The sequence below is a fragment of the Stenella coeruleoalba genome, assembly GCF_951394435.1.
Source record: "Stenella coeruleoalba genome assembly, chromosome: 17".
NCBI lineage: Eukaryota > Metazoa > Chordata > Mammalia > Artiodactyla > Delphinidae > Stenella > Stenella coeruleoalba.
The window spans coordinates 33,450,091-33,700,122 of NC_137163.1; the positions used below are offsets into that span (position 1 = coordinate 33,450,091).

Sequence of the window (250,032 nt, forward strand, 5' to 3'; positions counted from 1 at the left end):
CATTTTCTAGTTACCCTGATTCCCAGTTTCCCCACCTATAAATGAGGATGTGATAGCACTGGCTTCATCCAGGCGACATGAGAATGAGTAAGTTAATGCATAAAGCCCTTATTAGCACAGTGCTTGGCACACAATCCACAGATAAATGTTACCTGTTGTTACTTGTTCCCTCTCTTCCTGCCCATCGAGGTCCTGTTCATACACTTAGGCCCAAGTCAAGTGCCAGCACCTTGACTCTGAGCTCTCCCTTCCAATCACTCCCTCCTGGCATCCTTGTGGTGTTGGGCTTACACTTTCCTTCAGGCAAAGAGGAATATGACGAGCCCCTGAATGAGTTTACAATCTGGAGGGAAAGGTAGACGTGGGAATATAGAAAGGGAATGATCCAAGGCAGCTAGGGATGAGGTGGAGAAAGGACGAGCAAAGAGGTCAGTTAGCCAACTTCAAGATCTTAAATTCAAAATCAGCAATGTAGTCACGTTGCCAGTGTTGTCAGCCCAGAATCCCATCATGCAGTTCTTCAGTCAGTTTTTCATCAGTTGCAGATTTTTACCAAATGCAAATTTAGGGCTTGCCTCTGGTATGTTGTGTTGATTATTTCAACATGTGTGGCTCAATCAGGGTTCTATCAGGGAAGCAAAATCACTATGAGCTATGGGATAAGGAATTTATTATAGGAAATGGACCTTACACAATTTTGGGAAGAGCTGGGGAAGTAAAGGTCTGGAAAGGGGAGTTGAAGAATCAGAGGAAGTCACTAACCAGCCCTGGCTTACAGGGAAATCTGGAGCCCAGGCATGTCCAGCTGCTGGAGTAGGATGGGGTGGGGGGCGTGAACTAGAGAGGAAGTCTAGGGAGGATTGTTGGATCTTCATGACGACAGCTCTGTGTGTTCACAGCACAGCATCTGCCGGCAGGCCTGGCGGTGCTGCTATTGGCAGAGCCTGCAGACAGGAAGGAGAGCTGGATGCAGAGTGGGGAAGAGTGAGGGCACACAGGAGCCTGCTGGCACGTCTAGGCTGGCTCTCACTCCCTCTCAGCATTGATGACTTTTAGACCATAATGGTGCCTGCTTCATTCCTGCTTCCTAAATCTCTCACAACTTCACTTTTGGCTAACTCAACCCAGAATCATACAGAGAAAAGAATTCTAGGAAACACAACTCCCAGTAGAACAATCCAGCACATTTATTATAAATCTCAGTATTCATTGCAAATTGGAAAAATGACTGATTACTAATATCTACTTCTTGGAACAGAGAATGAAAACTATCAAGAGGGAAAAGTTATAACACCTGGGTTAATAGCAGGGTCACAATTTTAGAACAGATAGCCCATAATCAGATTCACACATATACATATAATATATGATAGAGATGGTTCTGCAGAACAATGCGGAAAGGAAATCTTCTCAGGTAAATGATGTTGGGCCAATTGGATGTCCAAATGGAATAAATATTAATCTTGACCCCCTATCTCAAAACATATGTAAATATCAACTCTAAGCATGTTATAGATCTAAATGTGAAAGACAAAACAATAAATCTTCTAAAATATAAAATAGAAGACTATCTCCATGATTTTAAGTTAGGTGAGATTTCTTAAACAGAACATGAAAAGCACTAATCCCTTTTGGAGAAAATAACAATTTTAAAGTACAGTTGTTGGATGGAGGACAGTTGTCCCTCAGTATCTGCAGGGGATTGGTTCCAGGAGCCCTGTGGATACCAAAATTTGTATTTGTATACAGAGGGCTGACTGCATAAATTAATTCATCCACTTTGGAAATCATTTTGATGGTGTTTACTAAAACTGAATATATTCAGACCCTATATTCCAGCAATTTCACTGCTAGATATGTACCTAATATAAATGTATAGGTAGGTATTCCAAAAGATTTATATAAGAATGTTTACAGTTGCTTTATTAATAGTCAAAAGCAGGAAGCAAGCTAAATGTCCACCAACAGTAAAACAGATAAACCGTTTGGTGCAGTTACTCTGTGGAATACTATGCAGCAACGAAAATGAACAAACTACTGCCACATGCAACAACACAGATGAATTTCACAAATATAATTTTGAGCAAAAGAAGCCAGACACAACTGAATATATAGTGTATGCCTCTATATAAAGCTCAAAATGGGCAAAATTAACCTATGATGTTAGAAGCCAGGATAGTGGTTTCCCTTATAGTGAAGGTTAATGACGGAGAGGGGTTATGAAGGAGGCTTTGGATATGCTGGGAATATTCTGGTTTTTGATCTGGAAGGTGGTTACAATCTGTGGTAATTCATTAAGCTACACATGTATGACCTGTGCTTTCTGCATGTATGTTTTCCTTCAATTTTTTTTAAAAAAGCTTATTTTTAGAAAAACTTTTAAAATGTCCTGTTTTATCCATGCCCAATTGTCATATCTGGTGGTCTTTTTCTTACTTCTCAACATCTTTTATCCCTCCTACATTATTTCCTACCCTCTTACTCTAAAAATGTTTTCCTTTCATAGTTATTCTTTCACCTTGGACCCCTAACTTCACTACTCAACAAATATTTCTTGAGTATCCACAATATTTCTAGCACTGAGCCAGGCCTAGAGTTTATGATAGTGAACAAGCTAGCAAAGATTCTGATCTCATAGAACTCCAGCTTCCAGTGGAAAGAGGCTTCTAAACAGGTAATTGTGTCATAACTGACTCTTCTTCCCACTTCCCCAAATTTAGGTCTTCCCCAAAGTTCTAGGTTAAAGTCAGCTTCTCAAAATCCAATGTTTGTGGCCATTAATAACCCTATCACTGCCCACATCTTCATTATGTAGACCTGAGCATCAACTTTGACAATTTCCTCCATCCCAAACCCCAAGATCTACCCCATCCTGCCCATTTCTGCTTCTGAAATGTGTGCACCCACTCCCTCTTCTTTCCAGCCCTGTTGTTTCCACCCAAGCTACTGCCTTCTTATTTAGGATTTATTTGCAGACATAGAAGCCATTTAAGCTAGTTTGAGCAGAACTCAGGTTTAGTTGGCTAACAACTTGTTGAAAAACCTAAAGAAGACATTAGAAACAGAGCTTCCAGGAGCAACACCCAACTCTTGGAATCCTCCTATCTGTCAAGAATTAGAAAGTGAGGGCTTCCCTGGTGGCGCAGTGGTTGAGAGCCCGCCTGCCGACGCAGGGGACACGGGTTCATGCCCCGGTCCGGGAAGATCCCACATGCCTCGGAGCGGCTGGGCCCGTGAGCCATGGCCGCTGAGTCTGCGCGTGCGGAGCCTGTGCTCCGCAATGGGAGAGGCCACAACAGTGAGAGGCCTGCGTACCGAAAAAAAAAAAAGAATTAGAAAGTGAGTTCTTTCACTACAGAAGTCCTCCAATCAAGAAGCAAGTGACCGTGGCACCATGTTGACTCTGTGTCATCCATGTCAGCAAAATGGATCCTTATCTAGAAGTCTAGCTACAAAGAAGTGTGTGAGTTGTATTTTCCAGCTTCCCAGCCTTAGTGGTGCTGGTTAGAATGGATGTGAGCATGCGAGTCCTCAGCATCTCCCTCCCCTCTCAGCTCCTCTCCCAGTGTCCCTGCACTTCCCCACAATTCCATTCTCTTGATGGCTTCCGGCTCTGATCACATCACTCTGTAGCTCAAGCCTCCAGTGACTCATCCTCTCTACTGTGATCAAGTCCCAACTTGTTTTCCTGGTTTATGTCCTACTCCACGCCTCCAGTTTCCTCTACTCCAGCTGTTCCCCATTCCCCAAACACTTTCTTCTCTTTCCCACCTCATGCGTTTGTGCATCCTCTATCCTTCCCACCATCCTTTCCCATTAAAGTTTGAAACATCCTTCTAGCCCTGTTCCAATGACACTTCCTTTCTACCTTCTCCTCTCTTCCCCTTAACCAAAGTGACCTCTCACTCCAGCTCCGCAGAGAGCTCCTGGAGACAAAGAGTTGTGGACTGGAATCCTAGCTGTGTCTGGGCACGAGAGGACACCTTGAACTCAGAGCCTCAGTTTCCTGCCCTGTAAAAAGGAGATAATAGTAATACCTTCTTCATAGGCCTGCTGGAAGGACTGGTTGAGATAAGAACCTAAGCTGCTAGTACATGCCCTACAGATGACAGTTACTGCTGTAGAGCGTTGTCTTGTTTATCTTTGTGCCCGTCACCCAGGTGCTTGCTAAATACTGGTGCAATGAATGGACAATCCAAACCAAGCAGCAATATTGACCTTAGGTAACCTGAGGTCAAACTAGTGTGATACTGGGTCCCTCTCTGGTCAGTGTCAGGCCCCTGGGTCATGTCAGTTTAGGGCACAGGTATGAGCAGATGAAGAGTTTCCAGTTGTCTTATCAAGTCAGGAGAAATAAAAGCTAAGCGTCGAAACAAACAAAGGAGGGGCACACCCCATGGTATAGGCCACGGCAAGTTAGCAGAGCCTCATGGATAGAAACTGTTTAAGAAGGATTTCCCCCAAAAGCCTTTATTTGGAGGGCTCTCATCTCCATGCTTGGAGAAACCTGAACACAGAAAGGTGGAATGGGGCAGGAGGTCTCAGACCAGGTACATTCGCATCTGAGCCCAGTGGAAAACCATCCTGCAATCTCAGAGGCTGCTGGAGGAGTGAAATTGCTATACTGCACTTTGGAGACCCATTGGGAAGTATTTTATTAAATCAAAGATGCACATACCCTATGGTTCAGCAGTTCTGCTTCTAGGTCTCCACCCTAGAAAGACATTCTCACAAGGAGACTCATTCAAGGAGATGCATTGCTGCATTGTTTATGAGACCAAGAAATTAAAAACAACCTGAGTATCCCAATGATGAATAAATAAAATGTGGTGCATTTAAATGTTAAAGTACAAAATAGCAAATGCAAAGGCATGAACTAGATTTTCATATGTCAATATGGATAGATGTCAAAGTGTAGTCTTAAGGGAGGAAAATAAGTTACAGACTGATGCATTCAGGATGATACCATTTAAAATATAAAAGGAATGCTATGTATTGTTCAGGGCTATATCGATGAACAAATTTTGAAGAGTGGGCTGAAGGGATACATGCTAAATTCATCAATGCAGTTACTTTTAGAAAGAGGAATTTGACTGGGAACCAAATTCTATCTCTAATGTTTTTTCTCTTTTAATTAAAAAAAACCCTTAAGGGAAAAATATTAATAACTGAATTTAGGATTATGGTTGGGGTATAAGAATACTATTGCATATTATAAAGATTCTTTTTTCTCAAAAAAGAAAAATATGGCTTATGAGTCTGATTCTGGATATGTGTGTATGTTGTATTGTTCTGGATGGAGAGACATTGATGAATAACTTTGACCATCGTCCTTCAGGAATATTCACTTGAAGGCAACAGAAATTAATCATTGCCATGGCATCTAAATTTTAACAACTTGCTGAGGTTCTTAAACACCTTAAAACTCTTTGACCTTTTGATGAATGCTGTGTGCTCTCGACTGTGGTGGTGAAAGTGCACAATTGGCATGTAATTTCAGGGGTGTTACAGCCCTCGGGTTAAGAGTCTGCACAACTGCAGGATATCCAGAGGTTGACTTTTTTTTTAACCTCCACAACATCTAAATTTAAAATGCGTGGCAGAGAGACCAGGGAGACTTGTTAAAATATATAAATACAATGTTCTCTTTGCAGAAAGGTTTGTGTATGTGTGGGTATGTGTGAGTGTGTGTAAAAGCTGCTGAAACCCTAAAAAAATAAGCACAGCTTCTCAAGAGCGCTCAGTTTGCCTCCTGAAATGTAATGTCAATAAGTCAGATCATTCTGGGAAACTTGAGACTTCGGAAGCCCAGCTCCTGCCAGTGGAAATGCCAGCATCCCAGTCCTCAGAATCAGCTTCCCTCAGCCTGGAGCAGGGAATTTAGAGAAACCGGTTTAGTGTTACAGGACTGTGAAGTCAGTTTTCCCCCCTCTCAGGGACCATGCAGTGTCCGGCCTGCTGCGCATCCAGCCTTTGTTGCCTCTTGTGGGAAGGCCTCAGGGTTCCACCCAACATCCCTGAAGGGACAGAACCTTCCCATGCAGGGCCCACACAGCCTCTTCTTGCCTCTCGACCTCAGGCTTGGGACTAAAATGGCTTTTTAAACTAAACATTTCTTTTTCTTGATGTGGACCATTTTTAAAGTTTTTGTTGAATTTGTTACAATATTGCTTCTATTTTTTGTGCTTTGGTTTTTTGACCACAAGGCATGTGGGATCTTAGCTCCTTGACCAGGGATCGAACCCACACCCCCCTGCATTGGAAGGGGAAGTCTTAATCACTGGACTGCCAGGGAAGTCCCCTAAACTAAACATTTCTTAAAACAGTCATGTTGGTATTTAGAGTTTTTTCATTTTACTTCTAGCAAAGGAAAAAAAAAATAGAGGGAATGTAATTGAAAAATAATTCTGAAAAATTTTCACTCCACTGCACCTTTTCCAGTGGACACAGAGGTCTGTTAAGTGGGGTGACAAGCTGCCAGCACCCCGGAGCGCAGAGCTTTCCATCAGCAGCATTTACATTAGCAACGCTGTGGCCAAAACCCTAGAGGATGCATCAGACATTTAGCGGAAACATAATCTCTTCAAAAGACCCAAAGTCAGATGGAGCCTTAAATATTTTATAGGAAAATATTTGCCAAAAAATGTGACTTGGCGATAAATTACAAGATGGTACTCATTAAGGTTACTTGCTGACAGAGATAGCTGAAATAATGATCCAGGATCCAAATTATTTTGGAGCCATAAAAAAATCTATTAAAAGTATATATATTCTTGTTCTTTAATTTTGCCAAGACAAAGTGTTTTGGGATTGCGTAAATAAAGCCCTGTTAGCTCAATTCAAAGAAGTGAAGTGACATGGGAGTGACACGCAGAGCCCTCACCCTGCTTATAAGCAGACAAGATGAATAGCCTCCCTACCCCTACAGTAATGCAGTTCTCCTTAAAAACTCCACCTCTGCAGATGGGGGCAGATCTTTAAGAATTCCTTGCCTGTAGACAAACCACAGTTCTGGTTCTCGGGGCTGGGAACCTCCTGCAGGAGGTTCTTGTTCAGAAACCCATCTGGGAAATGTACACGGCACTCTGGTGCCAACTCTCTGGGGAAAACATTCCCGACAAACACTCACCCGGAAGTTTTAGGGTCCGGATGGTGGTTGTAACTGTGTGTTTCTACTGCAGAGAGAATATCTGAGTGCCCCTACTGCCCTTGGTGCATTCTTTTTGCTTACAGGCTCTACTCTGCTACCTTGGATGCCATGGCAGATGGCAGTGGCTCCGACCGAGAGCAGTGGTTCTCAAACTTTAGCTTTAGAATCACCTGCAGGGCTTATTACAGTATGGACTGTTAGGCCCCATCCCCAGAGTTGCTGATTTAGTGGGTCTCAGAATTTGCATTTCTAATGAGTTCCCAGGTTATGCTGATGCTTTTGGTCCTAGGACGGTACTTTGAGAGCCCTTGTCTGTACTTTTTTTTTTTTTTAATTAATTTATTTATTTTTGGCTGCATTGGGTCTTTGTTGCTGCGCGTGGGCTTTCTCTAGTTGCGGCGAGCAGGGGTTACTCTTTGTTGTGGTGCGCGGGCTTCTCATTGTGGTGGCTTCTCTTGTTGCAGAGCATGGGCTCTAGGTGTGCGGGCTTCAGTAGTTGTGGCGTGTGGGCTCAGTAGTTGTGGCTCACTATTGTAGAGCGCAGGCTCAGTAGTTGTGGTGGCGCACAGGCTTAGTTGCTCCGCGACACGTGGGATCTTCCCGGACCAGAGCTCCAACCCGTGTCCCCTGCATTGGCAGGCAGATTCCACTGGTCTATGCTTTAATCTAAGGTGCCCCTCATTCCTCAGCTTGGGTCAGCCCTCAACACAACCCTACACAAACATCTTGGATGGGAGGATGTGGTGCAGATATAGTTAGCCAGACCCAGGGTCCAAATTTATGTATAAAACAGCCCTTTTCATTTTACATTCAGCAGAACATTCCAACCCATTCTAGAGGCCACTAAGGGGCAGGGATTCTGGCGCTGCCCCTTCCCACCAGCTTGCCCTTCTTGGGGTTCTCTCACTAAAGAGGGGCTTCACAGTGACCCTCAGGCATCCAGGTGGCAGTTCCCTCCCTGTGGAAGAAGAGCCTTTTCCCCTGGACATCCTGCCCCCCGCCCCTTTCCCACACAGCCCTTCCTTTGGTCCCTTTCTTCTGCTGGGCTGTGCATTGTTCATTTCCACCTTGCTATTTAATGGCTTCAGGACCTGGGGAGTGGGAGATGGAAAAGGGGAGAAGCCTTCTGTCTTGTCTGCCCTCAGGATGTGTTGTGTATAAGGTAATCAGAACTTTCATACTGCTTGATTAACAATGCCGTGGCTGTGTCCTGTGATGTTATGCTAAAAGAGTCTTCCACTGTCCCAGGATACAGGACATGGTGGGGTGAGGGGCAGTCTTGCTGTTGCACAGTAATGGGTCAGTGTGCTGCTCAGCTTCCTGGTAATGCTGCCTTATGCCCCAAAGGGTAGGTTTAATGCTGGGAATCTCTGCTGTTAGTAGCTGAGATGATTTCAGACAGGGATTTTTGTTACCCTCAAACCGCACCAGGTAGGCAGCAATTACCCTTACCTATGCCTGGAGGTGGCACACACATAGGACATATTAACCCTGATTAATAAATTCCCTAGCAGTGGTTTCCCAACCTGGCTGTCATCAGAATCACCTGGGAGACTTTTTAAAAAATGTACAGTATTCTAAAAAAATATGTACAACACAGAAAGCAAGAATGTACTTGTTTTCTTAATATATAAAGAGCTCTTACAAACCAATAAGAAAAATATTGATAACCCAATAGAAAAGAAAGGACAAAAGGTATGAATAGGCCATTTATACACAAACAAAAGTTCTAAATACTTATCAACATATGAAAATACAATTGATACCACTCATAATTAAAGTCATGAACATTTAAACTTTGGATATCATTTTCAACTATCAGATTGGCAAATTTAATAGTATACTTTGTCAATAACGTGGAGAAAAGACATTCTCACATGTTGTTGGTGGGACTGTATGTTGCAATAACCTTTTTTGAATTGCAGTTTGTCAGTATCTATCAAAATGTTACAGGCATATACCTTTGACGCATTGATTTCACTGCTATGAGTTTAGCATAGTGATGTCTTAAGACATGTATGAAAAAGTATGTACAGGAAGTTCATAGTAGCATTGCTTGTAATGGCAAAACTCAGAGACACCCTAAACGTTTATCAATAAACAGTGGGTAAATAAGTTATGTCGTGGCTATACACTGAAGCTCTCTGCCATTTCGAAAAGGATGATGTCAATCTGTGTTCATGTAACAATCTCCAAGATGCGTTGTTAAGTGAAAACAGCAAGGGGCAAGAGTGTTGTAGTGTACTATCATTTCTGTAAAAATATGGGTGATATATACATATGTACATATATGCATATTCAGAAATATGTATAGATTAGTTTTGAAAGGGTTTATAAGAAACTGGTAATAGGTTGCCTTTAGGCAGGAAGACTGAGAGACCCTCACTTTTAATTTATATATATATATATATATATATATATATATATATATATATATATCCCCTTTGCATTGTTTGAATTTGTTTTTACTATGAATATGTTCTATTTCATTAATTTTTTTTTTTTTTTTTTTTTACCATGCTGCAAGGCTTGCAGGATCTCAGTTCCCCTACCAGGGATTAAACCTGGGCCACAGCAGTGAAAGTGCTGGATCCTAGCCACTAGACCACTAGGGAGCTCCCAGTTTCATCTAATTAAAAAAAAAAAACATATTCTTGGGCTCCCTCTCTAGGCCAACTGGATTTACGTCTCCAAGGTTGGGAGGCAGAAATTCATGTTTTAGAAAGAACTCTACTGGGAGAAATGCCTGGTTCTAGTCTGGGATGGGGAATACACAAGATGGGCTTGGAGCATCTTGTAGTGTCTAAAGTAAAAAAAGTAGGGCATGTCAAAGGGACCCAGGAGCCAATCTGAAAAAGCTTCCAATGGCCAAAGCTGGAAAACTCAAGCAATAAAATAAATAACATAGCGTTGGATTATAACCCAGAGTGTACATATCCATGAGCCCATATTGGTATACATAAATGATTAAATAAATAAATGGGCAAAAAGAAGCCCATCTCCCTTACAGAAGAATTCCAGGGATTCCAAATAATTTATGTAGATAGTCTCCACTCCAGGAAGGGAAGCTTAATTTCCACCTCTTCCTTTGGGTTATGCTTTGGGGGACTCTCTTCCAAAGAGTATAGTGTTGGGGTAGGGGAGTAATTTACAGTGAAGAAAACTGGCAAACACTACCTCCAGGCCAACTAATCAAGATTAGCGTCAGTAGTGATAAATCTTGCCGAGACTATGTACCTTTGATAAGGTGCGATGAGAATGGTACTTCACCTCTGTAGTATTCTCCCCTAAAACCCGTAACCTTAGTCTAACCATGAGAAAACACCAGACAAACTCAAATTGAGGAACATTCTACAGGATAACCTGGCCAACGTTCTTCAAAGATATCAAGGTCATAAAAAAAAGGACATGCTAAGAAACTGACACAGACCAGAGAAGACTAAAGAGACATGATGATTAGATGTAATGTGGTATCCTGGATAGGATCCTGGAACAGGAAAAGGATATTAGTGGAAAAACTAGTGAAATCCAAATAAGTATAGAGTTAATAATTAAAAACAAAAACAGAATTCTACGTGGTTTTTATGTAGCCAGCTTGGCTCCAGGCTGCCATTATATACCTGAGAGTCACTTCAATCAGATGGAAGTTCTCAAACTTTAGAGTGCAGTAGAATTACCCAGGGAGTTTGTTAGCCCTGTAGATCCCACCAATTCTGATTCAGTAGGTCCATGGTGGGCTTGGGGATATGCATTTTTTAAAAACAAAAGCCAAGTTTTTTATTCATATTTTTGCATTTGAAGTACTCTCTGATGACGTCCTTGGGATTCTTTGCATAGTCCTTTACTAAAACCACCCATCTGCAACCAACCTTTCTACAGGGTTTCCCCCATCTGTCCGTATTCCAGAGGCCTACTCGTTCCGCTAGTTTCTTATTGTCACGAACCTCAATGACATTGAGTTTTGTCAGCACAAGGGGCCTCCACCTACTTGACATACATAGGCTCATCACAGTTGGATGTGATGCACTCAAAGGTGGGCTTGGCACTAAGACATTGGCACCTTCACAAATTGCATGTGCTAGGTCATCGTGGAAGAAGGCAGCCTTCAGTGCCTCTTGTAAAGCAGTGCTAACATCCATTACACCTCCAGCAGCAATACTATGGTGGTGGGTTATGGAGACAAATCTTGAATGCCCCTGAGCCCCTGCCTCTGCCCAGGGGATGGCAGGGAAATGGGATATGCATTTTAATTATTTTTTATTTTTTTATTGAACTATAGTTGATTTACAATATTGTGTTAGTTTCAGGTGTACAGCAAAGTGATTCAGTTTTACGTATATATATATTTTTCAGCTTCTTTTCCATTATAGGTTATTACAAGATATTGAATATAGTTCCCTGTGTTATACAGTAAATCCTTGTTGCTTTTCTATTTCATGTATAGTAGTTTGTTAATTGCATACTCCTAATTTATTCCTTTTCCCCTCCCTTTCCCCTTTGGTAACCATAAGTTTGTTTTCTATGTCAGTGAGTCTATTTCTGTTTTGTATATAGATTCATTTATATTATTTTTTAGATTCTACATATAAGTGATATCATATAACATTTGTCTTTCTCTGTCTGACTTATTTCACTTAGTATGATATTCTCTAGGTCCATCCATGTTGCTGCAAATGGCAATGTTTCATTCTTTTTTACTGCTGAGTAATATTCCATTGTATATATATACCACATCTTCTTAAACCAGTTATCTGTTGATGGGCACTTGGGTTGTTTCCATGTCTTAGTTATTGTAAATAGTGCTGCTCTGAACATTGGGGTGCATGAATCTTTTCAAATTAGAGTTTTCATCTTTTCCAGATAAATACCCCAGAGTGGGATTGCTGGATCATATGGTAGCTCTATTTTCAGTTTTTAAAGGAACCCCCATACTGTTCTCCATAGTGGCTGCACAAATTTACATTCCCACCAGCAGTGTAGGAGGGTTCCCTTTTCTCCACACCCTCTCCAGCATTTATTATTCATAGATTTTTTGATGATAGCCATTCCGACCAGTATGAGGTAATACCTCATTGTGGTTTTGATTTGCATTTCTCTAATAATTAGTGATGTTGAGCATCTTTTCATGTGTTTCTTGGCCATCTGTATGTCTTCTTTGTAGAAATGTCTATTTAGGTTTTCTGCCCATTTTATGATTGGGTTGTTTGGGTTTTTTTTGATATTGACTTGTATGAGCTGTTTGTATATTTTGGATATTAACCCCTTATCGGTTGCATTGTTTGCAAATATCTTCTCCCAGTCTGTAGATTGCCTTTTCATTTTGTGGATGGTTTTCTTTGCTGTGCAAAAACTTTTAAGTTTGATTAGGTCCCATTTGTTTATTTTTGCTTTTATTTCTTTTGCCTTGGGAGACTGATCTAAGAAAATATTGCTTAGATTATGTCCGAGAATGTTTTGCCTTGTTTTCTTCTAGGATTTATGGTGTTATGTCTTATATTTAGGTCTTTAAACCATTTTGAGTTTATTTTTATATATGGTATGAGGGGTATGAGGCGGTGTTCTAATTTTATTGATTTACATGTAGCTGTCCAGCTTTCCCAACACCACCTGTTGAAGAGACTATCTTTTCTCCATTGTATATTCTTGCCTCCTTTGTTGTAGATTAATTGACCATAGATGTATGGGTTTATTTCTGGGCTAGGGATATGCATTTTAATAAGTGCTGCAAGGGCTTCTCAAATGCCCCATTTTGGACACACTGTACTGGAAACCAAAAATCTGATATTCTATTCATAATTACTATGTCTATCAAAAAGTTGTGAGTTCAGTTGGAACAAAAATCTGAAGATAGAAAGATCATGAAGTTCCATTCATTATATAACATCTCCAGTCTATTTGGGGCACTCACTGAGTTTCCTAATAGAATTCTTACCGCCATTTGACATGTGATAAGTGTTAAATGAACAAATAATGAAAATAAGGAATTAATAGGAAATCTCCTGACACATCATCCCTTCTGGTCATCCTTGACCTATTATAACCAGAAGAGTCTATTTCCTATGGCACTTAAGTCACATTTAAGGCATATTCTTTTAATTTTTGATGCAGACACAATGTCAACCATGAATTTGTTTGTAGAATTAGAGCTTGATGAATATCTTATCCTTCTTCCAAAGGCATCCTGTGCACTCTTTCTTCAGGTTCTCCCTGCCCATAGTTTCCTCTCCTTGAGACTGTTCCTTGTTCCAAACCAATCCACAGCTCTCTCCAACCTCCCCGTCCCCTGCCAACACGTTCCTAGTTAATTCCTGCTCAAGTCTTAGCTTAAAGATCATTTCCTCATCCAGCCTCCTGCGCTGGTAAGGACCCCTCCAACGTGCTCCCAGAGCACATAGTCTTTCCAGCAGTACCACCGTTACTTAAAAGGAAAATAAGCCTAGAATTCCTTTCTTAGTGCTTTGTTATTCTTTTTTAATCTATTGCTTGTGTTTTCGCGAGTAAGTGCCAACGCTGTCCAATAGAACTTTCTATGATAGTGGAAATGTTCTTTATTTGTGCTCGTGCTTCAATCCAAGAAACCTGTGCCTCTTGACACCGAATAATTCATTGCTTCATTGTAACTTATCTTTTCTGTTAGGTTGTGTATTTCCTCATTTCTGTTAGGTTGTGTATTTTTCTGTTAGGTTGTGTATTTCCCATCCATCTGGCTAAGGGAGCGGGATAGGCTAGAGGAAACTCTCACACAGGAGGTGATATTGGAGAAAGTCAAGAGCAGTGAAGAAGGGTTTCCCTGCAGAACACCAGAGACAGGTCCCGCAGGCAGATGGAGCACCATGGACAAAAGTTCAGAAGCGTGAAACAGCAGGGCAAAGTCTAGGAGGTCTCACAGTCAAAGGCAGTTAATGTCTAAGGAGGACATAAAGGGAACCCAACACAAACATTTCATATAAGATATGGAAAAAATTGATTAGAATTTGATCTTGGAAAGTGAAAAGAAAAATTATAAAATTAATCTATATTGTTATTTATATGTAACAAAAGTTAGGTAATAATTGTAAGTCTTCCCTAATTTTTGGAATAGAAAACAAAGTTAGTGTTGATTTAGGGTTTGGGAATCTACTTTTAAAAAAATGTGTCTGGTAGCACATTTGACAAATAGGTTGAAGTCCTTCATTCTTCTCAGCTGCCCCCCTTAATCTATAATTTTCAAATATTCCTCTTTTGAAGATCCTATTAATGTCCATTTTTCCCTCTTTAATTGTTAACTTGTCTAAGTTTGCAAGACTTTATCAGTGCTTGCCTGTGATTCTAACATTTCTTCAACATCATCTCCATCAGTTTCATGAAACCCTGCATTAGTTAGGGTTATTCATATTATGATGATTTTTGTGTCCCAAACTAACCAGACACATTTGGATAATGATTACCAGGTTAAGAAGAACCTCCTATAGTTCAGTATGGCTGGAGTGTTGGGTATGGGGCAGGGAGCAGTGGGAAAACCCTGACATTTACCAGCTTCAGCAAGTAAGTCTGACTTTCTGACCTGCAGATTTCTTATTTACCTTGAGGCAGCTGTTGCAAGAGTTCAGTAAGACGGCACAAATGGAAACACCAAACACTGTGCCAGGAGCATGACTGTCCCTCAGCAAATACTCATGGTCTTCCTCTGCAATGCTTTGGATATCCCATATTACATTTGATTGATTGATTTGTGCACGGATCATATTTCTGTCTTGTCACTCTGTCAGATGAGCACAAAACCTGATAGATGAACTTGTGTGCTGCAGAGGGGCAAGGAAACGTTTGTCAATTTTTAAGACAGGGCTTCCCTAAAAGCTAGTTTTCCACTGAATAGAGAGATAAAGCAGAACAGGAATGTGAGATATTACATATGCTGAGGATGATATCTCTGAGACTATACAGAGCTCACATTTGCAAGACATGCAAAGATTTTTTATTCTAGGGCCGAGGGATTCTGGAATCCAGCCCTTCCTACTTGTCATTCATTCTAGAGAAATAAATAAATTAGGCAGTGAAACAGGAGAATCAGCGTGCCTCAGTGCAATCTTAAAATTGAATTTATAAATAAAAATTAGAAGATGGAGCACATCCTGGGCTCTTCTGAGGAATTATTGACAAATGTGGGACTCTCCTGACAGCTAATCTGAAATGCAGTTTTTCTGTCTATTCTTAAAATAATTTTTTTTTTTTTATGGTACGCGGGCCTTTCACTGTTGTGGCCTCTCCCATTGCGGAGCACAGGCTCCGGACACGCAGGCTCAGCGGCCATGGCTCACGGGCCCAGCCGCTCCGCGGCATGTGGGATCTTCCCGGACCGGGGCACGAACCCGTGTCCCCTACATCGGCAGGCGGACTCTCAACCACTGCGCCACCAGGGAAGCCCTTAAAATAATTTTTGAATTCATATTTTAATGTATTTATTTTAGAATGTTTTATTTCCCTCAAGAACAAAGGGATTCTTTGGAAAGAATTATATGCAAAAATTAGACGAGTGGTTTGCAACCATTTACAGTGGAAATTTATATGCAGTGGTGGTGGTCCAAACTGTAATCTTTACTTTATCATACAATTCCCATTACTTTGGAGATACCTCAGAGGCTAAATCTCATGGGACAGTTAAAGAGCAAGACTCTGATTTTCTAATGAGAAACTGAAAACAATAATGAGATTTGTTATCAGATTAGAATTGTAAACTCACCAACAGAGAAAGAAACAAATTTGAGATTTTAATCTTTGTGTTCCAGTTCCAACCACATTATAATAGCATCTCAAGGGAAATTTCTCCTAATTCCTTAGAGGTAATATTTGCAGCTATTTTCCTGGTGTGGGTTAATTTCATGGAAACAGATCTCAAGGATGAATGATCATGTCTAAAGGAAAAAAATGCTGATAGGCTGTGTCTTAATCATACACATCTTTCTTGGGAAATGTTTAACCAAGAATTGAACATGTAAGCATTAAAGGAAATTTAAGGGAACTATTGATTTAAGAAAATTTGTTTTGGAAGGGCAAGGCTAGATACAGGGCACAGAGAAAATCTAAGCTTCCCAACACAAATGTCAGAAAAGATCTACTTATCCTCTGTTGCTAGCCATTTCTAATTTCCCCCACGGAAGAGTGTTCTTTTAGGTTAATTTTCTTAATATATAAATAAACTTGAATAAATTAGTAGGAGAAAGCTCAACCACCCAACAGAGGACATGAATAGGCAGTTCATAAAGAAAGAAACATAAATGGCTTTTAAACATGAAAAATGCTTTAGGCAATTATTAAGTCAAATTAAAAATAGAAAGTTATATAAAAAAATGCAGTCTTAGTTCACAACTTGGCTCAGCAACAAATAACATTTACGTAGAAATAATAACCTAAATGTTGAACTTAATATACCTGTAAGTAGCTTATTGAACAAGAGGAACTTGGAAGGTTCCAGCTGCAAAACTCTGTTATCTCACTTTTTCAACCCCATGGCTGAACTATCAGACAATTTCTATCATGTTTCTAAGTACTTTTAGGTTATTAATGAATAGTCTCCATTTTTTTTCAGGTTATCCAAAGCTCTTATATCAGAACACCAAGCTCGTATCCCACAGCTCTCCCACAGCTTGGGCCTGACACAGGCTTAAAGTTTGCAGTGGGCAAGAAGTATGGGCAGGGTTGCCAAGTAAAATACAGAACACCCAGCTAAATGTCAGTTCCAGAAAGCAACAAATGCTTTGCGTAGAATTTCGTCCCAAATGGTGCATAGGAGGTACGTACACTAAAGAAAAGCATTTTTATCTAAAATTCAAACTTAACTGGGCTTCCTGTACTTTTATTTGCTAAATCTGGCAACCCTAAGTAGAAAGTCAATGTCACTTTATTTCTTCTTGCTCACTATGCTGCCTCTGGCTCCCCTAGGGTCAGATGAAGACACAGAAAAGGTAGAATGAAGAGGAAGAAAAACTCTTGGCTTGCAGAGTTGTCATCTGCCATGAGTGCCCTCTTTGTATGTATCAGTAATATGTCCAGGGTTGATTCATGAGAGACCCTTCATCACTGGGATGTTTTTGCTGTACTTTCCTTGACCTAGAAGATGCCTCATTTGGCTGGCCACTGACAGCTGTCCACTCAGCACCTGGCTCCTGCCTGTCCAGTCGTTGCTGGGATGATTTTTCATCCTTCCAGATGGTACTGTTGTATTGGGAACTTTTGAAAGCAACCTATTGGCACCTCTCTTCCACAGAATCCAGCCTGGCCCACGGAAAACCAGATCTTTGCCCCACCAATCCCTGGAAATGCTGGCCAACCTTGACTCTTTGTCCTGCTACCAGGCAGGCTGCTCCAGCCAGCTTCTGGCTTCACACTTTTTTTCCAGGTGTTAGTCAGTCACCAAGTATGTGACTGTCCCTGCAAACTATCAGTCTCTCTGAGGATCCCCTTGAAGTCCCCCTCACTCAATTCAGGATGAGTGTAAGGTGTCTTCCTCCCCTCTAGCACTAGGGATGGGGTGGGAAACACAACACTCTGCTAACTCTCTCCAAAGCAATGCCCAACACAGGCCCGTTCAGCTCCCTGGCTAATCCTGGAGACTGGAGGTAGTAGTGAAGGCTGGAAGAATCACTTTGGGGCCACCTGATTCGCAAGACCTGCATGGATTTCTAGAATCCCTATTTACAACGTGGGGTTGTTTTGTACCTATTGTTCTTAGCTTTGGAGACTCAATTAGATTTCAGAGACTTAAGACATCTATTTTAACAATCTATTATACAACTAAAAATGGCTATATAATTAAATTGTGAAGACGAGAGGGAAAGTCTGTGTGTGTATGTGTGTGTGTGTGTGTGTGTGTGTAGAGGGCAAGGGGTTGTCATAAACCAAAATCCTCATTGATCATAACAGGAAGGCAGACAAGTGTGTCTAAAACTGATAGACCGAAAAGTAACAATATAAGCACACTGCTTAGAAATATGGAGATAAATACCAGAGAGAAGATCCAAGTAATTGAAAATGCTTGCCTTTGCGGAGTGGGACTGGGGGTTTGAAAATAAGTGGAGACAAAATACTGCTATTTTTCATTATATGCCTTTTAGTACTATTTTTTTTTAATTTTTAAGAAAATTTTATTTATTTATTTATTTTTTATCTGCATTGGGTCTTCGTTGCTGTGCGCGGGCTTTCTCTAGTTGCAGAGAGCGGGGGCTACTCTTCGTTGCAGTGTACGGTCTTTTCATTGTGGTGGCTTCTCTCGTTGTGGAGCACGGGCTCTAGGCACACGGGCTTCAGTAGTTGTGGCACATGGGCTCAGTAGTTGTGGCTCGCGGGCTGTAGAGCGCAGGCTCGGTAGTTGTGGCACACGGGCTTAGTTGTTCCGTGCCATGTGGGATCTTCCCGGACCAGGGCTCAAACCCATGTCCCCTGCATTGGCAAGTGGATTCTTAACCACTGCGCCACGAGGGAAGTCCCGGTACTCTTTTTTTAAACAAATGTATTACTTTGATAATAAGAAGAAATATTGAAACAATAATTTTGCATAAACCACAAAAATTACACAGTCATTAAAAAGAATGAGGCAGACCTACATGATAATGCTAGCTAACACTTATATAGTATTTGAGGAGTATTGGACATAGTCTGAATTCTGGGTGTATGTGTATTTGTTTGCTAGAGCTGCTGTAACAAAGTACCACAAACTAGGTAGCTTAGAATAACAGATATTTATTGTCTGCAGGTCAGTCAGAAGTCAGAAGTCAAGGTGTTGGCAGGTCCGTGTTCCCACTGAAACCTGTAGAGAAGGATGCCTCCTTGCCTCTTCCAGCTTTTGGTAGTCCCAGATGTTCCTTGGCTTCTGGCAGTATAACTTCCTTCTTCACATGGTATTCTCCCTATGTGCATGTCTGTGTCTGTGTCCAAATTTCCCCTTTTTATAAAAACACTAGTCATATTAGATTAGGGTCCATCCTAATGACCTCAATTTAATTTGATTACCTCTGTAAATACCCTATTTCCAAGTAAGGTCACTGGATACTGGGGGGTAGGACTTCCACTATCTTTTGGGGGGAACACAATTCAACCCATAACACCATGTAAGGACCCAGTGAGGTGGGGACCATTATTAGTACCACTTTGCAGATGAGGAAACCAGAGCACAGAGAGATTAGGTAATTTGGTCAAGAATACATGGCTAATTAATGGTGGTACTGGAATTTAAACCCAGGAGACCTGGCTTCCAAATCCTGTGCCTTTAGCCACTAGACCACACTCTCTCTCTTACACTAGGTGTACAAAGCAAGGTGAGAGTAAAGCATAGAGTATGCTGTCATTTGTGTGACACACTTGTGTGAAAAAAAATTGTAGATGACTCTTACATACATGCTTACAAATACACAGTACACTTTTGGAAGAATGCCCAGGAAACTGACAATAGTGTCACCTCTGGGGAGGAGAATTTGGGGACAGGGAAGTGAATCTTTTCTTTAATATGTGTTCTTTTAAAACTTTGAAGTTTGCTGGGACTTATTTGTTTGTTTACCATATGTAGGAATTAATTTAAAATATTTCAATTAATGCACCCAATATGGGAACACCCAAATACATAAAACAAATACTAACAGACATAAAGGGAGAAATTGACGGGAATACAATAATAGTAGGAGACTTTAACACCCCACTCACAGTAGTGGACAGATTTTCCAGACATAAAATCAATAAGGCAACAGAGATCTTAAATGATACAATAGAGCAGTTAGACTTAATTGATATTTTTAGGATGTCACATCCAAAAAAACAGAATACACATTCTTTTTAAGCAGACATGGAGCATTCTCTAGGATTGACCACATACTGGGACACAAAACAAGCCCCAACAAATTTAAGAGGATGGAAATTATTTCAAATATCTTTTCTGACCACAGTGGCATGAAACTAGAAATCAACCACAGAAAGAGAAATGAGAAAAAAAAATTACATGGAGACTAAAAAACATGCTACTAAAAAACCAATAGGTCAATGACAAAATCAAAGAGGAAATTTAAAAATACCTTGAGAAAAATGACAATGAAAACACAAACAAAAATCTATGGGATGCAGCAAAAGCGGTCTTTAAAGGGACGTTCGTAGTGATAAAATATTTTAATTAAAAATGAAAACGGGCTTCCCTGGTGGTGCAGTGGTTGAGAGTCAGCCTGCCAATGCAGGGGACACGGGTTCGGGCCCCTGTCTGGGAAGATCCCACATGCCGCGGAGCGGCTGGGCCCATGAGCCTGCGCGTCCGGAGCCTGTGCTCCACAACGGAAGAGGCCACGACAGTGAGGGGCCCGTGTACCACAAAAAAAAAAAAAAAAAAGAAAGCAAGAGGAATGTCCTTTCACTAATGCCATCCCCCCAGGTTACAGGGGCTCCTTGGATAATATGCTATGGAAATGTGTAAGGGATCTTTTTTGGGGAAAATGTTCTAAGCGTTGGTTCCCAGACAGCTTCTTTAAGAAAGACAATTGCTTTGAAAGACTTTTTTGGTGGCTATATAACTTTGGGTAGAACTTTAGATAGTGGAATATTATGTAGCCATAACACTTTACATTTACATGTAGAATTTAATGATCATGGGAAATATAGTTATAAAATATTAAGTGAACTTGTGTAGATAGCTATTTGGCTCTCTTTAAGAGCAATGCTGAATAGAAAAAGCTAGAAGAAAATAGACCTAAATATTAACAATGATTATTTTGTGTGAGAGTGAAAGAATTATGGGTGATGTTTATTTTCTTTTTTGCACTTTTTCTTATTTCATTTATGTTCTAAGATAGAATTTAAAACATTTCTTAAAATGTGCTAGAAGTGTTTCCAATAAGCTAGATCCATTCCCACATGGACTGACACTGCTTCCCCTGAAGAGATTCCAATGACAAGATGAGTGTGTGTGCCCTAGAGGTTTCTCTCCTTCACAGTCAGCCTGGGAATCCATTTTCACATGTAAGCACTCCTACCCTTAAACTACCACTTTCCTAACTTGATTCCCCAGCAAGATTTTTTTAAAGGAGAATGAGAGGTATGGGGGTGGTCTGCAAGGTATCAGCTGTCATCCTTGGAACTCTATTAGGATTGTTCCCTTTCAGTTGCCTGCAGGATGTAACTTTGTCCTGCAGGCCAGCCTCCTGCAGGCCCAGCTGACCAACAGCAGCTGTCACTTAAGGCTACTCGCGTTGTACACTGTACAACCCAAGGGTGTCATTCACATGGATTGATGTGAGTAGTGTCTCCTAGTGAGGTGTGTGGGAACAGCCCTCATCATAAGACTTATCTGGTTTCCTGGAGAGGTTTGGACTTCTTCCCTCCCTAGCCCATCACTTATCAGCAGACTGCTATAATAACAACCCAGTGACAGCTCTCAGCTCAGCTTCCCCACTGGGGTTCTGTGTCTGCACGTTGGGCTTTCCTCGTGCCAGCTGGCACATGACTCAGACATCATTAAACCATCCTCAGCCCAGAGTCCAGCTAATTCTCTGGAGAGCTGGGGGTCAGGCCTTCAGGTCCGAGTCAGTGGCCAGCAGTACTTTTTGGCTTGTATACTAGAAAGGACTTTTGTGGCATTCTCAAGGATGACTACGTTAAACATCAGACGAAAATAAAACCTGCTATGAAGCAAGGCAAGAGTCCTTCAGGGACTGGAAACTCTCTGATCTCAAGTGCTTTCTTCTGATTGGGCTGGGAGGCTCCCCTCAGCCTTGATCATTCTAATAACCAGAGAGATTTACGTAGCACTTAGACGTCTACAAAGGGCTGCTGACGTCTAGGTCACATAATGGAGTGGAAAAAGTGAATTACAGAAAAGTATTGTGTGCTTGATCCCATTTATGTTATGATAATCATAAATCAATATGATCCTAAATAGATAAAGAGATATTTAGAGGAAGTTCACTTAAAAATAATCAGTGTTTATCTCTAGGCAGCAGAATTTGGTGTCGTTTTTTACTTTTTAAATTGTAATTCTCAGTCTTATAAGAACTTTTTTTTTAAACCGTAAGCATGCATCATTTTTATAGACTAAAACCAGAAAAATCATTTTTCTAAAGACCAGTTACACACATCTCTTTCGACATGAGTATAACCTTAGGCAAATTAGCTAGCTTCTCTGTGCCGCAGTTTCCTTCATTATAAAATGGAGATAATGATAGTTCTTACCTCATGAGACTGTGAGGATGGAGTGTGTTAATATATGAAAGTACTTAGAAAACTGCTCAAAACATTGAAATGCTCAGTGTTATTATTTTGGTGGTAGGGGTGGTTGGTGTTCATTTTATTATTATTACTCCACATTATGCAATGACATCAGCAGGATGGGAATTACCCAGAACAAAAAGCAAAATTATTTTTACAAGGCAGATTAGTGATAGTTGAAAAGAAAGACATCATTGTACTGACACATTTCCACTGAGAGCCGAATGGTTTGTACAACTGACAATTAGTTTGCTAGTAAAACTGTCAGGGAGTAAAAAGGCTTCAGTCAGGTAACCTTCTAGGAGACAACTTTCCAGGAAAAATGTAGTGATTTTTAGGCTGATGAACTTCAAAGAAATGTATGAAGGTCATAATGAGATAGGAACTTCTGTATGAAATGCCTTTACAACATAGGCTACCTGCAGCTACTCAATCTGTTTCATCAACACAGAACCTTCAGTAAGAATCTGGGAAGGATGGTGAAGTGATGCTGTGTATAGTAACCCCTTGGGTTTTTATTTGCAGTGGGGGGGGGTGTCTCTGCCTGGCATGTGTATGTTATGAAAGGCCCAGGAAGTTATGGTTTGTAAATGTGCACAGGTCAGGGCACCAGGTTCTCTGCGTGGTTGAATGCCTGGAGCCTAACCCTGAAATACTTGCTGTGAAGCTCTCCCTAAGTCAGTTCCTGGCTCAGATGCCTCTGGCTTTAGCCTTCTGGTGATGGGGACACCCAGACTTGAATCCCTCATCCAGACTCTTTCATCTGATGACAACTGATAGAGGATGTGGCAGCAAAGGTATGTCATCATTCAAGCTCATCTGAACCAGGAACCCAGGTGAAGAAACCAGTGTGTGTCCTAATCATCGCCAATAATAAACCAAACAAAGCTGCCTGCCAATTAAGGATATACCACAACAGAAATCCATTATCATTCCACTTAGAGGAATCCTGTGCTTAAAATTCCACAGTAAATGTAAGCACTTTTCACTAGCCGTGTCATGGCTGAGAAGAGGAATTCTTGTGAGGAGCATAAATAGATAATGTTTATGAACCCAGCCACGAGAAGGGCGTTCATACATCTTTCTGGTAGATGAATTGCTTTGTCACCCAATGTCACCCCATGACAAAAGTAAGCCATCAGAACCACTGGTAGAAAACAGACAAATACAGACTCTTCAAAAGGGGGGATACAAAATTATCTTTGTATGCATATGTTAGTTCTTATAAAACAGAAACTAAATACAAATATTTTGAAGTAGCACTTAGCTTAGTGACCTGCATGTGTGTTAGTTTATTTATTTACAGCATACTGAGGATAGAAGTGATTACTTAGAAAATAATTTGGAGCCTGGTCTAATAGAGACCATGGCAAAAAGCCCCAAGCCTCCACCCCCATAGCAGTACAGAAATTATTTTGACCTTGAAGGGTTTTAGAGCAGTTATACCAATGACCACCTGGGTCAATAAAAGAAAAACCTTTATTGATTTGAGCCACACAGCTTCTTGGAGTGGATTCCAAGATGAACAGTTTGCAAATATTTGCTTGTCAGTAGTTGTAGGCTACTGAGCTGAATCCCAAGAGTTTGGAATAAGATGGTCCTCTGAGAGCTAAACTATAATATCAAAACATAATGGGTTGAAGTAGAAATATTCAAAATCACCTTAAAGAAAGAGAATGCTACCCAGGCAGGGCTTTGCTACCATAGAAAAAGCATAGAGGGAAATGCAAACAGTGTCCAGCCAAAGGGCACTGCCTAGGGGTACAGAAATCTTAGCCAACAGGTTTTGAATCATGACTTTTTTTTTTTTGCCTGGAAAGGACATTCCCCAGTAGGGATAGAAGCAGAAGATTATCACCAAGTGAGTATAAATGTTCAGATTCCTAGATCAAAACCTCCCTAATGTAAGCAGGATGTATTATGCTACGTGTGCCTAATAGCATGAAACATTCTTTTTTAAAAATTAATTAATTAATTAATTAATTTTTGGCTGCATTGGGTCTTTGTTGCTGCGTGCAGGCTTTCTCTAGTTGCGGCGAGTGGGGGCTGCTCTTCATTGCGGTGCGCGGGCTTCTCATTGGGGTGGCTTCTCTTGTTGTGGAGCACAGGCTCCAGGCGCGCGGGCCTCAGTAGTTGTGGCTCACAGGGTCTAGAGCGAAGGCTCAGCAGCTGTGGCTCATGGGCTCGGCTGCTCCGCGGCATGTGGGATCTTCCCGGGCCAGGGCTCAAACCCGGGTCCCCTGCACTGGCAGGCAGATTCTCAACCACTGCGCCACCAGGGAAGCCCCTCCTCTTGTTCTCGTTGCATGTTTATAATCGATCTCTTGCTTACTCTGGCTTCCGAGGTCAGTGTCTCTACGAAGAAATTTTGTATGGAGAATGTGGATGTCATGTATTCCCATGATGACAATTATTTTTGATATTGTGAGTGAATTTACTTGCTATTCAGTTTATGATTTGGCTTCCCACACAAGTTGACTACAGGGAGAAAATGGGCTGCCCATGCCCACTTAAGTGTTCCAGTCTACAGTCTCCACCATGTTTTGATTTTGTAGCTTAAGTCACAGTGGGCACCTTCATTTCCTGGTTCTTAGAGAATAGCATCTTCGTAGCCTCGAAACATTGATGAAAGCACGTTTGGAACATGCTTTTTAGTTAATCAGCACGTTGGTGTTTTGGTTTTATATCTAATCTCATATACCTGGTTAAGGTGAGTGTAACTGACAAACCTAGGTTTCCAAGCCCGTAAGACCAAGGACCACCCAGCAGACCATGGAAAATTGCCAAAGGTAACAGATGTCACTTGAGGCCTCCTGAGAAAGAGTCTGATTGCCTTCCCTGGAAGGGCACACCCACTTGCTTCTGGTAGGGGGGAGGGAGGAGGGCAGATCATGCCTGTCATTTTTTTCCTGTGTAAATCTTGGTCCTTATATAAATGAGCTTACTGGTCTTATGGGATTACTTGAGACAAACTAGTAAAGAGTTGAGAGATATCTACTCAAAACAGTGAATTTGGCTTTGAATAATTGATCTGAAACTGTTCTTTTTGGCAGTAATTAGCCATTAGGACCAAATGCCTGTTAAGGCCACTCTTGGATCATAAGTCCACATGTGTAGTCTGCATATAAGAGAATGTGTGTTTTTCTTTCTGCATAACAGGAAGTTATGCATCCAGCTGACCCAAAAGGAGTAAACATATTATTGTCTAAGTCTAAAGGAGGAGAGGCCAAAACAAATCTCAGTTTTATCCTATCAGAGATTATTAACTGATCTTTCAACTTAGTCTGGACACAACTGAGGTCCATAAAGTCACAGCCCAAGGAAAAGCCTATAAGAACCACCATTTATATTGTTATGGACAGATTTCTCTTCAAGGTAACAAAGAATGTAATAGGGGCTTATAGTGGAATAGTTACACCTAAACCCATGGCACCTCACGTAATGTACTGGCCTGAAAAACCCAGACTTACATTTTATAAAGTAAAAACTGGTCACCTTTTGTCTGGAACATCTAACAAATTAATAGATCTGTAATCAAGCAAAGAAAAGACTTTTCCATTAAAATATATATATATATATTTATTTATTTATTTTATTTTTTTGGCTGCATCGGGTCTTAGTTGCCGCACACGAGATCTTTGTTGCAGCATGCGGGATCGTTCATTGCGGCACGCAGGCTCTTCATTGCGGTGCGCAGGCTTCTCTAGTTGCGGTTGTTTGGGCTCTTGCTGTGAGAGAGCCAGAGCGCGCGGGATCAGTAGTTTCCATGCGCCGGCTTAGTTGCCCCACGGTATGTGAGATCTTAGTTCCCTGACCAGGGATCGAACCCGCGTACCCTACATTGAAAGGCTGATTCTTAACCACTGGACCACCAGGGAAGTCTTGAGTTTTCCATTTTTTTAAAAATTAAACTATTTGTTTTGAGCCAGCTGTAGATTTATATGCAGTTTTAAGAAATAATATAGAGAGATCCTGTGTCCCTTTCCCCAGTTTCTTCCAACAGTAATGTGTTGTAAAAGTATAGTGAAAGATCACAACCTGGATATTGACATTGATAAGTCAAGAAGCCTTTTCATAGCCACACCCACTTCCCTCCCACTGCCATCACTCCTTAATTCCTGGCAATCAGTAATCTATTCTTCATTTCTGTAATTTTGTTATTTCAGAAATGTTATGTAAATGGAGTCATACAGTATGTAACCTTTGGGGACTGGCTTTTTTCACTCAACATAATCCTCTGGAGAGTCATCCAAGTTGTTGCATCTATCAATTGTTGGTTCCTTTTTATTGCTGAGTAGTATTCCATGGTATGGATGTATGGGTGTATCACACTTTGCTGAACTATTTACCCTTTCAAGAGCAAATGGGTTGGGACTTCCCTGGTGGCGCAGTGGTTAAGAATCCACCTGCTAATGCAGGGGACATGGGTTTGATCCCTGCTCCGGGAAGATCCCACATGCCACAGAGCAACTAAGCCCGTGTGCCATAACTACTGAGCCTGTGCTCTAGAGCCCTCATGCCACACAACTGAGCCCGCATGCCACAGTTACTGAAGTCCTCACGCTTAAAGCCTGTGCTCTACAACAAAGAGAAGCCACCACAATGAGAAGCCCGCACACCGCAACGAAGAGTAGCCCCCGCTCGCTGCAACTAGAGAAAGCCCACATGCAGCAACGAGGACCCAACACAGCCAAAAATAAATAAAATAAAATAAATAAATTTATTAAGAAAAAGGAAAAAGGACAAATGGGCTGTTTCCAATTTTGGACTGTTATGAATAAAGCTGGTAAAAATATTTGTTTGTAGGGTTTTGTATGAACATAAGTTTTCATTTCTCTTGGGTAGATGCCCAGGAGTGCAATTGCTGGGTCATATGGTAGTTGCATGTTTAGTTTTGTAATAAACTGCCAAACCGTTTTGTAGAGTGGCTGTACCATTTTGCACTCCCAACAGCAATGACCTAGTTTCTTCCCATCTTTGCCAACATTTGGTATAGTCACTATTTCTTATTAGACATTTTGATAGGTATTAGTGATATGTCTTTGTGGTTTTAATTTGCATTTCCCTGATGGATAATGATGTTGAACATCTTTTCAGATAATTTTTTTGCCATTTGTATATCCTCTTGAATGAAATGTCTCTTCATATCTTTAGCCCTTTTTCTAGTTGGTTTGTTCGGTTTTCTTTACTATTGTGTTTTGAGAATTCTTTATATGTTCTACATCCTGGTACTTTGTCAGATATGTGGTTTGCAAATATTTTACCCTAGTCTGTAGCTTATCTTTTCATCCTCTTATTATTTCACAGAGCAAAATGTTTAATTTTTATAAAATCCAATTATTAATTTTCCCTTGTATGGATCTTGGTTTTGGTGTCAAGACTGAATACTCTTATCTAGTTTTAGATTCTGAAGATTATCTCATATTTTCATTCTAAAAGTTTTATAGTTTTACAGTTTATGTTTAAGTCTGTGATCCATTTTGAGTAATTTTCTTGTATAAGGTGTGACATTTAAGTTGAGGCCTATTTTTTGGCCTATGATGTCCAGTCAGTCTAGTACCATTTGCTTAAAATCTTTCTTCCATCGAATTCCTTTTCCATCTTTGTCAAAATCAGTTGGGCATATTTGGGTGGTACTATTTGTTGGTTCTCTAGACTGTCCCATTGATCTAAATCCATTCCTCCACACAGTTTTGATTACTGTTGTTATACAGTAAGTCTTAAAGTTGGGTAGACTGATTTTCCCACTTGGTGCTTCTTTATCAAAATTACTTTAGCTATTGTAGTTCCTCTGTCTTTCTACATAAGTTTTATAATAATGTAATAAAATCTATCTGGGATTTTTATTGGAATTGCATTAAACCTATGTGTCAATTTGCTGAGAATTGATAGCTTTAATAAATTGAGTCTTCCAATCCATGAACACAGAATGTCTCCATTTATTAGATCTTCTTTGATTTCTTTCATTAGCATTTTTAGTTTTCAGCATTCAAGTCCTGTACATGTTTTATCTGATTTATACCTAAGAATTTCATGTTTTGAGTGATTTTAAATGGTATTATATTTTAAAATTTTGGTGTTCACAAGTTCATTGCTGGTATATAGAAATACAGTTGTTTTTAAATATTTATTTATTTTATTTTTGGCTGTGTTGGGTCTTTGTTGCTGCAGGCGGGCTTTTTCTAGTTGCGGCAAGCAGGGGCAACTCTTCGTTGCAGTGTGCGGGCTTCTCATTGCGGGGGCTTCTCTTGTTGCGGAGCATGGGCTCTAGGCACGTGGGCTTCAGTAGTTGTGGCTTGTGGGCTCAGTAGTTGTGACTCATGGGCTCTAGAGTGCAGGCTCAGTAGTTGTGGCACACGGGCTTAGTTGCTCCACGGCATGTGGGATCTTCCTGGACCAGGGCTTGAACCCGTGTCCCCTGCATTGGCAGGCGGACTCCTAACCACTATGCCACCAGGGAAGCCCACAGTTGATTTTTTTTTTTTTTTTTTTTTTTTTGCGGTACGCGGGCCTCTCACTGCTGTGTCCTCTCCCGCTAAGGAGCACAGGCTCTAGACGCGCAGGCCCAGAGGCCACGGCTCACCGGCCCGGCCGCTCCACGGCATGTGGGATCTTCCCGGACCGGGGCACGAACCAGCGTCCCCTGCATCGGCAGGCGGACTCCCAACCACTGCGCCACCAGGGAAGCCCCACAGTTGATTTTTACATGTTTATTTTGTGTCTGGCAATCTTGATGCACTCATTATTTCTAGGAGTTTTTTTGGGGTACAGGGATAAATCCCTCAGGATTTTCTGTATAGATGATTATGTTATCTCCAGATAGTTTTGTTTCTTCCTTTCAATCTGTATGCCTTTTATTTCCTTTGCATTATCACACTGGCTAGAACTTCCAGCATTATGTTAAATAAAAGTGGTGAGATTAGGTATCTTTGCCTTGTTCCGTATCTTAAGGCGAAAGCATTCAGTCTTTTACCATTAAGTATGTTAGCTGTAGGTATTTTGTTGATGCTTTTGTAAGTTTGAGAAAGTTCCCCTCTATTCCTACTTTTCGTTTTTTCTGAGAGCTTTCACCATGAAGGATATTGAATTTTGTCAGATGCTTTTTTCGCATGAGTTTATATGATCATGTGATTTCTCCTCTTTAGCCCATTGACTTGGTGGATTACATTGACTGATTTTTGAATATTGAAACAGCCCTGCTTTCCTTGTATAACCCCATTTGATCATGGTATATAAATATTTTTATACATAGCTGGATTCTCTTTGCTAATATTTTGTTAAGGACTTTTGTGTCTATATTCGTGACGAATACTAAATTGTAGTTTTCTCCCTTTTTTGTACTGTCTTTGTCTAGTTTTGTACTGTTATATAAATGAGTCAGATGGCCTCTGTGTATTGGCCTCCTAGGTTGTTTATTTCTTTATAGCAGGCTGAGACCCATTAGCTCAAAAGCCCACTGGCACCAAACTCAAATTTTTACACATCCAACATCCAGTTATCTTAAAAATAGTCCCAACAAGCAAATATTTAGCCATTTAGGACTCCCTGCTTTGCACATCCCACGAAACCTCATCTAGTATTTGCTGACTCTTGATAAGATATAAGACCCCAAGCTGCTGCCGTTCAGACTTCTCTGACCCAGAGGCTCCCCACCATGCTGCTGAGTGACATCACGTAGACATGTAAGCCCCTCTCTGATCACCCTTTCTTCTGGGGGTTCCCTTGCTCCCCTCCTTTTCTGGATGGCGGCCCTCTTGCCATAAGCCTCTGGTTAGTCACGTACTGAGAGGAACTTTCCCTCACATGCAACCCTGTCCAAGCACAGCCCAATAAAGCTTGCATGTTACTTCCTTTGTGGTTATATCTTTTTTCTTGATCATCCCCCAAATCCCTCAAATCCCCTACAGACATCAGGGTAATACTAGCTTCATAAACTGAATTGGGAAGTGTTCTGTATTCTGGAAGAGATCATGTAGAATTGATGCGAATTTTTCCTTCAGTGTTTGGTAGAATTCTCCAGTGAAACTCTATCTGTGCCTGGAGATTTCTTTGGGGGATCTTTTAATTAAAAATTCAATTTCATTGATGGTTATAAGGTTATTCAGATGATCTGTTTCATACTGGGTGTGGTGAGGTTGCTTTTGTTTATCAAAAAATCCAGTACTTTTTCAGTGCTGTCCTCTTTTTCCTTTCCTTCTAGGAATCCGACAGTACAAATGTTAGATCCTTTGTTATAGTCCCATAGATCCCTGAGGCTTAGTTCCTTTTTTTTCCTCCAGCCTATTTTCTCCCTGTAGTTCAAACTGGGTCATTCCTGTTTTTCTATCTTCAAGTTCGCAGATTTGTTCCTTTGTCCCCCATCCACTGAGTTTTTAATTTCTGTTTTTGTATTTTTCAATTCTGAAGTTTCTGTTTGGTTCTTCTGTATATCTTCAATTTTTTTGATAAGACCTTTTCTTTGCTGAGTCTATTTTGTTTTGTTTTGTTTTGTTTCAAGACTGTTCTTCATTGCTTACTGAAGCATTTTTATATGGCTGTTGTAACATCCTTGTCAGATCATTCTGACATCTCTGTCATCTGGATGTTTGTATCTGTTGATTGTCCTTTTCCATTCAATTTCTGATCTTCCTGTGTTTTGGTATGACGAGTGATTTTTTTAAATTTAAACCTGGTATGTTTGGGTATTATGAGACTTTGGATCTTATTAAAACCTTCTGTTTTAGCTGGCTTTCTCTGACATTGTTCTGTCAGGGGCAGTGAGGGTGCTGCCTCATTACAGCCAAGTAGGGGTAGAAATCCAGATTTCTCACTCAGCTCTTTTGACACCCGATGCGGGGAGGTGTTCCTCATTTCTGCTGGGTAGGGGTAGGAGTTCCAGCTTTCCACCAGGCCTGCACTGGTACCTCTCTTGCTTGGAGAGGTAGGGGTACCTCAGTACTGCCCCGCATGTGGCCCCCACTGACACCACAGGGTGGCGAGTGGCCGTGTTACAGCTGGGCAGTAATGAAAGTCCTGACTCTCCTCCAGGCCTCCCCTGACATCATTCCAGTGGGAAGGAAAGGGGTGCTGCATTACTGTGGGTAAGGGTGTAAGTCCAGGCTCCCCACATGGTCTCCACTGATCACATGAAGGGATCTGCCCCCTATTCTGCCCTCTCTCACATCACCTTGGCCGTGACTTTTAAATTTTACATTCACAGTTTACATTACAGCCTCATGAGGGTGGACATCTAGTCTCCCTGTTTAACCTTTGTTACCATTGGTAAGGGTGGGGACATAGTTCTTTCTATGATGTTTGGCCACAGTAGAGCAGTTTTCAACTAAAAGTTTTCTCTTCTTGCCAGGCTGCCTCTTTTCTGGTTCTTTGGCTGGAGAGAGCAGGCTTTTGTTGGGCTTTTTTTTTTTTCCTCAGCTTGTTGGCATTTCTATGTTGCTGGCTTCTTTAGCTCCAAGTCTGAGATATACGAGGCTAAGAGAAACTCAGGGAACTCACCACTGTGCTGCTCAGTGTCCCTAACTGGTCTGCCTTCTACTCTCCATCTCTCAGTCTTCTTATGATTGTTTTGCATATAATGTTCAGAGTTTTTCCTTGTACTTAGTGGGAAGAATAGGAAAAAGTACATCTATTCCATTTTCCCAGCAGCTGAAGTCCCTCGTTCGCCATTTTGAAAAATGGATAAAACCCACACTCTGGGTCAAGCCAGACAGCATCATTCCCATGGAATTCATAAAGGTGACTAGGTTGATAATCATCTGAGTCAGCTGTTCTAGGTGGTCCTCCAAGTAACTCTGGAGGCTGGGAATCTCCTTTAAGCATTTATTCAGCTTGAAAAATTTGACCAACTATTTAAAATGAGCCACAAGTACCAGGTTGCAGTCAGAGAAGGATCTGAGCAGTTGACCTTGTTTTGTAAATTGGTAGGAGTCACCCACGTCTGAAGTGGGAGCTTTGCCTTCACGACCTCAGTCACCAAGTTTATGTCTTTGCTAACTGTCCCCAGAATCTACCCTCATCGCTGTCTCTGACAGCTAGATTCGCAACCTCCCACTGGGATTTATAATTCCTACTTTTTATAGGTGTTGAGAAATTTATAATAAGCTTCAAATCTGATGATATTTTAATCATGTCTATATCCTCAACCTTTGTCATTGTAAGTATTTGGAGAGTGTCTGCCATCTTTACCAGAACACTCTGCCAGTAGAACTGGTTTTGGCTATCAGCAATTTGTTGGTAATTGGTAAGAGAAGAAATTTCACCTTCAAAGGCAGAATTTTAAGTAGATCTCAGCCATAGGTCACCAATGGTGTTGAAAGTCCTTGGGTCTAACCCTCCCCATTCCAAATTCACATGCATCCAGACTCTGCATTAGAAAGAGAGAGAAAAGATCCCTTTCCGCTTGATCCGGAATATTCATTCTAAAGATGGAGACTTTATCAGGATTAGACTCAGCTGCGAGTGACAGAAAAATCACAGTGACAGTAGCTTAAACAAGATAGTAATTTATTTCTCTCTTACATGAAAGCCTGGAAGGGCAGTCCAGCACAGGCATGGTGGCTCTGCATTGAGCAGGGACCTGCGTTCCTTTCATCTTCTTGCTTTTCCATTCTCAACATATGGCTTTCACGTTATGGTTCGGAGAGAAGTAGGACATATCCTTTCCCTATAATGGGACTTTCTTGAAATCGTGACTACCCTTTCTCGCTGGTCTGATCTAAGTCACAGGGCTACTGTTAGTTGCAAGAAAGGCTGGGTAAGGTAGTGCTTATTCTGAGTGGCCAAGTGCCCATCTGTTCTGTTAACATTACTAAGAAAGGGAAAATGAAAAAAGTCTATAATGATCTATAGATCGAAAAATCTATAATCTGTCACAGACCCATAATTAGCATTATAGATTCTTTTCACTGTTAGCCCCAGTGACAGAAATTGTTATTTGCCCTGAATATTCATTTTCCCTTTCTTTCTCAGTAATATTAACAGAACAGATGGGCACTTGGCCACTCAGAATAAGCACTACCTTATCCACAAACCTTCAATTTGCCAGAGAGCCAGGCCAAAACTGTAGGAGGTTCCAGTCTCTCTGAAGCCAGCAGAGATTCAAGTGCCCAAGCCACCCTTCTCTTAATTTCCCCCCGAAACATGGAGAGATAAATCCATGAATATGATAAGATTCATTCTGAAATCTGACTCAGTTGTAAGCATATAGTGTGAAAACCCACCTGCAAAGCCAGTGTTATAGGTTTTATAATTTTAGAGTACCCACTTGCTGTGGCCTCTACTCAGAACTAAGTAACAATATCTGAAATTTACCAAAATCAAAAATCATCTGCTGATCTTGGGACTTCCCTGGTGGCGCAGTGGTTAAGAATCTGCCTGCCAATGCAGGGGACATGGGTTCTCCATGGGAAGATCCCACATGTCGCAGAGCAACTAAGCCTGCGCGCCACAACTACTGAAGCCCGCGCGCCTAGAGCCCGTGCTCTGCAACAAGAGAAGCCACCGCAATGAGAAGCCTGTGCACCACAAGGAAGAGTAGCCCCCGCTCACCGTAACTATAGAAAGCCTGCGCGCAGCAATGAAGACCCAACACAGCCAAAAATAAATATATATATATATTTTTAAGTATAAAAAAAAATTCTCAACAAAATATTAGCAAATCGGGCTTCCCTGGTAGCGCAGTGGTTGAGAGTCCCCTGCCGATGCAGGGGACACGGGTTCGTGCCCTGGTCCGGGAGAATCCCACATGCCACGGAGCGGCTAGACCCGTGAGCCATGGCCGCTGAGCCTGCGCGTCCGGAGCCTGTGCTCCGCAACGGGAGAGGCCACAACAGTGAGAGGCCCGCATACCACAAAAAAAAAAAAAAAAAAAAATTAGCAAATCAAATCCGAAAATATATAAAAAGCATTATATACCACAACCAAGTGGGATTTATCCCCGGCATACTAGTCTGGTTCAACATTTAAAAATCAACTAATGTAATCCATCACATCAACAAATTAAAAAAGAAAAATCACATGATCATATCAATAGATGTCCCTCTCACTCCTTTTAAACATTGTACTGAAAGTCTTTGCTATGCAAAAGGTAAGAAATGAAAAGAAAAAGTATACAGATTGGGAAGGAAGACATAAAACTGTCTTTCTGTTTGCAGTTTGGAAAACTGTCTACAGACTATATGATGATCTGTGTAGAAAAATGAAAGAATTAACAAAAATTTCTGTAAGTAACCAGATATTATAGCAAGGTTTCAGGACACAAGGTTAAATATACAAAAGTCAGTTGCTTTCCTATATGCCAACAATAAACAAGTAGAAGTTGAAATTAAAAACACAATACCGGGGGCTTCCCTGTTGGCACAGTGGTTGAGAGTCCGCCTGCCAATGCCGCGGAGTGGCTGGGCCCGTGAGCCGTGGCCACTGAGCCTGCGCGTCCGGAGCCTGTGCTCCGCCAACGGGAGAGGCCACAACAGTGAGAGGCCCGCGTACCGCAAAAAACAAACAACAAAAAAAAAACCCCACAATACCACTTGCATTAGCACTCTGCAAATTAAATACTTAAGTATAAATCTAACAAAATATGTACAGGATCTGTATGAGGAAAACTACAAAGCTCTGATGAATGAATTCAAAGAGAACTAAATAAATGGAGAGATATTCCATGTTTATGCATAGGAAGATTCAATATTGTCAAGATGTCAGTTCTTCCCAACTTAATCTGTAGATTCAATGCAATCCTAGCAAGTTATTCTATGGATATCAACAAACTGATTCTAAAGTTCATATGGAGAGGCAAAAGACCCAGAATAACCAACACAATATTGAAGAAGACCAAAGTTGAAGGACTTAACGCTACCAGACTTCAAGACTCACTATAAAGCTACAGTCATCAAGACAGTGTACTGTTGGCAGGGGGTGGGGGCAGGAGGGATTTGGATGAAGACAGTCGAAAGATACAAACTTCCAGTTATAAAATAAATACTAGGGATGTAATGTACATGATAAATGTAATTAACACTGCTGTGTGTTACATATGAAAGTTGAGTAAATCCTGAGTTCTCATCACAAGGAAAAAATATTTTTTCTATTTCTTTTATTTTGTATCTATGTGAGATGTTGGATGTTTCGCTAAATTTATTGTGATAATCATTTCATGATGTATGTAAGTCAGATCATTATACTGTACACCTTAAGCTTATACTGGGATGAATGTCAATTATATCTTAATAAAACTGGAAGAAAAAAAGCGTACTGTTGGTGAAAGAATAGACAGATAGATCAATAGAAGAGTAGAGGCACAGAAATAAACCCCCATAAATATAGACAACTGATTTTTGACAAAGGAGCAAAGATAGTCTCTTCAACAAGTGGTGCTGGAACAACTGGACATCCACATGCAAAAACTTAATCTAGACAGAGACCTTACACCCTTCACAAATATTAACTGAAAATGGATCTTAGACCTAACTGTAAAATGCAAAACCATAAAATTTCTAGAAGGTAACATAGGAGAAATCTAGATGACCTGGGATATGGCAATGGCTTTTTAGATATAACACCAAAGGCACCATCCATGAAAGAAATAATTGATAAGCTATACTTCATTAAAATTAAAACTTCTGATCTGTGAAAGACACTGTCAAGAGAATAAAAAGACCAGCCACAGACTTGTAAGAAAATATTTGCAAAAGATATATCTGATAAAAGGACTGTTATCCAAAATATAAAAAGAATTCTTAAAACTCAAAAATAAGAAAACAAACAACTGAATTTAAAAATTACCTGATCAGACAAATCAAGATATAAAGTTGGCAAATAAGCCTGTGAAAAGATGTTCCACATCATGTCACCAGGGAAATGCAAATTGAAACAACAAGATGACACTACACACCTATTAAAATGGGCAAAATCTGGAAGACTGACAACACTAAATGCTGGTGAGGATGTGAAGCAACAAGAACGATCGTACATTGCTGGTGGGGATGCAAAATGGTACAGCCACTTTGGAAGATAGTTTTGTGGTTTGGTGGTTTCTTACAAAACTAAACTTGCTCTTACCATACAACCCAGCAATCACACTCCTTGGTATTTACCCAAAAGAGTTGAAGACTTATATATACACAAAAGCCTGCACACAGTTGTTTATAACAGCTTTATTCATAATTGCCAAAACTTGGAAGCAACCAAGATATCCTTCAGTAGGTAAGCGGATAAACTGTAGTACATCCAAACAATGGAATATTATTTACTACTAAAAAGAAATCAGCTATCAAGCCAGGAAAAGATGTGGAGAAACCTTAAACATATATTACTAAGTGAAAGAAGCCAGTCTGAAAAGGCTACATACTGTGTGATTCTAACTGTATGACATTCTAGGAAAGGCAAAACTATGGAGACAGGGGCTAGAGAGGAGGGAGGCATGATTAGATGGAGCACAGAGGATTTTTAGGGCAATGAAATATCCTGCATGGCATTATAATAATGGCTATACGTCATTATGCCTTTCTCCAAACCCATAGGCTGTACAACACCGAGAGAAAGCCCTAATGTAAACTGTGGACTTTGATGGTGATTTGTCCATGTAACTTCATCCTTGGTAACAAATGTACACACTGGTGAGTGATGTTGTTAATGGGGGAGGCCATGCATGTGTATGGAAGATGGTATTTGAAAAATCTCTTTACCTTCCTCTTAACTTTGTGTGAACCCATAAACTGCTCTAAAAAATAAAGTCTTTAAATAAAATCTACATTGTTGAGAGTGATACATCTGTGAAATGCTACATTGTTAAAAGTGTTGTCTGGGACAGTTGGCTAAGGAAACTAAGAGGAGGGCGTATATGTATACATATAGCTGATTCACTTCATTGTACAGCAGAAACTAACACAACATTGTACAGCAACTATACCCCAATAAAACAATTTTTTAAAGAAAATTTTAAAAAGGAAAATTAAGAAAATTTAAATCTTGTTATTGTCACAAATAGTAGTTTCAAATTTGTTGTCTCAGTTGAGCAGGGCTATGAAATTGAGGCTGTGATCATGGAAGAATCTTCTTGTGGGCCAGTTGGTTTTCCTGTTCCAAGCCATAGATAAATCTTGCCTGTACAGACCATGGACTGATAGCTGTTGATTGATCAACATTAAATGGTCTCTCTTACTATTAAAATAATACCTCAAAGCACATCTACTGTTGATGGTTTGTGGTAGTGGTGCCCTCATATATAAAAGACTGTTTTACAGAATAAAATTTTTTCAGTGAACAGTAGATAAATCACAGAAGTCATTTTTTATTGAACTTGCTTCAATAATATCTAAGTGGGAAGTTCTTGGTTATTGTATAAGAAATGTACCTTACAAATACTTCTTTAGAAGTCTTTATCTCCATCTCTCTCATTAAAATTATATCAGAAAATGAATAGAGCTGGATATCTTACATGTCTTTTGTTTTCATTTAAAAATTATCCTTAATACTACTCACTCCTTTAAATAACAAAAGATGAAAGAAACCTAAGATCATCTAAACAAAATTGGCCTACATTCCCCAACCACTGATGAAAACTAAAACCAAACATTAAAATCCAGTTGCTAGGAGGGGAAACGGAGTATGGTTTGGAGTTGGGAAAAGTAGGTGTGTACGGGTGCAAATGTGTTCCCACTCAAAGGATCCAAGGAAATCAATCTTTTTTTTTTTTTTTTGCGGTACGCGGGCCTCTCACTGTCGTGGCCTCTCTCGTTGCGGAGCACAGGCTCCGGACACGCAGGCCCAGCGGCCATGGCTCACAGGCCCAGCCGCTCCGCGGCATGTGGGATCTTCCCGGACCGGGGCACGAACCCGTGTCCCCTGCATCGGCAGGCGGACTCTCAACCACTGCGCCACCAGGGAAGCCCCCCAAGGAAATCAATCTTGATTCTTACTTAGATTTTGAAAACTGGGATGTGATTTTTAGTTATGTCTATGGTTTGAAACATTTTTTGAATCATGGACCACTCTGAGAATCTAATGAGCGTGATGGACTTCACTCCCAGAAAAATGCATGTAAACAAATACATAAGGCTTTGCGTATAATTAACCTTATTGCTTTGAAAATGCTTTTCTTTCCCTTAGAGAATTACCAAAAAAAGTTAAGTTTTTTTCTTTATTTTTAATTTTTGCATTTTATTTAATTTATTTTTTTTATACAGCAGGTCCTTATTAGTCATCAATTTTATACACATCAGTGTATACATGTCAATCCCAATCGCCCAATTCATCACCCCCCCACCCCCCCACCCCTCCACCACTTTCCCCTCTTGGTGTCCATATGTTTGTTCTCTACATCTGTGTCTCAATTTCTGTCCTGCAAACTGATTCACCTGTACCATTTTTCTAGGTTCCACATATATGTGCTAACATATGATATTTGTTTTTCTCTTTCTAACTTACTTCACTCTGTATGACAGTATCTAGATCCATCCACGTCTCTACAAATGACCCAATTTCATTCCTTTTTATGGCTGAGTAATATTCCATTATATATATGTACCACATCTTCTTTATCCATTCGGCTGTCGATGGGCATTTAGGTTGCTTCCATGACCTAGCTATTGTAAATAGTGCTTCGGTGAACATTGGGGAGCATGTGTCTTTTTGAATTATGGTTTTCTCTGGGTATATGCCCAGTAGTGGGATTGCTGTATCGTATAGTAATTCAATTTTTTGTTTTTTAAGGAACCTCCATGCTGTTCTCCATAGTGGTTGTATCAATTTACATTCCCACCAACAGTGCAAGAGGGTTCCCTTTTCTCCACACCCTCTCCAGCATTTGTTTTTTGTAGATTTTCTGATGATGCCCATTCTAACTGGTGTGAGGTGATACCTCATTGTAGTTTTGATTTGCATTTCTCTAATAATTAGTGATACTGAGCAGCTTTTCATGTGCTTCTTGGCCATCTCTATGTCTTCTTTGGAGAAATGTCTATTTAGGTCTTCTGCCCATTTTTGGATTGGGTTGTTTGTTTTTTTAATATTGAGCTGCATGAGCTGTTTATATATTTTGGAGATTAGTCCTTTGTCTGTTGATTCGTTTGCAAATATTTTCTCCCATTCTGAGGATTGTCTTTTCATCTTGTTTCTGGTTTCCTTTGCTGTGCAAAAGCTTTGAAGTTTCATTAGGTCTCATTTGTTTATTTTTGTTTGTATTTCCATTACTCTAGGAGGTGGATCAAAAAAGATCTTGCTGTGATTTATATCAAAGAGTGTTCTTCCTATGTTTTTCTCTAAGAGTTTTATAGTGTCCCGTCTTACATTTAGGTCTCTAATCCATTTTGAGTTTATTTTTGTGTATGGTGTTTGGGAGTGTTCTAATTTCATTCTTTTACATGTAGCTGTCCAGTTTTCCCAGCACCACTTATTGAAGAGACTTTCTTTTCTCCATTGCACATCCTTGCCTCCTTTGTCATAGATTAGTTGACCATAGGTGCGTGGGTTTATCTCTGGGCTTTCTATCTTGTTCCATTGATCTAGGTTTCTCTTTTTGTGCCAGTACCGTATTGTCTTGATTACTGTAGCTTTGTAGTATAGTCTGAAGTCAGGGAGTCTGATTCCTCCAGCTCCGTTTTTTTCCTTCAAGACTGCTTTGGCTATTCGGGGTCTTTTGTGTCTCCAAACAAATTTTAAGATTTTTTGTTCTAGTTCCGTTAAAAAATGCCATTGGTAATTTGATAGGGATTGCATTGAATCTGTAGATTGCTTTGGGTAGTATAGTCATTTTCACAATATTGATTCTTCCAATCCAAGAACATGGTATATCTCTCCATCTGTTTGTATCATCTTTAATTTCTTTCATCAGTGTCTTATAGTTTTCTACATACAGGTCTTTTGTCTCCCTAGGTAGGTTTATTCCTAGGTATTTTATTATTTTTGTTGCAATGGTAAATGGGAGTGTTTCCTTAATTTCTCTTTCAGATTTTTCATCATTAGTGTATAGGAATGCAAGAGATTTCTGTGCATTAATTTTGTATCCTGCAACTTTACCAGATTCATTGATTAGCTCTAGTAGTTTTCTGGTGGCATCTTTAGGATTCTCTATGTATAGTATGATGTCATTTGCAGTGACAGTTTTACTTCTTCTTTTCCAATTTTTATTCCTTTTATTTCTTTTTCTTCTCTGATTGCCGTGGCTAGGACTTCCAAAACTATGTTGAATTTATAGTGGTGAGAGTGGACATCCTTGTCTTGTTCCTGATCTTAGAGGAAATGCTTTCAGTTTTTCACCATTGAAAATGATGTTTGCTGTGGGTTTGTCGTATATGACCTTTATTATGTTAAGGTAGTTTCCCTCTATGCCCACTTTCTGGAGAGTTTTTAATCATAAATGGGTGTTGAATTTTGTCAAAAGCTTTTTCTGCATCTATTGGGATGATGATATGGTTTTTTTTTTTTTTTTTTTTGCGGTACGTGGGCCTCTCACTGCTATGGTCTCTCGCGTTGTGGAGCACAGACTCTGGACGCGCAGGCCCAGCGGCCATGGCTCACGGGCCCAGCTGCTCTGTGGCATGTGGGATCTTCCCGGACCGGGGCACGAACTCGTGTCCCCTGCATCGGCAGGCGGACTCTCAACCACTGCACCACCAGGGAAGCCCGATCATATGGTTTTTATTCTTCAGTTTGTTAATATGGTGTATCACATTGATTGATTTATGTATATTAAAGAATCCTTGCATCCCTGGGATAAATCCCACTTGATCGTGGTGTATGATCCTTTTAATGTGTTATTGGATTCTGTTTGCTAGTATTTTGTTGAGGATTTTTGCATCTATATTCATCAATGATATTGGTCTGTAATTTTCTTTTTTTGTAGTATCTTTGTCTGGTTTTGGTATCAGGGTGATGGTGGCCTCATAGAATGAGTTTGGAAGTGTTCCTTCCTCCGCAATTTTTTGGAAGAGTTTGAGAAGGATGGGTGTTAGCTCTTCTCTAAATGTTTGAGAGAATTCACCTGTGAAGCCATCTGGTCTTGGACTTTTGTTTGTTGGAAGATTTTTAATCACAGTTTCAATTTCATTACTTGTGATTGGTCTGTTCATATTTTCTGTTTCTTCCTGGTTCAGTCTTGGAAGGTTATACCTTTCTAGGAATTTGTCTATTTCTTCCAGGTTGTCCATTTTATTGGCATAGAGTTGCTTGTAGTAGTCTCTTAGGATGCTTTGTATTTCTGCGGTATCTGTTGTAACTTCTCCTTTTTCATTTCTAATTTTATTGATTTGAGTCCTCTCCTTCTTTTTCTTGATGAGTCTGGCTAATGGTTTATCGATTTTGTTTATCTTCTCAAAGAACCAGCTTTTAGTTTTATTGATCCTTGCTATTGTTTTCTTTGTTTCTATTTCATTTATTTCTGCTCTGATCTTTATGATTTCTTTCCTTCTGCTAACTTTGGGTTTTGTTTGTTCTTCTTTCTCTAGTTCCTTTAGGTGTAAAGTTAGATTGTTTATTTGAGATTTTTCTTGTTTCTTGAGGTAGGCTTGTATAGCTATAAACTTCCCTCTTAGAACTGCTTTTGCTGCATCCTATAGGTTTTGGATTGTCATGTTTTCATTGTCATTTGTCTCTAGGTATTTTTTTATTTCCTCTTTGATTTCTTCAGTGATCTCTTGGTTATTTAGTAACTTATTGTTTAGCCTCCATATGTTTGTGTTTTTTACATTTTTTCCCTGTAATTGATTTCTAATCTCATAGCGTTGTGGCCAGAAAAGATGCTTGATATGATTTCAATTTTCTTAAATTTACTGTACCTTGATTTGTGACCCAAGATGTGATCTATCCTGGAGAATGTTCCATGTGCACTTGAGAAGAAAGTGTAATCTGCTATTTCTGGATGGAATGTCCTATAAATATCAATTAAATCTATCTGGTCTGTTGTGTCATTTAAAGCTTCTGTTTCCTTATTTATTTTCATTTTGGATGATCTGTCCATTGGTGTAAGTGAGGTGTTAAAGTCCCCCAGTATTATTGTGTTACTGTCGATTTCCTCTTTTATAGCTGTTAGCAGTTGCCTTATGTATTGAGGTGCTCCTATGTTGGGTGCATATATATTTATAATTGTTACATCTTCTTGGATTGATCCCTTGATCATTATGTAGTGTCCTTCCTTGTGTCTTGTAACATTCTTTATTTTAAAGTCTATTTTATCTGATATGAGTATTGCTACTCCAGGTTTCTTTTATTTCCATTGGCATGGAATATCTTTTTCCATACCCTCACTTTCAGTCTGTATTTGTCCCTAGGTCTGAAGTGGGTCTCTTGTAAACAGCATATAGATGGGTCTTGTTTTTGTATCCATTCAGCAAGCCTGTGTCCTCTGGTTGGAACATTTAATCCATTCCCGTTTAAGGTAATTATCAATATGTATGTTCCTATTACCATTTTCTTAATTGTTTTGCATTTGATTTGTAGGTCCTTTTCTTCTCTTGTGTTTCCCACTTAGAGAAGTTCGTTTAGCATTTGTTGTAGAGCTGGTTTGGTGGTGCTGAATTCTTTTAGCTTTTACTTGTCTTATAAAGCTTTTGATTTCTCCATCGAATCTGAATGAGATCCTTGCTGGGTAGAGTAATCTTGGTTGTAGGTTCTTCCCTTTCATCACTTTAAGTATATCATGCTACTCCCTTCTGGCTTGTAGAGTTTCTGCTGAGAAATCAGCTGTTAACCTTATGGGAGTTCCCTTGTATGCTGTTATTTTTCCCTTGCTGCTTTCAATAATTTTTCTTTGTCTTTAATTTTTGCCAGTTTGATTACTATGTGTCTTGGCATGTTTCTCCTTGGGTTTATCCTGTATGGGACTCTCTGCGCTTCCTGGACTTGGGTGGCTATTTCCTTTCCTGTGTTAGGGCAGTTTTCCACTATAATCTCTTCAGGTATTTTCTTGGGTCCTTTGTCTCTCTCTTCTCCTTCTGGGACCCCTATAATGTGAATGTTGTTGGGTTTAATGTTGTCTCAGAGGTCTCTTAGACTGTCTTCGTTTCTTTTCATTCTTTTTTCTTTATTCTGTCCCGCAGCAGTGAATTCCACCATTCTGTCTTCCAGGTCACTTATTCGTTCTTCAGCCTCAGGTATTCTGCTATTGATTCCTTCTAGTGTAGTTTTCATTTCAGTTATTGTATTGCTCATCTCTGTTTGTTCTTTAATTTTTCGAGGTCTTTGTTAAACATTTCTCGCATCTTCATGATCTTTGCCTTCATTCTTTTTCTGAGGTCCTGGATCATCTTCACTATCATTATTCTGAATTCTTTTTCTGGAAAGTTGCCTATCTCCACTTCATTTAGTTGTTTTTCTGGGGTTTTATCTTGTTCCTTCATCTGGTACATAGCCCTCTGCCTTTTCATCTTGTCTATCTTTCTGTGAATGTGGTTTTTGTTCCACAGGCTGTAGGATTGTAGTTCTTCTTGCTTGTGCTGTCTGCCCTCTGGTCTCTTTTTTGTTTTTACATTGCAATTGTCTGATATGTCTCTGAAGTCTTTTTTTTAATATATTAATTTAATTTAATTTATTTATTTATTAATTTTGCTGCACCTGGTCTTAGTTGCGGCATGTAGGTTCTTCGCTGCGGCAGGCGAGCTTCTCTTTAATTGTGGCATGCATGCTCCAGGGCCCATGGACTCCAGAGTGCATGGACTCTATAGTTTGTGGCACGCGGGCTTAGTTGCCCTGCAGCATGTAGGATCTTAGTTCCCCGACCAGGGATCGAACCCACATCCCCTGCACTGGAAGATGGATTCTTTACCACTGGACCAGTAGGGAAGTCCCAAGTTTTTCTAATTTGGGTTTTCAAGTAAACTAAATGCCCTCTTCTTGAAAAAAATTACAATAAATAAAAGTTGTGCACATATAGAATAAAAAATAAGTTTATTCTGTTTGAAAGTAATTATAATAAGATGCTGCTCCTTTGGTTTATTTTGTTTATTTTGTTCGTTTTTCCAAAAAAACCAGCCCCCATTTATTATTTCAAGGTTTCTGTCGGTCAGCAGTCTGGGCACAGTCAAGCTGAGAATGCTGCAGTTGTCATCTAAGGCTTGGGGTACCCTTCAAGGCCCATTCACATTGCTGACAGAATTCCATTATAGGATTGAGGTCGCTGTTTTCTGGATAACTGTTGGCCAGAGACCATTCTCAGCTCCTCGGTGCTGCCTGCAGTTCCTTGCTACATGGCCTTTATAGGCAGTTCTTGGCACGGTTGTTTGCTTGCTTCCAGATTAGCAGGAGCATGTGTCTCTGACATTCTAAAGGGCTCAGTCACTTTTAAAGACTCACCTGATAAGGTCTGACCCAGCTGGATCATCTCCCTTTGGATTAACTCAAAAACAACTGATAAGAAACCTAGTCATGGGAATGATATCCCATCACAGTCACTCCCCTGCACTCAAGGGGAGGAGATTATACAAACTGTGTACACACCAGGGGCTGGAATACTTGGGGGTCATCTTAGAATTCTGCCTACCACAGCTACTTTCCCACCACTGCCTCTAGGGAGGCTTCTTTGGTTTAATAAGAAGTTATGTGGTTTTTAAAAAGATGAGACAAACAGTATCATACAATTGACATTAACTTTTGCTTTGATGGACAGGAAGGTTGAAACCCTGATTCACTCAAGTCTATGGTAGCAAATAGAATCGTGGCCAGTTAAGGATGAGCTGGGATCTCGAACACCAGATTTTCTACCACTCTTCATGTTGAATTCATGTTACTTCATTTCCTTTGTTCCCAAGTCATTGAAGTCATCTTTGGCAAAGCCTACTTCCCTACTGCCATCTGTCAACAAGGAAAGGATTACAGATTTACTTTCCACTTGAAGATAATTTGAGCAGAAGTAACGTTCAAAAGTATTCTGAGGGCTTTCAGGTCACTACAGTTTTCTGACTGAAGCTTTTGAAAAAGCTTCTCCTTTGTCACTCTCAATGCCAGCCTGTAGAAGCATTTGCTTCAGTTTTATATTATATATATAACGGAAAGTCTGAAGCTTCATCCCTCCAAGTTATTCTTCTAAGTGTATAGGCTTGGCCAAAAGACCTTGTAGTTTTTGTTTTGTTTTTCAGAAGAATGAGGTTGGTGACTCCAGGACCTTGAACGGAAGGATCTACATCATTCACTGTATTTACCAAAACTATCTGCCTAATGAACCAAATTGTGAGCAAACTCCTCCCAGTAGAATTGCTTGGAGAACTTGCTTTCCTTTTATCTTTCTCTTAAGTGCACACATACCTTCTGCTTCGAGTTCAATAAGCACTTCATGACCTGTCTTATTCTATATGGTCGATAATATTCTATTATTATTTGACAAAATCTCTTGAAAAGATGGTGATTCAAGGCCCTGGTTTGGAGGAAGATGAAGATATTCAGAGCTTAGGCAGGGCTGTTTGCAGGGTCTTTGGCATTGATGCCAAACTACTGGCCAACATGCAGAGCTGCTTTCTTCTAAAAGGCAGTGTGACCAAATGGGCAGCTGAGCTTCCCGAGGTGCCTCCTAGAACCTGAGATGGGAGTCTTCTTTTCATCCAAGTTTGCTTGGCAAAGTCTTTTCACAGTTTTAAAGGAGTTAGTGGTATCTATATTTTCAAAAATGGGCTCAGAAAACATGTTTTTTTCCTCTGAAGGCACTGGTCAGTAATAATGAACAAAACCCAGAAGTTCACAGAGAAATGTTTGTAGTTCATTCTTTTCCATGCCAAAGAGAAATGTTATCACTTTCAATTATTCAAAGATCTGCTTCAAAATAAAAGAAAGGAATATTACACATTTTGGAGTGTGATCGTCAACTGACATATTCCACCTCAGCTTCAAGCCCCCTGATGGACCAATTTCAGGGCATGTGGCTTTACCAAGGTCTCTCCAGTCCCATGGGGATTCTTTGGTTTGGCATGAGCAATAGCTTTGGATGAGTGATCCTGCAGAATACTTGAAAATAAGGCTCCTGATTTGAGATGAATCCATTTGATAAGATTCTGGTATTTCCAAAACAGGATTCTTCTCATGAATCCACACTATCTGAGATATATTTTAGGATGTAGAAGTGTCAGGTGCTCCGTCAGCTTCGCTGGCCTCAGGTTTACATTGGCAGAATCCTGCCTCATCCAGAGCACCAAGACTTGATATCTGATTGCATTCAGCAATAAAGTAAACCCAAAAAGCACAAATATTTGTTCGTACTGTGATTTATTTCTTTCAACATTTCCAATTTAAGCTAGACATAACAAAAGCAAAGGCTGATATTTTTATTCAAAATGATAGGTTATGTTTTATTTAATTCTCATCAGTGGTAAACAATTTTAGAAATCCTAGAATGTCAACAGTGACAATGGTATGTTACCCAACCACACACTCACTTAGCATGCGATAAGACAGTTTAATAAGCAAGTGGAAGGAAAAATTTGGAAATTTATACCAGCAAACTGCTCCATTCGCTAATTACTTGTGTAATCAAAGAGGCAATTGCAAAAGCTTTTTGCATCTTCCAGAAATCTCCGGAAGTTCCTCACTACTGATAATGAACGATGATGTGCAGTTCTACAGATTTAAAAAGAATCACATAGCTTCCCATGTGTTACACTTTCCGCTGCATTTGTGTCTTTTTATATTGCCAGTATTTTCACAGATACATGAGTAGTAAAAAACAAAGAACCAACAGGATTCAGAAAATTGTGATGTTCTTTCATTTCCCTCCAGACTCATATGAGTAATCTAGAGGATGAGCATGGCACAGGCACATGGGGAAATGGCCTTGGCTTTTCTTACTTACACTTCACTGCAATTCTCTGTTAACTTTCCATTCGGTTAAACTTCCATATACAGTATCGTAGGCATAATCTTGCATTCTATTCATACTGACTCTGATTTACTGCAAATAACTTGATAACCATGGAGCGCTAGTCTTGGCCATGTCTTTATCGTGAATGAAACTCTTTAAATGTAGACTTCGATGTTTCCTGTGATCACCCTGCATAAATCAATAGCTGTTTTCTATTTCCACCATCAGTCTTCTTGTAAAATAGAATTGGAACAAGCTGAGTAAAATGATCTTTTTATCATGTCTTGCAACTATCCTGTCTTTATCATTCCAATGATTGTGAATTTGTACACTTATAGAAATCAACTCATGAGTGCTAAAAAATTGCTTTTATATACAGACAAAATAAGCTCCTAAAAGTAAGTGCGATTTTCCAAGAAAAATAAAATACTTTTACTTGAGAGTGTCAGGTACATTACACTCTTTTCAACTTGTCTTGAATGAGTGAAGGTAATCTATTATCAATGGTTTTACCACAAAAACCAATATTCACTCTTGAGTTGCAATGTCTTCAAATTTTTTCAACTTTTTCATGCTTTCTGAAATTTTTCAGCGCATCCTAAAATTTTTCAAAGCTATTTTCCATCTGAAATTCTTTGTGACTGATTTTTTTAAGTGAGACCAATAACTATAAGTAACAGAATACTGCATTCTTTGTAACAGCATATTCCAACCATTGAACAATTTTCTTAAAGCTTTGCAGTTTACCTGGGATGTTTTTTAATCTTAAGGTAAATTTGTGTTGATACTGCCAATCATGTAATTTCATGAACTTCAAACTATATGCAGGGTCCCAAGTGGAAGCTGACCCATTCTCTGGCCAGTAGATGAACTCTGATTAATTACTGGTGACGATAAAGCCCTCTATTGCATGTTGCTGTCTTTGGTGTCGTTCTTCAATTTACAATGGAATATTAGCACATCTTGTAAATGATTATAACAGACTTTTGTTCTGACAATGTTTTAAAATAACCACAGTTCCAAAACAAACAAAACTCACACAGGCATACACACAACTGACCACAGATGAAACAATCACACTGCTAAAGAAGAATAACAACAACAAAATGTGTGTACCAAGCCTTGCAGACTGTACAATGCTGACAGGAACAAATAAGTCCACATGAGGACACAGGCAAAACATCAACTGAGAATGATGCCAGATCTCACCATCATTTGAGGTGAGATGCTCAATAGTGCCATCTGAGTCCATTCAGGCTGCTATAACAAAAATATCATAGATGGCTATAAACAACAGAAATTTATTTATCACAATTCTGAAGGCTGAAAGTCCAAGATCAAGGTACCATTCGATTCAGTGTCTGGTGAGAACACACTTCTTGGTGCATTGATGGCCAATTTCTCATGGTATCCTCACTTGACAGAGAGCTGAGAGGGGAAGCAGGCTCTCTTGTGACTTGTATAAGGGCACTAATGCCATTCATGAGGTCTTCACCCTTATGATCCCATCTAACCGAATTACCTCCCAAAGGCCCGACCTCCTAATACTATCACATTGGGAGGTAGAGTTTCAATATGTTAATTTTGGGTGGACACAAACATTCAGTCCATAAGGTGTCCCTAGTTTTTCTTTGATTTTTTTTTTCTGTCTACATGAAAAGTTGGATGTTTTTACATTTTCACAAGACAAATAGGACCATGACTTACATTTTATAATTTACATAGCTGGTTTGAGAGGTATAATTATTGTTCCCTCTGGAATGCTGGGTAGGCCCATGCTCACTGCACCCCCATCTCTGCCACTGCCCCACCCTTGCCCTACATTATATTTACACAGTTCTTCCAGAAGCCGAATGATACCCACTTAGGCATAAATCTGGGTTTTAGTGTATGAGTTTTTTATAAAAGCTTATGTATTTTATTATTCAATAGTTAGAAGGGGAGTTCGTGGTTTTCTCCTTTGAGGAGACAGTAGATTTTAAAGTATATTTTCAAATGCATTTGGCAATGATTTCAGAGAAGAAATGACAAGATTACAAAAGGAGCTAGAAAGAAAGAAAGCAAAACTTAGTAGCAAAATATCAAGTGTCCTTATTTGCCACAGATCCACAAATAAATGGCAGGGACATCACAGGGGTCCAGAGAATGGTTTCACAAGCAATTATAGAGTTAAGAACTTTCAGAGATGAGCTTGAGACAACATGAACTATTTCACGTGCAAATCAAAATCTCAAAGCCAATGAAATTGATAGTGTATTACCCTTACAGAAACACTGAGGAGGAATGGCAATGTAACCACCTTAAATGGCCACTGTTGTCTGCTAGTGACACCTCTTAGTGAGGACTGGGAACACAGCAATATCCATTAGGGCTTATGGTGCCAGGTTCCAAGGAAGAGCTCCCTGACAGGTGTTATTCCTTGCTTCATAAAGTCTCAATGTCCTTTTGGGCCTGGATGCCCATTTCTTGTACAACGGTTGTACTCTGAGTCTAACCAATAGCTGATGTACATGGTAACCAAAGTGAAAAGCAGATATCTCAAATATAGACTAAGAATTCATGTTAGAAAACAAAGATGAATAACACAAACTTTATTTTTTTATACTTCATGCTAATTTTATTTTATTTATTTTAATTTATTTTTTATTGAAGTATAGTTGATTTACAATGTTATGTTAATTTATGCTGCACAACAAAGTGACTCAGTTATACACATATATACATTCTTTTTTATATTCTTTTTCATTATGGTTTATCCCAGGATATTGAATATAGTTCCCTGTGCTATACAGTAGGACCTTGTTGTTATTCTATATGTAATAGTTTGCATCTACTAACCCCAAATTCTCAGTCCATCCCTTCCCCACCCCCTGCCCCCTTGGCAACCACAAGTCTGTTCTCTATGTCTGTGAGTCTGTTTATGTTTCATAGATAGGTTCATTTGTGCCATACTTTAGATTCTACATATAAGTGATACCATATGGTATTTGTCTTTCTCTTTCTGACTTACTTCACTTAGTATGATCATCTCTAGTTCCATCCATGTTGCTGCAAATGGCATTAGTTTGTTCTTTTTTATGGCCGAGTAATATTCCATTGTATATATGTACCACATCTTCTTTGCCCATTTATCTGTTAATGGATATTTAGGTCGCTTCCATGTCTTGGCTATTGTGAATAGAGCTGCTATGAACATAGGGGTGCATGTATCTTTCTGAATTATAGTTTTGTCTGGATATATGCCCAGGAGTGGGATTGCTGGATCATATGGCAACTCTATTTTTAGTTTTCTGAGGAACCTCCATACTGTTTTCCATAGTGCCTACACCAACTTACATTCCCACCAACAATGTAGTAGGATTCCCTTTTCTCTACACCCTCTTCCAGCATTTGCTATTTGTAGACTTTTTAATGATGGCCATTCTGACCAGTGTGAAGTGGTAGCTCATTTTTGTTTTGATTTGCATTTCTCTAATAATTAGCAATATTGAGCATTTTTTTACGTACCTATTGGCCATCTGTATGTCTTCTTTGGAGAAACGTCTATTTAGGTCTTCTGCCCTTTTTTGATTGGGTTCTGTATAAAACAGACTTTTATTTATTTTTTATTTCTTTTGCGGTACGCAGGCCTCTCACTGTTGTGGCCTCTCCTGTTGTGGAGCACAGGCTCCGGATGCGCAGGCTCAGCGGCCATGGCTCACGGGCCTAGCTGCTCCGCGGCACGTGGGATCTTCCCGGACCGGGGCATGAACCCGTGTCCCCTGCATCGGCAGGCGGACTCTCAACCACTGCGCCACCAGGGAAGCCCTAAAACAAACTTTTTAAAAGATGCGAAATAGAAAAAGAAGCAAGGTATTCTGTGAAACATAATTAAAGGCAATAAAAAACAATTAAAATACAATTTTAAATGGATTTTAAATGTTCATTGATTGTTATGGTTGTTTTTTGTTTGTCGCTATAGCACTTAGAAACACTGAAAAATATTCAAATCGTTTTTAGAACTTACCCAAATAAAATTCTTTGCCTCAAAAGTACACCCTGTGAAGTCAGAATAGTGGTTATCCTTAAGGGTGGCAGTGCCCAGAAAGGGCAGGAGAGGCCTTTTGGGGTATTAGTAAGGTCTTTTGCCCCTGGGACTGGTTGTGTGGGTGTGTTCCAGCCGTGTGCCGGAGTCTGTGCAAATCATCTCTGAAAGCCGAGTTCTTATTTCCAGGAATTTGTGAGCTAGTTGTTAAACACAGCCATCAATAAAAATTACATTATGGAAACTTAAGATTAAATAAATTATATAAAACTTCCTAATTATTTTACTATATTTAACTGTTATCCATGCTCTTGAGGTTATTTATGCACATTGTATCTGTGTGACGGAAATATATAACATATACAGATATATATGTATATATTACTACATGTCTCTCCCCAACTCTGCATTCAGTGACATCATGTTGGTAGTTTGAAATGGGCCGTGGTGGCTGATTTCATTTGCACCACAGAAATGGACAAACATTAGAAGTCAGGGCTTAAGTTTTATTGATTTTTCTAGACTTAGGAAAGTAATGGAGAAAACATTAATAATTCAGATTGAACTTAAAGGTATATCACGTCTGTAGCCATTACATTGTAAATAGAACAGAAAAATGAGGAAATAGTCTTTCAATATTTGAAAACTATTATCCAGTTCAGCGAAGTTGCTCACATCATTGGCAAATAAGTTCAGACATACCTCTTCATTATTTCACTTTTGTCTTACTTATTAATATAAAGAAAAATATTAACCAACATTCATGTCATCAGTCATTAGTTGCAAACTTAGATTGTCCACTGGTATAAGAAATAAGGAAAAATCAATTTTTTTCTCATAATTTCTTCATTTCTGTTCCTTTGTTTCTGTTTTCTTTTTCTGTAATTCTAATTAATTACATTAATTTAATGCAAGGCCTCATTACTCTCGTATTTTCCACCTCTCTGTTTATTTGTTACACTTTCTGGGAGATTTCTTCAACTTTATGTTCCTTCTGTTGAATTTTTAAAATTTAACAATCATTTTAAATTTCCAAGACTTCTTTCTTATTCTCTAATTCTGCTATATTTACAACATCCTTTTCTTGTTTTAGAGGTGGAATTTTAATTTTTCAGATATTTCTGAATATACAAAAGGGTATTTTTAAAATTATTTATTTATTTATTTTTGGCTGTGTTGGGTCCCTGTTGCTGCACACGGGCTTTCTCTAGTTGCAGCAAGCGGGGGCTACTCTTCGTTGTGGTGCGAGGTCTTCTCATTGCAATGGCCCCTCCTGCGGTGGAGCATGGGCCCCAGGCCCGCGGGCTCCAGACCGCAGGCTCAGCAGCTGTGGCACACGGGCCTAGCTGCTCGGCGGCACGTGGGATCCTCCCAGACCAGGGCTTGAACCCACGTCCCCTGCATTGCCAAGTGGACTCCCAACTGCTGCCGCCACCACGGAAGCCCAAAAGGGTATTTTTTTAAGTTGTCCATGATTCTCTGGATTACTTGTCTCTTGTAGGATTGATTTCTCTGTTTAATTTGGTCCTTCTTTTTTCTTGTTACAGTCTTTTCTCCAATGTCTAGTGATTCTTGGTTGCTCATTTATATTTAAAAATGAGGCAATAGTAAAGCCTGTTCCTTGGAGCTTGACTGTATGTTTGGGCTTGTTGAATGACAGCCTTTGTCTTCAGGTGAGCAGTTGGAGATCAGCCAATTTGCTTGGGGACATTAAAATGCAGGGCTCCTGCATTGTTATCTTGTTGTCTCCTGGCAGGTTGGTCAATTTCCTTAGGGAAGTCCCTCCCTATTTACATTAACCTTGGGAGTAAACAGTAGGCAGCCTGTGACCAAGGGCAGGTAAGGTGACTCTTCCATATACAGACTCCTGTTTTCTGCCACACTTCATTTCTGCCCTCTGTACTACCTGCTTTTGTTGAGACTTTGAGTCCTGAACCTCTCTGAGTTTCTATAGGCAAATCAGCTCCCTGCTCATTGCAGGCCACTTCTTAGGAATGTCAAGAAACAGTTTCCTACACCCTGCTTCATCAGTTACCACCCCATTTCCTGGTTTTTGTCTCGAAAAAGTTTTAGAAATTCTCATCATTGTTCACTATTTTGAAACAGAAAGCTCAACTCATTTTTAACTGTTTGAGACTTCATATATAGGGCTGTTTCCTTTGGGTGGGGTAAGAAGAGTTATGGGTATGGGGGTGTTGTCATAATGTTTTAAAGACCTGAGCTAATATTCTGTAATTATTGGTTCATGTAAGCCCTCTGTCTTGTTTCCTTAAATGTATTTATCCCCATTCCTCACTCCTCTCCCTCTCCTTCCACTGGGCAACCATTTTACTGTATGGGATGATGTATATATCCTTCTATTTGTATGTATCCCAGTAAAATAATGTATCATTATTCTCTGTGAACTTATTTTTTAATTTATACAAATGATATTGTGCTAAATATCTCATTCTCCTACTTTTTTCGGTCAGCTCAAGCTTATTAATTATATTTTCAGAAATTCCCACATCTCTCTTATTTGTTTTCTGCTTGATCTGTCAGTTAAAATCTCCAACTATAATTAATGTATCTATTTCTGTCAGTTGTGATTTAATATATATTTATTTTATTAAGTGCTTATGTGTACATGGTTATATCATTTTGTATTTTTGTATTTGTATATCATTTTGTATTTCATTTTGTATTATTAGTATATATTATCCCTTACTAACTTTAATTCTACTTTTTACTTGAATTTTAGTTTTTCAGGTATTAAGATTGCTACCTGAGCTTTCTTTTAATTTTCTATTTTTGCCTGGTATATCTTTTTCTATCCTTCTATTTCTAACTTTTCTATGCCTTTCTGTTTTATTTATTTATACTATTTTTGGCTGCGTTGGGTCTTCGTTGCTGCTCGTGGGCTTTTTCTAGTTGTGACTCTCCTGGGCCTCTAGATTGCTGACTGCAGATCTAGGGACTTGTTAGCCTCCATAATCACGTGAACCAAGTCCTTACAATCAATCTATCTAGCATCTCTCTATAGTCTCTATACAGAGATAGTTTATCTATCTATCTATCTATCCTTTTTGTTCTGTTTCTCTGGCGAACTCTAATACAGTAACTTCACCATTTACATATATTTTACTTAATATTATATTAGGATTTGTTTCTTACATGGCATTTCTACTTCCATTTTTTCTTTTCTCTTGTTTCCTGCTTTCCTTTGAGTGGAAGAAATTTTCTTCTCATGAAGCAAGTATGTCCTACAGAATGCCTCTCTAGTCAATGTTTTATCAATAAAATGCTTCTTGATTTTTAATATCCAAGTGTCATAATCCATAAGTACATAACGATGAAAGACTTTTGGGGGCTGATGTTTATGTAGGAAAAAAATTGGTATTTACATTCCCCCAACTAAGTACAATTTTTTTTTAATATTATTTATTTATTTTTGGCTGTGTTGGGTCTTCATTGCTATGAGTGGGCTTTCTCTAGTTGTGGCGAGCGAGGGCTATTCTTCGTTGTGGTGCGCGGGCTTCTCATTGCAGTGGCTTCTCTTGTTGCAGAGCACGGGCTCTAGGGTGTGCAGGCTTCCGTAGTTGTGGCACCCAGGCTCAGTAGTTGTGGCTCGCAGGCTGTAGAGCGCAGGCTCAGTAGTTGTGGCGCACAGGCTTAGTCGCTCCACAGCATGTGGGATCTTCCCGGACCAGGGCTTGAACCCCTGTCCTCTGCATTGGCAGGTGGATTCTTAACCACTGCACCACCAGGGAAGTCCCCAGTACAATAGTTTTAATAATATGATGTAAAGGAAGTGTTAAGTTACATTCCTGATAAAATTGGTAAAATGTCCAAATCACGTGTAGGCATTTTGAAAAGTGCACTAAGTACCAAGTAAGGGGACATGTGTTCCAGATGTTGCAGAAACAGAGAGAAGAGAATAGAAAAATTTCAAAGCTGTAAAGCATATGGTGGAGTGTAAGACCTAGCAGAGAGGAGAGAGGTACTTTCATGCAGGACACACAATATGAACCAGCAGAACTCAAGAAACTGGCATGAGGGCACAGGATGAAGTACAGGCTGCAAACAGTGGCAGAAAAAATGTCAAAGTCTACATTCTGAACCACTGGCCCCATTCCCAAGCTTGGCTCTCATAGCACTAGATGTTGGGCTTTTTTCTATTACCAGCTCCACCTCAGACAGTTCTGGAAGATTACCCTCCAGAGAAAGTGATCAGCCACAAAGAAGAAATTTCAAACTTTAATCTGAGAGGGTTGCCAAAAAGAGGCTGGGACCCCATCCAATTACTCTTCAGAAAATGCCATCAGAACAATCCCCAACCATTCAGAGCTTCCAATCAGTGTCTATCAAAATGATCATATGGCTTTTCTCCTTTCATTTATTACAGTAGAACTCTTCTAACCAACTTACATTTAACTGACCAATTGCCTCACCATCTCTCAGGAAAACTTATTGACAAATGTTTATGATATACTGCACGCTTATGGCTAGTAGGCTACTCTCTGGTATAATCACATACTTCCATTCCCACAAATTGAGTTATTTCGTTGTTTTTTGTCCCCAAATTGCTTTTTGCCACTTGTGCTTGTTATTTTAAATATTTAATCAAATATTTCTTAATTTGGCAAAATATGAGTGTGAAGCAGAAGAGCTGTTGATTCTGTTTAGAATAGGCAGAATTCTAAAGATTTCCCCCAAGATTCTCATCCCCTGGTTATTCAAACACTAATCTAGGTACTGTTTTATAGGGACTTCACAGATGGAATTAAAATGATTAATCAGCTGACCTTAAAATAGGGAGATTATCCTGGATTTTCCAGATAGGTCCAAAGTAATCACATGAACCCTTAAAAGCAGAAGAGATGAGGTATAAGGGGAGAGCAGAAAGGTCAGAAGTGTGAGAACTCCCCCGCCATTGCTGGCTTTGAAGACTGAGAAAAGACGTCAAGAGCTGAGGAATGTGGGCAGCCGTTAGAAGATGAGAATGATCCTGGCCAAAAGACCACCAGGAAACAGTGATGTCAGTCCTACAACCTCACAGAAATAAATTCTGCCAATAACCCAAATGATTCTGGAAGTGATTCTCCCGTAAGAGCCTCCAGTCAGGAACGAAGCTCTGGCCAACACCTCAATTTCAGCCTTGTGGGACTCTAAGCAGAGCTTACTGAACTCTGAGCAAAGACCTCTGAGATAGTAAATGGGTCTTGTGTTAAGCAACTCAGGTGGTGGTAATTTGTTACAGCAGCACTAGGAAACGAATACACTATTGAAAAGTAAATTTATTACTTTGAAAAATATTGGTAAGATGAGTTGCTGAAAAAAGCTGTCTTTGAATGTGATGTGACCACGACAATTGTAAAAGATTGGAAAGAAGATTGTAAAAATCTGCAGAAAAATACATTCCATCTGCTTCACAAATGCCCTAGAGGCTTCACTCCGCTTTAACAGCATCCAAACTAGAAATTTAGGGCAATACATGATGGGCATGGCTTACGTAGGAAAGACAACTCAGAAATCCATTGATCTATACTAAAAGAAAAGAACTTAGCTCTACATTTAAAGACTGATGTTACGTGTATGTAGTTTTAAGTTAGCCATATAAATTTGCCCCTGCATTTGAAGACTGGTGTTTATATGTTTTAAGTTAAAACAAAATGGATAAGGTATCTATGTCATTTTTTAAAGATTCCATGCTCTAAGCAAATTTTTATTAACAGACAAATTATCAATCCTGATTGCCTCTGTTAAGAGAGTTTCTCCTGTAAACCAGTGAATCATCAACCGCTTCCCTAAAGTTCTAGGTTCCTGTTGTTACTGGTTATACTAGGTGTGTGCAGTGCTGTCTTTCACTATAGCTCTCTGCAGAATAATGCCTGTTATCCTGGGGCGGGGGGTCTGGGGGGGCTTTCCTTTCCTGTGCTTCTCCATCTTCAGCTCCCTACGTTGTACACGTGAGATAGTTTCATTGGATGCTATGAATTTTCACCAGAATTTTCAGTTTCCAAGTTGGCTAGGACCTGAAGTAACTTCCACACTGCACAGTCCTTGAATTACATGCCTACCTTCAGCATTTCCGGTTTTTACTGTTTCTGAGGCTGCAAACTGAAATGCTTTCAGGGTGAGGCAGGTAACCTAAATAAGGAAATCCTGAGAAAGGGAGTGACATGGGCTGGTGTAAGTAACAGGGAGTGGTAAGTCCAGTGATAAACCAGAGTTAGTGCCAAAAGAAATAAAGTGCCTGTTAGTGATTGCTGATGCTAATTTCGTGCCCACTACCACCTGCCTTTTAGATCTCCTTTCTAATTTTCATTTTACCTGCCACTTTACAAACTGACAGAAATATATACAATTTTACGAATGACAAAAAGATGTATTAATTATAAGTAATTTCCCAAAGTAAAGTTGTATTTTGTAATATAGCAGAATATTTTCCGCAACATTTTGGTGAATAACTGATATGCTATTTTGTCATTGTATTGTACTCTTGTACAATGAGAAGGAACCGGAGGGTCTGAGAGGACCTACACATTTTTTAGAGAGAAAGTTGGGAAAAGAAAAGTTAAGGGGAAGTTGAAGAAGGTAGAAATAAAAACTGAGAGAGAAGAGCAAAGCAAGAATTTTGAGGCAATAGGAAAAGGCCTTTGAAATTTGTCATCACTAACTTGGAAATACAGTTTTCTAGATTGTAGGTAACAGCCTGCTCAAAAGTAAATTCCAATTATATTCAATGACTTTTTAAATACTGTTTTATACCCTGCAGAGGGTCATGAAAAATTTCCATGTGCTTATGAGGAATTCTTCTTGAGAGATTCTTTTCTAATCATTGATGAGAAATCAATTTTAAATCACTCCTGAATCCCTTTGAGAAAAAGTTGCATATATTCTTTCCCACAGCTCAATTGCATTAGAACATTAGCACGGAGATATTTGGCAGAGCAAAAATCTAGTGTATTTTGACTAGGTGTTAAAAGTTTTAGGGTGAGGTTTCATTTTGTTCTACAAAGTCTGCCAAATTCTGACTAAAATAAATAGGCCAGCAGTATAAAACTAGATACTGGTTACATGTCTTTTTGCATGAAACCTGTTGTAAGTAGATAATTGTATAAGAAAATTACAGGGTTGTAGTGTTAAGAATTTTAAAACTAACTATGTAACTAACTAACTAACTTTCTGAAATGCATCAGAACCAAAAGCCCAGATAGAGCTCTGCTTCGTGGCTCAAAGCAAACTGACCAAAAGATATAAAAGTTAATTCCCTTATTACATTATATTTTGGAGAGTTATTGAAGTTGCTGAAGATTAAGGATATTGAAACAATTATAATTTCAGATGCTGTCTTGTGACATTATGTGGTTTGAGGCAGGACGTGGTTAGGAGGGATTTTTTTCAGTAATAGGAAACAGAGGCAGGAATATCTAGAAAGAGATGTTAGGATAATTGCAAACTGACAACTTGTATAATTCCTGGATTGATTGTTAATATTGAGGATAAAAATATTTGATAGTGTAACCTTGGTAACTAGGTGAAAATGAAATGTTACCCATAGTAGAGGATTTTAGATTTTTGACATTTTATGACTTGCGTGGATTTAAATAAGACTTTTACCATAAGTATTGGGTTGTTGAGGAGTTATTTTAGGCAGTTTAAGTCAGGGCAGGAAATAAAAGATTAGAGTTGTGTCAATGTCAGAGGCCTACAGGGGCCAGGCAGAGGACACAGTAAATGAGGGTGGCCTGGTATGAGAACAAGGGGAAATGTGGAGAGGGACCACCTGGGAGTGTGTGTTCCATCTGCAGGCGGTAGCTGTTGACATCTGGGGATGTGGGGTATGGGATCTTCAAACATTTTTAAGCGATTTTGGATATCTGGGTTTTATGTAACATCTCTTGATGTTTAATTCAGCAAATAATGTCATTGATAATCACTCCCATGGGTAGCAAAATGTCCAATAGGAAAAATGAACAAATCAAGGGATAAATGGACCACAAATGACCTAGCATGTAACTGTTGTTCAACGGTAATAAGGGGGGAAAATCAAGCATGAAACTGGTATACTTAACAAAACACACACTTATAAAAGACTGTGTGAATAACGTCATGTTTTTACTTAGCCTTGCTTGGGCAATTTGAACATGGCAAGGGCTCTCTGCATTTGTGGATTTGATTTCTTGTTCCAAATACTTGGGTTTTAGGAGATGGCTCCAGCCTCTTTTTCTGAGTTAATACCCTGTTTTCTTCTGCATTTCCACTCACAGTGGAAGAGAGGGGAATGGATCTTCAGAGATACTGTGACTTACGGCAGGAATCTCCTCTCACAGCACTGCTGAATACAAAATTCCAAAAGGGGGAGGTTTTCAAGGACCTCTAGCTGAGTTGGTATTTATAGCACCTGAAATGTAGTAGGGATGCACTAACCATATAATTGCATTAAGAAGTTGAGTTCTTTGCACTTTCTGCATTTTAAACATATATTGTGTTAAAATCAGAAATAAATGCTATTTTTTAAAGTTTAATCGATAGAAAACAGTATAGAGCACATACAATTCAAGCATTAAGTGTGTAAACAGCTTAGAGAAACAGCTTTCCTGGACAACCTGCTCACTAAATATTTATTTATCCCACCCTTAACCCCTGAGCTTCTCAGATTTCCTGAATTCCACTGACCTTGGTCTCTTTGTAGACCCACTCTGGATACATTCTCATCGAAGAACAGGTTTTCTCTTGTCTTGGGCCTGGATTTCTCCACAAGTACTAGCCAATGTGGGTGGGAAATTCCTTCCATATCCGCTTTGGTGGAATTGCCTGTCTCCTCTCTGAGACCACCACCCATTTTCTTCTCTTCTGGTTTAAGAATCATTTGTTCACTTTCTATTATTTTCCTGGTTACTCTGAAATTTTCAATTAATCGTATGGAATTTGGCAAAGTCTAAGTCCATAAACACTGCCACATCTTTCTCCCTCTCCTAAAGCAGATAAGGACGGTAGAGCGACTTCACCCTGATCGTTCTGCCCTCGGCTTACATATTGCCCAATGTTTTAGTCTCACTTTTTTATACTTCCCAAATAGTTGCTATTATTGTTCTTATTTTATATACTTATTTGGATTTTCCCCTATGTTTACTGATTTCTCTGTTCACCACTGCTTTTTTTTTTATTTATTTAATTTATTTATTTTTGGCTGCGTTGGGTCTTCGTTGCTGCCCGTGGCCTTTCTCTAGTTGCAGCAAGGGGGGGCTACTCTTCATTGCAGTCGCGGGCTTTTCATTTTCGTGGCTTCTCTTGTTGCAGAGCACAGGCTCTAGGCACGCGGGCTTCAGTAGTTGTGGCACGTGGGTGCAGTGGTTGTGGCTTGCAGGCTCTAGAGCTCAGGCTCAGTAGTTGTGGCACACCGGCTTAGTTGCTCCACAGCATGTGGGATCTTCCCGGACCAGGGCTCGAACCCGTGTCCCCTGCATGGGCAGGCGGATTCTTAACCATTGCACCACCAGGGAAGCCCCACCATTGCTTTTTGAGTGCTACTCTCTCTTTCTGAGTTCAGTGTCCTTCTAATCATACTTTTTACTAGTCCCTTCAGTAAAGCTCCTTGGTGGGGGGCTCTCTCTTATGCCTGGAAATGTCTGTATTTCACTGTTTCTCTACCATGATAGGTAAACCAGGTTGGCAGTTATTTTTCTCTCTGCACTTTGAAAATATGATTCCATTAGTTTCTAGTTTCTATTGTTGCTTTTGCTACCAGCCTAAATATTGTTCTTTTGTAGGTAAACTGTTCTCTCTCTCTCAGACTCTTTGGTGTTTTGAAATTTCCTACATATCAAGGTGTGGATTTAATTTTTATTTATTTCACTTGGGACTTAGTGTGAATCTTGAATTTTCTATTGTAATTTCATCTTCAGCAGGCTTTTACCAAGAGAGCTCCTGTGCAACCTGAGTTGAAAGTATATTTTTCAGAGATGTGTTTTGGGGAAGTGTGTGTGTGTGTGTGTGTGTGTGTGTGTGTGTGTGTGTGTGTGTGTTTGTATGACCTTCTGTGGGAGTCCTAGGTGTATCACTGACCTAGAACCACATTCTATGTTAATGTCTTAGCTTAAAGATTTGCAAATCACAGAAGTAGGATACACACTGGAGCTCCAAACTCCCTGGTGAGATAAGCCTTGGTGAGAAATGATCAGTTCTGACTCTTTTTATCCCCACCCAGAGCCTGGACTGAAACCTACATGCTTCCTGTCATCTCCCTGTGCTGGTGGATGGGTATTTTCTAGTTCTTTCCTTCCCCAAGGACATAACCCTTCAAGGTTGTAGCTACAGGCAGGGCTGTCAGTTCCAACTCTCTGCCTACTCTACTGTCCCCTTGTGGCCATAAGATCCCAAGTGCCCCGATTACCTGCATGGGGGCAGACACCCCCATGCAAGCTACTGCAGTGGCAGCCTTGGCCCTTTCTCTCTCATTTTCAGTTCCATCTTTCCTCTAGGCCTTTGGAGATTTCTCTTGCTTTCTCAGGAGCTCCGCTACACATTTAAAAGGATGTTTGTTGCATTTTATCTAACACTTAAAGGAGTTTGTAGCAGGATGGTTTCTATGTTTTCTAACCTCCTCAATAGTTCTGGAAATGGAGTTTCTCTATTCTTCCTTCTTTTTCTCTTTCTCCATTGGATCTTTCAGACCAGACAAAGACTCCCATGTCTAGAATATGGACAGGAGTTCCAAACATGGTTTGGCATCTTTCTTACTCAATAAATCCACTGCAGATCTCCTGGATTCAATATTTTATGCTAGCTACAGTTAATTGTAGAGCACCAAAAGCCACCCCAGGGAGTAGATTCCAGAGAAAATATCCCAAGACTTTTTTTATTCTAATTTTTACAGGTTCATTTAGAATTTATTTTTAAAAATCTTTTAAAAAAATTCATATGACCCTTATTAAGGTTAAATCTCATCCGTATTTTAGAGATTCCCAGGAGGTGGGAAGGCATATTAAAATAAGTGGAAGGGCCTAGTTCACAAAGCTACCCTTTGACACACTGCTTTGATTTGCTTACATTTACCTAGGGTGAAATTCACTTTAAAAGAGAGCCTGACAATCCTGTTTGTTTAGGGAATTTTGTTGTTGTTGTTGTTGTAGTTGTAATTGTAATTGTTAAGGTCAAGAAACATTGCCTTAGGGTGTGTTACTTTCACTTACACTAATTGGAATGACCCAGATGAACACTAAAGACAGGGAAAAAGATTGGGAGCTTTGAATCTGTAGAGTGAGGAACAGAGGAAAGAAGGAGGGAAATGAGTTAGGATTTCAGTGAAGGGGCTGGCAGGTGGATGGGCAGGCTGAAACCTTAGGCAGCAGGCTTTGGGATGTACGATGGTTAGGGGCCTGCCTGCAATCACATGGCGCTCCCAGAAGAGCAATTGAGTAACATTTAATGGCAGAACTATTTAGAAAAACCGACAAGACTTGGTGAAGCACTGGGGGTGAACAAGAGCTAGAAACTGTATCACCTGCAGCCTGGAGAGGAGAGGAGAGGAGAGGGGACAGTGACTGGAATCTGGGGAGAGCTGGAGCTATAGGAGATGGGCTTCTGCCAGAACGCAAGCCCTGGGAGGGAGCTGGGGCCATAAACGCCTGAGCTCTCTCTCCTGCAACCCTTTGATCTCCTGCTAGTGCCAGCCATTGGCCCAACATCACTAGAGACCGAGGGCAAGGGAGTCCCATGGATGCAGTCAGGGGAGAGGGGTGCCTCCAAGGGCAAGAGCATTGCGGAGAAGGGTAGAGAGTGGATGCGGAGGGGAAGGGAGACGGTCCCGCTTGGCTGGTTGGAGGACGTGTGGGTTAGCATGGGGGCAGGGCAAGCACATAGCGCATCAGGCACTCTTTGACTTCCTTCTTTTCATTTTTCACAGCCTTGCTTTCACACTGCTTCTGCTAATGCCTTTTCGTGTCAAAAGACTACCTTAATGACTGTTGAAAAGGCCCCAGTTTTGGAGCCTGTCTTCCGGAGGTGTAAATTCTTTCCCTATTCCTCGCGTGCCCCTCCCAGCTCCACTTCTCATGGAAAGATGACAGAAATCAAACCTGTCCCTTGGCAGGTTGTTCAGCACCTTGGTGACGTCAGAGTGGCACTGAACAATAGGAACAGTAGTGAATTGCCCTCACGTGGGTTAAAACATCAAGGCAAATCTAGAACTCCACCAACCCGGCCATTTCCCCAGTGTCCAGGAGAATCAGGAGTGCAGAAACCATAGGTTCTGACCACAGAATCCAGTCTCCTCAGGCCACCCGTGTCTACTACACCCTCTCCAATTTAGTCTCCTGTGTCTCCATTAATCGTTGACCTTTCCTTATCCAGTAGCTATAGAGAAAAGAGAGTGAAAAGGGAGGAGGAAGAAGTGAAGAAAAGAGAGCGTATGCCCTTGTCCTCTTTCTCTCTTAATCATTGAAATAATGCGCTACCGATTGCCCTATGAACGGGACCATGAGTGCTGGGACTGGTCAACGGAGGGCTCCAGAGCCGACCTTTCATCATTTGTTGATTCAATAACCATGTCCTGTAATAGTATTCTCAGCATTTGACTATGACATTACTCATAATGATTGGTATCTTTGTGTGGGGCTGTGGCTTATAGACTAAGGCTAGCCTGATGTTCCTTCTTAGGCTGCTCATATAAAATTTAATTTTTAGTCTGTGGAAACAGCCACTAATTGAAGCACGTGGGGCAATTTGAGAGGCTGCCTTTTTTGCCCTGTGGTAGATCACTTCCCTTCACCCCATTTCTGGTTGATCTATCTGCCCCTGTCATGTCACAGCTAATCGCAGCTATGATGTTCCAATTCTGGTAACTGTGTACCAGGAGAATCAGGAGTGCAGAAATCACAGGCTCTGACCACAGGAACCAGGGCAGGGTCTTTCTTACACACAGGGGATCAAAAACATCTGTTGAAGCATAAATGAATGTTTTTCAGGATTGCATTTACTGCACCAAGGTGAAAGGGTATAATGATAATACGACTGAGAATTTAAAAGCATTATGGGGGTAATTAATAACAGTATCAACTTACAGGGGTTTTTGAAGATGAAATGAACTAATATTTGTGAAAATGCCTGGTAAAAACCTTAAAGCCCTACACACGTGTTAATTATTATCATCATATATTGATATTGTGGCTAACTAGTTTTTCTGGAAAGAGCATAAGATTTGGAGTCAGAAGATACCTCCCCCTTGAGGATGCCCAACTGTGGGACCTTGAAAATTTGCTCAGAGTTGCTCTCTGAGCATTATCCTTCTCATCTTTAAAGGGGAGATGTTAATAGTGTTATTTTCCTTCCATATACAGCTCAGATGGTTAGTTGCAAAATGCTTTGAAAATTGTAAAGCACAACTTAAATGTTGGGTTTTATTTGTTTGAGTGATTAGAACACTGTGACCCAGTGGACAGAACGTCAACAGGATACATACCATCACCCACAGGAGCGATACGAAATTTGAGAATATACCCTTCTCAGAAAGTGTATCCATTTGGGGCCAAGGCAGTGTGGGTGTTGGAGCTGCAGACCACTCAAGGGTGGATGCCACGGCCTTGCTGCCACTGTGGAAATTCCAGCCAGCGGAGCCAACGGAATTACATTTGCGGAAGACTTCTAATGGTAGTATCAGGAAACCACTCTCCCATTCAGCTCTTGCCATGACTTCTAATGGATAGCAAAGTGGAAAACCTGCATTCCCTGAAGGGTTGAAAAGTAACAACACCAGACAGAGAATCAGAAGCTGGGTTCAAAACCCAATTCTCGTACATTCTGGCTGTGTGATGGCGGACAAGTCATTTATCATTGCTTAGCTGCAAACAGAGAATAATGAAACCTATTCTGCAGGACTGTTAGGAGGCTAAAATAAGTTTATGTATGTAATGTCATTTTGTAGACCAGAAAGCACTAAACAGATGTGAGCATTAGTATTCTTCCCAGACACTGAGGGAGATGATACGGAGCAGTAAAATCTCCTCACATGTAAATAGCAGAAGCAGAAAGGAAAACAAGCAAAAGTCCTGGGTAATTCACAAACTGGAATAACCAGCCTCTGAATCACATAGACTTGGCCAGGCCAGGTCCAATATTGAGCCCTGGTGGCCACTTCAGTGGCTGGAAAAGGGGCCTATGAGGAAGCTGAAGGAGTTATTTCCTCTACAGAAAATATACACGGGAGGGAAGCTAATGATTTCCAAGTACACACAGGATGGCTGTGGGAAATGTGGCCAGCAGCTGTGTGCCATTTCCACAGAAAACAGGACTTGCAGGTGGCCAGGATGAGGCTCTGTCGGGGTCAGTAGGACGGGAGATTTCTGTACCTGGGGTGACGGGGCAGGCCAGAGCCAGAGCCAGAGTGGCTGTGACCTGGTTATGTATTCAGCCAGACGGCCCCTCCCATATGGGGGCCAGACGCTGTCTTGGGGTTTAATCGTATTGTGCAAACGTGCCCCCTAATATGGAAAGGTTTATCTTTGTGAGATGGAACTTAAAGGTCCCCATGGGACAGGGACCTTGCTTTGGTAAGTAGCTCACCCCAGGCCTGAACTGCACTTTAATCCCTAAATTAGTTACCTGGGACAATTTACTGCAGTCTTACATAACCTTAAAGACAAACAAAATTTGGAGATAGTTCTCATTCACTCATTCATCCGTCCATTCATTCATTTCTTCTCCATTGAGCTGGTCCTAATGACAGTCACGCACTGGCAGAAGAACCCAGGTGAATGTGACATAGTGCTTTCCCTAAACAAGCCCACTAAGTGGAAGGAAGTTAAGCCTGGAAATTACCATGTAGATGGAGATGACAGTAGATGGAGAGAGAGGTATGAAGAGTGAATGGTGAAGGTTTGAGGGAGGGAGCAATCTCCCCTGACTGTGGAGGTAATGGGTAGTATCACAGAGGAAGTGTCATTTAGTAAGGGACCGAGGGCGGGCAGCTCTGGGCAGGATGTTTGCAGCAGTGACTATAGCATGAATCTTTGTGTGGAAGTATTTGATTTTTTTATTATTCATGGTTTTTATTGATTGTGTCTGTAATCAACGTGTAAGTAACTTAAGAATAGTGATAAAAAAAAAGAATAGTGATCATGCCTTGCACTTCTTTGGTGACTGTGCCATTTCTACACAGTGCCCTCCACAGCTATGGAATGAACATCCCTTCTCTCCAGCCTCTCTTCCACAATTTCTCCTCAGAGACTTTGTTCTAAACAAAACCCTTCCTCTAGGCTTTTATCTGTCATTCTCATGTTCAAATCATATCCATCTTGAGACCTTCTTCCCTTTTTTTTTCTTTTCCTGGGGAGAGACGGCTCAACCTCTCTCTAACTCCTGTTTATAAAGCTGAACCACATGAAATTGTTGTTTCTGTAGATCAAAAATGGTCAAATATTGACAATTTTACGCGGTTCAGCCTAATGTATTCTCTTCCGCTGACTCGGTGCTGACTTGGCACTCCCTTGATCTCCCTTGTCATTATTAGACTTTAAGTGACCTGGTTTCTTTCTTTCTTGGCTTTATTTCTGCCTCCCACCCCCACCCCGACAAATGTGAGCCCATTAGAGCAGGAACAGTACTGTCTTATCTCTGCTCTATCCCTAGCTCCTAGACTATTGCATGGTACATGGTAGGTGCTCAATATTTGCTTAAGAATGAATAAGTGCTTTGCCCCAGGGATGGGCATTAGACAGATTTTCTCTAGTTGTGGAATTGGATGAGACCCTCCAGGTCTCGCTTATCTCAGCTCCAAAAGCCAAGTTGTGAGGTACACTAGGTCAGTGGTCCCAAAACCTGGCTGCTCACCAGAGTTGCCTTTGGAGAGAGTTAAAAATACAGATTTCAAGGCCCACTCCAGACCAATGGAATCACCAATGGAATCATAATCTGGCAAGGGCTCCAAAATCTCTAGGTATCTTTGCCTCCCATGAGGACTTTCAGGAAGCTGCTGAAACAGCTGTCAACTTGCACTTGGGAACCTCCAGACTCCATGAAGCCACAGGGAAAGGACGTCATCTGTCTTGTCCACTGCTAGGCTCCTGGTTCATGGCACAATGCCTAGCATGTGGCAATCAGCAATGAACAGTTGATGAATGCATGTGGGAGGCTTTCCCATTTTTGAGAGGCATCTTAAACTCCTGAGGCCCATTGGGTTAGCTGAAGAGTTTTCTAGGGTCCCCCTGGGCTCCCAAACTCGTGTCACTGTTTGGATGTGTCACTGGGCAATTTAACCTCTCTGAGCCTCAGATTCTTCTGTAAAATGAGGGCGTTGGATTAATGACCACTAAGGTCCTATCAGACTTGATCTTTCTTTCCATGGTGACTCCACTAATTACTAACTGTATGACTTTGGGCAAGTGGCTTACCTTTTGTAAAAGTATCTGCAGCCCTATTCTCTCACCCCTTGCCACTGGATTGTAAGCTCCGTGAGAACAGAGACCTTGCCTGTCCCATTGCATCTATCTGTAATAATTAGTGCTTGGCAGACAGTAGTCACTCAATAAATCATTCTTTGGATGAATGGTAGAGACATTCTAAAATATGCAATGTGAGGGACTTCCCTGGTGGCGCAGCGGTTAAGACTCCGTGCTCCCAATGCAGGGGGCCTGGGTTTGATCCCTGGTCAGGGAAATAGATCCCACATTGCATGACATAACTAAGAGTTCTCATGCCACTACTAAGGAGTCCATGAGCCACAACTAAGGAGCCCATGTGCCACAACTAAGGAGCCCGCCTCCTTAGTTGCGCCTGCTGCAACTAAGACCCTGTGCAACCACATAAATAAGTAAGTAAATATTTTTTAAAAAATGCAACGTGGGAATTCCCTGGTTAGGACTCCGTGCTTTCACTGCCGAGGGCCCAGGTTCGATCCCTTGTTGGAGAACTAAGATCCCGCAAGCTGCGCAGCATGGCCAAAATAAATAAATAAAAATGTAAAAAGCACTGAGAAGGTAGAAGCTAGCTTAGCTAATCAAAAATTGCATAAATCAATCTGAACTGAATACACTGCTAGTGGGAGTATGAAGTCATACAACCACTTTTCTTTCCTTTTTTTTGAGTAACAAATTTATTAAGATATAATTCGCATACCATAAAATTAATCCTTTTAAAGTACATGATTGAGTGGTTTTTAGTATATTCACAGAATTGCACAGTCATCACCACTGTCTTAATTCCAGAACATTTCCTCATCCCCCCAAAACACCCCATGCCCATTAGCAATCACTTCTCATTCCCTCGTCCTTCTATCCTCGTCCTTCCGTCCTCTGGCAACTGCTAATCCATTTTCTGTCTCTATGGATTTGCCCATTCTGGACACATCATATAAATGGAAACATACAATATTTGGCCTTTTATGTCTGGCTTCTTTCACCTATCATACTGCTTTTTTTTTTTATTTTTGCGGTACGCGGGCCTCTCACTGCTGGGGCCCCTCCCGTTGCGGAGCACAGGCTCCGGACGCACAGGCTCAGCGGCCACGGCTCACGGGCCCAGCCGCTCTGCGGCATGTGGGATCTTCCCGGACCGGGGCACGAACCCGTGTCCCCTGCATCGGCAGGCGGACCCCCAACCACTGCGCCAACAGGGAAGCCCCCTATCATACTGTTTTTAAGTTTCATTTATGCTGTGGCATGGATTGGTGTTTCATTCTTTTTTATGGCAAATAATATTCCATTTTATTTATCAGTTTATAGACCTTTGGGTTGTCTCCACTTTTTCCTCTATTGTGAATAATGTTACTTTGAACGTTTGTGTACCAGGGTTTTGTTTTGTTTTGTTTTGTTTGTGGTACGCGGTACCTTTCACTGCTGTGGCCTCTCCCGCTGCGGAGCACAGGCTCCGGACGCGCAGCCTCAGCGGCCATGGCTCACGGGCCCAGCCGCTCCGCGGCATGTGGGATCCTCCAGGACCGGGGCACGAACCCACATCCCCTGCATCAGCAGGTGGACTCCCAACCACCGTGCCACCAGGGAAGCCCTACCAGGTTTTTTTAGTTTAGTTTAGTTTAGTTTAGTTTAGTTTTTGTTTTGGCTGCACCGTGTGACACGCAGGACCTTAGTTCGCTGACCAGGGATCGAACCCGGGCCACCTGCAGTGGAAGCACGGAGCCTTAACCACAGGACTGCCAGGGAAGAAGTCCCTGTGGACCAGTTTTTGTGTGGATATAAGTTTTCCATTCTCTTGGGTTTATACCTAGGCATGGTCTTATGGTAGTTTGACATTTTGGGAACTGTCAAAACTGTCAAACTGTTTTCTGAAGTGGCTGTTCCATTTTCCAGTCCCATCAACAAGGTATGAAGGTTTCAATTTCTCTACATCCTCTCCAACATTTGTTATTATCTGTTTTTTTCATTTTAGTTATGCCAGTAGATGAGAAGTATTATCTCATTGTGGGTTTCATTTGTATTTCCCCAATGATGTTGAGTATCTCTTCATGTGCTTATTGGCCATTTGTATATATTCTTTGTCGGAATGTCATTCAAATTCTTTGTCAATTTTTTTTTTCCCTAGGATTTTTTAAATTTTATATGGCACTATGGCATATAGTTTATCTGGGTATGGAGGCTTGACTTCACTGAAGACAACTCAGTGCTCTCTGATAGTCTTTTCTTATAACAGGAGCTTTAATTTTTCACCTTCACAATATTTATTTTCCTATATTTTCCATACTGTACTCTTTGATGCAGCAGTTAGGAGTAAAACATTTTGCCTTCTCTTTGCTACTCATTAGCATGTTACAGCTTTGCAAACCAAATGCTTTACTCTTTCTTATTCTTCTTTCATAAACTTTAGCTCATTCTCAGCCTCCTCTATCTTCTTTGCTCATTTTTGAATTGAACTTTTGTCTTTTTATTGAGTTGTAAGAGTTCGTTACATATTCTGGATGCTAGTCCTATATCAGATATATGATTTGCAAATATTATTTCCCATTCTGTTACCAACACTATTGCCCCAGAATCATACCCCTGCCCCTCCCTCAAAAGGAAACCAATTGCTCTTAACTAATTTTCAGGTGGAAGCTGCAAAGAGAAAAACAAGAGCTGGTTAGAACCAACTAGACCCAAGGTGGCAGAAGATCTAACTTCCATTAGACCTAGAGCCACATTATACATTCATTTTAATACCTTAGCATGCTAAATGATACACCCACTTGCGCCATGACAGTTGACGGTTGTTGTGACAACAACCAGAAAAGCCCATACAAGGACTGAAAAGGAGAGTTGCATCAGTTCTGGGTCCAAACCACACTCCTGTTCTGGGATAAGTCATGAATATTCTTCCCACTCTTTCCAGTTCCCTCCCTTTTACCTATACATATGGTATAGGTCCTCCTATATATATGGTGTCTCTGCTGAATTGGGTTGAGAAGTTGATTTGCAAGTTAAGTTCCTTCTTTGGCCATTGAATTAGTTTTGTTATTGGCTGTGTGAGTCCTAGTGGAAAAAGAACCTCCCTAGCCAAGACAAGGGGTCTTGGCACAGGCTAGGACCCTGGAGAGGGTCCAGCTGACCAATTCGGTAACAATTCCATGGGATGCCTTTCTACTTTCTTGATGGTGTCCTTTGAAGCACAGAAGTATTAAATTTTGATGAAGTCCAATTTATCTATTTTTTTCAGTTGTTTATGCTTTTGTCTCTAAGAAACAATGGCCTTATCTGAAGTTACAAAAATTTACTCTTATGTTTTCTGCTAAGAATTTTAAAGCTTTAGCTTTCACATTTAGGTCTATAAGTCATTTTTTTTTTTTTTTTTTTTTTTTATTAATTTATTTAGGGCTGTGTTGGGTCTTCGTTTCTGTGCGAGGGCTTTCTCTAGTTGTGGCAAGCGGGGGCCACTCTTCATCGCAGTGCGCGGGCCTCTCACTATCGCGGCCTCTCTGGTTGCGGAGCACAGGCTCCAGACGCGCAGGCTCAGTAGTTGTGGCTCACGGGTCTAGTTGCTCCACGGCATGTGGGATCTTCCCGGACCAGGGCTCGAACCCGTGTCCCCTGCATTGGCAGGCAGACTCTCAACCACTGCGCCACCAGGGAAGCCCCTATAAGTCATTTTTACTTAATATTTTTATATGGTGTGAGGTCGAGCCACTTAAAAAAATATATTTCTATAGTGAAATACATATAGAAAAGCACACAAAGTAAAAATGTATAGCTAGGGGCTTCCCTGGTGGTCCACTGGTTAAGAATCCACCTTCTAATGCAGGGGATTATGGGTTCGATCCCTGGTCGGGGAACTAAGATCCCACATGCCTCGGGGCAACTGAGCCCCTGCTCCGCAACTACTGAGCTCACGTGCCACAACTAGAGAGAAGCCTGCATGCCACAATGAAGATCCTGCATGCCACAACTAAGACCTGATGCAGCCAAATAAATAAATAAATAAATATTTTTAAAAAATGTATAGCTAAGCTAAACAGATTACCATAAGGAAAACACCCTGTAACAACACCTATGTCAGAAACTAAAACTATTAGCATTCAGCAGGTCCCCTGGTTCCACTTCCCAATCAACACCTCTCCCTCCCCATGAAGTATCTGCTACCGTTTAAGGTAACCCCTTGGTTTGCTTTCCTTAGTTTTACTACCTAAACATGCATCCTTAACAATATAGTTTCACTTCACTGTTTTGTTTTTAATTAATTAATTAATTTAGTTTTGGCTGTGTTGGGTCTTTGTTGCTGCCCACGGGCTTTCTCTAGTTGTGGAGAGCGGGGGCTACTCTTCGTTGCAGTGCGCAGGCTTCTCATTGTGGTGGCTTCTCTTGTTGCGGAGCACCGTCTCTAGGCACACAGGCTTTGGTAGTTGTGGCTCACGGGCTCAGTAGTTGTGGCTCGTGGGCTCTAGCAGGCTCAGTAGTTGTGGCACACGGGCTTAGTTGCTCCGCGGCATGTGGGATCTTCCCAGACCAGGGCTCAAACCCATGTCCCCTGCATTGGCAGGCAGATTCTTAACCACTACGCCACCAGGGAAGTCCACTTCACTGGTTTTTGAAGCTCATATGGAATTGTACCATCTCTGACTCCTTTTATTCAACATTACTTTTTTGACATTCATTTAGGTTTTGCAGGTAGCTGTAGCTCATTAATATTTATTGTTGTACAGCATTACTTTGCATGAACTGACCATGATATTGTATTTTTGATGGTCATTTGAATTGTTTACAGTTTGGGGCTTTTATAAATAGTGCTTCTACGGACATTCTTTTCCTTGTCTCTCGGTACACTGTGCATGCACATCTATTTGGTGTATACTTTGGAGTAAAATTGTTGGGATTGTATATTTCACTTTAGGAGAAAATGACAAACTGTTTTCCAAAGTGATTATATTGGTTTACGCTCTCACCAGCTGTAAATAAGTTCTTGTTCCACACTCTCACCAACACTTTTTATCATCAGTCTGTTTGATTGTAGCCATCCTGGAGGGTATGTAGTGGTATCTCGTTGTGGTTTTAATTTGCTTTTCCCCGATGATGAATGAAGTTGATAAGTTTATCGGTCATTTGTGTATTTCTTTTATGGAGTGCCTATTCTAGTCTTTTGCCCATTACAAAATTTTGGGTTTTCTTTTTCTTTGTAATTTCTAAATTCCTAGAAATGTAATTTTGGGTTTTCTTTTTCTTTGTAATTTCTAAATTCCTAGAAATGTAATTTGCAGCAACATGGATGAACTTGGATGGTGTTATGTTAAGTGAAATAAGTCAAACAGAGAAAGACAAATACTGTCTATATCACTTATGTATGGAATCTAAAAAATACAGCAAACTAGTGAATATAATAAAAAAGAAGCAGACTCACAGATAGAACAAACTAGTGGTTGTCAGTGGGGAGAGGGGAGGAGGGATTAAAAGGTACAAACTATCAGGTATAAAATAAGCTACAAGAATATATTGTATAACATGGGAAATATAGCCAACATTTTATAATAACTACAAACGGGGTATAACCTTTAAAAATTGTGAATCACTATATTGTACACCTGTAACTTATATAGTATTGTACATCAACTATACTTCAATTAAACAATGCAAAAAAATTAGTTTTCTTTTTCTTTAATATCTAATTTCTAGGAATTTAAAAATATATTCTGAATGTGAGTCCTTTTTCAGTAATACGTATCACAAATATCTTCTTGCATTCTGTGGCTTATTGTTTCAATCTCTTTTTTTGTTGTTGTTTTAACCATTTTTTAAAATTCAAGTATAATTAATTTAAAATGTGTTAGTTTCAAGTGCATAGCAAAACAATTCAGTTTCAAATATATATATATATATATATTCTTTTTCAGATTCTTTCCATTATAGGTTATTACAAGATATTGATAGGTCCTTCAAGTAGGACCTTGTTATTTATTTTATTTTATTTTATTTTAAATTAATTAATAATTAATATTTTATTTTTGGCTGTGTTGGGTCTTCATTGCTGCACTTGGGCTTTCTCTAGTTGCGGCGAGTGGGGGCCCCTCTTCGTTGAGGTGTGCAGGCTTCTCACTGAGGTGGCTTCTCTTGTTGCAGAGCATGGGCACGTGGGCTTCAGTAGTTGTGGCTTGCAGGCTCTAGAGCACAGGCTCAGTAGTTGTGGCGCACAGGCTTAGTTGCTCTGCGGCATGTGGGATCTTCCTGGACCGGGGATCAAACCTATGTCCTCTGCATTGACAGGTGGATTCTTGACCACTGCACCACCAGGGAAGTCCCTATCTATTTTATATATAATAGTGTGTATATGTTAATCCCAAACTTCTAATTTACCTCCCCCCTACCCTTCACCCTGCTATCTCCTTTGGTAACCATAGTTTTTTTCAATGTTTTAATGTTGTCGTTTTGATGAACAGAAAGTTTTATTTATAATATAGTCTAACATATTATCCTTTTTCTTTATGATTAGAGCTTTTATACCCAGTATAAGAAGTTTACCCCTGTCCTAAGGTCATATAGGTATCCTTTTATATATTATCTTCTTAGAGATTTTATTATTTGCCTTTTACATTTACATCTACAGTCCACCTGGATCTTTGTGTATGGTATGGGTAGGGGTTAAGTTTAATTTTCAAAAATAATGATATCCAGTCATCCCAGCACAACTTATTGCAAACACCTTCCTTTCCAAATTGCCCTTAGGTGCCTATGTTATCAAAGTCATGTGTTCATTAACCTTTGGTGTATGTCTGAGCTTTTTATTCTATTTCAACGATCTCTTTGTTTCTTCTTACATTTCCATATAAGTTTGACAGACAACTTGTGAAGTTCTACTGGGATGGAAGGATTTTGATTGAGATGGCACTAAATCTATAGATCAGTTTAGGGAGACTTTACAACTTCACAGTATTAGTTGTACCAGCCCATAAACATGGTATATTCCTCCATTTATTAAGATCACCTTTGATTTCTCTCAAAAATGTTTTAAAGTTCTCTGTGTAGAGAGTTTATACATCTTTCATTGAATTTGTTCTTAGATATTAGACATTTTATAGTTTTTATATTATTTTAAATGGTATTTTAAATTTCGTTTCTAATTCTTTTTGTTTTTTTGATATATTAAAAACAATTGATTTTTTGTTGGACATTAACCTTATTTCCAGCTATTTTGCCAAAGTTGCTTATTAATTGTAATTTGTGTGTATTAAAACATGTCCTGTGAAAATAATGATGGTTTTATATCTTCCTTTCCAAAACATATATATATATATATATATATATATATATATATTTGAGGGATAAACAGTTTTTACTGGACTCAGGTCAGGAGTCTATGAGTCTTGAGGATCTCTCTTTGTTGGTTTTGTTCCCCAAGTTCTTCTTGGCCCATTTGAGCTACTTCTTCTTCATGTAGTGAATCTTGGCCTCATCCTACCTCTTCTTTTCCAAATTCATAAGTCAGGTGCCCCAGGGATGCAAACCTATGTGTGGGCTTAAGACACATGCATTTGAACAGAAATGATCATATGCTTTTTTTGGTCAGACACCTTGAGGTGCTCTAGAGTAGCCTGGTCATACTCGATCTTGTGGGGCAGCAGGCCTTGCACAGTCACCCAGAAGTGGAAAGGACCATTGCACGGGTTGGTGTCTATGTGCTTGTAGGTCAAGGCCTGCTACCTCCATTTAATTTTGTAGGAGTTTGCAGGAAATGTTGATGTCCTCATAATGCATGACCACCACTTTCTGGCTGAGCAGTACTCGCCTGGCCACTCTGGCCTCCAGGTAGCCCTGGAGATGGTTTCAACCATTGATTAGCATGACCTGTCCCTCTGACAACTTTGGCAGCTGCCTCAGAAAATTAATCCCTATATTTTAAAATTATTTTTCTTGTCTCGTTGCACTGGCTGGAACCCTTGTGCAATGTTGAAAAGGAGTGATGAGGATAGACATCCTTGTTTCCAATATTAGGGTAAAAGCTTTCAACATTTCACCATTACAAAAGATGTTTCCTGTAGGATTTTTAGGAATATTCTTTATCAAATTAAAGAAGTCCCCTTCTATTTATAGTTTGTTAAGAAATTTTCTTCATGAATGCTTACAGAATTTTGTTCCATTCTTTCTCTTACTCAAAATGATTGAATGATTTTTCTCTTTTATTCTATTAATATGGTGAATTACATTTGTTGATTTTTATATATTAAATCATCCAACTTGTTTGTGATCTACTCCTTGCTATATCCTGTTGAATTCGTTTTGCTAATATTTAAGATTTTTTTTAACAGACTTTATTTATTTATTTATTTTATTTATTTATTTTTTTTGCGGTACGCGGGCCTCTCACTGTTGTGGCCTCTCCCGTTGCGGAGCACAGGCTCCGGACGCGCAGGCTCAGCAGCCATGGCTCACGGGCCTAGCCTCTCCGCAGCATGTGGGATCCTCCTGGACCGGGGCACGAATCCGTGTTCCCTGCATCGGCAGGCGGACTCTCAACCACTGCGCCACCAGGGAAGCCCCCAACAGACTTTATTTTTTAGAGCAGTTTTAGGTTCATAGCAAAATTGAGAGGGAGGTACAGAGATTTCCCATAGACTCCCTGTCCCCACACATGCATAGCTTTGCCCATTATCAACATCTTCCACCAGAGTCACCCAATTGTTAAAACTGGTGAACCTCCATTGACACATCATTATCACCCAGAACTCATAGCTTACATTAGGGTTCACTGTAGGTGCTGTACATTCTATTGGTTTGGACAAATTTATCATGACACGTTTTCGCCATTATAGATCATAGAGTAGTTTTACCGCCCTGAGAATCCTCTGCTCTGCCTATTCATCTTCCTGTCTCCACTAACCTCTGGCAACCACTGATCTTTTTACCATCCCCATTGTTTTGCCTTTTCCAGAATGTCGTATAGTTGGCATCATACAATATCTAGCCTTTTAGATTGGCTTCTTTCATTTAGTAATGTGCATTTAAGGTTCCTCCATGTTTTTTCATGCTTTATAGCTCATTTCCTTTTAGTGCTGAATAATATTCCATTGGAATAATATTCCATTGTGTGGATGTACCACAGTTTATTTACACATTCACCTACTGAAGGACATCTTGGTTGCTTCCAAGTTTTGGATAAAGATGCTGTGAGCATCTATGTGCAGGTTTTTGTGTGGACATAAATTTTCAACTCCTTTGGGTAAATACCTAGGAGCTCGATTGCTGAATCACTTGTTAAGAGTATGTTTAGTTTTGTAAGAAGCCATAAACTGTCTTCTAAGATAGCTGTACCATTTTGCATTCCCACCAGCAACGGATGAGAGTTCTTGTTGTTCTACGTCCTTGCCAGCATTTGGTATTGTCAGAGTTTTGGATTTTTGAGTCCTGTTTGTTTATTCAGTCAACATTCATATACCTACATATTTTTCCTTTTTATTCTTCATCCATTTATGCCCCTCTGAGCTTACACTGGGGAATCATTTTCCTTTTACTTGAATAACACCCTTTAATATGGGTTGACTGCTTAAAATTTCTCACATTTCTTTTTCTTTCTTTTTCTCCCCTTCCCTGCCCCCCTCCCCCGCCGAGTATCTTTGTTTCTTTCATTCTTTTTTTTTTATTTTAATTTTTTGGCTGTGTTGGGTCTTCGTTGCTGCATGCGGGCTTTCTCTAGTTGTGGCAAGTGGGGGTTACTCTTCGTTGCGGTGCGCAGGCTTCTCATTGCGGTGGCTTCTCTTGTTGCGGCACGTGGGCTGTAGGGCGCATGGGCTTCAGTAGTAGTGGCTTGCAGGCTCTAGAGTGCAGGCTCAGTAGTTGTGGCGCACAGGCTTAGTTGCTCCGCGGCATGTGGGATCTTCCCGGCCCAGGGCTTGAACCCGCGTCCCCTGCATTGGCAGGCGGATTCTTAACCACTGCGCAGCTAGCGAAGTCCTATTTCTTTCATTCTTGACACTATTTTTTGGCCTTAGGAGTGTGCTTTGCCCACAAGTGGGAAAAGCTTGAAGTGTTAGGGAGTTAACAACCCAGGAGCAATCCTCAACTATTGAGAGATGGAATTAATGGATAAATACCTCCAGTTTCCTCCCCACTCAGTGGGCTACTTCTAAGATATGTCCTACACAGTCTCTCAGATGATCCCCAGTGGGATTGAATTCCAGTTGTCCACACTGGTAAAACATTCATCAGCCCATCTTTTATAGGAGTTTCTCCATTTGCTGTCTCATTTCTCCATTTCCATACACTGCTTCCTGTAATCACTTCCTAAATAAACTATTTATAGCCAAATCCTTGTCTCAAGGTATGTTTTGGGGGAAACCATATCTAAGACATGGCTTATTTCAGAGGTGCAGTCCTTTAGGGCTCCACACAAAGTAAGAGGAGCTCATTAGCACTCACCACTGCATTGGGGAACCTTGGACATTAATCCCTGTTGTCTTAGCTCTGAGTGTTTGTCAGAAGAACTGCTCAGCTTCTTGGCTTCTCACTGGGTCTTTCCGTAATTGGCATTCATCCCAGGGGGATAAGTGGCTCCAAACACAGGACTCAGTTCCTTGGGTCTTATTCATCCCTTGGTTCCTAGTTTGGTAATTCATCATTATTTTGTTAACTCTCTTGTGCCTTTAAGCGGATTTAAAGAAATATTTTTGGTTAACTTTTCAGTTGTCCTCAAAGGGAGAATTAACCCAAATTGTTAGAAAAGAAGCCCACTCCAGCCTCCTTTTCTAGATTTGTATTGCACTTTAACTCTTCAAAAAGGTTCTACTTGAACCTTGCTTATTTCTATTCCCTATCTGTACTCCCTCCTCCCCCATCCATGTGATGGGCTTGCACAACTCTGTGCCTTTACTCTTGTTTTTCCCTGTTCAAAGTGTGACCCACCAAAGTGCAGGGAGATGAGAGTTCTCCTTAACATGCCAGCCTGGACGATGCCAAGATGGTTGTCAGTCAAAGACCAAGTGGGCAGTTTGAATGGGCTGCCTAGAGTGATGAGACCAGCCTTTGACCAGAACAGAAAGTCTCAGTGGGTAAATCAAGCTGGAAGCAGGGTGGAAGCACAATGAAAAGATGAAGAAAGACAGATGTGGAAGAAAGAGAAATGAAGCAAAGTATGGGCATGGAGGTTGGAGTTTGTCCAGGGGCACATCTAAAATGACTGTGTTTAAGTTAGATGTTCTATTTTCCCAGAACATTCTTGAAAGTTCAGCTTAAATGACTTCTTAATTCTCTTGTTTGGAACCACTTCCTCCTTTAACTTTCATAGCACTCTTACTGTATTTATCATATCACATTTTCCCATTGGCTTTGAATAGTCTGTTCCTTCTAAATTATTAAGTAGATGGCAGCTGTGGTATAGTGGAAAGAGCAATGGAATCAGAGTTAGATGACCTGGTTTTAAGTCTCAGCTTCAGCACTTACCTAAGGTGTTTGAGCCTCAGTGTCCTTGTCTATATAATGGGGATAATATTATTTACTCCATAGTGTGATTTGAGTATTAAAAGACATAAGCGTATAAAGTGGTATGTAGTCAAATGGTACATTTGTCAAGTGGCACATAGTGAGCAACTTGACAAATAAAAGCCTCCCTTTGCTGAGACTACTAAGTGTTATGAAGTGCTCTCCATGCTTGACATACATTATCTTATTTAGGCCTCATCAAAACCCTATGTAGAGCTATTACTATGGAATAGTTCACAAATGAGAAAAAAAGATGCTATGATAGGTTAAATGATTTAATCAAGGCCACATAGTTAAGTAGCAGAAACGGCACAAATTCAGGTCTGTCTGGCTCTAAAACTAGCAGTATCCATTGGTCTACCCTGCTTCCCAGTGGCTCCCACGGATTTCTAATAAGTAGTGGCCTTGAAATCATTTTTTAGTCTAAAGTAATCTGGGCCATTTTGGAGCTAGTGACCTACAAATGTGTTCCATTATCTGTCTCAAGGGGTACCTACTCTATCCTGATTTATAAATAAATTTTCATATATTTTGTTCAAAAGAACTTCCTGAGCAAAAGTGTGTGTGTAATGCATTAACAGAAGAAAAGTGATACTGAAAATTAAGAATGTTTCACAGGACCCCTGATTTAACTGAACATACTGGAGAAGAGGCTTCATGTTTTCACTTTTTTCTCTTGAAAGAGGTACTTGATTTTTTGAAGGTGCCATGGAAGCCTTTGAGAAGAAAGCTATGAACTGGTTCCCTAGAAAAAAGCAAATAGATCTATTCAAGAATTAGCCTTTATGATCCCACTGATCATAAGCTGAGGAACGAAACACCTTTGTAGAACAGATGTATCATCTTTCATTTAAAAGGAGTAAAAAATCATGAATCATTTAAATCAGGAAATTGGTGGAAATTTCCACTTTTTGTCTTTGTGTGGGTATGTAATAGTGGTGGTGTTGGGGAAATTGGGGAGATCAGGGTGATAAAAGAAGGTGCTGCAAAGTCAGCTCTATGATCCTACGATTGGACCTTCTGGAAAGGCCCTTACATAACTACCTTACTTCTCCAATAAAAGGCTGTGTATTTCTTCCCCTTAACTGATTTTACACTTCCACTTTAAATGTAACTGAGGATGAAGGACGAGAAACAAAAACAAAAAACCCCTAAGGGTCCGCAAAAAAAATTAGGGCTGCCCCAGGGGAAATCAGAGCGAGAGAATGAAGGACCCTTCTTCCTTCCCACCTCCCCAGGGACACACACTTAGCCTCCCTCCCGGACTCCCCGCCCCTGCCGGCTCGCCCTCCCCCGCCCCCCCTGCCTCCTCTTTCCCTAACACGTGCTCTCCGGAACACTCACTCGGGAGATATCCCACCCCCCCGGGGCGGGGGCTGGGCTCGGGAGCCGAACGGACCAATCCGCACGCGCCTTACAGCGTCGTGGCCCGAGAACGTTGAGCTGCCCAATCGAAAGGGCCTTACCGCCCGTTTCCCGGAGCCCCGCCCCCTCGCAGCCGTGCCCCCGCCCGCCCGTCTCCTCCCTCCTCCTCCTCCCGTTCGCCCCTCCCCCGCCGCTCGGGAGCGGAGCTTGCGAGACGGAGAAACTGGGGCAGAAGTGAAGATGGCGGCGGCGGTGTTGGCGGTGGCGGCGGCTTCTCGCCAGTGACGCGCGGTGCGGGCTCATCTCCCTCCCCACCTCCCTAGTCCGGACCCCGTCCGCCACCGGGACTACACCGGCCCCGCAGCCCGCAGCCCGTCCCACTCGTCCCTCCCCACTCGGTCCCTCTCCAGACGCCCGGCTGCCGCTGGCGGCGGCGCGCCCCGGCTCCCGGCCGCCGGCCTCGCACTCCTGCGCGCTGTCGCCGGGGGAGCGGGCGGCGTGTTGATCCGCCCTCCTGCCCGCCCCGCCGGACCGCCGCGCCGCGGACACACGCCCGGCGGGGAGGCGGCGGCGGCGGCGGCGGCCCCTGCGCATTTGCTTCTCTCCATTTGGGGACTGGAGGGCGGCGGCGGCGGCTGTGGGTTTTGGGGAGGGGAAGGGGTTGGGGGGGGAGCAGAGCGCGGGGGGGCCGTGCTCAGGAGGAGGACGAGAAGGAAGCACCATGACGTCCATCCATTTCGTGGTTCACCCGCTGCCGGGCACCGAGGACCAGCTCAATGACAGGTAATAGGGCCGGCGGGCGGGCGGGCCGGCGGGCTGGGGGAGGGGCGCCTCCCCGCCCTCCCCTCCCCCACGGGGCCGCGCCGGGGCGGGCGCCGGTGTTTACGCGCCGTCCGGCGGTGTGGGGGGAGGGTCCTCGCTGCACCCGGCTAGGCCCCTTCCGGGGCAAACTTCTGGTCCCGGGGGCCCGGGGCCGCGGGGGCGAGTGAGATGTGGACGGGAAAGCGCACTGCACCCTCCACTCCCTCGTCCCCCCCCTCCGCCTCCACGAAGGAGCCGCGTTGAACTCGGTGGAGATGGGAGGGGGAATCCGGCTCCCGGTGGGGGGGAGCTGTAATTACCGCCCGGCCCAGGCTCGAGGAATCCATATTAGTCAAAGTTGAATTGAGACAGACAATGCGGATGGGGGATGGTGGAGGTAAAAAGAGAGGGAAGAGGAGAAGCCGGGCGAGGGGCCCCGGGTTAGGCTGGGCTCGCCCGGGGCCCTGGGAGCTGTGTCCGGTGTGGTGGTCGGACCTGCGGGGCCTGGAGATCCCGGGGGAGCGGGGAGGGTGGGGAGAAGCTGATTCCCGGCGGATCGCGGCTGCGGGGGAGGGAGGAAGCGCCATGATTATTGTTATTATTATTAAATTTGAGCCCCTGCAGTGAGGTTTGCCATTCCGGGGAGGGGATGAATTTGGGCGCGGGTGGGGAAGTGGATTAGCTTTCCTTGGCTCTGCTACTCCCGGAATGGTGCACGCAGCTCCTTCCCCGGCCCCTGTGGTGCGAGCTTTTTTGTTTCCTTTTTTATTCTAATGATAGTGTTTTCCTGAGTTGTAATTTGACAGCTGAAAGCCGAGCGTGAAGTCAAAGGAAAACTCTTACGTTTGCAGTTCGCAGTGCTGCTTTTCTTAACACGCTGTAAAATTTCTGGGATGGGTTTTGCTATGGGCGGAGGAGGAATTATGATTTTTTTTTTTTTTTTTTTTGCCTTTCATAAGAAGGCTGTTTTGGCCCTGGATTCCTCTCCTTCCCTCCTCCATCGTCCCCTGCCAGGTTAGGATATTGAATTGCAGGGCCGCATGTTCTCAGGGAACTGAGATAAAGCAGGAAAAGTTCCTTCACTGTTGCAGAAGAGACTCCGAGGAGGTTGAGGGAAGCCTCCATTAAAGCAAGTCTTAGAATCTAGAACTCAGCTCTAATGATGGCCTAAATGTTTACAGGGTCAGAAAGGGGGACATTTTAAGTCTCTTTCTATCCCAACACTTTCGCTGCTCTCTATTCATTATAAATAGGGAAGGCCATCTGGGCCCAAGTTTAGAAGTTAGATATAATTTTTGCTAAGTGACCAGGTGACATAAATTGCATGATGCCCTTTTTGTCATGCGCTTCCCGTCGGGAGGAAGAGGCCTAACTTGCTGCTAAGATACTGGCCTCTGTCTCGGAGTATCTAACCGCCTCAGGTGGGGCGGACAGCCTTTCAATCCGGGAAGCTGGAGGCTTGGTTTCTGGCGTTAGGTTTGGATTTGTCTAATCTTTGCTGTAACCATATAGCATTTAACATGTTTGTAAAACTTTTGGAATACTTTCTGAAAATAGTAATCATTTGGAATTGTCACGTAGTTCCTTTAAATACTGAAACAAGTTTTAAGTCATTTATTTTAACATTTCGTAATGCGATCCTTATTCCGATTTTGTTTCATTACAGATCTTTTGTTAAGACTTTCACATAAGGTTTTTTGTAAATTTTAGAACCACGCTAGTAGTGTGGATAGCCGTACTGTCTGTCATTCATAGAACCGAGTTGGTAGTGCTTGTAGTGCAACTTGTCTTGTAACTTAGAAAATTGCACCAGGAGAGAAGTAGGGTATGTTTTTTATATTAGTCCTAACTTCATATACCAAGAATCCTGACTAGCTTACTCAATTTACTGTGCATGCCAAAACCTATTTTGCAGTTTTGTTGGGCACTTTGAATAATTTTTGAGCATTCCTTTTGTTTCAGCTAGTCTGGAAATTGACACGTATCTTTTTTAAAGCTACCTTTTCTTTCTCCATTCCTGGTGTAAACAAGTAATCAGCTTTGTTTTTGATTTCTGTAATGTCGGTATACAATATTAAGAATAGTTGGATCATCTTCAGTTTTCAGTTCATGAGAAATGAAAGAGGTGGATCTGATGAGATCATAAAATGTACATCAAGGTGGCAGATATTTGAACAGTAGGAGAGGGCTGTAGGTAAAATCTTAGGAACCTCTAGTTTTATCTAGTAGCAGTAAAAATGTCTGTTGAGACTTACGAAGGTATCATTTGAGGTAGTCATGCTTTTTTAGTTTTGAAAAGTAGTTGACTTGTGGTGGAGCTGTTCTGTGTCTCCCCTTCAGAAGAAAGTTCATGTTTGCATACCTAGTTGCAAAGTAATAGGATCAACCTATTGCTGCATTGCTTGAGGGAAATGTTTCCAAACGAGGTTGGTTTTCTGGAACCTTACAACTTACTAGAATAAGCCCAGAATATTTTTGTCTTCAGGTAAAAATCTACCAAGGTTTAAAGTAAGTTTTGGTAATAGAAAAGAGTGTGTTACAATGGGTTGATTTTCTATGTATGATAGTCACAAGTGAAATGATAAATGGTAGTTCGGGATGAAAGATCTATAAATAGGTAGACTTTAGTCTTTACCCGGAAAGCAGTAAGACTGGACAGGCCGCATGGTACTACAAATAAATTGCTCAGTCAAAGAAAACCTAGGGGTCTCAAAACACCAATATTTTCTTCTACAAATAAGTTGTCTTTTTAAAATAACCACATCCTGTTAGAAGTTATATATTTTATTTAGTGTAATAGTGTGATGGCTCAAACATTTAAAGTGTACTCAGCATTTAAAAAAAAAACCCATTTGTATCTGATTTTTTTTCTTTGTGTTTTCATACTTGCTATTTCTGTGATAGTCTTTGTATATTGGGTTAAAATCTTTAATTATTGGCTCTGGGAGACCAAATAATGCAGTAGATGAATATAGGTGGGGATGGCTAGGGCAGAGGAGAGGAATTCAGAGAGCCTAGGATGTTGGTTGTAGCTTTCCAGAGTGATTACAAGGTCCCTGGTGCAGAGCGCTGGCCCTCAGCAAATACTCATTGTGTGCAGTTGAAACCATTCAGTGCTCAGATACTTGTGTGACATTTTGATTTTCTTTCTAGTGAATTTCTAGAGTTAGTGCTATGTTCTTGCTTAAAACATTGTCTTGAGAAATAGCAAACACCATAACAAGAACAAGGTTCTAGGCATTGAGATTAAGGGGAGAGCTGGAAGTGCCAGCTCACCAAACCCTGGAAAGTGCCAAAGAAGTCATGTAGACCAGTTTTTTCACTGATGAGCTGGAAAATCAGGCCCTGAGTTTATCCAGGGTATTGACAGATGAGGTCCACATGATGGGTCTTCTGATGTTTAAAGTCCAGGGCTCTTTTCAGTGTTCCACATGGCCTGTACTCTGGAAAATCTCTGCTTTCTGAGGCATCCCAGCCTTTGAGCAGCCACCTACCTGTCTTAGAGTTTTGATTTCCCTTTCCCCTCAACTCATCCCTCCTGGGCTCCAAATTGATTTACGCCTTTTGTCTTGGGGTGGACCCTCTTAACCCTTTCCTAGTACTAGGTTAAGAGAGGCCTTTTAAGGTGATGGTGTCCCTGTGACTAGTCCCTGTCTTGAATTACTCCTTGGGATGCAGGTGGCTACCTTGCAAACCAGTTCTCGTTTTTGGTCTGTATGTGGAATTTTCTTGTGAGCTTTGCTTTTAGGCATTATAATGTGCTGTGTGATCATAAACAGTCTTGGTTGAGATTGTCACATCAAAAGGGTTTTTCTCCAAGGAGCTCCCCCTTTAGATGCTGTAAGGCTGCATAGTAAGATAGTGTAGACAGGGGTTTGAAATTTGGAATTCCTAAATCTGGGTTTGTCTCAGCCCTGCTAATTATTAACTGTGTTGTGGTAATCGAGTCATTTAACCACTTACAACCTCACTCCCTATCTCTCCTCCTCCCCACCCCCTCATACCTCAGTTTCTTTTCTTTTTTTTTTAATATTTATTTTGACTGCACCGTGTCTTAGTTGCGGCACACGGGATCTTTAGTTGTGGCATGCGAACTCTTAGTCACGGCACGCGTGTGGGATCTAGTTCTCTGACCAGGGATCGACCCCAGGCCCCCTGCATTGGGAGTGTGGAGTCTTACCCATTGGACCACCAGGGAAGTCCCTCACACCTCACTTTCTAAATCAGGTATAGTACACACCTCAAAGTTGGTGAAGAATAGTTGAGATAGTGGGTGGGAAAACACAATGTTATAATGTAGGTTCTGTGGGAAATATTATAAAGAGATGGTTAATTTTTACTGCTTTTATGTGTTGTCTGGTTTCCAAATAGAAAAGCAGGAACTCAAAGAAATTGCCCTGGAATATCCTTAGCATTGAATGCAGAATCCAGACCGTTATTCTTAGATCAGCGATTCTCAACTAGGGGCAGTTTTTGCCCACCAGGGGATATTTGGCTGTGTTGGGAGACATTTTTTTTTTTTTTCTGGGACGTGGGCCTCTCACTGTTGCAGCCTCTCCCGTTGCGGAGCACAGGCTCCGGATGCGCAGGCTCAGCGGCCATGGCTCACGGGGCCAGCAGCTCCGTGGCATGTGGGATCTTCCCGGACCGGGGCACGAACCCGCGTCCCCTGCATTGGCAGGTGGGCTCTCAACCACTGTGCCACCAGGGAAGCCCCTGGAGACATTTTTTGATTGTCCCCGTTGGGGCATTGTTACTGGTCTCTAGAGGGTAGAGAGATGAGACCAGAGATGTTGCTAAACACCCTGCAATGCACAGGACGGCCCCACAATAAAGTATGGACCTGTCCAAAATGTCAGTTGTGCTGAGGTTGCGAAAGTCTGTCGTAGATTATCTTGAATGTACATAGATGTAAAACTAAATGGAAATTCATGAGGAAAAATTCAAGCAATGTAAGTTAGTCTCAAAACGTGACTTACTTAAATGGAAATTAATTAAAATGAAATAAAATTAACAAGTCAGTTCCATGGTAGCAGTGGCCACATTTCAAGTGCTCTGTACCCACATGTAGGTAGTGGCACCGATTGGACAGCGCAGATACAGAACAGTGCCATGATCACTGCAAATTCTGTTGGGCAGCGTTGACACAGAAAGTGCTTTTTTGCACAAGGCATGGCATTTAGTGAGTGCTCCTTTTTTTTTCCTTAAGTAATTTATTTATGGCTGCGTTGGGTCTTTGTTGCTGCACTTGGGCTTTCTCTAATTGCGGCGAGCGCGGGCTACTCTTCGTTGCCGTGCGAGGGCTTCTCATTGCGGTGGCTTCTCGTTGTGGGCTCTAAGCGCTTGAGCTTCAGTAGTTGTGGCACGTGGGCTCAGTATTTGAGGCTCGCGGACTCTAGAGTGCAGGCTCAGTAGTTGTGGCACATGGGCTTAGTTGCTCCATGGCATGTGGGATCTTCCTGGACCAGAGCTCGAACCCAGGTCCCCTGCATTGGCAGGCGGATTCTTAACCACTGCGCCACCAGTGAAGTCTGATCGCTCCTTATTTTTATTAGGAACTGTTGGGTTTTAAAGACTCAAGCGTATCCTCCTCCACTCAGTAGGAGCCAGAAAATAGGCCAGGGATTACGTGGAGCCGAATGAACAAAAGTTGTGGTGGGTAGAGGTTATAATAGTTGAAAGCTGCCTAAAGTTTAATTGTGCTGCACCAAAAAACACAAGTATTAGGGTGGAATAGAGCATCACGTCACCAAACCAGTGGGAAATCTGACTATTTGATTGTTGAGATTGTTACCTAGAAACAACAATGCTAGAGTGACTTTGTTGGGAAGGTACAGGCAAGCTTCACTAAGATGATTAAGTTGTTTAAGGAAAGTAAGATTAAAGACAGGGTATGAAATAGCCAAACCAAAAATTGAAAAAACAAACAAGGGAAGATCAGTTTTATAAATCAAGAAATCAGTGACTAAATTGTAGGTTTAGGAGTAAACAGACACTTGGGAAGGAAATTACATAGTACATAGGAATATAACTAGGAATAATGGGATGAACTTTAGAAAGGTCAGGATTTTTCCCTTAACAATTAGGTTATTTAGGAAATAGTCTCTAAAGGAAAGTTTAATCACTGAAGACTGTGTCAAATTACGCTTAAGTAGATCTTGCAGGGTGTATTGAGGGGAGTGATTTTATATTGCAGGAGGATGTACTCATGTCTTTTTGCCCCGTTTTTTATCATACATATACTCGGCCCTTGGTATCCACGGGTTTCACATCTGCAGATACTGAGTGCAGACTATTCATTGTACTGGTTATTTTATAAAGGGACTTAAGCAACCGAGGATTTTGGTATCCGCGGGGGCTCCTGGAACCCATGCCCCTCGGAGACAGAGGGACGACTGTACTTCTAGTTAAGAAAACAAACTCCAATTATAGTCTGTGTTTCTCTCATTTTGACACCTTGGCATTCTGAGCAAATGACAACAGTCTGCCCCCCTGGGTCACTATAATTATGAAATGTTGATTTGTTTTTATAATTGATTTTTAAGTTTTACTGTGAAAATTATTTTAAAGCTTTTCATTATGGAAAATTTAAAGCATTTACAAAAGTAGAGAGGATGGTATAGTGTATTAACTCTATGTACAAGAGTTATTACCCAGTTTCAACAGTTATCTACTCGTGACCAGTCTGGTTTCAAGCTTCTTCCCTATTTATTCCTTTTCCTCAGATCATTTAATTGATGTACCTTCGTTATGTATCTCAAAGATGAAAACTTAAAAAAAATTACCTTAATCTCAAAGTTCAATCTGTTTAGATTTTCCTGTTGTCACATAAATGCTTATTTTTGATGACTGACAGTTTTGAAATTTTACATAATAAAACTGAGTTTTAACGTGTTAACAAAATTTAACATTCTTAAGAGTAAGAGAAAATTTGTTTGGATAATAGCCTTAGAAGGACAGGCAGCATCACACTGGAAATCTTAATGTTCCTTACAGGTTGACTGATGCTGTCATTTCTTAATCTCCAGTGTGATAGCATTTTATCAACAAGTCGCTTGTAATAATGGTTATGTAATGATGGAAAGACAAGATTCTTGAAATTAAGTGATTTTCTGTGGGGCACATTGAGGAATAAGAATAAGTCGTGAAAAATTTGCAGCATTCTTCTAAGTTAATATAGAGGTAAGACTACTGGTAAATTGAACTTGGCTATTAGGAATTATTCTCTAGTGGGGTCATATTTTACATTATTTTCTTGATAGATCACAGTAGCGCTAATAAACCCCTTCAAAGTGAGAAATATGGTAAATTCTTAGATAACTGTGGTTTGTGACATGCTCATTTTTGTCAGGATATTGAATGAAGAGTTAAAAATTAATGTTATTTCACATGTAAATAAAAATACAGTTTGTTTTACCCAAACAGCAAAAGTAATGTTATTTGTTCAGTTTCCAGTTGTATCATTCACTTTAATAAAATGTTTTCAACTTTCTCTCTCCTTATGTATTTTGTAACTTAGCTTTATTGAAGTATAATTTACATACAGTAAAATTCACCCATTTTTAAGTGTACAGTTTGATGAGTTTTGACAGATGTATACAGTTGTGTAACTATTACCACAATCAAGATATAGAACATTTTCATGACCCTCAAAAATTCCCTTGTGCTCCTTTGTGCCCAAAAGTCCCTTCCCCCCATCATGCCCCTGAAAACAGTTATTCTTCTTTCTCTCACTGTAATTTTGCCTTTTTTAGAATTTCATGCAAATGGAATCATGTGTTTGGTGTCTTCCTTAGCACGTGTAGCAGTTTTTCTTCTTTTGTGTTTGTGGTAGTAGTATTTCATTGTTTGGATATAATACAGTTTTGTAATCTGTTTTCTAGCTGATGGGAATTTGGGTTGTTTTCAAGTTTCTGGCTATTTCTTCGTTTTTATTTTTTAAAAATTCCTTGCTATAAAAAACATTCTTATAGAAGATCTGGAAAACAAAGATCAAGTTATAAAGTCTAGCAAGGTTGCCATCACTGGTAATGTTTTGGTGACTTTCTGGTCGCTTTTTTCCTATACATGGATTTTTTTTTTTTAATATAGTTGTGATCATGCTGGATATAATTTTATGTATTTTGAAATTTTTCTTGACTCTAAAATGTTACGTTATTTTTCATAGGAAAAAGCTACTCAAAATTTTAAAAAGTACATTTTTCTCGATAACAAATTTTCATGTTAATTAAAGTACTGGTATATATATAAAGAGATTATGTTTTGAAATTTCAGTAGTAATAGTGGTAGTCTAGATTGCTAGTTATAAAGATTACGACAGTGTCCAGTCTAGGAAGCACTGAATCAATAGAAGCACTGAATCAATAGAATTTTATTTCCATTCTCATCAGTTCAGGCCCCATTTTTTGTAGTACAGAAAAAACAGGGTTGAGAACCTACCATTTCAAGAAATTGGCTCTGCTCCAGCATGAATCTGCTGTTCCAAAATTCAGACCGTAAGGTGTTCTAGCTCTTTTTGTGAACTCAGATACCAGGTTTTCCTCACAGACTATTTGAAACTCCAGAGATGGGCTTTGCATGAGCGGCTCCAAGACCCTGTTAGAGGCCTGGTGGAGGTTCATCTGAGTGTTTTTTCCTGGGACAGCCTGCTCTGTGACCTGAAAAGTCAAGGAGGATGGGTTTTGTACGCTTTAAGAAAAAGCCAAATTTGAGATGTGGAAGTTAACTTGATGAAGAAAGTCAAAGAAGCAGAGACAATATAGGGTTATTTTGATGTCTAAATGATGAAAGCAGGGTTTTATAAGAAAAGCTTTGAGGAGAGGGGTATGTGGGCTTGTGCAGTTCATCATCTCTTTTCTTAGGTTGTGGGAGTGACTTTGTTTCCTGTCCAAAGGGAATTTGAACTAGTCCAGTTGGTGCTGTGTGTCATCATCTGCATATGGAAACTTTAAAGGAAGCACCAGACAGGTGATTTTTCTTGTGTGCAAATCTAGTTTAAAATTCTCTTAGTATGCTTCTGTTTCTAGTGATATTTAAACTTCATCTCTGACAAGTCGGTGTTTTCCGTAAGTGATTGCATTTTTCTGCTTATCAGGTGTTCTGATCATTATAGATAAAGAATAATGAGAAGGAGGGAGTCCTTGGATGCTGTGGACAGTGTACCTTTGCTTTCTCTGGTTGTTGTTTGGGGAAGTATAGGAACTGCTTTTTCTTTGCTTCCTGCAGTTGCCAGCAGGGATGGATACAAATTGGTGCCACATGTTCCGACTTATTCTCTGTTAGGTTTCTGTCACTGCTGGGGGGATGCAGAACCAGGAACGGGTGTCTTCTCTTGGGGAGGTTGGCAACCCATGGTCTGCAGGTCAGAGATGACGTGGGGGCTGATTTTGTTGGCAGTTGCTCATCTTTCTGCCACTTCTGAGAGCCGAAAGATACCAAAAAATAAGTACAACACTTGCATCCAGAGACAGGCGGCAGTATGTGGTTAGCAGGCACCCCATACCATCCAGAATGTTTCTGGTTTCAAAAAACTCTGTTGAGTGGCGGGGACTTTAGGCCAGTTGGTCTTTTGCTTTCCTTCTCCAGGGCGCTTGACTGCTCAGAAGTCTCTTTGGAAATGTAAAAAGCTTCTTCAGTTGGCATGAAGATTCAGTCTTTTCTTTGGTGAATTCTAGGACATTCTTGAGGGGTTTTTGTTTTTGAGCATGGTATGTTTAAAACCTTTTTTTTTTGAAATGGAAAGTCTTTCTGGCAATAGTGTTGAAGTTTTAAAAGAGTAACATAACCTAACCAAATTGTAGTAAAAACATTTATTGTGGTAGCCTTTTCGGATTAAGAGGTTCTTGGATTTAAAATAGTGCTTCTCACAGTGTCTAAACAGACCACCGTCATCAGGAACAAAAAAGCGTGAGGACGCCTGTATAAAAGGCTCTCACCCACATTTCTTTGTTTTAAAATTAAGTGATGACAGCAAATAGGGCCAAGCTTGCCAGTTCCTCACTGCCCCCAGCCATCTTTTTCCCCTCAGGCTATAGGTTCTGAGGCTGTCTGTTTGAGAATGGGGTATTTTCCTGCCCTTTGAGGTTAGAGTAATTTATTTTTGTTTGCTTTTCTGTTTTTACAAATGAAATTTTAAAAATTCGAATTAATTTACATAAATATTAGGTCTGTCCCAGAACTATAAGACACTGAGTGGATAGCTTTTTAAAAACAGATGTCAGTGCTCATAGGCTTACAGTCTTAGCTGGGGGAGTGATGCCGATCCACAGACCAGTAGCAAACTATGAAAGACTGGTGAAAGAGGTAGTCGAGTTTGACCTGTGTAAATATTTGCCATGTGTTGCCTGCACAGAGTTTGAGCACAGTGTTAGGTTAGTTTCCTTTGTTCAGTAAATGTTTGTGTGCTTCTCAGACATTGTGCTAGGCCTGGGGTGGCTGCACCAACCCTTCCTGGAACTTGGGTTGAGAAGTAGTTGGAACTTTTTCTAGCTCATTGGGAAAGTTTGGGGAAGAGTGAGGTGACAGACTTAGTGGGCCCAGGGAGTGGTATCCGGTAGGTGGGCCATGTTTATTTATTTTTTAAACTTTTTACTTTGAAATAATTGCAGACTCACAAGTAGTTGCAAAAATGATGCAGAGAGGTCCCGTGTACTCATAACCCAGCTTTCCCCAGTGGTAATATCTTGATTGTGCCAAGTATTTTTCACATCCTTGTCAAAATACTAGAGATGGGAAGGTGGATTTTCTCTATATGCGCTTTTGAAAATTGTTTTTTTTTCTGGTAAGATAACATAGATTAGAAGACACAAATTTAAAGAAAACTTGGTATTCTTAGATGATTTTGAATTGATGGGATATATAGTAGGCAGTCTGTCTGTCTTTGATATGATGGTAATGGGATATAAATTGGAGGAAATTTGGTTGGGGATTTTTTTTTCTGTGTGTGTCTGATACTAATTGGCCATGTGACCATGAATAAATGATATAAATAAATGATATGACTCTCACTTGTAAAATGAAAGAATTGGACCAGATCGTTTAGGATTTTTCTGCTCCAATTTCTGTGCTCTTAGAATTGTGGTAGGGAAGAGGGTTTTTGTATCGTAGAATGGCTCAGAGGGAGAAAGGACTGTGAGTCTACGGTTGCCCATGGTTTCTTTTACTTAAATTTTGTTTAAGTAAAACAATCAATGGAAGAAATAAACAGGTAAAGTGGGAAATAAATTTTACTCTTTTACTCAATGAGTAGTTTGCTAACTAAGTTATATACATTGGGATGCAAAGATGATGGTTTCTGCCCTCACGGAGCTTTCAGTTTAATGGGGAGACACATGAAAATAAAGAATTAAGTGCTAATAGAGACTGTAAGTCACAGGGAAGAAGGACCTGATGATTCAACCTGGTGCTTGCAAAGAGCTTTGAAGACAAGGTTTCAGGGTGTGGGGACTGGTGCATCCTCTTACTTCCATTCTCTTGAGTCTAATGAATTTTCATTTATAGGCATTGAAGATGCTGGTAGCAACTAGAGGTTCATCATAGATGTCTGTATCTGATATTGATAATCAGAGTTTTAATAATAGTCCAGAACTCTTGCATTGTTTAAGAACAGTTTACATATAGACAGTGGCGGGGTTTTTTCTGTTCCTTTGCTTTTCGTTTGCAAAAGATCTGTCGGGGGGTAAAAACACAAGAGGATAATGGCCTGTTGGGGTGTGAAAACAAGTTGCTTCGTCCTAATGCTTTGACTTAGTTTTGGAAGAGACGATATTGGGAATTGGCAAGGAGGAGGGGATACTTGAAGAGCTTATGTGGGTAGTCTGTGCTCCTTTCTATTCATGCCTGCACAGGCTGGGATTGACCCTATGGCTGCCTTGAATGCTACCAGGAGAGTAGTGTTGGAGCACAGAGACACTTAAAAATGAGACCAAGTGTTCTCTGACTCTTTCATTGTTACTGTCGTCGTTTAAAATGAAAATTTCATGTAGTGCACTGCCGATAAATATTTTAAGATTATTTATGGTTCTAGACATTCATGTGATAGGTCAGTTTTAATGGATATAGAATTTCATATTGGATTTAAGACCCCAAGGTGAGATGAAATACTCAAAAATGTGTTTTCTGAATTTAGATGTATCTGCTTAATCCTTTAAATTTTATAATACATTTTAATCTGTCTTCAGGTTTGTTTTGTGATATTGACATTCATTATCCAGTATTACAGTTCTTACAGAGTTTAAGAGTGTTACTGCGTACCTGAAAGAATTTGTGTACCATAGGCAGGCCCTGATGGAGAAGGAGTTCTGAGAACTGGAAAAATACTAGATTTGGAGTCAGGAGACTTGGTCCTTCTACTAATCAGTCATGTAACCTTGGGCAAGTCATTTCCTTGCAGTGAGTCTTAGTTTTAGTTTACTCATTTGTAAGATGAGGGGGTATATGTGACGTCTGAAAGTTCATCTCAGCTCTGAATCTGTGTGACTGTAGGCCTATAGATACTGTTTTATGAGTTGTATTTAATATATGTTAGTCAGCTTTGCCATTCTAAGGTTTGATTTTTATTCCTGCCTCAGACCTGCTCTTCTATTCTTTTGTACTCATTCTAATGGGTATCTAGAAGCAGTGGACATTCTAAACTCTGAATACCTTGTTTGTTTAACTGGAGGGGAGCTCTTCAAAACCAGCCCAACTCTTCCGTGTTTTGTTTTTGTTAATTTTTTAACTGGTAGGGCTCATGTATTTGATTTGGCACAAATGAATTTAGTATAATTATGTTATCTTTTCATTATGCTTTCCATATAAATTTAATGGGGGAAGGTTCCGGGTAGCAAAAGCTTATTTGAAATAATGTGTGATAAAGCAAAAGCACATTGACAGCTTATCACCTCACCTCCTGGGCTTGGGAGTGTTTGCTCATCTTTGGTTGGTAGTGGGTTGGGACTCTTCTCTTTTGGGAGGCTGTTTCGGCAGTCCTCCTACTGTCGAGTGCTCAGGATACCCATTATCGTGCTATATGGTAGACTGTAATAATTGATGTTACCTTTCGACTTGACTAGACCGGAAGTCTACTTGACTTTCCTGAGTAGAAAGTCATTTTTGAGATGTTCAAAATTTTACATCAAGGAGGATTTTAGGATTTTCATGTTTTACAGCTTAGGAAATTGAGGGCTGGAGTGCCCAGATGATTAGTGAAGTGGCAAAGACTAGACTCTGCATTATTTCAGCTTTATTGTTTTTCCTTTTCTTCTTGGAATGGGCATGGGAAGTAACTTGTTTTTCTGATACACACACACCTGTTAGTATATATACATCTACACACACACACCTGTTAGTGTATATATATATATATATATATATATATCTCTACACACACACACACCTGTTAGTGTGTGTGTGTGTGTGTGTGTGTATATATACACACACATGCAATTAAATATGAGTATGGGGGCTTCCCTGGCTATCCAGTGGTTAAGACTCTGCACTTCCACTGCAGGGGGCACGGGTTCTATTCCTGGTTGGGGAACAGATCTTGCATGCCGCAAGTCGTGGCCAAATAAAAAAACAATCTATCATATAGAGCTATTTGTATGGAAAACTTTGATCAATTTTTTTTAAGAAATGTATCCTGTTTGCAAAGGCACAGTAAAGTTTTTTTATCCTGTTTGCAAAGGCACAGTAAAGTCTATAATCTTATAGACTATAGGCAATAAAGCTAACAATAAACCTTATTTGACACAAACCATATTCCCATTCTCTGTTCATTTGATCTTGAGAAAAGTCTAGTATGTCCAGTAGTTTCAAGGATATCATTTTAACTTAAAAGGTTCTGATATATTTAATTTATAAATCTCAGACTGATATAATAGAGTTTTGGAAAACTATAAGAAGTGCCTTGTTAATGTGTATATTCCTATGTAAAACACATTGCTTCTCCTGTGTATATTTTTTAAAATTAAAGAAACGCACATTTGAAAAAAAAATAGTAATATGTACACACAGTGTGTATGCCATTAAATAGTATCTCATCCTTTAGTTAAGCACATTTTGTGGGGCTTCTGCTGCATGTTGGTTCTAGTCTTCGGTGTATGATGGTAGAGCTTAGTCTGTGGGAAAGACAGACCATTACAGAGCAGTGTGATAATGAACATAGGGAAAGAGGAAGTAAAGGATTCTTCACCAGAGGCACATACCCCAGTCTTGCAAAGAAGGAACAGCTTATTGGAAGAAGTAATGTTTAAAAGGAGGACCAGGATTCTGAAATGTTTAAAAGGAGGACCAGGCTGAGGAGCTGGTGGGGAAGATGTGTGATGTAGGGCAGGGCCCGGAGGACTAGAAGAGCTTTCTAGGCAGAAGGAACAGCATGTGAGAAGACCCTAAGGTGAGAGAATGCTCAGAGTAACTACATAGGGTCTCAAATCAGTTGAATAGTTCTCTTGTAAAAAAGAATACCCTCTTAACTATCTTCAGTAATGAGCTTGGTATTATCATGATAAAATAAATCTGTTGTGTTATGTCATATATTGGCTGTGACTAGTTAATTTAATGGATTAGACTTAGAGTAACTGAACCAGTGCAATAAAGGGTATGCATTCCATCCTAGTTTAGGCCAGTTGCTTGATCTCCTGGCTACAAATAGCATCTTTAAACCTCTATTCAGCCAAGTTGTTGATGTTTGTTAGTGTTAATGAAGACAAACAAGCTTGGATGGATGGTTCAGTTCAAATGCCTTATTGCTGTTGGGAAAACAGTGCAAATCCTGTAAACAGACCAATAATATCACTGAGATAAAAAGACTCCATTTATCTGTGTAAAAAACAGTTCATGGTCTTAACCAGGTTAAAGATAAAAGTTTCATAAGAAGTGATGACAGTGCGCTTATTTCTGGGTTGAGTGATTGCTTTTGATGTCTCTTAATATGTTTTAGTATTTTATATACTTTTATGTGAGTATATATTATCATTATTTTTTTTTCAAGTTCAGGTTAGTTCACATTTTATTTTATTTTTATTTATTTATTTTTGGCTGCGTTTGGTCCTCATCGCTGTGCGCGGGGCGCCCTCCAGCTGCAGCGAGCAGGGGCCACTCCCCACCACGGTGCGCAGACCTCCCACTGCGGTGGCCTCTCCCGTTGCGGAGCATGGGCTCTAGACGCGCGGGCTTCAGTAGTTGTGGGTCGCAGGCTCCAGAGCGCAGGCTCAGCAGTTGTGGCACACGGGCCTAGTTGCTCCGAGGCACGTGGGATCCTCCCGCACCAGGGCTCGAACCTGTGTCCTCCGCACCGGCAGGCGGACCAACGACTGCACCACCAGGGAAGTCCCTATATTATTTTAATAATAGAAAAAGAGTAAATCCCTAGGAAAGTGTTTGAATTTAGTTAGCTATTCACCTAAAGCAGGAACGTGAAAAGCATTGAATAAAGAATACTGATTTAATTTCACTAAAGTTTTTTTTTTCCCCCCTTTTTTCCCTCTAGAGACTTCTTACAGGGAGTGTAATTCTTTGTGTAAAACTAATTGAGGGACGATTCTACAAATAATTATTTTAAAAAGTTATTTTGAACTTTGATATTGAACAAAGCCATTAGGATCAAGTAGATATATGGGCATAATTTCCTACTTGAACTTACAGAATATTTGTTCACAGCCATGCCTCAAAGGAATGTTGTGTGATGAAAGCCTTTTGGGTTTTGGACAAAAATTTATCATTTCCGTTTTATATTCAGAGTTCACGCAGGGAGACGATAGCTTGTCAACAACATTGTGATAAAATTTAAATACTTTTTTTCCTCCTAGTAAATTGACCAGAATTTTCACCATAACTTGAATATAAATGGACATTAAAAGAAATTCCACTTCGTTTCATTCATTCATTCATTCATTATCAGTCAACAGATATTTATTGAGGGCTTGTTTTGGGCAAGATACTTGGGCTGTATCAGTGAACTAAAGAGGCAAAAATTCCTGCCTTTGAGGAGCTTACATTCTAGTGACATGCTTTTTGTGTGTTCATAGTTATGAAACACTTCTTTTGAAATGTGTGGTGTTTAATTTCCAAATGTTACATCTGTCGAAATGTATTCCTATTAAAAATGTAATCAGTTAGAAATTATGGGAAAGCCCACTGAATTAACTGTTCTTTGTATTATCCCTAAATGGTTTCTTAAATATTCTCATTATCCTGCAGGGCCACTCCTGCAGGTCCTTCCTTCAGTTTGAGCCTGTGAGTGCCATTCGGGGGGAGCTGAGAGGTGACCTCTTTGAAGACAGGCTCATTGTGGTCTTTGCATTCCTAGTACTTGACATATGTTAGTACATATGTTTATTAAATTAATCTGAACTTCAAAAGTAAGCAAAATAAAGTACTATATTTTAATAAAAATTAGTTCTTAGAACTGTATTCCAATCTCTGGAATAAGGAATGAATTAAGTGTATGGATTTTTTTTTTTTTGGAATGTACTATTCCAGTAACATTGAAAGATACCACAATATTTCACCTGACCTCCCCCCCACCCGCCATATTTCATGTAGGAGACCTTCCTTAAATGGTGATCCTTGACTCTGTATGTGTGTATGTAATTTTGGTGAGGTTGATATTCTTTTCCCATCCAACATTCTATTGTAAACATCTTCAGACATTGCAGAAAAATTGAAAGAATGAACACTGAGTTATTTGGTTATCCACCTTCTCCATTCAGTAATTGTTATTTTGGTAATTGTTTTTGCCAAATTTGCAAAATATGCATGTATATATAAATGACTTTGTTGAGCTGTTTAAAAGTTGCAGTCATCATGATGCTTTTTTTTTTTTTTTTTGTGGTATGCGGGCCTCTCAGTGCTGTGGCCTCTCCCGTCGCGGAGCACAGGCTCCGGACGCGCAGGCCCAGTGGCCATGGCCCACGGGCCCAGCCGCTCTGCGGCACATGGGATCCTCCCGGACCAGGGCACGAACCCGCGTCCCCTGCATCGGCAGGCGGACTCTCAATCACTGCGCCACCAGGGAAGCTCCATGATGCTTTTTTAATCTTTAAATACATGGGCTTGCATTGCCTAAGAATATGGACCTTCTTCTGTACAACCACCATTATCACTTCAGAAAATTAACAAGAGTTCCTTAATACCATTACTTTTCTCCACTTGTCTTTAAAATGTCTACGCAATAGCTGGGTTTTTTCAAACCAGAATTCAGTCAAGGCCTACACATTGTATTTGGCTTCATTTGAATTTAGTCATGGAGTCATTTTTACAAAAATATTTGTAGTTTTTCCAGGGGCCACACTTAATTATTGAAATACTAAAGTCATTCTATTTCAAAGCACAGTTGTGTCATTGTTTTCAATTTTTATGAACTTTTAATTTTCGTTTGTCAGCATTGTGTGTTTTAATGAATTTCTCAGTGTTGCTTTTCCTAGACCTCAGGGAATCTTGGATTTTTGTGAGATTTGAAGTTTCACTTTGCACATGTTTTGCATTGGATTACATTTTGTTGTCAGATAACATCCTGTGATTAGCACCAGCTTGACTTCAAAGGATGTGAAAGTGATAGCTCGGGTTGTGCACTTGTTAAACTTGCAAGGATTTTTGGAGACTTTTAATAAAAGATCAGTGGCTGATGAAGGTTTTGGCCTTGTCAGCTTTTGTTTCCTTATGTGCTCTCTCAACTGCAGGGATGAGGAAAGGAGAACATTCTATCAGTATATGTTACCTGGGTGATTGACAGGAGAGTTGGCCTGTCAGTGTTGTATTAGTTACTAGACTATATGGAAGATAGGTTTTCTATTGATGCTACATAAAGATTGGCTTTTATTTGAGCAAAGATTTACTATTCAGATGAGTCTAAGGTTAAGTAGATTTGTAAATAAGATACGTGAAATAAACATTTAAGGAAATAAACATATTAAGGTGTAGGTAATATAGAGTTTTGGTTTTTAAACTTGGCCCAGTTAAAGAAAATGGGTAAGGAAGATATCAGAGATGAACCATAAATGAGGCTTTTATTCATATATCAGTGGAACTAGGACCAAAGAAAATGCTGAGATTTCCTTTGATCATCATTCTGGTTTTTAATTGCTGTGTAATCAATCATTCCAAACTTAATGGTGTAAAACAGTAATCATTTATTATTACTTCTGTCGATTGACAGTACTCAGCTAGGTGGTTCTTATCTAGATTTATGCAGTTGCCGTGAGATGGTAGCTGGAGTCATCTAGGAGATTCAAACAGTTGGGATCTGGAACAGCTGAGGTTTCTCAGGCATCTCTACCTCTGTGTGGTCTCTGCAGAATGGAGTCTTCGAGGTAGCTAGACTACTTACCAGGTAGCTCAAAGTTTAAAGGTATGTGTCCCAAGAGGCAGAGAGCCAGGCTGGAATGCCTTTTCCTGACATAGTCTTAGAAGTCATGCAGTGTTTCTTCAGCCTCGATCTTTTCTCAAGAAGCAAATCATAAGGCCCATATTCAAGGGAGGATAATTATACTCCACCTCTTGATGGGAGGAGTGCCAAAGAATTTATGGAGGAACTTCCCTGGTGGTCCAGTGGTTAAGACTCTGTGCTCCGAATGCAGGGGGCCCAGTTTCCATCCCTGGTCATCAGGAAACTAGATCCCGCATGCCTCAACTGAAAAAAAAAAAAAAAAAAAAAAAGAAAGATCCCTCGTGCTGCAACTAAGACCCGGCACAGCCAAATAAATAAATATTAAAAAAAAAAAAAAGAATTTATGGATTTCTTTTTTTAACTGTCACGACCATTAAAAAAGGTGATAAACTAACAGTAAGGTATAATAGTTCAGAAGGAGATTTGGGTACCATGAAAGTTTTAGAAAAGATTGATACTGTGTATTTGAAAATAGAAACAGTGAAGACTTGATATTTATGGCACTGGACATAATGCATTTTGTGGCAGTAGTAACTATTAATGGACATAATATTTCCAGACAGAAGTATTGTACTGGGCAGTTCAACAGCTTAATATCACAGAGCCCCCTCCAGACGCATCCAGGTCAGAATCATAAGGGGAGCCAATGTAAATGTGTTTCTTTGACATCACTAGTATTACTCATACAGTCAGGTGGTTGTTTGGGTGCATTATTTAGGAAATGTGAAACATTTGCTATGTTCTGAGACTTAAAAGATTGAAATGTGAGCCAGTGATTAGTTCTTCACTATGTCTCTGCTCAGACACAGGGTGTATTCCCTGCGAAACAGAATTTTCTTTGGACAGGAGGTACTTGGCTTCATCATCCATTTGATTAGTCAGCTTTAGGACTGAATGTTTTCTATTTCCAGAGACACATCTGTCTTGAAATGACTAGGTTTTGCTGCAGAATCTATTTATTTTAATAATCATTTGCATACCTACTATGTGCGAGGCATTGTACTAGCTACTGGCTAGATACTGGCGTTTAAAAGAAACCTTACAGGGCTTCCCTGGTGGCGCAGTGGTTGAGAGTCCGCCTGCCGATGCAGGGGACACGGGTTCGTGCCCGGGTCCGGGAGGATCCCACATGCTGCCGAGCGGCTGGGCCTGTGAGCCATGGCCGCTGGGCCTGCGTGACCGGAGCCTGTGCTCCGCAATGGGAGAGGCCACAACAGTGAGAGGCCTGCGTACCACCAAAAAAATATATATAAAAGAAACCTTACAGGCAGTTCCAAAGGAGAGTTCTAAAAATCTTTTGGGCAGGTCATTATTGTTGACATAAATGTGTAGCTTACCAGTATTGTTAATATGAAGATGATATGTATTTGCATGTAAAGTTTGTTAGAAATAGGCCTTATTATTTCATAGCTTTGCCTAAGGTGGTGTATTGTTTGTGGTCAGTTTTAAAGTGATACTAGTCATGTGTCATTTTTCTTAGTGTTTTGCAGTTTTTATTAAATGGAATATGTGATGAAATTGCAGCATCTTTTGTGTGAATGTGAAAAAGACCCTGTATTTATTTTGTACATGCAATACCTTTTGTTGTTTTGTCTGTTTCTAGTCAAAAGATGCTTTGTTGTCATTATAAAATGAAGATTGGGATTGGACAGTTTCTGAGGGCCTTCCTAGGACTAATACTCAAAGCAAGGAAGAGAGTGGATTTCTAGATGGTAAGAGGGATTTCTAGATGGTAAGAAGAATTTCTAGACGGTAAAGATGGTAGGAAGTGTCAGTGAAGTGTCAGTTTAAGTTGAATCATATTTTAGACTTTCTGCAAGCCAAGACAAAAAGCAATGGCTGAAAAATTAACTGCTTATCATGTTATATCAGAGAGAAACTTTTTCTTAATCATGCTCTGAGATACATTTTTAGTGAATCTTTTTTATATTTAGGGCTACTAAGAAAGCCCAACGGATGGTGAGTTTTATAGTCAACACCGAAGTTTTCTTTATGTGACCGTACGGAGCACTGATAAAAGCTGAAGTCCTTGTTTTGTGGAGACCCCTCTATGGGAATTGAGGAGTGTAACTTTCTGGATTAGGATTATATAATGTTTAGAGGCTGATCTGGAAAATTACGCGGTTTGCTCATTTTAAACATTTTTAGCATTGTTACTCCTTACTATATATGAAGCACGACGTTTTCCAAACATCATCTCATTTAGCAGCCTGGCAGCACTGTTGCAGAGGCAATTTGAGGTGAAGGCAATTGAGCGTGGCTCCCAGGCTGCACAGCTGTGGAGTGGTAGGTCTCTAAGCACGGGGTCCTTAGTTATTAAGGCCCGTTAACAGGGTCTGCTGCTGAGGCTCATGGGTTACTGTTATGTGAACTGAAGTTTTAAACATTTGTAGATAAAAACAAAATGTCGCAGTAAAGGACTGTGCTCCAGCCTTTAAAAGCAGTACATTAACTGTTGTGCCTACATGAATAAATTTTTTTTTTATTGCTTTAAAATTTGATCTGTTTGCAGAGGACAGGCCCATCATCATGTGTCTTTTCTTCCTCTTGCCTGGGGTTTGGTGGAGGAATGAGGACCGTAAAGTGACAGTCTCCATGCTCAGTTGAGTGTTGAAACTAGGACTGTTCATTTCTGAAGCCAGTATGCTGGTTCCTATTGATAAGCCTTTGTTGCAGTCTCCATCTGGACATGCTAGGGTGTGAGATCGTGGACTGGGGACCCATTAGAATCATTACCATAGTGACACTAAATTGTTTCCATCCTTTGTGTGTCGTTTGGCTGAGAAGGGTTGTGAACAGTTAGTCTCTTCTTTGTATGATATTCTAGTATCTTTAGTCAATCTGTGAAGTACCTGTAATGTACTAATACCCGGATGTGCAAAAAGTCATGGTTACATCCTTAAGGAGCTTACTGTGTAGTTAGGAAAGTAAAATAGAAATGTTGAAAAGTAGGATAGCAGTATGGAGATGAAGCAGTAAATGATTAATTGCTAAATTGAGTAGAATTGATGAGAAGTTCTGGAGGAAGTCAAAAGAGAAAGTGTCCACTGGGCCATAGTATCTTTATTACACTTTCTGTAGATATTTGATATATAACTGGGAAGGATAGAGGTAATTCTAAATGTAATTTGGAAAGGTTTAGATAACCAGGATTTTAATAGATGCTATGAATTCACATTATTTTTGCAGTACCCATGAGCTAAGAAGTACAGTTTTATCCATGAACTTTAGTTACGTCTAGTTGGTCTTATGTGTTAGTTATGAGGTCTGTTTCAGATGTCTCTCAGTGGTTTTTAATGGGATATAACGGTAGCTATTTGGAGTCACTCTTTGCTGTCTTCATCCAAAGTGGTACTGCCCACCCATAATAGCTCTGGTTCCCCAAATTCCTTTTTCACCAGTTCCTACTTAGCACTCAGCACCTCCTTTTCTTTCATTCAGTCAGAAATGGTAACGCCAGTAATAGCAGGAGCCACTAATGTTTTGTGCCAGGCTTTGTACTAAGCATATTGTATGCTACAGTACCCTGTTTGTTCAATGTGTAAGTAAACTTTGCCGTCACAGAAGTGAATTTATGGTCTAAATTATTTATTGGATGTGTTGAGGGACTCAATCCTTTCTTGGTATTTCAGATCAAAAATCTTGATTTAGTTTAAAGGTCAGGCTTTTAAGTTCTGATTGCTGTGGTTAGAGTTTTTCTGGCTTGTCTACGTTATAGACTATGGCCAAGCCAGTAACTTGAGACACTACTAAGAGAGCTTGAAGAAGGAGGGTCAAGGCCCTTTAGACTTGCTGGTTTCAGGGAGAGTGTGCAAGTAATTCCTTCACAAGCCCAATAGAGCTTACCTTAGTTTTTTAAAAGAAATTTTTCTCCCTAGGGGTTTTTTGTTTCCTTTTCTTTATTTGCTTTTGGTCTTTGCTCTGTACTTGCTCTTCTCCCTCATCCCAAGCTCTGTCTTTGTGGACATTCAGTAATCTTTAGAATATTTAAAGATGTTTAAAGTTGCACGTATACGTTTTAAACACAAGTGGTATGTTTACTTTTCTATCAGTTTTGTAGATGAAATGACAGTCACCGCTGTGAGGTCTGTTGGACAAGTGAGTCTACATACTTTCTGTATCCCAAAAGGCAGGAGAGTGGAAGTTTTTTTGTTTTTGTTTCTAACTTAGTTAACAGTTTTGGTGACGTTTTAAGGAATTTCGGATCTAGTTTTGATAGTTTTAAAAGTTCTTTTAAAAGCTTATCCCTTTTCTGTCTTTAGTGTGTCATTTTTTTTATTTAGTTGAAAGCAAATTTAGTTTTTGTCTTTATTGTTATTTGCTAGGTATAAAATTTCTGGTTGGGAATAATTTTTCTTCAAAATTTTGAAGGCATTACATCGTCACATAGCTTCCAGTATTTCTTTTAAGGAGTTCAGTGCCATTTTGACTCCTGATCCTTTTAACTTGACCTACCTTCCTCCCTCCACCTCCCCCCCACCCCCCCAAAGAAAAAGCGCTTTGAGAGTCTTTCCTCAGTCCATGGTGCTGAGAAATTTCATCTTGATGTGCCTTTATGTAGTAGGTCATTTTCTCATTCATTGTATTTTGGGCCCCAAACACTTGGTAGGTACCTTTATTCTGGAAGCTCCTATCATTCCAGGAAATTTTGTTGGAACAGTTGGTCTGTTCCTCTTTGCCCGCCCTGTAGACTTTAGGTTTCAGTTTTCTCTTGTCTGCTAAGTCATTTGCCACTTGCTCTATATGTTTCCAGCTTCCAAAAATTTTGTTGGCATCTCTTGCTTGAGTGCTCTAGCCTTCTCTCTTTTTCTTTGTCCTTGTAACTTTAAAATTCACTTGTCGTTTTAGGGGGGTTGTAGGAGGTGGTGAAGATGACTCATGTTTAACTAGAAGTCCTACACAAGAAAATTATTTCTGTTTATTCTGGATACACTGGTTCTCCATACCTGTTGTCTTAGTCTGCTTGGGTTGCTGTAACAAAATACCATAAACTGGTATTTTACTTTTCACAATTCTGGAGGCTGGAAGTCTGAGATTAGGGTGCCATAATGGTCGGTTTCTGGTGAAAGCCTGCTTCTTGGCTTGTAGATGACAGCCTTGCTGTTGTATTCTCTTGTCCTGTCTCTTCTCTTTTTTTATTTTTAAAATTTAATTTAACTTAATTTAATTTTTTACTGAAGTATGATGTACAATGTTGTGTTAGTTTTTGGTGTACAGCAAAGTGATTCAGTTACATACGTTATGTTCTTTTTCATATCCTATTCCATTATGGTTTATTACAGGATATTGAATATAGTTGATCACAGGAAGGCGGTATATAGTTTATTTTTGCAGTTGTATTTTGCCTAGCAGACTGCTCTAGCACTATCGACTGTGTAGATGATATGTAAGAAAAATAATTTAAAATCTTAGAATCTTCTTGGCTTCTCGAGGTGTTCTGGAGAACTGTAGCTTTTTTAGTTGTGTAAGAGCCATTTTTTTTTGTTTACTAGATAAATATTTATAAATGTTTTCACCAGGATGATGCCACCTTTTTTTTTTTTTTTTTTTTTTTTCAGTATGCGGGCCTCTCACTGCTGTGGCCTCTCCCGTTGCGGAGCACAGGCTCCGGACGCGCAGGCCCAGCGGCCATGGCTCACGGGCCCAGTCGCTCCGCAGCATGTGGGATCCTCCCGGACGGGGGCACGAACCTGCGTCCCCTGCATCGGCAGGCAGACTCTCAACCACTGCGCCACCAGGGAAGCCCGATGCCACCTTTTTTGAGATGATGAGTCTCAACACCCTTCAAGGCCCATTTCAAAATCCTGACTCCCCTGAAGCCCTGGCCCTCACTGACTCTTCCAGTGCAAAATGAATTCTGCCTTCTCTTAGTAATTTTTGGTTATAGCACTCATCTTGGCAGCTAGTTTAGTGTTTTATTTTTTATTTGTTTTCCTGTGTATATCCTTTTTTTTTTTTTTTTTGGCGGTACGCGGGCCTCTCACTGTTGTGGCCTCTCCCGTTGCGGAGCACAGGCTCTGGACGCGCAGGCTCAGCGGCCGTGGCTCACGGGCTCAGCCGCTCCGCGGCATGTGGGATCTTCCCGGACCGGGGCACGAACCCGTGTCCCCTGCATCGGCAGGCGGACTCTCAACCACTGCTCCACCAGGGAAGCCCTATCCTTTGTTTTTACAAGTAGATGGTACACTACTTGAGATGTGTGCATTGTATCAGCTCTTCTTTCTTCCTCAGGCTTCCTAAGGGGTAGATGGCACAGTTTTCTGTAGCTGTGGCTCATGATTAGGGGCAGCATTCCCAAGTATGTAGAAACCCCCTCAGGTGGTGCCACCATTCGTCTCCCCTCCCTCCCCAGTGTATTTTATAGTGCAGTTTATTTCCTGTAATACTTAACTCTGGGCATTCAGGAAGTATTTGTTGATTGAATTGGACCCATGGCAAGTGTGATATGATAAGAATAGAGGCCTGGAGAGGTTTTGTCTCCCTCTCTCTCTCTGTCACCTCTTAATTGAATAATTACAGGTAAATCAACCTCTTGTAGTTTTTTGTTTTCTCATGGAAAACAAAGAGACTGTTATATCAAGGACTTGATATTAAATGAAAAAACTGTATGATTGTTTTTCTGAGATCAAATAAAAGTTAAGAAATATCAAACTAAGTACTGTGTTGGTGCCAGTTTCTAAGAAAGTTTTCACAGTCTGTGGGTTAGGGAGAAAATTTTTTTATTTAGATTTGTCTTTTCTACTTTATAAATTTGAAATTTATCTTTTAATGAAATATTGGTAGTTCTAGTTTGTTGCTTTTTCTAAATCGAGGCAAGATGAAAAGTTGGCAACCTTATGTTTATTCTTATAATTTGAAGGAAATTTTATTTATCTGTTAAGTCTAGGAGTCAGAATGTGCTTTATGCCTTAAAACCTGTGACACCCCAGTTGGGGGACAGGTTTCTATATATTTATTTGTTAGACTAAGCTTGTTAATGTTCCTTTTCAAAGTTTCTATCTTTACTGATACTTTGTCTGCTTGAACTATCAGTTTCTGATAGAAGTGTATTAAATTTCTCATTGGAGTTGACATTTTCTCAAAGGGTCAGTTTTTACTAGATATATTTTTGAGGTTATGGTATTAGGAACATTCAAGTTCTTGCATGTTAAATGTTCTTGGTGGATTATTCCTTTTAATGTTATGTGGTGTCTCTCTTATCCCTATTAATACTTCCTTTTCCTTCACTCTGTTAATATTTGACTTTTAATATGTGCGATGAACCATTTGAATAAGTAGATTTATTTCTACTGTCTGAATTTCATGTTTTCTGAATCTTTTATTTTGCTGCTTTTTTTCCCTTCTGTTAAGATTCCTAGTTTTCTGCATTTCCTTCCTTTTTTCCTCCTCTTTTGATTGGAAGCCATAGATTGTATTTCTGTTCTTTTAGTGGTTACTATTAAGCTTTTCAGCCACAGTGTTCTAACAAAACCATGAGCCCAACTCCAACTTACAGGATGAACCCAGTCTTCCACTAGGGAGCACTTTGAGCATCATTTCCTTTCTGTGGAGATGTTTATCTTTTATTTGATCTCAGCTTTGTCTTTTGGATTTCTCTTTTACGGTCATCTTTCATGGCTGTATATATAGAGTGGAAGAGGTTTTCCAGAGTGAGCACAGTATACCAACTCTACTCCAGCCATTCTTCCATCCTGCTGATTTGCATACCTGCACGTAATACACAGTCAGTATTTGTTAATTGATACATATCTTATGTCGATGCATCTTGTTCCTTCTGTTTGTTTTAGTTTTACTCACTTTACTTTTTTCAGCTTTAGATGGAAAGGAAAGTGGAGGGAACAGTCCCACCCAAACCTATGGAAGACCTTTTCACTAACTACCCACATCGAACTTGACAGAGTGCTCAGTGCTAAGAGAAGAAAGGAGGTGTAGAGAAGTTAGTCGGGGACAAAGCAACTTTAGAGTCCTACTGTGAATTGATAATATTTATTGATAGTAATCTCATTGTAGACTGGTTCCATTTTGTTAGGTTTGTTAACTGTTTTGCTCTGTAAACACTACAGATGCCAATTTTTTTTTTGAGGGAACCAGGAGAGCTACACTGTACGTAGCTATGTTGTAGCTATGATGATGGTAGCTGAGTTTTGCGAACATTGCTGTTCTGACCTAATGTTTGCTAGGACAATCTGAGATGGTGGTGATTACAGGAGTGCCGCTCTACTATCTTCCTTTTTCAGGAGGTTGAAGTTAGTTATGAAGAGAGGATTAAACCAATAAACTTGTTAGAGCCTGATGCTGAAATATTGAGAATATTGTATCTATGACTAGGAAGTGATTTTCAGGTTAAAAAAAAAACCCCAAAACCACCCCGAACCAGGGGAAAATACCAGCAGCCTGGGGATGATAATTAGGGATTGGCAGATAGATGGGCTAATGTCCTTTATATTCATTCCCAGGCTTAGCTCTCTAACATCATTATCCACACGCTACCTAAAAGCACCACGTTTTTTGTGTGTGTGTTTGGTTTTTGTTTAAGTGGTTGGCCGATACAGAGTGGGGATTGAGATGGGATGAGAGCCCTCTTTATCAGTAATGTCAATCTGTAAATCAGAGACTGCCTGTTGAATCTACTTCTATTGGGTTGAGTACTTACTGTAAGGTGAAGAATTGGAAACATTTACTGGTGGATCCCATTTATTGGTAGTGGGGGAAGCCAACCCTTTGCTATGGTTGCTGTGTTGCCAGAGGGGAGACATTTGTGTTTTTTTGTGTGCCATAATGATAAAAACAAAAGGGATCTGGTAAGCCCTTAAATTTGACTGTGGTGGTTTGTAGGTTTGACCTTTTTTTGATGACTTCGATTTGGATCTCTGAATTAGAGACCCAGTGTTAAGAACCCCAGTAGGTGCAGATTTCAGAGAAGCCATTTATTTGATACAGCTTTCAGACCCGCTCTGGGTACACTGATGATCATGCGCCAGGTAATAAGCAAGGTTGTTGGACAATTTGATTGTAAAGCCCACTTGGTTAGTCTGGCTTTGTGGGAATAAAGATGCCCAGGAAGGTCTGCTTATACTGTAGAAGGGAAATATTGAAATCTATTGCTGTCTCCTAAATGTAGATGATTTTGAATCATAGTTAAAGATCTTTAATTTTTCTACTTAAAGGAATAAAAATGCTGTTGCCATGTTATTTGGATTAAAAAAATTGCTATAGATATATGTTAACAATATAATTTTAGGCACAGTAAGATTGTTTGTTTATACGGTTTATCTTTTTAATCCCAGTAAGAAAATAGGGAAATCAGTTTTGTTTAGTTAAAGAAAAAAGAGAGGAAAGGTAGTTTGTCACTACTGAGCTCTACCTTTTGGAGGGGGAGGGCTTCTCTGTGCTAGGTCTCCTCCACGGTTTGGGGCTATTACTTCTGGGAGCTTAGATTTCAGATCAGTGTCCTCTGGTTCCCTAAGACCTTACTAGAAAGAATGACCTGTTTGTGTTCCATGTTTAGTGTTTCCCAAACAGTGTTCACTTCAGTTTGAAAAACACAGGATTAAGCGTAAACATGTTTCTTTATTTTAGGACTTATCAGAATCTAATAGAGGTATTTGGATTGTGAATTTCTAAGAGGGGGCTATCCTAAGCAACATTTCCAGAACTTGAAATAGTAGGGTTTTTAATATCTCCCTAAATGGACTATTAATCTTGTGACTGTTTTAAGCAGTCCTTGCATGTATTCGTGGTATTTTAGAGTAGTGATTTCCAAACTTAGTTGATCATCACTTTGGGTTGCTTAGAAATTTTTTTTTTTTAATTTTGAGTGGATAATATGTGACTTAAATTCAAAAAGTGTACATTGGCACTCAGTGAAAAGCTTCCCTCCCTGCTCTGTTTCCTAGCTGCCTACTTCCTTTCGTCATAGGTGACTAAATGTTATTCCTTCCAGAGACGTTTTATGAATGTGCCATAATTTATTTAGCCAGAATATAAATTACTGAGTCTTGTATTTGGAGATTTCTGATTTAGTAGGTTTGGGTGGGGTCTGGTAATACGTCTTTTAAAATATTCCTTAGGCAGTGGATGATTAGCCAGGTTTAGACACTGTTACTTCAGATGGTACACATTACTTTTGCATGTGACATATTATCCAATTCTTAAAACAACTCTGTGAAGCAGATATGGTAAGCATCATTTTTGGCAGAGGTGGAAACATGAGAGCAGGAGATGTTAAATGACCTATTAAAGGTCACGCTCCGTTTTAATGGTGGAGCTGAGACTCAAAACCCAGGGTTCTTTTGGGTATCTAGGTAGAACTTGGTTGGCACTAACTTTGCCTTTTCATGGCTACAATGCTGATGATTGGCTAAACAACCGAAAAAAAAAAAAAGAAAGAAACCCCAAACAAATAAAAAATTAATTATGGGTATTTATATCCAATTCTTCCTATTTTGGCACAGCATTAAATGTTGGAATATTTTATTGCATTACTTGCCAGTAGATGTCCAGTAATTAGACTTTCTCTAGTTTGTACTTTAAGGTGCTTAGCCAGTTAGACTCATGTTATCAGTTTCAGGCACTTATACAGGCGAGTTGCACACAGACTTTTATCTGTACTTTTGCTTCCTGATGAGCTTGCTTTCTCTCTTCCCTTTGCTTCCAGCTTCCTTTTGGCCCCTTCAGTACATTTCCTTAACGCAACCCAGATTAAGCCACGGAGGAGGGGGAGGAGGGAGGGATGGGGGGAGGAACAAGACTGTCCTCTAAGTGGCGGGACTGGGAGAGTATCCCCAGCTGTGAAGTACCGAGTGATTTCCTAGTCTGTCTGGTAAACTCTTTCTGGGATGATTCTCAAAGAAAGTTAAAAAAAGTTAAAGTAAAAAACTCTTCTTAATATTGTAGGACCGTTTGATTTGGGGTAGAACCTCCGTGGGGTTATTTTGTAGGACAATATTCCTTTGGTGTGTTTTAAAAAACCTAGTCTCATAATATTGGCCTCATAGCAGAACAGCTAAAAATCTTTAGAATGACTATGAAAAGAATAAAAAAGCTGCAAATCCACTATTTTGAAGCAGTGTAGGACTTAGAGCAGGGACATGAATGCCCATTCATTTGTTCAGCCACCCATCCATCAGCTGTCAGGTGCTGGGGATTTAGAAATTAGTAAAACCCGGTTCTTGCCTTCATAGAGTTTGTCAAGCCGTGAAAGAGACAAATATTTCATCAAACAAGTAGTTACAGCATAAGTACTGTGGAAGGAAGTATGCCCCAGGGGACTCAGAGAAATGCCTAGTTTAGCCTGGAGTGAAAGGTAAGTTAACGTTTCCAACAGGTTCTTTCAGCCTACCCTCCAGGGACTAGTAGCTATAGACGTGTAGAAGGCAGTGGGGTATAGTTTATTCTAGGCTGAAGGAATAGATGTGTACAAAAAAATAAAATAAGGCGCTCCCTGGTGGTCTGTATGGACTGGGTTCAGTCCCTTGTTTGGGGAACTAAGATCCAGCAAGCTGCGAGGCGTGCCCTCCCCCTCTCCCCTCCAAGAAAAGAGTACTTTGTGAGTATAATCTAGTGAAGGACTTGGGAGAGTATAGTGATATTTGGGGTATAGAGTGCCCAGGAAGAGTGAGGAGATGAGATTGGAGGTAGTAGGGGCAGGAAGAGAAGGAATCTCTCACTGTTGTGAAATAACAACCCATGCGCAAAATACACAGAGTTAGAGTGCGTCTACGGATTTCTGGTTCCAAGAATTCCCAGACTTAGCTGTCATTCTCTGGTTCCTCGGGTTCCTACAAGATCTCCAGATTCAAATTGGGCCCTATTTAGTTTGGCAACTGGTTCAAGCTAGAACTTGGCAGATTTGAAGCAGCAATATATAGAGCAAGCTATCCAAAGATGAAAAATATAGTTCAGTAATAATGCTAATGGCTGCCATTTATTGAATGTTTAAGTGCTTGGCTCTTTCCAAGGTACATTACAAAATTACCTTTAATCCTTATAGCAGTCCTACCAGACAAGTGGTTTTATCTCCATTTAACAGACCAAGATACCTTCCAAGCTCTGGGAGGTTAAAGTAAGCTTGCCCAAGGTTACAGAGCCAATTAATGGAAGGGATGGAGTTGAACCCAGGTTTGTTAGTCCGACACCACAGCCCATTCTTTTCCCACTCCACCATGCTGCCTCTTGTTCCCAGGGCAGATGGAATGGCAGCTCAGGAATGTAAAATGACCGTTTCAGAGGCAGTAAAACTGCCGTTTCATCTTCGATGTTAAAAGGGCAACAAGAAGCCATCCCAGTATCTGTCATTTAAAGAAGCTTTCCTGAATTTAATGGCATCAAGATCCTTGGTCAGGAACCTAACCTCCTAATTGTCTTGTTTTATGGAAAAATCAGATTTCATCACAGGTATTTTCAGTTTAGAGTTCTATCTCAAGGACTGAATACCTTGCCAAATGGTGGTATTTATATTACAAAGTGTGTCAGTTATCTCATGAGACCTTTGATTTGTATGTAGAGTTAAAATTGGGTTTGATGTTGCAGATATTCAGAATGTGGCTATGGCCTAAGGGTGAAGAAAAACCAAGACTTTTCTCTTGAAATTTTGGCTGGATGCTACACTTTTTGGACAGGAGCACTAAAGGAAGTCTTCTCACCCTGTTAGCACACAAGTTAACCAAGTTTGAGTCTTGTACATATGTATGGTCTTACTGTTAAGCAGTTGAAATTAGATGAGACAGAAATACTTAGGAAATTATCAAGAAGAATTAATGTATAAAGGCCATATCTTTTATCTTTTCCTACCGAATTTCTTGTCCATTTGGCATGTGTATTTTCCTTTTCCTGTTTTGAATGGAGCTGAAAATAACACAGTTGGTTTTGCTTTAAAGGAAAATGACTCATTTTCTTGTGTTCAGCATTTAGTTTCTCAGAGATGTGTTTATCTTTCAAATGGCACAGTAGTTTGGGATTTTGGTCTCTTTTTCATTTTATTATGAAAGATGTTATTTATGGCACTATATAGGAATTTCTAACCAGAATATTTTCTGTGTTAAGGGAAGAAATTATTTGTAAGTATAATGTCTTTTTTCTATGATAGTTGCAGAGTGTTTCTATAACATGAATTTTCTCATCTTAGTTTTATAGAAATCTTTGAGCAGTTTCAACTGAAAACCATTCTAGGAGGAAGAATTAAAAGAATTTCCCATTTAAAATTTGTATCATTTTCTCAGTTTACAGTATTTATTTAGAAACTTCTGTTTTTTGGTCTTGAATGTATCTTGAAGCTGAATGTCCTGTATTATTTATTTAGGGTAAAAGGAACACATTTTATAAACTGGTATTTGTTCTCTCCATAGCACAAAGTATGTATAAGTCCTACCTATAACTGGTTATTCAGGAAGCTGACAGATGGGTTTTTTCCTCTACAAAAGCCATCATTGTGTGACTTGGGGTCTTTTAAAAGTAAAGTCAGATGTTTGCTACCTGGCACCATTTTTTCTTGGGTGGGCAAAAAAATGAGAAATTGTCAAGTCAAATTTAAAGAAATAAAATGTGGTTAAGACTTATGTCTAAGCAAAGATATATTAGGGATCAACTTACAAGCTGGGATTTGCATTATAAAACTGAACAGATTACTCTTCACCAAGGAAATGTCCTTTTTTAGAGTGTGGGAGGAATAATCTTCTCTATCAGTGGTCTCAAACTCAAATGCCTACAGGTGCTGGGCAGGTAAGGGCACCTCTAGTCACCACTAGGCAATATAAGCTTGGTTGCTGGATCTCATTTTTCAAGAGAAGCTAGAAATCTGAAAATCTGTCTGAAATTTTCCAGTTTTACATGTTGGCCAAGAATCTTTAACAGTCTTTAAACAATTTAAAATGCCATGTGATTCAGTATCACGTGTACATCTGTAGGGCGGCAGTTTGTGACTTCTCCTTAAGGCTCCCCCCTCACCCCTTTTAGTAATTGACTATAGCTTTTGCATATAAATCTTAAAGAGGTTCTTTCTGATCCTTGCCTCTACTGTCTCCCCCTCCCCTATTGAGATGATAAACATTTAGTTCCTCATGGGTACTAATACTATCAGGAGGGCAGGATTAAATTTTTCATATGCTTTATGCTATGTTATGCTACATTGCTGTACCATTTTACATCTAAAGAGAATCATGCATGGGGGTAAATTTATTCAGAGTGCAAGACAGACCAGGGGGTTTTAGTATTAACAGTATTAAGAGTTCATTAATAGGGTTTCAGATTCTCCATTCTAACCAACCTTTTAGAAACCATCACTTGTTGAGTTTTGGTGTAGTGATTTTTTTCTTCTCTGTGTGTGTTGTCTAAACAACTATATTGTTTCTCTCATTAGCCACCCTCCCCCCATCCCCGATTCCTGAGAAATCCTGAAGTTGGGAACCCATGATCAGGGTTAAATTCACTTAGAAGCAGTACAAAATGGATTTTTAAAAATGTATCTGAAAATTGAATGTCTTGAAGTTAAATTTCAGACCTACAATGAGAGTCTTTCATAATCACACAGATGAAGGGAATCACCCCTAATCTGCTGGTGCTTCTTGTTTCGGCCAAGGCAACCCTAATCCCTCCAGGCTCTTCCCAGCCATCCTCAGACCCATGGGTCAAGGTAGCTGCTAATATTTTACGTCACAACGCAGAGTGGGTAGGTGGGCTGAAAGCCTTTATCTCGTCCACACATAAACAAATCCACAGTGCAGCATGAGGAGGAGACTCAGTTGACTTTCTTCCATTTTACACCCAAGACGCCCTCAAGGGCCTCTCCTTTGAGCATATCTTAGGTGGCTTGCTCCAGGATTGTGTGAAAAGGGATTTGGGGTTGGGATGCCCACTGTAGTGGATTGAATAAGCTAGCTCCAGGCTTTCAGTTTGCTGGTGGGGGTGGGAATGTGCCTGGCACAAGTAAATGACCATCTCAAAATGCCCTCTACAGCTGTGCCCAAAGTACATCCTTTTCTCACATTACAGTGGCTGCCAGGCAGGACCATCATGTGATAGCTTGAATTTATTGTTATTGTTGATGTGGATAGTTGGCATGCTAGGAATGATTTCAGAGGGGCAGTATATATAGTGTGGTGCAGTAGTTTGTATAAAAGAACAGTGTTGTGGACGGACTCCCTATACTCAGGAAAGTGCATGAAGATATAGTGGAAAGACCATGTTCTGTGGTTGGAGGTGGGTTTGGCGCCTCTCTCTGCCATCTATCTAGTAACATAGTCTTTGCTCCAAGAGGGGGGAAAAAAGTGCCCTTTGATTGCTTCTTCAGTTTTAAGTTTTAAACTTTAGATAGTTTGCTCTTGGAGAAATGCCAGAAATATTCCTGCAGTATTTCTTCTTCTGCAAGAAGGTGGTCTGGGTACATTTGCATTTTGGCAATACCTGCCTTCTCTGACATGGATGACAAGAGGTGATCTTTAAGACGTTTTCTGCGGGAGTCTATGATTTAGTGTTGTAGGTAACCTTTCACTGACTGGCTGTTGTTTCTTTGTATGGATTATTAAGCCCTATACTCCAAAATGGATCTGTAAAAGTTTTATTCCGTGGATGGTTATCTAGAGAGTAGAGTGAGGTCACTTTAAAGGTAGTTTGCTAATATGATTATTGGTGAGTGGTGAGTTATTAAACGTTTTCGCTGTGTTAACTAGTCTGCTTACAAGATTTATATGGGCGACTATCCTAAAAGAAATCTGTATACTCACACTTTTCTTGCTTGTTCTAAACTTCAATTTGAGGTGGAAGACCTAAGGAGTAGTTTTGTTGAGTTGAAGATCAGGAATCTTTTCTGCCTCTGAAATGTATTGTAACAAGTATTATTGTACATTTTTCACTGTTGGAACTGTTATCTAAAGAAGTGGAAGAGTGGGGAAATACTTGGTAAGTTTTATCTCTTCTTTGCTTAAAGTCTGAAGGTAGCTCAGATTGAAACACAAATGACCGTAGAATGTCAAGTAGACAGTAAAGGTCCTTTGTGAGGGAGAAGCTGTAGATTTATGTAGGAAGAAAATCAGAGCTACCAGAAAAGCACATGGAGGAGGTAGCATTTGAGCTGGGCCTGAAATAATAATAATGTTCCTGGAGGAAATATACTGGGGGTAGATTATGCCACTTTCTGCCATTAAAGTGAGTACTGATACACGTGAAACGTGGGTGGGTATGCCTGATCTTACAGTTCCAGGGATAGCAAAAGGATCATCTTGTAGAAGGTGGGCTGTCAGGAATATCCTTATGTCCTGGAGAATTGGAGCCTTTTAGGAATCCAGATGTACCTAAACTTTTTACCTTTAGAAATTTAGCTGGGAATTTAACAGGTTTCATTTTAGGGGTGTGTGTGTGTCTGAACAGATGGCAGGGGATTTAGGATTAGGGCAGGGAATTGTAAAACCAAAGAACCTGTGTTAAGTGCTACTGTCAATTGAGGGTCATCAAAAGATGACTAATCTTTGAAATTATAAGGTTAAATTTGGGGGAAATGAGACTGAAATTGTAGGGAATTTCAAGGGCAGCTATGAGATACGTTACCCTCTAGCAAGTACTGTTATACTGATTTCTCTATTAACATCAATTTGCTGTTACCTTACCTTGGTGGTCAAAAAAAATTCCAGCCTCTCAATCTGTAAAATGTCTATAAATGTGAAGGAATGAAATAGGTTATTGAATCAGAATATAGAATAAATCTTTGGTGTAGGAGTACTAAGGATTGTCAGAAGCTCACTGCTTACCTATCCATTGTGTGTTATAGCCACCTCACAAAGGCTTTCCTGCCTGTCTCTGAAATGAGATTAAATGCTGAGTTAGGTTATTTTGTAATGTTATGCTGTGTTCTTAAAATTGTTTTCCTTCACAATCACATGTAAAGATTTATTCTGAAATGGAATTTGGTGAGCTGTAGGGTGGTTTAGATTTTACTTTAAAAACAGGGAAAACTTTTGTTAATATCGCTGTGAGAGGAAATATAGTTAATAACTTGAAGCATTGTAAGCTTTTGGAAGAAGATCCTTTAAATTAGATGAGTGCCTAATACTTTTGTAGAGACATTTAGTAACTCAGTAAATTTAAATGAATATGATCAGTGGCCTGCGGTTCTGGGATTTACATGTCTGCTGAAGACTCTATAATGTAAAGGGGAACAAAGTACTCCTTATTTTATAGTTAGTACCATTCTTTTTCCCCCTTTGCTTGAAGGTTTCTTTGTTACTGTTATCTGGGATCTGTGTAAACTAATGTGTATGGGGCCAATTTAGTCATGATAACTATCTTGAGATTTGGAAAAATGATACATTTTCTGTAAATTTTGCGGATTGAATTTAAGAAATTAAACAAATTTGATATTTGGGGAAATATTCTAAGTGTCCATGTAAAATTAATTTGTGTGTGGAAGTTTCAGATGGGTAAGATGAAATTGAATATGACAGTTAGTAAGTGCTATTTCCATATAAACATTACATAAATATCTTCCATTGATATATTTGCTTTTCATACATTCATAACAATTTCAGGACTGAAAAGAACCAGAGAGGACTATTAGTCTTTCTTCACGTAGATGAGACCGGAAACTTAGTGGGCTTAAATGAACCCAGTTGGTAGTAGATGAGCTGGGAGTAAACCCCAGATTTCTTGCTATCCAGTGAGTATTATTTCCAGTACAAATGGGTGTACATTTCAGATGGAGTACACCATGATTTTTTTCTTTTTTTTTTTTTGCGGTACGCAGGCCTCTCCCCGCTGTGGCCTCTCCCGTTGCGGAGCACAGGCTCCGGACGCGCAGGCTCAGCGGCCATGGCTCACGGGCCCAGCCGCTCCGCGGCATGTGGGATCTTCCCGGACCAGGGCACAAACCCGTGTTCCCTGCATTGGCAGGCGGACTCTCAACCACTGTGCCACCAGGGAAGCCCCCACCATGATTTTTAATATTAGAAAATTTGATGTCAGTAAACATTTCTTCTGTCCCCTTCCTAACCTGAAATTTGCTTTTGAGTTCTTGACTTGTTATTTTCTAGCATCTTGATATCCTCAAACCTTACTTTAGTTTTATAGATATTATTTGCCTGGAATGATATTTGGAGCCATGAAAGCATCATTTAATTCTTAATCTCAGTTATTGTCCAGCTTTGAAAAAAGCTTTGACAAGTTTTGTGCCCCCCCCCCCACCCCGTATTCTTTGTGAAAACGCTAGAGACAGTGTTGGGCTAAGAAAAAAGGAATGGAAATGAATGGGTTTAGTTGTATGCTGGTGAACAAGTTATCTTTCGAAAGTGTCACTACTATGGCTTTTGGGAAATAAAACCTTTCTTAGTCTTTTCTCACAGTCTGGCTCTAGTCTGTAGTCTGGTGAGGAGTTTTATAAATTACTCATAGTCAGTGTGGGCTGAGGAGAATGAGAACTCCTGCCTCTGCTCCGGGTCTTCTCAGGGCTGTTGTTATTGCCCAGAATGGAGCCTCTCAGTTTGGAGCCTCCTAGTCTATTTTCTTCTCCCCATTTTCTAGTCAGCCTTCTCTCAGAGCTCATGAGTTCCACAGTGCATTATTCTTATGGTGTTTTATCTTGCCTTGAAACACAGATATGTGCCTTATAAATGAGCAAACTGGGATTTGGTCAAAAAGCTTGACTTTACAGGACTGAAGAAGACACATTTTTGTTAATGAAAGGCTAGAAAAATGAAAATGTATTTTATTGAGGGCCAAGTCACACATGATCTGATGTTATTCTTTGGAAGTGAGAATAAAATCACTAGTGAGTATTTACTTCTTGGTAGACAAATTAAATATGGCATCATTTGAAAGTTATTTTTGCTTAGAAATACGATTTAGTGTTGGACATTTGCTTATGCATATTTTAGTGTTTGAAAGATACTACTCATCATTGAACAGTGGTTAGAACTTTACTGGATAAAGTAAAATTGAAGGACAACTGGCTCCTATTAGAATCTCTTTATCAAAATAATTAGATTATTTGGCCATATGTTATATGATTGGTGGTAGCTTTTAAATCCTAAACTGGCTTTAAGGCATGATTAATTTTGAGTATGTATACCACTTTCGTCTGTTAGGACGAATGATTGAAATTTGATTTCATGTATTTTTGTCACTCTCTAGAAAGCAAAACTTACAGAATTTCCTGTTGATTTACTGTTCTAATTTTTTTCCCTGTTGTCCCTAAAATGCTCAGTTTATTTTTAAGAGAATAATTTCTGGAAAAGTTTTCAAAGGCATTTGTTTTGGTAATTTAATAGAATTGAACTCTTAAAATCTCTACATTTGAATACATCTTTGTATTATAAAATGACTTCCTTAGGTTGACAAAAGTGCCCAATTTAAATGAGTATTACAATATTTTATATTAATTCAAGACTGTTTCTTTGAGAGAAACAGCAAAATCATAATAGATAACATGAGTTAATATCTTTCTGTTACACAGCCCTTTGAGATTTTTCTAAGCATATTCAATACTCTTAAAAATGTGAGGTGTTATCCTTATTTTATAGATATGGGTTTTAATTTGTACAATTATGTGTCACAAGGTGATTCAAGAACTTTTGAGACTATTCTCACCTTAAGCCAATTTGGCTTTTGCATTGTTTCTGTCTCTTTATATTAAATTCTTAATATATATGTGCTTCCCAAATATTTTCATTTCATCATGTACGTGTACATTCAAGAGTCTCTTGGCATATGTAGTATGGTGTTTAAAAACTGGCTTTCCATTGGGCGTTGGTTCAAGTACCAGTTCTACTGCTGGTTTTCTAAATAAACTCTAGAAGCTTCAGTTTCCTCGTCTGTAAAATACTAAGATGATGATGACTGAAGTTGCAATGAGGTGGTGAGGGAAGGCAACTGCAGGGTTGACTTGTGATCTTTTCTGGGACAGAAATCAAAGATAATATAAAAAACATTCTTGCTTAGTAAAATTTTTGTATGCTACTGTTAGAGATCACCAAATCAGAACTGTTTTGCTTACAAAGGCTTTGTACATGTGGTTTATTCATGTTTTGTTTTGTTTTTAAAGGTTACGGGAAGTTTCAGAGAAACTGAACAAATATAATTTAAACAGGTAAGAGATTTAAGATATTTTACATTTCCTAAAAAGAATGATTTTGTTTTAATTAGGAAAAAGTACTCATATTTAGGCAGCAGCTATTAAGAAAATTTTAATCTAACTATCAAATTTTTATGGGTTGCATTCATTTGAATTATAGTTGGTATTCATACTGATTTTTAAAAACTCTGCCATACCAAAGAGCTATAATGACTGTGTAGATATAATAATTTTTTCAATTATTCCTTTAAAATATGTAAATATTAGTTTTTTAAAACAGGCTTTACTAGCAATTTTTTTCTTTTGTTAATTGGATTTTCTAAAAAACCCTAGGATGCATTTGCCATTTAAAAAATAATTTTGTTTGCATACTTTTCTTTATTTCCCAGCCATCCCCCTTTGAATGTGTTGGAACAGGCTACCATTAAACAGTGTGTGGTGGGCCCAAATCATGCTGCCTTTCTTCTTGAGGTAAACCGTTTACCCTACGGTAGAGAAATGAAAATGGATGTTAAAATACAGCTGTGCATCATCATGTGTCTTCCTTTTCAACCGTGGAAAACAGCAGTTTCTTGCAGTAGTTCTTCCAGAGACCACCCAGTTCCGTTTCCTAATTGTATAAATCCTCTGGCCCAGAGAAGGCTTAAATGATTTACTAGAGGTTGAAACTAGTTAGTAAGAGAATGGAGAAGTTCCTGATATCTAGTCATTTCCTTACTCTGAATTCTGTTAGATGGAGATATTTTAAATTATTTTTACTGGTTTTATGATAATGTATACAAACCATACTTCCCCAGCTCAGGTGTGAGTACCTTCTAGAAGGGAGCTTATTTGTTGCCTTCTGAATTGACAGTGATAGGTACATAATTTGTTTGTTGAATAAATTCAAGTTTTAATACACATTTTTACTTTGGAAGTTTCTTCTATTTTCTTTGCTTCTAGGATGGTAGAGTTTGCAGGATCGGTTTTTCAGTACAGCCAGACCGATTGGAATTGGGTAAACCTGACAATAATGATGGGTAAGACATTATGTCCTTTCCATTTAATAAATATTTAGCTCTTAAAGGTATTATATTACACCTGTGTTTTGATTTTTGGGAACCCTCAAATTAAAAAAAAAAAGCATTGTAGAAAAGGAGATGCTTAAAATAGAGTGAAATGGTTACTTTGTAGTTTGATTTTAATTTTTATGCAAGCAGTGATTTATAGCTAAAATATTTGCATTAAAAGTAGCAGAGGAGTCAGTGATCACTTAACAGAAATAGATTACCAGAAGAATGATGTGTATGTGGTAGGGCCCAAGACAGATCTGGCTCTTTGAGTGAACTGACTTTTCGGATCATGTTTTTTCCCTTTTAATATTCCCAAGTCAAGTAGCTCAATTTGAAAATGACGGAGTCTTTAAAATTTTGGCCTTTATAAGTGACGTCATATAAAAAAGGTTGCTAGATAATGTATGATGACTTTCAGTTGACTGCTTCTAAGGAAAATATGATTACTTTAAAAAATCTAAGGAACAATTAATTCATTTGCAGTTAAACCGTGAAAACAGTTTCAAACAGGAACTGGATTGTTATGAGGCTAGAAATTGTTAGGTTTGCTCTTTGATCTGAAGTATCCATTCAGTAACAATAATCAGAGAATTGTTAGGCTGATATTGTACCACAGTAAGTCCCAGAGTAGTGAGGCCTGGCTTGTTCCTAGGGATTTTGGGACTGTTCTGTGATTTTTCTACCTTTTGTTTTTTTCCCAGGTCAAAGTTGAATAGCAATTCGGGGGCAGGGAGGACATCGAGGCCTGGTAGGACAAGCGACTCCCCGTGGTTTCTCTCAGGTTCCGAGACTCTGGGCAGGCTGGCAGGCAACACCCTGGGGTAAGTTGTGGTCAGAAGATGGCATCCGCGGGTCTGGGTTATTGCTCTGTGAGTGCTCATTTCAGAGTTATCCAGCGATGGAGTGAGGGAACTCCTGAACTCTGAGCAGGGGCTCCTGTCGCTCATGGTGAGCCACCATGATAAAAAAACCCACATAGGCTAATCACAGCTAACCTAGGTTTTTGTCCTTCTAAAAATGTATAATGACTGCATGCATTTATCGTGTCATTTATGTTATTTAAAAATTTTCAGTGATACTATCTTTGGTCTCATTTGTGACTAATTCTTGGGTAAAAAAAAATCTAACATTTCTTTCTAGTGTTCAAATACAGTAGTTCTTTCTGAATTAATTTAGTGAGGCTTGAAACGATTATGTAACTGAACTTTAAAGCCTTTAACGCAGTTTTTACTTTAAAAACATTATAGTGGTATACTTGACACATAACATTATATTTGTTTCAAGTGTACAACATAACGATTCAGTATTTGTATATATGTGTGACTCTTGAGCAATCTAGGGGTTAGGGGCACTGACCCTCTGCACAGTCAAAAACCCACTTGTAACTTTTGACTCCCTCAAAACTTAACTACTAATAGCCTCGGGTTGACTGGAAGCCTTACCATTAACGTAAACAGGTGATTAATACATATTTTGTATGTTATATGTATTATGTACTGTATTCTTATAATAAAGTAAGCTAGAGAAAACAAAATGTTATTAAGAAAATCCTGAAGAGAAAATATATTAACAGTACTGTACTTATTGATACCGTAAGTTTACATCATCTGTTTATAAGATGAATTGTCTGTCATTACCTATATGTCCTATATGATACAAAACTCTAGATGTTATATGTATTACTAACACTAGACGTCAAAAAGGAAGAGATAATGTGAAAAATTCGTATTTATTTACAGGTATAGTGATTCATGAATTGATAGCAAAGCAGCAGCAGCATGATTACCTCATGGTAGCCTAACCTATACACTAATGAATGAATTGGTATAAAAACTTTATGGCATATAGTATCACATGATATATATAGTCATATTCATCATATAGTATTAGAAACATTGTTACACTAAAAAAAACCACGCTGGGCTTCCCTGGTGGCGCAGTGGTTGAGAGTCCGCCTGCCGATGCAGGGGACACGGGTTCGTGCCCTGGTCCGGGAAGATCCCACATGCCACGGAGCCGCTGGGCCTGTGAGCCATGGCCGCTGAGCCTGCACGTCCGGAGCCTGTGCTCCGCAACGGGAGAGGCCACAACAGTGAGAGGCCCGCGTACTGCAAAAAAAACAAAAAAACAAAAAAACCCCACGCTTACCTGTTATGATAGGCTGATATGCAGTTTCTCCAACCAAGAGAGAGAGAAGCATTATGTATGGTAATGTAATTCTATGAAAGCAAAGGGGTAAAACAGTAAGAAAACTAACACATTATTAATTTTATATTAAATATCACCTTATGCCTATGTAAGCATAAACTAGTGTCTATAAATATTTTATGCATTCATGACCTACCTTTGTCTTAATTTTTTTTGATATTTCCAGGCTACATGATTCATCTGTGAGCTTTTTCAAATCACTGCAAATCTCCAAAAATTTTTCCAATATATTTATTGAAACAAATTCACATATAAGTGGATCCACACAGTTCAGTCTGTGTTGTTCAAGGGTCAAATGTATTGTGAAATGATCCCCACAAGAAATTTAGTTAACATCCACCACCATATATAGTTACAAATTGTTTTTCTTGTGATGAGGACTTTTAAGATCTGCTCTCTTATCAACTTTCAAATATGCAGTACAGTGTTGCTAACTATAGTCACCATGCTGTACATTATATCTCCATGACTTTATTTTATAACTGGAACTTTGCACCTTGTTTTTACTTTTAAAATTATTTGTAGAGTTCTTACTTTTTAAACTAGATACTCAACTCTTCTTCCATTTTATCTAAAGTTGATATGCTGTCAACTAAAGGAATCATATACAGATTCCAAGCCAGATGATTTTATTCATTTTATACCTTGATTTTTGAATAGCCAAATTTTCTGAAATTACTCATTTAATGGTTAGATAAATGCCAAATCAGTCAAGTCAGCATATGTGTTCAGAGGCTGATCAGAGAAATATAACTAGAAGCAAATTAAATTGTTTGAAAATATAATTAAGGAGAAGATGTTTTTTAAACATTTTATTTTGACTCTGAATTTCTAGGTAAAGTTACATTTAAAAATTGAGGTCCCAAGGTACTTATTTTCTCTTTTTTGTTTTTATGCCGAACTAAATTTAATTTGAGGTCAGAGGGAGGTCATTTAGTTGAGTGCATCCTTTAGCTCATTCTGTGCTAGAACTGTTCATAGGAAACATAGCTCTGGTTTTTATTAAAATGTTAGATATCTCCTTTTAATGGTTCTATGCACACACATAACATAACAGTGTATGATAAAGAATTCTGAAAATAATATATATAAACAAATGGAATTTTCATTTTATTTGATAAATCTGCAAAAAGTTTATATTTAAGAAAGAATAAATTATGTATGATACTATGTGAAACTTTACCTGTTTAGAGATTAAAATTTAGTTCTTTTTTTAGTTGAGGGGTTGTCAAATTACAGCCTACAGGCTAAATCCGGCGCCTCCTATGTTTACTGAGATACGGCCATGCTTGATGTTTTATTTACTGTCTGTGGTTGCTTTTGTGCTAAGATGGTAGAAATGAGTTGTCATGACTAAGACTGATGAGCCTACAAAGCCTAATAAATAAATGATTTACCATTCTGCTCTTTACAGGAAAAGTTTGCTGATCCCTTATTTAGTTTATACATTTATGTAGTGGCATTTGTTCCTAATCCTGTATTCTTTATTTATTTTTAAATTTAACATTTCATTTTGAAATAATCTGACTTTAAAAAGTTGCAAAATGTCACCCAACTTCCCCAAATCTTAACATTTTACATAACCATAGTCCAGTTATCAAAACCAGGAAATTAACACTTATCAGTGCTTAATCTACAGAGTTTATAAAGATTTCACCGCCTGTCCCATGCGTACCATTTCTCTGCTCCAGGATTCAATCCAGGATCCCATATTGCATTTATTGTCATGCTTCTGTAGTTTCCTCCAGTCTGGGACAGTTTCTCAATCTTTATCTTTCTAGACCCTGATGAGTTTGAAAACTGACTGGTTATTTTGTGTAATGTTTGAATTTGTCTATTATTTCCTCACAATTAAACCCAGGTGATGCATTTTTTTAAAGTCTTTATTTTTTAAGAGCAGTTTTCAGGTTCACAGCAAAAATGAGAAGGTGGTTCAGGGGTTTTACATATGCTCCCTGTCCCCACACATGTACAGCCTCCCTTGTTATCAGTACCCCCGCCCCCCCACCCCGAGTGGTCCATTTGTTACAATTGATGAACCTACATTGACACATCATCACCCACAGTCCATAGTTTACATTAGAGTTCACTCTAGGTGTTGTATGTTCTGTGGGTTTGGATAAGTTTATAATGACATGCATCTTCCATTACAGTATCATATCAAGTAGTTTCACTGTCCTAAAAATCCATTGATCTTTTTACCATCTTCTTAGTTTTGTCTTTTCCAGAATGTCATATAGTTGGATTCATACAGTATGTAGCCTTTCCAGCTTGACTTCCTTCACTTAGTACAATAGTATGCATTTAAGGTTCCTCCGTGTCTTTTCATGGCTTAATAACTCATTTCTTTTTAGTGCTGAATAATATTTCATTGTGTAGATGTACCACAGTTTATTTACACATTCACCTGCTGAAAGACATCTTGGTTGCTTCCAAGTTTTGGCATTATGAATAAAGCTGTGTCCTGGTTTTTGTGTGGACGTAAGTTATCAGCTCCTTTGGGTTAAATACCAAGGAACATGATTGCTGGATCATATGGTAACAATATGTTTAGTTTTGTAAGAAACTGCTGAACTGTTTTCTAAAGTGGCTGTACCGTTTTGCATTCCCACCAGAAATGAGTGAGAGTTGTTGTTGCCCCATATCCTTACCACCCTTTGGTGGTGTCATTGTTCTGGATTTTGGTCATTCTAATAGGTGTGTAGTGGTATCTTGTTTTTTAAATTTGCATTTGCCTGATGACATATGATGTGAAGTATCTTTTTATATGCTTATTTACCAGCTGTTGATCTTTTCTGGTGAGGTGTCTTTTAAGGTCTTTGGCCCATTTTTCCATCAGGTTGTTTGTATATTTTGGATAAGCCTTCTTTATCAGATGTGTCTCCCGCAGATATTTTCTCCCAGTCTGTGGCTTTTCTTTTCATTATCTTGACAGTGTCTTTTACAGAGCCAAAGTTTTTCATTTTAATGAAGTCCAGCTTATCAGTTATTTCTTTCATTGTGCCTTTGGTATCATATCTAAAAAGTCATTGCCAAACCCAAGGTCGTCCAGATTTTCTTCTGTTATCTTCTAGGAGTTTCATAGTTTTGCATTTTACATTTAGGTCGGTGATCAGTTTTCAGTTAATTTTTGTGAAGGTCTGTGTCTTTTTTCCATGTGGATGTCCAGTTGTTCCAGCACCATTTGTTGAATCAGCCGTCTTTGCTTCTTTGTATTGCCTTTGCTTCTTTGTCAAAGATCAGTTGCCTCTATGGGGGTCTATTTCTGGACTCTTTTTACTATTCCGCTGATCTATTTGTCCATTTTTTTTTCTCCAATAGCACGCTGTCTTGATTACTGTCGCTTTACAGTAAGTCTTGAAGTTGGGTAGTGTCAGTTAGTCAAAAGAACTTTGTTCTTCTTCAGTATTGTGTTGGCTATTCTAGGTCTTTTGCCTCTCCCTATAAATTTTAGAATCAGTTTGTTGATACCCACAAAAAAACTTGCTGGGATTTTGATTGGTATTGCAGGTGATGCATTTCTGGCAGGAATACCACAGAAGTGATGATGTGCCCTTCTCAGTGCATCGTATCAGGAGGCACATGGTACTGATATGTCTCATCACTGGTGATGGTTATACCTCTGATCACTTAGTTAAGGTGGTGTTTGCCAGACTTCTCAACTGTAAAGTTACCGTTTTCCCCTTTGTAATTCGTATGTATTTTGTGGAGAGATACTTCATGACTATGTAAATATCCTATTTTCCATCATACTTTTGCTCATTAATTTTACCATCCATTGGTGATTTTTTGCTTTAGTTGTTACTGTGGTGTTGGCCAAGTAGTGATTTTTTTGTTTTGTTTTTGGCCATGCTGCGTGGCTTGTGGGATCTCAGTTCCCTGACCAGGGATTGAACCCAGGCCATGGCAGTGAAAGCACCGAATCCTAACTGCTGGACCACCAGGGAACTCCCCAAGTAGTGATTTTTAAAAACTTTTTTCATTATTTCTTTTGTACTCATTAACTGAAATTTGACTGTAAAGAAGAACTTTCCCTCCTTGCCCACTTATGTCTGTTTCTATTGAGTTATTTATATCATTATGGTCTCGTATATTTGTTTTATTTTATGGTTTATAATCCATTGCTGTTTATGTCGCTCAAATTGTCCTAGATTTAAATCCTCTTCTCTTTATAAATAAAACTTGGATACAGCCAATTATAATACACTGCATGACAGAATGACTGAGAGTAGTGGAATTTTATGACTTTGCTAATAACATATGTAACAAATATAATAATAAAGTAGTACATTTGAGCTTGAATAAAGCCTCAGTAGACCTACTCCAAAGAAGGTTGGGGCTAATTTTAAGACTTTAAAATGTGGAGAGAATCATTAAAATTTGAGTCCCCCTTACTCACCCTGGCTTGCACTCCTGTTTGACTCATGTATTTCTGTCTCCCTCCCCCTCCCCCCTACAGTGGACTCTGTGTAAGCTTTCTTTAGCATTGGGTTTCTGAATTGCACTTTTGAAAAATGTCACAGTGTCCCACTGGCTAAGCCATATGTTTACCTTTATTTGGTCTTGCAGATGTCCACAAAATGTAAACACTTATTAAAGGCTGATTGTTTCTCTTGGCCTCTCTGAAATTTTTCTCAGTTTGTTGATAGTGAAATTGTGATCCGTTATTCTGTAAATTAAGAAACTTTAGAGTCAAAAATACTATCCTTCATAAAAAATTTTTTTCTTGAGTTGTATAGTTTTTTCCCCCCATTTGTATTGATTACAATAAACTTTTAAAGAAGCTTGCAATTTACTATATGTAATAGAGAATCTAGAACAGACAGATCTTGAGTCCCCAGAGGGGATTTTTATCTGCAAATTTACCAAATGCAGTCATATGTGAAAGAGACTGTCCCCACAGACCTTGGTCTCCAACCCCTTACCTTTGGAGTCCTGGCTTGCTCCCTTTGGGTTCAGAGAAGTGTTGTGAATTAGGGAGCAAGTGGTCTCTGAGAGATGCATTTGAAAGATTTTGGGATGACTGGTACTGTTTTTCTTTTCCATCAGCATGGATAATTGAGAATTGATCATTTATTATAACTAATCATTCTTAGGAATACATAGCAGTCAAAATTCCTGGGACTTTGAATATTTTTCCCTTTGGTGTTTTCACTAAATTGGCAGGTTTACGTGCTAAGTATTTCTAGCTGCTGTCTTTTCCCCATTCATAATTACTGAAATTTATCCTGGGAGATATTTTAAAAATGTCCTGGATATTTTTGTTAAACTTATTTCAGACCAGGTTAAGGGCAAGAACACCAACTTTATTTGGAGAAAAAAAGACAGTTTGTGTTGGACTTCCCTGATGGCGCAGTGGTTAAGAATCCGCCTACCAGTGCAGGGGACACGGGTTCGATCCCTCGTCTGGGACGATCCCACATGCCGTGTAGCAACTAAGCCGGACTACTGAAGTGAGTGATTTAATGATTCAGTGCCACAACTACTGAAGCCCACGCACCTGGAGCCCATGCTCCGCAACAAGAGAAGCCACCGCAATGAGAAGCCTGCGCACCACAATGAAGAGTAGCCCCCCCCCCCCCCGCTCGCCGCAACTAGAAAAAGCCCGCGTGCAGCAACGAAGACCCAACATAGCCAAAAATAGATAAATAAATACTTTTTAAAAAAGAGTTTATGTTTAATAGGATGTTTAAAATGGAAATATTAGTATCAAAAGTCTCTTTATTCCGTTGTTTGTTATCACTGGCTATAATGGATGATAGGTATAAGCTGCTTTTCATTGGTTTGAGCTACCGTATTTCCTTCGGAGTTTAATTTGAGCTGATAGTACAGGATTTGAAAGGAAAAAGCCAAGCAGGCCATTGTAATTGTAAACAGCTGAAGCTGGCCCCAGTCTAAAAAGGTGGTAAGATAGTAGGTTGTAGGGCTTCGACAAAGTAAGTGGACACCCCATTTTTATTTTATTTATTTATTTATTTATTTATTTAGGTACGCGGGCCTCTCACTGTTGTGGCCTCTCCCGTTGCGGAGCACAGGCTCCGGACGCGCAGGCTCAGCGGCCATGGCTCACGGGCCCAGCCGCTCTGCGGCATGTGGGATCTTCCCAGACCGGGGCACGAACCTGTGTCCCCTGCATCGGCAGGCGGACTCTCAACCACTGCGCCACCAAGGAAGCCCTCGGACTTTTCTTGTTTTTGATGCTGTACATTTTTTTTAACCAGCCAATCAAGTATATGGACCAGACTTGACCCATGGGCTTTAAGGTTGCAAGCTGTGGATTAATTCCATACTCAGTGTGATTTTCTCAGTTGACTGGAGTCACTTTGTGTACCTTGAGTATTATATGATGGGGTCAAATTGTAGGATTAATTTGATGAGCAAAGTATGGATAGAAGAAACTGGTTTTTCCATTATTATTATTTTTTTTTGCGGTACGCGGGCCTCTCACTGTTGTGGCCTCTCCCGTTGCGGAGCACAGGCTCTGGACGCGCAGGCTCAGCGGCCATGGCTCACGGGCCCAGCCGCTCTGCGGCATGTGGGATCTTCCCGGACCGGGGCACGAACCCGTGTCCCCTGCATCGGCAGGCGGACTCTCAACCACTGCGCCACCAGGGAAGCCCTTTTCCATTATTTTTGAGTTTAGTATTGAAAATTATATAACTCACTGTAATTATAGATAAAAAGGGGATTCCAGTACTGTCTTTTGTGACCACTAATAAACCTCTATTAATGTATACTTAGTCTAACACATTGCTCTTTCTCTGGATAGCAAGCTGGTTAGAGGAATGTTCAGGAGCAGTTGAGGCTGGTCGGCTGGTAGATTGTTTGGATTCTGATAGAAGAAATCCTGCACTGCGGGTGCAAGTGGGAAAACGTGGTATTCTCCATGGTAACGGTCAGGTTAATGAATGGGCAAGCCAGAGATATTTTGACCTTTGTCTTTCAACTAACCTCAGGTGAGGGTTTGTGTAGCAGAGATTGCAAATTGGCTTAAAGGCAAGAATTTGAATGTTCTGGATACGCAGGTATTCTCCACTCTTCCCTGTCGTCTTGACTTTACTTAGAAATTAGTAACCTATCTACCTCTCGTGGAGATTTGAGTTTGTGATACCTGTAAGGTCTGCCAGGAATAGCTGTGTACTTGGATAGTATACCTGATCAGGTTTCCAGTATTATTTGCTTAGGGGGAAAATCATATGCATTTTTCGGTAGAAATATTGAGTCATTACTTATATTTATTTTGGCCATATAATGTCTGAACAGGGGCTTTTTGGAGTGAAATTAATAATAGGCTCAGACAGTAGGCTTACTCTGGCATTATCTCAGGCAAACTGGGACATATAGTTACCCTAATTATATCTTTTTAAGACTCTTTAGTATGGTTCCTCCTGTTTTCAAGTTGAAATAATATATGTAGCTTTTGACTGTTAAAAGCTTCCAAAAGAGTGGTTCCACCTGACTTAATTTTAACAACTTACAGGAAACCATGAAGTAGAAGTGCTGATTTAATGTTTGTTTTGAATATCTGTTTGTATGTTTCATTGATCCTATATTATTTTCTGTTGCGTAATTGTCACAAAGCATATAAGTTGAAAAGAAAACTTGTCTGTTTTTGAGAGTACTGCTTTCTTTGATAACACATGACTATATTTTTAAAATCATGTTTAAAAACACATAACATAAAATTTACTATCTTTTCGGTTATAACTGCACATCTCAGTAGTATTAAGTATATTTATATTGTTGTGAAAGAAATCTCTATTATAACTTTTTCATCTTGTAAAACTGAAACTTTATATCCAATAAACAACTCCCTTTACCCCTCTCCCCACCATCTGACAGCCACCATTCTACTTTCTGTTTCTATGAATTTGACTACGTTAGGTACCTTTTATATTTGTAATCATATAGTATTTGTCTTCTTGTGATTGGCGTATTTCACTTAGCATAATATCTTCAAGGTTCATCTGTGTTGTATTGGGTTGGCCAAAAGGTTTGTTCGGTTTTCCCATAAGATGGCTCTAGTGGCGCTTAGTTGTCTTTAACTTCATTTGAAACAATTTTGTTAGATTGTATTGTGACAGCTGTCATAGCGTGCATGTAAAAAAAACTTACCAAAATTGGTGAATTTTTGTGTAGCCATTTTAATATTGAAGATGGAAGAAAAACAACACTTGCGGCATATTATGCTTTATTATTTCAAGAAAGGTAAAAACACAACTGAAACGCCAAAAAAAATTGTGCAGTGTATGGGGAAGGTACTGTGACTGATCAAATGTGTCAGAAGTGGTCTGCGAAGTTCCTTGCTGGAGATTTCTCTCTGGATGATGATGCTCCACGGTTGAGTAGACCAGTTGAAGTTGATAGCAATCAAATCGAGACATTAATTGAGAACAATCAACGTTATACCACGCAGCTCTTACACATAGTGCTGCTATGAACATGGGTATGCAAATATCTCTTCGAGACTCTGTTTTCAATTTTTTTGGATATATACATAGAATTATAACTGCTTATAGTGGTTCTATTTTTAATTTTTTAGGAAACTTCATACTGTTTTTCATAGCACTGCACTATTTTACAGTCCTACCTACAGTGCACTAGGGTTACAGTTTCTATACATCCTTGCCAACACTTGTAATTTTCTTTTTTTTTTTCATGGTAGCCATTCTGATGGGTGTGAGGTGATAGGTGATTGTGGTTTTGATTTGTATTTCTCATGATTAGTGATGTTGACCATCTGTTCATATGCTTACTTGGCCATTTGTGTATTATCTTTGGAGAAATGTCTGTTCGCATTCTTTCCCATATTTTAATCAGGTTATTTGATTTTTTTTGGTGTTGAGTGTTGGAGCTCTTTATATATTCTGGATACTAACCTCTCATTAGATAAACGATTTGTAAATATTTTCTTCCATTCTATAGGTTGCTTCCTTACTCTGTTGATTATGTCCTTTGAGGGACAAAATCTATTGGGATATTCATAGGGATTTTGATGAATCTGTAGATTGCTTTGAGCAGTATGGACATCTTAACCATATTAAATTTTCCATCCCCTGGGCACGGGTGTCCTTCCATTTAGTTGTGTCTTTAAACTCTGAATTTTACTTTTTGTGCTGCAGACTGTTAGTAGTTATGTCTCATAGGTCTTTCACGCAAAGGTGAGATGCATTCTATAACTCACTTTAGAGCTGTGACTAGAAATGCTTGGTATGTGGTTCTTTAAAAAATTGTTTTAAAAGATGCAAAAGGGTGGTATATATCTTTCTAAAAAGTGAGTTTATACTTCAGCATTTAAAAAAATTGGAACAGTGTTTTTTTGTTGTTGTTGTTGTTTTTTTTTTGCGGTACGCGGGCCTCTCACTGCTGTGGCCTCTCCCGATGCAGAGCACAGGCTCTGGACGCGCAGGCTCAGCGGCCATGGCTCACGGGCCCAGCCGCTCCATGGCATGTGGGATCCTCCCGGACCGGGGCACGAACCCGTGTCCCCTGCATCGGCAGGTGGACCCCCAACCACTGCGCCACCAGGGAAGCCCGGAACAGTGTTATTTTAAAGTTCAGTTCTATTGTTCTGTCAAAATACTACTATAGCATATTATGTCAGTTAGAAAAATAACTTTATCATATTCTAAGATAATGAACATGAGACCCAAAGCGATCTTTCTGAATGATTGTTTAAAATGCTGTTTCTTTAAATTCTCCAATATTTAGAAGTCGTTGGAGTTCTGGAGTGGGTGGAAGTGGAGGAGGATCCTCTGGTAGGTCGTCAGCTGGAGCTCGAGATTCTCGCCGACAGACTCGAGTAATTCGGACGGGACGGGATCGAGGATCTGGGCTTTTGGGCAGTCAACCCCAGCCAGTTATTCCAGCATCTGTGATTCCAGAGGAGCTGATTTCACAGGTATGGATCTTGTAGAACAATTAACGTAAGATAGCAGGACAGGGTGAGGTTTAACTAAATATAGCAGGCTGTAGTCATGATGTATATCATGAACTGTGAAATACTGGTTTTCTGTATTGATCCTAGGAAGCTGATTTTAATAAAGAAGTTATGAAAAAGATAATTAGCATAGTACTCTATTTTTTATTTCAGGCCCAAGTCGTTTTACAAGGCAAATCCAGAAGTGTCATTATTCGAGAACTTCAGCGAACAAATCTTGATGTAAACCTTGCTGTAAATAATTTACTTAGCCGGGATGATGAAGATGGAGATGATGGGGATGATACAGCCAGTGAATCTTATTTGCCTGGAGGTTGGTTGATCACCATCATGGTTTTCTCATCTCTGAAGGGAGAGATTTTTTTTTGACTGGGGAATGGAATTTTAAAGTGCAATAGATTTGCTGACTGTTCTTTCCAAGGTGGTAGATATTTCTCACTGTAGTGTTTGATTTGATGGTAAAATTCTCTTTAAGGGAAAATGTTTTTGCTCAGTGGACTTGTGTTTGGTCCTATAAAGACATGGATGTATGTGCATGTCTTTATCACTGGCTGACAGATGACTGGAATGTTGTATTTTGATGCCCTTATTACTGAATATGGAATACCTGAACTGCATTTAGATTTTGACTTTCTGTGATGTCACAAGAATCTTCAATAGTGATCTTTTTTTCTTGTGGTAATTTAGTAGTTAGCCCAAGCAACAATCATGCAATTGATGTTCCTTAAAATGTGTTAATAACGTTAACTTTATTTCCTAGGTAGTTACTGCTTTTCTTCTCAGGTTATGTCAGTAGTCAGTCCCTGATTTTAATGTTTTAATTTTCAGGGATTTTTCAATGGTCTGCAGATTTTTTTCTCTATATCTGCTTCATTTATGTTTGTTTCTGTTTATAGAGGATCTTATGTCTCTTCTTGATGCTGACATTCATTCTGCCCACCCAAGTGTCATTATTGATGCAGATGCCATGTTTTCTGAAGACATTAGCTATTTTGGTTACCCTTCTTTTCGTCGTTCGTCACTTTCCAGGCTAGGCTCATCTCGAGGTAATTTTGCATTTATTTCTTTGTGATTGTTGGCTGACTCTATGGAGAGATAGTGGTAGAATTCATTGTATTTGAACTTTTAATATTACAGTAGACGAAATCATTACTTGATAGTGTTTTTGGATGCTTTGGCATTAAAATAGTTACTTTTGAGTTTGAAGAGCCACACTAGAACTTTAGAGATGATCTTATCAACATAGTAGCATATATGTAAAGGGTTACAACTTACCTAACTGTATTTTTAATTAGGAATATGGATTCTGAAGTAAAAGCAGAATTCTGCTTTACGGTGACATGCAGCATTCAGATAACAAGTCTCTTTAGTTTATTTGATTAAAATAAAGTGATTATTTTGTTCATTTTAAACCCTGGTTAGATGGAAGAGTGAAATATGAAAAAACTTATTAGAATGAGATTGATCAATAGTAAATATATAGAAATGCTTATTATACTAAAATGATATTTTCAGAAGTTTGAAATCTTGAAAAGGTATAGTACACAGTAGAGTTTAGAAAGAAGATTTTGAAATCATACAAATATAAACCTTTCTCTGTGTATGTTGATGTGGATTTAGCTTGCATTTTAACTTTTGTAAGTCAGTATTTTTACTTTCCAGAATGTAAAACTGCTTGATTGAAGTAACAGGCAAGAATCAGATATATTATTTACTTATCATTAGTAAACTGGAAAGGATGCTGTTTTATATTAAGACCTTACTGCAAATACCTAGTACTTGAAAGCAGTTTTAAAATAACAGACTTACGATGATCTTTTAGTGTACTGAACCTATTATGTAATGGCTTAAAAATTTTTTAAAAATAAGTGCATATTTTACTGCCTAAAATGCATCAAGTATTGCATTTAAGATATTCAATATCTAACACAAAACTCCTTCTAAATTTCTCCCTTTTGCTTTTCCTTAGGTCATTCTATGTGGGCATCTGTTTTACTTTGAACCATATGAAATTGGTGGTACTTGACCATGTTAGATCTGCATGGATGGCAGTTTTATATGGTTCAACTTAATATTGTTTTTAATCCTTACTATCCAAGTCTTGGAAAGTTTATTTTGGTTGCCTATTTAAAAAATAATATGTGAGCAAGCTGGAAAAAACTGGTTTTAAAAAGTTTGTAGGCCAGTTTCAGGGGAAGCATTTTTGTAAAGTAATCTTTCTATAAAGATTCTCAAAAGAAAAATTCTGTCTAGTTTCTCAGAAATTTTAAGACTTTTCCATAAAAATCCAGCCTGTAAAATTACTCTAAACAAGGGCTTGGATTATCAGAAGTTTTATAGTTAATGGATTTTTATTTTACCCTTTTCAAGATTTGGTTGTTTTTTTTTTTTTAATCTGTATGTGTAGACTCTCTAACAAATACTCTTTTTTGTTTATGTATCTAACGTGTTAAAATTTTAATTTATGAATATTTTCTAATAAATTTAAGTTACGGTAAACATTTTTAATGAAAGCCAAAAATTTAAAACTCCATTTAAAAAATCCAAAATCCAGTTTAAAATAAAGCAGTTCTGCTCTAAAAGCGTATAGTTGGAATTCAGAAAAGTCTGCCTCTACATAGTACTTAAAAATACTAGTTTATAATTTTCATACATTCACTTGAAAGAGTTAATGTTTTGAATGTTGCATGTCAAGCTTATTAGATATACATTTACATTAAGTTCTTGTGAGTGGATAAACTGCTGTTAGTTGCATCCTGAAGGGTCTTTACTAGAGAGTGGCTTACTTTTATCCCACTGGTGTGACCCAATTGCATACCAGTTCTCCTTCTTCCCTTAGAGAGAGACTCTGAGCTGTTGCGTGAACGTGAATCCGTTTTACGTTTACGTGAACGAAGGTGGCTTGATGGAGCCTCATTTGATAATGAAAGGGGCTCTACCAGCAAGGAAGGAGAGCCAAACTTGGATAAGAAGAATACACCTGTTCAAAGTCCAGTGTCTCTAGGAGAAGATTTGCAGTGGTGGCCTGATAAGGTATTTGAAAAGAAACCCCACCCATCCTTTCCATTTTAACTGAATTCCTGGCACTCCCCTCCGCCCCCCCAAAAAGGTTTCTGTTTTATTTCAGATTTTCGTACTGTCATTTAAAATGCAGAGATAGGAATTCCCTGGCCGTCCAGTGGTTAGGACTCTATGCTTCCACTGCAGGGGTCATGGGTTCGATCCGTGGTCAGGGAACTAAGATCCTGCATGCTGCATGGCGCGGTCAGAAAATAAAAAATAAAAATAAAATGCAGACATAAAGTGATATTTTTGTTTTGTTTTAAATATAAGTAGATCATCTTTATTTGACAGTACAGGAGTCGTTTTAAGGAGATGTGTTCAGTGGTGCTATTTCTTTTTCTACTTGATGAAGTAAATCAGAGAAATAAGGATGGTAGTTCCAGATAATATATCAGCGTTCTGTTTCAAGATTTCTTTTCTGGTGGTAATTATACCAGTAACGAATGGTATATTTCTTGATAGGAATTTGTTTTGTACTGTCAAGAGTACCCCATTTTCTGCAGGGCAGGTTTCTGGTCATTGTTACAAGCATGCATGTCAGGGCAAGATTAGGGATCTGTGTTTCTTTGATTTTAGCTTTCCCGTTTGATGGCAGTGAATTCTGACAGGCCCTTTGCTCTAAAAGCTGTGGGAGACAAAGCAGGCTGAACAGGAATGGACTGGGGGAATTATGCTCTGCATCCTGAGTGGTAGTACAATGACTAGCTTCTAGAAAGCATGCAGGATTTAAGTTGATTTGAATCTGTAAAAATCCATCACTGCTACAAGTGAAACAGAGTTGACACATTCTTTTATTTTACTTTTATTTTTATTGGGGTGTAATTGATTTACAGTATTGTGTTAGTTTCAGGTGTACAGCAAAGTGAATCTGTTATACAAATACATACATCCACTCTTTTTTAGATTCTTTTCCCATATAGACATAGTCTATTGATGGTGTGTAGGTTTCACTGTCTTAGGTGATTGGTAATTTATCTTCAAAGGCTCCTGTAGGAAGCCATGGGTTTTTCACCTGTTTTTTGGAGTGCCTGTTTCTTATTTCCAGAGCCAGTTGGATAGGAACTTTTCTAAAGTAGAAGTAAAAGAAGATAAGAACTTGAAGGTTATCTCTAGCAGATAAGGAGATTCTGATGTAGATTTCTTTTCTTTCTTTGAAGTTGAATTTGGGATATTAAAGGAAAAATATTATTTAGTGTTCTGAATTTGTTTATATTTCATAGTTATTGTGACTCTTGATGTAGTTCATTTATTTTCCTCTGTATTCAGCTCATGTGGAAAGCTTGAATGCAAGAAGGAACATGAATTTCAATCAGCCTCTTTGTAAGCAAAAGGTTATTCTGTTTTCTTTGGCAGCTGACAGACTTTCCCTGAATTGCATTCTCTTACTTATTTCCATAAAACTAGAAATGTTCCAATTTCTACTTTTACTTCATATGGTAGAAGGTGATTTAAACCATTGGGCTTTTTCTTTTTCATTTCTTTTTTTTCCCCTACATTGTTCTTTGTTTCCTGTTTCTCTTGCCTTGATCATGCTAGAGCTGTGTCTATGTCATATTGGCAGGAAGTAATAGAGGACTCATTAATCTTGTTTTAATAGTGCCATTGCATACATATTAGTGTAGGCTTCTTTGTCACACATCTGAAAGTGTTTTGAACAGTATGAGTTTAGCAAGCTTTTTCCCTGGCCAGTGTACCCTCTGTTAGAGTTAGCCGGTCTTTGTTGGCCTTTACTGATAGGCATGGTTTTGGGTATAGCTTGTTTTCAGAGACAGTTACTAAATGCATCGTAAAATCTTGACACTGTACAGGTCTTACTTACTTAGTGTGTTATTTCCTTCGTTTGTTTAGACATTGAATGAAGGAGAAATAGCAGTGTGTGCAACAAAGTATATCCTACCTATACCTTTTTTTCCTATTAAGGAAAAACCTAATTTAAAATGTCACTGAAGAACTACTTTTTATTAGCTTGTGATTGAAATTTAGACATCAAAAATTTCAGTTCAGGGAAAGAAAACAGCATAAACCTAATTAAGCTGTTAAGCATTATCCCAGTTATCAACAAACCACTAGATGATTTGCAAGGCTGAATGCTACAGTCAGAAAGAGAATGCAGAGAGTTGTTAAAGGGAAAAAAGACCTTGCTTTTAGAACAGTGTGCAAAATGATCATACAGGGGCATAGGATACATTCCACATGAAGAAACAGGCACTATGTGGGGCCTTCTTAGTCCTCCAGAATTGGGGGTGGTGATCCCTGAGGAGGAGAAAAGGGTTTTGGGGCAAACTTGATAGGAGATGGAGAGGTAGGTGGAGAGAGCAGGGAGGTATAGGGCGTCAGCACGCACTGTTTGGAGGTAGTCTCTCTGTCTCTTTTGCTTTCTTGCTCTCTCCCTTTTTTTGTGTGTGTGTTTTGTTTTTTTTGGGGGGTGGGGGAGTGGGAAGAGGGTGTCCCAGCTTAATTTCAGAAATGACCTAAATTGTAAGATTGGTTAGTATCCATGGTATTTTTCATTCTTCCTTTTGTTAGAGTGCCTGAGAAATTCCACTGTTAAATTATCTGGAATAATTTTGACTTTCCCACCACCTATTTAGAGGAACAGATACTTCTTCAAAATTTCACCATTTTCTAGGCTAATAAAGCTCCCTTAATGGTGGAATGAATGTTCTCTTTAAGCCTTTACAGTATAATCTTAAATTGAAAATATTTGAGGTAACCTTAAACTTTATTTCCATAAATTATTTTGATTTAAATGTCAAAACTAGTATAAAAGCATAATTGGTAACCCTTGTGCACTGTTGGTGGGAATGTACATTGGTTCAGCCACTATGGAAAACAGTAGGGAGGGTCTTTAAAAAATTAAAAACAGAGCTACTGTATGATTTAGCAATTCCACTTCTGGGTATTTATCTGAAGAAAATGAAAACACTAACTCGAAATACATTTACCCCCATGTCTATTGCAGCATTGTTTACAATAGCCAAGATATGGAAGCAACCTAAGCATCCATCAGTGGATGGGGACACACATGCACACGTGATTGAGTAGCCTTGGTTAAATGCATATTGTGTGTTAGGCCTTTTGTTCAGGTGTTAGGGTGAGAGTTTTGTAGAAAGGCAGAACAATGATGTTAATACTTTGGTGTTAAGTACCATAATGGAATTAGGTATAAGAGGCTTTGGGGAATCACAGGAGGCCAGAGTGATTACTAAGAGTTACTTTGATGGGAAGGTGCAATCTTTCAATTAGGCAGTTATCTAACATGGCTCCATTTTCACTTCTCAGTCATTTTTGGAATTTACTTTTCTCAGATTAGAAATTTAGTTCTGTGTTGCTGAATGTCTACATTTACGTTGTAACTATATATATATGTGTGTATATATATATATATACACACACATACATACATATATATACCAACCTACTTCCAACAAGAATCTAAAGTGACTGATAAGAGAATAAAAAATGCAGCCACAATAGTAACAAAGACTGTTAAAAGTAAGAATGCAAAGGTAAGAGCTAAGTAGTAAATGCTGAAGGGAAAGGGCCGAGAAAACTTACACGGAAATCCATACTAAGTAAATCTGAAGTTGAACATAAAAACTTCTGCTTTGTGCCCTGTAACAAAACAAACACTTTCAGATTAGAAAATGCACACATCCTTTATTTCCAGTAAGCTCCCAGAGAAGAATTTGACAAAAGTTGTTTGGTGGGTGATGAAGAAACGAAACTGATTCAGCAAGTCAGTATTGTTAATTTACAGTCGTATCGCTTACTGTTCTGGATCTATTTTCATATAGTTTAGGGAAAATAAGAAAATTTATTCTCCACCAGCCTTTTGAATTGTAGAGTTGTGTGTTATTCTCAAGTTTCTTTGAATGGTGTTGAGAGGAAATAGTCCCATGACGTTTGGCTCCTTAAATTATTTGAAGCAGCCATCACTGTTGGGACCAGTTGATCAAATTTGTTGGTCATTCTGCTTCGCCTTCAAGGTTCTAGAAGTGGAAGTTGGGTGAGGAAGGTCTTTTTTTTTTTTAAATCGACATATGGAAGCTTCCAGGAAGTATCTGTTAAAAGTTGGCTAGGTGTGTCACAAATGTACTTTAATAATAAAGTAAGAGCAAAAGGAGAAGAGGTCATAAAGAGGAAGAGAAGCCAGGCATAAGGAGAAAATGGAAACCTAGATAGGTAAGGAGAAGTGAAGTGTGAATAAGGACAGTTAACAAATTGTGCCATGTAACCTGTAGTTGTATAGCATCCATTTCAGCCATAATACACAGCACATTGCAGTTAGAATTGGTACTTAATGGGAAAACTAGTGTTTGCTGATAGTAGGAAAATTTAAAAAAAGAAAACCAAGGTTTGTAGGGAGAAATTTAGGAATAATAAGACCAATTTTTTAAAAAATGTAAGTCACTAGATGAAATTAATAGGAGTTCATGTTGCTATGCTGAATGACCTTTTTCTTTTTCTTTTAAAGCTTTGGCTTTTTAAGGTAATTTTTATCATATTTTTGACATTTTCCATCTGTCTTTAGGGAGGGATTCCTCATTTGGTTGATCTTTAATGTTCAGACAGTTGCAAATTTATTGATTAGATTCAGCTTCTAAAGGATTCGTTTTGTTTAAAAAAAAATAGAGCTACAAACTACTGATCTTAACGGAAATGTGCATATCCACCTTTTCCAGTTGGATTGAAGCAGGGCCCAACTTGCTCAGAAGCAGCCATTAGTATTTCATCAAAACGATAAAAGCCTTGTCTTCTATGATATTATGAAGTGTGTGAGCTAAAATACTGTTTCTTTGTGTGTATTTGATTGCTTTGTATTTCTCCACCTACTGATCTAAATCAGGCAAGAGACAATAGGTGATTTTTCCATCATCTTCCTTTGGTTGGTGGTTTTGCCATCTCTCCACATTTGTCCATAATGGACTTTCAGGGCCTTCAGGGTTCACTTAGCTCATTCAGGACTAATGAGCTGGGGAACATTGGTCCATCCTTGAAGGATATAGGCAAGTCAGTTCTGAGAGTGCCTCACACACCATGCTGTGGCTATAGGGATGAATTGTTTAGGATTGTACTGCTCTGGCAGAGTTTTTACTCAAAAAGTTTGAGTTGAGATGAATTTGTTCCTTCAGTTGTCAGTGTGCTCCTACTATGTGCCAAGCACTAGGCTGGCCTGTGGGAATGTAGAGGTGAATTCGTTATGGACCTTCCCATAGGCAACTCATTGGGGAAGACAGACATTCACATACAATGAAATGTGTTCACAGTATGACCAGTGCTAGACTGAAGGTGTGAATACGGTATTTATAGGGGCTCAGAGTGGGGAATGACTAACACCACCTGAGAGATGTGGCAAAGACTTCACAGAGGAGATGACATTTAAGCAGCATTTTTAAGGTCAAGTAGGCATTAACCAAGATGCAGAGGCATTCCAAACACGTCAAGTATGGGCCTAGAGTCAGGAAAGGTCAGGGTGTGTTTGCGGAGCAGTGAGAAATTCAGAATTGCTGCTCTGTGGTGGGAGAAGGAGAAGAGCAGGGTGGAGAAGACCAGAGAGCCCTAGACGACTTCCCAAAGAGTTAGGATGTTGTTCTGCCAGCAAAGTTCTTAGAGAAATGACATGATGAGATTGGTGGGGTTTGGTTTTGTATATTTTTAGGGAGACGAGCACTATTGGCACAGTGGGAGAAAGATAGGAATAGTAAAAATCTAGAGTCAGTTAAGAGACTGCTAGAACTGTTGTAGAAGGGAATTGTGAGGCTCTCAACCAAAGCAATGACAGGGAGGATGGATGAAGGGAAGAATGTTCGAGGAAGTTGAGACAAAGTATAGCATTGGTTTGCTAGTCACCATCTGGTTAAGAGAAGAGGAAGAGTTGAAGAGAGGGCCCAGGTTCCCTTGTTGCCCTCCTGTTACTGGGTGGGTGGTAGATGTCATTCATGGAGACAGGGACTACAGGGGACATGTAGCTTTGGAGGAGACGATGAATTCATTTTGGAGATGGTAGGGTGCTTTTCAGACATCCAGGCAGTTAATCTGCAGGTTAGTCTGCAGATAGAAGATTTACATGTTTAAAAGCGTGGCGCCCCAGTGGATACAGTCACTTAGGCTGAGGGTGGAACATCATTTGAATAAACGGACAAGGACAGAATCTGGGTCAGGGAGTACGTGGTGGTACAAGGAAGGTGGAAAAATTACTGTAGTCATGAAGATAGGAGGAAGACCAGTAGAGAGTAGTGACCTATGAACAAGGGAGAGGAGAGGTTCTAGAACTGGTGATGAACAGGGTCCAATGGTTCAAAGAGTTTGAAGAGAGAAGATGGATTGGTTCAATGCACGGGGCATCGATAAGGCTGTTGGAAGAGCAGGCGTGGCTGTCAGTGCGAGCCGGTGAGGTGAGACGGACGCCGGGTGACAGTTCACTTCTCCGGGCCTAAGACTGAAGGGCAGGCGGGTTTGGACGGTTGTGGAGGTAATGAGAGAGGGTTGTGTCCACTGTGTGTGGTGAGCTGTCCTTAGATAGTAGAGAGGAACACTTCTTTCTCTGAGAAGGGGAGGGGGAGGGGAGAATGGTATTTTTTCATTAAGTAAGTCTGGATGGAGATGGAAATACTCAGGAAGCTTGAGCCTTTTGGGTGAGTAGGAGATGAAGTCAGGGCAGCAGAGTAACCAGAGTTGAATTTGACCACTTATTTGTGCCAGGTGCTTTAATATATGTTACTTTATTTGGTTTTTACCGCCCCCCTCCCCATCGTGTTATTATTATACCCATTTTAGAAGTGAAGAAATGGGTTCAGAGAAGTTACATAACTTATCTGAAGTTACCTACTTAATAAGTGTTGGATCCAGGTTTTGGACTCAACTTGGTCTGATTCTATCATCTCTTTAACCAAGGGGTCGAGAAGGAAGTGTGAGGTAGAAATGTTAAGATTTGATGCAGCAGCCCTGGAGAAAGTACACGGTGTGTTTTTCAGATACCCATGGTGAAGGGAAGAGTAGAATTGCTAAGTTGGAAAATTTCAAGTTTGGTCTCTTTCCCATCCCTCCATAGATGTGACTTGAAAATAGAGCTGATTGGCACTGGTAAAATAGAAGATTAAAATTAGTGTTCTTCAGTATCTATAGTTACTGGAAGTTACTGTATAGTTTAGATTATAACAGAAAATGAACAGAGATACTGACTAAACCTATTGATTTGTCTGCTTATAAGTGAAAGATTGAAACTATCAATGACATGTTATAATAAATGAATATCTATAGCTTCCCACTGCATCAGAAACAAGTTAAATGAAGTCTTGTAAACTAATAATACATCAGCGCCATTTATTGGTTTGGGGACCATTTTAATTAATAATAAATGCCCAAAATATAGAACTTTAACCAAAGACTTGTCCATTTTAAAGCAAAATGGGGATTGAAGGGGCTTAAAATTCCTGTTGTTTCTAACAGAAGTCCCTGAAGAACATATACCAAAGTGTTTGAGAACTTCATCCAAACCTACTTTAAAGCATTATGTGCAATTAAGTTGTTGTGACATAATTACATTGCATAATTGTTGGGTCCGTTTTCTTGAGCTTATAATGTACCTGGAAAATAAACCTCTTGGGGGGAAAAAAAGTTCATACTGATTATTGGAGAAAGACTATATATGCAAGCAAGATCTTATTTTAAAGAGGTAACTTGAAACTCCAAGAAAGCACTTGATGTTTTAATTGTAGTTTTATAGAAAGTATTAATGCTTTTATGTATTTCAGAAATTTCGTATGTTAAATGGAAATTGTTTTAAATGTGTAAATATTTGAGTTTATGTAAGCATGTATGTACTGTGCTAAAAGTCACTTGTGTTGGGCTTCCCTGGTGGCACAGTGGTTGAGAGTCCGCCTGCTGATGCAGGGGACACAGGTTCATGCCCCGGGCCGGGAAGATCCCACATGCCGCGGAGCGGCTGGGCCCGTGAGCCATGACCGCTGAGTCTGCGCGTCTGGAGCCTGTGCTCCGCAACGGGAGAGGCCACGACAGTGAGAGGCCTGCGTACCGCAAAAAAAAAAAAAAAGTCACTTGTGTTTTGGTTTGTGTGTAATATTAATATGCAACTTTTGGTTTAAAATTTTTTCTTAAACAATTAGTGGCTTACATTTTAAAAAAGAAAAATCAACAGCATGAAACTGCAAAAAAAAAAAATTAGTGTTCTTTCTATACAGCTCTGAGGCATAACCTGTTGTTATTATAAGTCTTGACAGGCTTCACAGACTATAGCTGAGCACCATAACCCATCTGACCAAATAAGATTGGAATTTGACAGAAACCTAAAAAGACGCCATTAGTTTAGCATACTCTGGAGCCAGAACATCAAAGAGAGCAGGAGAAGTTTTGCAGTGGCAAAAATACAACGTAAAATCTGTTATTGGCAAGCTTTGCTGTGAGATTTCTGGTCATTTTGGTCTTATGTTAAAAAAATTATCACTTTATCATTTATATTATTAATTTATTGTCTGCACTTTTTATAATTTAATTGCGTTCCGACTCATTGCATGTGCATTGCTTTAAAACTAAATGAACTTTTACCTTAAAAAACAACACAGACACTTGTTTCAGCAGCTTGGAATAGCCTACAGGGAAGGAATCTTGTGTTGATACTCGACTTTCCCCACTTCAACTCCTTAGTCTGTTTTTTCTTCATTTATTCAACACGTTTATTGAGCATCTACTCTGTTCACTGTTCTAAGAACAAGGGATACAGTGGTGAACAAGACAAAGCTTATATTTGAGTGAAGTAGACTATAAATGAGTAAATACGTCAAGTAAATATGTCAAGTTGTGAAGTGCTGTGAACTAAAGAAAGCAGAGTCAGGAGATGGAATATTAGAGTGCTGATTTTGTAGATAGTGCAGTCAGGGAAGGTCTCATTTGAGCAGACTTGATTGAGGAGAGGGAGTGTGAGTCACCTGAGAAACAAGGCAAGAGAATGACAAGGACATGGTGGGATACTGGCAGGAGCAGGAAAAAGGCCAGTATGACTGGAGGAGAGTGAGTTCGGAGGCAGGGGGGCGGGGGTGGGGCACCCAGGCCACTTAAAGGAGGGCATTGCGGGCTGTGCTGGAGACTTTGCTAAAGCGGTTTGTGTGTTCACATAATTAATCGAAATTTGATGTAGTAATTAATGTGATGTATCCGAATCTTTAAGTTTGGCAGTTGTTATATTTATACCACTGTGTTATTTCCACTTTACAGGATGGAACAAAATTCATCTGTATTGGGGCTCTGTATTCTGAGCTTTTGGCTGTCAGCAGTAAAGGAGAACTTTATCAGTGGAAGTGGAGTGAATCTGAGCCTTACAGAAATGCACAGGTATTTCATTATATTAAATCTTCCTTTAAATAGCTCTTCAAATCAGCATACAAAATGGTAATCACTTTTCTTATGCTTTCAAAGAATCCTTCCTTACATCATCCACGAGCAACATTTTTGGGGCTAACCAATGAAAAGATAGTTCTCCTGTCTGCAAATAGCATAAGAGCAACTGTAGCTACAGAAAATAACAAGGTATGACACACTGTGAAAAACATTTCTTAAATTCTTGATTTTCTTCCTCTCCCTGCCCCTTTTCCATCTTTTCATTTCTATCTAACTAGATCTGCAAATAACAAAGTGTCTCAAGCCTTAGTACAGTAATCCAATGTATAATCTTTTTATTGCTGGTTTATCTCTGTATTATAATTCCTTTTCAGAGATAGCTTTCTACTTTAAGGGAAGGAAAAATATTCACGCTAAGTCCTGGCAAAAGAGGAGATATTGAAGAACTACAGTAGATAGATTGAGGAAGTATGGATATTATATCTCAGATTATCAGTGTGACTTTAGAGTCACTAAATTCGTTTAAAAATTGTTGGAGCAGATATGGACTTTAAATTAATGCCTTAGAGATGGCTTTTAGACATTTATTTCAATAACTAGTATTTTGATTGACTTGCGTGAAGAAAGTATTTTAGTTTCTAGTCTTATTAAGGAGCTTTTCTGAATTACTTTTTTTTCTAGCCTTTAGAATTCCAGTCCAGAGTGTAGGTATTCCTTACCCTCGTTTTGACCACAATCCTTTTGAAAAGATTACTTGTTTTTATTTAATCCTCTGGTGTTTTATCTTTAGGTTGCTACATGGGTAGATGAAACTTTAAGTTCTGTGGCTTCTAAATTAGAGCACACCGCACAGACTTACTCAGAACTTCAAGGAGAACGGATTGTTTCTTTACATTGCTGTGCCCTTTATACCTGCGCACAGCTAGAGAACAATTTATATTGGTGGTGAGTATCACAGAGGGGCGTATTTCATATCAGTGGATGCTTTTATGTACACAGATAGGTGCTTTGAGTAGTGGAATACCAACAGAGAAGGTCAGTTGAAAGATAATGCTTTAGACTCACAGAAAACAAACATATGGTTACCAAAGGGGAAAGGGGGTAGGGGAGAGATAAACTAGGAGTCTGGGATTGGCAGATAGAAACTGCTCTATAGAAAATAGACACACAACAAGGTCCTACTGTATAGCACAGAGAACTATATACAATATCCTGTAATAAACCATAATGGTAAAGAATATGAAAAAGAATATTATGTATAGAATATGAAAAAGAATATATATATATTTTGACCACAATCCTTTTGAAAAGATTACTTGTTTTTATTTATATTTTATATGTGTATATATATTCTTTTTCATATTCTATATATAGAATATACATCTAATATTCGTATATATTTCACATTTTTTATATATATATATATATATAATGTAATATAATAACTGAATCACTTTGGTGTATACCAGAAACTAACACATCATTGTAAATCAACTATACTTCAATTAAAAAAAAAAAGCTAATGCTTTATAGAGAGGGAAATTTTCACTTTGGAGCAAAGTAACATTGGAAAAAACCCTTAAGATAAAGAAAAGCTTATAAAAATAATACATACTTAGTGACTATAATTATGAAATTTTTAAAAGGTATAAAGTAGAAACAAAAATCACCTATAATCCTACAACCCAAATGTAACTACTATTAACATTTTGGGAGTATTTTATTAATCTTTTTTTTTTCCTATATATAAACGTGTACTTTGCTTTTATTTAATTAGAAACTTAGAGTGTTTTTCATACTTTTTTCATTTAACAGCTACATAAAATATAATTTTAAAGGTTATTAAAGTATGTCATTGTATGAATATTCTGTGCCTCATTTAATTATTCCTTTAATGTTCGAAAGGGGCTTCAAATGTATTTTCTGTTGTGTTTTAGGGAATTATCAGCAACTTTGCATTGGCAGAAGTAATGTATAGGGGAATTTACTAATGAAACAGAATTATTTGGAAGTAAATATCAAATGATGAATTTCCTGTGACTTTTAATCCTAAATGTTTAATAAAAGTGGACCCAGTTATGTATTGTAAACCTGTGATCAAGTTATGATTATTAATAAGTTACACATGCTAATATTATACTGAGGCAAAAATATTAGAGAAGGAATATACAAGTAATACTTAAATATAATGTGTATAATTTCAGATTTATTTAATGGGCTTCTTCGCCGCTTATTTGTCCAATTTTTGCTTTTCAGGGGTGTAGTCCCTTTTAGTCAAAGGAAAAAAATGTTAGAGAAAGCTAGAGCAAAAAACAAAAAGCCCAAATCTAGTGCTGGTATTTCTTCAATGCCGAACATCACTGTTGGTACCCAGGTAAGTGGTTAGAATTAAGTCTGTCCTGAGACTTCTCTGGTGGTCTTCCTTGGGTAAGTCTCCACGCTCCTAATGCAGGGGGCCCCAGATTTGATCCCTGGTCGGGGAACTAGATCCCACATGCATGCCCGCCACTAAGAGTTCATATGCTGCAACTAAGAAGTCCGCGTACCTCAACTAAGAAGTCTGCATACTGCAGGCAAAATAAATAAATACATATTAAAAAAAAAAAGAATTAAGTCTGTCCTAAGGGACATTGTTGCTCATCAAAATCATTTCTTCCCCTGTAATTAATTCCCCTGTAGGCAGTTTTATAAATGAATGTCATTTGAAGGACCTGGTTCCAGTAGTATGTATGTGCCACATCACTTTTCACTCAATAGCTGAGTAACATAGATTCTGCCCTGATGTCAGCTGGTTTTCCTGTGGGACAGGAATCTCAGATTAGCCTGGTTTTAAGAATCATTTGGTACTTAAATGTAGAGTTTAAAAATGTAGAGTCTGGAGCCCCTTGCCTGAATTATTCTTTCAGTTGGTTGGTGGTAGGACACAGGCTTCCTTATGTGTCACAAACATCCCAGATGATTCTTATGACCAAGCAGTTTGAAAGATACTGCTCTCTGGCAATATTGTCAGCATGAGGCAGGAGTCTTCGTCAAATCCTCGTGTTTCTACTAGTTTCTGAGATGGTTTTAGCCTCTTATATGTATATCTTATGGAATGTGATTTTCTAGTACCCCAATGGTTCTCAAAGTGTGGTCCAAGGACTCCTGCTGGCTTCTCAGCCCTTTCGGGGGATCTGAGAGTCCTTCTTTTTCCAGTTACCTATCTGTGTAAGGCTGAGTTGTCGTCATATACTTTAGCTAAAGTAACATATTACAGCAAATTGAATGCAGGAGCATACATGGGACTCCAGCTGTCTTCCATTAAATTAGACATTAAGAGATTTGCAAAAATGTAAACAATGCCACTTTTCTTGCTGATTTTTTAAAAAATGTAGTTATTTTTATAAATTATATTAACATGGGGTTTATTAATATTAAATATTTAAAATTTTCAGTTTTAATTACTAATACATTAAATACCAACTATATATGACCCACATAAACAGAAGATTTGGGGATTCTTGGTAATATTTAAAAAGGGGAGACGGTCCTGAGACCAAAAGAGTCTGAACGCTACCGTTATACTTCTAATTCATTAGATTCTGTTAGAAATTTATCTTCGGGTTAAAAGTCGATATTTATATTCATTATAGCAAGTGCTGCAATGAGTGTTTAAGGACTTTATAATCCCTAACGCTTAGACAAGTGTTGGGTTTTGTGACGTAACATGGCACTAATTTCCTCATCTAGCACTTTTTTTTCAATTCAGCTTTTTCTCATCACTGTAAGGTGGTATCATGTTTACATTACCTATGTCTTAAAAAGTAATCACTGCTTTAGCTGTTACTTTTCTCCAAAACTCAGCTTATGTACTTCTTATTTTTGTTTGGGACTCCCATTTGTTTTGGTCCTATTCATGGTTGTCTTGTTCTGACTCCTTTGTTGGCCTTCCAACTAGGAAGTTTTCAGCAATTACCCATTATTTTGAATATTGTTGTTTAGTCTTCATTATTTACATCAGTTGGTTTGGACAGATCTCTCTTTTCTAGGAGCTCCCTTTTTCTTATTCAGTTCACATTACTGATTTCTCATGTTTTCAAAGTTCCTTATTTATTAGACTCACATATTAGCAGAATATCCTGGCAGATGCCTTATTAGCATGTAGGATGACATTACTATAGACAGGGAGGGTAGAAAAATCCTTTAAAGATGCACTGAAGAAAAGTTTTAAGCAATAGCTTGGCACTAAATTGGTGAAAAATAGCAGCATATTCCAATACTTTGGTATAGAATAAGATTTTGTTTTAAAGTGTAGAAAACTGGAGGTTTAAGACAGTCATGGCCACATAATGGGGAAATCGTTCATATGTTAACATCAGAAAGAATGGTCGATCAGTTAAGAGTTTGCAGCCGCACCTGCACTCACAGATCATAATTGTGGAGAGTAGTATGTTTAGCAAATATTCATTTCATGTCTTCTTATATGCTGGATATACACCTCCTTGTCTCTAAGGTGCATTTATTTTTATAAGAAGGTGTTAATGGATAACTTCTAATATATCTTGCCACATTTCTTTGACAATTACAGCATTCTTTCTTGTTGATCCTCTTTCAGTATTTAAGCTTTCACCAGTATTTTCCAAAAATTTATGGATGAAACCTCTCTTTAAGTCAACCTAAGCAGGACATACCCTTTTCAAGAAGTCGGCTCTTCTGAACTATTCATTCTATGCCACAGAGCTATATTTAGTGACACACAACTATTCTTTGACAGAACTCCTGCTCTGTGTCAGTATTTCCAGTTCCTGTACTTCTCAAATGTACCACCTTCTTAAGACTGTGTGACTTATATTTAATTATAAATTGACAAAAAACATGATCATCATATAGTCCACTGTCAAATACAACATAATCGTTAGTCACTGGATGACTGAACAGAAAGTAAGATTGGGCTGCTTTAGAATCAAAAGAGATTTCCAGAAATAATGTTCATACCTCATTTTGAGTTACTGTTGGTGCATTTGGCAGTGTCACCTTAGAGGTTATTGGTTTTAGAGTATGACCTAGGGGTGCTCCATGGCAGTGAAGATTTATAGGTTATTCACTGCTGAACTCAGTTAACTTCTAACACTAATGTCTACATATTCTTTTTCTAATTTAAGAGAAAACTTACATTATTCAGTGAAAATTCTGGCTTGTAGGAAACAACAGTCTTCTGAGGGAAACAAGTATCGGTAGAGTTGAAGTTATGGAGCCTATATATAGCATCATGAATTAAGGAAGAAAATAATTTCAAATTATAAGAAACAGATAAAAAAATGTAATTGTTCACATTTCACTTTTTAAATAATAACCTTTTTAGTTTCTTCTCTGCTATTTCTCTTCTGTGTCCTTGTGGCAGAATGGTCAGGTTATTTGCTGCATGAAATTTTAAAGTTCATTTTTAGCAAATGTGCCAATTATTCCTGCTCCATAATTTGGGAACACGTAACTCCTCTAGTTTGTTTTAAAATTGTCATCTTGATGGTGATTTTTCTTTTGTTTGCTAGGTATGCCTAAGAAATAATCCTCTCTATCATGCTGGAGCAGTTGCATTTTCAATTAGTGCTGGGATTCCTAAAGTTGGTGTCTTAATGGAGTCAGTTTGGAATATGAATGATAGCTGTAGGTTTCAGCTTAGATCTCCTGAGAGCTTGAAAAGCATGGACAAAGCTAGCAAAACTACTGAAGCTAAGTAAGTACTATGCCCTAACTAATCTTGATTTAACATCAGTTTCTAGTTTGCTCTGTATGTGAAGGGGGGTACCAAGGAGACTTAGAGGTGTACAGTGACTTAGACAAGTGTTAACGTGAGGGGGTCTTATTAAGATCCCCATGAATTTTCAAAGGAATTGGTAAAATTTACTGTTTGCAAATTGGTTAATATTTGTATATTATAGTTATTCTTAATGTTTGGTGGCCAGAATGGCAGTGTAGGGTTCTCTTTTGATGTCTTTGTTTTGTCATTAGAGTTCATCCTTGGAAGATGTTGTATAGCAGTGATAATATGTTCAGCCATACTGTCTTAGGCAGACTTTTTCCTCCTCTCTCCATGTATAATCATCTTAATTTCTACCAAACATCTTGCCTGCATCTTGATCATTGAAAGGGTTTTACAGGTTAATGTGCTTGGGGAGGGAAATTCTATAAAGGATTTGTAAACTTTTGGGTTGGGGGGGATATGTGAACAGAAATACCACTGAATTGTGTATAACCCACATTCTGGGGCTGGCTTACTGTTTGGGAGCCAGGTACACAGATCTTAACACCTGTACTTTTAGAAGCATCTACTCATCTTTATGATTTGGTTGTTTGGTACATGATCTTAAACACTTTAGTAAAGTTTCAAAATTACTTTTTTTTTTAATGTTGTAAAAATACATGAGCATTATAGAAACGTGGAAGAGTAATATAATATCACATTCCAGAAATAGCATTTTAAATATTTTGGTATACTATTTTCTTTCATTCTAAATTATACAAGCATTGAAAAGAAATGATTGGGACTGTACTATACATATAGATTTTTAAAGTTTCGAAATTTTTTGCTCAAATTAATGTAATGATTGTACAAGGATTACTGTTAAAATAAGTTTAAAGATATTCTTTTATAAACCAAAGCTACTGTAATTTATGCCTAATTAAGTTTTTTGCTTAGTTTGTGCTCTCTGTCTTGTTTTTATTTTTTAAATTTATTTATTTTTTTGTTTTAGAATATGTTTATTCAATTAAATGGATTTATAATACTTTATATTAAAGTGCAAGACACGGTGTGGATATTTTCCAAGCACATGAATTTCAGCTGGCACTAGATTTATAAGGAACCCGTGTAAGAGAAAAAGGTTTTTTAGAATCCTCTTCCTTATCTAGCCCATATTAGCTGATCGAATTGAGCATTCTTAATACCAGACTCTAGACACTTGCTTTTTAAAGGCTTACTTCATTGCAGGCAAAGGCATAAGTGAAAATACCACATTGCCATCTCCCCTAAACTCCCACGTTTTATCCCAGGGTAGGTCATACTCTTGGTCTGGGTGTTTAGCACGATGGTGGAGATGCTTGTTGATGGCTAGTGATACATGACTTCTCTTAGGTCATAAGTTGATCCTTGCTTGGCAGCTCTCTTCCTTTGCTTCTTCAAAGGGAGAAACCAAAGTGTTGAGTAGGATGTGACATGCCATCTTTTTTTTTTTAACGTCTTTATTGGAGTATAATTGCCTTACAGTGGCGTGTTAGTTTCTGCTGTATAACAAAGTGAATCAGCTATACATATACATATATCCCCATATCCCCTCCCTCTTGCGTCTCCCTCCCACCCTCCCTATCCCACCCCTCTAGGTGGTCACAAGGCACCGAGCTGATCTCCCTGTGCTATGCGGCTGCTTCCCACTAGCTATCTACCTTACGTTTGGTAGTGTATATGTGTCCATGCCACTCTCTCACTTTGTCACAGCTTACCCTTCCCCCTCCCCATATCCTCAAGTCCATTCTCTAGTAGGTCTGTGTCTTTATTCCCATCTTGCCCCTAGATTCTTCATGATCATTTTTTTTTCTTTTTTTAGATTCCATATATTGTCTTGTTTTTAAAAATAGGTGGATAGACTTTCCCTCTATTTGCATTGATTGTTTTTATCCTAGAAATAAAAGTAGCAAAATACATTTTCATTGTTTATGAAACTTTGTAAAGAGCATTTGAAATCTTTTTGATGTGCACAAATAGAAAACGAGATTAAAATAGGATGTGGTATTTATATCCTGTGATTTATTAAGTTTTTCAGAACCTTCCTTGAAATTTGCCTTCTTTATTAATAAACTTGGTAAAAGAGCTAAGTGAAATTAAATGTTAAGAAGATAATCATTTTCATGTCAGTAGACTCTTATAGTCATGGAAACGTGCTGACTTTAAGCGTGCTCGTGATGAGTCAGTACTGGCTTGCTTCCACTGTCACAGGATTTGCAGAGCAGCCATGAGTGTTCATGTGTGCTTGTACTGAGAACTTTGCTAAGATGCTGGTAAAAATAACGCTGTTTTTCTATGGACTATTTCTAAACTCAGGTGAAATTCCTGGTGGGGTTAATAGCAGATGAGGGGGTTAAGATGATAGCCCTGATTATAATATATGCCAGCATAATCTATATATAACAAATTTCTGAGTAATACATGACTTTTCTCTCTAAAAATTGACTTCTGCCTTTTAATGAATAAAAATATATTTTTACCATCTGTAGAATATTATGTAGTTGCTATAGTTATCTTCTCGAGTACAGCATTAATGAAATAACTCAAGGAAGAGGGATAGTTTATTAATACTATAATTTCTCATTTCAGTTATAGCAGGTGATTATTCTTGGACCATCTGGTGGTAAAGTTTTGTAAGCCATTGCAAGGAGAGTTCCTTCTTTGAACTCTAGGAAATTAATGATATAGTAGACTTTTTATTTATTTGCCTTTATCATCTTTTCAGTTAAATTGCAGTGTCCAAGTCAGGATTTACTGAAGTGTGAAACTTGTTTCTCAAGAGGCTTATGATAAAGCTATATTGATAAATTGAGTGTAGCTTTTGTTGTTATTCCTAGATAAGGCTTATCTGAACCATTGTTCCATGTTGTTGATAGCTTCACATAGTATATTTCTTTCCTATTTTAAAACATTAAGAAAAATTTGAAGTATGCAATGTGTATCTTTTTCAGTTTGCATCCTAAAGAATAACCATTTTGTATAAGTTTTTACTATTTCATTCCCTAATGAGAATAAACTTGAGTCTTAAAAATAAGCCATTCGACAGGTTCCTAATATGTCATTTTCCTAATTATAAGGAGAATCTTATTTCTAATTGCAGGCCTGAAAGTAAGCAGGAACCTGTGAAAACAGAAATGGGTCCTCCACCATCTCCAGCATCCACGTGTAGTGATGCATCCTCCATTGCCAGCAGTGCATCAATGCCGTATAGTAAGTTTTATGTGTAGTACACATTGGTCAAAGTAAGATCCCAGGCAGAGAGCTGTGTTCAGTTTGTTTCTGATTTGAGGCAACTCAGACCATTTTTAATATCTTTTAATATAAATTGTGTTCCTACTAGTTTGATTTTTTTCAATGTGCAACTTTATTTAAATAGAAAAACAGTATTTACAGTGTTGAGTATTCTTGTTGTTTTTGCGAGTTATAATTTGCTGCAATATGTAAAGTGCATTGCAGTAATAGAAGGAAATAATTGCCCCTCTAGAATATCTGCCTACCTTTGTTGGGACTATTATTGTAGATTGGTTATGGCTTGGTCACAACTTTCGCTCAGAATTTGTAGAATTTAAAAACCTAGATTTACTACTGCACCTTGGATTTAAAGAATTTTTTTTAAAAAAGCTTACCAAAGTACATTTATTTTCTAGTTTTAATTGCTTTGTACTTGAGGAAATTGAAAGTTTTTAATAGTCATGTGCTAGTTTTAAGAACAGCCCAACAGATCCTCCTTTTTAAACATGGGTCCGATAGCCCTAATTTTGAGGGTCCAGAATAAGTTTAAAATTTTTAAATACTTCTTTGCAGTTGTTTATAGTAGTGTTAATATTGTTAGGCATTAACAAACATGGATATTTTTCACTATGAATTCATTTAAAGTGGAAGTTAGTTATGAAAGCTCAGTTCATAAAGCAGTAGTTCATGAAATTTATTTAGATGTCTCAGTTATGTATCCCTTTACAAATGATCTTTTTTCATATATTTAGATGAAATCTATAAAGTCTCTTTCACATTTTCTTTTTGGTACTTACCATTTTGTTGTTGTCTAAGAACGACGACGGTCCACCCCTGCCCCAAAAGAGGAGGAAAAGGTGAACGAAGAGCAGTGGTCTCTTCGGGAAGTCGTTTTTGTGGAAGATGTTAAGAATGTTCCTGTTGGCAAGGTTTGTTCAGAATGTCTAAGAATTAGTTACTAACTGAACTATAATGGTATTGGTTATCGAAGAACTTACGGTTGGTGAGTGCTCATCAGCCCTTTCCTCAAGGCTGCTTTATTTATCACCTCTAATGATCTCTTTAGTCCCATCCTTTAATCTGATGCACGTATCTCCTTTGTCCCTGACAGATGAACTGAAGATTATTATACCTCTCCTTGAGCATTTATGGTGATATTCTGCTTTTTTTAAAAAGTGTTATTTTGGAATAATTTTAGATTTACAGAAAAGTTGCTAAGAGATAATAACATTACTTTTTGATACAGTCCATTCTTTGGGACTTATACAGTTTTAATGGAGATGATCTTCCATAACATTTAAAAATCTTGCTACTGTCTTTAAGCTTCCACTTTCTCTTCCCTTCTTCCTGGAGAGGGTCTTGCCTCCTAAGAAACCAAGTGAGTAGAGTTCATCAGCTGGAATGCCATTAATTTCACCTTTGTCCTTTCACATTCTTAAAAACAAAATGGGACTATAGCTGTAGAATACCTGCAAAGTAACTTTTCCTGATTGCTCTTTAGTTTGTGAAATGGAATGGTCTTTCATTTGGACTTAAAGGGCAGAGTAGATACATCATGTCCTGCAATTTACAAAGGCCTTTGATTTCAAATAGAACTGTAGTTTACGGGCAGCTATGTTTTTCTAAGACGATCACATTGGCTTAAAATCAAAAGCAGTAAGTAGCAGAGGTAGGACTCAAGTATTCTGGTTTCAAGTCCTGTGCTTGGCTTTCTGTGCATTGCTCACTCTACCTATGTTGTCTGTGGATAATATGTCATGGAAGTAGATGTCAACAGTATATTTGGTGAGTGTGTTCAGGTTAATTTTACAACTTGACGATCATTGAAGAAACATACTCATAAGGAATTAAGTGCCTTCAGTGTTAAATTGGTTCAATGACTCTAACTTGCATATTGATTTCATATGAGTTAGTGTTAACATTTATCGTATTTACCTGTATTCTAGGTGCTGAAAGTGGATGGAGCCTATGTTGCTGTAAAATTTCCAGGAACGTCCAGTAATACAAACTGTCAAAACAACTCTGGTTCAGATGCTGACCCTTCTTCTCTCCTTCAGGATTGTAGGTTACTTAGAATTGATGAACTGCAGGTAAGTGTAGAGGACTCACTCAGCAGGTGAATGTCGGGACCCTGAGTATGTTACAGATTTGAGAGCAAAATTCCTTGTCATGCAGGTTGTCAAAACTGGAGGAACACCAAAAGTTCCTGACTGTTTCCAAAGGACTCCTAAAAAGCTTTGTATACCTGAAAAAACAGAAATATTAGCAGTAAATGTGGATTCCAAAGGTAAAAGATTTTGTAACTTTTCTAACTGGCATACTCCATGTTCTATTAATACTTGTGCAGTGAATGGGAATTAGATAAAGTGGTTTGGGGCATTTGGCAGTTTTTGTCTCCTGTGTGTAACGTTATGGAATGAAATGTATCTACATTTGAAATGTGGCTAGAGATGTAAAATTTGGTAGGTACTTACTAGAGTTCACTAAGGATGTGTAACATTTTTTTTTTTTAACATTTATGTGTTTCTGAAGGTGTGCATGCTGTTTTGAAGACTGGAAATTGGGTACGGTACTGTATCTTTGATCTTGCTACAGGAAAAGCAGAACAGGAAAATAATTTCCCTACAAGCAGCATTGCTTTCCTTGGTCAGAATGAGAGGAATGTAGCCATCTTTACTGCTGGACAGGTATAGAGGCTTATTTTTGCTTTTGAAAATTTATATGACAACATTGGCATTTTTGTGATGCTTAGGGTTTGGCTCTAGTTTGCTTGTTATTAAACATTGAAGAATTTAGAATATTCAACATATTTTAATATTAAGTTTCTTATTTGGTCACTATTACAAACATATAAAATCTAATTTGAAAATAAATATAACTATTGTAAAAATCAGACATAACATTTTTGATTGGGAGCCAAACTTTTTAATTTTCACCTCTATTATAGGAGTCTCCTATTATTCTTCGAGATGGAAATGGCACTATCTACCCCATGGCCAAAGATTGCATGGGAGGAATAAGGGATCCTGATTGGCTTGATCTTCCACCTATTAGTAGTCTTGGAATGGGTGTACATTCTTTAATAAATCTTCCTGCCAATTCAACAATCAAAAAGAAAGCTGCTATTATCATCATGGCTGTAGAGGTAATCTGACTTTTGAAACTACTTGGCATTTCAATTCAGAAGGCACTGCTGGAGTCTAGGGAAACAATCTTGAATAGATCATTCATTGCCGGTTCCCTATGGGAACTAATAGTCTATTAGGACAAGAGAGATGCGTATACCATTGATTACAGTGTGATTTAAGCGTTTGAGTAAGGCATGCATAATGTTGTAGAAGTACAAAAGGGAGGGCTGTAAATCAAACTGTGACTGTAGAGGCTTCTCTGAGGAGGTGATACCTGGATATAGTTTTAAAGAATCAGATAAGGGGTCTCCTAGACGCAGGATGAAGGTAGGAAGTGTTATCCCAGGCACAAAGAGCAGCCTTTGTGAATCTCAGAATGTACATGTTGGGAGAACATGTACATTCTTCTGATATAACTAGAAGGTAGGGCTTATACGGATCAATGAGTGGCAAGTGATAAGGTGGGAGAAAGGCACTGGGGTGCCTTGTGCGTTAACCTAAGGGGCCTGAGCATTCCCCTGAAAGCTAGGAGGAGAAGGATTTTAAGCTGGTTTTTTTTGTGTGTTTTTAAAGATGAGCAGTGGATGGAGAACAGAAGTTTAGAGACCAGATAAAAAAGCTAATGTAATTATCCATGTTAGAAACAAAGTAAGCTTGAACTCTTTTTTTTTTTTTTTTTTTTTTGCGGTACGCGGGCCTCTCACTGCTGTGGCTTCTCCCGCTGCGGAGCACAGGCTCCGGACGCGCAGGCTCAGCGGCCATGGCTCATGGGCCCAGCCGCTCCGCGGCATGTGGGATCTTCCTGGACCGGGGCACGAACCTGTGTCCCCTGCATCGGCAGGCAGACTCTCAACCACTGCACCACCAGGGAAGCCCTAAGCTTGAACTCTTGGAAATAAGGAAGAGGGGATGGATTTAAGAGATCTTAAGGAAGTAGAAGCTCTAAAGCTTGGTGACAGGATGTCAGCAGTAAATGAAAGGAAGGGGTTGTAAAGCTTCTGATTTAGGTGTGGATGATAGGGAAATGAAAAATTGGAGAAACTGGAAATTCTCTGGTGGTCCAGTGGTTGTGGCTCCCCGCTTCCACTGCAGGGGGCACGGGTTCGTTCAATCCCTGGTCAGGGAACTAGAATCCCGCGTGCCGTGCAGTGCAGCCAAAAAACCCCAGAAAAATAGGAAAAACAAATGGGATAAGGGGAAAGGATGAGTTTAGTTTTGAACATACTGTGGTTGAGGTGTTTGTATTTGTTAGATGTGGAGGCAACACCACTGGAAGTTATTGGAGCAATTTGAGCAGAGAATGACCTGATTTGCTTTACATTTTCAAAAGGTCATTGCTGACACGCTGAGAATACAAGGGGGATGGGTTGGAAGTAGGGAGGCCAGTTAGGAGGCTATTAAAAGAATTCAGGTGGAAGGTGATGTTGGCTTGACCCAGGAGGTGGAATAATAAGTGATTAGACTGTAGATATACTAGATACGTTTTAAAGTAGAGCCAACAGGATTTGCTTATGGCTAAATATAGGGTGTCAAATAGAGGAAGCAGAGGGCAAAAGGTTTTGAAGAGTGAAGTTGCTGTTTATCGAGATGAAGACTGTAGGATTGAAGCAGGTTCTGGGGGGTGAGATCAGGAGTTTAAGATTCTTATCAGATAGCCAAGAGGAGATGGTGAATAGAGTTAGATGTGTAAGTTGGAAGACCAGGAGAGAGGGGACCAAGCTGGAGAAGTGTACTTAGAAGTTGTCAGTATATCTGTGATATTTAAAGGACTTATACTGAATGAGATTACTAAAGTCTTGGAGGAGAAAAAAGATCTAAGGCCTGAGCCATGAAAATAGTCTCAGCATTTAAATACCAGGAGATAAAAAGAAACCTGCATGAGAGACTGAGAAGGAATTGGAGGGAAACGAATGAGTTTTGTCTTGGAAGCTAAGCAAAGAGCATGTGTCAAGCAGGATGTGTTGTTCAAGTGTATGAAATGATGCCGTAGGACAGTAGGGCGTGTACTGAATACTGACTTTTGCGTTTGGCTCCATCTAGGTCATTGTTGACAGTGGGGATGCAGGCCTGATTTAGAGTGAGCTAAGGAGAAAATGGGAGTTGAGGAACTTAGACAACTCTTTTGAGGAATCTTTCTATAAAAGATAGAAATGGAGCTTAGAATGGGAGCTTATTTATCCTCCATTAGGTTGGAGGTGATAAGCAAACTTATTAGAACTGCATCTAAAATAATCTGAATCTAGGTGCTCCTGAGAGATACCCATGAGCTTTTGTTTAGAGACACAGTGCTCATATTCTTAGTTTAGCTTTAATTGTTAACCTACTAGACTAGTGGTTCCAAACTGGTAGGGGTATGGGGTTGAAGGAGGTGGTCGTGGTCTGAATGTGGCCCCTAGAAATAGACTTCACATCATTTAAAAATTCTTGATTGGTTGCCAGCATTCAAAAATCACAGAATTTGTATTTAAAACTCAGATTTTCAGGTGCTCTTAAAGAATTAGAAGATAATGGTGATATTGGGCCATTATAAAAACATTAAGTCCTCTTAGAGGCTATACATGGTGTCTCCAGTTCATTGCAGTTCCCACTATTTAAAATTTGTTGCTCTAAGTCCAAATGTTAGTCACCATTTATTTATTATACGGTTTGTGTTACCTTTCTTACAGCCAGCCTCCTCCACTCACTTATACTTTTGCATATGCTTCTGTAGGCATTTGATTCTATGACCCCTGCACTTTGTCAGCATCCCAAGGGTAGCGATAAAGTGTGCCATCATTTATCTTTCTAAATAGCCTTCATTTACTAGGGCTTGGTGCACGGTAGACGTGCAAGAAATTTTTGCTGAACTCTCTGCTTTGTGTTATAAGAATAAGTGACAACATACAGTGATGCAGGATAAACATAGTAAGCGTGGTATTGATACTGTCAGTGTGAGAGCCCATATACTGCCCAGCAGGTTGGAGATGAGAGCTCCCTGTAGAGCAGCTGCTTCAGCCAGATGACTGGCTGATTGCTTGAAAACATTCTATATATCACAGCAGTGTGCAGCAAAATATCTTAATTTTAGTTATTTTTAAATGTACTGCACTTTTCATTCTTTGGAGAGACTTTGACATATTCTCTCAACGTATTGATTAGTGCATATTTGCCACTAGACTTCGGCAAATTTAGTCTTATGTCGCCCACCTCATATTCTTGAACTGGAGCTTGCAATTTATGGGGTCACTTCAGGATCATAGTTCCACAGTCAGAATGGCTTATCTCACGTGTGTCAAGTACTGAAAACAGTTTTTTAGCTGTATTTTCTTGTGCCCTTCTTTCCCCATTGTTACTTCCTCTCATCCTCATAAGGTTGGGGGAAGGGATGGGTTATCTAGGCAATTTGTGGAGAGCTGCCAAGTTCAAAAGCATCTCTCTTCTTTCCTTTGTAGTCCCACGCATTCTTTTCCCACCTGCTTTCTTCCAGTTCTCAATTTTATTTAAAATGAACAGATATGCTTGTTTTCCATAACTAATGCTTTACATTCAGTCGATTAAATATCCCATAACTATAGTTTACATTCTGAAAAAAGTACATTTGAACTCTTTGGTCTATTTATGCTGTGTCTTAAGTTTGTTTAGGCTGCTACAGACAGAGTGGCTTATAAACAACCGAAATTTACTTCTCATGGTTAAGGAAGGTGGGAAGTTCAAGATCAAGGTGTGGGCAGATTCGGTGTCTGATGAGGGCCCTTTCACTGGTTCACAGATGACCGTGTGTCCTCACACAGTGGAAAGGGAGAACTCTGGTCTCTTCAGCCCCCTTTAAGGGCAGTGATCACATTCATGAAGGCTCCACCCTCACGACCTAATGACTGTCCAGAGGCCCTACCTCCAAATACCATCCACATTGGGGATTGGGCTTCAACATGAATGGGGGGGGGGATATTCCATCCACAGCATGCTATTTCTCAGGTAGAAGATGATATATAAATACTTGATCATTACTACCATGTCTTTGACAGTGAAGTACATTAGTTGTCACCTTTGGGGATTGTGTCTGTCGTTATTTCTGGGGGGAGTTGAAGGTTTTGGCTTTCATGTACCATAGTGTGACGTAAATGTAACCTTAAAGAGCACAAGAAGGTGAGAATAAGCTTGGAATAAAATGTATACCCTATGCTTAATTGGTTAACAATATTAATAGAGTTCTAATTTGATAGTTATATATGATGTAAATAAGGGTGCTGTATAAACTATGATCTATAGGTCCAATCCAGCCACTCCCATTTATGCATTGTATATCTGGCTGCTTTCCTGCCACAGTTAGAGTTGAGTTAGTTGCAGAAGCTGAAGATATTTATTGGTCCTTTACATTCCTGTCAGTTGTATTCTGTGCTTAAGGGTACCTTCAAGTTCAGCTTCTTTTGCCAGGCCACCTTAAATTGTCTCTGTGTATCTGCAGAGCTGATTATATTATTGTGTTGGCCATGTGAACTTTTTGACATGTGTAATGTGCTGTACAAATTCATTGAAGTTTTTTTCCTAATTTGTCTGAGCACAGAAACAAACCTTAATGCAGCACATCCTACGCTGTGACTATGAGGCCTGTCGACAATATCTTATGAATCTTGAGCAAGCGGTTGTTTTAGAGCAGAATCTACAGATGCTACAGACATTCATCAGCCACAGATGTGATGGAAATCGAAATATTTTGCATGCTTGTGTATCAGTTTGCTTTCCAACCAGCAATAAGGAAACTAAAGAAGAAGAGGGTGAGATTAAAAACTGTAACATGATCTTTAAGAGGAATTTGGGGCAATTTTGAAAATATAAAAATTATTAAAGAAAATCACTGTAAAGAGTTTGTATGTACTTTTACTTTGCTTTGTAAAATCTAGGAGTCTCAGAAGGTAAAAATGCCTGTTAGGATGAACATGTAACATGAATAAATAAAATTTTTATCAATGTGTTTCTGTTGCCTTAAATTCTAATTTCTCTGTTAAGTACAAACTGTATATATGATACTTAAGAGCTTTACTGATTTTATAATTGCTGGTGACTTATATTACCATGGGAATTATTTAGCAAGTTAAGTCAAATTATATTGAGAAGTCAAATTATATTGAGGCAACTCTTATCCCAATTTTCAGAATGTAGAGGGAAAAATAACCTAGTGAGTTGTTAGATGTTTTTGGAAAAGTAAATAAGCTTTTTGCCATAAAGTTTTTAATTGGCTAAGTGAAGGGGGAAACTGAAAACCTAAAGTGTAACTGTGTAATTCATATGGTTTTCCTTATTTTGAATTCTGCAGTTGCTATTCTGGTAGCTACGTTTTTGAACAGTGGTTTGCAAGTTTCTGACCTTTATCTCGTTATCGTTGACTGACTAAAGGATTATAAGTAGTGTATAAATTAAGATTGAGGTACCGATATGTAGGCCTTTTCTTCCTTGGTAGTGAAAGCTAAATTTCAGCCTACTTGTGAATAACCTTATTTTTTATCTTTGGGGGTTGAAAAGTAAGGCAGAATAAGGAAATAATTCACATTAAAGGTCATAGTTCATTCTAGCTTAAGTATTGCTCTAAGGAGGGAAAATTAAGCTGTTATCACTAGTATGTGAATTAGAATACTAAAACACTTAGCAGTTAGCATTTAATGGCCTGTACATACTTCATCTCTTAGTTATTTTTGAAGTTTAAATTGATCCTAATTTTTTTCTCTTATGTTTCAGAAGCAGAGCGCTCTGAAAGAAATACATTTGCAGAAAGGCTTTCTGCTGTTGAGGCCATCGCAAATGCAATATCAGTTGTTTCAAGTAATGGCCCAGGTAATCGGGCTGGATCATCAAGTAGCCGAAGGTAATGTGATTTTTACCAGGAAAGTTTAATTGGTGGAAACATAATCCAAGTACAGAAAGAAATGTATCTCTTTCCTATCATATGCATGAATTGGTGGGTCCTTTTGTTTTGTTTTTGTTCCTCCCAATATCAACCTGGGAAAAATACCTGACAATATCTAGTTAGAGTTTAGGTGTAAAACAGTAGGACCTAGGGTCCTTCAAAAATTTGAGGTAATTTAGACAAGTAGTTCAAACTTGATTCTTTGAATGTGTTTTAAACTCATCATTCGTGTTTCCTAGGAAGTTGTTTTCTTTAGTTGGAGAACAAGTAATATAATAATTGAGAGAACCTCAATCTTTTATTTTCAGATTGTTTACTTAGCTCAGCTTCTCAGACGTCCTAAAGATCTGGGAAGAAATGAAAGGCTGATGTATATTATGAATGTTTGGTATTTTAAATTTTCAGGCTTTCTGAGTTGTGAGATGGACACTTTATAACACATTAAAAATTACTAGATGTTTGAATAGATGAAGACTATAAAGAATTCAGGATACAGCTGTCTGTAGTTTTTTTTTTCCCCTGAAGGAAAACACATTTATATTAGACATGAGAGCCAAAATTCTTGGATACTTCACAAATCATTAATGGAAGCACTGCTCACTGTGCTAATGTGATAGGTTGTAAAGTCTACTTAAAACGAAGACACTCTTTTGCTTATTTTCTGTTCTATATTCAACTTTCCCTTTAAAAATGATTCTTCTAAAATTGGTTCCAACTTGATAGCTTCCCAGGTTCAAAAACATCCTGAAGTGAGGTTTATCAAAAACTAGTTATGGGTAACCAAATTATAATTTAAAATAGTACAGAAACATTATGTAGACTATGCAAAATGGAAATTATCATTTGTTTAGGACTACACTAGGCAAAATGTTTGGTCTAAACTGGAAAACAACTTAAATTCTTCATGAAGAAATTAGTGTCTGAATTATTTCAGGTATTTCATTTCCTCAGGGAAAATACAGGTGCAAATCAAGTTGGACTCTGATATGGTTGGTCCAATGCCAGTGCTGCCATCTTTTTTTCATGTAAGGATTATTTTGAAGGCAAAGACTAAAAGGAGCTTCAAGAGTGGGTGATGTGTTGCTCACAGAAATAATTTGCAGAGTAAGCTCCTTTGAGGCATTTGCCGAAGATTTCACTGCAGTGCTCTTAACCAGTTCAAACTCAGGGCTGCCGGTTGAACAGATGAAAGCACAGGAGTCTTATTATCCACGCCGGGCAGTAGGAAGTCCACAGACTCTGCTTCATTGAAGTGAAACCCTCCTCTAGCCTACAATGGATTTTCTAGGCGATACCCCTTGATGAGTATGCAGGCTGGGATTCATGAGCTGTAAGCTCAAAACTGATGCAATTTCAATATTGAATGGAGTACTGTTAAATGCCTTCAGATGATGATTTGACTCAGAAGTTTTGTTATGTGACTCAATAGTGCCTGAGTACAAAGGGCAGATTTAGTGGAAAGCTTGATTGATGCATCTGATTGCAGGTGTATGTACTCTAGAGATTATTAATCTGGAAGACACATGACCTTCGCTTTTTTGTCACAGTGGTATGTTTGAACATGACTGGATTCTAAGGCTTCTGTAGCATGGATATAACGTGCTTACAAAGAGGAAATTACATCAACCTTGAATTCTTCCATATTGTCAGAAAATACGATGACTCCAGGCAAGCCTATACGAAGAAATGTCAAAACTCTGAATCTTAGCAGCCAAGGTGGTATCTCCTCAGTATTGTCCTCAGCCACTGAGGATACAGGTGAATCTTCATGAATTGTGTACAACATCTTGAAGAATAATTTTCTTTTTTTTGTTTTTTTTGTTTTTTGTTGTGAAAGAATCTGTATGAGGAGCTGGGCATTGTACTTAAAAATGTTCCCAAGACCTAATGAAGAAAAGAGGTAGAGGACAATTTTTTTAAATGACAAGGAATGACCCCCTCATATAATATTGAATTGACTACATCACAACAACAAAGTTGGGAGTTTGCAAGTTCAAGATGAGACTATGGTCTCAATTTATCTTCATTTATTCTTAATGTGCTCTAGGCTAGAGGTTGGAGAATAGCCCATATATGTTTTGTTTGGCCTGTGCAATGTTAAAATTTTTTTTTTCTTTAAAATTTGAATGCCTTTAGATGAGCATGTATGCCTCTAGTTTGCCATGACCCCCTACTTCTTACACCTGACTGCCCTTTCCTCAGTTTATTTTACTTTCCAGGCCCAGTAGGCATTGTGTTTGCGACCCTGGTGTAAGCATTCTTCTTGATAAGCCCAAAACATGCATTTATTTTCAGGTTATTTGCAGTGCCTCCCAATTACCGCTGATTTTTTTCTCTCTGTGTGTTTTGAGTAAGACACATTAGGATACCAAGTGTCTATGTTGAGCTTATTTAAAATTGTGTAGGAGCATCACAGTGTGAAGTCACCCGGGTGTGTGCTGTTACTGGTAAGGAGCCTGCCATGCTCTTTGGGTGATATCTTGGACAGGGAAGTGACCTTGACTGAAAGAATCATAATCACTGTTCCCTGCTCCCTTCCATATTATAAAAACTCTTGAACTCAAAGATTTCTAAATTGGGAGAGAGAAGACACCAGTACCATAAAAGAATTAACTATAGGTATTTTTTAATAGTGCGTACTATAATAGCTAGTATATTTTTTGAGACATTAAAATTTACTTTGTAGAATCTTCCAAAAAATGTTTCTCTTCCCCAAGGTACATCATCATACACAAGCCTTATAAAATAGATGGGTTCCTGAAAGTAGCTTCTAAATGCATTTTTAAAAAATTTTACTCATAAAACTGAAAATGTATTGCTATGGAAAAACACACTTACCCTCGGATTAAATAATAATTAGAGAGTCAAACATTAATACAAATATTTCTGAATTACTTATTTGCAGACATATAATGCTCACCTGGTAAGGTGTTAGGTTTTTCACATCAGAAATGTCATGTCTTTGGGATTAAATCTGCCTGGGAGAAAGCAGTCCCTTATGTGTTGCCTGGCCCTTAAAATTGAATTCTTACTCTTTATTCATTTAGAAGCTCTAAAATTGTGGCCAAGTGAAAGGATTTGCCTTATGTGCTCTCTCTTAATTGCTGCTAGTTTTTAATGTGTTAATTTTGTAGCCTTTGTAAGCTTTTATTCAGAGGTATAGATTTTTGTACAGGTAGTTTACTAGTTCCCCTAATGAGGTCTGTGTTTGTGATTATTTCTTTATCTTTTTAGCGATGTGCACACCTGTATAGCAGGAGAAAAAAAAATCACGCCCAGATATTAATCTAACAACACATTTTACAAGCTCCAGTTTCATTCATTAATTTCCTTGGGATGAAGTTGTACTGTTAAAAAAACTTTTTTGTATAAAAAATAAACCTAAATTGGTCTTTGTTTGAAAACTACTTACTGTGTGGATATTAGTTCCATTGCTTTTGAGAGCACAGAAAAGGGGTTTAGTGGGCTAACAGTATTGGTTTTGTGCTAATCAGTATGTTTTGCTAATGTCTACTATTGAACTTAATTCTTACTGATGATAAACAGGGGACAGAATTTTTTTTTGTTTTAATGTTCAGCTGTTCATTTATCTTAACTGTATGAAAGATTATTTCCTAATCTTAACTTCACTGCAACTTTTGTTCCCGGTGCTTAAGTTTCTGTGGGAGCTTAATATAGTGGTTTTAGTGCTGAACTGGGTACTAGGATCCCCCAGTTCCATTTCTATCCCTTGCTGACTTATTCTGTGATTCCAGAATTGGCATTTGTACTTCCACTTTCCTGCCTGGAGTATTTGCCTGTAGAACAAACTTTCATCTCAGATGAGAAGTTCTGTGCACCTTATCCTTACACTTAGACGTGGTAGTGAGCTCTGATTTTGTCCATGTTCTTCTAGTTTGAGATTACGGGAAATGATGAGACGTTCATTGAGAGCGGCTGGTTTGGGTAGACATGAAGCTGGAGCTTCATCCAGTGACCACCAAGATCCAGTTTCACCCCCCATAGCTCCCCCTAGTTGGGTTCCTGACCCTCCTGCAATGGATCCTGGTAAGATCTGTTATTTTATTCAGTGTTTAACAAAAAGACAGGGTCATGAAAGAAAAGAAAGAAACATTTCAGTGGGATATTTAGAAATCTGAAATTGTTAAAATTAGCATAATGAGTATTATAACTAGCTTACATAGATTTGGTTTAAGATGTTTGTAACTTAAAAATAAAAATTCTAGAAAGTCTTGTTAGATATCCCTCTTCTGCTGAAATACATATTTCTATACTGGTAAGAAGCTAGCTAATAATATATCAAGATAAGTCAATAGTTTGCCTAGTGGATTCCTTCTATTATAGTTTGGAAAAGAAGCATCCACTTAAGCCTCTGTCCGATTTCACCTTTGGCTTGCAGAGAAAAGCCTTAAGGCCAGTTAAAAGAACATGTTAGGGATATGTTGCCTATAATGATGTACATCCTGCTGTTCTGTTTACTGAAAGATGGTGACATTGATTTTATCCTGGCCCCTGCTGTGGGATCTCTTACCACAGCAGCGACTGGCACCGGTCAAGGACCAAGCACCTCCACCATTCCAGGTGAGAATCTCTACTATTTTATCTACCTAGGCATTTGGAAGATAAAACTAAACACTTTGTATGTAGGTTTCTACAGTTCTACACTTTATCTCAAGGAGACTTCTCGGCTTGAAAAATATCTAATTCTGTGACTTATCTTCTGTATATCAGTGAAGTTGTGGTGTGCATGTGCATATATTTCATCAGTTGAGATTTATAAAATGTGTTAATGTGTTTAAATTCTCTGTAATGAAGTTATTAATTTGTTACCAATACTCAAATATTTTTCTTGTGGTTTATTTGATAGATACTCGGTATATTATTCTAGAACAGTCTTTCACTCTGTTTTGAACACTTTTGTTACCAAGTGGATCTGCTTAATTACAGGTCCTTCCACAGAGCCATCTGTAGTAGAATCCAAGGATCGAAAGGCCAACGCTCATTTTATATTAAAATTGTTATGTGACAGTGTTGTCCTACAGCCCTATCTACGAGAACTTCTCTCTGCCAAGTAAGAAGTTTAATATACTTTTGATATGAAGATTTAGCTTTACTCCTTTTACTGTTAAGTTGATCTTGCAACATATGGAACAACAATTATTTTAATTGAATTTAAAATTTATCGGAATCTAGCATTGTATTTTCCATGTTACTAAGAGCTTACTAAGTAAGCTCTCTTTAGTGAAAGAGGCCTTCTCGATATACACTAAATGAATAGTTTGATTTTATGTTAGCTTGATGAGGGTGTATATTTATATGTTAAAAAGATCACAGTATAGTTGCTCTCAAATGTTGAATCCATAAATTAGTTATATCACTGTCACCTGGAGAACTTTAAAAATTATACACATTCTTCCCCAAGCTCTACACTAGAAGTATAACTCAGCAGGTCTGAAATGGGGCCTGGAATCTGTATTGTGAAAATCCAAGGATGATTCTTATGGTTTCTTTGGAAATCTTGGCTTACGGAATCATCATGAGATCATACAGAGCTTTTGATAAGTATTCTGTTGTAAGTGCTCATTAACCGTTAATAGGTTACATCTCTACCTGCAACTTGATTGTTTATCTTCCTTTACAAACTCATAATGATGAGTGTTTTTATAATAGTTAATTAATCTGTGCCAAGCTCTACTTGCATTAACTCTTATTCTAGATATAACTGTCTGGAGTAGATAATGTTATCCCCACTTTACATTTGCAGCAGTGGGCTTAGAGGTTAATTAACTTGCCCAGGCTCACAAAACTATTGAGTGGCATAGCTGGAATTCCAGCCCTGGTATGTGTCTTTATTACAGAACTGGGACTCCCAGCCTTGACCCTTATGTCACCTTCCCTATTTAGTACAAGAAGGTGTTATGAGTTTTTTTATCTTTGAGGGCGAGGGAGTTTTCATGTTTAAGTCTTACTGCCCTTTGGATGAAAATGACCAAATTTATGAAATTATGATTTAATGAAGGCTGCCCCACACTAGTAAAATAAGTCATTGGATTATAAACAGAGTTATTATGACAGAAGCATCTTAATAATTTATTAGTGGTTTGAGGCATAGATAAAAATGGTTTATATGTGGATACATACAGTATATCTTTCTGTTTTTATTTTCTCAATTGTCATTTTTTTGCATTTATGGTGTTTTTAATCATATTATCTTTGTATAATTTCCTCGTGGTGGTGTCTAAAAAGTTATTTTATGTTCTTATTCCCTTTCTCTTTGTTGTTAATTCATTTTATATTTCTACAGTTCATTTCTGTTTCACTAGTGCTTTATTTTAGTACCCTCACAGTGGTTGACTTTTTCCTCCTTTATCTAAAAAACATATAAAATATCTGGAAAACACCCAATATGCCACTGTATTCATAAGCTGATGTTACTAGGAGAGGCAGTGTTCTGTTACGGCCTCTCCCGTTGCGGTTGGGAGCGCAGGCTCAGCGGCCATGGCTCACGGGCCCAGCCACTCCACGGCATGTGGGATCTTCCCGGACCGGGGCACAAACCCGTGTCCCCTGCATCGGCAGGCGGACTCTCAACCACTGCGCCACCAGGGAAGCCCAGAGGCAGTGTTCTTTTGCCTGACTTTTAGGTGATAAGTATAGAGATGATCAAACTGGCCCTTTTTGCTTTTTTATACTACAGATACAGGAGAATTTCCTAGAGTTGCTAACACAGTTTCCTAAGTGATGTATCTGGGAATTATTTACCATGGAGATGACTCAGTAAGAAAAGGGTTTTTTCTTCTTTTTTTATTGAAGTATAATTGACTTATTATGTTAGTTTCAGGTGTACAACATACTGATTTGATAATTTTTTACATTACAAAATGACCACCACGATAAGTGTAGTTACCATCTGTCACCATACAAAGTTACTACAGTGTTATTGATTATATTCCCTATGCTGTCCTCATGACTTATTTTATAACTGGAAGTTTATACCTCACCTATTTCACTCATTCTCCTAACCCCCTGCCCTCTGGCAACCACTAGTTTGTTCTCTGCATCTATGAGTCTGTTTCTGCAAGAGGCTTCCCTTTTCTCCACATCCTCGCCAACACTTGTTATTTGTTGTCTTTTTTGATAATAGCCATTCTGACAGATGTGAGGTAGTATCTTACTGTGGTTTTGATTTGCATTTCCCTGATGACTAGTGATGTTGAACTTATTCACGTGTGTGTTGGCCATCTGTCGTATGTCTTATTTGGAAAAATGTCTGTTCAGGTCTCCGGCCCAGTTTTTAATCAGATTGGGTTTGTTTGATGTTGAATTGTATGAGTTCTTTGTATATTTTGGATATCAGTCCCTTATTGGATATATCATGGGCAAATATCTTCTCCTGTTCAGTAGGTGGGCTTTTCATTTTGTTGGTGGTTTCCTCAGAAACTTTTTAGTTTGATGTAGTCCTGTTTGTTTGATTTTGCTTTTGTTTTCCTTGCCTGAAGAGGCAGATCCAAAAAAAAAAAACTAAGACCAGTGTCAAAGAGCATACTGCCTGTGTTTTCTTGTAGGAGTTTTATGGGTTCAGGTCGTACATTTAAGTCTCTAATCCACTTCGAATTTATTTTTTTATATGGTGTGAGAAAGTAGTCCAGTTTGATGCTTTTGCAGTTAGCTGTCCAATTTTGTCAACACTATTTATTGAAGAGACTGTCTTTTTCCCCATTATATATTCTTGCCTCCTTTGTCATGGGTTAATTAACTTGCCCAGGCTCACAAAACTATTGAGTGGCATAGCTGGAATTCCAGCCCTGGTATGTGTCTTTATTACAGAACGGGGACTCCCAGCCTTGACCCTTATGTCACCTTCCCTATTTAGTACAAGGTGTTTTGAGTTTTTTATTTTTGCAAGGCCCTCTCTTCTGTTCCATTGATCTCTGTGTCTTTTTTTATGCTAGTACCATACTATTTGATTAATACAGGTTTGTAGTACTGTTTGAAATCAGGGAACATGATGCCTCCAGCTTTGGGTTTTTTTCCCTCAAGATTGCTGTGGCTGTTTTGGGGTCTTTCATGGTTCCATATAAATTTGATGATTATTTGTTCTAGTTCTTAGAAAAATGTCATGTGTATTTTGATAGGGATTGCATTAAATCTGTAGATTGCTTTAAGTAGTATGGTCATTTCAGTAATACTGATTCTTCCAATCCATGAGCAAGGTTTATTTTTCCATTTCTGGTCATCTTCAATTTCTTTCATCAATGTCTTATAGTATTCCACATATTCCAAGTACAGGTCTTCTACCTCCTTGATTAGATGTATTCCTAGGTAGTTTGTTATTTTTGATGCAATTGTAAATGGGATTGTTTTCTTAATTTCTCTTTCTGATAGTTTGTTTTTAGTGTATACAAATGCAGTAGATTTCTGCATATTAATTTTGTTTCCTGCAACTTTACTCAATTCATTTATTTGTTCTAATTGCTTTTGGGTGGAATCTTTAGGGTTTTCTATATGTAGTATATGTCATCTACAAACAGTGATAATTTTACTTCCATCTTTCCAATTTGGATGCCTTTTTGTTCTTTTTCTTATCTAATTGCTGTGGCTAGGCCTTAAAATACTTTGTTGAATGAAAGTGGTGAGAGTGGGCATCCTTTTCTTGTTCCTGATCTTAGAGGAAATGCTTTCAACTTTTCACCTTTTATTATGTTAACTGTGGGCCTGCCAATATGTGGCACTTATTATGTTGAGGTATGTTCCCTCTGTACCCACTTTCTGGAGAGTTTCTATCATAAGTGGATGTTGAATTCTGTCAGAATCCTTCTCTGCTTCTACTGTGGTGATGATACAATTTTATTTTTCAGTTTGTTAATGTGTATCATGTTGATTGATTTGTGGATATTGAACCGTACTTGCATCCTGAGATAAATCCCCTGCTTCATCATTGTATATCATCCTTTCCATTATTGCTGAATTTGGTTTGCTGATATTTTGTTGAGGATTTTTGCATCTCTGTTCATCAGTGATATTGGCCTGTGATTGATTAATTAATTAAAATGTTTTGTGATGTCTTGGGTTTTGGTATCAAGGCGATGCTGGCCTTGTAGGATGAGTGTGGAAGCATTTCTTCCTCTTAATTTTTTGGGGAATGGTTTGAGAAGGATAGGTGTTAACCGCTTAAATGTTTGGTAGAATTCATCTCTGAAGCTGTCTGGTCATGGACCTTTGTTTGTTGGGAGTTTTTAAATTACCGATTCAATTTTATTACTGGTAATCATTCTGCTCATATTTTCTATTTCTTTCTGATTCAGTCTTGGGAGATTGTATGTTTCTAGGAGTTTATCCATTTCTTCTAAGTTGTCCATTTTATTGGTGTGTAATCGTTCATAGTAAATCTCTTATGATCCTTTGTATTTGTTTGATCTTGGTTGTAACTTCTCTTTCAATTCTGATTTTATTTATTTGAGCTTTTTTCTTGGTTGAATCTGGCTAAAGGGATACATGAGTGTGTTTTGGAGTAAACAGAAGGGAGAAGTATGTTTATTCTACAGTAAGCAGCTTCCTGAAAATGAAGTTTGAGTAGAACCATGAGAAATAGGGAGAAGAGGGAACAACAACATGGAGAAGTATGAATATTATGAGGAACAGTAATTCATCCAATTCAGAGTGGAGGATTAGAAAGAAGAGAACAACAGCCAGTGGATCTGAAAAAAATAGGTTAAAATCACTACTTTGGTCTCTGTTCTTTGGGCTTGAATCCTCTCAATAATGGCCTTTGTTAGATTGTAATAGTATCAAAGTGGGATTATAAGAATAGTAATGAGATGGTGGTATAAAAGAGATGAAAATAGGCAAGAGTAGAAACCAGAGTCAAGGCTATGTTTATATGTCTGTCATAGCCTTTAATATGTGTGTTGTAATAAACTGAACTATTGAGTTGTTGAAAATGGAAAAGAAAGATGAGATGCAGAAGTTTAAAAATTGCTTTAGAAGGAATACTTTGTGAAGAACCAAAATTTTTGTCTGAAGTTACTTGGGACAGTGATACTGTTGGGTGACATAGATAAGTCAGGTAGAGAGCAGGTTTGCGGAGAAAGATGATTTGAGTTTTAGACACATTGAATGTAAGATACCACTGGGAAATCCCAAGTAGGCTTATCAAGTAAACAAGTGTAGGTGTTGGAGCCGTATTATTGTGAGAGAAGTGGTGGTTGCTATGGCAGAAGAGAGAGAGAGGCACAAACGGCTGAGGACTGACTTCTGGGAAATGTGAGGGGTCTAGGAGGAAATAGAAATTCAGTGAAGAATGTTTAAATACATTTTAAAGAGGAAACTCGTAATAATAATAGCTAACACTTAACTGAATACTTGTTTTTTGCTAGGCACTGTGCTGAAACCTTTTAAGTAATAATTCATATAATCCTCCTCACAATAGCTTGAGATAGAGCCTGTTACTATGCTCACGTCTAGAAAGTGTTAGTTTACTCCAGAGCCCTTGCTGGTCTATTCTTTAGTGTCACTAAAGCCAAGAAAGTAGACCATGGTTTAGAGAGACAGAGGTTCCACAAAGTGGCTTTAAGTGAGGTAATATGAGGCCAGAAAATACCACTGATGGTTTTCTTTGAATGGTGAGACATTATTTACTAAGACAAAACTGTTTTTTTGTTTGATCATGAACATATGTTAACTTTCATAATCAGGAAGGACAGTAATTGATAATATTTTTATATACAATTTTTCTCATTTTAGGGATGCAAGAGGTATGACCCCATTTATGTCAGCTGTAAGTGGCCGAGCTTATCCTGCTGCAATTACCATTTTAGAAACAGCCCAGAAAATTGCAAAAGGTAATTTATTTCAAGTTCTGAAAGGGTTGCCTATTTTTTAATTTGAATAGATTCTCTTCTATAATTATTCAAACCTAATTTCTGTATATGGAAATGATACTGATTAGAAACTGTCAAGATAATTCTTTTGCTTATGTGTATGAAATTCATATGCTTATACTTTTTTCAAGCATATTGTACCTTCTAACTTTCCATCAAAAAGCAGCTGGTATAAATTTCCTTCAATTAAAAAAAAATTCCATAATGGATTGTGTAATGATTAATCTTTTGAAAGAAAAGATGGATTACTCTTAGAACCTGTCCACGTGTTAATTCGTGTTAGTGATAAAATTTTATGGAAAGAACAGGCCAGAAGTCTTACTGTTCTTTCTGACTTGGATTTACTGCCTAACAGAAAGCATTAAGGAATATCAGTTCCTGCCAGCCAGCCTTTAAAAGATTTAGTAGTTATCTTTTAAAAAATACTGGCTATGAATAAATTATGTGATTGTCTATAATTTGTTAAGTAGAGCTAGAACTTGAATCTTAACTGCATGAGGTAGAGCTAATGACTCAGAAGGCTGATGTTTGATGTATTTGTATTGTCCTCATATGTGGTTATGATATAATTATGCTTTGCTTTACTTTGCACCAGAATTGACTAGATTTCCTTGCATTGTTGACTTTGTATGTCAATTTATTTTATTAATATATAGTAGTTTCTTATTTATACTATGTAAATGTTAGAGCTTTTCCATTTGAGGAAAGGAGTAGATGGCTGTAAGTCTTTTCTTGATGTATGAACTATTATGTTTTTAATCTTTTTAGCTGAAGTGTCCTCAAGTGAAAAAGAGGAAGATGTATTTATGGGCATGGTTTGCCCATCAGGTACCAACCCTGATGACTCTCCTTTATATGTCTTATGTTGTAATGATACCTGCAGTTTTACATGGACTGGAGCAGAGCACATTAACCAGGTAAGTTATTTTATATTTCCCTATATTTATGCTATCTAGGTTTTCTTTTCTTCCCTTTGACCATCACTAGAGTTATAGTTCTTAGCTTTGGAATTGCAAGTCTGGTATTTCCTTTTACTCCTGAGTTATAAAATTCTCCAAAGAAAATTAATTTGTATTTAATTCCTAAATAAATGAGGCAAAGGAGTTGACTGTTAACACCAGTTACAGGCTGTCATAAAAATTAGAAATCTTCGCTGGGTAGTATAATCTGATTCACAGCTCTTGATTTAGATTTTATAACTGTTATGCCTTTTTTTGGATGATACAGATTATTTTTGCCCTTCTGGTAATATTTGATTCCCATTTGTGTACCCATCTGTGACTGTTTCCCAGAGCACATTAATTTTGCTCTGCTGTTGTTGTGATTGAATTGTTTTAGAAAATACCAGAAATAATTATTGTGATGAGACATACATATCATTTTTCTAAAAAGTATATCCTTTTCATTTTAGGATATTTTTGAGTGTCGTACCTGTGGCTTGCTGGAGTCCCTCTGTTGTTGTACAGAATGTGCAAGGGTTTGTCATAAAGGTCATGATTGCAAGTGAGTGTGACTTTAGTTTTCTTTAATATTGTAAACTACTTAGATTCATATTCCCATATTAAAATAATCTGTACTGAGTCATGCTTTGTTTCATTATTCAGAAAGCATGAGGTGCTGTCAGGTTGCCCACGTTAAGCCACTGTGTGTATTAAAACGTAGTTTTTGATTTAAAGAGTACTTTGCAATGTTTGTTTGCTAGTTCTACTCTTTACATAAAACTAGCCTAATGTGCAAGAAATATGTGATCGTACATTGTGACTAGAATCAGTCTTTTAAGAAACATATATACAGAATGTTTCTGTCTGTGTTCTCCAGCCAAAGTCTCAGGCCCCCCTGTAGTAGGGTGTATTAGCAGGAAACCTCTGAAGGCATTAAGGGAATCATGGTTTGGCATGTGCCTTGTTTTTGTTTTTGGTTTTTTTTTTTTGCGGTACGCGGGCCTCTCCCGTTGCGGAGCACAGGCTCCGGACGCGCAGGCTCAGCAGCCATGGCTCACGGGCTTAGCCGCTCCACGGCATGTAGGATCTTCCCGGACTGGGGCACGAACCCGTGTCCCCTGCATTGGCAGGCGGACTCTCAACCACTGTGCCACCAGGGAAGCCCGTGCCTTGTTTACTTCTTAAACTAAATGTAATAACCTTCATCCAGCAATAGAGTTGCTATGGTTAGTTTCTTAGTTTTCACAGACATAAGAAGCAATAAAATTATCCCAGCACTAACATTTGCAGTGCCTCAGAGTCCCAGTAGGGACATCAGCTATAGCTGTGCCACAGGTGTGGATGTAAAAATAGTTTAAATAGAGAATTGCTTTGTAAAAATCATCTATTGTGCTTTATTTATTTTCTTTTTAACATCTTTATTGGAGTATAATTGCTTTACAATGGTGTGTTAGTTTCTGCTTTATAACGAAGTGAATCACCTATACATATACATATATCCCCATATCTCCTCCCTCTTGAGTCTCCCTCCCACCCTCCCTATCCCACCCCTCTAGGTGGTCACAGAGCACTGAGCTGATCTCACTGTGCTATGCAGCTGATTCCCAGTAGGTATCTACTTTACATTTGGTAGTGTATATGTGTCCGTGCCACTCTCTCACTTCGTCCCAGCTTACTCTTCCCCCTCCCTGTGTCCTCAAGTCCGTTCTGTACGTCTGGGTCTTTATTCCTGTCCTGCCCCTAGGTTCTTCAGAACCTTTATTTTTTCTTTAGATTCCATATATATGTGTTAGCATACGGTATTTGTTTTTCTCTTTCTGCCTTACTTCACTCTGTATGACAGACTCTAGGTCCATCCACCTCACTACACATAACTCAACTTCGTTTCTTTTTCTGGCTGAGTAGTATTCCATTGTATATATGTGCCACATCTTCTTTATCCATTCATCTGTTGATGGACACTTAGGTTGCTTCCATGTCTTGGCTATTGTAAATAGAGCAGCAGTGAACATTGTGGTACATGACTCGTTTTGAATTATGGTTTTCTCAGGGAATATGCCCAGTAGTGGGATTGCTGGGTCATATGGTAGTTCTATTTTTAGTTTTTTAAGGAAACTCCATACTGTTCTCCACAGTGGCTGAATCAGTTTACATTTCCACCAGCAGTGCAAGAGGGTTCCCTTTTCTCCACACCCTCTCCAGCATTTATTGTTTGAAGATTTTATGATGATGGCCATTCTGACTGGTGTGAGGTGATACCTCATCGTAGTTTTGATTTGCATTTCTCTGATGATTAGTGATGTTGAGCATTCTTTCATGTGTTTGTTGGCAATCTGTATATCTTCTTTGGAGAAATGTCTATTTAGGTCTTCTGCCCGTTTTTGGATTGGGTTGTTTGTTTTTTTGATATTGAGCTGCATGAGCTGCTTGTAAAGTTTGGAGATTAATCCTTTATCAGTTGCTTCATTTGCAAATATTTTCTCGCATTCTGACGATTGTCTTTTCGTCTTGTTTATGGTTTCCTTTGCTGTGCAAAAGCATTGAAGTTTCATTAGGTCCCATTTGTTTATTTTTATTTCCATTTCTCCAGGAGGTGGGTCAGAAAGGATCTTGCTGTGATTTATGTCATAGAGTGTTCTGCCTATGTTTTCCTCTAAGAGTTTGATAGTTTCTGGCCTTACATTTAGGTCTTTAATCCATTTTGAGTTTATTTTTGTGTATGGTGTTAGGGAGTGTTATAATTTCATTCTTTTACATTTAGCTATCCAGTTTTCCCAGCACCACCTATTGAAGAGGCTGTCTTTTCTCCATTGTATATTCTTGTCTCCTTTATCAAAAATAAGGTGACCATATGTGCATGGGTTTATCTCTGGGCTTTCTATCCTGTTCCATTGATCTATATTTCTGTTTTTGTGCCAGTACCGTACCGTCTTGATTGCTGTAGCTTTGTAGTATAGTCTGAAGTCTGGGAGCCTGATTCCTCCAGCTCCATTTTTCTTTCTCAAGATTGCATTGGCTATATATGGGGTCTTTTGTGTTTCCATACAGATTGTGAAATTTTCGTCTAGTTCTGTGAAAAATGCCATTGGTAGTTTGATAGGGATTGCATTGAATCTGCAGATTGCTTTGGGTAGTATAGCCATTTTCACAGTGTTGATTCTTCCAATCCAAGAACATGGTATATCTCTCCATCTGTTTGTATTACCTTTAATTTCTTTCATCAGTGTCTTAGTAGTTTTCTGCATACAGGTCTTTTGTCTCCTTAGGTAGCTTTATTCCTAGGTATTTTATTCTTTCTGTTGCAGTGGTAAATGGGAGTGTTTCCTTAATTTCTCTTTCAGATTTTTCATCATTAGTGTATAGGAATGCCAGAGATTTCTGTGCATTAATTTTGTATCCTGCTACTTTACCAGATACATTGATTAGCTCTAGTAGTTTTCTGGTAGCACCTTTAGGATTCTCTATGTATAGTATCATGTCATCTGCAGTGAGAGTTTTACTTTTTCTTTTCCGATTTGGATTCCTTTATTTCTTTTTCTTTGATTGCTGTGGCTAAAACTTCCAGAACTATGTTGAATAATAGTGGTGAGAGTGGACAACCTTGTCTTGTTCATGATCTTAGAGGATACTGTTTCAATTTTTCACCATTGAGAGCAATGTTGGCTGTAGGTTTGTCATATATGGCCTTTATTATGTTGAGGTAAGTTCCCTCTATGCCTACTTAGTGGGTGGGTTTTATCATAAATGAGTGTTGAATTTTGTCAAAAGCTTTTTCTGCATCTGTTGAGATTATCATATGGTTTTTATTCTTCAATTTTTAATATGTTTTGTCACATTGATTGGCTTGCATATAATGAAGAATCCTTGCATTTGTGGGATAAACCCCACTTGATCATGGTATATAATCCTTTTAGTGGATTCTGTTTGCTAGTATTTTGTTGAGGATTTTTGCATCTATGTTCATCAGTGATACTGGCCTGTAGTTTTCTTTCTTTGTGACATCTTTGTCTGGTTTTGGTATCAGGGTGATGGTGGCCTCGTAGAATGAGTTGGGGAGTATTCCTCCCTCTGCTGTATCTTGGAAGATTTTGAGAAGGATTGGTGTTAGCTCTTCTCTAAATGTTTGGTAGAATTCGCCTGTGAAGCCATCTGGTACTGGACTTTTGTTTGTTGGAAGATTTTAAATCACAGTCTCAATTTCAGTGCTTCTGATTGGTCTGTTTATATTTTCTATTTCTTCCTGGTTCAGTCTTGGAAGTTTATGCTTTTCTAAGAATATGTCCTTTTCTTCAAGGTTGTCCATTTTATTGGCATATAGTTGCTTGTAGTCATCTCTCATGATCCTTTGTATTGCTGCAGTGTCAGTTTTTACTTCTCATTTTTCTTTTCTAATTCTATTGATTTGAGTCTTCTCCCGTTTTTTTGTGATGAGTCTGGCTAACGGTTTATCAATTTTATCTTCTCTAAGGACCAGCTTTTAGTTTTATTGATCTTTGCTATTGTTTCCTTGATTTCTTTTTCATTTATTTCTGATCTGATCTTTATGATTTCTTTCCTTCTGCTAAATTTGGGGTTTTTTTTTTGTTGTTGTTCTTTCTCTAATTGCTTTAGGTGTAAGGTTAGGTTGTTTATTTGAGGTGTTTCTTGAGGTAGGATTGTATTGCTATAAACGTCCCTCTCAGAACTGCTTTTGCTGCATCCCATAGGTTTTGGGTCATTGTGTTTTCATTGTCAGTTTTTTCTAGGTATTTTTTGATTTCCTCTTTGATTTCTTCAGTGATCTCTTGGTTAGTAGTGTATTGTTTAGCCTCCATGTGTTTTTATTTTTTACAGATTTTTTTCCTGTAATTGATACCTAGTCTCATAGCGTTGTGGTTGGAAAAGATACTTGATATGATTTCAATTTTCATAAATTTACCAAGGCATGATTTGTGACCCAAGATATGATCTGTCCTGGAGAATGTTCCATGAGCACTTGAGAAGAAAGTGTATTCTGTTGTTTTTGGATGGAATGTCCTATAAATATCAATTAAGTCCATCTTGTTTAATGTGCCATTTAAAGCTTGTGTTTCCTTATTTATTTTCATTTTGGATGATCTGTCCATTGGTGAAAGTGGGGTGTTAAAGTCCCCTACTATGATTGTGTTACTGTCGATTTCCCCTTTTATGGCTGTTAGCATTTGCCTTATGTATTGAGGTGTTCCTATGTTGGGTGCATAAATATTTACAATTGTTATATCTTCTTCTTGGATTGAGCCCTTGATCATTATGTAGTGTCCTTGTCTCTTATAATAGTCTGTATTTTTTCAATTTTATTTTATTTTATTTTTTATTTTTTTAAATAAAAGCCTCTTTCTTTCTTTATTTTTGGCTGTGTTGGGTCTTCGTTTCTGTGCAAGGGCTTTCCCTAGTTGTGGCGAGCGGGGGCCACTCTTCATCGCGGTGCGCGGGCCTCTCACTGTCGAGGCCTCTGTTGTTGCGGAGCACAAGCTCCAGACGTGCAGGCTCAGTAGTTGTGGCTCAGGGGGCTAGTTGCTCCGTGGCATGTGGGATCTTCCCAGACCAGGGCTCGAACCCATGTCGCCTGGATTGGCAGGCAGATTCTCAACCACTGCGCCACCAGGGAAGCCCAATAGTTTGTATTTTAAAGTCAGTTTTGTCTGATATGAGAATTGCTACTCCAGTTTTCTTTTGATTTCCATTTGCATGGAATATCTTTTTCCATCCCCTCACTTTCAGTCTGTATGTGTCACTAGGTCTGAAGTGGGTCTCTCATAGACATATACGGGTCTTGTTTTTGTATCCATTCATGCAGTCTATGTCTTTTCATTGGAGCATTTAATCCATTTACATTTAAGGTAGTTATCAATATATCTGTTTCTATTACCATTTTCTTAATTGTTTTGGGTTTGTTATTGTAGGTCTTTTCCTTCTCTTGTGTTTCCTTCCTAGAGAAGTTCCTTTAGCATTTGTTGTAAAGCTGGTTTGGTGGTGCTGACTTCTCTTAGCTTTTGCTTGTCTGTGAAGGTTTTAAATTTCTCCATCAAATCTGAATGAGATCCTTGCTGGGTAGAGTAATCTTGGTTGTAGGTTTTTCCCTTTCATCACTTAAACTATGTCCTGCCACTCCCTTCTGGCTTGCAGAGTTTCTGCTGAAACATCAGCTGTTAACCTTACGGGATTTACCTTGTATGTTATTTGTTGCTTTTCCCTTGCTGCTTTTAACATTTTTTCCTTGTATTTAATTTTTGATGGCTTGATTAATATTTGTCTTGGCGTGTTTCTCCTTGGATTTTTCATGTATGGAACTCTGCGCTTCCTGGACTTGATTGACTATTTCCTTTCCCATATTAGGGAGGTTTTTAACTGTAATCTCTTCAAATACTTTCTCAGTCCCTTTCTTTTCTTTTCTTCTTCTGGGAAGAAGTCCCTATAATTCGAATGTTGGTGTGTTTAATGTCCCAGGGGTCTCTGAGACTGTCCTCAAATCTTTTCATTCTTTTTTCTTTATTCTGCTCTGCAGTAGTTATTTCCACTATTTTATCTTCCAGGTCACTTATCTGTTCTTCTACCTCAGTTATTCTGCTATTGATTACTTCTAGAGAATTTTTAATTTCATATTTTGTGTTGTTCATCATTGTTTGTTTGCTCTTAAGGTCTTCTAGGTTCTTGTTAAATGTTTCTTGTATTTTCTCCATTCTATTTCCAAGATTTCAGATCATCTTTACTATCATTATTTTGAATTCTTTTTCAGGTAGACTGCCTGTTTCCTCTTCATTTGTTTGGTCTGGTGGGTTTTTACCTTGCTCCTTCATCTGCTGTGTGTTTCTCTGTCTTCTCATTTTGCTTAACTTACTATGTTTGGGGTCTCCTTTTCACAGGCTGCAGTTTTGTAGTTCCCATTGTTTTTGTTGTCGGCCCCCAGTGGCTAAGGTTGGTTCCGTGGGTTGTGTAGGCTTCCTGGTCAAGGACACTGGTGCCTGTGTTCTGGAAGATGAGGCTGCATGTTATCTTTCTGGTGGGCAGGACCACGTCTGGTGGTGTGTTTTAGGGTGTCTGTGACCTTATTATGATTTTAGGCAGCGTCTCTGCTAATGGGTGGGGTTGTGTTCCTGTCTTGCTAGTTGTTTGGCATAGGGTGTCAAGCACTGTGGCTTGCTGGTCGTTGGGTGGAGCTGGGTCTCAGTGTTGAGATGGCGTTCTGTGGGAGAGCTTTTGCTGTTTGATATTACGTGGAACTGGGAGGTCTCTGGTGGAACTCGGCTCTCCCACCTCAGAGGCACAGGCCTGATACCCGGCTGGAGCACAAAGACCCTATCAGCCCCATGGCTCAGAAGAAAAGGGAGAAAAAAAAAGAAAAAAATAAAGTTATTAATTTAAAAAATTATTAAAAAGAAAAAAATTTTAAAGTAATTGAAAGAAAGAAGAGAGCAACCAAACCAAAAACCAAATCCACCAACGATAACAAGTGCTAAAAACTATACCAAAAAAAACCCAAAAACGGACAGAACCCTAGGACAAATGGTAAAAGCAAAGCTATACAGACAAAATCAAACAAAGGTGCATACACATATACACTCACAAAAAGAGAAAAAGGGAAAAAAATATATATATCGTTGCTTCCAAAGTCCACCGCCTCAATTTGGGATGATTCGTTTTCTATTCAGGTATTCCAGAAATGCAGGGTTCATCAAGTTGACTGTGGAGATGTAATCTGCTGCTCCTGAGGCTGCTGGGAGAGATTTCCCTTTCTCTACTTTTTTTCGTGCAGCTCCTGGGGTTCAGCTTTGGATTTGGCTCTGCCTCTGCCTGTAGGTCGCCTGAGGGCATCTGTTCCCCACCCAGATAGGACGGGGTAAAAGGAGCAGCTGATTAGGGGGCTCTGGCTCACTCAGTCTGGGGGAAGGGAAGGGTACGGAATGCTGGGCGAGCCTGTGGCGGCAGAGGCCAGGGTGATGTTGTAACAGCCTGAGGTGTGCCGTGTGTTCTCCCAGGGAAGTTGTCCCTGGATCACGGGACCCTGGCAGTGGCGAGTTGCACAGGTTCCCGGGAGGGGAGGTGTGGATAGTGACCTGTGCTCGCACACAGGCTCCTTGGTGGCGGCAGCAGCAGCCTTAGCGTCCCATGCCCTTCTCTGGGGTCTGCGGTGATAGCCGCGGTTCGTGCCCTTCTCTGAAGCTTGTTTAGGCGGTGCTCTGAATCCCCTCTCCTCTCGCACCACGAAACAATGGTCTCTTGCCTCTTAGGCAGTTCCAGCCTTTTTCCCGGACTCCCTCCCGGCTAGCTGTGTCGCACTAGCCCCCTTCAGGCTGTGGTCACGCTGCCAACCCCAGTCCTCTCCCTGGGATCTGACCTCTGAAGCTTGAACCTCAGCTCCCAGCCCCCGCCCGCCCCGGCGGCTTAGCACACAAGCCTCTCAGGCTGGTGAGTGCTGGTCGGCACCAATCCTCTGTGAGGGAATCCCCTTTGCCCTCCACACCCCTGTTGATGCGCTCTCCTCCATGGCTCTGAAGCTTTCCCCCTCCGCCACCCCCCACCCCCGTCTCTGCCCGTTAATTCCTAGTGTGTGGAAACCTTTCCTCCTTCACAGCTCCCTCCCACTGGTGCCGGTCCCGTCCCTATCCTTTTGTCTCTGTTTTTCCTTTTCTCTTTTGCCCTACCCAGGTACGTGGGGGGTTTCTTGCCTTTTGGGAGGTCTGAGGTCTTCTGCCAGCGTTCAGTAGGTGTTCTGTAGGCTTTGTTCCACATGTAGATGTATTTCTGACGTATTTGTGGGGAGGAAGGTGATCTCCACGTCATACTCCTCCGCCATCTTGAATTTTGGCTAATAAGTTTGTCTTCCTTGTTTTAAATATCTGAAAGTGAGAATCACCTTACTTACTGAATGCTTACTAGGTGTACTCACTGTGCTAGATGCTACAGTGGTGTTTGACAAGACAGTTAAGATACCTCTTCTCATATGTTGCTTTACAGACTTTACACCACTAAAGTAATCCTATTTGTTGCGTGAACAGTTACACTTTGCATTTAAAAGTTAACAAGGGTTCTGTTGAGTTTTAATGAGTTACGCCTCTGTAATTTCAATATAGACCTTTGTATTTTAAAAAAAATTTTTGTTTTTGTACTTGTGTATGAATTCTTTCTAGACTCAAACGGACATCACCAACAGCCTATTGTGATTGCTGGGAGAAGTGTAAATGTAAAACTCTGATTGCTGGACAGAAATCTGCTCGGCTCGATCTACTTTATCGCCTGCTCACTGCTACTAATTTGGTCACTCTGCCAAATAGCAGGCAAGTAGTGGGATTTTTAGGACATAAATTGAGTTGTAAAAGCACAGCATAGGTAAGTAGCCTCTCCTCCTCCGCATAACAATGTGCTGTTTTGCAGGGGAGAGCACCTCTTACTCTTTTTAGTGCAGACAGTTGCGAGGCAGACAGTAGAGCACTGCCAGTACAGACCTCCTCGAATCAGGGAGGATCGTAACCGAAAAACAGCCAATCCTGAAGGTGAGTTAATTTGACAGTTATGACATATAGGAAAAGCGGTATGTTTATTTCTGCCTTACCCACTATTTCTTTTCTTTTTCTTTTTAGATTCAGATATGCCTGATCATGATTTAGAACCCCCCAGATTTGCCCAGCTTGCCTTGGAGCGTGTTCTACAGGACTGGAATGCTTTGAAATCTATGATTATGTTTGGGTCACAGGAGAATAAAGACCCGTATGTATTCATTAACATTTTTTTAGAGTTATTTATTTCCCATGTTAGTGTAGGCGATTACAGTGCATTCTTTCTTTCCCCTCAAGTCTCAGTGCCAGCAGCAGGATAGGCCATCTTTTGCCAGAAGAGCAAGTATACCTCAATCAGCAAAGTGGCACAATTCGGTTGGACTGTTTCACTCACTGCCTTATAGTCAAGTGTACAGCAGATATTTTGGTAAGTCCTTTGAATAATTATTTACAAGCACATGAAAAGGATGTTTTTTTACGTAGTTTCCCATAATTTTACTAATCAAGCTCCCAAGTACCAGTAAGCTCTAATTAAATAGTGCATTAAGGGGAATGGAATTTTGGGGGTGATTTAAATTTCTCATTTTAGATCAATCAATGAAAGCTCCTTCTTTCATTCTAAATAAAAATCCTAGAGTGTATTAAAAATACAACAGTATAGGGCTTCCCTGGTGGCGCAGTGGTTGAGAGTCCGCCTGCCGATGCAGGGGACACGGGTTCGTGCCCTGGTCCGGGAAGATCCCACATGCCGCGGAGCGGCTGGGCCCGTGAGCCATGGCCGCTGAGCCTGCGCGCCTGGAGCCTGTGCTCCGCAACGGGAGAGGCCACAACAGTGAGAGGCCCTAGTACCGCAAAAAAAAAAAAAAACCAGTATAAAAATGTATGAAGCAGTGTTCAAGATTAATAGTAACTCAGTGTGAATTTTTTTTAAATATCTTTTTGCTGTGAAATTAGAAAAGAATATAAACTATAAAACCCAGTGCTGATGAGACTTGGACACTGATGAGGTGGCATTGCATTTGGTACTCCTTTGGAAAACAACTTGTCAGTGTCAAGAACCATAAAACTAACATTGCCCTCAGAAGTTTTCATAAAGAAATAATCTACAATATGGGAAAGAAAAAGATTGTGTCACAGCATAATACAAAATTGAAAAACAAATACTTTTATGGATCCGATAATAGAGGACTATTGACTCAAGTCAACCACTTACTGAAATGTAATGCAGTGATTTAAAAATAAAGGTTATTTTAAGTAACATTTAAAAAACAACAGGGAAAACAATGTGGAATTGGGTGTTCTCTGTAATTAATAACTTTATGATACACCATGTGTAGAAATGTGACTAGAAAGTAATAATGGTTAAGTGAGAGGGATGGGATTATGAATATATTAATGTAAATATTTGAGTCTACTCTGATGTTTTGGTAAGTACCCTGTACTGAGTGAAATATATTCTTTCTCTGATTTGATATATTAGGTTTTGTTCTGCTAAATAGTAATTGATATTCATAGGAGTTTGAGACTAAAAAACAAGAAATCAGACATTTGAGAACCACTGTAGGTCAAGCGTAGTGGTGGTGGGTATGTGGCATAAATTAATCACTGACATTGTAATTGTTTTGGTTAAATATATTTTGATGTTTTTATTATGAAATGTTAATAGCGAAAAAGTGTTAGAACTTTTTCCTTTATGAATGTCTAAACATCTTAGGAGATGTCTCAACATTAATAGAGTGGATTACTATTTTTAAAGCTTTTAGATACTCTACTAGGTACACTAGTGAAAGAACTCCAAAACAAATACACACCGGGACGTAGAGAAGAAGCTATTGCTGTAACAATGAGGTTTTTGCGATCAGTTGCAAGAGTTTTCGTCATCCTTAGTGTGGAAATGGCTTCATCTAAAAAGAAAAAGTAAGACATTCTTTTTTATTTTGGCTTCTATATAATTTTGCTCACATTTTTTTGTGATAGTGATAAAATTTTGTATATGAAAGGATTCAGAAGATTCCTGTATTTCCCTTTTTGCTCTAGCAACTTTATTCCACAACCAATTGGAAAATGTAAGCGTGTATTCCAAGCACTGTTACCTTACGCAGTAGAAGAATTGTGCAATGTAGCAGAGTCACTGATTGTTCCTGTCAGAATGGGTATTGCTCGTCCAACTGCACCTTTTACGCTGGCAAGTACCAGCATAGATGCCATGCAAGGCAGCGAGGAATTATTTTCAGTGGAACCACTGCCACCAAGACCATCATCTGATCAGTCTAGCAGGTAAATTTCTGTCTGGTAACAGATTCTGATTAATTCTTTCTCTGGAAATGTCACAAATGTTACTAAAACTTTTGCATAAGCACTCAGGTCCTGTACAGGATCATTTGTGTAACCAATGGTAAAGATTTTACTTAGTTTGGAACATGTGAAAAGCACTTTAAAAACTACATGTGTCTACACATCTAAAGTAATAGATCTGTAGTTGTGGGGTTTTTGTTTGTTTGGAAAAGCACTATTTTTATTATGCCAGTAAAGTAATCTGGTAAGAAAGTTTACTTTAGACTTCTGTACTTCATTACTTTCTGGCTTTTCTTACCTTTAAATATAGCCTGCTATAAGGCCAAGTTGAAGAATGAAAAGCCTTGTTAACTTTCTCTGTGTCCAAAGCCTTGGGTTAGGGGGCAGCTTGTTATTATATAATGTAAATAAACAACCAGAATGGTGGCATTTAAAAATATTCTCTACAACCATATTATATAGGATAAGGCTAAAACAATTCAATAAAAATGTTTCTAGTTATAAGATTACTTATTCTTAAATCTCATTTTTCCGTTTGTTTGATAGTTTCCCTAACTAGGCTCTAAGTTTGCTGAGTCAGAATGTTTAGAAACTAAAATGTTCTGGTGTCTTTTATCACAGTGCTTCTCAAATTTTAATATGCATGCAAATCACTTGGGTATCTTATTAAAATGCAGAAGCTGATTCTGGAGGTCTGTGTGGGGCCTGAGATTCTGTATTTCTTAGGAACTTTCAGGTAGGACAGTGCCAATACTTCTGCTTTAGGGGCCACACTTCTGAGTTGCAAGGTTTTAGAGATCTTTTGCAAATATTTGTTTATTTTATTTGGTTTTCTCAAGTCTGATTTTGTTACTGTGTGCATGTGTTACTAGTGTTTTAATAAGGATCTTTTGGAGCTGAAGACCCTTATTCCTCTTTTCTGGAAAACAACTGTGTGTTAATAAAGCCCTTCTTTAGTATTTGGGCCATTTCCCAAGACTTGTTCTTTGGTTTTCATCTGTGTTGTTGTTGAGTGCTCTCTCTCATTATTCTCATTATTACTCCATATGCCAGTATGTATCCCAACTTTGCCTTTATTGTCTGGTCTCCTAGGACACCCTGGAATCTAAAGTCCAGGTTTGTCTATAAAAGTTCTCCAGTGGTAGCCTTGTCACTGATATACTTCCAGGATTTGCTGAAAACTGTAATAAATCGAGCTATATGTTTTCAGACTTGCCAAACCATATCTCATTATGCTAGCAGAACCCCTCTGTGTTCCGTGTGATGCTTCTGATCCTGATCCCCTGTGAGGAGCCCCCCAATTACTTATGTGGTATCACCTTGTGAATTCTTTGTACCCTTCCCTTGGTTTTGTTCTAGAACATAGAAATTTCTATCTGTTGAACAGATTTTGGGATCATCTCATCTATAAACAATGCCCATAGCCTGTTCCTACTGTTTTCAAGATTTTTTGTCAGCTTGCCCTGCTTCTTAGTCGTTTTATTAAAATACTGTGCACTCTTAAACTTTCCTCTTCATTCTTGGTTGGTTCTTTGGCCGATCTCTGATGTCTTCCCAGAAGGTCTCATGATAATCCAGAGATAATAGTGCTAATGTTTTCTATAACTGTTGATATAAGTCCTTCATTGTAATAAAGTACAATCACTCCTCATAAGGGTGTATTTTGACCAGTGTTCCAAGAATGTATTTAAAAAGTACACACTTGACCAGTCTTTGGGATTTCCCATATCTTGGATGGTAGATGGTGTATATCAGCAGTCCCCAACCTTTCTGGCACCAGGCACCGGTTTCGCGGAAGACAGGTTTTCTATGGACCGGTAGTGGGGGTTGGGGGGGATGGTTCAGGCGGTAATTCGTGCAGTGGGGAGCCCCAGATGAAGCTTTGCTTACTCCCTGCCCCCCTCCTGCTGTTCGGGCCCGGTTCCTAAAAGGCCGCGTGGACCAGGAGTGGTGCTCGGCCTGGGGGTTGGGGACTGCTGGTGTATATCACTCCATTGAGTGTAAAGTCTTGAGTTGAATAGCTTTGCTTTTTATGTTGCTTCCCTCCACCTCTTTAAAACTCTTCTGTCTTTATTAATTAATCTGTTTCTACTCTACCTGCCAAATGGTGTGTTATTGCAGAATGCGGAGAACTGAAGGGAGGGAGTGATTGGGGAATATTTCCAAAGGATGGATCTGGTGACAGTCATCCAGACTTCCCCGAGGATGCAGACATAGATTTAAAAGATTTAGATAAAATTTTACTAATAATGGAAGACTTAAAAAACATTGGAAATACTTTTTTCAAATCCCAGAACTGGGAGATGGCCATTAAAAAATACACAAAAGTTTTAAGGTATGTGGAAGGCTCGAAGGCTGCTACTGAGAACACAGGTAGAGCAAAGCTGCAGCCTGTCGCTTGAGCTGTGTGCTGAATATCGGCGCTTGCAAACTGAAGACGTCCGATTGGCAGGGAGCAGTTGACAGTTGTTTGGAGGCCCTTGAAATAGATCCAGCAAATACCGAAACACTGTACCGTAGAGCCCAAGGATGGAAAGAACTAAAAGAAATATGATCAAGCATTGGCTGATCTTAAGAAAGCTCAGGAGATAGCACCAGAGGATAAAGCTATCCAGGCAGAATTGCTGAAAGTCAAGCAAAAGATCAAGGCACAGAAAGATAAAGAGAAAGAGAAGGCAGCTTATGCAAAAATGTTTGCTTAATAAGGAATTCAGTTTTGCTTAAATATGCATTGATTGTATAAAGCAAATAAGACAATTTAAGGGTTTTGTCTATTATGTATGATCCCTAATGTGTTCTACCATTGTTTACAGTCTAGGAATATGGGTAGGGATTCACTCTTAATAGACCAGTGTTACAAAATATGGTGAAGTTGATTTTGTTTTAAATGGCTCTCTGCATTACTCACAAAGGATAATGGTGTCCAGTGTATTTTAAACTCCTAGACACATCTTGTTTTAATAAATAGATGAAAACTTTAAAAAAAAAAGAAAAAGAGAACCATGTCTCATAATAACAGCGGTTACTGAAATTTTAGTATGAACTTGAGGAACTTTCTTAAGCATCATATATGTATTTAATCTAAGTATTTAATCTAAAATCTGTTTTTAATTTTCCCAATAACTAATAGATACCCACTATCATCCTAATTTCAGAAGTGAGGAAACTGAGGCTCAGAGCAGTTAGATAATTTGTTCAACGTCACACAGCTATTAAAGTTTATAGATATTTGGAGGTAATTCTAGATAGATATTTTCCTTTTTCCTATATCCCTGTATATTAGATGGCAGAGTAGAGAGAGAAATTGCTGCTTTGTGCTTACTGATAGTGTTGATGCATTGGATTAACCAACACCGAAGCCCACCGTACTTCATAGCACAAATTGCAGTCCTAAACTCTCACAGGTGCCGTCTTGTAATCAGAAGTTCTCTGAAGAGACTTTTTCCTGTCCCCATCTAGCCATGGCTGATATAGGTAAATCTCTTGAAACCTGTTGCTCTTTCTTGATTTATATTTGGCTTTATGTATGTGAGGGGGGGACAAAAGAGGGGATTTCTATGACATAACTTCTATTTTGCTTAGACCCCAGACCTTTACCTGTGAAATCTATGGCTCCTGAAACTCTAGCCTAAGAGACACCAGCCAGATACCTCTGGTGCAAATGGTGGCACCGTTATCACTAGGATAGTTGTGCTTTGTTTTTGTTTAAATATTTTATTTAGTATTTTTAGGTGTTCCGTAGCAAGAGGGATTTCTCTGCACAATCTGGCAAACTGCTGGAAATAGGAGGCCCCAAAACTTGAAAGTATTTTAACAACTTCTGTTAGACTGGATTTCAGGACTGTGGTGCTTCATTGTGGCAGGAAGTGGGGAAGAAATTAAATCATGGTGTGAAGAAAACTGAAGCTCATTTCTAAATGGGGAGTTATAGTATGTTCTGTGTATTGGCAGTAACCTACCTACTAAGTTCATAAATTCTTAAAGTAACTACTTTGAGAACACTATTGGTCTTGTGGATGTTTGTTCCAGGATGTTTTTTTAAAGAAGAAATACTCATTGACCGTGGCTTGACATAATGTTGACTTTTATTTTTTAATATTGAGAATGTTGAAATCCTAGTGCTTGGAAATATCCTTATCTATTTATATTTTCCCTTTTTCAAAAATATTAATATATTATATTAGTTTTGGGTATACAACACAGTGATTTGATATATTTATACTTTATAAAGTGATCACCGAATTAAGACCAGTTACCATGTGTTATCTCTAAAGATTTTCTTTTAGCCTCTTCAATCCACTGTCTCTGAATTACCAGTTACTTAAATTTCTAGTATTAAACAGCAGATTTCTGTTTATTTGAAAGCAGAGTGTCTAAGTTGACTTTTCACGTGTAACTGGTTTGATTCTCATTTCTCAGAGCTGCTGAGGTGAGGAAAGAACACTATCAGTGTAAACACTTAAGGTCCTTTCATCTCTTTTAGACTGTGTTTCTTAATCTGTAAATAAAGTATAATAGTTAGGTCACAGGGTTATTAAACAACAATCTTCTGATCTCTGACCTGCATTTTAAACTGCATTCTCTGGTTCTCCTCTTTTATAACGGAGGCATCTGTCCATACTTGGCTGTTTCCAAGTCACATTTTTAAGGAAGTGAAACTTTTGCCACCAGTCATCTTTTGTTATGATTCTATTTTAAAATCATACTTTTGAACTTATTTTTTTCCCAATACTCATCAGCAAGTCAGTGGTTAATAAGCTGATGCAAAGTAGGTCATGTCAGTCAAGTCTTTTAAAAAGAGTAGGTTACTTGTAATAAGCACACTTTCGTTAGTGGATGAATGCTGCTATCAGAGCCTTTGGAAGTTGAAAGGTTTAGCAGTGGAAAAGGAAAAATTTTCCCCGTAGAAATACTTCAGTGGGAAGGACTCATAAAAGTATGTGCGTTAACACAGATTTGAAATGACTTACTAAAAAGTAAAAACAATTCTGAGATTTATAAGTTAAATCTCTGGTAAAATGATTTCTTTGGGGTTCATATTATCTGATATACTATAGATTAATTATTGTCGGTTTCTAAGAAATTTTAGGTCAGATTTAAAACGGCATCCTAGCAAGTGAATCACATTGAGTAACACTGAGAAGCATAAATGTCTGAGCTGTATATCAGAGGTGTGGCAGCAGTATGCTCATAACCTGATTCCTTACAGCTCCAGTCAATCTCAGTCGTCCTACATCATCCGGAATCCACAGCAGAGGCGCATCAGCCAGTCACAGCCTGTTCGGGGCAGAGATGAAGAACAGGACGATATTGTTTCGGCAGATGTGGAAGAGGTGGTTTTAATTGTTTTAATTGTGGTAGATGAGAGGCTTTTATTTGGGAGGGAAGGGGAAAGTAGTCACAAGTTTATTAATAGCTAATAAACTACTATTAGTAATAATAGCTTACATGTATATGCTTCCACCTTTTAGACTTTTGTTATATGTTCTCATTTGTGGTTATACATCTTAAAATATGTTAGTAATCCTTGATTTACTGGATAATAAAAAATTAGAAACATAAACTTGTTCTACTTAAGGGTTCATGGAAAAGATATTCTCAATGTTAAAAGAGTTTTTAGTAGTTTTGTGCAATGTATTCGAAGGTAGACAGGGTACTGCATATTATATAAATTTTATAATTGCAGAAGTTTAAAAAAAATATACTCCCAATACAATTTTTATAATTTTAAGGTTCTGTGTATGGACAGTAATCATAAACTTTGGGATATGTGGGCATAATTTTTGATACCAAATTATCACTAGCAACTGAAGATTTTGAAAACTGCTTAGTGTTACAATTCCCTATAGTTAGGGATCTTTGTATTTTAGTTTACTAAATGCTGTGGAGGAGTACTGGTAGAGAAGTGGGTTTATTTTGTACTTTGATTGTCTACAAATAAGATCTGGATTTAGGTTGAGGTGGTGGAGGGTGTGGCTGGAGAAGAGGATCATCATGATGAACAGGAAGAACATGGGGAAGAGAATGCTGAGGCAGAGGGACAACACGATGAGCATGATGAAGACGGTATGCAGGTTATTTGAGAAATTATTCAGTATGAGAAAGTCGGGTACTTTTAAGAGATATTAATAGAGAGAAAAGTGTAATTGATGTGTAGTGAAATGTTCATCATATTTCTGCTAGGGGATTCTGTAATATCTGTCAGAATTTGAGGAGGTAGCTATGTACATATGTAAACATAAATATATATACTTTTATATATTTACATGTAGAAAATAATTTATCCTCTTTCCTTTTACCTTTTGGTTCACACTTTCTTCTTAAAAGGCTTTTAGAAATTAAAATAATCATAACCACATAACATTTGAAAATTAGAGAAAAGGAAAACAAATAACCCATAATCCCACCCAGATGCTAACAGTTTGTATTTTTACTTTCAGTCCTCCCCTGTACTGCCCCATTCCCATGCATGTCTTTTAGATATTGTATGTGTAAGTTTTTTTTTACTTTGTTTTTTTGACTTCGGCCTTTTTGCTACATAGTCATCATAACCATTCTTATTAGTAGCCATAGGATGGACTTTTGGGGATCAGCTTTATTGAGGTATAATTGACATAAAATAAACTGCACATGTTGAAAATTTATAACTTAATATGTTTTGACGTGTATGTGAAGTACAAAGGATACGCATGTTTAACCTTCCCCTCTTGGAATCCCAGTATGTAAAACAGATGAAAATGGAGCACTGGAGCTACCAGAGCTCTGCCCACTGGCTGGAGTCCTCCTGCCTAACATTTTTTACCTAAGGCTATGCAGGCCAGATTTTGAATCTGTGTCTACTGAGTACCATAATTTACCTAGTCATTCTTCTGCTAAGCAGGCAGTCGTGCATACTCTAGTAGTTATCACTTCTCTCTTCGGGGGGGCCCCCGACCCCTCCCAGTTCCCACCCTTACGATATTCTAGCTTATCAGCCTGACTTGATCCAGTGAGTTTCTACCTTTTCTTATTATTTAAATATATTTGCTAGGGAGTGACATGGAGCTGGACTTGTTAGCAGCAGCTGAAACAGAAAGTGACAGTGAAAGTAACCATAGCAACCAAGATAATGCTAGTGGGCGTAGAAGTGTTGTCACTGCAGCAACTGCTGGCTCAGAAGCAGGTATGTTACCTTCTCTTAGCAACTTTCTTGCTTATAACTAAGGCTGTGTGTGTAGAATTGGTTAAACTGTGCTCAGTATAATATGCACAGGGGTAGCTAACCCTTTTATTAACTTCATTTCTCCATAGATATTAGTGAAGAAGATTATTATTTCAATGACTTTTTGCTTTTCTGGTTTTTAAATAATGGATTATTTCTAAGGTTCATTTAAGAGTTCTAGTTAAACTATTTCAATGATGGGTTTTTGGACTATTGGATACAGTCTGGCATTCTGTTTAATATGTATATTTTCCTGAATGAGGGGGTACACTGTTATTTTAGATATCAACAAACTCACAATGATTTTGGTTTTAAAAATTAAAAACTTAGGTGCGAGCAGTGTTCCTGCCTTCTTTTCTGAAGACGATTCGCAATCAAATGACTCGAGTGATTCTGATAGCAGCAGTAGTCAGAGTGACGACATCGAACAGGAGACTTTTATGCTTGATGAGCCATTAGAGAGAACCACGAATAGCTCCCATGCCAACGGTGCTGCCCAAGCTCCCCGTTCCATGCAGTGGGCTGTCCGCAACACCCAACATCAGCGGGCGGCTAGCACAGCCCCTTCTAGCACATCCACACCAGCAGGCAAGTCTGTAAACTTGGTGTTCCTAAGGTTTAAAAATTATGCATGTTCCTCTACAGAACAAATTAAATAATTTCAGAATAGTTCTTCATTGTTTTGCTGAGTTCAAATACAAAATTCCCTTCCCTAAAATTAGTGTGGTTTAAGAAAATGCTCATTTACCACATTTACTAATGTAATTGATCTTTTAATTTAAATATATACACTGTTAGTGAAACACAGTTAGCAACTAACATTAGCTTATTATGGTTGTCTTTTTTTTTTCCCTTATAGCAAGTTCAGCAGGTTTGATTTATATTGATCCTTCCAACTTACGCCGGAGTGGTACCATCAGCACGAGTGCTGCAGCTGCAGCAGCTGCTTTGGAAGCTAGCAATGCCAGCAGCTACTTAACATCTGCAAGCAGTTTAGCTAGGGCTTATAGCATTGTCATCAGACAAATCTCGGATTTGATGGGGCTTATTCCTAAGTATAATCACCTAGTATACTCTCAGATTCCAGCAGCTGTGAAATTGACTTACCAAGATGCAGTAAATTTACAGGTATGAAACCACTGCAAAGTTACTCATTCAAATATATTTTTTGGCTGTCTGTTATGAGAATTCCAGTATAATGGGAATTAATGTTACAAGTACTTAAATGTCTATATCATACTACTCTATCGAACTTAACTTTATCTGGATAGTTTTAACTGTTTTAGTTTGGTCTTTGTAGAACTATGTAGAAGAAAAGCTTATTCCCACTTGGAACTGGATGGTCAGTATTATGGATTCTACTGAAGCTCAATTACGTTATGGTTCTGCATTAGCATCTGCTGGTGATCCGGGACATCCCAATCATCCTCTTCATGCTTCTCAGAACTCAGCTCGCAGAGAAAGGATGACTGCACGAGAAGAGGCTAGTTTACGAACGCTTGAAGGCAGACGGTATGAAATTCTTTGTTTATGCTTGTATGTTTAGACAGAACCGTTATAGCCTAGAAGTTTAGAGCTTTTTGATTGCTATTACGTAAGACCTCACTCTGTTGTAAAGGAGGAAATACGTGCCTTGCATTACTTCTTTTAAACTGTTGTGTAGTTGAAGCAAAATAAGTTATAATCCAAGCTATTTTTAAAATTTTTTTTTAAATTCATTCATGTTGTAGTAATCTGATACTAAATTCTTCTCATTTTTGAAGTAGTTGGTCTACAGCCTTGTCTCATTCCCCAGGCCTCCCCCCTTGAAAGGCATATATTCATAGAAAGACTTATTTTGACCATGATTAAATATGAATATACTTTGTACTTGGGAAGGAGAAAGTCTGTGTAATTACCTAGCTGCTCTTTGGTTTCTAAAATCAGATTTCTTTTTCTACCTCCTGTAGAATCATAATTAAAGTATATTTGTTTATGTATTTATTGTGTTCTTTCTATTCAGTTACAAAATGACCTTTTTCAGGACTAGAAATTAGCCCACACATTGAAACTAGATTAGTGGCAGTGCTATATAGTGAAAATGTCCCATCCCTGAAGTCGAAGTCCTAGAATTTGGTTCTAGCTTTGGCTCAGGCTAAACAACCTTGCTACTTTGGGTGGACCATAAATGGAGGAAAGACAAGGGTCGAGGAGACTGCTTAGGAAATTTAACAAGGCTATGGTTGGAGTCTACAAGAGAAGTAATAGTCACCGAAGTAGGGCAGTGAAGGGCCAGTGAGGAGAGAGCCCTGAAATCATTACAAACAGAACTTAGGGCCGTGTTGGGGTATGGACCGGGGAGGAGGCAGAATTTACATCTTCTGAATTTAGATTCTGAATAACTAATACGAAAATTAAAAGAAAAATCTAAAGGAGTAGAGTGGACATACCTGCTTTTGAACATGTTGAGAACTGGGAGAGGATTTAGTGGAAATGTTTAGTATGCAAAATCGAATGCTTGGCAAAGAGACCTGGATTAGAGATAAAGACTTGAGAGGCAGCAGCTTTCCTGTCCTAGGAAGCCTGCTCCACCAGTAGACACAGGCCTTGTCTTCATTAGGCTAGTCACTACGCCAGAGAACACAGATTTCTGATACTAGATTTTCATTGGTGATAGGGTTCCCTTTTCTGTCTTGCTCCCACTCTCACTCTAATATAATAGGTTTATTGAGATGTAGTTCATATACCATACAGTTCACCTATTTAAAGTATATCGTTCCATAGTTTTGAGTATGCTGTGCAACGATCATCACAATTAGTATTAGAATGTTTTATTCGTTTCCACAAGAAGCCCCATACCGATTAGCAGTCACCTCCCGTTTTCCCCGACTTTCTAGTCCTAAGCAACCACTGATTTACTCTCTGTCTCTATAGATTTGCCTATTCTGGACATTTCATGTAATGGAATCATACAATATGTGGTTTCTTTTACCTAGCATAATGGTTTTAAGGTTCATCCATGTTTAGCATGTATCAATACATTATTTCCTAGTATTCCATGTCACATTTTGTTTTTCCACTCATAAGTTGATGGACATTTGGGTTGTTTACACCTTTTGACTATTATGAATAATGCTGCTATGAACAGATTGTGTACAGTTTTTTGTGTAGATAATGTGTTTTCAATTATCTTGGGTATATATCTAGTTGTAGAATTGCTGGATCATATGGTAACTCTCTTTAACCTTTTGAGGAACTGCCAGACTGTTTTCCAGTGTGACTGCACCATTTTACATTCTCAATAGCAGAGTATAAAGTTTCTAATTTATCCACAGCCTTGCCAACACCTGTTATTATATGTCTTTTGGATTATAGCCATCCTAGTGGGTATGAAGTGGTTTCTCATTGTGGTTTTGATTTACATTTCTGTAATGGCTGATGAGCATCTTTTCATGTGCTTATTGGCCATTTGTGTATCTTTGGAGAAATGTCTGTTTAGATGTTTTATACATTTTAATTGGCTTCTTTTTTTATTATTGAATTTTATGAGTTCTTTATATAGTCTGGATACAACTTCCTTTCAGATACAGGATTTGCAGAAATTGTGCCCCATTCTGTGGATTGTCTTTTCATTTTCTTGAAGGTGTTCTTTGAAGGACATAGGTTTTTTAATTTGGGTAAAGTCCAGTGCTCTTTATTTTCTTCTGTTGCTTGTGCCTTTGGTGTCATTTTAGGCACACTTTTAGGTTCTCAAAGTGTGGTTCCCAGAATAGCAGCATCAAGATCACCTAAGAGCTTGTTAGAAATATAAATTATGGGTCCTACCCTAACCCATTCTTACTGAACCCATAGAGGTGGGTCCAACAACCTGTTTTCACAAGCCCTCCAGGTGATTTTGGTGGACACTGAAGTTTGAGAACCATTGTCTCTGGGGAAGGAGTACCTTCTGCCAATCCAGAGGACACTGGAATTTCTTTCCTTTATAAATGTATACAGTACTGTAAATAATATACAATGGTTACATTTCTAAGGCAGAGCCCAGGCGTAATGAGTTTTTATTTATGGATAGTCTCAGTTCCTAATTTTGCATATTTATAACAGTGGTACATTTCACATTTGTGTTCTTTTTGTAAACATCTTCATTTCTTTTTACTCCTATAGACGCGCCACATTGCTTAGTGCCCGTCAAGGAATGATGTCTGCTCGAGGCGACTTCCTAAATTATGCTCTGTCTTTAATGCGGTCTCATAATGATGAGCATTCTGATGTTCTTCCAGTTTTGGATGTTTGCTCATTGAAGCATGTGGCATATGTTTTTCAAGCCCTTATATATTGGATTAAAGCAATGAATCAGCAGACAACATTGGATACACCTCAGCTGGAACGCAAAAGGTAGCCATACTTGCCATGAGATTGTTTTAAGAAATACTTGCTGTGGTCTCCATTAGTACATTGTCTGATTTTTGGAGTAAGGAGAACATTGCAAACAGGAACATTTCATGTGGGCAGGTGGGCTTGAGTCCATCCAGCCACTCTCCATAGCTACTCCTCACTTAAAACATGAAACCTAAGAATCCAGTTAAGCTTTATGCTTGAGGTAGTTTGTCCTGATTGTTTTATCATGTTTTCTATTAGAGTTTGTGTAAGCACTCACTATTTCTTGGTGTGATTAGCCTTTTGCTTCTGTTGAACCTATTTTGTAGTTGTAGTACATTTGGCTGATTAGTCTGCCATTCCCAGAGTCTGAAACTTTATCCCAGTGTTTGAAATTGGTTAGATACTAAACTAACCTTTTCAGTCTTTTTTGCATCACCTTTGCTCCTGTTCATACAGCACAAAATACTTCATGTAAAATGACTCACTTGTCTTTTTAAAGGACACGAGAACTCTTGGAACTGGGTATTGATAATGAAGATTCAGAACATGAAAATGATGATGACACCAATCAAAGTTAGTGTACAGAAAATCTGCTAATCTACTTCAAGAAATGGCTGCCTCAGTATTTCCCCTTCAAGCTTTTTAACTTCATTATTTTCTGTCTGGGTGGGAATTTCTCTTTTCTTCTCTATGTCCCGTTTCTTGCATTTTCTGTCCATTTTTCCTTATATATCCTTGCATTAATTACTTCATAAGGATGAGTTAAAGAAATATTATAAACTTTTTCAACAGTTAATATTTTTTCTATTTTGACTTTGTATCTCTCCTTTGCATTTCTCTTAGTTTTATGTTTACCTTTATTCTTAAGTGTGTTGGTACTACGTACATTTGAATAAAGTCTTAGCAGAACTTTTGCTAATACTGATGCAAAATAGACTGAGTCAAGAAAATGGAAAATACCAGTTATAACTCCCTATTTCATCAAAACTCAACAGTTAATGCAATAAAAAAGACAGAAAATATTCCAAATTCAAGAAATTTGGGGATTTTCTACGCTCTTATTTGTAGCTTTCAGGTATAATTTCAAGTAGGATTAAAATACTTTTCTAGTGGGGTCAGATAGTCTGCTTGCCTGTTTCTTATTATCATGTAGTACTTTATTCAGGCCTGGGAAAGACAACTTAACTTTAACTGCTATTTTTTGAGAACCCAGCCATAGCTCACTGCTATTTTCATAGCATACTGTAAGCACTGACAAAAGTTTTATTCCATTAATGGGAGTTGGTGCTGGTGTGCTGATTTCCTGTTGGGATGCATGAGTTGCCCAGACATTTCTCTGTTTATCTTCTTATATAGAGGAATCAGAACTTAAAAGTAAACAGATGCTCAAATTTTAGCCCCTTTTGTGGAGTCATCAGTGAGCCAGGTCCTGAACATGCTCAGGAAACTAGCTATATTCAGGTCTAAATCTCTAGAGAGAGAAGAGGTGGATGTGGGTAGTGTCTGTCCAATACAAAATGGAACAGTATTTGTTACTGCTAATATTTTTTGCAAGTTTTTATTGTGTTAAAATACACATAAATGAAATTTATCATTGTAACCATTTTAAACCAATATTTTGAATCACCACTTTAAAATATTATCAAAATTTAGGACTATCAACTTGTTTTGAGTGGCATTAAAATTTTATAAAGAGATAACAGGAATTTTGGATTGAGCAGATGTAGATCCTTTTACCCTTCCCCAATAATTAATTTTTTAAAAAAACATTTTATCTCTTTATGTTTAGGTGCTACTTTGAATGATAAGGATGATGACTCTCTTCCTGCAGAAACTGGCCAAAACCATCCATTTTTCCGACGCTCTGACTCCATGACGTTCCTTGGGTGTATACCCCCAAATCCATTTGAAGTGCCTCTAGCTGAAGCCATCCCCTTGGCTGATCAGCCACATCTGTTGCAGGTGATTCACATAAACTAGGCTTAAGGTTTCTTTTTAGTTGAATTTACTTTTTTAAAGTGTTCAATGTAACTGTAATATTTTTATTAAAATTCCAGCCAAATGCTAGAAAGGAGGATCTTTTTGGCCGTCCAAGTCAGGGTCTTTATTCTTCATCTGCCAGTAGTGGAAAATGCTTAATGGAAGTTACAGTGGATAGAAACTGCCTTGAGGTAAGATAGTAAAAATCTTCGCAATATAATATTTGTGAGTTGAACACTTATCCCAGCGTCTAGTTTTTTGGAAATGCATTCAGAATATTGTATTTACCCAAATAACAGAAGTATCAGAAATTCTTGCCTTATGACATAATTAAAGGAATTCCAGTACTGTCATTAGTCTGCTTTGAGACTAACTTGCTGTGTTTGCCTGTTCCAGAGTTGATTGTTGTAATTCTGCTGAATATTTTAAATTTTTATACATATGAGCATATATAATATTGGCTTGTAACTTTTCTTTTTGAGTCTAGAATGGGAATAAAGTAATATTAATGATGATACCTAACATTTGTTGGATAATTCTATCTCCTGGGCACTGTCTCAATTAATCTTCACAACCATGTTGGGTAGAAAACATTATTATCCTGATTTTATGGGTAAGGCTTGGAGAGATTACATAAATTTCACGTGGGAATGTCTGTTGTTATAATACAACTAGTGAAATGACAGATCTAGTTTTTAGATGAAAGTCTGATTTGAGAGCCTAAAATTATACTATACTGTTTCTCCAGTGAAAAAGTAATAACACCATGTAAGAGTAGGCATATAGAAGACATGTACTTGAATAGAATTTTCTTTACTATCTAAGTATTAAAGGAGAATTTTATGCACATAAGACACTTAAGTAACCATAGATATTATAAAGATACCTTGAAAAGTTCTCTGAGGCTGCTCTGGTAAATGCACTGGAATTGGTGCTCATCCATGGGAATCAGATAGACAAGAAATAGATTGCAGCTTTGTAGTTGAAGTGCCAGAAGGGAATTATTTAACTGCCATGTGATCTCTGTGGAGTATTAGTAAGTTGAAAAGGAAATCTAGTCAGTTTGTTTTTTAATATCTAACATTTAAATGTAAAAATTCATAGGTTCTTCCAACTAAAATGTCTTATGCTGCCAATTTGAAAAATGTAACAAACATGCAAAATAGGCAAAAAAAGGAAGGGGAAGAACAGAATGTGGTGCCAGAAGAAGCTGAGAGTTCAAAACCAGGGCCATCTGCTCACGATCTTGCTGCACAATTGAAAAGCAGTTTACTCGCAGAAATAGGATTGACTGAAAGTGAAGGGCCACCTCTTACATCTTTCAGGTACTTGCTAAGTGATGATAGTTTTTCTATGCTATTACTTTATGGCTATTATAATTTTTGTAAGAGTTTTTATTTAGAAAATTTATAATTTTCTTTGTATATAAATAATAGGATGAAATATTATTTGTGTTTTCCTAGTTTATAATCAGAAATTTAAATATTAGAGTTTTCTGGATTTTGTTTTTTTGTGACTGTTTTGTGATTGATTGGCATTCTGATTTTCTCCTCCCTTTACTGAAGAAATTCTGACTCTGTTTTTAACGTTCAGTACTGAGTTAAAGTACATATCCATGTCAAATTGCCAATTATACACTTGTTAGCAGGAGCTCAGCTATGGGAGGGGAACATGTGAAAAAAAGAGCTTTATAGATTTGTGACTTTCACATTTGTTTGGGCTCACTCCTTTGCCAGGTTCACATTTAGTAAATCTCTTGCAAGTGGTAGGTTCTTTGCTTTCCCAGTAAAAATTTGCCTAATATATACTGTGACTCAGTATGGCTGATCACCTAATGATTTGTTGAGTGTCTGCTTTATGCTGTATGATTTTTGGTTATGTAATGTCAGATTTTTTTTTTTTTCTTTTTGGTTTGCTTAGGAGGAGTTAATCTAGTTTAGGAAACTATATACATCTTGTGTACACAGTCTAACAACCATAAAAGGCAAGGAAGAATTAGGGACTGGGATGGCCCAAGCTTCCTAGAGACAATATGATTTGAGCTGAGATGGTTCGAATGTGTAGAAGCAGATAGATTGAAGGAGAGAAGAATTAGAGGTAGAGAGACAAGCTATTATTCCTTCTGGCTAGTTGTTAAAAAGGGGGCTGAAGTAGAATATTGCCTTTGGGGATGAAAAGGAAACCATGGTTAGGAAAAGAAAACTTATGAAGGACTTGATCACTCTGGAGGGACCAAGGGAAGAATAAATTAAAATCTGTTCAAGTCCGTGCAGTAGGAAGATAGGTGGTACTATTGAAAGAAATCAGGAGGCATTGTCACTGTGGTGAAGAGGCCATATTCAGTTTCACCATGTTGAGTATGACTGAAGTGGATATATTTCACACAATGAAATTCTGGTCCATTGTGAACTAAAGAGGGGTCTGGGAATCATCTAGTGGAGACAGACACTGGACTTCAAGGAGAGGAGGTAAAACTAAAGATGAAGATGGAAGCCAGCCTGGGGATGTATCCTTACGTAAAGGACAGAAGGAATAATGGAGTAAAATTAAGAAGTTCTCCAAGGAACGAGTAGCTATAGAAAAGTTCTCCATTAGAGAGGATGTGGTTTTGAATTACTTAAGAGCTCAGAATATTAAAAGACCAAGTAATTACTGTTATTGACCAAAAACCAGGAAGTTTTTAGAGTTGCCTAAACTGCTTCCCCCTCTCCCCTTAAACTTCTTACAGGCCACAATGTAGCTTCATGGGAATGGTCATTTCCCATGATATGCTGCTAGGACGTTGGCGCCTTTCTTTAGAACTGTTCGGCAGGGTATTCATGGAAGATGTTGGAGCAGAACCTGGATCAGTATGTATTTTGAGCACTTTACATTCTATTCTGCCTGATAAGAACATATTTCAGAGGATAATTCTGTCATGCATTTGTTTTGTTGTTGTTTTTTTTAAGATCCTAACTGAATTGGGTGGTTTCGAGGTAAAAGAATCAAAATTCCGTAGAGAAATGGAAAAACTGAGAAATCAGCAGTCAAGAGATTTATCACTAGAGGTAAAGGTATTTAGATTTTCTTATCCTATACATATAGTTTGCTATTTATATAAAATTTAAAAACAAATAACAATTTTGTTTAGGGGATATGTACTATGTAATTAAAAATTTAAAGAAAATAAATGGTAATCATCAAATTTAGAGTAATGGCTATCTCTGGCAGTTGGTTTCCTAACATCCTGTGATGATGAGCAATGGGTTTGTTCGTTTAAGTATCATTATGAATACATGGATTAAAACTGTTTGGATGTGCTTCATTTCATTGATGCTCAAATTATCTTTCTGTGGCTAGCGAGAGTCCAATCTTTGACAACTTCCTTACGTTTTGATATGTCTCATTTTCTGTTATTTTCTGTCACAGACCTTAAATCAGCCATTTCTTCAAGAAGCCCTGCTTCCTTTTAGCAGGAAATTGTATTTTGAGATTATAATCTGGGCTCTAGGTTGCTCACTGCCTGTTGGGTTTGTCATTGTTTCTAGGCCTTTTAGTAGGAAATGCTCCTTTAAAAAAGGAAGAAGAAAATTATTTCATGAGTTCATACTGATACTCCTAATTCAAATTCAAGATTTAGGACCACAAGTTTGTTTTATTTTCACCTTTTAGTCTTTGCTTCCTTTCTTCTGAACTGAATAATATCCAGCTTCCCAGCAACACTGATAAAATTACTCATTTGCTTTTATCCCACAGCATGCATACAATAGTCTTAGAATCATAGCATCAACACCACTACCAACAAAATGATTATTGAAAATAGCCCAAGATTTATTTGTAGTTTTTGTTCTTAGAGCATATCCAATTGGAGATGTACAGTCAAACTACATTGTTTAAAGTCACTTGAAATAATTCCTTTTGTGTGGTTTTGCTACCTACCATCTCATCTCCACACAATTAGGGCCTTTCAGTTCATTTTGCTTTCACTTTTTAGGGATTGCTCTCTCCTTTTTTTGACTTTGTTATGTTTCATAGTTAATGTAAAATATCTACAGTTGCAAGGTCAACTCTATAGAAGAAGGTTGTATTCAGAGAAATCTAATTTCCATTTCTGTCTCTTTTACTTTGTATTCCCCCTGCCCCCTTTCGGGTTTTTGTGGGTTTTTTGTTCTTGTTTTTAGCTTACTTCCCTCCCACCTTTCAAAAAACATATAATCCTGTGTGTATTCATTACGCATCTCTCTCCCCCACTCCCACCCTGAACATGCTATTATACATTTTACTCTATCTTGCTTTTCCCAGTTAACAGTATATCCTAGAGAGAAAGCCATGGCTATATATATAGAGAGATGTTCTGCCTTCTTTTTTTCCAGCTACCTAGTGTTAGCACCACATTTTATGGCTGTATCAATTTTTTTCATCCGGTTTCCTATTGATAGACATTTGGGTTTGTTTCCAGTCTTTTGCTGTTACAAATAGAGATGGGATGAATAATAGCCTTATGTGTGTTTCTCTATTTGGCTAGCGTGTCTTTGAGATAGATAGATAGACATGGGTCAACGGGCATGTGTATATGTAATTTCGTCAGATATTGGCAAATACCTCTACATAATGTCTGTATATATTTGCACTTTCAACATGAACACAAGAAGGCCTGATTTTCCAAAGTCTTGCCAGCAGTTTGTTGTCAAATTTTTAGATTTTTGCCAATCTGATAGGCAATATAGTTTAAATTTGTATTTCTCTTATTATGAGCAAAGTTAAACTTTGTTTCATATATTTCGTATATTATGGCTGCTGCTTTTTCTGGGAACTGTTTGTTGATATTTTTTGCCCATTTTTTCTATTAAAGTGTTTTTTCCTCAATTTTTTTAGAAACGCTAGGTGTATATATACACTACGCATGAATCTTTGTCGGTAATAGAAGGTGCAAATGTTTTTCCCCGTTTGTCATTTTTCTTTTCCTTTGCTATGGTATTCTGCCACCAAAGGAATATCCTATGATTTGTTTTGCTAGGATTCACTATTAAAAAAAAAAAAATTACACTTTGATCTACTTGCAGTTTATCCTGCTATATTACCAAATTCGTAGACCTTTTAAGAAAATGTTATAATTGAGTTAAATTCCATTTTCCTGATTTAATGTAAGATAGATATTCTTGTATGATTTAGAGTGTTATTTGGAATATAAGCTTTTGAGAACCCAAATACTTCGTAGCTATTTCAGCTGTCAAGGAAAAGCTAAAATTAGATCTTCAGATTTTACATAGAAAAATTTCAAGGTGGTTTCCAACACTGAATTTACTACTTTTTGTTGTGTTTTAATAGGTTGATCGGGATCGAGATCTTCTTATTCAGCAGACCATGAGGCAACTTAACAATCACTTTGGTCGAAGATGTGCTACTACACCTATGGCTGTACATAGGGTGAAAGTTACATTTAAGGATGAACCAGGAGAGGGCAGTGGTGTAGCACGAAGTTTTTATACAGCCATTGCACAAGCATTTTTGTCCAATGAAAAACTGCCAAATCTAGATTGTATCCAAAATGCCAACAAAGGCACTCATACAAGTAAGTACTCTACAGGTAACAAGCACATACAAATTCTTTCCTTGTTTAATGGAAACAATGATAATCACGGTTATATATGTTTACGGTGGGAAAATGTTAATGTATATTTACACTTTTATACCATTTTATTCTAGATTAATGATTTAATCTTGTTTAAACTACTATAATTGACAATTTACCAATTTGCTCTTTTACTGCCACACTTATTTCCATAAATGGTTGTGATTGTACTATTTTTTTTCGTCTCAAATTATAATGTCTGGGGAGTGGGAGGTTTAAGATCTATGGTAATATAAAAATTCAAAGAGCAAACTGCAGGATTCCCCCAATCCCTGTATTTAATAAGTAGAGATACTTAGAAGAAAATGCTATTGTCTAGAACAGTGCTTTTCAAAGTATAATTTGCAGAGTCGCTCCAGTCTCCAATGAGATGGAGCTTGCAACCAAATGTAAGTTGGCTGTGTCACCAACTTCACTGTTTAATTTAGCAAGACTTTATTTTTTGGTAAGAAGGTTTTCTGTATTAACATCCTGGTGTAAGCTTTGCCTCCTTGAGGGATCAGCACTTTGGGGTTAGGATTCTTAACTAATTTTCAGGATTACAATTAGCATATTAAAAATATGTGAAAACTACAAAAGGTTGAAACTGGGGATTCATGTAAGGTAGGGGCAGAAGATCATCAGCCTTGTAGGTGGATGGATGTAGTAATTGAGGGAGAAGGAGTTACTAACAAAATCCTGTGTTTTACCTAGGCTGTAGCTGTATCTTACTGGGGTTCTGTAAACTGGCACCATAAAAGCTGACTGAGGTCTGGAAAAAAGCTGAATGAGCTCTGGAAAGAATTGAGGATGAAAAGATGGGGAGAGTACCTCAGCCTTTCATCATTAGTTTCACCATTTGAATTTCTATAGTCCTATAATAAAAAGAAATTGTCAAGTGTGAATGAGGAAACCTGGGAAGTCATGATGTTTCAGAAATAACTTTTCTGCTTACTCTTTAGGAAACCATACCCTGGTTTATGCTTAAGGTTTTAAGAATAATAATAGCTGGGTGGCTATAATGCCTTTAATGCCAAAAACTAAGAACAGAGAAGATACTCAAATATGTAAGAAATCTCAGCATTATTTATGGTGGAACTAACATAGCCCCAGTTGCTACATATTATTTTACAGCTTTGACATGACAAGGGGATAAATTAATTAAACAAATACCGAGTGAACATTTATTACCTACCAGGTTCATTCTACAGAATCACCCCCAACCCTCAAAACCATACGGAGAGTGAGAGAAAGGCACTTACACAGATGATAAGGAAGATGATGTACAGTTGTCATGTTCTTATTATGTTTGTCTCGTGTCCTCACATTGACTTTAACATTTAAAGTAGCTGCATTTACATTCATCTAAACAAAGTGTATTTCATATTTTTTTCCAGGTTTAATGCAGAGATTAAGGAACAGAGGAGAGAGGGATCGGGAAAGAGAGAGAGAAAGGGAGATGAGGAGGAGTAGTGGCTTGCGAGCAGGTTCTCGGAGAGATCGGGATAGGTGAGATGATTTTGTGTCTTTTATTGAGTACCATCTTTTTGGATGAATTGGAGGTAGGCCTGTAAATAAGTCTCAATTATGGACTTTTAGAAAAATGAAAGTTTTAATAATTGGATATATGTATTGTAACTAAAAAAGTCTAACCAACTGTTATTAAAATATTCTGCTTTAAAAACCCAGAGGCAGTTGAAATTATATTGGCTTTTTATTTATCCCACTCAAGTTCCTAATTTTTTGAAATTTTTATTAACTTCATATCATGCTTTCCTAAATTCGTTTTAAAATTTTAATTGTGGCAATTGTGTTATTTAAACCTCTAATTTTTCATGTGTTAGGATGGGTAGCATTTTACTTTTGACTAAAATTTCCAGTAAATATGGGTGGACTTTTGATTTCTGGTATTTTAAGGTCCTGTTCCCTTAGAATCAAATTAACCTATGCATTGCAGATTTATGGATTTTCGAGTGCCAAAATCTAGATAATCTTTATTTCCCCACCATCATTCTTTAGGCATTCTTCCACCCTAGTACCATAACTGGAGCTAACTGTATGCTCTGGTTTTCCAACTTTGTTACTAGTTGCACTGATATTTTCATTTTGCAGACAAGGGAATGAAGTCATAATAGCTTTGTTCATCTTTCAGGGATTTTAGAAGACAGCTTTCCATTGACACTAGGCCCTTCAGACCAGCCTCTGAAGGAAATCCTAGTGATGATCCTGATCCTCTGCCTGCACATCGTCAGGCGCTCGGAGAGAGACTTTATCCCCGTGTACAAGCAATGCAACCAGTATGTATGGTGTACTTAGCTACCTCTTAACTGGCTGTGCCCTTTTTGGTTTTCAGTTAAGAAAAGTTGCCAGCTACTGGAAAGCCATGTGGTTGAGGACTGCAATAAAAAGGAAGCTTAGGGAGGGAAAGAAGCAGGACTTACTGGAGAGTAATTGTATATAGCTTGATGTTTTTACTACCTATGCCAGGTTGGCATTCTACCTAGTAATTTCCTTGTGTGCTAAGGAATTATCTGTTCATTGTATTTATTTGTACCCTTATTTGTACAAATTATTGTTACTTTGCAGCTAGAACACATTGCAAATAGTGTACTTTACTTTTTTTTTTTTTTTTTTTGGAGTAAAATTGCTTTACGGTGTTGTGTTAGTTTCTGCTGTACAATGAAGTGAATCTGCTATATGTACGTTACTCTGGATATGTATGACAGGAAGATTTTATTTTGAATATTCTGTCAGAGGTTTCTTTCATGGAATATGAAACATCACCTAGTTGTGTTTTTTTGTCTTTATACATAATTATATGTACATGTTATAGCAAAAGAATAGTAAAACAGAGTCAACCAATTATATTTCAGTGAATCCTTAGCCTTAAATATAGGCATCTTTTTCTTTCTCCTTCTCCCTCCTTCACTTCTTACCTCCCTCTTTTTTGCTACACTAAATGAAAAAAATGTTTCCAGGTCTCTGATGAGGAAGGGAAAAAAATGAAAATTGAGTATTTTTATGTTTACTCATGGGTATCAAAAACCTTTAAAAAAGGCTTGTCACCCAATATTAAACTAGCTTTAATAAGACTGCTAGTGCATAGACTATTTAATTCCCTACCAAAGTTTTCTATAATTAAGCTTCCAATTTAATAAAATCTGTTACTGGTTCAGAATTTTTTTTTTCCTATTTGTTACCCAAGTTTCTTACATTTTCTTCTTCTTTTTCTTTTTTCTGGTAAAAGATTGCTGATTTAGACAAGAGGTTTCAGAGAGTAGAGGCAAATAACATTTGTTTGTCATGTACAGGCATTTGCAAGTAAAATCACTGGCATGCTGTTGGAATTATCCCCAGCTCAGCTGCTGCTTCTTCTAGCAAGTGAAGATTCTCTGAGAGCAAGAGTGGATGAAGCCATGGAACTCATTATTGCACATGGACGGTAATGTATACAATTGGGAAGACATTTTAGTTTAAACATCAGCTACTTTATTTTTAGGATGTGGCTGTCACCATATCTTAAAATTTATACTAAATAGTACAAGACTTTAAATGGCTTTTTAAGAGATGGCTTAAAATCCATGAGTGAGACAGCTGACTTTCACATGTATTAGAAGGGCAGAATTTTAGCAGTCACTTTAGGTTCTGAAGATTTTTTACGAACCTTATTTAGAAACTAACTTATAAAGAAGTACATCTCATTCTCCATGTGAATACCCCTAATGGCAGAGGCCAAATACCTCAAGGAATTGGGTGTAATCCCTGAGTCCTTGCAATAAACATGAAATTTCTTTTAGACCTCCTGATTTATCTTAAAAATCATGCAAATTTTTGCTTTCTATTGTGTAGTACATTTGTTTTAATATGAAACTTAAAATTATCTAACAGTTAAATTACTTATCCTTCCTTTCCCCAGGTGACAGGTAAAAGTGACAGGAAGATATGCCAATCTGTGCCCTACTGGGGCTACTCTAATATCCAGTTTAAGGCTTTGAAGTGTTATTTTAGATGAAAATGTCTGTTTATTTTTCTCCTAGTCATGATATTGAATGAGGAACTTAGATCAGATATAGTCCTAGAGATGGATAAGTGGGTAGGCTAAGCCCTGAAACTAAATAGCCACTTACCTATTCCAGCTATTTACCTGTCTCAGAGCCTTTGAATGGTCCAAGCCAAAGACTATTGCTAGAAGTTTATTTTCTTTGCTGTTACTACTATTTTTCTTCTCTTGACTTTCATGTACTATGTCTTTATTCCTCTTCCCTGTTTCTGGAAGTATCAACACACTGATATAGCTTAGCCCATTATAGAAAAAGTTGCAAATAATGTGTGTTTTTGATAAAAAAGATATTTGTAAATATATGTAAGGGTTGCTAATTTAGAAGTATTTTCTATTGAATGCAAGAATATAATATTGGGCTTCCCTGGTGGCGCAGTGGTTGAGAGTCCGCCTGCCAATGCAGGGGACACGGGTTCGTGCCCCGGTCTGGGAGGATCCCACATGCTGTGGAGCGGCTGGGCTCATGAGCTGTGGCCGCTGGGCCTGCACGTCCAGGGCCTGTGCTCCACGGTGGGAGGGCCCACAGCAGTGAGAGGCCCACATACCGCAAAAAAAAAAAGAATATAATATTGACTGCTTTCACCTGGCTTTATGGATTGAACAGTGGATTTATTAGTATTCTAGAATAATTAAATACCCTAGAGCATTTGATTCCTATTGTGGTTGCTTTCTGAACATTTTTCTGTTCTTTTACAATGCTTCCCCTGAGTTCAAGTTTCAGTTCCCCTATGAAGACTGCATTTATTTTGTCTTAAATCAGGTAGCCTTTAGTTCATTGTCTTGCATCATACATGTAGCATCCTGTGTTTTTGTGTATATTATTGACATTTTTGTTCCTAAAACTGCATTAAGACTAGTAAGTGTCCTAGATATTTTTTTACTTCAAAACTTAAATGTATTTATATATTCTTATAAATTTAAATGCGTATGGTTTTCTCTATACTAAATTCTAGAATTCCATTTATCTGAAATGTGAAAGTTGTTTGTTTGTTTTTAGGGAAAATGGAGCTGATAGTATCCTGGATCTTGGGTTATTAGACTCCTCAGAAAAGGTACAGGTAAGGGATGTTTTGTACATGTGCTAATAATAAGCACTTGGAATTTAAATTACAGAAGGGAGAGGAAAGCATATTTACAAAGAAACTATGTCTTTGTAAGTAAAATGCTTGATTACAGTAGAGGAAAAAGCAAAGATTAGTATAAAGGTGTCATATACAGAATCAAGACTGGTTGAGTTAGGGTTCAGTGTAACCCCACTCACTGGCTGCCTCCACTTGAGCACAGGCTGAATTAAGCTTAAATTAGAAATGTCATTACTTAATATCAGAGAAGGAGAGCAGTCCTGTGGATTCCTAGGTCTCCTTCCTCCAGTAAGCAGCAGAAATCCAGAGAAAATGTGACATATGGTATAGCAGTAAGAAGGCTTTTTTAAAGTGCATGATGCATTTCAATTTGTAAGCTACCTGAGAATTTCAGTGCCAGCCAAGATATAATCTTATCTCTTTCACGAACTACAACTAAAGACTCTGGACAAAATACAAAAAGGAACTGCTTGAGGATTCTGAAAAGTAAACAACAGCACACCGATAGGAGGGAAGTCAAAATTTGAAAAACTGTTATTTTGAAGCGTTGTTTCAGGCAGGAGAGTAAAACTCGTCCCCATTACTCCTTCTTAACTGGAAGGTAGTACATGCTTTAAGAAATAAACTATAGTATAAATCACTGTCCAAGTCCCAGACTATCCCATATGGTGCATATGCGGGGCAGACCCAATAGTATAATTAAAAGGCTTTGAAAACGTAATTGGTAATGGAACCACTGCACACAGAAGATGACACTTCCAAGCTGAACATAACCAGGTTATTGCCTACCAAAGCCAAAAAACATCAACATTCTCCATGTCATTTTAACAAGACCCAGAGTTTTACAACTTAGTATTCAATATGTCCAGGATACACTCCAGAATTATTCAACATACAAAGAACCAACAGAGACTCACTAATTCTCCTGGGAAAAGAACCAATAGATGCTAGCCTTGAGATGACCCACTTGTTTGAATTATCAAAGACATTGTCTCATGTTCTGTGAGATAAAGGTAAATAAACACAAATGAATGGAAAGGTAGAGGTTCAGAAATAGAAACTAGAGAACCAAGGGAAAATTTTAGAAAGTACAATGTATGAAAGAAAAAATTCACTGAATAGGTCAATAGCAGAACAAAGATGACAGAGGAAAATTCATCAGTCAGTTTGAAGATAGATAGAAATTATCCCTTCTGAAGAATAGAAGGAGAAAAGATGTCAAACAAACAACAGTTTTCAGAGACCTGTTGGACCATATCAAACATGCATGTCGCTGGAGTACCCAGAAGAGGAGAACGAGATTGTTACAGGAAAATATTTGAAGAAATAATAGCTGAAAACTTCCCAAATTTGATGCAAGACATAGATTTATAGATTCACGGAGGTCAGTGAACCCTAAAAAGGATAAACTGAAAGAAAACTGTGTCTAGATACATAATCAAGCTGCTGTAAAACTAATAAGGAAGCAAAGAATAGTGCCTTACATATAGATAAACAGTGATTTGAAAGGCAGTGGATTTCTTATCAGAAACTGTGAAGGCCAGAAGACAACAGAGAGCATCATCCTTAAAGTGCTTTTAGAATTGTCGATCCAGAATTCTATATCCAAGGAAAATATATTTAAGGAATCAAGGTGAAAGAAGCTACCAGATTTTCATTAAATAGTTTTTCTTAAATGGATAGAGAAGTTAACAGGCACAAGCTTTGTATATCACAATTCTGAAAGAATGAGTTAAAGTTTATTTACATTTAAATATGAATGTGGCTTTACCTATCAAACTTTTAAGTAATTTAGAGAACCAGTTCATATGTTTTGCTGTTAAAAATCAATCTTGGGTAATGTCAAAAATATTACTGTTATTTTTTTTGGAGGGGGTATCTGGATTATTATTATTGTTAATTTTAAAGAGAGTTGTAATGGCATTTTTTAATAAAAAATAATCCTTTTCTTGTAGACACATATACTAAAATATAAACAAACAAATAAATAAAATCAATCTTGGGGCTTAATCTCTGATACTCTATCATTAGGAAAACCGAAAGCGTCATGGTTCTAGTCGAAGTGTAGTAGATATGGATTTAGATGACACAGATGATGGTGATGACAATGCCCCTTTATTTTACCAACCTGGAAAAAGAGGATTTTACACTCCAAGGCCTGGCAAAAACACAGAAGCAAGGTTGAATTGTTTCAGAAACATTGGCAGGTAAAATAATCTTGTATTTGAATTTTTTTTTAATTTCAGTTTATGAGACTTTCTAAAATATATTAGTTTGTAAAATGTGTATATGTTCTACTTCAAAAATTTCTCAACATATTTTATGTATATTATGTATGTGTGGGGCGTTATGTGTTCTAGAGTTATTTTTGAATTTAAATACTATTTGCTTGTTTTTTATTTTTAGGATTCTTGGACTGTGTCTGTTACAGAATGAACTATGTCCTATCACATTGAATAGACATGTGATTAAAGTGTTGCTTGGTAGGAAAGTAAGTGATTTTAATGAACCTAACTGCTTTTACATTGCAAAAAATTTGTTTCATAAAATAATTATACATATAGCATTAAATTAGTGTTAAATTTTAAAGTATTATAGCCATTATAAATCATTTTCAAACATTTAATGGCATGGGGAATATCTGAATACATGGAGGAGAGCGCATAGAAGAATGGGTGACACACAGGTGGGTTTGGAGGGTTTGACAGACCTGGATCCTGTTGCAGACAAATCTCTTGACATTTATGGCATATTTCCCCATTTATAAAATGGTAAAGAGGGCTTCCCTGGTGGCGCAGTGGTTGAGACTCCGCCTGCCGATGCAGGGGATACGGGTTCGTGCCCCGATCCGGGAAGATCCCACATGCCGTGGAGCGGCTGGGCCCGTGAGCCATGGCCGCTGAGCCTGCGCGTCTGGAGCCTGTGCTCCGCAACGGGAGAGGCCGCAGCGGTGAGAGGCCTGCGTACTGCAAAAAATAAATAAATAAATAAATTAAAAAAATGGTAAAGAAAACAGTATAGTGCCTGGCACATAGTGCTCAGTAAGTTCTAACAAGTAGTGGCAATAGAAGTAGTATTGTATTGAAACGAGCATTCCCAGTTTCAAAAATATACACAAGATGTAGGTGGCTAGAGGGACAAAAGGATGTAAGAAAATATAGCATAGTATGCTTGATAATTATCTCTGGGTGACAGAATTAGGTTATTTTCTTTATGTGTTTTGATAGTTTGACAGCTGGTACATTCCTTTACGACAGGGGGTTGGGGGAGAGAAACGACATCCTTTAAATTAATGCATAATACTAATTATAATCACAAAACAACAAAATATTTTACAGTCTCTTCTAGTGATGCACAACACACATCGGATATGATTAGCATTGTTAAAGCTGTGGTCTGTTAATAATTTTCTTTACTCAAACCCATTGGTGAATATTATTTTCTATTATTACAGCATATCATACTATGATACATATTTTTTCCTCTTCTTTTTTTTTCTTTTTAAACTCTGACTCTATTGACTTCTTAAAGTGTTCCAGCTAAAATGTTCTTGTGCAGAGAAAGAACTGGACTTAAAGCTCAGCAACATAGAAATGTTGAGCCTTTAACAAGGTTTATGGAAAAGATTAAGGAATCAAATAGACTCAAGTTTAACCCAATGATGTGACCTTCAGCAAGTTACTGGATTCTTCTGACATCAGATTTATCATCTGGAATTAATAATCTGTATATTATGATTATTGTCAAGGCTAAACAGGATGTGTATTTAGCTTAGGACCAGTTGCTCGGCATAATCACTTTGCAATAATTAGTGCTGGTTTCTACAAATAAATTACTTTACAACTTAAAAACTAGTATACTCCTGGTTTTAAATTTTTTAAAAATGCATATTTTTCATGCTTTGAAAATTAAATGTGTTTATCAGAGCCAAAGACTTACTAAAATTTTACCTCTTTAGATCAGTTATATTTAGTGGAAGATAAGCTGATAAAGAATAATCTTCAAATTAGATAAAATTCTTTATCATAGATTTCAGCTTACTAATGAATTCAGTTAAGATGTTTCTTTCATAATTGATTTTCATATGATTACTTTCTTAGGTCAATTGGCATGATTTTGCTTTTTTTGACCCTGTGATGTATGAGAGTTTGCGGCAACTAATACTTGCTTCTCAGAGTTCAGATGCTGATGCTGTTTTCTCAGCGATGGATTTGGCATTTGCAATTGACCTGTGTAAAGAAGAGGGTGGAGGACAGGTAAAGCAAACGTGTGGTTTTCTGATTCTGGCAGGAGAATTTGGTTAGTCTGTTGTGCTTGACATATAGAAAAACAATTTAGATAAATAGGGACCAAGAAAGAGACACACACACACACACAGAGAAAAGACACAGTAGGAGATGGAGAGAAAGAGATGAATGGATGGAGAGTTAGTGAGACAGACTGAGAGGTCGAAGAGTTTATAGTTACTTAGGCGTAGATGTTTGCATCCCTTAGATACTTGTCAGATACAGAATTGTCTTTAGATTTTAAATTTTTAGGAAATTGTTTTATGAACTGTTAACTTATTACTGCTTTGACAAAATTGCTTTTAAACGGCACTAAATTTTTCACAGGTGGAACTTATTCCTAATGGTGTAAATATACCAGTCACTCCTCAGAACGTGTATGAGTATGTGCGGAAGTATGCTGAACACAGAATGTTGGTAGTTGCGGAACAGCCATTACATGTAAGTGTTTTCTGGAAAATGTTACTTGATCTGATGAGGCTATGTGTGTCTTCTGTGTTTTAAACTAGCTCACAGTGTATTCAGCTTGCTTATAAAAGGTCAAAAATTTTAAACCAAAATGAATTTACATAAAATGTAAATTACACATGAATCCAGACCTTTCTTTTGGATAAAACTACTTGGAAAAACCATGTAATCATCCGAAAGTAGATTTGATAAGGATGCTTTGTGGGACTGAAATGACTACTGTTTTGGGGGTCCTGCAACCACCCATACCTCTGGTGACTCACTAGAAGGATTCCTAGGACTTGAAGGCAGTTGTACTCATCGGTATGGTTTATTATAGCAAAAGGACTCTCACAAGGGGAAAAAAGTACATCAGACAGAGTCTGGAGGAATCCAGATACAGGCTCCAAAGTTCTCTCTCTGGGGGCATGAGTTGTCACAAAGAACATACGTCTTCCTCCAGCAGTGAATTACAGCAATGTATGTGCAGTGTTTGTGTTTAGGGAAGCCTGCTTAAGAGTCACAGTGCCCATGGTTTTTATTGGAGGCCAGTCCTGTAAGCAGTTCAGACCCCCAGAGGAAAAACACATGTTCATCATAAATCACCTTCTTTGCACAAATAATCTAGGCAAGCTGGTACAGCAGGGTTTATTGTCCCAGGCATTCAAAATAGCCACATCAGTTAGTAATGTAAGGAAAATTCTAAAAACCAAGGACCATTCCTCCAATCAGGCTCTATCAAAGAGCAACATCAGGCCTGCTCTTTCTCCTATTGAAGAATGTTTATGAAGTGTTTCTGATCCCTGTGCTGGGAATAATTGTGTGGGCTCTGGAATCATACTGTCAGGGTTCAAATCATGGCTGCAGCCCCCTCTAGCTGTATGACATTAGCAAACTACTTAACTATTTTGTGCCTTGGTTCCCTCCTCTGCAAAATGAGGATAGGATTAAATGAATTAACATATGTAAGGTGCTTAGAACAGTTCTTGGCACATGGTAATTTCTCAGTAAGCTTCTAGATTTTGGGTTTGTGTCAGGGATGTTTGTTTTTGTCATTATCATACTCTTCCTAGGATGTTGACAGGATAGCACATTTGACAGATTGAAGCTATTCTTAATGACTAGCCTGTTTGCTATTAACATAATTTAAAAAATTATTTTTGTTAACTCCTGATATGTAACAGTACTCCTTCACTTTTGAACCTGTAGCCCTTTTTTCCCTCTGCCACTCTTTTGAATCTGTTAATAAGAAACTCAAAATATAGAACTTAATTTTTTAGTATTATTTAGAATTATTTAGTACTCTTAGGCTGCTAAAATTAGATGTTGGACTTTAGCAATAATAAATGCTATGTAGAAAATAAAGTACTGATAGTAATAAACAGGTTATTTTTGAAATCCTCTAGGCAATGAGGAAAGGTCTGCTGGATGTGCTTCCAAAAAATTCATTAGAAGACTTAACAGCAGAAGATTTTAGGCTTTTGGTAAATGGCTGTGGTGAAGTTAATGTGCAAATGCTGATCAGTTTCACCTCTTTCAATGATGAATCAGGTATGAAATTTTTTTAATGTTTATTTAAGGAATAAACTACATAGATAATTTGGTCAGTTTTCTGAGTTTCTGGTTCTTACATATTTACAGGGGCTTAGGAAATGCTGTATCACTCAGGTGTTTTTATATATATTTTAAGATATGTTTGAACTATGATAGCATTAGGTCATTCTTAATTCTTTTATTGTTTAATTTTTCTAGGTTTTAACAAATGCATGGTTTAGTATGATACAAGTAAAAATTCCTGGTGAGCAACTGTGTGAAAAGGACTTTTATATACTATTAATAATTAAGAAAAAATAATCCATGTGACAGTTCGATTGGCCTTTCCCTATTCATGTTCCTTAAACTCTAATTAAAGAATTTGACTACATGATGTTTGCTTTGTAGAACCGGATCCAAAGCACACTTAGAAAGACATAAGAGCACACAAACACATGGAGAATCTAGAAAGAATAACAAGAGGTAGTGATAATCCTAGAGTAACATTCATCTTTAGTGCTTGATTTGTTGCAACCCTTCCTTTTCAAGTCCCATATTCTAGGAGTAGACTTTTTAGCTGTGACTACACAATAAAACACTGGAGGCTCCAAGAAATTCCTGAGAGGACTATTATAACTCTAGTCCAAGATTATTGCATACATGAAGATACCAGTTTTTTCCCCTTTATTTTTCATACTTTGCAAACAGCTTCAGCCAAATTATAGTAAGTTAAATTTGGATAAATTTTCTTGTTTTTCCCTCATGCTTGGCAATGTATAGATCATTGTGTAGTAGTTTTTGTGCCACTTACTAATATAATTTTCAATACTTGGGAGATAAGAACTTGGCTTATTTACAAACCAGAAACCTAGAAGCGGGAAAAAAATACCTAAAGACACTCCAAGTATGATCCTGAGATCAGCAGCATCAGCATCATCTGGAAGCTTTTTAGAAATGCAGAATCTCTGGTTCCTTTCCCCTTTCTTCTCCCATACCTAGTGACTGAGAGTCTGCATTTTAAAAAGATCTCGATCCAAGGGATTTGTGAACTCATTAAACTTTGAGAAGCACTGGTTTAAGATCATAAGAAAACTCATGACTTACAGGTGGAATTAAAGTCATGTGATTTTTGAGGCTGGTGGTTCATTTTTCTTGTCTTGGTCATCTTGGTCTTTAGGATTGATTAATGAACTCTAGAGGTTTCACATTATGTAAGTGGTCCTAACTTCCTCTGTTAGGGTTAGTGCCCCCCCATTTTAATTTTATACCTACTTTTATAAGAAGTAATATTCTAAAAATACAACTGATATAGTATATATTTTTAACATCTTTATTGGAGTATAATTGCTTTACAACTGATATAGTATATTTATTGAATTTATATTCATTTGTAGGAGAAAATGCTGAGAAGCTCTTGCAGTTCAAGCGTTGGTTCTGGTCAATTGTAGAGAAGATGAGCATGACAGAACGACAAGATCTTGTAAGTTAAGTTTCACAAGATTTGTAGAAGAAAATGTAAAAACCTTAAATACTATGTATGACGGCGTTTTGTTTTCAATTTGTAATGGTTGGTCATTTTAATTTTGGCTAAGAAAATTATTGAAGGTCAAATAAAAGGCAGTTTTGTTTCTCTACTCTAGAACAGAAGTATGAGTAAAACTGTAAGCAGAGTGAAATACATCTTAGCTATTAAAATGCCATCCTTAGTCCCAGAAGATAATACTAGCTTATTGTTGAGACATGTTTTTTCCCCTATAGTGCTTATATATGCTAGCAGCCTCTTTTGTACATCCTTAATCTTTTTGCCTAGCAGCAAATCTTTGCAAAATTTTTGAATAGTATCTTAATTGCTCTGTATACTATGAATAGAATAGCTTAATTATGAGTACTACATATCTGATTTTAATCTTATTATTAACTTAGAATCATAAATTAGATGATATAAACTTTGATTATATTGAAAAGTCTGTCAAGTCTGTGGAACCTATGTCCAACCTTGAGTATATCCAAGTCAACCTGTCCATTAACCTTGAAAGGCAGTCTAGACTTTCCTGTAGAAATTTGAGGGACATTCCTTACCCAGAAAATCTCACGAGATCCTTTCTATTCATATTCCTCATAGTTCCCTGTGACATTTCCCCTGTTGATGCAGCCTTAGTTCTCAATATTCTAAACCAGACCTCTTATGGAATGTATAAAAATGATCCAATTTCTAGATATATCCCCCAGTTTCATTTGAGAGGGAGAAATAAGTTACTTGTGCATGAAAGCACAAAACTTGCTGTTTCCAATTTACCTGTAATTCAGGCAGTAACTTATTGATTTTTTTTTGTGGGGAAGGGGTCGTGCATTTAGCATTCCTTCATCTTGACATGGCCCCAAGAGCCTTCCAGTATTTCTCCACTATAGCAAGACAGGTTGTCCAGCAGTCCTAGCTGTCAGCTGGGTTTTGTTCTTGGCTTAGCCATATGGTAGTTTCCTAGGTTGCTCCCTAGGTTGATTCCATATAATTCCATGTACTTTGACTTTCCCGATCTTGTGGACCAACCCCAAAGTCCCTACTAATGCTAATACCATATCTGTCCCTGTTGGCTTTAGGAGTACCTGATAATGTAATTAGGGTTCTTGAGTCAATCTTCGGATTCAGAGCAAAACCAATACATCCTCAGTGCAGTCGGTCAAGTTAAGTCTCACTGCATTTCTGCCTTCTACTGGAAGAGAAAGCTGTTAATTATTCAGTCTTTTATGAGAGAGAATTTCCCTCTGTAGGGGCCTCAAAATGTCTTAGCAGTAGCTTTAATTTGTGAGCTTTACTCTTTAAACTCCTGTTATACCAAGGTGTCTTTTACCTCCTCCTCTTCCCCTTCCCCTTTTGGGAGGTTATCCTTCACATATTGTTGGGTTTTTCCTTATGTGTCTCAAGGACAGAATATAACAGCGTTTCCTAAACTGTTTTCCCTTGAATTATTAGTCCCAGGATTGTGGGGTAAGACTACATAGTTTATTTCCCTCTTGAAGAGTCACAGGTCACTAGTAAAAGTTCTGAGAAGTCCTCTGGTATTTATTTCTCTTCCTCTAACTTCTTGGAGGTCCAGCGATGTAGTCATCTGTCTGGTTAATCATATTTATCCTTGGAGAAACACTTTAAGTTTGTTTTTTACCTGTAAAATGAGTAGATTGGGCCAGCTTTACCTCTACAGTACCTTCCAGCTCTTTTATAGTTCTTTGAAGATTTTGGAGACCCTGACACAGAGGTTTTTTTTCCTGCCTCCTTCTGTAGAATTCTAGATGAGATTTCTCACAAAACTATGCTTCAGGAAATAGTTTAGGTTTCCTAGTCATTCTGGGATAATGAATATATTTTGTCTGTTTAGTTGTACACTATAAATGCAAGATTTTAAAAGCTTTACCTTAAGAGAGGAATGGTATGTATTAATGAAAATATTTCAGGAAAGTATATCTTTGGTTATCATATTTAAAGAAAAAGTAATTTATGGTATATTACACAAATTAGATGCATTTTTAAAACTCAATGTTGGGACTTCCCTGGCAGTCCAGTGGTTAAGATTTTGCCTTCCAGTGTGCGGGGTGCGGATTCGATCCCTGGTCGGGGAGCTAAGATCCCACATACCTCGGGGCCAAAAAACCAAAACATAAAGCAGAAGCAGTATTGTAACAAATTCAATAAAGACTTTAAAAATGGTCCCCATCCCCCACCAAAAAAAAAAAATCTAAAAAAAACCCCAGATATGTTAACATGGCTTATTGCATGGATTTTGATGTACAGTAGATGTTGTCGAACACTTAATTACTATTATAAAATTATTATGTATCACAATGGACCACTGAAAATACTGGGGGTTTTTTTGCAGTATGTGGGCCTCTTACTGCTGTGGCCTCTCCCGTGGTGGAGCACAGGCTCCGGATGCGCAGGCTCAGCGGCCATGGCTCACGGGCCCAGCCGCTCCGCGGCATGTGGGATCTTCCCGGACCGGGGCACGAACCCATGTCCCCTGCATCGGCAGACGGACTCTCAACCACTGTGCCACCAGGGAAGCCCCTGGGTTGTTTTGCTAGTAGATAAAATACAAAATAACTTAGATAACCTCTGTGAATCTTGAACCTTTTTTGGAGACCTTGTACCTTATTAACACTAAGGGATACTCTGTGGAACTTAGCAACTGGAAAGGCCCTTAGAGAGCATTTAGTCCAATAGCCTCACGTTACAGATGAGAAACTGAGGCAATGAAACATAGTCACTTTTCTACATACCTGACATTTTTTTCTCTTCTGACCCTGAACCTTTCCTTTTTTTTTTTTTTTTTTTGCGGTACGCAGGCCTCTCACTGTTGTGGCCTCTCCCGTTACGGAGCACAAGCTCCGGACGCGCAGGCTCAGCGGCCATGGCTCACGGGCCCAGCCGCTCCGCGGCATGTGGGATCTTCCCGGACCAGGGCACAAACCCGTGTCCCCTGCATCGGCAGGCAGACTCTCAACCACTGCGCCACTAGGGAAGCCCTGAACCTTTCCTTTTTTATACAAGAAATAAATTTAAAACCCAGTTCAAAATAATACCCCTTCGTAGGTTTTAACACAAGAATGGGGCTCTATGTATATATTGCCAGAGTTAAGGGTTGAATGTTAATCTTTTAAAAGCCAAACTTGTAATTATTATACTCCTGTTTAGGTTTACTTTTGGACATCAAGTCCATCATTACCAGCCAGTGAAGAAGGATTTCAGCCTATGCCCTCCATCACAATAAGACCACCAGATGACCAACATCTTCCTACTGCAAATACTTGCATTTCTCGACTTTATGTCCCACTCTATTCCTCTAAACAGATTCTCAAACAGAAATTGCTACTCGCCATTAAGACCAAGAATTTTGGTTTTGTGTAGAGTATAAAAAGTGTGTACTGCTGTGTAATATTACTAGCTTATTTTGTAGATTTTTTTCCATTTGTCTATAAAAGTTTATGAAAGTTAATGCTGTCACACCCTGTGGTGGTACCTTAAAGAGATTAAATGCAAACATTCCTTGCTGAGTTTGTAGCTTAAAGGCCTGAGGAGCACTAGCAATATTTCACTGTAATGGTTTGCTAGTCAGCGACTTCTGGGTCTAACCCCAGCCAAAGATGACAGCAGAACAACATAATTTACACTGTGATTTATCTTTTTGCTGAGGGGAAAAAAATGTAAAATGTTCTGAAAATTCACTGCTGCCTTTGTGGAAAGTGTTTCAGCAAAGGTTCTTGTATAGCGGGAATAGGGAATTTCAAAATAAAAAATTAAGTATGTTCTGTGTTTTCATTTTAACTTTTTTTATGGTGTTTAGTTTGTGGTTGGCTGCAACTGTGTATCCTGTATATGGAACTTGTAAAAAAAAAAAAGTTCTGAACATTCAGATCTTAGAGATGAATCACTTTTACCTATAAAAACCACTTCTATTGCGGTTTGACTGCATTGAGCTCTAGGATATTAAATGATATCACTAATATTTTGCATGTAATTTGTTCATTTGAGTGAGGGCACTTTTTTGTACATATGATGGGGGCCAATGCACAATACTTTATCACAATCAACTTTTTCCTTTGTATCCCTATTTCAATGAGCAGTCAAGTCAGGTGTACTGCACTTCAGTTCTAACTAGACATTTGTACTAAGGCATTTCAGTTATGTAAACTCAGCCTGGGCACTTTCTGATAACTGTAAAATGTTTTATAAGATCATGATTATTGAAGATAAATTTTGGAAAATTTTAAATGTTCGTGAGCAGCTTAACTACTTTTGTATCTAGCCTTTTTTAAGTATCTTGTTACATTTACTTTTTTAAATAAAGAAATTACAGAAGAAATGTCAAGTAATACTGAAGAAACAGTTTTTATTTATGTAGTTGTACATTTTTAAACTAAGGGCGATATACCGACACGGTTATGTGCATAAAAATTTTGATTTAAAGAACTGAATGTACACATGGACTATAAGAAACAGAAGAAAATCAGTCCACATTTTACAGTTAGCAGAGAATCCTGAATGGCACTGGCCAGGCCACTTTTTCTTTTTACAAATGGGGGAAGAAGTAAAGTGAGCCTTACTTGGCATAGGAAGTTACTTCACTTATATTTGATAACTAAGTGAGAGGTTCTTTTTGATGACCTATTAATTATGTAGCTTAGGACCATTATCTCTGAATTCTTGTGGTTTTAGTAGCTTTATTCAATGGCATAATAAGGAACACTGTTTTCTTCACCATGTCTTCAGTAAAGTGACTTAAACCAGTCACTTTACATATTGAAAATGAGGAGAGAAATTCTCTGGAGTCTTTCCTACCTTTCATTTCCTTTATAGGACTCCTGGCCTTTGGGATGTTTTTCACATTCAAAGGCACTATGCTTTATTTTATATATATATATATATATATATACACACACACATATATGTTATATATGTTATATATATATATATATATATATATAAAACTTCCTTCAGAAGACTGAACCATGTGATATTTTCAGCCCTGCTGACACAATAAATATTAAAAACTAAAGTGACAGTAGTAAAATTCATTATATTACTTAAAACATACACAACATAAGATGTATGAGATGTGTAAATTAACCAACGGTTACTTTACAAAATGAGACATTGATTTTTATGTCTAAATGCTATTTCTGAATAAATGAAATAGTAATTAGAGTAAGAGCTGATTTTCATCGGTGTGTCTGAAAGAGAAAAACTGTATGCACATGACGGAATTGATAAAATATTAAATGAAAACAAACTAGATATGATTAGGACATTTGAAACCCTAATTGTGAACTTATTTTTAATAGTTATTGAAAGAATGAAAGTATTTAACATAATGCACAATGTCTTAAAGTCTTCCTAAATCAAAATTTTGGTTAAAATGCTTTTAGAAATATTAAAAGCAGAGGTTTTTTTTTTTTTTTTAAAGTAAAGCATAAAATGGTTCTAAATGTAAAATAAAGTCATGTAAAATAAAGTTCTCTTTTGGTCTTGTTTAGTGATTAAATCTAATGGACTTGAAAACAAATTTAGGAATAGAAGACCAAGAATGAACTTTACTGAAGGTTTTCAAAGTTTTGCTACTTTTATTTCTTTCCCCTGAATTATCTGAATATCAAGACTACCCAGTATAAATGGCTTCCTGGGGCATACTTGAGAGGATTTTTAAATAGCATAATTTCACTATTTAGTACTTGCCCCTGAAGATACGATTTCTCTCCTAAATATATTATTTTTGTGTGTTTAGAGGTAGTCAGCATTATCTAGGTCTAAACTCAAGCTGAGATCTTCCCTTGAGGCAGTAGTTCTTATGCTTCTGAATGTGATTCTCTTGTGCTTGTTAATAGAGATTCGTAAGCTTTGCTCATCCTCTCAATCACATTCTGATTCAGTAACTCATAAGTAGAGAACAGAAATCTTTATTCTTAACAGCATCCCAGGTGATTTCTGAAACACTTCCCAAAGAGCATTCCTTTTTTTCATGAATATAAAGCCCCCTCTTGGTAAACGCCCCAGAGCCAAACCTTTCCTTCTTAAAACCTATGGAAAGATAATTCTGTTAATCATCTACTCCTGGACTCCTGGATTAGGTTCTTCCTCCTGTGCCTGGGTAGTGATTGAAAATATTTTCAATGTTTACATTAACCTAAGTAGGTAGGTATGAACATAGAGATTAATTCTTCTCTAAACACCGTTAGATTAATGTAGAAATGTATTTTAAATGTGACATGTTTACTCATTTCAAAATACCTTGGATTAAATATAAGCAAAGAATCTTATGTTACCTCCTGAGATTCAAAAAAAATTACTGGATTGTTACCACTGCAAACATGAAGTTTCTCTTAATTTTATTGAGTATTTACTATGTGTTAGGCAGTTTGTTAAGTGCTTTACTGTATTTCATTTTATCCTGAGATAGGCACTATTACCATCCTCACAGATAGGAAGCTCGACACATTAAAACTTTTGCTCAAGGTTACACAGCTGGTAAGTGCTGAAGTGAGATGTCTCCAGGCATCCTGGAGCTTGCATTCCTGTACATTGGGCTACACTATTTTGTGGAAGATACGATTATAATTGAGTTGGTTATTAAAGGTCCTGAGCACCCAATTCCAGTACGTAGGTGTGTGTGTATGGAGGGAGGTTCCCCCATACCACCAAGCAATGCACAGTTCAACTCAATTCTGACACTATCTACCTGGAGATAGCATCAGATTCCACAGGTAAAGGGCTCAGTCCCACAAGACCCGCCCTCCACTTAAGAGCCAATTGCAGGGCTTCCCTGGTGGCGCAGTGGTTGAGAGTCCGCCTGCCGATGCAGGGGACACAGGTTCGTGCCCCGGTCCGGGAAGATCCCACATGCCATGGAGCGGTTGGGCCCGTGAGCCATGGCCGCTGGGCCTGCGCATCTGGAGCCTGTGCTCCGCAATGGGAGAGGCCACAACAGTGAGAGGCCCGCGTACCGCAAAAAAAAAAAAAAAAAAAAGCCAATTGCAAGCCCAAGTTGTTAACTATACTTCTGACTGGCTATATAAATCAGAGGTTCCCATGACTCTCCTTGGGTTTGATTAATTTGCTGAAGCGGCTCACAGAACTCGAACATTTTACTTATTAGGTCACTGGTTTATTATAAAAGGATGTAACTTAGGAACAGCCAGATGGAAGATAAACACTGGGCAAAGCATGGGGAAAGGGTGTGGAGCTTCCATGTCCTCTCCCTACATCTACACGTGTTCACCAACGCTGAAGCTCTCTGAACCCTGCCTATCTGGGTTTTTACGGAGGCCTCATTTCACAGGTATGATTGACTAAATCATTGACCACTGGTGATTGATTCAACCTCCAGTCCCTCTCCCTGCATAGAGGTGGGGGTGGGACTGAAAGTTCCAACCCAGTCAAGGTTGGTTCCCCTGGCAACCAGCCCCCATCCTTATGAGTGGTCCAAAAGTCACCTCATTAACATAACAAAAGCAACATTGTTCTCATCACTTAGAAAATTCTGAGGGTTTGGGGAGCTCTGCACCAGAAACAGGGAATAAAGACCAAATATGTACTGCTTATTATAAATCACAATATCAGTCATAGAATAATGAAATACTCCAATGAGAGTCTGGCTGATTATGAAAAGGCAGAGTGATTCATATATTTTTTGCTAAAGATTTCTAAGAAAAACTTTTGTCTTTTAGTAACTTCCCCTGAGGATAATAAGAACTCTGAAGATCTGTGAATTTTCTAAAATCAACCATGGTACCTACTTTTAAGTCTTAAAAAATGAAAAGCACCATACATAATGAAAAACTAATTTCTTGTTTGCAAGTTTTCTCATGAGTTGAAACGAGTTGCTTTCTCTAAAATAGTAAATGTCTTTCATGGGTAAAATAATTTTCTGAATCTCTTTCAGAATGTATTTTTGATTATTTCTAGTTGCTGAACTGGATTCTTTGAATCAATAGTTTGCATTTTTACGTAGTGCATGTAGGTACATGCAGGAACTCTTCGGGAAAAAGAGCAGGCTGTGTATTTCTGTTTGAAATGCTTTCTTCAAGGGGAAGATGAAATTTGACTATTTATGAAGATTAAATGCACTGTCTATTGCAAAATTATGGCATAGTTCTGATTACATTTGAGTATTACGAATTAGCCCTAGGAAAGTAACTTTATAAACAAAGTGTCAAGCTCTCAGGTAAAAATTTTCAGATTGTGTAATGAAATCATAAGGTACTGTTTACTGCTTATAGAAATGGAAGGCTTATGTGATCATATTTTACACATTTATTTAGTACCTTTAAATAACAAATACCTAAATTTGTGTTATGTTTCATTAAGAATTCTGCCCACCTAAAAACCATAAGAATCCTCTCAATTACCAAGAAATGGATTGGGGTGGGGAAGAGTGAGTAAAAATAGTGCTAACGGCTGTGTCAAAAAACAGGCACCAAAATCTAAGTACAATAATGAAAGCAGAGGCTTTGATTCCTAGAATGTTTGATCATTGGGTTTCTGCTTCACAACAGATTAGAAATGGCAAATTAGGATCAAGGAAGCTAGCAAACATTCAAAAAGTAGACTGGAGCCATTTAATGTAGAAACATTTGGTAGTACCAGGTCTGAAAATCTGAATACTGCAAACAATGTATCTGCTACACAGATGACATGGCAGGAGACCCATCCAATTCAAAAACAGCACCCAAGACTAACATTTATCAATACTTCAGCTCAGGATGACTATTCATTTCACTAAAAATGTCTGTATACACTGGAAAAAGGCAGAGAAGCATGCATTTTGTTTTAAAAGATACAAAGTTGGTAAGGTTTAGGATGTCAAATGAAATTCTGTAACCTGAAATACAGGGCCTGGAACAAAGTAAGCACTCATATATGTGTTGAATGAAAGAAATAATTTATTCCTTAAAGGCTTCTAATAGATAAGGAACTACTGTATTATTTACAATTAGTGAGGTAGTAAAGCAAGATAGAGACAAGCTTGTCTTGGATAGGTATGTAAGTTTTCTTGATCATATGAACTTTCTGGAAGCATCTTAAAGATTGTAAAACAGATTCTATTAATTTTTAAATAAAATTTTAGCAGAACTACCTTGGAACATTAAATAAGGGAGGCAAAAACTTACTGATATTTCAAGGTACAGCAGCTGAAGGTTTAAGTGATTTGGGAAAGTGAAAGAGGAGAACCAAGATTTTCATACAATTTTTGTCATTCTGCACTTTTCCGCTACCACAATGCCTTAGACTTCTGAAAGCTCATGAGAATAACAAAGAACTCCTAGCCATTGCTTTCCTACAGCTATGACTTTACCTTTAAAGCTCAGAGGCACAGGTGTAATTCCCACCATTCTTGGTCCATGCATTATCTGAAACTAGTTCACTCGCTTGTTGTCTAACTTCTCCAGTGACCTCAAGAGCAGAGACCATCAGAAACTATCCTTGTTTACTTCTTTTAAACCCAGTGCTTAGAATGGTGCCTGGCTCAAATATAATTTATGAATCAATAAATTATCTAGGAGGGGAAGATGGCGGAAGAGTTAAGACGCGGAGATCACCTTCCTCCCCACAGATACACCAGAAATGCATCTACACGTGGAACAACTCCCACAGAACACCTACTGAATAATGGCAGATAACCTCACACCTCCAAAAAGGCAAGAAACTCCCCACGTACCTGGGTAGGGCAAAAGGAAAAAAGAAAGAACAGAGACAAGGGAATAGGGACGGGACCGGCACCAGTGGGAGGGAGCTGTGAAGGAGGAAAGGTTTCCACACACTGGGAAGCCCCTTTGCGGGCGGAGACTGCGGGTGGCGGAGAGGGGAGCTTCCGCGCCGCGGAGGAGAACACAGCAGCAGGGTGCGGAGGGCAAAGCGGGGAGATTGCCGCACAGAGGGTCGGTGCCGACCCGCACTCACCAGCCTGAGAGGCTTGTCTGCTCACCCGGGGGGCGGGCGGGGCTGCGAGCTGAGGCTTGGGCTTTGATCAGAGGCAGGGAGAGGACTGGGGTTGACGGGGTAAACACAGCCTGAAGGGGTTATGCACCACGGCTAGCCGGGAGGGAGGCGGGGAAAAGGTCTGGAGGTGCCTACGAGGCAAGAGATTTTTTCTTCCCTCTTTGTTTCCTGGTGTGCGAGGAGAGGGGATTAAGAGCGCTGCTTAAAGGAACTCCAGAGACGGGCGCGAGCCGCAGCTAAAAGCGCGGACCCCAGAGACGGGCGGGAGACGCTAAGGCTGCTGCTGCCACGACCAAGGGGCCTGTGTGTGAGCACAGGTCACTCTCCACACCCCTCTTCCGGGAAGCCTGTGCTGCCCGCCACTGCCAGGTTCCCGGGATCCAGGGATAACTTCCCCGGGAGAACGCAAGGCAGGCCTCAGGCTGGTGCAACGTCATGCCGGCCTCTGCCGCCGCAGGCTCGACCCGCACTCCGCGCCCCTCCCTCTCCCCGGCCTGAGTGAGCCAGAGCCCCTGAATCAGCGGCTCCTTTAACCCTGTCCTGTCTCAGTGAAAAACAGACGCCCTCCATCGACCTACACGCAGAGGCGGGACCAAATCCAATGCTGAGCCCCTGGGAGCTGTGAGAACAAAGAAGTGAAAGGGGAATCTCTCCCAGCAGCCTCAGAAGCAGTGGATTAAAGCTCCACAATCAACTTGATGTACCCTGCATCTGTGGAATACATGAATAGACAATGAAGCACCCCAAATTGAGGAGGTGGACTTTGAGAGCAAGATTTATGGTTTTTTCCCCTTTTCCTCTTTTTGTGAGTGTGTATGTGTATGCTTCTGTGTGAGATTTTGTCTGTATAGCTTTGCTTCCACCATTTGTCCTAGGGTTCTATCCGTCCGTTTTTTTAACTTTTTTTCTTAATAATTAATTTTAATAACTTTATATTACTTTATCTTCTTTCGTTCTTTCTTTCCTTCCTTCCTTCCCTCCTTCCTTTAGACAACGAATCATCCCAAAATTGAGGAGGTGGATTTTGAGAGCAAGATTTATGATTTTTTCCAAACCTTTTCCTCTTTTTGTGAGTGTGTATGTGTACACTTCTGTGTTAGATTTTGTCTGTACAGCTTTGCTTCCACCATTTGTCCTAAGGTTCTATCCATCCATTTTTGTTTTTAATTTTTTTCTTAATAATTATTTTTTAATTTAATAACTTTATTATATTTTACTTTATTTTAAGTTATCTTTTCTTTTTTCCTTCCTTCCCTCTGTCCTTCCTTCCTCCCAGCGTCCCTCCCTCCCTCCCCACTCCTTTCTTTCTTTCTTTCCTTCTTCCTTCCTTCCCTCCTTTCTTCCTATCTTCCTTCCTTCCTTCCTTCTTCTACTAATTCCTTCTCTCTACTTTTCTCCTTTTATTCTGAGCCATGTGGATGAAAGGCTCTTGGTGCTGCAGCCAGGAGTCAGTGCTGTGTCTCTGAGGTGGGAGACCCAACTTCAGGACACTGGTCAACAAGAGACCTCCCAGCTCCACATAATATCAAGAGGCGAAAATCTCCCAGAGATCTCCATCTCAACACCAGCATTAGCCACTGGGGACAGACATCAACAACAATGGGAACTACGAACCTGCAGCCTGCAAAAAGGAGACCCCAAACACAGATAAGCAAAATGAGAAGACAAAAAAACACACAGCAGATGAAGGAGCAAGATAAAAACCTACCAGACCTAACAAATGAAGAGGAAATAGGCAGTCTACCTGAAAAAGAATTCAGAATAATGATAGTAAGGATGATCCAAAATCTTGGAAATAGAATAGACAAAATGCAAGAAACATTTAACAAGGACCTAGAAGAACTAAAGATGAATCAAACAATGATGAACACCACAATAAATAAAATGAAAAATACCCTAGATGGGATCAATAACAGAATAACAGACAGAAGAACGGATAAGTGACCTGGAAGATAAAATAGTGGAAATAACTACTGCAGAGCAGAATAAAGAAAAAAGAATGAAAAGAACTGAGGACAGTCTCAGAGACCTCTGGGACAACATTAAACGCACCAACATTCGAATTATAGGGGTTGCAGAAGACGAAGAGAAAAAGAAAGGGACTGAGAAAATATTTGAAGAGATTATACTTGAAAACTTCCCTAATATGGAAAAGGAAATAGTTAATCAAGTCCAGGAAGCACAGAGAGTCCCATAAAGGATAAATCCAAGGAGAAATACGCCAAGACACATATTAATCAAACTGTCAAAAATTAAATACAAAGAAAGCATATTAAAAGCAGCAAGGGAAAAACAACAAATAACACACAAGGGAATCCCCATAAGGTTAACAGCCGATCTCTCAGCAGAAACTCTGCAAGCCAGAAGGGAGTGGCAGGACATACTGAAAGTGATGAAGGAGAAAAAACTGCAACCAAGATTACTCTACCCAGCAAGGATCTCATTCCGATTTGATGGAGAAATTAAAACCTTTACAGACAAGCAAAAGCTGAGAGAGTTCAGCACCACAAAACCAGCTTTACAACAAATGCTAAAGGAACTTCTCTAGGCAAGAAACACAAGAGAAGGAAAAGACCTACAATAACAAACCCAAAACAATTAAGAAAATGGGAATAGGAACATACATATCGATAATTACCTTAAATGTAAATGGATTAAATGATCCCACCAAAAGACACAGATTGGCTAAATGGATACAAAAACAAGACCCATATATATGCTGTCTACAAGAGACCCACTTCAGACCTAGGGACACATACAGACTGAAAGTGAGGGGATGGAAAAAGATATTTCATGTAAATGGAAACCAAAAGAACGCTGGAGTAGCAATTTTCATATCAGACAAAATAGACTTTAAAATAAAGACTATTACAAGAGACAAAGAAGGAAACTACATAATGATCAAGGGATCGATCCAAGAAGAAGCTATAACAATTGTAAATATTTATGCACCCAACATAGGAGCACCTCAATACATAAGGGAAATACTAACAGCCATAAAAGGGGAAATCGACAGTAACACATTCATAGTAGGGGACTTTAACACCCCACTTTCACCAATGGACAGATCATCCAAAATGAAAATAAATAGGGAAACACAGCTTTAAATGATACATTAAACAAGATGGACTTAATTGATATTTATAGGACATTCCATCCAAAAACAACAGAATACACATTTTTCTCAAGTGCTCATGGAACATTCTCCAGGATAGATCATATCTTGGGTCACAAATCAAGCCTTGGTAAATTTAAGAAAATTGAAATTCTATCAAGTATCTTTTCCGACCACAACGCCATGAGACTAGATATCAATTACAGGAAAAGATCTGTATAAAATACAAACACGTGGAGGCTAAACAATACATTACTTAATAACGAAGTGATCACTGAAGAAATCAAAGAGGAAATAAAAAAATACCTAGAAACAAATGACAATGGAGACACGATGACCCAAAACCTATGGGATGCAGCAAAAGCAGTCCTAAGAGGGGAGTTTATAGCAATACAAGCCCACCTTAAGAAACAGGAAACATCTCGAATAAACAACCTAACCTTGCACCTAAAGCAATTAGAGAAAGAAGAACAAAAAAACCCCAAAGTTAGCAGAAGGAAAGAAATCATAAAATTCAGATCAAAAATAAATGAAAAAGAAATGAAGGAAACGATAGCAAAGATCAATAAAACTAAAAGCTGGTTCTTTGAGAAGATAAACAAAATAGATAAACCATTAGCCAGACTCATCAAGAAAAAAAGGGAGAGGACTCAAATCAATAGAATTAGAAATGAAAAAGGAACAGTAACAACTGACACTACAGAAATACAAAAGATCATGAGAGATTACTACAAGCAATTCTATGCCAATAAAATGGACAACCTGGAAAAAATGGACAAATTCTTAGAAATGCACAACCTGCCAAGACTGAATCAGGAAGAAATACAAAATAGGAACAGACCAATCACAAGCACTGAAATGGAAACTGTGATTAAAAATCTTCCAGCAAACAAAAGCCCAGGACCAGATGGTTTCACATGCGAATTCTATCAAACATTTAGAGAAGAGCTAACACCTATTTTAGAGAAGAGCTAACACCTATCCTTCTCAAACTCTTCCAAAATACAGCACAGGGAGGAAAACTCCCAAATTCATTCTACAAGGCCACCATCACCTTGATACCAAAACCAGACAAGGATGTCACAAAGAAAGAAAACTACAGGCCAATATCACTGATGAACATAGATGCAAAAATCCTCAACAAAATACTAGGAAACAGAATCCAACAGCACATTAAAAGGAGCATACACCATGATCAAGTGGGGTTTATTCCAGGAATGCAAGGATTCTTCAACATACGCAAATCAATCAATGTGATATGCCGTATTAACAAATTGAAGGAGAAAAACCATATGATCATCTCAATAGATGCAGAGAAAGCTTTCGAAAAAATTCAACACCCATTTATGATAAAAACCCTCCAGAAAGTAGGCACAGAGGGAACTTTCCTCAACATAATAAAGGCCATATATGATAAACCCACAGCCAACATCGTCCTCAATGGTGAAAAACTGAAAGCATTTCCACTAAGATCAGGAACAAGACAAGGTTGCCCACTCTCACCACTCTTATTCAATATAGTTTTGGAAGTTTTAGCCACAGCAATCAGAGAAGAAAAGGAAATAAAAGGAATCCAAATCAGAAAAGCAGAAGTAAAGCTGTCACTGTTTGCAGATGACATGATACTATACGGAGAGAATCCTAAAGATGCTACCAGAAAACTACTAGAGCTAATCAATGAATTTGGTAAATGTGCAGGATACAAAATTAATGCACAGAAATCTCTTGCATTCCTATACACTAATGATGAAAAATTTGGAAGTGAAATCAAGAAAACACTCCCATTTACCACTGCAACAAAAAGAATAAAGTATCTAGGAATAACGTACATAAGGAGACAAAAGACCTGTATGCAGAAAATTATAAGACACTGATGAAAGAAATTAATGATACAAATAGATGGAGAGATATACCATGTTCTTGGATTGGAGGAGTCAACACTGTGAAAATGACTCTACTACCCAGAGCAATCTACAGATTCAATGCAATCCCTATCAAACTACCACTGGCATTTTTCACAGAACTAGAACAAAAAATTTCACAATCTGTATGGAAACACAAAAGACCCCGAATAGCCAAAGCAATCTTGAGAATGAAACACGGAGCTGGAGGAATCAGGCTCCCTGACTTCAGACTATACTACAAAGCTACAATAATCAAGACAGTATGGTACTGGCACAAAAACAAAGATAGATCAATGGAACAGGATAGAAAGCCCAGAGATAAACCCACACACATATGGTCACCGTATCTTTGATAAAGGAGACAGGAATGTACAGTGGAGAAAGGACAGCCTCTTCAATAAGTGGTGCTGGGAAAACTGGACAGTTACATGTAAAAGTATGAGATTAGAACACTCCCTAGCACCACACACAAAAATAAGCTCAAAATAGATTAAAGACCTAAATATAAGGCCAGAAACTATCAAACTCTTAGAGGAAAATATGGGCAGAAAACTCTATGACATAAATCAGAGCAAGATCCTTTTTGACCCACCTCCTAGAGAAATGGAAATAAAAATAAACAAATGGGTCCTAATGAAACTGAAAAGCTTTTGCACAGCAAAGGAAACCATAAACAAGACCAAAAGACAACCCTCAGAATGGGACAAAATATTTGCAAATGAAGCAACTGACAAAGGATTAATCTCCAAAATTTACAAGCAGCTCATGCAGCTCAATAACAAGAAATCAAACAACCCAATCCAAAAATGGGCAGAAGACCTAAATAGACATTTCTCCAGAGAAGATATACAGATTGCCAACAAACACATGAAAGAATGCTCAACATCATTAATCATTAGAGAAATGCAAATCAAAGATACAATGAGATATCATCTCACACTGGTCAGAATGGCCATCATCAAAAAATCTAGAAACAGAGGCTTCCGGGAAGATGGCGGAAGAGTAAGACGTGGAGATCACCTTCCTCCCCACAGATACACCAGAAATACATCTACACGTGGAACAACTCCTACAGAACACCTACTAAACGCTGGCAGAAGACCTCAGACCTCGCAAAAGGCAAGAAACGCCCCCACGTACCTGGGTAGGGCAAAAGAGAAAAGAATAAACAGAGACAAAAGGACAGGGACGGGACCTGCACCAGTGGAGCAAGCTGTGAAGGAGCAAAGGTTTCCACACACTAGGAAGCCCCTTGGCAGGCAGAGACTGCGGATAGCGGAGGGGGAAGCTTCAGAGCCGCGGAGGAGAGCACAGCAACAGGGGTGCGGAGGGCAAAGCGGTGACATTCCCGCACAGAGGATCGGTGCCGACCGGCACTCATCAGCCCGAGCGGCTTGCCTGCTCACCCGCCGGGTTGGGCGGGGCTGGGAGTTGAGGCTTCGGCTTCGGCTTCAGTCAGAGCACAGGGAGAGGACTGGGGTTGGTGGCGTGAACACAGCCTGCAGGGGGTTACTGCGCCACGGCTAGCCGGGAGGGAGTCCAGGGAAAAGTCTGGACCTGCCGAAGAGGCAAGAGAATTTTTCTTCTCTCTTTGTTTCCTGGTGGGCGAGAGAGGGGATTAAGAGCGCTGCTTGAAGGAGCTCCAGAGACGGGCGCGAGCCGCAGCTAACAGCGCTGACCCCAGGGACGGGCATGAGATGTTAAGGCTGCTGCTACCACCACCAAGAAGCATGTGTGCGAGCACACGTCACTATCCACACCCCGCTTTCGGGGAGCCTGTGCAGCCCGCCACTGCCAGGGTCCCGGAATCCAGGGACAACTCCCCCGGGAGAACGCAAGGCGGGCCTCAGGCTGGTGCAACGTCACACTGGCCTCTGCCACCACAGGCTCGTCCCGCACTCCGTGCAACTCCCTCCCCCCCGGCCTGAGTCAGCCAGAGCCTCAGAATCAGCGGCTCCTTTAACCCTGTCCCGTCTGAGCGAAGAACATACGCCCTCTGGCGACCTACACGCACAGGCGGGACCAAATCCAAAGCTGAGCCCTGGGAGCTGTGAGAACAAAGAAGAGAAAGGGGAATCTCTCCCAGCAGCCTCAGAAGCAATGGATTAAAGCTCCACAATCAACTTGATGTACCCTGCATCTGTGGAATACATGAATAGACAACGAAGCACCTCAAATTGAGGAGGTGGACTTTGAGAGCAAGATTTATGGTTTTTTCCCCTTTTCCTCTTTTTGTGAGTGTGTATGTGTATGCTTCTGTGTGAGATTTTGTCTGTATAGCTTTGCTTCCACCATTTGTCCTAGGGTTCTATCCGTCCGTTTTTTTAACTTTTTTCTTAATAATTAATTTTAATAACTTTATATTACTTTATCTTCTTTCTTTCTTTCTTTCCTTCCTTCCTTCCCTCCCTCCTTTAGACAACGAATCATCCCAAAATTGAGGAGGTGGATTTTGAGAGCAAGATTTATGATTTTTTCCCCTTTTCCTCTTTTTGTGAGTGTGTATGAGCATGTTTCTGTGTGAGATTTTGTCTGTATACCTTTGCTTCCACCATTTGTCCTAGGGTTATATCCGTCTTTTTTTTTTTAATTTAAGTTTTCTTTTTTTCTTAATAATTATTTTTTAATAACTTTATTATATTTTATTTTACTTTATTTTTCTTTATCTTCTTCCTTTCTTTTTTTCCTTCCTTCCCTCCTTCCTTCCTCCCTCCCTCCCTCCCTACTACTAAAAAGTAGTAATTCTTTCTACTTTTTCTCCCTTTTATTCTGAGCCGTGTGGATGAAAGGCTCTTGGTGCTGCAGCCAGGAGTCAGTGCTGTGCCTCTGAGGTGGGAGAGCCAACTTCAGGACACTGGTCCACAAGAGACCTCCCAGCTCCACATAACATCAAATGGCGAAAATCTCCCAGAGATCTCCATGTCAACACCAGCACCCAGCTTCACTCAATGACCATTAAGCTACAGTGCTGGACATCCTATGCTAAACTACTAGCAAGACAGGAACACAACCCCACCCATTAGCAGAGAGGCTGCCTAAAATCATAATAAGGCCACAGACACCCCAAAACACACCACCCGACGTGGACCTGCCCAGCAGAAAGACAAGATCCAGCTTCATCCACCAGAACACAGGCACTAGTCCCCTCCACCAGGAAGCCTACACAACACAATGAACCAACCTTAGCCACTGGGGACACACACCAAAAACAACGGAAACTATGAGCCTGCAGCCTGCAAAAAGGAGACCCCAAACACAGTCAGATAAGCAAAATGAGAAGACAAAAAAACACACAGCAGATGAAGGAGCAAGATGAAAACCCACCAGACCTAACAAATGAAGAGGAAATAGGCAGTCTACCTGAAAAAGAATTCAGAATATTGATAGTAAAGATGATCCAAAATCTTAGAAATAGAATAGACAAAATGCAAGAAACATTTAACAAGGACCTGGAAGAACTAAAGATGAAACAAACAACGATGAACAACACAATAAATGAAATGAAAAATACTCTAGATGGGATCAATAGCAGAATAACTGAGGCAGAAGGACGGATAAGTGACCTGGAAGATAAAATAGTGGAAATAACTATTGCAGAGCAGAACAAAGAAAAAAGAATGAAAAGAACTGAGGACAGTCTCAGAGACCTCTGGGACAACATGAAATGCACCAACATTCGAATTATAGGGGTTCCAAAAGAAGAAGAGAAAAAGAAAGGGACGGAGAAGATATTTGAAGAGATTATAGTTGAAAACTTCCCTAATATGGGAAAGGAAATAGTTAATCAAGTCCAGGAAGCACAGAGAGTCCCATACAGGATAAATCCAAGGAGAAACATGCCAAGACACATATTAATCAAACTGTCAAAAATTAAATACAAAGAAAACATATTAAAAGCAGCAAGGGAAAAACAACAAATAACACACAAGGGAATCCCTATAAGGTTAACAGCTGATCTTTCAGCAGAAACTCTGCAAGCCAGAAGGGAGTGGCAGGACATATTTAAAGTGATGAAAGGGAAAAACCTACAACCAAGATTACTCTACCCAGCAAGGATCTCATTCCGATTTGATGGAGAAATTAAAACCTTTACAGACAAGCAAAAGCTGGGAGAGTTCAGCACCACCAATCCAGCTTTACAACAAACGCTAAAGGAACTTCTCTAGGCAAGAAACACAACAGAAGGAAAAGACCTACAATAACGAACCCAAAACAATTAAGAAAATGGGAATAGGAACATACATATCGATAATTACCTTAAATGTAAATAGACTAAATGCTCCCACCAAAAGACACAGATTGGATGAATAGAAACAAAGACAAGATCCATATATTTGTTCTCTACAAGAGACCCACTTCAGACCTAGAGACACACACAGACTGAAAGTAAGGGGATGGAAAAAGATATTTCATGCAAATGGAAACCAAAAGAAAGCTGGAGTAGCAATTTTCATATTAGACAAAATAGACTTTAAAATAAAGACTATTACAAGAGACAAAGAAGGAAACTACATAATGATCAAGGGATCGATCCAAGAAGAAGATATAACAATTGTAAATATTTATGCACCCAACATAGGAGCACCTCAATACATAAGGGAAATACTAACAGCCATAAAAGGGGTATTCGACAGTAACACATTCATAGTAGGGGACTTTAACATCCCACTTTCACCAATGGACAGATCATCCAAAATGAAAATAAATAAGGAAACACGAGCTTTAAATGATACATTAAATAAGATGGACTTAATCGATATTTATAGGACATTCCATCCAAAAACAACAGAATACACATTTTTCTCAAGTGCTCATGGAACATTCTCCAGGATAGATCATATCTTGGGTCACAAATCAAGCCTTGGTAAATTTAAGAAAATTGAAATTCTATCAAGTACCTTTTCCGACCACAATGCTACGAGACTAGATATCAATTACAGGAAAAGATCTGTAAAACATACAAACACATGGAGGCTAAACAATACACTGCTTAATAACGAAGTGATCACTGAAGAAATCAAAGAGGAAATTTAAAAATACGTAGAAAGAAATGACAATGGAGACATGACGACCCAAAATCTATGGGAGGCAGCAAAAGCAGTTCTAAGAGGGAAGTTTATAGCAATACAAGCCCACCTTAAGAAACAGGAAACATCTCGAATAAACAACCTAACCTTGCACCTAAAGCAATTAGAGAAAGAAGAACAAAAAAACCCCAAAGTTAGCAGAAGAAATCATAAAATTCAGATCAAAAATAAATGAAAAAGAAATGAAGGAAACGATAGCAAAGATCAATAAAACTAAAAGCTGGTTCTTTGAGAAGATAAAGAAAATTGATAAACCATTAGCCAGACTCATCAAGAAAAAAAGGGAGAAGACTCAAATCAATAGAATTAGAAATGAAAAAGGAACAGTAACTACTGAAACTGCAGAAATACAAAAGATCATGAGAGATTACTACAAGCAAGTCTATGCCAATAAAATGGACAACCTGGAAGAAACAGACAAATTCTTAGAAATGCACAACCTGCCAAGACTGAATCAGGAAGAAATAGAAAATATGAACAGACCAATCACAAGCACTGAAATGGAAACTGTGATTAAAAATCTTCCAACAAGCAAAAGCCCAGGACCAGATAGCTTCACAGGCGAATTCTATCAAACATTTAGAGAAGAGCTAACACCTATCCTTCTCAAACTCTTCCAAAATATAGCAGAGAGGAACTCTCCCAAACTCATTCTACGAGGCCACAATCACCCTGATACCAAAACCAGACAAGGATGTCACAAAGAAAGAAAACTACATACAGGCCAATATCACTGATGAACATACATGCAAAAATCCTCAACAAAATACTAGCAAACAGAATCCAACAGCACATTAAAAGGATCATACACCATGATCAAGTGGGGTTTATTCCAGGAATGCAAGGATTCTTCAATATATGCAAATCAATCAACGTGATACACCATATTAACAAACTGAAGGAGAAAAACCATATGATCATCTCAATAGATGCAGAGAAAGCTTTCGAAAAAATTCAACACCCATTTATGATAAAAACCCTGCAGAAAGTAGGCACAGAGGGAACTTTCCTCAACATAAAGGCCATATATGATAAACCCACAGCCAACATCGTCCTCAATGGTGAAAAACTGAAAGCATTTCCACTAAGATCAGGAACAAGACAAGGTTGCCCACTCTCACCACTCTTATTCAACAAGTTTTAGCCACAGCAATCAGAGAAGAAAAAGAAATAAAATGAATCTAAATCGGAGAAGAAGTAAAGCTGTCACTGTTTGCAGATGACATGATACTATACAGATAGAATCCTAAAGATGCTACCAGAAAAGTACTAGAGCTAATCAGTGAATTTGGTAAAGTAGCAAGATACAAAATTAATGCACAGAAATCTCTGGCATTCCTATACACTAATGATGAAAAATCTGAAAGTGAAATCAAGAAAACGCTCCCATTTATCATTGCAACAAAAAGAATAAAATATCTAGGAATAACCTATGTAAGGGGACAAAAGACCTGTATGCAGAAAATTATAAGACACTGATGAAAGAAATTAAAGATGATACAAATAGATGGAGAGATATACCATGTTCTTGGATTGGAAGAACCAACATTGTGAAAATGACCCTACTACCCAAAGCAATCTACAGATTCAATGCAATCCCTATCAAACGACCACTGGCATTTTTCACAGAACTAGAACAAAAAATTTCACAATTTGTATGGAAACACAGAAGACCTTGAATAGCCAAAGCAATCTTGAGAATGAAAAACGGAGCTGGAGGAATCAGGCTCCCTGACTTCAGACTATACTACAAAACTACAGTAATCAAGACAGTATGGTACTGGCACAAAAACAGAAAGATAGATCAATGGAACAGGATAGAAAGCCCAGAGATAAACCCATGCACATATGGTCACCATATCTTTTTTTTTTTTTTTTTTTTGCTGTACGCAGGCCTCTCACCATTGCGGCCACTCCCACCGTGGAGCACAGGCTCTGGATGCGCAGGCCCAGCGGCCCTGGCTCACAGGCCCAGCCGCTCCGCAGCACGTGGGATCTTCCTGGACCAGGGCATGAACCCACGTCCCCTGCATCAGCAGGTGGACTCCCAACCACTGTGCCACCAGGGAAGCCCGGTCACCTTATCTTTGATACAGGAGGCAGGAATGTACAGTGGAGAAAGGACAGTGTCTTCAAAAAGTGGTGCTGGGAAAACTGGACAAGTACATGTAAAAGTATGAGATTAGATCACTCCCTACCATACACAAAAATAAGCTCAAAATGGATTAAAGACCTAAATATAAGGCCAGAAACTATCAAACTCTTAGAGGAAAACAGGCAGAACACTCTATGACATAAATCACAGTAAGATCCTTTTTGACCCACCTCCTAGAGAAATGGAAACAAAAACAAAAATAAACAAATGGGACCTAATGAAACTTCAAAGCTTTTGCACAGCAAAGGAAACCATAAGCAAGACCAATAGACAACCCTCAGAGTGGGAGAAAACATTTGCAAATGAAGCAACTGACAAAGGATTAATCTCCAAAATTTATAAGCAGCTCATGCAGCTTAATAACAAAAAAACAAAGAATCCAATCCAAAAATGGGCAGAAAACCTAAATAGACATGTCTCCAAAGAAGATATACAGACTCCCAACAAACACATGAAAGAATGCTCAATATCATTAATCATTAGGGAAATGCAAATCAAAAGTACAATGAGATATCATCGCACACCAGTCAGAATGGCCATCATCAAAAAATCTAGAAACAATAAATGCTGGAGAGGGTGTGGAGAAAAGGGAACCCTCTTGCACTGTTGGTGGGAATGTAAATTGATACAGCCACTGTGGAGAACAGTATGGAGGTTCCATAAAAAACTACAAATAGAACTACCATATGACCCAGCAATCCCACTACTGGGCATATACCCTGAGAAAACCATAATTCAAAAAGAGTCATGTACCAAAATGTTCATTGCAGCTCTATTTACAATAGCCCAGAGATGGAAACAACCTAAGTGTCCATCAACAGACGAATGGATAAAGAAGATGTGGCACATATATACAATGGAATATTACTCAGCCATAAAAAGAAACAAAATTGAGCTATTTGTAATGACAGACCTAGAGTCTGTCATACAGAGTGAAGTCAGAAAGAGAAAGACAAATACCGTATGCTAACACATATATATGGAATCTACAGAAAAAAAAAATGTCATGAAGAACCTAAGGGTAAGATGGGAATAAAGACACAGACCTACTAGAGAATGGACTTGAGGATATGGGTAGGGGGAAGGGTAAGCTGTGACAAAGCGAGAGAGAGGCATGGACATATATACACTACCAAAGTAAGGTAGATAGCTAGTGGAAAGCAGCCACATAGCACAGGGAGATCAGCTCGGTGCTTTGTGACCGCCTGGAGGGGTGGGATAGGGAGGGAGACAAAAAAAATCAGAACTAATTTCACTTGTTCTGAAAGGAACTATGTCATGAGAAAAGTTTCTGAAAAGATCATTATCGGTATTTTGGACAACAAAAAACAAAAAAAAATTTTTTTAATCTAGAAACAATAAATGCTGGAGAGGGTGTGGAAAAGGGTACAGTCTTGCACTGCTGGTGGGAATGTGAATTGGTACAGCCACTATGGAGAACAGTACGGATTTTCCTTAAAAAACTACAAATAGAACTACCATACGATCCAGCAATCCCACTACTGGGCATATACCCTGAGAAAACCATAATTCAAAAAGAGCCATGTACCAAAATGTTCATTGCAGCTCTATTTACAATAGCCAGGAGATGCAAGTAACCTAAGTGTCCATCATCGGATGAATGGATAAAGATGTGGCTCATATATTCAATGGAATATTACTCAGCCATAAGAAGAAACGAAATTCAGTTATTTGCAGTGAGGTGGATGGACCTAGAGTCTTTCATGCGGAGTGCAGTAAGTCAGAAAGAGAAAGACAAATACTGTATGCTAACACATATATATGGAATCTACAGAAAAAAAAATGTCATGAAGAACCTAGGGGTAAGATGGGAATAAAGACACAGACCTACTAGAGAATGGACTTGAGGATATGGGGAGGGGAAAGGGTAAGCTGTGACAACGTGAGAGAGTGGCATGGACATATATACACTACCAAACATAGAACAGATAGCTGGTGGGAAGCAGCCACATAGCACAGGGAGATCAGCTCGGTGCTTTGTGACCACCTAGAGGGGTGGGATAGGGAGGGTGGGAGGGAGGTAGACGCAAGAGGGAAGAGATATGGGAACGTATGTATATGTATAACTGATTCACTTTGTTGTAAAGCGGAAACTAACACACCACTGTAAAGCAATTATACTCCAATAAAGATGTAAAAAAAAAAAAATGAGTTTGAGGGGCTTCCCTGGTGGCGCAGTGGTTGAGAATCCGCCTGCCAGTGCAGGGGACATGGGTTCAATCCCTGGTCCGGGAAGATCCCACATGCCGCAGAGCAACTAAGCCCGTGCACCACAACTACTGAGCCTGTGCTCTAGAGCCCATGAACCACAACTACTGAGGCTGAGTGCTGCAACTAATGAAGCCCGTGGGCCTAGAGCCCATACTCCACAACAAGAGAAGCCACCACAGAAAGAAGCCGTACACCGCAATTAGAGACAGCCCATGTGCAGCAATGAAGACCCAACACAGCCAAAAATAAATAAATAAATTCTTTTTAAAAAGTTTGAGACATCATTCAAGTTTGAGAAATGAGGATTTATCCATCTTATTGTTACACAATAAGCCACCAGTAGCTTGAAATTATAAGTTTTCTGTACCATAGGCTAATTTGCCTTCTTCAGTCATTACCACACAAATCTATGTAAGTGGAATGGAGGCTGTTGCAGTTACTACAGTTGCATAACAAATTATCTCCAAGTTTAGTGGTATAAAACAATCATTCATTATGCTCACAGATTCTGTGGATTAGGAATTTGCACATGACACAATCATGATGGCTTGTCTCTGCTCCATGATGTCTGGGGGTTTCAAGTGGAAGGAAGACTTGATGGCTGGTAGCTGGAATCCTCTGATGGTTTGTTCATTCACACATCAAGAAATTGATACTACCTGTTGATTGGGTGCCTCAGTTCCTTCCCACATAGGCTTCTCCATGTCATCTTTGTGGGCTAGTTTTTGGCTTCCTGTAGAATGGTACCTAAGTTCTAAGGGCAAACTTTCCAAAAGAGAGAAAGAAAACCAAGCAAAAGCTGTCTATATTGTCCTTTATGAACTAGACTTGAAAGCCATGGATTCTATTTGTTAAGTCAGTCACTCCAATGCAACAGAATTGAGAGCCCAGAAATAAACTCATGCATATACAGTCAACTAACATCTGACAAGGGAACCAAGAATACTGAATGGAGAAAAGACAGTCTCTTCAATAAATGGTGCTGGGGAAATTGGATATTCACATGTAGAAGAATGAAACTAGACCCCTATCTTACACCACTCACAAAAATTAACTCAAAATGGAGTAAAGACTTAAATATGAGACCTGAAACCATCAAACTTCTAGAAGAAAACATAGGGGAAAACCTCCTTAATATGGATCTTGGCAATGATTTTTCAGATATGACACCTAAAGCACAAGCAAAAAAATAAACCAGTGGGACTACATCAAACTAAAAAGCTCTGCATAGCAAAAGAAGTCGTTAACAAAATGAAAATATAACCCACAGAATGTGAAAACATTATCTGCAAACCACCCCAAATATGTAAAGTAATCATATAATAGCCAAAAAGCAAATAAACTGATTTTTAATTGGGCAAAGGACCGGAATAGATAGTTTTCCAACAGGTACATGAAAAGATGCTCAACGTCACTAATCATTAGGGAAATGCAAAGCATAACCACAGTGAGGTATCAACTCACGCCTGTTAAAATGGCTAGCATCAAAAAGACAAGAGATTACAAATGTTGGCAAGGATGTGGAGAAAAGAGGACCCTTGTGTGCTATTTTTGGTGGGATTGCAAATTGATACAGCCACTATGGAAAACAGTATGGAGGTTCCTCAAAAAATTAAAAATAGGTCTACCATGTGATCCAGCAATTCTGAAACCAAGCAGGACCCTACAGGGTCTTCCCAGGGACAGAACCCCTGTGACCCCTGACTCTTGTTTGTAGAAAAGCTTTAGCCTCCTAAGCCTTCCCTGAGTTCCAAAGAGCAAATTTAATCAGAGATGTGAAAAAATGCAGAAAAAAAGGAAAGCAGTCAAGCAAGACAAAATAATAATAGTTTGGCTATAAAACAGTCAAGGACCTTTCATTCCTCTCAAGGGCTATAGATAATATCGTAAGCCATATCCTTTAGTTATTCTGCAGAGAGTAAAATCTCCACCAGGTGAAGGAAGTTAACTACATGCTGACCACCAGCACTAGACCCAAGACTGGCTGGAGCCAGAAAACTGATCATTGAGGTCCCTGAAATACCACCTTGTTACCTCACCCTCAACCAATCAGTGAACTGTGCACAAGCTGATCACACACCCCATGACCTTCTCCCTCACACTGCCTTTAAAACCCTTCCCTAAAATCCACTGAGGAGTTTGGGTCTTTTGAGCACAAGATGCCCATCCTCCTTGCTTGGTGCCCTGTAGTAAATGCTGTACTTTCCTTCACCACAACCTGGTGTCAGTAGATTGGCTTTGCTGTGCATCAAGTAAGTGGACCCAAGTCCGGTCAGTAACAATTTCACTCCTGGGAATATATATGAAGGAAATGAAAACATTTTGTTGAAGAGATACCTGCACCCCATGTTCATAAGAGCATTATTTACAATAACCAAGACATGTAAACAATCTAAGTATCCATTACCAGATGAATGGATAAAGAAGTTGTGGCATATAATTATTCAGCTATAAAAAAAAGTTTGCTTAACATGTATGGACCTTGAAGGCGTTATGCTAACTGAAATAAGTCAGACAGAGTAAGACAAATACTGTATGATCTCACTTATATGTGGAATAAAAACAAACAAAGCAACAAAAAAAACCACCCAAACCCAATACCACCAAACTCGTGGAAAAACAGATCAGATACGTGGTTACCCAAGGCAGGGGAGTGGGGGAAGAGGGAATTGAATGAAGATGGTCAAAAGGTACAAACTTCTAGTTATAAGATAAAATACTAGGGATGTAATGTACAACATGATGACTACAGTTAACACTACTGTATGATATACAGGAAAGTTGAGAGTAACTCTTAAGAATTCTCATCACAAAGAAAAAAGTTTTTCTTTTTCTTTTCTTGGTATCTATGTGAGATAATAATGTTAACTAAACTTGAGGTAATCATTTCACAATTTATATAAGTCAAGTCATTTTGCTGTACATCTTAAACTTATACTGTGTTGTATGTCTATTATATCTCAATAAAACTGGGGGAAAAAAGTAAGTCATGGGGCTTCCCTGGTGGCACAGTGGTTAAGAATCCGTCTACCATTGCAGGGGACACGTGTTCGAGCCCTGGTCCAGGAAGATCCCACATGCTGTGGAGCAACTAAGCCTGTGTGCCACAACTACTGAGCCTGCGCTCTAGAGCCCTCGAGCCACAATTACTGAGTGCACGTGCCATAACTACTGAAGCCCACACGCCTAGAACCTGTGCTCCACAACAAGGGAAGCCACCGCAATGAGAAGCCTGTGCACCGCAACAAAGAGTAGCCCCTGCTTGCCACAACTAGAGATACTGCGCAGGCAATGAAGACCCAAAGCAGCCAAAAATTAATTATTTAAAAAAAGTATGTCACGGGCTTCCCTGGTGGCGCAGTGGTTGAGAGTCCGCCTGCCCATGCAGGGGACGCGGGTTTGTGCCCCACTCCGGGAAGATCCCACGTGCCGCGGAGCGGCTGGGCCCGTGAGCCATGGCCGCTGAGCCTGCGCGTCCGGAGCCTGTGCTCCGCAACGGGAGAGGCCACAGCAGTGAGAGGCCCGCGTAACACACACAAAAAAAAAAAATGTCACTAAGGATAGCTCACATTCAAAGGAAGGGTTTTTTTTTAAGATTTTTTTTTGATGTGGACCATTTTTAAAGTCTTTATTGAATTTGTTACAATATTGCTTCTGTTTTATGTTTTTTGAGTTTTTTGGCTGCAAGGCATGTGGGATCTTAGTTTCCCAACCAGGGATCAAACCCACACCCCCTGCATTGGAAGGTGAAGTCTGCATTGGATCACCAGGGAAGTCCCCAAAGGGAGGTATTTTAGTCCATTGCAGTTGCTATAGCAAACTACCACAGACTGGGTGGCATATGAAGAATAAATATTTATTTCTCACAGTTCTGGAGGCTGAAAATCTGGGATCCGGGTCTGAGCATGATCAAGTGAAGGCCCTCTTCTGGGTCACAGACTTCTTATTGTAACCCCGCATGGCGGAAAGGGCGAGAAAGCTCTTTGGAGCCTTTTATGAGGGCACTAATATGCTATATTCTCTAATCAGAAGACACAGAATGGCTAAATAGATTTTAAAAAAAAGACCCATCTATATGCAGCCTACAAAAGGATCACTTCAGATGTAAGGACACACACAGACTGAAAATGAAGGGATAGAAAAAGATATTCCAAGCAAATGGAAACCAAAAGAAAGCTGGGATAGCTCTAATTATACCAGACAAAATAGACTTTATTTTAAAAAAATTTTTTAACATCTTTATTGGAACATAATTGCTATTTTTAACATCTTCAAAATAGACTTTAAGACAAAGATTGTAATAAGAGACAATGAAGGGCATTTCATAATGATAAAGGGGTCAATTCAACAACAAGATATAACATTTGTAAATTTTTATGCACTCCCACATAGGAGCACCTAAATGTATAAAGCAAATACTAACAGACCTAAAGGGAGAAATAGACAGCAATAAAATAATGGTAGGGGGGGCCTTCCCTGGTGGTACAGTGGTTAAGAATCCACCTGCCAATGGAGGGGACACAGGTTTGAGCCATGGTCCGGGAGGATCCCACATGCCACAGAGCAACTAAGCTCATACACCACAAACACTGAGCCTGCACTCTAGAGCCCACGAGCTACAACTACGGAGCCCTCATGCCACAACTACTGAAGCCCGCACGCCTAGAGTCCGTGCTCTGCAATAAGAGAAGCCACCACAATGAGAAGCCCATGCACTGCAACGAAGAGTAGCCCCTGCTTGCCACAACTAGAGAAAGCCCGCGTGCAGCAACGAAGATCCAATGCAGCCAAAAATAAATAAATAAATTTATAATAAATAAATAATGGTAGAGAATGTTAATACCCTACTTATATCAATGGCTAGATCATTGGGTCAGAAAAATCAATAAGGAAACATTGGCCTTAAATGGCATATTGTATCATAAGGATGAACATATATAAAATATATATAAATGATATATGATATATATAGATCTTTTATATATATATACATATATGTATGTATGTATGTGTGTGTATATATATATATATATATATATATATATATATAAAAGATTCCATCCAAAAGCAACAGAATACACATTCTCCTCAAGTGCACATGGAACATTCTCCAGAACAGATCATATGTTAGGCCACAAAACAAGTTATAACAAATTTAAGAAGACTGAAATTATATTAAGCACCTTTTCTGACCACAATGGCATGAAACTAGAAATGAATTACAAGTAGAAAACTGGAAAATTTCCGAATATGTAGAGATTAAACAGCATGCTTTTGAACAACCAATGGGTCAAAGAAGAAATCAAAAAAGAAATTTAAAAAATATACCTTGAGACAAATGAAAATGGAAATACCAAAACTTATGGGATGCAACAAAAGCAGTTTTAAGAGGGAAGTTCATAGCAATAAATGCCTACATCAAGGCACAAGAAAAATCTCAAATAACCTAACTTTATACCTCAAGGAACTAGAAAAAGAGGAACAAATGATGCCCAAAATTAGTTGAAGGAAGGAAATAACAAAGATCAGAGAGAAAATAAATGAAACAGAGACTAAAAAGGCAAGAGAAAAGATCAATGGAACTAAAAGCTGGTTCTCTTAAAAGATAAACAAAATTGACAAACTTTTAGCTAGGCTCACCAAGAAAAAAAAGAGAGGATTCAAACTCAAATGAAAGAGGAGACATATAACTAATACTTGAGAAGTATAAAGGATCATAAGAGACTGCTATGAACAATTATATGCCAACAAATTTGACAATCTATAAGAAATGTATAAATGTAGAAACATACAACCTACCAAGACTGAATCATGAAGAAATAGAAAATCTATTTCCAATTACTAGTAAGGCAATTGAATCAGTAATCAAAAACCTCTCAACAAACAAAAGTCCAGTACCAGATGCCTTCACTGGTGAATTCTACCCAACATTCAAAGAATTAATACCAACACTTCTCAAAGTCTTCCAAAAATAGAAGAGGAGGGAATGCTTCCAAAATCATTTAATGAGGCCAGCATTACCTTGGTACCAAAACCAGGCAAGTATGCCACAAGAAAAGAAAATTACAGGCCAATATCACTGATAAACATAGATGCAAAAATCCACAACAAAATATAAGCAAACCAAATTCAACAATATATTAAAAGGATCACACACCATGATCAAGTGGGATCAATTCCAGGGACGCAAGAACGGCTCAACATCTGCAAATCAATGTGATTATATCACATTAACAAAATGAAGTATAAAAACCACATAATCATCTCAATAGATCCAGGAAAAGCATTTAACAAAATTCAACATCCATTTATGATAAAAACTCTCAACAAAATGGGTATAGAGGGAATGTACCTCAACATAACCAAGGCCATATATGACAAGTCCACAGCTAACATCATACTCAGCAGTGAAAAGCTGAAAGCTTTTTGTCTAAGATCAGGAACAAGACAAGGATACCCATTCTCACCACTCTTATTCAACATAATACTGAAATGCCTAGCAAGAGCAATTAGTCAATAAAAAAGAAATAAAAGGCATTCAAATTGGAAAGGAAGAAGTAAAACTGTCACTATTTACAGATGATATTATATATAGAAAACCCAAAAGACTCCACCAAAAAACCTTAGAGTAAATGAGTTCAGTAAATTTGCAGGATACAAAGTTAGTATAC

General features: G+C 38.7%; 1 protein-coding gene and 1 pseudogene across 4 annotated transcripts; both read left to right on the plus strand.

Moving 5' to 3' along the window:
• The first annotated feature begins 81,077 nt into the window (after window positions 1–81,077).
• On the plus strand, window positions 81,078–224,826 carry UBR5 (ubiquitin protein ligase E3 component n-recognin 5). 3 transcript variants are annotated; one of them, XM_079901118.1, is made up of 59 exons: window positions 81,078–81,164; window positions 119,573–119,617; window positions 119,992–120,073; window positions 120,545–120,621; window positions 121,356–121,475; window positions 132,574–132,763; window positions 132,956–133,115; window positions 133,699–133,848; window positions 135,624–135,835; window positions 145,100–145,216; window positions 145,301–145,411; window positions 146,013–146,167; window positions 147,479–147,596; window positions 150,751–150,935; window positions 154,081–154,190; window positions 155,028–155,140; window positions 156,158–156,301; window positions 156,387–156,498; window positions 156,744–156,898; window positions 157,159–157,356; window positions 161,883–162,093; window positions 163,055–163,178; window positions 167,116–167,267; window positions 167,706–167,801; window positions 168,168–168,291; window positions 173,964–174,061; window positions 174,869–175,017; window positions 175,512–175,603; window positions 184,188–184,334; window positions 184,432–184,550; window positions 184,638–184,764; window positions 184,851–184,980; window positions 186,310–186,470; window positions 186,591–186,830; window positions 192,058–192,181; window positions 192,803–192,914; window positions 193,879–194,010; window positions 194,380–194,641; window positions 194,913–195,177; window positions 195,350–195,561; window positions 198,190–198,420; window positions 198,905–198,978; window positions 200,195–200,367; window positions 200,463–200,576; window positions 201,490–201,710; window positions 203,114–203,234; window positions 203,334–203,432; window positions 205,693–205,936; window positions 207,373–207,484; window positions 208,128–208,272; window positions 209,287–209,417; window positions 211,033–211,093; window positions 213,149–213,324; window positions 213,524–213,608; window positions 215,218–215,373; window positions 215,731–215,844; window positions 217,257–217,401; window positions 218,778–218,863; window positions 222,071–224,826. In XM_079901118.1, exons 1-59 carry the CDS (start codon window positions 81,103–81,105, stop codon window positions 222,281–222,283), a joined length of 8,394 nt encoding a protein of 2,797 aa, XP_079757244.1. In that variant the 5' UTR covers window positions 81,078–81,102; the 3' UTR covers window positions 222,284–224,826. The 3 variants fall into 3 exon arrangements, with proteins under 3 accessions (XP_079757244.1, XP_079757243.1, XP_079757245.1); XM_079901117.1 differs by having other exon boundaries at window positions 163,052–163,178; window positions 222,071–224,825; XM_079901119.1 differs by having other exon boundaries at window positions 135,642–135,835; window positions 163,052–163,178; window positions 222,071–224,825.
• On the plus strand, window positions 188,933–191,082 carry LOC307176027 (peptidyl-prolyl cis-trans isomerase D-like; annotated as a pseudogene). The gene has a single exon. The product of its transcript is annotated as a peptidyl-prolyl cis-trans isomerase D-like (transcript).
• Window positions 224,827–250,032: the final 25,206 nt, after the last annotated feature.

Coding starts and splice junctions, on each gene's coding strand:
- UBR5 (XM_079901117.1), top strand. CDS start 81,103: ATGACGTCCATCCATTTCGTGGTTCACCCGCTGCCGGGCACCGAGGAC. Junction 157,357..161,882: donor TTATCATCATGGCTGTAGAG/GTAATCTGACTT, acceptor GTCTGAGCACAG/AAACAAACCTTAATGCAGCA. Junction 211,094..213,148: donor ACTCCTCAGAAAAGGTACAG/GTAAGGGATGTT, acceptor CTCTATCATTAG/GAAAACCGAAAGCGTCATGG.